The sequence below is a fragment of the Haemorhous mexicanus genome, chromosome 5, assembly GCF_027477595.1.
Source record: "Haemorhous mexicanus isolate bHaeMex1 chromosome 5, bHaeMex1.pri, whole genome shotgun sequence".
NCBI lineage: Eukaryota > Metazoa > Chordata > Aves > Passeriformes > Fringillidae > Haemorhous > Haemorhous mexicanus.
The window spans coordinates 52,131,785-52,415,111 of NC_082345.1; the positions used below are offsets into that span (position 1 = coordinate 52,131,785).

At 38.2% G+C, this 283,327-nt stretch overlaps 2 protein-coding genes across 7 annotated transcripts; one reads left to right on the top strand and one right to left on the bottom strand.

Moving 5' to 3' along the window:
• Positions 1–540: 540 nt before the first annotated feature.
• CFTR (CF transmembrane conductance regulator) lies at positions 541–96,560 on the top strand. 2 transcript variants are annotated; one of them, XM_059847158.1, is made up of 27 exons: positions 542–772; positions 13,164–13,274; positions 16,293–16,404; positions 21,133–21,348; positions 22,248–22,337; positions 23,645–23,808; positions 24,307–24,432; positions 28,206–28,452; positions 30,750–30,842; positions 31,458–31,640; positions 34,234–34,425; positions 45,469–45,563; positions 48,114–48,200; positions 49,078–49,810; positions 50,927–51,055; positions 54,013–54,050; positions 54,976–55,229; positions 56,263–56,342; positions 60,528–60,678; positions 61,786–62,013; positions 64,033–64,133; positions 70,985–71,227; positions 74,114–74,269; positions 81,511–81,600; positions 83,974–84,146; positions 84,481–84,586; positions 86,031–96,560. In XM_059847158.1, the coding sequence occupies exons 1-27, from the start codon at positions 720–722 to the stop codon at positions 86,235–86,237; spliced, it is 4,458 nt and encodes a 1,485-aa protein (XP_059703141.1). In that variant the 5' UTR covers positions 542–719; the 3' UTR covers positions 86,238–96,560. The 2 variants fall into 2 exon arrangements, with proteins under 2 accessions (XP_059703142.1, XP_059703141.1); XM_059847159.1 differs by lacking the exon at positions 30,750–30,842 and having other exon boundaries at positions 541–772.
• On the bottom strand, positions 92,404–170,369 carry CTTNBP2 (cortactin binding protein 2). 5 transcript variants are annotated; one of them, XM_059847155.1, is made up of 23 exons: positions 170,137–170,369; positions 157,837–157,944; positions 140,999–141,223; positions 134,626–136,276; positions 128,042–128,245; positions 122,581–122,680; positions 120,077–120,227; positions 118,786–119,040; positions 115,564–115,681; positions 112,929–113,195; positions 111,491–111,586; positions 110,973–111,052; positions 109,781–109,867; positions 109,598–109,697; positions 107,687–107,839; positions 107,240–107,427; positions 104,674–104,852; positions 101,089–101,294; positions 100,673–100,858; positions 98,828–98,888; positions 97,799–97,934; positions 95,643–95,744; positions 92,404–93,992 (listed from the first exon to the last, which is right to left on the bottom strand). In XM_059847155.1, the coding sequence occupies exons 2-23, from the start codon at positions 157,897–157,899 to the stop codon at positions 93,834–93,836; spliced, it is 4,767 nt and encodes a 1,588-aa protein (XP_059703138.1). In that variant the 5' UTR covers positions 157,900–157,944; positions 170,137–170,369; the 3' UTR covers positions 92,404–93,833. The 5 variants fall into 5 exon arrangements, with proteins under 5 accessions (XP_059703138.1, XP_059703136.1, XP_059703137.1 ...); XM_059847153.1 differs by lacking the exon at positions 170,137–170,369 and adding an exon at positions 169,605–169,822; XM_059847154.1 differs by lacking the exon at positions 170,137–170,369 and adding an exon at positions 169,605–169,821 and having other exon boundaries at positions 97,799–97,931.
• Between the last annotated feature and the right edge of the window lie 112,958 nt (positions 170,370–283,327).

Below are 283,327 nucleotides of genomic sequence, written 5' to 3' on the forward strand. Positions count from 1 at the left end.
TCTGCCTTAAGCCCGTGTGCCGCTACGCTCGCCCTCGGGGCCGCGCACAGGCGTAGGGGCGGTGGACGGGGGCTCCTGGCCGCAGGTACCCACCGAGGCCAAAGGCCGCCTCTGCTCCCGCGGGTCCCGGTGGGCTGCAAGCAGCCCTGTGTACCGGGACGGGCTCTGCGGAGAGGAGCTGCGCGCTCGGGAGGGCGAGGGGGTGTCCACGCCCCGACGGGGCTGTCCTCGCTGCGCTGTCCCCGCTGTCCTGGACAGAGGGCAGAAGGCCCATCTGGAGGGGTGCTCCCCCCACCCCCGCACTCGGTCAGAAGACGGGTTTAGTGCTGGGAAGAGGCAGGGGACCGGGGTGGGGTGGCTCGGAAAGCAGAGTCGGCAGGTGGAGGTAACGGGCTGGGCGAGAGCCGTCGGGGAGCCGGGGAAGAGAGGGTGCTGGGGGAGCGGCGGGGCGCGCCCGGTGCGCGGTGCCGGGCGCGGCGGGGAGGCGGGGGAGGAGCGGCGGCGGCGGCAGCGCACGGGCTGGGGCCCCAGCCCGCCCGCCTTTGAACCGGGGCAAAGCAGAGGCGGGGAGAGGGGCCGGGGCAGGAGGCGGACGGTGACATCAGAGCGGCCGGGCGGATAAGGTGGGAGAGCCGCAGGAGCGGAGTGGGCGAGCGAGGCGTCAGCGATTTAGCGGCTGCCTCCGGTTCCCCGCTCACCGCATCTCACCTCACCTCACCATGCAGAGGTCTCCCCTGGAGAAGGCGAACATCTTCTCCAAACTTTTCTTCAGGTGGGAGCCCCGGTGCGGCGGCACACGTGCGGGCGGGGGCAGCGGGCCGGGCTGGGCAGCGGCGGGCGGGAGCTCAGCGGGGGCTCCGCGCCCCCCGCCCAGCCCACGCCGCGGAGAGGGGAACCGAGCACCGGGAGCCCGTGAGCTCTGGAACGGTCTGCGGGGAGAGCGGTGGGAGTCTCGCTTGTTGATGAGATCACTCTTTTTTGTTGTTGTTGCTGGGGTTTTAGCACCAGGAATGGGCTCCATCAGGTGTCATAAACCTTTGCTGGACCCGAACAGATGAATTTATGACATAATTTGAGCAACCTTTGGTAGTTGCTCAACTAGTTAATCTGTTATTTCATGTAAACTTTGAGAACACCGTGGCGTGGTAGGGAGCAGAGGGGAAATGCTCTCAGAACAAGGATTCCTTCTGTTTGCCTCCTTGAATGTTTAGCATTTGCTCAATGTGCAAGTGTAATATATGATCTTACTGGAAACACTTCCTTGCAAGCATTGAAAATGTTCTCTAACAAACAAACTCCCTAGTGCCTTTTCTTTCTAAAAACTTCAAATAAAAGGAGAAGGAGCCAATACCAGTGCCTGGGCACAATGTACTTTGTAAGACAATATGGAAGCTGAATACGTCTTATGTGACATCACTAGAAATGACACTGTGAACTGGAAAGAACAAATAATCTTTTTGGCATTGGCTCACACGGCACTGGTTTTGCCAGAGTAGTGGTTCCCGCTTTTGTTACTGGAGGGTCTCTTGCATGGCAAGGAAGGGAGGGAGGAAATCTTGTGTAAGATGTGAACATCATGACTGAAATGAGAGCACATGGTGTAAAACTATAACATTGTCATGAAGTCTCTGCCTGAAGAACTGAGGGCTGTTAGCTCACTTTTAAATCCTTTTGGGATAGCTTTCAGCAGGTTGGTGTGTATGTTTTTAAAAGTTTCTTAATGGGACTCTGTATGAGTCACTGTTTGCCTGTCTCTCCCCCTTTGGCTCATTTTAGCCAGATATAATAGAGGGGAATAACCCCAAATATAACCTGTTCCTAAAGTTTTACAAACATCCAGGAAAATGTAGTGGTCTTATACGTTTTCTCCAAAGGTGCTGCAGTGGGAAAGAAGCCTTGCTTGCTGCGAAATACTGTTGGAATGAGAGAGTATTCATGACAAGGGTGTAAGCAATTATAAAATCTCCATAAGTGATGCTTCAGTCAGTAATCCTGTCAAGTAAAAGACAGAAATCTGTAGGAAATGAGTTTGTATCTTCATGCAGTAGCTTGATGGGACCACTTGCTCTATTTATAAACTTCTATAAATGTATCATCCTAGAACCTAGGGTGTTGAAGGTGTGAAGAAAAAACCCCAATAAATAAAGCAAATACATTTCTGATTCCTACCATAGTGAAAGTTTCCATGTTTGAAACCAGATGCAGTTCATGCTCAGTAAGTACATAATTAACCATCCTGAGGCCTGAGCTCATCTTTTAAATCACAGTCTTTAAGTCAATTGAATTTTGTTTTAATCATGTTTATCATGCATGATGCATTATACTGTACCAGCTTTGGTCAGGTGACTGTAAGCAAAGTGATAATAATAAAATATGTGAAGTTAAGGAGATGTTCATGATGATTACAAACTAGAGCCAAGACATGGAAAAAAGATGTATGGAGAGAGATTACTTTTTTCAATGATAATGAAATAGATGCTGTAAGTACAACACAGTACATGTTTCAGTGAAGTAACTTTTATAAGAGCCTGCAATGCATTTATGTGTCAAGTACCAATCTGAATATAATGTGATAAGTTGAATATCATGTCAGCACAAGTGATGTTAAAATATTAGCTATGATTATTCCAGAAATCATGCTGATAATATATTAATATTTAATATTGTACAAGCTGTTATCAGCTATAGGTGTGTAAACATATTGGCAAGGTTTTATTGTTTCATAATCTATCCTGTTTGGGTGGGAGAGATAGGTTTAACATGTGTTAAAGTCAGAATGTATTTCTCTGCTCATAACTGAATAGTTTATAAGTGTTTCAATATTGTTTGAACCTTTTTTCTTAATTCTTTATGCAAAAAAAAAAAATTGAGAAAATGTCTCGGTATACAAAGAGTTGTATCTTATAGAAAGTGTTACCTTTTTGTTATATTACTGATAGTGATACTACTGGGCCAAAGAAAAAAAAGATAATTGCTAGAAGTGGTCATGATAGAAAGTATTTAAAATTAGAAATTAACTTTCACCTTAAATTTAAATAGTTTCCGTTCAAAAACTGAGATTTGGTGGTTAAGAAACAAAGTGTGAAAACAAGTGGTTTGAGCTCTTCCCTTAGGGGGACACTTAGAAAAGAGAAAACACTAGATACTGAGTTTGGAGTTTCAGAGATTCTTTTGTGTTTTGCTGTATTTTCCTTATTATATTTTCAAAGTTGATCTCTTTTGTTCCCAACCTCATGCAAAACATTATTTCTGTTCATTGGCAACTTATGACCTTGCTTAAAGAAAGCAGAGTTTTATGCAGAAGCACTCAGATCATCATGTGCTTAGCTCCATATTAATTGTGAAGCTTCACTTTTGTCTTTATAACCATACATATTTTCTTTTGGAGTTTTGGGGTTATGCAGGGTCAAGGCCATACCTTCTGTCACAAACAATATCAGACATCTTTGCAATCACCTAGTTTTTATTGAAAATTAACTGGGATGAGGAAGTCTTGTTAATTAATCAATTTTTATCTGAGAACTGGCACGCAGAGTTATTGCTGGAGTTTCAGAAATGGCTGCAACTATGAGACAATTCTGATTTTATTGCTATTCTTTTACAAGCAACTTTAGATATAAAAATACAAGTTCTCAAAAACTAATCCTTGTGCTTGTGTCCAACTCTTTAAGCACATACTTTTGCTTTGGTACCAATCAAACATGACAACACTTGGCAAGACCTAGTACTTTAGTGCCTGATTCATTATTAAATCCAAATGAAAAATACAAACTAACCTAGCTTTTGTGTCAAGTCTTCTCATGGTCTTTGTGTCAAGTCAATCAGATCTGCCCTAGTTGCTTCTTACTTTCCAAACCAGAGAAAAAGAAATCTGTACATTTACACAGCTGTCCAGGGGTTCCTAGAACAATTTAGCCAGTATGGGGTAAATGTTGGATTCATTCTCCTGCCCTGTGTGTGTTGTGAGAGCTAGGAAAAGGAATTCAATCCTATACTTCACCTCTTCTAGGAAGTAGAACCAAGTGTTAGCATTGTTTGGCAGTGAAGATGTTTTAGTTATCTATCTTTGGCTCAGCTACTTTTTAGAGCATAAATCAAGCATTACTCCGTACTCTTCTGACTAAAAAACTTCTTTGCAAGTCCTAATTCCTGGTGTGAGCTTCTTATGAAGTCTGCTAATAATCTTTAAAGTGGATAAGAAAATTCAGGAGTTAAGTTTTGAAAGTACTTAGCCCGTACACTGCAGTAGTGTTATTCTATCACTCTTTGTAGCTTATTTCAGTCATAATTTCAAATTTAAGAGTGCCTTGTAAAAGATAGTTTCTGACATTTTCATGAGAATTAAATTGATTCCCTTCAGAAAAAGGAGCTAAAGCCAGACCTTCCCTGGGCAGTCCCTGCTCTATCCTTGAACTGCGTATCTTAGAATTCAATGACAAGTTACTTAGGATTTTCATTCTTGAATTGAAAAATCTTGTGTTTTCCTTGCAAAGTTTGGCATTTACTGCGTACATTTTAACTCAAAGTTTGTCCTGACACTGTTTTGAATTCCTAAAAGTTCCAGATTTTGTATAGGAAGCTTAAATACCTAACTCATGTCTATAAATTTCACTCTGGAGGGCCGGTGTTTGCAAATTGTCATAACCAATATATATTTGGACCCTCCCTTATCAATGCCTAGCTATAGCACTTTGGTCATCTTTCCTGTTTGAATAAGGAGCCTCTGTGTGCAGTAGCAGGTGAATGGCACAGTGTCACGCCTCTCCTTCTGGGGCAGCCAGCTTAGACACTTACACAAGGCCATGTTTCTGTGCTGTGTTCTTAGGGCCCTGTGTGAGACTAGCCCTGGTGAGCTGCCTTTCACTGATCCCAGGATTGTAAACCATGGCTGTTTGTTATAACCAAGCACAGATGCAGCTGCAGCACAGGTTATGGCCCTGTGAGGCTGCCTGATCATTTGTCTGGTGCCACAAGTGGTCCTTGGAGACCTGCTGGTCTGCCAGTCCTTCAGAGCTGTCGAAAACAGGAGGGTGTCACCTTCTGAAAGCCACATGATTCAAACATGTGCATGCAAGTTTTGGACTCCTCCTGAAAATTTGACTTCTGTTGCTGTTTCCAAGTTAAAATATGAAATTTGAAGTGATCTGGAGAAAGGATGTAGAGTATTCTACATTTCAAGTGATTTCAGTCAGGGGAATACCTGCTTTAACTATCAGGCTAAATTGTGTCCTTGGCTCAGCCTGGTACTGCATCCTTGGTCTAATGACCAAAAAGGCAAACCTTGTGTAGCACAGGGATCTTCTCTGGCTGCTTTATAGCTCTACAGCACAGATGCCTAGATCAAGTTGCATCTGACTTCTGAAATATGTTTAAGGTCTGTTTTCTTCCTGCAGGAAGAAGACTTACTATCTTGATACTCAAAATAAATTATCAAGCATTTGAAATATTTGCAGACCTGTCTGTACCTTGTTATGTTCTACATGCTTGTTTGATTTTGGTGACATAGAAAGTAATCCATCTAAATCCTTGATTTTTTTTTTAACACTGTAGGCAATGATATGGTTAGTAGATTTGTTATCTGTGTTATAGAGGCATCTAAATGCACTGACAGAAATTTCAAGTCTTCTGTACTAAGCAAAATATTTGATAAGGAAGTATGTTTTGAAGATCTTGAAGTCCAAGCAGATAGCACACAGGATGTGTTAAAAAGAAGTTGCCTTACTAATTCTTTAGAGAAGAAAGTGGGGTACACAAGGATTGTGGTTTGTCCTAGAAGCATGTGGTGGAGTCAGTGTAATCTGCCTGAAATCTCCTGTCCAGAACTTTGATTGCACAAGGGTATTTCTGGTGTGACAAAGTTATTTCAGAATATTTTTGCAGGGAACAATTATCACCTCTTTCATACTGAAGAATCTGAGTCTCTCAGTATCTACATTTTTGGATATGCTAAATTTCCAAGTGGTGGGAATAGTGTGACTTATTGCAAGAGGTCAGAGGTTGCTGTTATCTTGGTTTATGCTTTTTCTCTTCACCCACCTCCCACCCCCAGCTTTGCAGCATCCGTGTGTAGGTATAGTTGTGGAGCCAGGATGGTGCCAAGTTGATACCCAGGTAATGATGTGTCACTTTATGTCCTCTGGAATATGTAAGTTGAAGGTGAAAATTAACTAGTATACAAGGAGACATTGAAACACTGCCAAATTTTGCCATGTGAATTTGTACATGAAGTTCTACTGCCTTCCATGGGAATGGGGGTGTGCCTGGATGAGACAAGCAGGAACTCAGAGGCTGTTTATGTATCAGTCCCTCTCTTAGAAGCAAAATGATCTGCGTGAGCTCTTTCAGTCAGCAAGTAGCTAATCCAAGGCTGCATTGTTATGAAACTCCTCAAATTAGGAGAGAATAAGTAGGCATTTAAGACATATTTTGAAACAGCATTTTTCAATTTAAACCAGAAGCTTCCAATTTAAACCAGGAGAAAATCCTAAGTGATATGGTATATGTTCTTGGTTTTAGGTACATTCCCATATTTTAATGGGTGCATTTATCCTTTATTTTTTTCCCCCAACTTTTAAAATAAAGGATGTGAACCTTTGTTGTATTGGAGTGATCCTGACATCTCACTTTAACTTTCACCTTAACTATTTTTAAAGTTAATCTCTAAGTTCTGGAATGCTTTTATTTCTCTATAGGTAATAAATACAAAGAAAACAAAACCACAGAGGTCCCCCAGTGTTGCTTTGCTCAAAGCCCAAGACTGTTTTGGAAATCAAAAGATATGAGGCATTTTCTCATGAATTTGCAAGGATCATCCTAAGGAGTAGAATCATCAAATACCAGGATACAGAGAAAATGGCAAAGAACAAGTAGTAAGAGAAGCAGCACCTAATTCAGGGTTGATTCCATATTACTGTAATAGTAATTTACATTTTGACCCTTGGTAATAAAATTAATGTGACTGTGTTCACCTGTTGGTTTATACCTGACCAGATATCAGTCATTGGGGTGGGAACAAATCATAGTTTTGGAAAGGGCCATTGCACCTGATGTTATTTTATTATGAAACATATCTTAAAAATCCATGGCTAACACAGTGAAGTGCTAAATTGGGTGAAATGTGTTGCTGTCACTTAGTGACACATCTGGAAGATTTTAAAATTCAATTAAATCATGAATAGCACTGCTCTGCAACAGTTTTGCTGATGCAAAATTTCTGTTATGTTCCTTGTTCTTTCAAAGGACTAGGAGAAAAGAAATCTTTCTCTTATTCTTGCTGAGGGATATATAATTGAGAAAAAGAGTGAAGATGGATGAATAGCCTCACCTAGTTAGTCTAACTGTAGGTGAATGCTGAAAGAGCCTTGCAAACCTTGTTCATAGCACATTATCACCACTGTTTGTTGGCTTTCTTAAAGAAATATTTGAAACATATATTACACTTTACTTTGGTACCTAAACAATTGACAGGTTGCAATACAATTATTATATTCTGTCCTTCCATCTTGCACAGCCTGTCCCCTGATGTGCTTTTTTTTTTTCTCTCAAATATGTCCCAGTACTTCTGCAAACTGAAATATTTTGACTACCTTACTAATTGTAAATATTTAAGTATTAAATATTTAAAAGCATTTAATTTCTGTTTAAAAACATTTAGCAATTAGATAATAATTTGAATAAGTGTCACTTCACAAAACCTGGGCATTAAAGAGAAGACTTCCCCAAGAATTGCTGTGGCATAATCCTAATTAAGATTTGCTATTGAAATCCTGGGGTTTCAGCAGAACATTGATTATTCTTAAAATGGTGCTGCTCACAGCTAGTGGCAGAGTCAATAATATTGCAGCTAAATACTTTCCATGTCAAATAACCCCTCATAGGGAAGAATTGTTTATTAGTGAGTTGTTTATTAGAGAAGAAATAAAAATCTTAAATTTTGTGATCTGGGGGAAAACAACTACAACAAAAAAACATAAGTCGGTAGGGTCTGCATTTACCTTTTGTTGAGATACTGCAATAATAATATTTAAATATTAAACTATATTGCATTTTTTTGTTGTTGTTGTTGTTTACAAAGGGGGGCATGCTAAAGTTAATATAATTGTCAGAATATATAACATGCTATTTCAGGAGGTTACTATTCAAACAAAATATCTGCAACCCTACTCTGTTGAGGTAACCAAGGGGCAGGGGGCAGGAATAAGGCTGTTGTGCTCCATGAGCATGCTGACTTGTCCCATCTGTTAGCAAGGATCACAAAAAGCTAGGGTCACCTTTTACAGCTGTACTACAGGATGCTCAGAGAGGACAGCTGGTGGTGCAGACACTCTTCTGGAGAAGTAGAAGGTGTAGTAGAGACACTTCCAGTGTAAAGTAAGCAAGAATTTACAATTTGCTGCCCCTGGAGTGATGGGTATCTTTTGTGGGAGGATGGGAGTGCAGAGCCTCTGACATAATCTGGTCAGAGGGACTCTTTGGGAATGTCTGAGATCTACATGGTACCTCAGCCTTTTATTGCAGTTGGTAAGAATTCATGGCTCTACAAACATCACATAAAACTTAGGCTCTAAAGCATCATAATTGCGGCTTGATGATGTTCCTTCTTCCCTGGCCTTGCCCTACCTCCCCCTTAATTGTCAGGAGGAAGGATAAGTTAAAGCCAGAGGCACTCTTCTTGCTCTCTCCATCGAGTTTTAGGTCCAGTTCCCTAGAAGTTGCAGTCACTATGCCCAATTGTATTTTGCTCAGGTATTTATGCTTTGTAGAGGTGAGGAAACCACGGTGACCTCTGCGCTGCTCAGTAGGTGTTGCTGTGTTGTGCACAGAGCACCTGTTGAAATGGCACCAGTCTGGTCAGTGACCCTTGTAGGAGAGCTGCTCTCTTTTGCTGGTCTTGGGTGGCCCAGCACCACTGTTCTGTTACTGTCTCAGCAAACTGTGCTTCTTGATCTGAAGAGCCCGATGGAGCTATGGTATTCCTGTGCTCAGGAAAAAGATCTGAGCAGTTGGCTTAGCAACACAGATGCTCCTGTCTTCAGTGACATGTAAAGCAGCCTTAAGGGAGAGTCAAATCCTATTGACAAATTGTCTGTGTTAATACTCTCTGGAAAGCCAAAGACATCTGTCCCATTGATACAATTTGAGTGGGATGAGTCTGAATATGCAGCAGAAAGCAATAGCTGTAATAAGAAATCTGTTGCATACTGCTTAAGTAAATGACAAAGAAATGGTCATTAGAAATCTACCAAACAGTGTGTTATATATATGATATTTACATATCAATTTCATCATGTATGTTTTACTACAGGCAGTAGTTAATAGATGTGGAACTTGCCTCCTTTTCTTTTTTCTTTCTGTACACTCTTGAAACTTGTTCCCTGCTGGGTTTCATACGTGTGTACCCATAATAACATTCCTAGTTAGTGGCAAAACTCTCACAGCACTACAGGTTTCTCTGTGAAAGGGTTCATTAAATGCCAGCAAGTAATCCGATGGCATTTGCCAACATAATGCCGTAAAGCCAATCTGTTTCCCTTCCTTCTTGCTCCCTTCCTTTAAGAATAAATTTCTCAACAACCTCAGGAAAAACCTCAGCATTAACACTGACAAATTGTTTCCAATAAGCCAAAAAAATAGAGGAGCCATATTCATTGACATACTCTAACTGAGCCATGTCACCTAGTGTTATGGAAAAATGGATAACTAGAGATTATATTGCCAGTTAAAATAAATTTGTAGTCATTTTGAATTTCAAATCTTTGCAAAGAATCTAGAACATAATAGCTTTAGGAATCTGGCAAAAAATTTTGTTTTCATGAGATATTTATGTGTTTTATGTCTAGTATATTCCTTTCAATAAAACACAGTCTCCTGCAGTTCTTAACTGCACAACTCAAGCAGCTGTTGAAATTCCACCTTGAGACAAACATCACACATCAGGCCAACTCCTCCCACGATTACCACTCCTACCTGAAGCCACTTGGCACAGTGCACAAATTGGCCAGATCTAGGTAGGGTGGGACTTCCAAGCAAGGCCAGGGCAGCCGGGAGATGAAGCTCTCTGTGCTGGCCCTGGCAGCAGCTTGCAGAAGGAACCCGGCTGCAGACTAGGAGGTCCCCGGGGAAGGGGTCAGCACAGCTCCTTTAGCTGGCTGGAGGAGTTTATCTAGCACAGTTGCAGCTACCAGATGAGCAGTGAGACGAAGATGAGGACTGCATAAGTCTGTATCAAACTCTGACTTGGGAGAGGAAGGTAGTTTAGGGACCACATAATTTTGATGGCAATGATAAATGCACCTGGTTAACACGGAGTTAAGCACAGAGTTGAACAAGAGACATTTCTAGAGATGCAGTAGATCTGCTAAGTGTGCTGCCTTCCCCAAATGATAATACAGCCACTCAGCTCTCTTTCTAAATGCAGTCACATTTTGTTAGTTCAGGCTGTGGCAAAATGCCAGGGTAGGTGCTAATCAAAACTATAAATAAAATCAAATATGTGGAGGGAAACAGTGCAATAAAAGATGTTTTCTCAAAACCTATAAAGTGAAACTGTAAAGCACTTATCTTTTGTCAGGTTGGGAATTGCTTATTGTAGTCTCAAAGCATTATTAAGGGGCTTAGGAAGGTTATTACTTAGCTACAGTGCTGTGAATTAAAGAAGTTGCCTAGGAAGTACTGTTACTTCCTTGCATTAGCTGCAGTAGTGGTTTTGTGTCCCATAACTTGTATTCATTCTGTCATTACTGAAATATCTACGTACACGGGACATAGGGGAAGCTGAGAACAGAAATTAGTGAAAGTTTCTGTTCCTGAATGACAAGGATTAGCCAGCTCTCCACAAGATGTACACAAAGCCAATAGCAGCTGGTCCTTTCTGTCTTCAGGAGCTGGTAAAATAAAAATCAATACCTGGTATAGCATTTGCAGTAATCATGAAAGACTTTAATGTAAAGTCTTTCATGAAACTCAAAGGTTTTCTTCTAATCCATATTATCTCTGAAAAATATTGGCTCCTGTTTACAGTAGTTGTAAAGTTTATGGATATTTTGTCATCTCCAAATGGTAAGACAAGAGTCCAATGACTCTCCAAAGTGGACTCTCTTAACTCCCTTGCTATAACGTACCATGAATCACTTGTTACTTCTCAGCTACAGTGGTGTGAAAGACTGAGCTAGAAGTCATATGATTAATCTGAAACCATACTATAATTGCAAAAATGAAGGATACTCCTTCAATTTCTTAGAGCATGTTCTCTTTCCAGTGGGTGTGATGTAGCCATGAACTTGGGAAATATCTTGGTGCTTTAGTGAATTATGGGGATCATAGACTGCTGTCTCATGCAATTCATAACTTCACTAAAGTAAAGGCTAAAGTGTGCATGTGTGTACACACAGTTGCCCACAAATAGTTTTCATCTGTTTTGTTAAAGCCTTTTTGCACTTTTGTAGTGTTCAATGATGTTCTTTTACCTTTGTATCAACTTTGCACCTTCAGAGGCTGCAATTGAGAATGTGGATTACTTTGTGTGTGTGACATTTGTTCTTACAGGCATACAGGTAAGCATGTCCAATAAGCTGTTTGCATTTTCTGAGTGACTGTGGAAAATATTATTGCAAATATTTTGTGGTTTTTTAGCTGTTGTATACAAACACAGTTTAAAACAAAAATTTTGAAATTATTGAGGATTTGCTGAATTTTATCATAATGATGAACCATGCTGGGTTTTTTACAAACACTGGTTTACATAGGGAAGTATGATAGCAGTCAACCATAAGCTACTTATTTTGCAGGCACTTAATTTTTAGGGAAATATTTTGCAGGCACTTAATTTTTAGGGAAATATTTTTTATTGATGACAGTAAAGCAGAAATTCAAGTAGTTTCAAAATACACCATTAGTATTAGTAAACATCACTAGTTCAAAACAGTTTTTATATTTTAATGTAGTCCTTTGCTTTCAAAAAGATTTCTGAATAGAATCTGGTGAAAAATTTTGTATAAGTTGATCCTTGGGGATTCATAGGCCTTTTTGGAGCTGAATTGTTTGATAAAATTAGTCATGACTTATAAAGGTTTTCTCTACAGAGTAGCCATTTGGAGTAGCCTTTTCCTGCCTTGTTTTGTCTCAGCATGCCCTATAAATTGGTATTAAAATTTTAAACATGACATTTGAAAAAACAAATGCAAAATATATGTATATAATGGACACAATGAAGATCTCAAGAGGAGTCCTGTGCAAGATTTGTGTTGTTAAGTGCATATTGTGGTGTAAAATGTCATAGAATCAAGGAATGGCTTGTGTTGGAAGGGACCTTAAAGATTGCCAGGTTCCACCACCCCTACCATGGGCAGGGACACTTTCCAATAGACCAGGTTTCTCCAAGCTGCATCCAGCCTGGCCTTGAGCACTGCCAGGGATGGGACATCCCCAGCTTCTCTAGGCAACCTGTTCCAGTGTCTGGCTACCCTCACAGTAAGAAATTTCTTCCTAATATCTAATCTAAATTTTCTCTCTTTCAGTTTAAAGCCATTCCCCCTTGCTCTCCTGGAGGCCCACTTTAGGTACTGGAAAGCTGCTCTGAGGCTTTCCTGGAGCCATCTATTCTCCAGGCTGAGAAATTTCAGTTCTCCAAGCCTTTCTTCATAGGGATAGGTGCTCCGTCTTTCTAATCTTCTTCGTGGCCTCCTCTGGACTTGCTCCAGCAGGTTCCTGTCCTTCCTGTGCTGAGTACTCCAGGAGGGGTCTCCCCAGAGCAGAGCAGATAGGAGTGAAACTTACATGTTCACTTTACTGTCGTTCTGACTTATTATTCATTTATATGGACATAGCATATTTGGAAATACAGTACAGAGGTTTCAATCTTATGTTCATTTGTCTCCTGCGGACTCAGTAGGAATTTTGGGGCATGATCCGACCTCAAAACTTATAAAATGCAGGAGTTTCACAATTATTCTTTTAATATTATATTTGTCGATATAGTTTTGTAAATATAACGCAGGGCTGCACTATATTGTGTCATATATGTGTATGTGTGTGTATGTGAGTGCATGTGCACTTAGATATATTTGGGTGCTGTGGAGAAAATATTCAGGGTGAGACAAAGTAACTCCAGAATTAATGCTAGATTTTTTTTAATGCTAACTTTTTTTTCTTCAATATTTACTTAGATGGACAAACCCAATTTTGAAAAAGGGTTACAGACGACGGTTGGAGCTCTCAGATATTTATCAAATCCCTTCTGCAGACTCTGCTGATAATCTTTCTGAAAAACTGGAAAGGTATGAAAGGTTAATTAAATAAATTTGTTTCAGGAATGACAATGCAATTTTCATTACAAAGCTTTTGGATGAAATATCTAAGTACTGTCGTGTGCAAGCTGATTGCACACAGTTGTGCTTTGGGCATGACTGTGATCCCTGGGGCAGGTGTACAACCTAGATGGTCTAAATTACTATATACAGACACCTGTGATATCTGCCATTGATCACAGAATCACAGAATATGCTGAGTTAGAAGCTTGTGCTGTCACCACTTCCCTGGGGAGCCTGTTCCAGTGACCAACCACCCTCTGGGTGAAGAACCTTTTCATAATATCCAACTGAAATCTCCCCTGACAGAACTTCAAGCCATTCCCTCAGGTGCTGCCACTCTCACCACAGAGAAGAGACCAGTGCCTGCCCCTCCTGTTCCCCTCATGAGGAAGCTGTAACTACAATGAGGTTTCCCCTCAGTCTCCTCCAGGCTGAACAGACCAAGTGACCTCAGCCTCTCCTCACACAGCTTCCCCTCAAGGCCCTTCACCATCTTCATTGCCTTCCTTTGGACACTCTCATAGCTTTATATCTTTCTTATATTGCGGCACCCAAAACTGCCCACAATATTCCAAGTGAGGCTGCAGGAGTGCTGAGTAGAGCAGGACAATCCCCTCCCTTGCCAGGCTGGTGATGCTGTGCCTGATGCCCCCCAGGACAGGGTTGGCCCTCCTGGCTGCCAGGGCACTGCTGACTCACATTCAACTGGCCACAGACCAGGACACCCAGACCCCTTTCTGTGGTGTTGTTTCCAGTGTCTCATTCCCCAGTCTGTCCATACACCCAGAGCTGCCCCAATCGAGGTGCAGAATCCAGCACTTTCCAATATTGATCTTCATATGGTTGGTGATTGCCCTGCTCTCTGTGTTGTCAGGGTCTCTCTGCAGGGCCTCCCTGTCCTCAGAAGAGCCAACAGCTCCTCCCAGTTCTGTACCATCTGCAAACTTGCTCAGTGTCCCTTCCTGTACAATGTCCAAGTCATGTATGAGGATGCTGAAGGGCCAAGGCTGGAGCCCTGTGGAGCCCCTTTAGTGACAGGTCACCAGTCTGATGTCACCCCACTCACTGTAACCCTTTGTGCCTGACTCATGAGCCAGCTGCTCACCCATCACATAAAGTGTTTATCCAGCTGTGGGATGGACATTTTGTCCAGAACGATCCTGTGACAGACAGTATCAAAAACTGTGCTGAAATCCAAAGGGATTACATCAACTGGCTTCCCTTGGTCAGCTGGGTTGGTTACCTTGTCATAAAAGGAAATCAGGTTTGATAGGCAGGACTTTCCTCTCATGAAGCTGTGCTGGCTGTAATCAATGACTGCCTTGTCTTTCAGGTGTTTGTCCAATACCTCCCAGAATAATCTTCTCCATAGTTCTGTTGGACTGACAGGCCTGTATTTTCTGGGGTCCTTCTTCTACCCCTTCTTGAAAACGGGGACAGCATTTTCTGGTCAGCTGCTCTAGATTCCCAAGAGTGCTAAAAATCATTGAGAGAGGTTTTGCAATGACAGCAGCCAGCTCTTCGAGGATTCTCCTATGAATCCCATTAGGCACCACAGATTTGAAGGGATCCAGCTGGAGCAACAGATCCTGCACAATTTCAGGGTGATGAGCAAGGCTAGACTCAGAGGATCAATGTTGGTTCCCTGAAAAGGGAGACAGCAGAAATGCTGTTCTTTCTCCCAAAAATAACCTTGTAAAACCTTGGGGTTTTTTTCTTCAACGAAATAACATTCTTAATTTCCTTTGATACCACTCTTGACAGACTAATTGTTTCTGCAGATATCGTACTCTGACTTTCCTCATTTAGGTTTCCACTCTTCTTTACCCAATTTCAGTGGGTCCTAATTTAGAAGTTGTGCTGCCCTTGTGACTAACTCTTACAACAGAGGTGCCTAAACCCATTCCTTCCCCACCAACTGATGCTGTAGCTTTCACTGATGTGCCAGGGCAGCTTACATGTGCACTGTTGAGCCAACCCAGTCAATTTCAATTGCAGTGAGGCATAAGCATTCCAAACTATGGGAGATAAGAGGGTAAAATGGAACGGATAGAGCAGCCTGATATCTTAGGCCTGATTGAGCAGAAACCATGGGAGAGACAGACAGAGATAACTGCTCCCTGGGGTAGAAGTGACCCAGAGGCATGTTATGAAACTTTGTCATGATTACCCTACTGATGTCCTGAAGAATATGTAACCAATGGTAAATTGTTACCAAAAGCAGAATCCTATATAAGTACCATACCTGTAAAACCATATATAAACACTTTGTATTCTCAATAAAAATCAGCTTCTGATCCAGCTCAGTTGTCCCTGTCTCTCCAACATCAATAAGAACCACTGGAATTTATAGAGAACGTTGGTATGCTAAATATGTTTTGATAGTTTATAAATGAAATATTCTGGTTATCTAATATTCTGTTGAAAATTTGATAAAATAGTTAATTGAGGCTATTCTCTGGAGTGTTTTAATCTGTGAATTGAATTTTGACAAAACATGTTTTCTGTATACAGCGTTGCTTCTGGTCTACAAGTTATTATTGAAAAGAAGGTTATTGTCCCAGCAACAAGGTTTAAAATAGTGCTGTGCAATAGAAAAGTCACATTTTTGATGCCTAGTTGGTGCTTTTTTGCAGACTGGAAGAGCTCCAAAATGTTTATTTGCCTATTATTGTACTCTGGTTTTAAGTACAGCAGGTTTCTTTAAAACATACAATGTGACCTTTTCATGAAGTAATTCCCTGCAGGGTGATGTATGACTGAGTATTTGAAACTACCAAATATGTGGCTGAACTGGGTTTGAACTTTTATTGATCTATCAAGTGCATGAAGGCCAGATTCTCGGGGTTTCTGCAAAGCTTTCTTTCATTAGCCACCTTAGCTAAATCTCCTTGGAGATCTTTGAATCGCTTGAAGTATGTCACAGCCACAGACTCATGTATTTGCTCATATAACTTAATAGTTGTGGTTTTGGTTTCTTTTCAGAGAATGGGACAGAGAGCTGGCAACTTCAGAGAAGAAACCCAAACTCATTAATGCTCTTCGACGATGCTTCTTCTGGAAATTTATGTTCTATGGAATAATATTATATTTAGGGGTAAGAATTGTTCTCCTCTTCAGTAAGCTTTTAGTGTTCCTTAAATAGATGTAAGTTGTAGGGACTGCTAAATTATTAGAGAGTATTGTGAATAGCTACAGATTTTTCCTCTGTGTATTGCTTACAGAGGTGATAAATACAGAGATGTATTTTCATTATAAAAGGTATTTTCTGATAATATCTTTATATCTTTTTTAAATGTTTCCAGTTTTTCTAGCACTGTTAGTGCTCCCAAGTGTATGATTAGGAACTTGATGTGAAAGCCTGAACTGATTATGTTTATCACCTTTCCAACATGTTAGGTAGGATTACTTTGACTTACCAAATGCCACCTGTTTGACAATCCTATCACTGGGGTTAAGAGCTGTGAAAATAATTTATTGCTAATGGTGTCTCACTAGGCATGTGTAGCCAGACTGTAAATCTGAAAATTGCTGTTAACCAATATGCACAATAAATATCTGTGTTACTTTCAAATTTCTGTGATTTAGTGGTAAAAAAGAGAGTGCAACACCTCTATAAGGAGGGACAGGCAATCTGGGACCAAAAGGATGTTTTGAGGTTATGTAGGAAGAAAATTAGAAGGGATAAAGCCAAATTTTAACTAATTTGAGCACTACAGTTTAAGACAGAAAAAAAAAATGGTTTCTATAAATACATTGGCAGCAAAAGGAAGGCAAAGGAGAGTTTCCATTCTTTGTGGATGCAGGGGGCAGTGCAGTGTCAGGAGGATGCCCTTTAGGTACTCACCCTAAATTGTCTTTGTCCAGGGAAGGCAGTTACTGTCCAGGACAGGGCCTCTTGCTGTGTAAGGAGCTGCATGGGAGCTGTTCTCTCTCTACTCCTTTATCACTTTTGTCAGCTCTTTTTTGGGATGACACCTTGTATTTGCAGACCCCTACTCAAACGTGTCTTTTATGTGTTCCTGTGATCTCACCAATGCCTTTAGATTTTCTTTTACTCACCAAGCCAGCAACTCCTTACTCATGATAGGCTTGCTTTTAAAAAAACCCACCGACACCACAGCAGTTCTACAAATGTAGCCTACCACGCCCTGTACCAGCTGTTCCTGCAGTCTGCCAGCCAGAACCTTTGCACTAATGCATTCCTGCTAAAAGTTAAGCAGTTGTCTGAGGGCTTTCGCAGGCACTCTTGAGGATAACACTCTTTACCAAAGTTTAGGCAATGTGTGTGGGCATGCATGTGCAGGGTTGATTTCTCCTTATGCACTTTTTCAATGGAGTACAATTTTTGATGGGGTGAGGACACAACAAGACTGCAGGATTTTTGGGTCATATTCTTTGGTTGTGTGATTTTTTTTTTTTTTTAATTTTGTTAAGAAATCACAGATATGTGCAATTACACACATAGTAAACGAATCTGCACCTTCCACAATGAACATGGAAAGATTAAATCTTAGTTTAAATTCTTGATTCTATTATCATTATTATTCATTTTATTTAAAGCAGCTTCGTTTTATTGAAAGAGGAATTGTAAAAAAACCAAAATGCTCCTAAAGCTGCTGGCATTCTTTGCAGGCCTTGCTCACGGAAATTAGTGGGAGCTTTGCCATGAATTTGAAGGGGACAGGATGTAGTGCCGTGCTGGCATAGGTGTAACCGAGCTGTGCGTTCTTTTGAGCTTCATTTTCCTTTCTTGTCTAATCTCGGAGCCGTTTGCATGGCATCTTTCTTGGCCTGTGGTTTAAAGTGTGCTGACATCCCTGCTGTTTGTGGAGTTGTCCTTTCAGCTGGCATCACAGCTTTGCTCTCATTAAGTCTAGCCTTTTTTCCATCTCTCCCTTGTCCCTGATGCACTGTAGGTACTGATGTTATTGCAGGGTGGACACTTGTGCTCTGGCCCCCTAGAGTACTACAACTCCCCCTCATAAATAGTGTTATGTTAGGCACGTTGGGTTACTGCACTTAATGTATCTGCTCCCCTGCTGTTTGAGATGGTTTCCATCCTTCATCCTGTCAGAATATGAGTCTTACAATTTAAAGAAAAGGCGTTATGGTGATGAAATAAAAATCTTGCTTTATAGCTTGATACCAGCTAGCCAACTAGGTGCTTTGCTGTGAGGATCAATTGGATTCTATTTGTATTTTGGTCTTATATTTATTGCCATGAAATTTATATTTCCACTCAGGCACAGCAGCTGCTAGCATTAACTTAGAAGTGGTTTTAGTATCATTCCCCAAGGGACCCTCATGAGGATTTCCTGAAGTTCTCGCATATGGGTCACGGGTGTGAGTGAGGAGGCCGGGAGGGAAGTGCTCCTTGGCCCTGTGCCGAAGAAGAGATGTGCATTATTGTCCTCAAATGCAGAGTGTTTGAGCATATGGGGGATACACGTAACATAAAAGTTGTTGTTGCATAAGAATCATACCAGGTCAGATTAACACAATATGCTGTGTCATAATCTTATTTCTCTTCAGATCTTTACTCTTTTAATTAAGATCACTTAAGAGTGAGGGGGACACTTACAGGTTTCTCAGTGGCCTATGATGGGTGCAGAAGGGAGAATAAAGACAGGCAAAGGCAAAATATGAATCTTGAAAACTGAATTTTCTCTTAGGTGTACAAATGCCATTCTTTTTTTTAGGCAGGTTGCTTTAATCAGTTTATTCATATTTATATCAGTGGGTAATTTTGAATTTACAAGAGGAGAAATGAAAACCAGGCAGTTCTGCTTTGATTTGTATAGACTAGATAATTGGTAAGCAAGCTGATAAATCTCCATTGTAAACCAGTGGACTTTTATGCTCCATGAGATAATGTATGACTTGGCTTGTTGCCAGCCACTATTCTAGTCTGTAAATCTTTTTTTCCAGCAAGCTCGGAATGTATACAATACATTTATAGTCACAACAAACACAGCAGCAGAACATGTCATTTTCTCTGGAATAAAAGTAAACACACAAAAAAAATGTTGCTATTTTGAGCTGATATAGAAAAGCTTATCTTGGAATCTCCAAGAATATGAAAGCACCATATTGTCCTTGAGAGGTGATTGTTTTGTATTTTATGAGTTTTGGGGAGCCTTGGTTCGGTGCTTTGGGATGCATATGGTCTAAGCACAGCTGTCTTGGGTCATGTGTTTTTTAATAAACACTCCTCCCTTTGCCTAGTAATAACACTGAAGTCTTTGTCAAAGCTGGCTCCAGATTCACAGCAGAGTGGGTAATTTGGGTAATGTAGCACATAGTACAGGTATGCTGTTTGAGATGTAAAATTCTACCTCTTCTGTGGAAAAAGTGAATGATGACTATCAGCTCCACCAACAGTAATATTTAAAAGGGATTACAATCCAGGTTATAGAAGTACCTGCAATTGCTTTTGTATAAGAGAACCCAAAGGAGAAGAAAAAAAAATACAACTAAAGGGGATTTTCCCAATCTATTTATTGCAGTAGAACTTTAATCACAGCTGAACACCACCAGTTCCCTTCTCTGAGTCTCTATGGTGGTCTGTGTGGTTTTCATCTGGAAGGCAATAGTGGTCTTTTGGGCAGAATTTAATACATCTCTGTACAGAAGAATTCAGTAATGTCTTGTTATTTTGGAAGTATCACATGCTTTCTGCTGCAGCACAACAGAAGGAAGAATAAGGAGATTCATGCAAGTTCATAGCACTATGTATTTTTAAACTGACCATAACAGTGAAGCAAAGGAGCCCATGCTACTTCATGTCCTTCTGAAGCTCATGCAGTAGATGAAGCAAAAGGTTAACCATAGCACACAGGTGATTTTTGCAGTTCTTTGGGAAAGACTGGGTAAGGAAAGACAAGAGGCAGAGATGGAAAAAAATGAGGTTAGAGGAGTGAAAGTATGAGAATGATGAGGCAGGGAGGGAAATGAAAGGCAAAGGTGAGGTAACACTGTGGGATTCAATCACAATGGAAAAGGAGTCTGAGGACAAATGTAATAGCAGACTAAAGTAAAGTCAGGGCTTTAGCAAATCATTTGGATACCTTGTAGTTTAGTGGTTTGACCTTACCTCTTTCTCCTCTCCTACCCTGGTTCTCTATCCTGCTGTTCATCCCTGGATGGGAAGTGCTGGGGCCTCCAGTGTAGGAGGGACTGTTTTCTCTCTGGGACCTTTATTAAACTTGCCTCCCCTACCATTTACTTCCTCTCCTTCAATTTTTGTTACAAAACTGGATATAGTGTCTAAAACTGTTGAGTAGATGATCCAATTATTTATACTTTTATTCTGCTCCTATTTCCATTTAGTTTTTGTTTTAGCTATATTCTCACTGTCTTGGGAGAATGGTAGTGTTCATTTTGGTAGTTCTGAGGCTTCCCTTGTCCTGTAAGTCCAGTAAAGTGCAGTGAGAACTGTTCCCTAGGGCCAAAACAGAGGTCCAGCCTCATAAACTAGATTCAGTCATATGATATGGCTAATCCATTACAATTCTGTAAAGGAAATGTGGAAGATAATCTCAGTTGTCACTTTTCTGGAAAATGATCAAACAAAATTTATGGGCCAAATTTGCTTTGGTGCAGTTGCAGGAGCATCACAGACTTAAAACACCTGTCAATTGTCTGTTCTCCTGTGCAATTACTGCAATTTTCTGTGGTTTGCAGAGCAAATAGGTCTGATGTCCTCATTTAAGATAGAACATTTCAAGTCTCAATTGGTGGGACTTTGAACTGAGATGTTAGCCATTTCGGAAAAAATGAACCAACTGCTGACCAAAATTACTTTTCTTGTTTCTCTCTACAGGAAGTCACCAAATCTGTGCAACCCCTTCTGCTGGGGAGAATAATAGCTTCCTATGACCCAGACAACTCTAATGAAAGATCCATAGCTTACTACCTGGGAATTGGCTTGTGCCTCCTCTTTTTTGTGAGAACACTGCTTATACACCCTGCTATATTTGGTCTTCATCATATTGGAATGCAAATGAGGATAGCTATGTTTAGCTTGATCTATAAGAAGGTAATTGTTTCGTGTACACCCCAAGCCAAGCCTCTTTCTGTAGTCTATGTAAATTTTAGGCTAGTTGGTTGAAAGATTGATAGTTTTGTTAAGGTACACAAAGTGCATGGGAGAATATTGTGGCTAACACATTCTGACAGCTCTTAATTTCTCAGCCCAAAGAATTAAATACCTGTCTACTGCTGGTTTGACTGAAATCAGCCTCTGTGACTTCAGACTTGCTGCGTATGTTGTGAGAGGCTTTAATTGCTTTACCACTGTGCTCCTGTTAAAAATGTGTACTGCAGAGGAAGAATAACATGCTGGTGGCCAAAGAATATCTTCAAAAGAGAAATAGAAGAATTAGAGAATGTGACATTGAAGGGATTGAGTTTGAATGATACTGTGTGACATTGCTACAGTATGAAGAATCAACAGATACTGACCCATCACATGCTAAAAAATACAAAGATTTAAAAATGTCTTTGTTTTACCAGTACCCAAAGAAGATAATTGAAACAAACATGTTAGTTATTCTAGTATAAAGCTCACTGTGAAAGCATCTTTCAAAAATATTTGTCAAGAGAGGCAACAGTAGGAGATTTTTGAGGATACACAGCAGCACACAGCATGTGTGCTTAATTAAAACTTGCATTTGCATATATATCTATATCCATAAAATATTCAACAGAAAGCAAGAACTAAGTCAATACATCAATATTTTTAAACAATTTAATGGCTATATTGAATTCAAGTGACATAAATAACAAGTTTAATGAGACTTTCTTTCTAGCATAAACAAATAAGTGGATTATTACTTATATTACTGCATCATTGCCTATAGTTTTTATCTCTATTTATTGTGTTTTATGGAGATAACTTACATGACAATTTTTCTATGGTTTGGTTTTCTTTTACAGATCCTGAAACTGTCAAGCAGAGTTCTAGATAAAATAAGTACTGGACAATTGGTCAGTCTTCTTTCCAACAATCTGAACAAATTTGATGAGGTGCGTCATTGGTTGTTTAATTCACTTGATGATCCATCAAATACAAATGTCAAGCTGCTCATGACAGATATTGAGGAAGGAAAGAGCATAAATGGAGAACTGCCCTGAGTGCTCGTTGTAGACTAAATACTCATTCATTACCTTAAGAAAATGTGTTGGCACATAGTCATAGAAATGCTCATTCTGATACTTATGACATTCTTTATGTCCTATTCTGATTAGAAGAGGAAACCTAAAAAGCAGTTACATTATAAAAACATGTTTGTTCTTCAGTCCAGTGATACTAAGGTTGTTAAACAGTTGGTTTCACAGAACTTGTTGGTTCAATCCTTACATCCTGCTTCCTGATGACTGTATCTTTTTACTAAGGTGATCCAGCCCATTTCTGTCATTAAAAAAATTCCTATTATTACCCAGTCCATTAAAAAGTGATTGTTCATGTAAGACTGTGTTAGGAAGTCTTAGACATCTGCCTTAGAAAATCTTAGAGAGTCTTCTGTAAAACTTCTTTCTGTTAGTGACTACAGCAAATCCCCGCTAATGCCTTTAGGAACTGGAAATTCTATGAACTTCTGTTTTTCAAGTGTGTTTAATTGGCCCTTTGGTATATGAGATTTGCCTCCCTTGAAAGACACAAGATCAGAGAGTCTGTAGACACGTGGCTGGAACTGCAGGGTGCACTTACTTGAAGCACTGCGTGACTGTATAGAGTAATGTCAGCAGGTGCTGCACAAGTTAAGACAAGTGGTCTGTCCTGGCAGCAGTGCAGCTGCAGTAACACAGACCCCGTGCGTCTGACCACCGGGTTCGCCCCAAAATCCCCTGAATGAGAACTGCATTGAACTAGTTGTGCTCATACAACAGTCATCTCTTCACCAAAGTAGTATTTGCCTTCTAGATCAGATTAAAACACTCAGAAGATTCTTACAAGTATTTTTCTCATCTTACAGTGGTTGAAAAAGCCAGCACTGATGCCAAACTCTGTTTACTTTTACAGACCTGTGACTTTTCCTCATGCATATGCATAACAAAGAGACAGCTGCGGATTGAACTTTGCCCTAGAAAAATCAAAGTTTAGGCATGAAATCTATATGTATTGCTGCACTGTCATCATAATTAACACCCAGAATGCTATGTACTCAGAATCACAAGTCCTCCTTTATAAACTTGTTTTTCTACTGGAATATTTGTACCATTCTTCATTATCTTTTTCAAAGTGTCACTTTAATGGCTACTTCCTTTTCATGTAGTTTTCAGAGCACACCTCTAACTTTCATTATTTTTTTTTCTACTGTGGCCTTCCATAGGGTCTTGCTCTGGCTCATTTTGTATGGATTGCACCATTACAAGTGGCACTGCTGATGGGATTGCTCTGGGATATGTTAGAAGCTTCTGCATTTTCTGGACTTGCTTTTCTTATAGTTGTGGTCTTATTCCAAGCCTGGCTGGGACAAATGATGATGAAATACAGGTGACAAGAATGTTTTAAAATATTTAAATATATTTTCCTGAAACACATTGGTTTTAAGAAGTTTATATCGCTTGATTAAGGGACTCTGGTTAGGACATTATGTAGGATGAGTGTTCAAAGAGTGTTTTCTGTGTAGGAAAAGTTACAGAAAAAATTTCTCATATTTAGGAGCAGGTCTAAAGTCTAAACTTAAAAAAATTGGAAGTCTAACATGGAGTAAATAGTGTTAAAATTAGATTTAGCATTAAATTTAGAATTTTTAGAAATAAAACTACTTGTTAGTTACTTAATCCATTCTTTTTAGAGCTTGTATTTTCTCCTTTTAAAATTTTTGGATTTCTACTAATTTCTTCTTAATTCTCCATAATAATTCTGTTAAACTAAACATTTTAAGCAGAGGCATATATAGAAGCTGTTTTCATTACATACAATAGGATACAAGCTACCTATACGGGATGAAAATGATGAAGATTGACCTAATGTCTTTTTACTCTGTAGGAATAAGAGAGCGGGAAAGATCAATGAGAGACTTGTCATCACCTCAGAAATAATTGAAAATATACAGTCAGTTAAAGCCTATTGTTGGGAAGATGCAATGGAAAAAATGATTGAAAACATCCGTGAGTAAGTGTACTCATTTGTTATACAAATTTTTTTATGTGCTCAGACAAAAGAATATTAGGTGGCTATGAGCATCATCTGTGGTCCTGTTAGTTAAGAAGTAAAGCAACAACTATTAATCCTCAATAAACTAAACATGCATTCCCACACTGCAGCTTGGGGTTTTTTCCTTTTTATTTTTTTTAAAGTTTACTATGGAGGTGAGATTTTAAATTTTTTTTATTTACTTCCTCATTTGTTATAATGATGTTTCATGGGTTAGTTTGCACAGGTAAAACAATTGTGGGATCTGTGTTTGTTTCTGGCCAGCCCTGTCCTCATCTTAAAATAAAAAGCCCTTTTGTGACGGTTACTTAAGGCTTAACAGACATCCCTACTCTGTGGTGGAGGAAACAATATGAATCCTGTGCAGCCATTTTCTGAGAAATGCAATAAAGATGGTTATAAAATTTGAATACAATCTGTGGAAGGAGTAAATTAGATTCATGTACTTATCCTGCACATTTACATTAACATTTATTGTCTGTAGATGGCCTTGTAGAATGCTTATCTTCTCAATTAATATAAGGATTAAACTGTAACTGCCAGACCTGAAGGAGAAAAGAGGTAAAAGCTAGCTGAGACCTGTGAGAAGGAAGTCTTTGTTACCAGCAAGGAGTTCAGGGGAAAGGGAGGAGAAGTGACATATTTATTGATGGATGACGCTGCATGAAAACTCTCCCATGTGTCCTGTGTGTTTGTTTAGTCTTTTACAGAGAAATAAAATTCTGTGCCAGGTGTGTAATTGGGAAAATAAAAGAAATATAAGTGTCATATTATCGTGTAAATAACAGACATAAAATTATATTGTTCCGCAAACACCTTCTTGTTCAGCTGCTTTCTGAAAGACAATCCAGGGAAAGTGAAGTGTTCTTTACCATTAAAATTTGTAATTATTTACTATAAACAATCAGAGAAACTCAGTCTGAATCCAGGTCATGAGTGCTAGCTGAAGGATGGAACCAGTTTAGTATTCCCCTGATGTCACTAGTCACATGTATTGCTTTTAGGAAATTTGAGAACACATCATGCTAGCAAATCCTCTAGAAATTAATTAAATAAATTGTAGTCCACAAACTGGCCACAGAAACCTGGAAATTGGACTGTTATTTTATTAGCCTTATTTTCTACAATAATTTATAATAAATTTTGTAATGCTGGAGTTAATTTTTACTGTATGATGCATGGATTTTTAAAAGACAAGAAAGCAAGCAATATTACAAGATCAGAGTACTTCTCCTATGAAGAGAGGCTGAGATAATTGGAATTACTCAGTCTGGAGAAGAGAAGGCACTGGGTAAACCTTATTATGGCCTTTCAGAACCTGAAGGGAGTTTTCAAGTAATAAGTGGAGGGATGTTTTGCCAGGGTACATAGTGATAGGACAAAGGAGAATGGCTTTGAACTGAAGGAAGGTAAATTTAGATTAGATATTAGGAAGCAGTTCTTCCCTGTGAGGGTGTTGAGGCACTGGCAGAGATTGCCAAGTAAAGCTGTGGATGTCCCATCCCTGGAAGTGTTCAAGGTCAGGCTGGATGTGGCTTGGAGCAGCCTGGTCTAGTGGAAGGTGTCCCTGCTTATGGCTGGAGCGTCGGAATTGGATGATCTTTAAGGTCCCTTCCAACCCAAACCATCCTCTAATTGATGATTCTTCCATTTTTTTTAAGTCATCCAGCAGGTCACTGAGTGAAGACACCACCAGAGCAAGTCAACCCAGGAATATCAGAATTTCAATTGAATTTGGCTTGTGGAATCAGCTCTGCAGGCCTCCCAGTCATTTGGCTTGTTAAGCTGCTAGCAAACAAGACCTTGTGTTTGAAGCCATGTCTGTGTTTTAGCCAGTGTGTTACAATTCAGTCATCACAAAACCATTTTTTCACGCTGGCATTTTCTGATGCAAGACAGTTTAATCAGCTTCAGAGACACCAATATGAGCTGTCTGCACTGAAAATAATTGTTCATAGCAGCTGCCTGAATAAACATACCTGCACTCTTATGGGCTGTGCAATATATTCAGAGAAGTGAAAAAAACCATCCCACCAAACTGTTCCTCTGAACCATAGCATAGCACTGGAGAAGGTGAAGGTTGGAAGTGTCTGCACTTTGCCAGCAGAGACACATCTTTATATTAAGCAAAGGATCCCACGCATATGTGTTAGTACAGGTTCCTGCTGCATCACTCCAAAACCAGGCCTACACTGCTCTACACTCTGTATGTGCACAAGGCTTGTAGGGTCCCTTACACCTCTTTTCAAGGACCCATGTTGTATCAGCAGACCTGTCCCAAGTAAGTGTGTTGTCTACAGAGCTTTCAAGTCTGTATCACAGACAGAACCACTTCTGGGAAACTTTTGTTTGTGGCTGTATCAGTCTGTGGCTGGTGCTTGGGAACATACTGAAAAGTTAATGCTTTCATTCTCCCTCTTTGGAGTAGGGCTGTGTTCTTCAGAACTGGGGGACTTTTTGATAGCTTCTTGCCAGACATTTATGTGTGAATGGATGAGCACCAAGTCCCAAAATCTTTGTTATCCCTATTTGGTGCTCCCCCTGGCAGTTTCATACAAGCTCTGGAGGGACTTACAAGGCCCTTCCTCCCAGGCAGTAGCTCTATCATGGTGGTGACTTGCACATCTGGCTACTTTATTCAGGCTTCTCTTGTGAAACACAGACTTAACAAGAAATGCAGATGCTGGGTCAATATGAGAAGACACATGAAGGTTGTGGTGCTCAGCCTTGCAACACCAGATATTGCCATCAGCAGTGTGACTGCAAATTTCTGCACTGTATTCCAGTGGTCAGCACTCACCCAGTGAATGGGCATCTTGGGGCTTGTACCATTTCTAGCCCCAGTTAATTGCTCTTGCAGGAGCAACTGCTCTTGAGAGCAACTGCTCTGTCACTGCAGCAGAGGCGCTTCTGTCCAGGCAAAACAGAGCTGCAGGGCACCTGGGGGATGTGAACTGAGCAGGATCAAAATGAGAGCAGTCAATAGAAATCTTCAGCACTGTGAGTTAGAGCTATCAACTCAGAAAATAATTTATATCCCCTGGATTATTTATCTTTTTATTTAATAGCTTGCTATAAGATGCATGGACCTTGTGGAAACAGCTGGGAGTAATCACTGATTGCATTCCTGACTGCGCAGGAGTCAGTAAGCTTCTCTGCAGAGTGAGCTGAGAAAAGAGGGTGGAGGGTGGACTCCCTGCCTTCCACTTCTTCAAACTGAGGTTAAGTGGCATCCTAATTCACAGCCATTAGTGGCTTGCCATGCAAAAGAAAATGACCTTATAATCAGACTGTCTATTGTAAGGTTTTTTATGGTAACATACAGCAAATCTGGCATTTCAAAGTATCTTTTTTCTATAGTAGTTATGCATCTAAATGAGTAAGGGATGAATGTTCTGGGAGCACATCACATACCACAGCCTTAGATGCTTGAGGTTGGTTGTGCCAGGAATTGTAGAGGCTTGTGGCTTATTCAGCATGTAAATCATGACAGATTATTGTTACTTTGTCTGACATCTCTGAACATTGATGTCAAAATTTGACTCTAATGATATTTTAGGCCCAGAAATAGTTTGGAGTCTTACTTTTTAGTTGCAATTCTAGAAAAGAAGAAGGATAAGTGAACCTCTGTGTTAATTGTTATGCCAGAAGTTCCATCCAAAATATTTGTAAGTTGTAAACTGTGAAATCCTACACTAATTATTTGTACTTTTTTTTTTTTTTTTTAACAGAACTGAACTGAAGCTTACCAGAAAAGCTGCCTATGTGAGATATTTCAACAGCTCAGCCTTCTTCTTCTCAGGCTTTTTTGTGGTGTTCTTAGCTGTGCTTCCGTACGCTGTGATTAAAGGAATTACTCTCCGAAAAATATTTACCACCATTTCCTTCTGCATTGTCCTTCGAATGACAGTGACCAGGCAGTTTCCCGGCTCTGTGCAGACCTGGTATGACTCTATTGGAGCAATAAACAAAATACAGGTACAGTGCACAGACTAAAATCTTCCCAAGTACGTAAGCTACTTCTTTCTATCGTGTTATCTTGTCAGCTGATCAGCAAAAGCACACAGCATTTATGCAGACTTTTTCAATATATGTTGCTTTGACTAAACACCATGAAGTGTCATTATAAATCTTGATATTGTTCCCCAGGCAGCATAACCACACAAGTCTCATGCTACCAGCTTGCTGCTTTTTTTTTTTTTTTGAAACCATTTTTCTTTTTTTTTAAACACTTAGTCAGTTATTCTCATTGCAGAACAAGAAACTTAATAAAATCACTGGCTTGTGGTGCCTTAGAGATGTTTTTCCTTCAGAAAAGGAAGTTCAAAATTAGTACATGTTTTATATAGCATGGCTTCCAGGAGCTGCAGTCACAGATCTTCTGTTTTTCTGGACATTTGTGACAACAACAGCAGGAGACTGTGCATTTTATGCAAATGTGCATCTTGTTCATTATAAGTAGCAAACATAATTAAGGTATCAGTCAAATAATTATTGCCCACCTTAACTACTGAGATCAATTGCTCATGTACCAGCATGAGAGGCTTATCTGCAGAGTAAAATCAGGGTGGATTCTCATTAACTCTATATTTTTTACCTGCTGTTCTGAAATTACTCCCTAGGAAGAGGAGTCTTACATTATTTGGGGTGAAACCTTAGACCTTTTTCATTGTATATTTACAGATGTGGGGTTTTTCATAGAACATAGATTTTATCATTTTTAGTGGGGTAAAAATAACTAATACAGATCCTAAAGTTCTTAATCAGATGTCTGAACCTCAGTTTAGAATAAGAAATAGGTGTAGGATTTTTATGATTTTCAACTGGGCAGAAAATTCAAGAAATCTAGCCATAAACCTTTCCATTGGACATTCAGAAGGCTGCTTTGTTAGGTTCCATTGTAGGCTTTCCTTGTGCTCTCAAATTCCCTAGGCATTAGTGGAAGCATCCTGTCTCTCCTGTTTCCTGGAAGAGTGTGTCCAGTGCCCTGGACACAGTCACAGAACTGGCAAGCCCAGTAGTCACATTGCCCACACTTCACTGAATGCTTGTCTTTGGAGATATTAACAAATGGGTGCTCCAGAACCCATAAATAATCATCTCTTTGTGGCAGGTTCAGTACAGTTCCCATAGACAGGACAGAGTCCCAGAACACCAAAGCCTTTTACTAGTCTTGAGAAACAAAAATAAGAATATTAAGCCACTCACACATCTCTCTGATTTAATTTCCACATCAGTTTAGAGAGTTGACCAGGCCAGGTACATCCCCTGTGTTATTGTATTTTCACATGGTTTTTAGACCATGACATTTCAGAATCAGTGTGCTCTCTCTGACTACCACTGCTACAGGAGCTCCACTGGATGACCCCTTTATGAAAGCATAGCCTTTTTTTTTTTCATAAACCATGTGTGTCATGCCTTCCAGTTTTTCAGTTCCTGCCCTTTCAATCAGCTGCCCAATTGTTATGCCAACAGAGCCCTTCTTCTTGTTCTACTTGGGGAATTTGCAAGTGTACTGTTGAGAACTGATTTCCCCATGAGCTTAGGTTTTCCATTGTGTTGCCCATGTAGATCTATTTGCTTACACATAATTAAAAAAGAGTAGAATTTGGAGGAGACGATATCTACAGACTATATACCCTTAATAAAATAACAGAATAGAGAGGCTGCCTTTCCTACATCATCACAGCCTTACTCTTATTTCCAAATGCTACCCCCAAAGGCAACAGGAGCACCAGGTTGCTAACTTGTGTAATTTAAAATTACACTGCATCAGTGCTGCACTTGCCAGATCATTATCTGCCTTTTATTTTTGTTGGTGGAGAGATCATTCCAACTCTTTTAAACTCTTGCAGTTTTGGAAAAGGGAGGTACCAGCATGTAGCTGCTTTGTTTCACTGGTTACCAGAGTGCAACCCTCTACATCTTACTCCAAAACCAAAGCTTTATTTGCAAAGGGTTAAACTCAGAGGGATGATCTTGCCAGATACAAGTCCTGAAAGCAAAACAAGTGCCAAGTTTCAATATTCTTTCTAAATCAGAACCAAATACCTTTATGGCTATGTTTTCACTAGCAATGAAAGAATTGGTAGTTTCAAAAACATTTCCTGCTGCATCCAAAAATGTTGTATAATTTATATTTATGCCTCTTGCTGAAAGCACTGAAATGCAAAAGTGCCACCAGAAGTATTAGTGCTCTGTGTAGGCAAATATAGACTGCTTTGTGCAATATGACCTGTCCCTTACTGTTTCATCTGCTTTCATGGTGTTTCTAGGATTTCTTGCTGAAAAAAGAATATAAAGCTCTGGAGTATAATCTAACAACCACTGGGGTTGAGCTGGACAAAGTAACAGCTTTTTGGGATGAGGTTGGTACTTTTACCCAAACTACATTAAACCACAGAGTGTATATATATATTTTATTTTATTTATATATATATATATATATATATATATATATATATATATATATATATATATATATTAATATTTGCCATGATGCTCTCTAAAAAGAGCAGCCTACACTCTTTCATTCTAACTAACTTCAGCTTTCAGCAGGCAAGGAATACTTAGCAAGTAAGTAATGCATGATATCAAATTATGCACATTGAGAAACTTGGGAAGAAACCTTTTAATAAGTGTTAAGGCCTGTAATAAGTAATTATTACTGACTTAGGCCAGCCTGAAAACAGGATCAGGCTATGTCATATATATACATTGGAAAACAGTTCTATAATAAGCAAATTTTGTCTGTGTCCACAAATTTGGCACAAGTCCAACACATATATTTTAAAATATACATATTCAATAATATAATTAGTATTTTATTGACAGGAAAAGTAACATGAGAAAAGTAAGTTCATGTTTTCCTAAATCCATAGTATGATATACATGATGTATATCTGTAAATATATACTCTGTTTATGCATGCTTTATTTATTTTTTATGTACATCAAATATATATATATCCACGTATGTTGCAGGGAATTGGAGAGCTATTTGTAAAAGCAAACCAGGAAAACAACAACAGCAAAGCTCCTAGCACTGACAGCAATCTCTTCTTCAATAATTTTCCCCTTCATGCCTCTCCTGTTCTTCAGGATATAAATTTCAAGATTGAGAAGGGGCAGCTATTGGCTGTTTCTGGATCTACTGGAGCAGGCAAGGTATTTCTGTTTCTGCTTGTCAACTAGAGTCCTAATAACTATAAGGAATAATATCGTGTTGTTACTTCTATTTTTACTGTATTTTTGCTATCCTGTGCTTGCTGCAGAAATGATGGCTGCAGGAAAAAATATGGATAATCTGCAACTTTCACTGAAATAGTTACTTGAAGTTTTATACTGTGGCCACTATGAGGTAGAGTTTGCTGGATATTTTTTGTAATAGAAGATTACAGAATTATAAGGAAATAGCAATTTAATGACAAAATGTTTTCCCCATTGGAAAAGGAAATTTTACAGGAGTAATGCATACTGAAACCTAAAGTTAAGGCTCATGGTGAGAATCTCCTGGCCTTTAAAAAAATGAAGACTATAGAATAGGTACACTGATGGCTCAGTATGCTAGAAAGCATTTTTTCCCTGCCTTGCTAACACTTTAAGGATAAAAACTGAACACAAGATGGTTTGTAACCTGAGAAGGCTGACAGGAATATAGCCAGGTATGTGTGCCCTGGACAGGTGGTGTACCTGATCACTCAGCTCTGGTTCCTGCAGTGCCTCACTTGGGCTTCCTGAGACCCACGTGGAAGCCTGGGGAGACGCTGCTGAAACTGGTTGTTTCCTGTCAAAAACTGTGGTTTAGATTATTCATCATTTTACTACCCCAAAATGTTATCAATGCATTTAGTTTGCAGATGACACATCCAATTAACATCATTAATATAAAATGAGTTGAACTGTGATCCTCTTATTCTCTTTGAACAGCAAGTAATTAGATGAGTCTTGACGAGTCTTTCATCTTTGCTATGATTTTTGAGGAAATGTGAAAGTTAAAAAAAAATGTTTATTATGCTTCTCCTGTTTAATAAATTATAGGTGAAAATTTCTTTTACTTGCATGGGGTAAAATCTTTGGTCTGTTGGAGTCAATGACAAAGGACCCATCCATTTCAGTATGATCAAGGCTTCTTATTTTTCATTAATGATCCCCACAAGACAGAGCAAGACATTCAGACCATGAGATTGCCCTCAAGTTGATGTGTTAAGGTGCATTTTAATGTGATGCTTTTGAATTAGCAAAATAGTTTATTGCTATTGCTAATGCTGGGAATTGTAATGTAGAAATGTGAACTGGAAAATGCTGAAGGATGTATGTATATCTCCTTTAATCTGCTACATAGGAAATTGTGGAAAATTCGGATTACACTGAACAGTCTATGTGAGTATATGCATACAAAAAATTTGCACTTTCCAAGGCAATAAAAACAAAAGCCTTATAATGTTAACTCAAAAAAGTTAATGTTATAAAAGTCAAAAATTAAGGTTCACCTCCCACTTACCACCTCCCAAAAAATGCTGCCCTTCCTTTACACATTCTTCATGTAAGGATTCCTTCATGGTGCTTGAGGCTGTTACTGTATATTCCAGGAATTGTCAGGCCCATGAAACAGACTGCACAACTTTATCTATATTAACTCTTTAATCTATAACAGGTAAGAAGCCTGACATCAGCTGTTTAATATTGCTTCAATAATAGATAGAGTTTGTTTCAGTTTTGTTTTTGTTTCCTAATTTGTGTTATATGGCCCAAGATGCAGTGGTTTAACATCCAGAGTGCAAAAAGTTACCAAACAGCTGTCCTTTGCAGGATTGGGAACTTCTCACTCAGCATTTTGGAAAAGTTGCATTCTGGTATAAGGGAAGGAATCTCCTGAGACTCCCCCAGTATATTGCATAACTAACAAAAGGATCTCTGGGCTTGACAGCATGAAACTGTGACTTAGACAGATTTTTTAGATCTTTGGCTGTTACGTCCCAGCTTTGTTGACTGTTTATTAATGATAAGAACACCACTGCAATGGCTCTGCAACAAAATTTTCCGTGTATTTCTCAATTCCATTCTTTGATCTAGTAGCCAATGATGTGTGACAAGGTTACTACAAGCTACTCATTAACTTTGAAATTATAACATGTCAGTACTGAAATTGCAATCAATTCTTTTATGAAGGGAAATAGTAAATATACTTAGGTCATGCATTCACGTAAATGAGTTAACAGTTACAGAGGAAAATTCAGATCATACTGAGTAATTGTATATACATACACAAAGAAATTGTATTTTTCAAGGCAATACAGATAAAACACTTATAAGCACTAGCAAAATAATAAACATGAATTATGTTGTAGAAAGAACAAACAAAACAGTCACTGATAATGTGAAAATCAAATAGAATTCTCTACAAATACGTGTACCTTATGTCTGTATGCATTTCATAGATAGATTTTTACCTTGTAAGATTATTGATAACTTCATTAAAATTACATACTTTTGCAGCAGCATGCCTTTTTTACAAGATATCCTACACAATTTTTATCATTTATTAAATTAAGTTTCTCTTCTATTAGAGGCCTTTCAGAATCACACATATCAAGAAAATCTCCACTAATTGCAGTTTGCACTAATTGTCACTTACAGGGACACTCTTGAGACAAATGTGCCATTTAAGTGCCTTAGCAGAGTGACTCTCACTATGTGCAACATTTCTTTTTGTTGTACAGATCTCTGACGTATTTATCAAGTGCTAATGTTTTTTCAGACTTCTCTTCTGATGTTGATAATGGGAGAATTGGAGCCTTCACAGGGCAAAATAAAGCACAGTGGAAGGATATCCTTTTCACCTCAAGTCTCCTGGATCATGCCTGGAACAATAAAAGAGAACATAATTTTTGGGGTATCCTATGATGAATACCGGTACAGGAGCGTCATCAAAGCCTGCCAACTAGAAGAGGTTAGTCATCTAGGACTTTTAAGACCTGTGACCCAACCCAAGTGAAAAACCCCCAAAAAAGGTATGGGAATGGGGCTTAAAGCAAGTGAGAAATTTCTGATGTTTAAGGAACTCAGCTTGACAACCCAGTTTTGTGGAATTGCAAGTCGCCTTGTTGCCAGCTGCCTGGGAGATACACTGACTGCTCTGGCAGTTTGCACAACAGAAGCTGGGTAAGCTGGCTCAGCTATTATATTGTGTCTGCCTTCTCAGCCTTCCTTGCTAGTTAAAAACCTGAGTAAACATACTGATGCTGAAGAAATTATGTACAAATATGTTATTCCTAAATTTTTTGTCATATTTCTTCCACATAAAGAAGCTTTTCCTTACAGTTTTAGTTTAGTTTCCTTACAGTTTTTCTCCTTTCTTTTGCATTTCAAAAATGGCTGCAAGGATAACTGGAACGTTGTGGCAGAAATCTGAATTATTTAGTAGAATCTCTTGACTAAATTTGGGATTTTTTTCTATGTATACACTAAAAGTTCTTGCACTGGAAATAGTTTCAGGATTGATCCTTATGTGACATGTAGCCCACAATGAGTACAATCACATTAAAATGTCCTTGTATATGTTTGATGTTGACAGAAGGTAGTATAGTGAAATATATTTTACACGTGGCAAGATACAAAAGGAGCCAGTATTTGAGATCTTTGCAAAATCTGCTATGGCTTAAGATTTTGTCTGTAATACACAAATAAAACCAGTAAATATTTAACTGTGCTGAACAGGATTTTTCTTTTGGCCACATAGTGAAATGTATTTTTCCTCAGCACCAGTCAAGCCAGTCTGTTTACAAATAAGGTGACTGCTGCATTTTATCTCATTTAAGCAATAAAGAAATATTTCCCTGTATGTTTCTGGCCATTTCAGCTTATGATTTTTTGATTTGTTTTGATTTTTTATTTGTTTTGCTGGAAATCTCTTGGGAAGCTCCTGAAGATGGGAGAATTAACAACTTCTGTGTCAGGCTTTCTGTAGAGCTGTCCTTAACTCTGGTTGTGAAAGTTATAGCCAATGCCAAAGCTCCAACAAACAGCTGGCCTCAGCAGTTCAAACCTGCCCTTGCTCAAGGAGGCTTCCCAAGGCAGGCCCTTCCTGGAGCAGCAGGTGATTGCTGGTGGCTGTGTCTCAGTGCTGGTGGCACAGCTTGGGGTCTCAGGGGTTGTGGCATGGCTGCAGCTCTTTTTTTCTCCAGGCAGGCTCAGTCAAGCTAGCTTTGATCTGGGTTGGTGCAGCTCTGTGCAGAATGATATGCTTCACCTCCTAGCAGGGCTTATTATTTGAGATCAGGTCTGATGCTTATGCATTTTTTTTTCTCCTGGACTGAGTAAATTGGGCTGCCCTGAAGAGAAGGCAGAATAGTCTGGAAGGAAGCCAAATGCCTTACCTTATTGCTATTATTATGCTTTCTTGTCTTGTTAGCTTTCATGTGTTAATTACCAAACAAGACTCAGTATGGCAGATTGAAGGATGGATTTCAAATATTAATTCCCTGTTTATTCCCAAGTGTGACCTTTTGGGGATTTATTATATTAGTGCTTTGTATTGGAGTTTGTGTGTCTGTGTTCTTGTTCTTCAGAGAGGAGAAATCAGAGGGGTTTTGCCTGAGTTCACTCTGCCCTCTTTGCAGCCTTCCTAGGCAGTTATATATTCCACCTGAAAACAGGCCTGCTGAGTCTAGTTCTTATGTAGAGCCCTCAAGTAACCAGGGGTTGGTGGTACAGAAGAGTTTCTTTCCTTATTGTGCATATGCTCCAAGTCAGTTTATACAGAGCTCTTAACTATGCATAAGTCACATTTATTTCCAAGCTCTATACTCACCAAAATGCTTCTGGAATACAAAGACTTCTTCTTTGACCCAGTGGGCAAATGGATGTATTAGTAGGGTGAAAAGTAATATACCTGTCAGGTGCCCTTTTAACTTTGCCATTTCCACCATGAACCTATAGAGGAAGCAAACTGAAGATCTAGTCCAGCTTGTAAATTTGATGTCTTTTCCCCTCCTTCTTTATTAGTGCCAATGAAATACTGCAGGTCACTCTATGTGGGTCACAGCAAAACCCATTGAGATAGGTTTGAGGCTCCCAGGCACACAGGGAAGTCTGTTCTTGTCACACACAGCCTGCTCCTGTCTGCTGCAGGACAGGATGCTGAAGCCAGCTGATGTTGCACAAGGTGTATCCACTTTGCTTTAGGTCTATAGAGATATGGAAATGGTATTAGAGAAATGTAACTTATATAATTTGGGGTGCATGAGAATGTTCACAAAATTCACTGCTACATTCTCCTGCCTGACTTTTTTGATTTGGTATGTAGTTAATTTACTAAGGAAGTATCACTAAGACCCTCTTTAGAGTTGCTAAGTATGCAAAGTAGATGTATCTCTAAGCAACTATGAAAGATGGAAAGTACAAGTAAATATTTCCCAGAGCTTTCCATATTTTTAAGTGTCCAAGAATAGAATTTTCCCTGTATGGGAAATCAGATCTTCAGAGGTAAGAATCTGTCTTTTGTTAGATTCTGTAAAGTTGTAGAGAATGGCAAACCTGGTTTATGTTAGCCATCATCTAAACAACAAGTTTGCTTTGGTAGGTTTATCTGGGAGGGAAGAATTTTTTATGTTGCTCTAAAAGATGTTCTCATAGCTTTGCATTTTGTTCTATTTGTGTATGGAACCAACAAAAGGAAGGTTAAAAAGATGATTTCTTCTCCAAGTAATTTTGATTAATCACAAAAAAAAATAATACTGAAAAGCAGTGAAACTATGAGCAACAAAAGGATTTTCTTTTATTTCTTTTCTGAGCTTACATAAGTTTATAGGAATTTAGAGCACTGGAATGGGACATTTTTTTTGTCCAAGTAGTTCAGGTAGCTACATTTGTACTTCCTTAACTCTCATAAGGGAGTTCTCCCTTCAGCTTCTTGATCTTTATGCCTTGATGCAATTCACCTCCCCTCCAGTTGTGCCATTGTACATGTTCATGATGTACTGTGAAACAGAAGATAGATGAAGATTAGGGAGAAAATTGTTATGCTGTATTGGAGATCTGCACACTTCAGAAAGGCTATGCCAAGATAGTTTGACAAAGCATGTTTGTGTAGGGCACAATGCCCTAGGGTGTCAGTCTGTGCCTCAGGTCACAAGCCTAATTAGGGTGTACATGTCTCTCAAGAACCCTTTTTTCTCCTGCACAGCGTGGCTGTTGTCCCACCCAGTGCCCCTGACACGGCTGTGTGACTGATGGGCAGTCAGATGCAGGGTATGCCTTTGTGAGTCCACAAAAAGTCCACATGTGTGGGAAGCATGTGTTTTAATGGTGCTCCTTGGAGTGTAGTCCCACTGGATGACACATGGGACAGCAGTGCAGTGTCAGAGGTTTCATTCATGGTCCCTGGTCCTCACAGCTCTTCTCTGTAGTGTTCTCTGGCACACGGGGAGAGCAAGGGCAAGGGACACCAGAGTGCAACCCAGCCTGAGTGCACGAGATGTGAGCTGTAGAAGTGATCCATGATGAAAGACAGTCACGTTTTGAAGGCTCAGTGAGGGAAGTTTGTCAGATCCAAGTACCACTGCTCCTCATCATGTCAGGGTGTCACAGGTACATCATACTGAAGAATCACGAGAAGGGTTCTCAACTGCATCTCTGTGCATCAGTGAAAGTATGCCTAGGATGCTTTTTAAGCTTATCTTTTTATCTATATTTTTTATGGTAGTGTAGACGGTTTTATATGTGTAAAATGATTCAGAACTTGATTGCAATTACATTCCCTGATTATATTTTTCCTTTGAGAGTAAGTAGGGCATCAGAAGAGTTAAAATCATGTTTTACAATGTTGTTCTCATTACTGCAGTTTGTAAATGGGAAGAGGTTAAGAGAAAAGCAGTCAAAGGAGAAAGAACAAAAATGAGTGCTTTGGAGTTGAGATAAGGGGATTGTAATTAAGAGTTTCATTAGTGTTCTTGATAGCCAAAAGAAATAGCCTTACTGGCAAAAAATTCTTTCTGAATGCCTGGCACACACTGAATATGACTGCAATGAGATGTAAGCTGTGTGTAGGCATTGCCCATATTTTTGTGTGGTGCTGAATTCAAGGGAATGCCAATGCATTTAAATTTCATGACACATTCTCCAAAACATCACAGTAAGAAGTTTTCAAGATGCATAGGAAAAGGGCTATCTGTACCTTCTCCACTACCTTCTTGCTTTCTTTTCCTTTTCTTGAGAAACAGGGATTGTTTTAGCAAGCAAGAAAGCAGGATGCATGCTTAATTTAATATGGCCTCTAAAATTAATGTCCCAGTAAGCAAATAATAAGGTGAAGGTTTAACCTAGGAGGTTAAACCATTCCAGCACTGATCAGTAGTCCTTACCATTTGTCCTTTATTTAGGAGCTTTTTTGAACTGAATTGTTTTAATAAGAGTACTTGTGAGTTTGTGGGTATTACCTCAAATCTATTACCTCTGTCTTATATTGGCATGCTATAATAAAGAGTAGACAAGATGTAATTGGTATGGATTCTGAGCACATTTTCTAAAGGCAGTCCCCACAGGCAAGTGTAAAGGAACTCAGAAAGTAAGATAAAATGAATTGGTGCTGCCTCAGCAGCACTTTTGACAAAGTGGTTTACCCTTTTTATAAGTACCTTTCATCACATTCATAATAAAAAATTGCAACAACAGAGTCTGAACTTTTGCCAAAAACATCAAGTTAAGGACCAAGCATATTGTAAAAGCCACTGAGGGATGTGAATTTCCAGAGTTTGTACGTCTGTGGAAAGTTGCCACTAAATTTGAAGTACTTCTAAAAATGCAGCTTCCCTAAAGATTGTATTAATTGGAGGTTGTATTAATGTAATGGCAGGGATAACATGGATGTAAATTGTAATTTGTAGGATTGAATTTGTAGGTGGTATTTGGGTTTGCAAAATCCTTTTTACTCATGTTACGAAAAATGGGAAAAGACTGTGACCTTGATATTCAGATATTTAGATTGAAAAATCAGCATTAATAGTCTGCTATATGCAGGGTATGGGATTTTTGTTTGACTTTATCACAGTAAGTGGTAACTTAAGTAATAACTTGAAAAGTTAAGCAGATAAAACCTCTGGACAGTTGAAATGGGAATTTTCATGTTTAAATGCTTTAACATTGAACAAACTCATCCTAGGAGAAGGCATTTCTCCAGTCAAGACTACAGCAGCAGGCCTGTTACAGTTATTTGTATTTAGAAATTAACAAGCATCCTATCCCATTTGAGTGGGTCCAGTAGTTCATGAGTTTTGAAGTCATACTTCCATAACTTTCACTTTTACCTTTTTGTTATGTAAGATAGATATTTTTCCACCTAGTTGATTCATGTGATCCTTCAATAATTACTTAAGTGTCCATAAACACATAATGGCAGTCTACCTTTGAGAGATTACCACTCTTTAAGTAAACACATGCTCTGATTTGAGAGACACCAGCTGCTCATGAATGTAATCTTTAACATGGCATGCAAATAGAGGAAGTGTTTCCCTGTGAAATTCAATCATATAATGGTACGAAAGAAGTTTGTGGTCAGATTCTGTAGGGTTTTGAGCTGGGTTTACTGGGAGTGCAGGAGATTAATTTTCATCTAATAACTAGGTTGTGGAGAGATTAACTATAGAAAGAGACACTCTATAGGCCAAGCCCAGGTTTGTGTTCCCTTGTGTTCAACATCGCTTTGCAAAGGATGGTATCCACCCCGGGGGGAGAAGTTCATTGCAGTGCTAAGAATGCTCCAAAACAGAAACACATCCTTGCATCCCATATACTGCTCCAGCTCCTTTTATTTGTGCTGGTTTTGGGTTGGGTTTTGTTTGGTTGGCTTGGTGATGTTTTGGTTTTTTGGTTTTGGTTTTTTGGTTTTGTTTTTATTTGTTTTTGCTTGTTTGGTTTTGTTTTTGGTCGCATGACTAAATCAGTAGGTGTTGAGAAGTTCTGTCAGTGAGTGAAATACTTTGTGCCGTGATTTTGAGCCTTGTTTTCACAAGGGAAATGGGCAGATTACAAATTGTGTGGAAGAGGAACAATAAAGGGTTCAAGTGTGGAACAGAGTCCTTTGTGGTATGTAATTCTCTACAAGAGGTATTAAATGGTAACTTGGTTATCTAATCAGGTACATGTCTATGGTGTAAATTATGTGAGAGCAAGTGACTTAACCTGTCTTCACAGCTGGGGAGAGCCACTGGCATGTCAAGGTGAAGTTTATCACATCCTAATATAAACAGCTAAAAGAGTATAAATGCCTCTTTCAGGCAGAAAGTCCACGTAATATGTCACAAATTCACAGAATATCCTGAGCTGGAAGGGACCCACAATGACCACCAGGTCCAGCTCTTAAGGCCATCTGGGGGTTGAACCCCCAACCTGGGTGTTATTAGCACCACATCAAGCCTCCCACTACCACTGCACATCAGACATGTACCCCCACAGCTGGCTACCTTTGCTTTTTCCATCCCTCACTGGTGTGATCTGCTGGCCTACACCAACTCCTCTAACTGAAATCCTTATCTGTGGCCCAAAATCATTGGTAGATCAGCTGTGAAGCTGCAGACAGGGAGTTTTCTGGGTGAACTGGAAGTTAAGAGGCTAGCACGGTTTCTTCATAGCAGGGGAACTTCTTGATTGGAGACAAACTCCCAAATAAACTTCAAGAAGTTTATCAGTGATCACATAAATATGTATAACTGACCCACCCCCCTCTGCAATGTTCTATTTTGATATCATTTTGTTAAAAAACTGTTTCAGTAAACACAGGTCTCCCCATCCATTTGCCTGTCTTAGGTTCAGGGCTCTGGACTGATTAACTTGGATGTTGTCCTATCTTCTCTGTCTTTTCTGGAATCATGTTTAATTCTCTTACCCTGCATTTAACCTACCCACATGCAGTGCACTGACTTCTTCACCTTTCAAAAATCTGTTCCAAGGAAATATTTTGCCATAGAGAAAGCGAGTTTTGCCAGCATTTGTCTGAGTTTTGGGTGAGCCTGACGCTGTGTTTGAGGTCACAAACTGCTGCAAAAACAAAGCTTATGCTTTTGGATCACAAATCCTTCATAAATGGTTCAGCTAAAGTCTATCAAAACCCTTGGCTTGCAGAATCATGGGGAGAGAGAAGAGAGTTACCTAAATAAAATAAAATTTTAAATACTTATTTGAAAATACTTAAATAGATCTTCTTTTCTGGTTTATTCCCAGGAAAATGAGAATTCAAGTATGTTCAGGCTGGTTACCTAAAATCCAAGATACAAAAAATTATTGAAAATTCTTCACATTTTAAAAATTCATAGAAGTATTCTGTAGTAGGTATGAGTCTGCAACACAAGTCTTGATTTCAAAACTTTAAAAATTCAAAAGATGATGATGATGAAAAAGGAAGTACTTCATTGGCAATGAGAGTAGGGAGATTTTCTGGGAACTGTGAAAAAAAGCACAGGGAATGTTAATGTCAATGAAGAAAAGGAAGGGGATAAAGACTGCTGTAGAGGTGACTAAAATAAAAACAGAAGGTAAATAGAGAACTGAAATAGAATGAAGATGAAATGCAGAGAGTCAAGACTGCTGCTCTGTTCCGTCAGTTTCATGACGGTTTTGTCTTTTATGAGAGAAGGCAGAAGAGAGATGATCAAACTCCACACAATTAAGGACAAATTTAAGTAAGAAAAAGAAGTCACATAAGTAAAATACTTAGGTTCTATCATTAGAACTGCTTGAGTAGTTTGAGTAACTTTGGACATATTAAGCAACTTAGAGACTGTTTTCTGACATGCTTTATTATCTTAATTGTTGCTAATGATTTATCAAATGATTCTGATAACAATTAATCTCTACAGAAAAGACTTGGAGTGTGAAGTCCATTTTGAGGTTTCCTTTTTTAATAAAAAGATCATATTTCCTGTTCACCCTGAACCTATCCTGGCTGTATTCTTCCTTACCAAGCCCAAAGGTATTATGAGGGCCATCTCTTTGCTGCTGAGGTAGATGAATATGGCATTTTCACTGCAAAAAATGCAAATAGCTATTAAAAAAGGTGCCTTCTCCTTGAGTGTGCAACTTTTAGCTCCTGATATTAGAAGCATCCTCTAAAGTAATTAATGCCTGTGGGAACTGTAGTGGTTTTCACATATGACTAGTTACCAACCTGTTTCCAAATTTAAGCATTTAGAAATAGATATGTTAAAGAAAATCCAGTGGCTAGTTCCTATTTCATCAATATGCTGAGTCTTGTGCCGTTCAGCATCATTACATGAGGTTTGTCCCTGGCTTGATTTCACTTCCTGCACAAAATGACAGCAAGGATGTGTTGGGACCAGCCCTATGTACTTTCTTACAATAGGTCATGCGTGTTCCAACAAATGGCATTGTGTGTCTGTTGGACTTCATTGCTTTGTTTACGCCTTTGAAAGAAATTACTAAACATTTCTTAATTATTATAATTACAGCCTGAAAAGTCCTTTGTCTGTTCCGTGCCATATATTATTTTGAGGTGAAGGGTAGAGGAGAGCAGAAGGGGAACTCATTAAAAGTCTGATTAAAATTCCATGTTGACACACCTGCAAAGAAATATATCTGATGAAACCCACAACCTTTAAAGCAATGGGAACCCTGGAATTAATTTCAGTAGAGCTGAAATTTTACCCCATTAGCAGGAGAAGATGTGCTGGGCCCAGTTCTTCATCTGGGTTTTTTGGGAAGGAGTAGAATCAGGAAACAGCAAGGGCACCAGCACCGTTACAGGCTGCAGTACTGCTAGGAATGGGAAACAGCTTAAATCAGCTTGGAGATCTGGATACTTAATCATGCAAACCCCTATGTTAAGGCCAAATTTACAGATGGTCAACATGACTCCTCAATACATAATGAGACCACAAGTGATCTGACCGGGTTGTCTCAAAGAAACGCCAAAAAACTTTTTATGCCAGAATTTCACATGTTCTCTCAAAATACTTCATGACTTATAGGAAGGTGATTTTGTCACATTTAGAAAATTTTTCTTTGAAACTGTTGATGGCACTGTTTTCCACATTCCTCCTCTTTCTGCAAATGCTTGAGCTGGTATGTTAATATCAGGGATTTGCTTGTGTGACTCCATTTACGAGAGGGAAAGAACAAGTTAATGTGAGAATAATTTACAAATCACCTGCAATAGATTTTCCACACATAAGAGCATCTTGATTTTAAGGTCAGAATCCTCTAAGTCAGGAAGTAAATGCTATTATCAAATTAAAGAGTTGTGAGAATCTCCCATTTCCTGACAGACCGGGCAGTCAATTTCTAGCTCTTGAGCGGCTGGACGCTTCAGCTGTCACTGTTCCAAGTCTGAACAGCATTGTTCACTCTGTTCCTGAGGTCAGGGCAATTTGCAGGGGAGGAAGAAGGAAACATTTTTTGGTAGGACTTTTATTTATTTATTTATTTATTCTGCAAAACCTCAAAGGCCTAGAATGCCAGTAGGCTGCCCAACAGAGAGTGATTAACTATCAAACTCACAGCAGGGGCCATCAAAATTGGATTGTATGTGTCTTTGTATGAAATATGAACTTACAGAGAGCTTACTTAGAATCCCAGACAGCATTGCCCTGATAGTGCTTTGTGTGTCATCCAGTGTGGAAGCCATAGGATTTCTGTGGGTGCTGCAGAGAGCATGCAGACAGCTGAGTTCCTGCCTGCCTCTTGGCTGCCTGCAGGATGAGACCCCAAAACAGGATACCCCTTCCAGATCACAGCCTAAGATCCTTCTCAGAAGCTCAGGTTCTGAGAGATAACGCATGGCCCCCTTTTTTACCTGAGAAGCTGCACTGAAAGGAAAATACAGGTGATGCATGAGAACACTAGAGCTGATTTTGTCTGGCACTGGATGCCTCAGTCAGCTTCCTTGGCTGCGGGGGATCCCTGCCGTGGGAGCAGGAAGGTGTGCACAGGCAGTCTGGTGCTGCTGGGCAGTGAGCACAGGCACTGGGAGCTCCTGGCACAGTCAGGGACCCCACTCACAAATTTCACTCAGGCCAACTGCCCTGAGATTGTATCCCCTGGAAGCCTGGGTGCCACGAGGCACAGGCAGCTCATCCAGCCTGTGCTTTGGGGAAAAGCCTGCTGAAGGTACACCCACCGCAGTGATAGCGTGTCACTCTATTGGCTTACAGATGTAGGTCAGGTAAGGCTTGAAGGCAGAATTAACATTTTTTGTTAGAGCAACTCTGAAAGTAGAAAAGCTAGACAACCTTCAGGCACATGAGCCATTCTCCTTGTCTCCACTTCCATGAATTTCTGTGGTTGACATGGATCATCAATTTCAGTGCTAAATACTGCTCTCAAGAAAATTTCTGGCTACTCCTGCCGGTGGGATGCAAGGGTGTCCTGTTCTCCTTTCTGTGTCTCATATGAGAGTGAAATGGTATTTTCTGCTTTTATCCCTGGCTGAAGATCCATTTTTAACTCACACTCATGAGTTCTAAATAGCTTTCAGCCCAAGCAGTGCAACTTGGCTCCCAAACTTTTTGCAAACCATGAGCATCCCTGGCTAGGAATGCTTGTCAAGCCTTTTTAATGAACCTGCCTGAAGAATACATTTCTCTGGTTTTGAAGAGCTCAGAAACAGGGTTTGCTTCTTGCTTTCCCTAACTTCAGTAGCAAGTGCATTAATCATTACTTGACAGAACCCTTGAGCAACTAATGTCTTGGACTGACATTGTATGAAGGTACATTTTAAGGAGATTAATTATTCAGACAAATATTTGTTCTTAAGATCTTGCAGCTTATGATTGCTTTCTGCAATAGAATGATAGGTTTTCTCTTATCACCATTTTTGATTACACAAACAAATGAAATTTTAAAAAACCTCTGTGGGATTTTTTTTTTTTTTACGACTGTTGTCCAACATGTCTGTAGACAATTGTACACCATGTTTCCTTCAAATCTATAGCTTGAGTTTCTTGGATATTCAAAATACTGATTCTTAAAAAAAAATTGTTAACAGGATATTTCCAAGTTCCCAGACAAGGATTATACGCTGCTGGGTGAAGGTGGAATCATTCTTAGTGGAGGTCAACGAGCACGGATCTCACTGGCAAGGTGAGTATTTTGCTCTTCATGGAGTGTACTGTTTCACAGATATGGAATGTATTATGACTAAGGATGTAAACACATGTGGACTATGTCCTGCTAAATAATTATCTTCCAGATATACCAGGAATGTGATTTTATTATCAGAAATCTGAGTTCAGCTATGTCATTTTGTTTATTAAACACCTGCATATTAATTTATTGTATTTTAAAAGTTTGATGTCAGACAAATGCTATGGCTTAGCTCAAGATCAATCTTTCCCTCCCTGATGCAAGATGTCTTTGGAAATTCTGACCTCTAAGTGTAGCTTTTTATGTACTGAAAATACAAATAAATATTCCAGGACCTTTCCCCGCTACGGCATTTCTTCACAGTGGTTTATGTGTTGATCAATGACATACTGCCTGTCTACAGGTAAATGGAGAGAAAAAAAAAGCAGCCATGCTCCAAAACATTTTGTGCTAACACTTTGGGCTTCCCTCTGTCATAAGAAAAAAGAAAAAGTTGAAAGCAGTGACTAGTTAGTACGTATGAATAACTGCCTTGTCTGTTTGACCTTCCAATGTTAGTAAGTAATTCTGAAGGTCTACAGAACAATAACATAGGTGTTTGTCTTATAAATTAGCTATGTGTTTCAGCAGAATCACTTAGCTATTGTGAGAAATCCAGTAATGACAGCTCTGATGTGTAAATGGCCCTATTTATTTCTGTGCCAAGTGCAAATTGTGTTGATTCCCATGCCCAGAAACACTGTGTAGAAGTAAAATCACATTATAGTGATCCGTACTGGCATCCCATGAAAGATGTGCACATCTGTGTGAGGCTAAAAGATGGGATCATTAAAATAGAGAATCTTTCAGTGTGGGCTTGTGAGACTGAAGAGACAAATGGATAGTTCTGGTTTATGCAGTAAGAGGAAAGAGAAGGGGAAGATCAGGCAAAGCTTTCAAAGCATGTAACCCCAAAACAACAAAACCCACTTAGATTTTAATTAAAAATTCAACATTTACACGGACTATTTCTTAGATGTTATGGATAATCATGTCTGTCACTTCTTGGGTGGTCATAGCTTGTTTCCTGGGAGGTCACAGAACTTATGTATTTATTGTCAGCTGTAGAAAAGTAATTTTAAAAACAATTACATGTGACTGTCTTAGATTTTATTTGGGCTCCAGTCCAAGCTCAGTGCGCTACAAGGTGTGTGGGTACTGAGGTGTGGGTTGCAGATGAAGCTCTGAGGAGTCAGGGGTGTAAATTTAGGTTTACAGCCCTGAGTTGTACCTAGGTAATAAACTGGTGATAAACTGGGCATTATGTTCTTGGACTGGCTGCCTATCTGATAAACCTATCTGGTGTAATCTGTGCAAGGTCAAGTGAAATGAGAATCTGTGACAGAGGTGACATCGACCAGCCGTCATGAGAAGCAGGTGGAGATTGCATGAGCCTGTCTTTCTTACAGAGCACTGCCATTGCCTGCACCTGCAACAGGGGAAAGAAAGGACCAAGGGAAAACACAGCGTGTGTCCTGGACTTGAGTCAGCTTGCTGGCCTGGTACCCCAAAGCCAGTAGCTTTGTAGCTACTAAGGGCTGCACACAAATTATATCAATAAAACCCTGAAAACTTCTTGCTTATAAAAGCACACAGAGAAGTGTGAATTTTTGTTGCTGTGCAGCCACTACATCAAAAAAAATGTAAAATGTGAAGTCCATGGTGTTAGAGGATTTTTCAACAAAGTTGCTAGTTTTATCAACATAATGAGCTAATACTGAGGGCTTTTTCTCTTGGTGATTAAACATTTTCACACTGATTAACATGCTTTAAAAAATACATAAATGCAGCTGGCTGGATTTCTTTATTAATTATACTCTGATTGATATCACATCATGATTTTTATTCTCACAGAGGAAGGCAGGGGGTCTTTTTGAACTTCTATTAAATTTTTTTTTAAAGAACCCTCTTAACCAGAGCTTTAGGTCTCAGTGAGCCATATCCAAGTACATACAGCTTAAGGTCCTATTTGATGTTGTCAACTTGAAAATTGTACAGCCCCGTTGCAAATGTTGTTTGCAAGACCATCCCTCCTTGATACGCTTTTATTTGCTCACCATTTTGTTCTAAGTACCTTTGAAATTAAGTGCTGAGACCTAAGTCTTTTCACATGTTTATTCACATATATGCAATATTCCCTCAGGCACCAGTAGATGTTACAGTAGACATTAAATTGCTATTGAAATGGTCATTGTGCATCGATGGGGACAGTCAGATTCAGGCCATAAACAGATTTCTTTTTACAGAGAGTAACCAGTGTAAATGACAGCTTTGTTTCATTGCACCAAAATTAATGGAAAACTGAGTTAGTTTGTAATGTGGTCTGCAGCAAGAAAAGGCTTAATTAAAAGATGTCTTATAAGCACGTTTCATCTTAAACTTCAGCTCTATACTGATGCTGTAGAAAACCTATCAATTGAAAGATTTGAGGCATTCTTCTTAAATCATATTTATTTAAATTAATAAGAGATGCAAAAGTTAATGCCATTTCCATTTTTTTCTGTTCAGGGCAGTGTACAAAGATGCTGATTTGTATCTCCTGGATTCTCCTTTTGGACACTTAGACATTTTTACAGAAAAAGAGATATTTGAAAGGTATTGTATGTTTTGGTAGACTGTATTTAAGAATCTCACCAAGCAGCACAAAGTAAAAGGAAGAGTTTTTAACAGCAGTACAAAAATATAGAAGTGATCAAAATTATGCCTGTTGGGATGTTAATTTTTAGGGTTTCTCATAGTATTAAGTTGTAGTATTATGTATATATTTTGAGTATTTTTTGTTAGTAGTAGGACAATGCACTGTGTGGGGAACAAGGCTGGGCCAGGTGTGAGCATTGCTGCTCCCTCTTCCATTTTAACAGATTGAGCCTGCTGTAATCTCGTACTCCCAGTGCGTGTGGCTTTATATCTGACATGTCTTTGTATCAGAAAGGCTTTCACTTTAAAACAATTACCTGCTTTGTAAGTATAATTTTTTACAAAAATCTATATTTTGACCAGTTTTTCTAAACACTGAACGTTGAATCACCTGAAACTGCCTGCTGATGATTGGTGCAAGTTGGCCCAAGTTAGAGACTTCTTGTTTGTCCTTTTGATGAAATCAGTAAGGACACACGCTGTCATCCATGACTTTTCCAGCCTCTGTAATTTTTAAGTTTTGGAATTGGAGTAATACTCCTAAGTCTCAGATCAGCAGATCTGAGTAACCCTAAGATGAAAAGAAATACTTCATGATGAAGTGTGCTTTTTTGGTTGACCTGAACATGATTAAATTTTACTTCTTTTTTGGTTCCTGCGATAAAGTACTCACCCTTTACACATCTCAGCTTTACCACCTCCTTTGTAGTTTGAGAGAGCACCCAAGACTGCTCATACTGCAGCAGGGCAGGTAAAAGCAAAATGAAAGGGATAAAATCATCATTTAATGGTGGGAACAGAACAATCTAAATGTTCACACTTCCATCTTTTGCAGCTGTGTGTGCAAGTTGATGGCGAATAAAACGAGGATCTTGGTTACTTCAAAATTGGAACACTTAAAGATTGCTGACAAAATATTAATCTTACATGAAGGGAGCTGCTATTTCTATGGAACATTTTCTGAACTTCAGGGTCAACGGCCAGACTTCAGCTCAGAGCTGATGGGATTTGACTCTTTTGATCAGTTCAGCGCAGAGAGAAGAAATTCAATCCTTACTGAGACTCTCCGACGATTTTCCATTGAAGGAGAAGGCATGGGATCACGCAATGAAATAAAGAAGCAATCTTTTAAACAAAAATCAGATTTGAACGACAAAAGGAAGAACTCTGTAATTATTAACCCCCTGAATGCAAACAGGAAGTTCTCAGTGGTGCAGAAGAACGGGGTGCAGGTCAATGGGATAGATGATGGCCACAGTGACCCACTGGAGAGGCGGCTCTCGCTGGTGCCTGACGTGGAGCAGGGGGACGTGGCCCTGCTGAGGACTGGCATGCTCAAGGCTGACCCTCTGCTGCAAGGGCGCCGGAGGCAGTCGGTGCTGAACCTGATGACGAGCACCTCTGTCAACTACGGAGCAAACTTCCCCAAGAAGGGAAGCACAACCTTTCGGAAAATGTCCATGGTGCCTCAGACAAACCTGTCTTCTGAGATGGATATCTACACCAGGCGCGTGTCTCGAGACAGCGTCTTGGACATAACTGATGAAATCAATGAGGAGGATTTGAAGGTGTGTGTTGATTTGAATTCATCTTGGGTTTGGTTATGCTGGTGGTGTAGTGTAATATACTCCTCATCAGTTTTTCTACCGGACCATTTCCTTCCTAATGCAGCATTTCTCTGCAGAATATGTATTTTGAATACCTGTGAAAATTTTTAGACTCAAGTATAGTCTCGAAATCATTGAAATCCTCACAAAATTATGTTGCCTTATTTTTGGTTCATTTTTCAGTGCTAAGTGTAGGGAATTTCAATACAGAACTTACATCTCCTGCACTTTACCTTTCAGATTACTTAGGATAAAATAAAATTTGAAGCCATAACTTGGAAAAACATTATTTTAAAGCATTTAGGTAAAATTCGCCTTTGAAACATTAAGGGTCATGGAAAAAAAAAAAAACAAAAACATTTGAAGTACTAGCACAGTTTTTGGAACTGGCATATGATAAAATTTGATAAATTTGTCAGACTGTTTAGTTCTTGTGTCCTGATGCAGATAATGAATGGAGGAGTAAGCTTGATTTTACTTTGGTTTATGGATGTGCAAAAAAACCCAGAAGGTTGAGTTTTATACCAAAAACTGGACCAAAATTTCTTTTTTTCTGATAGTTTCAATTGGTCATGGTGGATGAGTTTCATTTTCAAAATGGTCTGCTGATTTTCTCAGGATAGGAAAATTTTCTGGGGAAGTTTCCTAGGTGGAAAGAGATGTCCAAGGAAAATTTAAATTCAACATTTGCTGAAGCACTGCCCATTTTTTCTTTTGAGCTCAACAGAAAAAAAAAAAGCTCAAAGTGCTTACAAATTTACTGTAAAATCAGAATAATAATTCTCCATTGAAAGAAAATAGCTATTGATTAATAGTTTCTGATTCTGGTAGCACTGGACAAATCTCAGCCTCTCATTGTTGTCTGAAAATTTCAAATAATCTCTTGATTGTATTTTTACATCAAAAGTGACTCAACTGGTCAGTACCTTCCTCTCTAGCCTTTATCAGCCAATTTAATGCTTCAGCTCAATTATTTGCAGTGAGTTGGCAGAAAGAATGATAGCATTCTTGTGTCAGAAATTCTCACACAGAGATATTATGAGCATTCTTACTATTATTTTCCTGTTTTTTTGACAGGAGTGCTTCAGTGATGATGCTGAAAGCATGGGTACTGTTACTACATGGAACACCTATTTCAGATACGTTACTATCCACAAAAACTTGATTTTTGTTCTGATTTTGTGCGTGACTGTCTTCTTACTTGAGGTAAGAAAATCTATGCTTGGTGTCATGTTGCAACAAATGTTTACAACATGTTTGTTCAAACTGTTCTTTGTGAAAATGGATAAAGTATTAAGACATAAGCTCTTCTATGTATCACTTATTGAAAACTGCTGCTAAATTAAATTGCAGGGACTTTTCTACTGCTTAGATGAGCACTTCTTCACCTAAGTTAGTGGTTAGTGCACAGCAGCAAAAGACCCATCTTCTCAAATGATCCAGGTTATTTTCTCTATGTGGTATCATAAATAAGAATTATTACCCTAGGCAAGTCTCTTGTTCACAGATTAATAATCTTCCATTTTTCATTAAAAATTACCTTTGCAGAGCCTTAGGTAGTTAACAACAATAATTGCCTTATTTTTTCTTGATCAGCACATACATAAATTCTGGAAAATTGCTTTGAAAAATGAGTTTTGCTCCTAGTGAAAACTAGCTTTGCTCCTAGTGAAAGAAGAGTGGTGAGCAAGGCAGAGTGCTGAATGCCATGGTGGCAGTGAAGGATGGAAGGGGTGTTCCTGTAGCATGCAGAGAAGACTTTTTCCAAGGATGGTGTAAAACACCAGAACAAGCACTGAAGAACATCTGGCTCTTTGAAGACATTTGACTGTTTTTCATATATCAGAAATTGCCTGCTTTTTGTCTTGTCTCTCAACTTAGAAAAGACTTCAGGCATATATAACCTCTTAATATTCTCTCCTATAGTAGATTTCCTAAATCAAGTATTTTTTAAAGGGAAGGAAGATGTTTCATAGAGAGAAATCAATGAGACTGTATTCATATGTCAACCTACAAACTATGGTGCCAATTTCTCTTGGTAATTTTCAACACCAACTGAATGAAAAGATGAATCCATCAGGAATACAGGATTATTTTCTGTCTGATTGTCAGGAAAGGGTGTTAAGCAATTCTGCAGTGAGATTCAGACTTCTAGTATCACCATAGCTGGAGAAAGATGTGACTGATGGTATTCTGAATTTACACTAACGCTTATTGCAGGTGATTTAAGGTACTTCTCTTGGACCAGGAATAAATCCTGGAGCTTAGATCTAGTTTAACACCCTAACTTTTAAACCAACTCCAGAAGCAAGGCAGTACTTAGATGTGTAGCTCTTCTTATCATGTAAGTTTTATTTTCATGTTTGTGGAAAATGGCTATGTAAACAGCAGCAAAACTGAATGTGAGTTTTAGAGGTAAAGAAAATTTAAATTTTAAGATATATCAGATTTTTTTCCTGTATATTCAGCATATATTTCTAATGCTGATTACACATTTTTCCTTTTATTTTAGACTAAATATTTTTTAAATGGTTCAAAAAGCCTCATCTTCTAACTGAAAAAAAAAAAAAAAATCTCACGACAAAGAATGTTTCCATACAATTTGAAGTTTCCAGTGAGACTATCATTGAAGTAAAAGCCTATTGGTAAATAGGCTGGAAAATACCCAGCTGCAGCCCAGTCTTCAGCAAACCTCTGTGTGTGAGCTGAAATACCATTCCAAGTGTTTGTGTGTCCTGTGCTAACTTGAGACAATGAAGAGAGGCTAGTCATGAACATCCAAGTAAATTGAAAGTGTTGGTTTTACCCCCTTCAGATCTGGATGGGACAACTGTGGAAATTCTAGAGAAGCTGTTTTAGATTTTGGATGGATTGCTTTTGAATGGATTGTTGGAGATTCGAAGATGAATTCACACATGTCACCATAAATAGGACATCAACTGTACTTATTTCCTAGGCTTGTGAGGTGTAGGTTTTGCAGCCCATTTAAGCAGCTCAAAACTGTGTCTCATGGATGTAATACCCAGAGACTAGGGCTGCTGAACTGCAAGAAGAGCAGTTTTGGAAGGAAACACAGAGAAAGGCTTTGTGAAATTATTGTGTGACAATATTACCTACCATCATCTTCACAGCTGAAAAAATTCCTCTGTTGTGAGGAGTCAAGATGAGAACAGAATTCTGTTGAGAGATGTAAAAATAATATTGTGAAAGAAGCCTGATTCTTACAAATAGTTAAATTCAGGACCATCATGGTCAATCTTGAGTTATTTACTGTAAGACCTGCAGAAGTTTGTGGCTACCATAGAGAAGACTTCAGTTATGTGTATCAGTTGGGGTATTACCACGATAGATTTCTGTACCAGTGACATAAAAATGTATGGGAAGAAAATGTAAAAATTGTTTCAACCCTTAGAAAAATAATCATAGTCAGGAACAGAGCAAACTAAAATGTAATACACTAGATGAAGATATCCAGTATCTTGGTAGACAGACAAGAATATATTACAGACTAAATTCTTGTTAAATGCCAGACCATCTCACAATGAAAGGGTTTAATTCTACATTTTAAAAATATTACAATAGATTATGTGGAAAATTATGTAAAACTAAGCAGCAAAGCAGTATCAGTCAAATGAATATACCAAATGTAGATGTCAGCTAGCAAGAACAAAAATGCAAAAATAATAATGTTAAAGGTGTGTTAAAGGTATGACATTCTGATTTGCATAGATGCCTTTGAAGATACGTACTCTTGAAGAGACTTTTCTAGGGTAATAAAAAATATTAATCCTTAAAACATAAAAGGCATACAGTTATCAGCAGGAAGACATTAGCAAGCCTTTGTTAATAGTATGGTAAAAAAGAACACAAGAATTTCTAGAATTCAAGAATCTCTCGGGCACTTGAGAGCCTGATTGTAATACAAGTCTAAATGTAGCTTTCGTGGTGGGATGCACTAAATTGTTTCCGTGGAGAGAGAGGCAGATATTACAAGGTTTTTGCTTTCAGTAGGTTTGACTTCAACCCATTTGTTATGCTCCCTCTAAAAACAGGCATAAAGTCAATGAAAAAGGTAAGAGAGAAAGATTGCATATAAATGATAAGAGAGAAAGATTGCATAAAGTGATAAACCAAAATCTGACTGTATTTTTTTTTGGTCACAGGTAGCTGCTTCTCTTGGTGGGGTTTGGTTTCTTCAAAAGTAAGTAGTGGTGATAATTTATTGAGAAACTAGGGTATCCCTTATATTATTTTTTTTCTGTAAAGACTGAATAAATTCTGCCAGAATTCTATGTAGATAGTCACTATTTTATAGTCAACAAAATGGTTCATAGATGGATGATTTAAATACCTTGTGTAGATGGTATCTGATACTTCTTTAAGTGATAACAGTTGAATGGTTTATGCCTTGTTATTGAGTACACAACAGTGTACACAAGATTTTCCTGGGTCAGCTCACTCTGGAGATGCAGGGACCTGATTATCTTCAGTATACAATGATTCAGAGGTCTGGTAAGACTTGCTAAAGAACATTTCAAGGGAGCAGCTTCTGTAAGACCCCCATTTGTAAAATTTCTTCTGGTCATCTATGAAGAATTCCCAGAAGCTACAGGGTCAGCAGTTGTAGGTTAAAATGTACTGAGCAGCGGAAAAGCCAGTGGCTTTCCCTGGGTTAATGCTTTTAATCCCTGTTTTTGTCCTGCAGCAATGAGTGTGTGTGAGTGTAGAAGTCAATGGTGACATAGGTCTCCCTGGAGGTGGAGTGATTTATGTTGATTTCCATCTACATTAAGTCACTAAGGGCTTTGATTTTTATAGCATACCTATAGAATTTTACTTCCGTAGTAATTCAGTTTTTTCAAGAGTTAAACTAATTTTTCTGTTTAAAAGAAGTGGGTGTATTTTCCTGGATTAGGTTAGGTTTGTCAGTGATTAAACAGGCAGCAGATTTGCAAGAGACTACCAGAGCAATTAATAATTTATATTTCGTACATTCACGACAATATTTTAAAAATGACTGGAAATATCTATAGCCATTAGCATATGGACACTGGAGTACTGTTTGGTTTTATTTAGTAAATAAAAGAGAAAAAGCACACGATTCCCATAATGCATTTATTTTTCAGGACAGCTTTGAAGGCAAATTCAACACAGTCAGAAAACAGCACCTCTGACAAACCTCCTGTGATTGTCACTGACACTAGCAGCTACTACATCATTTACATCTATGTGGGTGTGGCAGATACCCTGCTTGCCATGGGAATCTTCAGAGGTTTGCCCCTTGTGCATACACTTATAACAGTGTCTAAGACTCTTCATCAAAAGATGGTGCATGCAGTTCTTCATGCACCTATGTCAACCTTCAACTCTTGGAAAGCAGGTAACTGAAATGGGAGGTGATTGACTCATCTAGGCATCTATTTTCCATTTAATGGTTTTCATTCTGTTAAAGGACTGTGTTACTTCCCATTTACATTTTCAGTCAAGCAGAATGTTAGAAGTTTGCCACATAAGGTAATTTGCGAATCTTTTAATGAAACTTGATTGCACTTAAGTGTGACATATTTCAGTTGTCAATTCTGGTTCTGAAATATCATCCTGTAAGAAAGAAATTTGGAGAAAATAAACCATTAACTGTTCTAGGCAATAAAAGCTGAATAACTTCTAAAGAGTAGACTTTGTCAAAAACTGCAATAGAAAACATATTGTCAGCTATGTCATGAGTGACAAGGAATCAGATGTGGATGATAAATAGTGCTTTTTATTAATGAATAGTCCTACTAAAATGGCATAAAACATCAGTTAGTGTGAATGATGGTATGCATATTCAAATTTGGGAGTTGATATAAAGCTCATTATATAACTGGTGCAACAAGTTCCATCTCCCATTTAACAAGAAATTCCTATATCATGTTTCTTACTGATAAATACTAGATCACAGGAGACACTGCTAAATGATGATGCAGCAATGATCTTCTCAATTTTCCCTTATATTCTTAACTTTGTTGTTACATAATCTTTAATACAGTAATTCTACTCAAAAATTAAGAAACAGGTTACAAACCCATGCAAATGCTGATTTGCAAATTACCTGTGTATCACCAGGGCCTGCTGAATAAGGGATACTGACCTTATGCTTTGTGCCTCTGTTTCTGCCTCTTTTAGTTGTTATTTTTTTTAAATTACATTTTCCCGTTTTTTTTCCCAAGTGCTAAAACAGAAGTTGCGTAGCTGAATTCTCCAGGGGGACCGAAACTGTAGCTCCACTAAACTGTAATGGAATTGCTTATACTTAAAAAAACTCTTGTATTTAATATTTTGTATTCAGAAAAATTGTACCTTTTGTTAAATTAATAAATACGAGATTTGGGGGGTATTAAAATGTTTGACTTTTTTTCTCCCTTAATCCATAGGTGGTATGCTCAACAGATTCTCAAAAGATACGGCAGTACTGGATGACTTACTTCCACTCACAGTATTTGACTTCATTCAGGTTTGTAGAATAAAAGTTGAAACTTTTGCTGTCTTATAGCAATGTGATATTTCAGCTTTACATCTTGCAAAGGAAATAATGTGAATTTTTTTCAATCTATGTATCTACATAGCTGCTTATCCTGTAGTTCAACTTATGGGTTCATTTTTGAATGCTTGCCTCTCTGTGTACTTACCTCCACTGTTTATGCAAACCACTCAGTACTCAGGCTCAGAAATATTTTTGTCCTGCAGACCCCTACAGGACAAGTATCCCTGCTGCCCAGATTCAACTGTAAGTCATAAAGGGCATTCCTTAGTTTTTTTCTGTTATCTTGGGTCAAGTAAACTGGTTTTTAAATGTTATTTTTTTATTGCATTCAGTCACTTTCATAACTTCTCCTCCTTAAGCTCTTCTGTTCCCAGTTTGCTAGCATCAATCTTAGTTTACTTCTCTTCTGTTGAATATATTCTTGACTTTTCTGTTCCTTTATCTTCTATGGAAATGCCAGCTTTTCCTTTAAAAAGATAGAGTTGGTTCCCAAAACATTTTAAAAACAGAAGCAAATCTTTCCTGGTGCTTCTGTTCCTCTCTGCATTATTAAGGTGAGATACAGGTCCAACTTAATCAACCCAAATATTCTGCCGTGCAGATTGCCTGTCTCCATCTGTGAATTTGCCTGTTTTACAGTCCCTACCAACATGATTATCTGATAAAGACAGAATTTCTTTCCCTATATCTTTGTGAGGAATTGATAGCTTTGACTCATGACTTCAGACGGGCCAGTGCATCTTGACATGAAGAGGTTCAAGTATATTACAGCTTTACTTCATGTCCTGCTGATGTCATGAGGACTTGCTGAATGAGTTAACATGGACATTGGGACTCTGAATCAACAGTATAATCTTCAGTGTGAACAGGAGTCACTACTGTCTTTTCTGACACAACCGTTTTGTTTCAGATATTTTGGATCTACCATGGGGCTGTTATTCCAGAAGCATGTTAATTAGTCTGTCTCTAAATTTCAAACTTTCTACAAGAAACTGACTAGTTTTGCATGTTTTCAAGAATAAGGAAAATCCCAGTATTTGGCTTTTCTACTCGGATGCCTTTCAGAGGTTTAGCTATACCCTGTTGTCCCATAGATTCACCTCGCTCTCCTCAGTCTCAGCTGCAGAGGCTTCTAGACATCCATCATAAGCTGCCCTCTCTTTCCAGGTTCTTCTGATGAATATCATTGAACCTACCCATAGTCTTGAAAAATTTTAACATTCCTTCACAACCAATTTCTTCTGGTCTTCCACAGAGGAGGATTCAGACTTCCATGGATTCTGCTAAGGAACAAAGTCAGATTCCTCTGAAAGATACAGAGAAGTTATAGATAGGACTTTTTCCTTCTGATGATCGTTGAAGGGTCACAGAGTGTGGAAGGGATATGTGGACCTAGAACCAGGAACCCCTCCAACCCCTCTGTTCAAAGCAGGTTCAGCTAGAGGAGGTTGCTCAAGGCCAAGCTGAGTTTTGGATAACTCCAAGTTCTCTGAGTAACACATTCCAGTATTTGACCTTCCCCATGCTAAAAGTGCTTTTTCTTATGTTTAAATGGAATTTTGTGCATTTCAGCTTGTGCCCATTGCCTCCTATCTTCCCACTCTGTGCCATTTAAAAGAATTTGGCTCAAGCACATATGGTCCACAAGAAATACCAACTATTATTTATATAAACAGAATATATTTTTAATTATATAAATAATAATAAACTGCATATACAGACACATTTATAACTTATATAAATATAATAAATACCAGCATATAGTCATACAAAGTTATGAGGTCCTCCTAAGCCTTGTCTTAAGGCTAAACCCAGTTCCATCAGCCAGTCCTTGTTTCTTGAAGATCCTTCCTGTGAGATGCTGCTAGCACGTATACTTGTCCCTAAGGTTTAATATAGTCTCACCCAAAAGTTCATAGTGAACTCACTGAACATTCATGCCTGTGATCATGATCATTCATGCCTAAATAATAAACTCTTGTTGGTTAATCAAACTGGCTGTGGCAGTCATTGCTACCCTGAACACTTGCTGAGTTGCTTTGTCTACTACCATCTGCATTTTCCAAACTGGGAAACAGTGGGGCATGTCTCCCCATCTGGCCTCTGTCCCAGGGCTGAAAGCTCAGCATCTGAGGCACTGAACTGGGCTGCAGGAGCCCTCTGATGCAACTCCTCAACTATATGCCAATACAGTTGTCTTGTGGTTTAGATTTTTGCTTCTGTCTTTTTAGAGAAAATATCATCTTCTGTCTGACTTTAGGCTTACTTTGGAGTTTATGAGACAACACAGATTTTCATATTCAACTTTTTAGTGAAATAACTATGGGACCAGCAGTTAGAACAGTATGACATCATGGTGACCTTTACAAAATTGGAGTAAATGAGAGAAATGGGAATTTTAACAGTCACTAAGTGACTGTAATCTCAAGTAATGTGAGAAATGTATAACTTGGCTCAATATCACTTGAATAGCTCATTTGCTTCTTAACAATTAGAGAGAGATACAAGTGTTACTAATTTCTGCATTTTCAAGTAATGAGTAAACACAAATCCATTCTAGCATTGCTGCAGACCAGTGCTAAACAGCCTGCACAGGCATAACCCACACCTATCACCATTCCTTTAAGAGAAAAGAGGAAAATAGTGAAAGAACTCACAGGATCATAAAATTGTTTGGGCTGGAAGGGACATTAAAGATCATCTCGTTGCAACCCCTCTGCAAAGGCAATGACACTTTCCATAAGATCAGGTTTCTCAGAGCCCCTTTCAACCTGGCCTTGAACACTTCCAGGAGTGGGGCATCCACACCTTCTCTGGGCAACCTGTTTGTATGCCTCACCACCTGCATTGTAAAGAATTTCTTCCTAATATCTAATCTAAACCTGCTCTATTTCAGTTCAGAGCCATTCCTTCTTTAGCTAGTACAGCTGTAATGCAATTTTTTTTTTATATAATGTGATGTTGCTACTAGCATTGCTCAGATTTCTGATGAAAAAAATAAAAGTTATAGGAAACTTAGTACATGCTTACATGTTCATGAAAGACTTCTAACTTGGAATACTGGGAATTTAAATCCTTCCTTGAATTTATGTGGATGTAGTAGCAAAATCACCCACTGCAGGTTTCTTCCTAACATGAAATTAGTTTTTCTTTTCATCTGTTTCTTTGTTGACTGGTCATTTGCAGTGATGTTTCAAAGCAATGTTCATAATTTTGCCCCACATTGTCCATTTGCAGTTGATTTACGCTGGTAAGTTTGTAGCAAGAAGTAGTTGTTTAGTGTTAGAAGTAACACCCTGATACAAAGCAGAACTTTGCTATTCTATGTACACTGGTATACTTGATTTTCTTTAGATTTAGACACGAGAAAAAAGCAGTCTACTGGCTTAAGTCTCTTCTTAAAGATCAAGACCAGATTTAGCTAAATCTGTCTCGAGCTACTGAGAAGGAGGTCTTAAAATGGTAGTAGTCTCTAGTAGGTTAAAATAGATTAACTCTGAAACAATTTTGTTCCTTTTGTCATCTGACACCTTTAAGCACATTTTTATTTCTCCTGAAACTGCTAATTTGTCATACCACAGGTTCTCATACAATTTATTTCTGGTCTTCTGATCAGGACGAGTAGTAGTGTTAGTTTCATGTATGAATTACAGTCCCTTGACCAAAGAAGTACAACTTCCCAGTTTTTCTGATCCTCAGCAAGACTGCTTTGCCCAGAACCTACAGGAGGCTGTCCTCAGCTCCTGACAGTCTTGCACACCTAGTCCAGCAAGGCAGGGACAGCACCGGTAGGTTTGGTAGGTGGCTGCAGATACTGCAAGTGTCATTCTTATATTTTAAGTGGAGAATGAGTGCCTAGCTGCCATTGCTTTTTTTGTGGCTTCATATTTTAGAAGCCTGCAATACAGATTGTACTATAGAAAACACTTTTCCCATCTATTAGAAAAGATGGCAGCTTCTTGCAACAGGTTATGGATCTGGTCCAAGTTATTAATCATCTTTTCACAGAGGTTTGTTCTCAGCTGCAAATCTTAGGTTAGCACTTTGTTTGTTGAAACAATACATAGCTGCCTTAGGAAGGAGATTCATCACCAATCTCTAGTCTATAAAAATACAAGTTTACTATATCAATAGTATTTTTCTTTCATTCTACAGTTAATACTGATTGTGATTGGCGCTATAACAGTAGTCTCAATATTAGAACCCTACATCTTCCTGGCATCAGTGCCTGTGATAGCAGCCTTTATTCTGTTAAGGGCATACTTCCTCCACACTTCTCAGCAGCTGAAACAACTGGAATCTGAAGGTAGGAGCAGCAAAGTTGGTAGACTTTTAAATCCACAACAAATCATTTGAGAAGTGATTCATTCTTTCTCCTCTTTTTTGTGTCTTCTCTTGCAAGATGACATTGTCTTTGGGAGCAGAACACATATCTCCTTAAAGCCAGGGCTGTTACTGATCCAGCCCATACTGAGTGCTCTGCTGCCAAAGAGCAATAAAAAAGGCCTTTTAAAAGATGGGCTTTATCACCACTGCAGCTGAAAAGTCCTGACATACAGTTTTCTTGAGAGTAAATATAACTTGCAAAATTGTGGTCAGAGTTGGTATGTACCCTTGGAGTTTGTTTCTTTGTAAGAAAAAATTTCAATAGATATATCTCAAAGAGCTCTGATTTCGGAATAAGTTATTTGATTAAATTTCCTTTCTTTCCCCCCATTAGGAGACTAAAATATTCCAAATAAAGTTGAAAATCTCATTTGGAAGTGTGAATTTGCAGACCATGTACTGTTGCCTGGCTGTGCAGCAAACTGACAGATCCTTAGCAAATCAGTCCTGAATTTTAAACAGTGGTGATCTTCTTCCCTTTTACTTAAATGTATTTATGTAGTTCCTCAGACCTAAAATTAAATTTCTTTGATGTTCACAGGGATCCAGCACTGGCTCACCACTTTTTATGTAATGCAAGATTTGCTTAAAATTACCATGTCAGTGCAGTCGAATCTGGAGCATTAAAGTACTCTGTCTATGCTAAGAATGCTTCATATATTGGAGTTATCAAAATTTCAGGAATTAATTTTGTCTGGGGAGGAGCAGTCTTTCTCTTGTGGCATCCTACAGAAGGCCAGGAGCATCCCCAAGTAGATATGAGACCAATAGTTACGCGCTAACTATGAAGAATTATTGTGATCTCTTCCTGTCAATGCACTGAATGCAATTTCAACCCATTCTTGCAAGGACTGTTGTTGTATATCCTTTGTTAGGATTACTTCAGTCGTGTAGTTTGACAATATATGTAAATTGCACACTGGCAGTAGTTACCCCGCTGTGAGGTAGAGCATGGTGGGGTGTTTGCATTATATCAAAGGCATTTTCTCATGCATGTTTATGTTGTTCTAATTTAAACACTTTGCAGCTCGGAGTCCAATTTTCACCCATCTTGTTACAAGCTTAAAAGGGCTGTGGACACTGCGAGCTTTCGGGCGGCAGCCGTATTTTGAGACCTTATTTCACAAAGCGCTGAACCTACACACGGCAAACTGGTTCCTCTACCTGTCAACACTGCGCTGGTTCCAGATGAGGATAGAAATTATTTTTGTGGTCTTTTTTGTTGCTGTGGCATTTATCTCTATCATAACTACAGGTATGGTAACTTTACCTGAAAACTGAAATGGAAGTCTGCTGCTTCTTTTTAACGGCTCAGCTTTAGAAAATTCTGAGAGAAATAAGCTGTTGTGGAATTTTGCATACACTGGAGTCATTGATTTAAGCATGTCATAGTAGTAAACACAATTTAATTAAAGTAGAAATAACACCATTATTGCCTGCAGTCTGATATTGTAGAGGACTCATTAAAGGGATTAATCTGCAAATAATAACTGAAGGGACAAAACTTTCATTCTGTTGATAGTAATTGCTGTAAAACTATTCTCATGTGTTTGAAACCACATTACTGTTCTGACAAGCTTGGATGTTGATCACACCTGTATAGCTCAAAGATTTTTAGTAAATAGAAGTTAATGTTCCTCTCACTTGCAAATGGCTAAAACATGAAAAGTTTTAATAATCTTTTAAAGCCCACTCCATTAGGAGAAATTGTCACCCAGTTCTTTAATTCCCAACCCACTGACCCATTTTCCTATGTGAAGTTTTGCAAATTCTATTCAAAATTCCCTGAAAAATGACTCACCACTCCTAGTAAGCACAGTATATGAATGAGAATCACACTATACCTTACTTGTATTTGAAATGGTGCCAATGGCTTGCCAGGTGCAGCCAGCCTCACACAAGCAAAAAATTAGGAGTATGATGTCCCCAAAATGTTAAAAATTCATTTATGTGGAAAAATTCAGCTAGAGATAACTTCAAATACAGTTTTTTATTCACTATGCTTTTGTTATGTTTGAACATGGTTGTACCTCTCCAAGTTTTACTGAACTTTGTGTGCAGGATCTGTATACAGTTTCAGTACTGTGGTTGCTGATGAACAAAAGTTTGATGATTTTATGGAGGAGGTTTTTAAATCTAACAATATTCAAATTTCTTTCAGCCATACTTCAATGCTGAAAATGAGTTATATAAGAACCTGCAATTTATCAAATATTGTACAGTTTATGAAATGTTATCCTTTCTTGTAGAAGGAGCTCTTGCTCTCCTTACAAAAGGAAGCACCACACAAATACTTCTGTGTGAAAATAGGCACTTGAGTTCTTTTGTTACTAAGGAGACTTCTAGTTCCCTTACCATTAGTGGGAAACAATGCTCCCTGTTGTCCTTCTCATTTCTCACTCTGTGTCCTTAGTAGTTTGGGGTTTTTAGGAAAATAATTTCTTGTGTGAGTTCTGTATTTTTTACTTGAGAAAAGGAGTTAAAACACTTTGTCATCTTGGCACCATTATAACCTTTACTGTTATAAATAATAGGGCCTTGGAGCAACACTAAATTATCTTAATCTATCAGCTTTCATAAGGAATATTTTGCTTTTATTGCTTACTTTTATATTTACTTATGTAATGAGACATCTATAAGAAAACAGGAGGTTTATTGAAGAAAACTATGTAAGGAATGGAAAAATCATAGAAAGGCATTTGGCTTAAATTCTCAATTCCATTTAACATGCAGTAAGGGGGAAAATCAAGTGTGGTAGATTAAATGCTTATATTGTATCGCATGAAGTAATAAAGGAAAATCCCATGCTTGTAACAGCCAACAATTAAAGCAAAAACATGTACATCTGCATCTTTGTGAAACACTAAGGAGAATATCCTCTATTTGTCAAAGAAGTGAAAATGTAAGCCATTTTGAATTTTAGAGTTTCTAGCTGTTTGTGGTGTTTTAGTTAGATAAGAGTAATTTCACAGATTCATGTGTGTTGAAAAAGGAAAGTCAAATCGAGATTGCAGAGACCTGATTCTGTTCACAGTTTAAGTACCAAGATTCTTCTGCCAAGCAAGATTGGGGTTTCTAGTGAGTGCAGCACCAAAGCCAGGTGTTAAACTATGATTGAGCTCTTAGTCCATTTTATGATTTAGAAACCCATGTTTCCTCCATGAAGTAAAAGAGGCGAGAGTATGAATATGCATCTTAAGATATACACGCTAATTTTCTGTTTTCTACAGACTTTTTATTAGCACAGAAATGGAATGTGTTTTTCTCTCTACAGGTGAAGGACCAGGCACAGCTGGAATTATTCTTACTTTAGCTATGAACATCATGGGAACCTTGCAGTGGGCAGTAAACTCAAGCATAGATGTTGATAGTTTGGTAAGCAAAAAATGCACAGTGCTGTGCTTTCTTTTGAGAAATTGCCTTATTTTGTTGGTTATGGTTGTGCAGTGAATTATCTTCAGAGTTGAATATTATGCAGATGTGTCAGAAGTTTCTCTCATACCTTTGATAGCAAACTACTGGCTTTGGGATGGCACAGACTGAGTTTTTCCATTATCAGAAGTTTTTCTGGCCTGGAATAGGCAACAGCAAATACTTGCACTTGAGGATTCAGATTGCAGATGTAGCAGTGACAGAAAAACCTCAAAAAGGCTTGGGGTTGTTTTGTTATATTTCCTGTATTTATATATATAAAATATACCTTCCTTGGTCTACATAACAGCTTTGTATAGCAGATCACAATGGATGTTTTTGAAATCCTTTCACCTATTATCAATAGTGATTTAAAAATCTGTCCTTGACTTCCCTGGCAGTCTTTTTCTGGTTTTATGTAAAATGCCCTCTGACATAAGATTTTGCAGTTAAGTGAAATTTTCATAGGTAGGAGTGGCTTTGAAACAGAGCATTTCACAAGGTTAGCTTCGCATCACCTATTTGTTGAGATAGGTGAAACAGACAGGAAACTCATAAAAAAATATGTTCTTACACTTTTCATCATACATTAGCTCAAATGTATGAAAATTTTCGTTTCTATTTTAAAATGTAATAGTTCCTGATCTCTTTCCACTTCATTCATCCTAGGATTTATTTTAGACAGAATTTGTGTAACAAAATACCGTAGTTTTACAAACCAAAAAAAAATTTCTGAGAAAAAAGATCTCCTCTATCCTGTCTTACCCACTCTGAACCCTAAATCAGCTTCTCACGCTCAACTGTTTTAGTATTGGTAAACAAAATTTTACAGCAGATTTCAGAGTCCCTTAAATCCTGATTATTTAAATTAATTGTCATATTAAAAATATATAATTGGGGCAGATGGTGACAGTGAAGCAATATTCGCATGTCTGACATTAATTTTATTTTTAAATAAATTATTCAACCAGATTCACCCTGAGGGAAAGAGAGAGAGAGCCTCAGAACAAGGAATTAACCACTTACAGCATCTAAACTCTTGTTTGCACATGTGACTGCTGATAGTTGAGAAAGCTGATGGCCATCCAGCAGTGTTTCCCATCCACCAAACGTTTTACGCTAGCTCCTTCTTTGCTTTGTTATGAGCAGCCTGTCTCGAAGGGCAAGCACTTCGTGAAAGGGCCTCATTGCTGTAACTGCAAGATCTGCTGAATAGTAGTTACATGACTAAAAATGAAATAAAATGTGATGTTAGTAAACCACAGAATTTTTAGGATTGTGAGGGACCTCTGGAGATCCTCTTGTCCAACTCTTCTTACAAGACAAAGTCATCTAGAGCAGGTGACACAGGAACTCCCCACAGGTGGGGTTTGAATGTCCCAGAGAGAGACTCCACACACCGCCCTAGCTGACATCACTCTTGCCCTTCCTTGAGCAGCTACAATATCTGTGTGTACAAGCCTGCAGACAAGCATGCCTGAGTGAATAGCACATTTGTAGGTAGCAGTCTTTGGTTGTCATATAAGCTGGAGTTTTCTGCAAGTGGTTGAAAGCCACATCCAAGGGAGTAGCTGGCCAAACAGATGGGTAGGTGGCAAATTTGACTTTATTCCACACAATCTCCATCTTGAGCTTTCCATGGCACTGGCACACAGATCGAAGAAATCTGAGTTCCTAGGTTGGTTTTTATTTCTACATACACAGATACTGTTTTTGAAGCATTTTTTGTTGTACATGTTTGGCTTCAAATGAAAAATCCCTATTGTCTCTTAATACCCCATTATAGTTCAATGGTTTTGGCATTTCATTCTCTACAGCCCTGATACTTTGTCTGCTCTGCCTTTATTTAAAAACAAACAAACCCCCCATACTCCCCTTCCCCCCTCCAAACATACGTGGTCACTCTGACAGCTCTCCGTTGCTGTATTTAATGCTAAAAATGAGGCTAGTTTGATTGTTTCACTTTCATCATTTCTGCTAATATCCCTTTAGCTGGCTTTCAGTCTTTTTCTTCCTATCCTTCTAGGCAGTCTTGGAGTGTTTTGAATTTTTTTTCCTTCATAAAGAAATAGAAAATAATTTTTTTTCGGTAAGTGCTGCTTTCATAGATAAGCATTAGCTAGTCCCAGTGGGCAATTTTAATGCTTTCTAACCTCTTCTTTCACTGATGTATATCCTGCAGCAGCAGTGCTTCAACTGTGAAGGACAGTTCCTTTTTAAAGAGAAAATGCCATGTTTTTACTGTTGCCAAGATCACTTATATAAGGAGATACAAAAAGAATCTCCCAAGGAGATATTAAAATCCAACTTGCTAAACATCACAGTGCATCACCCTGTACATCAGGCATGCTGAAGAATAAAAGGAATGCAGTGTAAAGAAAAGGACCAAATTTAAAAGTACAGCTGTGAAAAAGAATGGTGCTCTTACAGATTATTTTATTGACTTATTTTTTTTAATCTAGGCCATAATCTTGATATGGTTTTTGCTACTGTTGGCAGAAAATCTGAGAATGCTTAAACACAAGTTTAAGTAGAGTAAATACTTGACTGTAAAATCTGCATCAGAACAGCAGTCCTCAGTGTGAGGTGTTGGTCTTCTGGAAAGGAATGTAATGAAGAAAGAAATCTTTAGAACATTCTCTTTTCTGCCTGCCTGTACAGCACTGTGAAAAAGAGGGAAAAAAAAATCAGTAACAGTTTTAAATGAGCTAGGTATTTCACTTTCACAGTTCAGAAGAGAAGCACACATCCTATAAGTGCACCCAATATGTAATAGCAGATGATGTGGAACCTCAGTAAAACCATGTGTTCCACCTGTAGAAGCAGTTTTGGCAGTGACTTAATGCACAAGTTTTTTTACAACATGAACTATTGGATCAACCTCTCACAGATCCCCCAGTTGCACAGTGCACCTTCCAAGCAGTGTTTTTGTGAGGAGGTGATGTCTGGCAACACAGCCATTGAATACCATGTGTGTCTGGTCTGAAAAGGGTGACTGCTCTCTTTTTAGTAGAAGATAACACAGAGCCTGATTAAATTAATTCTATTAGCTTACTTGTAAAAGAATTACTTCTTCCTCCTTCTGGAAATATGAATTATATAATTATGAATTCTCCTTCAAAGTTAAGAAGAGTTTAAGTGATATTAATGAGGAAATAAATAAAAGAATTTGCAGTGCTAATGAAATCTCAGTAACATACAATTAGGCAAGGCTAAAAATAGTGTACTATGCTATAGTCTTAGGGATGGAAATAGTAAATATACCCCTTTATTCAAAAGTACTAGTTAAAGAACATGAAAATAGCTGGCACAGTACTGATGGGAATAATGGATAAGAAACTTGCTGTCTCCTATCCTATACCTGTCATTATGAATGACAGAACATTTCTACCTGTGAAAGAAAGAATGGATATTTTTGTCAAATGTTCCTGACATGCTACATCCTGCCCAGATTTAAATCATAGTTCAAGCTATAGAACAAGGAATTCAGAATTGATTTAAAATTATTAAACTGTCTAAAATACATAACTGATAAGTCTGTCAGGGGAGCTAGGATGTTGGGATGAAATTTTCTTCTGTAGAGAAAGGCTTTTCACCCAGCTGGCTTCTCAGCAGACATTAGACAGTGTGTAGTGGTATGGCCCCTCGGGCAGTAATGGGGAATCTCTGCCCATAAAACATTCACAGCTCTTGATGAAGCCAAGAAAGATCTGCATTTCTAAAACAACCATATTTCTATAAAGCTACGATTTCTGAAGACAAAGGTACCATCAAACACCAATTAAAATAACTGCATGGTCATTGTGGGATTTACTATTGTCAGTCAGACAGGGAGAAAATTGTCAGCCTGATTCAAGGTCTTCCTGTTTGTATCACCAAAAAGAACTGGCTTATATACATGAACATGATGATGACCATGCTCTTCCATCTTGCACATTGGTTGAGATGGAAAGAAGAATTGATAGGCTTGTGTGTTAGCATGCTTTTTAGAACTTCTGTCACAATTGTTTTTCAAGATGTTGAGATATAAACTATGGTCCCAGTATTCCCTTGCATTTGCTTCCACATAGAAAATCTGCCTAACAGCATTTCAGTTGGGATTGAAGAGCAAAAAGGAATTGTGTCTAACACATCAAGGAGAAGCACTTTTCAGGAAGAATATAAAAGCAGTAAAACAAAGATGTATAAAGGGTTTTCCATGATACCACTAAACAGAAATCTATTTCTGAGAATACAGATTAGAGAACAAATGCTGTTTACAGGAACAAGCTTTTGTAAAACAAGGAATCTAATTAATTCATTAGTTGGACTGGGCCACTTAGGTACCTGAATGTAAAGGGAAGTCACGTCGTCTGCAAGTAAGGAGCTGAAACTTGTTTCCTGAACAGGAGAAAAATAGGACATTTTGAAGACTCTAGGACTGACAGCATGAACAACATTCTCTGGCAGTATGTTAGGAAATACAGCCCGTACAGAATGGACTTCAATGTTGCAAACAAGCTATGAGTTGGAGATCAAGAAGCAGATAGATAAGAGAAACTTGAAAAAATCATAGTTAGGCTTGCAAATGGCTCAAAAGCTGAATAAATACTTGATCTTAATTTTCACTAAAAGGCAGTGTTTAATCTGTGGACATAAAAGTGGAACAGAAGGTAGAAATGGGATTTATAATATCTGAGGTGGGAATTACATGCAAGCCAGCTAGAATCCTGGTTTCCCTAAGTTGTACAGTTTATGGAGAGACACACACCTGTGACCACCTGTGAGTCAGTCCATCTAAAATCAGAATCTTCAGCTAGGGGTGATTTGGTTCTGCAGATGGACATTTCACTTAAACATGTGCAACTGGACTGGAACAATGCCATCCATACCAGGTAGAGCAGACCTCACATCCAAGTGTTGAGGAAGAAATGGCCAAGAAGCTGAAAATCCTATAATGGCCACTTCAAATAAATAAACAAGCAGGCAGTGGTGGTAGCATGTGATAAAATAACAACTGTTAAATTTTTGTTGAGAAGGAGAAATGAGAAGTCATTGATACCATCATCAGTTTGTTAATGTGATAGCAACAGTCTTAGAAACTATTTTTAAGAATGAATTAAAATGTGATGCTTATAGATTAGAGTTACTTAGGTTTGCTGACATTAGGGTTGCATCACACTACCTTCATAACTGTGACTGCTGATTTATTTTCCAGACACAAGTAATGTAATAGATCTCATTTGCCTTCAGGAAAGCATTGATTAGGGTTCTGTTTCAGGAATTATATAAATGAAAGATATCAGGATTATTACAAGAACTGTAAACTAGTTAATGAGTTGGTCAGAAAGGAAATGTCATTAAGCTGTAAGTATTAACCTGTAGGGAGGCTATTCAACAAAGATTAGATTGCTGACTGAGCTCTTTTTAATCTTTTTTAAATGCTCTCAACAAAGCAAAACAGTGTTTAAGAAATTCACCAGTGAGACAAAGCTGAAAGGCAGTGTTGGTATAAAGGATCCTGTGAGTTTAAATGTATTAGATGACCTCAAATGGCAGATATTAAATAGATTTCAGTAACAAAAGTGCAAAGGCTTGCTAAGAATAACCTCAGTTGTAAGTGAGGATCTTGGTTAGAAATGGCTAAAATGGAGGAAAGCTTTGGTGACCACCTCTCACTCAAGGGCTCACTGTAAGATGTGGCTGTGAAGAAAATAGTGTACAATCCTAGCATGCATTAATGCAGATATTCCTAGTATAGATAGGGGAGTAACAATGCGATTGTATAATGTCCTGGTTAAACATCATCCAAAATGCAGTGTGCATACTGGTCAGACAGGAAAGCTTGATTTGAACTGGGGAGTTTGGAGAACATATATTAAGAAAGAAGCTTAAACCTGGATTTTCTTTAGTCCTGGAGAACAAAGGGTGATAGGATCTAAAGTGTCCCTCCATAAATGAATAGGGAAAGCAGCTAGCAAAAGGAGCTCTTCAGATTTTAAAAGTAAAAAAGTTATAACAGCAAGTTTGTCCATAAAGTAAAAAATATGTTTTCTGACCACCTGAGCAGTGAAGTTGTAGTGGAGGAGATTAATTATTCATTGATCTTTGACCCATTTAATAAAAGGATCAAGAGGATACTTTCTAGTCCCATGGTCCCTTGAAAATGCACCAAGACTGCTCCTAGCAACTTTGGTCTAAAGTTCACGAATGACAAGACTTTATTATTTCACCTAATATATATAATTACTGATAAAAAAATCATTATCATGGAACTTCCTACAATTTTTTTTAAAGCTATAGTTACTCATAAGTACTCAAATGTTACTGTTTAATGATTGTTCTTTTTTTACTTAATGCTACTGCTTTGCATTTTTCAAATCCCATGCAGTCTACTGGTCTTTGGAGATCAGTCATTATTCAAAAAATTTCAGGTTTTGGGCAACCCCGTACCTTCCTGTAGGAAAGAGTTTAAGTGATCCATGTTGTTTTTGTGATTATACTTTGTTTTCCTAAAAAAAGTCATCACTTTTCAAAATACAATTTTTAAGGTAGAAAGAGCTACTATGACTATTTAAAAAGGAAGCAAGAGGAATCACATGTTGGACCAAAGTCAGCAGCACAAGTGCAATGGAATCTAGAGCTCTAGATGAGAAGCAGCCTACCTTTGAAGATTATATCATGGTACAATAAAGTTTCGGGTTACTCATGACAGTAGCTTACACAGAAAAAAAAGATTCACTGTTCTGGCCAGGAATTAGGAACAATTTAATTTCATTTGTTTTGATAGTTTAGTATGAATTACAATTAGAATACCGTTTGTTTTGATTTTGCAGATGCGGTCTGTCGGACGAATATTTAAATTCATTGACATGCCAACAGAAGAGACAAAAAACATTAAGCCACAGAAGAATAATCAGTTTTCAGATGCCCTTGTAATTGAAAACAGGCATGTGAAGGATGAGAAGAACTGGCCATCTGGGGGCCAAATGACTGTGAAAGACCTTACGGCCAAATACGGTGAAGGTGGAGCTGCTGTACTAGAAAACATTTCCTTTTCAATAAGTTCAGGGCAGAGGGTAAGACACTGTTTTATTGTGGCTTTTTTCTGACTTCTATTAAGCTTAAGTATAAAATTGCCATAAACCTATTCAATGATTAAAGAGGATTTTAAGTCCCGTAAGATTTTCTAAATGAAATTGTTGCAAAACAAATTATCTTCTAAACTAACTGAAGAACAGAAATTAGGATAAAACACATGTGCAACAGTTTCCCAAGCTGTATCCCTGTGCCTAACTCTGCTGCTGTGGAGAGGGGAGCTTGCTGGTGAATGCAGGTGCTGAGGACGGGCTGACCCGATGGGGCAGGGCACACAAGAATACGGGCAGCCGTGCCAAGGGTAACGCACCGCTGGCTCCGGCGGCCGGAGGGTGGAGGTGCCGTCTCACCCATGCCATGAGGGCTCTGCACCACCCTGAATTACTGTACTGCACACCACAAACAGCTCTATTCTTTACAGGATTGACAAACCTCTCTAATCTTCACCTGTGTTTGGAGCTGTGTTTAAGAAGGGTTTTAGCTTCAGGGCAGCATTTAGATAGAAGTTTAACACTTTGCTTCAAGATCGTGCTAAAGGGCCTCCCTCAGTGGAATGGGAAGAAAGGCTTGTGATTTCCTGAGCTGAAGGCATACAGAGGAAGAGGAGATTTTAGCTGTCCCACATAAATGAGAAAACAGGTTCAGTGACAGCTCTCTGGCCTTGACATGAGGCACATAATCACTCCTAATTTGGATAGCACCAGTCTTTGCTGGGTTTGGTAGTTTTGTCTTGGTTTACACAAACTGAATGTTTCATCTACTAAGTTTGAGGGCACCAAAATTTTGAACCCAGAGTTCTGACTTCCTGTAGCACCATCCTGAAGGCAAAGTCTGCCTTTGAAAGAGAGATACCCATGATTCCTGGAACGTTGAGATACAGGTGCTGCTGTAGCCTGGCAGATTTACTTCGTTGAGATACAGGTGCTGCTGTAGCCTGGCAGATTTACTTCCTGGAAGATCCATTGAAGTAGTGGTGTGAGGGAAATGAAAGACACTTTTGTACTGTACAGAGAGGGGGAGAGCAATAAAAACAAAAATACTTTTCTCAAGGGCTGTGATTCAAGTTTGGTGATCGACCCTGGACTCAGATGCTCCCTAAACTGGAAAGAATTTGCCTCTACTGCATAGGTAGTGCACCAAGAAGGAAACAGGAGCTCTCCTCTGCTGAGGGACAGAATGGAACAGAATAATCATCTAGTCCCACTGCCTTACCACTTAATAGCTGTCCAGAAGTTAAAGCCTGTTATCAAGGGCCTTTAAGACTTGCAGGCTTGGGGCATCAATCACCTCTCTAAGAAGCCTGTTCCAGTGTTTGACCACCATCTTAATAAAGAAATGCTTCCTAATGTCCAGTCTGAACCTCCCCAGTGCAGCTTTAAACCATTTCCACATGTTCTCACACTGGATCCCAGGGATAAGAGATCTGTTGCCCCTCAGCCTCCTCTCCAAACTAGACAAGCCCAAGTTCCTGTCCACTCATCACAGGACATTCCTTTGAGCCCTTTCACCAGCTTTGTTGCCTTCCTCTGGATGCATTCACTCACCTTCACATCCTTCTTAAAATGTGGAGCCCAGAACAGCACACAGCACTCCCAGGGTGGCTGCTCCAAAGCTAAATAGGGTGGGATAATCACCCCTTTTGCCCAGCTGGTGCTAATGCTGTGTTTGATCACCCCACGATGGAGTTTGCCCTCTTGGCTGCCTGAGCACACAGAGCTGACTCACGTTGATCCTGCTGGCAGCAGCCCCCTCAGATCCCTCTCTGCAGGGCTGCAGAGCCACTCCTCTCCCAGTTTTTTTGTGCCTGGCATTGCTCCATCCCAGGTGCAGAATCTGACATTTGGATTGCTAAATTGCAGTTAAATACTGCTGTGTTCCAAACGATCAGATTTCTCTGCAAGTCCTCATGTCCTCAAGACAGTCAACAGCATTTCCCAGTTTGGTGTCACCAGCAGCTGTGCTAATGTTGCATTTGACTCCTGCATCCAGATCATTGCTGAATACATGGAAGAGAACTGTCCCTAGGATTGAGTCCTGAGGAGTACTGCTAATGGCAGTCACCAGCCAGATGAAGCCCCATTCACTACAATCCTTCAGCCATTCTTCAGTATGGTCACAGTACAAAAGCAGCCTACACTCAGACAGGACATTGTTAGCTGTGTAAACCCAGACGCTGGAAAAGCAGCATCTTGGAGTTTGTTGGTGGTTACTGTAGATTTTTGCTTTTTCTGGCAATAGGTTGACTCTCCTACAAGGGAAACACAACTTTTAAAAAACCCCAAAATCTATATATTATGTTTCTTCACACCCTAGGGATAAGGAAAATCAGCATCAACTGGGCAGGCTGAGGACTTGCACTTATGCTTAGAGGTGTCCAATGGGATGATATCTGCTGTAGCCACTGCCTCTGCCCCAAGCTACCCCACTAATCAGAGTTAGGCCCTTTATTTTCAATTATATGAGAATGAAGTAGCTTACTAGGGTGATCCAAATGCACTCCCTACTTAGTTTTTGGTTTCTAGATGTGATTTTGCTGATGAGGGCTTCATGACAAAGTGAAGGGAAAAGGCACAAAGAGCTGGGCTGATCAGTGCAAGATAATAGACAAGCAAATTTCTGTCCTTCAGCTAAGGGCAGGCTAAAAGATTTTTCATCTAGTTAATTCTAAAAAAACAAAGAAGAGTCTCCCCAGTGTTTGATTCCACCCTTGCTGTAGGCTTTTATCATTCCCACATAAAAGACATTTACTATCCCATTGAGATCCATCTGGACGGTTCTTCACTTCTGAGAGCTCTAAGGATTTTGCTTTAGTCTGTGATTAATATGTGAAGAGTATTAAATGTTTGCTTGTATGATTTGCATTGCAGGTGGGCCTTTTAGGAAGAACAGGTTCAGGAAAAAGCACTTTACTTTTTGCATTTTTAAGACTGCTGAATACAGAAGGGGATATCCAGATTGACGGAGTCTCCTGGAACACGGTCAGCGTGCAGCAATGGAGAAAAGCATTTGGAGTGATTCCTCAGGTAATGAGATTATTGAATATTTTTGTGCCTTTATTTTCATTGGTTCTGTATCTGTATGTACATAGTTGCTCTTAAGATGTTCATTACTGTATGCTGAGAAACAAAAAACCCACAGATTTTGTGAAAAGGGGAGTGGCATGGATGGGTGCAAGGCTGCAATGATTCACAGCAAACTTTGCATTTTTAGGGTTTCTCTGCCTCTCCTACAAGAACTCTTCTAGAAATGGGAAGGTACAGCAGGCTCAAACAGAAGTGTTTCCAGCCTGCTTATCCCTGCCTCTCTGAGACAGTTTGCATTTTGATTCAGGATAAGATAGTGCCACCTGAAGAAAAAAATATACAATCAGTGTTCTCAGCTACTGTTTTCTGAAGCTCTACATCACATATTATAGGTAACATGTGGACACTGCACATTGTGTGTTTTCCCTGGCAGACTGGTAGCAAACATGTAGACCTAGGGCTCCGGAGTCTCTTGCCAATGCTCCTGCCATTGGACAGCATCTTGTATCAGTTACAGCTGTGGATTATCTGTCTGAAAAATGAACATTATTGTCTGCATACAGTAACACTAAGATGTGATTGCTCACTGTAAAGGTAGAAATGAAAACTGATGGAATGAACTGCAGAATTTTAACTCCTTTGTACTTTTACCAACAACATTGATACGTGAGTAACATATATTGTCTTCCTTGACAGTTACACATCAGATAGTTCTTCAGTTTCCAAACACACAATGTCCTCCATAACAGTATTCATTCCTTTGGAAATCCTGTGACCATGGCAGACTAATTCAAGTAACTCTTGATGGCAATATTACCAATGAGTTGCTCATCATATCAGGCAGCAGTGGGAGACTGACTGCAGATCAGCCTGCCCCACTGTGAGGGGCCATGCAGCCTCTCCTGCCTTTATCCATCCATCCATCCTTGAGGGTGGCTACTAGCTCCAGAGACTGAAAAATATGGTTTGATCCCCAGTCACCTTGGATGATCTCCTCATTGACACACCCACAAAGGAGTGGGCCAACCAAGGTGCCCAAGCAACCCCTTTTAACTGTTGCCTGTCAAACCCTAATTGTGTGATTCCCCATCCTGTCCCCACAGTAAAGCTGTTTCCATCTTGTTGCTGTAAAGATTTGATGTGTTCCCTGAGAGTTTCCTGTCTGAGAAAGGTGGTGATTGTACATGTAGTATAAAGCTGTTGTAGCAGCGACTACATGAGGAACTTTAAAATAGTTGGAGAAACTCTGGGACAGTTAAACATAAAAATACCCGAACTTTTACAGCTTGGGTCACTGTTAAAAGACACTGAAATATTAATGCTGGAAGAGAAATGGCCTTGATTTTGTAAACACAAGAAGGACTCAGAATTCAATTTTTCTGTGGGATGATCAGTTTTGATAGCTTCCCTTTCAAATATGTTATTCCATAGTAGCCCAAGTGCCAGTTATTTAGAGTAGGTATGCAAAGCAGGCACAACTCGCTTTTCTTTGTGCATTTCATGCTCTGAAATTTTCTAGAGGCAGCAATTTTTTAGCACTTTGACCTTGTCAGAACAGACTCTTTCTTCCCTGCCACGTTACACCTTTAACAAACCAAGCCTAACAGAGTGGTATTGAGTCCACAGGTTGCATTCATTTCTTACCTGAGCTCTGCCAGTCACCCACTGCCTGCAGAGGTGAGGCTTGCTTGGCAAGCTGCCATTTGATAACTGACTTCTTGTCACCACTTCTGTCCTCTCTTCAACATTTTCATATCTATCTATTCCTTTAAGCTTTTATCTATTACAGCTGGTTCAGTTCTGCAGAGTGATTGTTGCTTGCGAATACGAAAAAATTCAGATGCCCCATTTAGATCAAGGCAGCTGTGCAGTGAATTGCATGTGCAGCTGCATGTATTTAGTTTGGAGGACAGGTATGTTATACAGCTGTCTTCTGAAGCATGGCTGTACAGGATGAAAGATGCTTTTATCAGTAAGGTATGTCTGCACTGGAAAATTTTCCTATACAGCCAAGTATAAATTTTTGTATTGGAAAGGGCTTCCTTATCTCTCATAGTCATCTTTTTGTTCTCATTCTTTTGCCCTTTGGGGTGTGGTTGCCCAACAGAATTTCTGTGTTCCATCTCCAGCTGTCCTTGGGAATGCATGGACTGAGAAGTAATCTGAATGCTTGGTAACAAGCAGTCTCATTGTCCCAGTGAAAATATGAGGGATAATTCTCATAGCTAAGCACTCACTATAGAGTCACTAATGGTATAGAAAATATAATTCTGCAGCCATCAGCAATATGCAAGAGACATTTATTATATGAGCACATAACTTGCCCTTCTGCTAGCGAGGTGCATTGTTAGTTCATTGTTAAAATTACACATTTAGTTCACATTTGGAAGTCCCTGATACATGGATCAATGCCAAATAATCCCAGCCCTCCATTCTCTGTAAGGTCATGAGAGTTGCCAGCCTGTTTGCATGCTTCAGCTCACAGCACTTGTCCCAAAGCCTTGGCAAAGAACTGCACATTATTCCTCAAAAGTTCCCACATTCAGAACAAAATGAAGTTTTCAGCAGCACTTTCCCAGCAGGAAAGAGAAATTGCATATGCCACCCTGCCTTTCCCAGCAGAACAAAGGGAGTCTTTTGTTCTTTGCCATTCACCTAAAGCTTCAGAATGGAAAAAAAGTTGCCTTTCCTTTCCTGGGAGGCTCTCCTACAGCAACACCTGGATATTCACTGTTTCCAGGAGAGGCTTTGCCAACAAAAGGAGAATGGAGCTCTACCTGAGGCATGCTTCCTCCTGAAATTTTTCCAACACTCTCCTTCTTTTCCTTAACCCTAACTTTCCCAATTTAGTAGAAAAGAAGTGCTTTTCCACTTTGGGAACTTCACTAAAGCACAACCACATAGCACACACAGAGTCCTAAGACTCTGCTGTCTGCTCCATGCAGGCTGTGCTGGAATGACCTGCAGGGTGGTCAGAGATCACACTGAGCAGAAGCAAAGGTAAACCCCTTGTTTCTTTCAGTATCTCGAATCTGGCTGCCATGCTTTGTAGAGGTGTGAAGGGTTAAATCATATAAAACATATTTCCTGAAGCACCCTCAAGGAAGTTCCTTGCTGTAGCTTCTCACAGGGCTGTGCTGCTGAAGCACAGCCTGCCCAACACTGCTCCCACAGGCTGTTTGTCATTCTCCCAAAAACAATGTCTCCACTGACACCAGGCTGTACTTCTGCACCCATTATCTCTTCTTCCTGGACAGGCCTTTCTGATGATTCTTCTGCAGGTGTTTACCCACCACATTTCCAGAGTGAAGATTTCCAGCTGCATTTGGTTTCAACACAGTAAGGCTTTTATGCATGGGTCCTCATGCAGATTGCATCCTGAAGTATTTGATGGAGTCAGATTGAGGACATGCCTTCAGAAATTTGTCTTTGAATGGAGGAGACCTGCAGTTGATTTCCATTAAAAACAAGTATGACAGACCTGAGACCCATGAGGTGCTGCTAGCTCTGAGGAAGGGGATGATGTTTTATTTAGTGTTATTCCATGCATCCTAGTGAATCTCACACTGTTTTCTACATGTAAATACTCCATATAGATTTAAAATCAAGCTTAACACGGAGAACAAGTTTTCTAAAGCTTGCAGGACTGTCAGCTGACAAAAAAAATTGTTTTGCTCCTTTATTTTACTGAAGAAGTGAAATTTTGCAACTTTTACCTTTGTAGTTCCAGTTTTTCAGCAGCTTTCACATTCTGCTCATTGTATATGTCTGTCTGTCTCTGTCTGTCTGTCTGTCTGTCTGTCTCCAGCACTATACCCTTCAGGCCTGCTTAATTTTGGAGGTCATGGCTGTCTGTGGTGTGCCAGCACACTCCTGCCTGGTGCAGCTACTGAGCGGGGCCTCTTCCCAAGGTGGTCCCACAGAGGGTCCTGCAGGGCACTGGGATGAAGCAGCATCACCATGGTGGGGAGTGTCTGCTGCATCAGACCCGTGCACAGAGCAGCTGGGGATGTTAGGTAACCATCCCATATGCTCATGCTCAATTTGGGCAGCATACAGGTTGAACCCATATATCATGGCTTCAGTGTTGCCAGGGGCACAGCACTTGTATTTACCAGTAAGCTCTGTGGGATGCAGATGTTTTGTCCCTAAAGGACACTTATGAAAACAAATCCTCTAACTTTGCATCTAATGCTAAAGCACTCACACAGTAACTTGATTTTACTTCATGTTATTGCTGCTATAACACAGGCAAAGCAGAGGAGGCTACAAGGGGGTCATGCTGTTGTTACTCTTAACTTCTCTGTGCATGGAGCTGCTGCTCCAGCTGATGTTACATTTGTCCTCCAGCCATGGGGCATGTGGGAAGAAGGGTCCATGGATCTTGCTGAGGACCTGCACACAGGTTGCAGCAGCACCTACTCACAGCCAGGACACTCTTATTCCTTAGCAGCCTCTTGTCAGCTGATCCTTAACTCTTCTGTAAGCATTTTCTTGGGAACTCTGGGATCTTGATTTTCCACATAACACATAAATTGCTTAGGAAGCTTATTGCCACACACACCAATACACAGAGGCTGTAGCCACTAATGGGGATTAATGCCCTTCAGAAGGGTTGATTTGCAATATTTGGGGTGGTCAGAACATAAACACGACCATATTTATGTTTCTGAATGTTTTGCTTCTGGGTGGATGTCAGGTCTAAGAAACTGTTTGTTGTATAATCACACCCACTGTCATCCTGTGGGAATTTGAACAAGTGACCAAGAAGGAAATTATTCCAGATTTGCTGCCAGTCTACCCAGCCATCCATACACCCTTCCAATTCTCTCTTTATTTCTACTTCTTCCATATTTATGAAAATGTAAGTCCTTCATATTCACTTTTGGGTGTTTTTGTTTCACTTTAGACTTCAAGTTTTTAAGAATGTGGAGAGATTTGTTTCTGCTTCTCTTCAAGCAGACCCTTAACTGCCCAGGTGACTCATATGGTATTTACTTAAGTGAACCCTATATGGTTTCTAATGAGCTGGGAGGAAGGAGGTGTTGAAATGGAGAGACAAGTACCAGAATTCAGGACAATGAAATATTTACCTTGTGGGGATGAAAAACCAACCCTGCTTTTGGGAATAGCTTGCTTTTAGTGCCCTGCTTCTTGAAAGCACAGTTATTAGAAATAGCAGCAGGTTCAGAGGAAAGTTGTACCCCTTATTACTCTGCCTGGTGCACTTCAGCAGGAATGTTATTCAGCCCTATCTTCTTTAGAACTGGTTTGTTCAGTTAACTATTCTTTAGCACTGAGAAATGGAAACATGCATTCCATTAGTTAAATGCATGGGGCTCACAGTGTGAGCAAACCCATGTCTGACACTGTTTCCACAGCATTGCTGTTTCCACCACACCCACTCTTTGGAAGAACCTAATCCTGCTGCAAATATGTCACCCTACTCATGCCACCTAACCAGTGCAGGGCATGGGAAAAGGACTGTGCTGTACTTCACTGAAGCTTTCACTGTTATTAACAACAACAATTATAAGGGAAAGAATCTACTTTTTCACTGTTGTCTCTACAAAAATTAATTCAGCGATTAATTTTTAGCTGAGTGTGGTTCTGCAGCTCTGTCAGTGTGTTGTTTGCCATGTGCTGAAGGTATTATTGCACTTAAATCCACCCCATGCAGTGCACAGCATCACAGTGCAGCTGCTTTTGTCCTCTGGTTTCTTGACTTAGTTATTTCCTTCTCTTTTACACCAAATATATTGGCAATAGCATGCATATCTTAATCGAGCAAATTAATTAATGTAATTTATTTTCCTCTGCAATGTTTACACTTTTAATTAATCATAATTAAATGATTAATGTAAATGCGTGTATAAATCACTTTGAAATCTTATGAAAGAATGCCAAGTTCCCAGGCTGGGTCAGGTGGAAATCGTGGTAGACAGGCCAAACTCTGGGAGATCACTTGCTAAGTGTTTTCTGTTATTTTCTGCTGGTACAGGTAGCCCTTCTCTGCTTTTGGTAGTGTTTGACTACCAAGACTCCAGGAGCTTACGTGGCTGTGAATCACTGGCATTTCAACACATTCTCTCTAAAGAAAAAGTTTGTTTAGAAAGAAGGGAGAAAATTGTCTCAATTTTTTCCCCTTGGTATTTGTTGTGTACGTACACAGAAAGAGCAAGCACACGGTAATATTTCTCAACAAGGCACTTAAATTCTTTGAGAGCAAGTTCTCCCTGCTACAAGCAGTGGGTGTACCTTGCAGCATAGAAAAAAACCAGTTTCTTAAATGTCCTACAGCCTCGATGTCCCTTGAAGAATCTAATTTCTCTCAGAATCCGCCCCATGTAAAAAGAGATTCAACAAATATTTAATTTTGTCTGAGTCACTGCTTCTTGAGCTACAAAATGTGCATCTAAGGTATGATGGCCAAAATCTGCTTGCCTGAACTGATGGGGAAAGCAGAATGGAGGAGTAAACTTCAGCAGCAGAAGGGCGTGTTCTCTCCCAGTGCCGGGAAATGTGCATCCTCCTCATCTCCTGCAGCGGAAGGGGGGCGAGGGCAGAGCGGGGAGCCAGCACAGCCCGCAGTGTCCGGCGGGAAACTCACCCAGGGGCTGGGGCTGCTGCAGCCCTGCTGCCACCGTTCAGCCATGTGACAGTGGGACAGGGACTGCGACATGGTGAAATGCCTGCGAACAGAATGATGCTGAGATGTCTGTTTGGCTACAATTTATTAGAAGAAGAAATTCAGTGATGAAAAACAATTTAGCACAATGTCCCTGAATTCTGACAAATAGGCAATAGTTTTTTTCCTCTCTAAGCAGAATTGTGGAGATATACACTTTTGGTTGATAATTTTCTTCTGGTATGTTTGAATATGTTTCACACAGTCAAGAATCAAAAAAATGTTTATTTCAAAATGAAAATACAGGAAATGTTTTATTGTGAAAACTGCTGAAATCTGGATTTTGCTGGTCTTTAGATAAGTTTGGTTAAGATTTTCTTAAGATAATTGCCAAAATCTTAATATATAAGCATTTTCAAAATCAATTTTTTTTGGAACAATTTTAAAAAAAACCCACCCTGCAGTTAGCTCTATCTGGTAATTGCAGAAGGTTATTCTTTTGTCTGTGTGCTTCACAATGCTTTATACAATGCTTTTCACAATGCTTTCCAATGCTTTATACAATGTTTCAGACTATCTATCTACCTGTGTCTGTATGTCTTTTTTCTTGCAGAAAGTGTTCATATTTTCGGGAAGTTTTCGGATGAATTTGGATCCTTATGGGCAGTGGAATGATGAAGAAATATGGAAAGTTGCAGAGGAGGTAAAGCTGTTCAGTGTTATTTGTCTCCCTCTGGTGATGTGGTTACAGCAGGGTGCAGTGTAAGTCTAATGATTGTCATATTTTACATTTATGTAGAATTTTAGGAAAAAATGCAGGGAAAAGGTCATGCTGTGCTAGAAACCATATCTATTATGTTTAATATAAATAGTTATTTCAATTCTCAGGCCAATGGGAAGCCAGCTGGGAGGAGCTCTCTCAGACAAGGCATTCAGGCTTTTGTTCTACTTGTGTCATGGAGCTTCCTGTGCCATGGAAAATAAGAGTCATGGAAAGTTAGAATTCCTAACCCGAAAGTTGCTTTCTAATATTTTGTTGAGGTTTCCACAACTTTTTTTTTTCCAATTCCCAAGCTGAGGGGCCAGATTCTGTTTCCATGTTGCACAGGTGCCACACATGGCAGTTGTCAGGTGCCACCTCTTGGCTCTGACAGTGCTTCATGGGTTGCAGAGGTGTCCATAATGCCCAGGAAAAGTCAGGTGAGCACTACAGGAGGGAAAGGGCTGCAGCCCAGAAAGTGGGTACCTCTTCCCAAGGTACAGATGACCTAACTAATACAGATCTAAGCACACATTGGTGCCACTTTCCTTACAAGTCTCAAGTATCAAAATGTCCTTACAGGTGCAGGACTTAATCTGAAAGCTTCCTCCTTTCCCATCCAGGAGGTTAACTCTGTTTCTGCTTGCTTTCTTGGGTTTTTCTAATTTCTTCCCTATATTTGGAAAAAGAGGAAAGTAGACACGTTCTGTGAGTAATTTACTGTCAAATGAAGTATCATGACATTTTTGTTTAGATGTTGTGACAGCAGCTTTTCAGACAGGCCTAGTGGAGGCAACAGCGTGCTCTGTGCTGTTTCTCTGAGGATCAGGAAAAAATTTAGTGTGGATCAATATCCTCTTTCTTGAAGAAGATAAGCTCTCCTGCTTTGGAGGATTGTTTCCAGTGTGTGTTTGAACTGAGCTTGGGATTTTAAAGAGCTAAACCTCATTTACAATGGTGTGAAAAAAAATTTATTTTGAAGTGTTTATCATTAAAAAGTTGGGCAAATCTGTATTTGACACTGAGGTTTTCATTGCACAGACAAGAATGCAAAGCAAAAAAAAAAAAAAAAAAAGAAAGAGCTGTAATGCTTTTTACTAGGAGTGATTGGATTGTTTACCAAGTTCATGCTCTTGAAGTCTGGCTCAGCAGTGAGTCAGAGTAACATTGGGAGCATGGCACAGAAATGAGCTGTCAGCTTATTCCAGACCCATGTTGAGTGCCGAGCATTTAGAGGATCCTCCTGAGATCAGCATCAGCTTTTTACACTCCTTGCAATCAACTGCAGAGAACAAGGCCTTGTCTGATGTTGCATTTTTTATTGCCTCCATATTTCAGCACCTGAATCTGTCAGACTTGTGTCGACTTGTGAGCTTAAGTCTTACTCCTGCAGTCAGCTGTCTGAACCCTACGGGTACATGGAGGGACCTTGTGCAGTTTTAAGAAGAAAGGACCTTTTCCATCCATTGAATGCAAAATTTCATTAAGGACAATGTGTGTTCAAAAGAGAATGAGAAAAAAAAAACCACTGGCCTTAATTTGCATAAAAATTAAAGCACAAGCTCTTCAGAAACGCAACACATATACCCATACACCACAGTTTAATATTGTTTCCATGCAAAGTGAAAACACTTCGTAGAAATTCCAATTTTTTGTTTTCCCTGGGATGCAAATTAGTTGCAGATCAGTAATATTTAAAAAATCCAAGGGAGGTGGCCTTTATAAATTTCTGGAGTTTCATTACATTTTTATAGTGTTTTATATATTTCCTAGTTTTCATATTTTGTAAAAATGTCTCTTGAAACTCTGCTGATACGGCCAAGGACCACAGTAGGTTTGGATCTGTGGAAGATGGAAAACTTTGCCTGGAGGTGTAAATTTCCCAAGGAGAGTAAACAGGAGCACTGGAAGAAACAGTCAGAGAACATCTCCTGGGCTGGACTCTGATTTCTGGTCCAAAGGCAGCAACTTCACTTGGCATGGGCACCTCTCTAAACATTTTGTCACCAGTTCCAGAGGGAAGCTCCTTGTGCCTTTAGTATAACCAAAGTGCACAAGAGCTTTAGGGCAGTAAAAGGAGAACCAGGAAACACTGTCAGAGCCATAAAGACAGTGCCCATGGTGACTGGGTTATTTTCTGTTGCTATAATGCAGCATATAAATTTTGGTCATTTATTTTTAAACTCCTAATAACCAAAGAGGCCTGTTTTCCTTTCAAAAATCAATTTCTGTAACTTTTACAATGATGTAAATGGTTACCACAGTCAGCAGTAATTATGTCTAGCCAACTTTTTGTGTCCTTTTTTTCTCTGGCAGGTTGGGCTGAAGTCTGTAATAGAGCAATTTCCAGGCAAGCTTGATTTTGTTCTTGTGGATGGAGGCTGCGTCCTCAGTCATGGCCACAAGCAGCTGATGTGCCTTGCCCGGTCAGTTCTCAGCAAAGCTAAAATCTTGCTGCTCGATGAACCAAGTGCTCACCTGGACCCTGTGTATGTTTTGTTCATTTGTTCTGTTTTCTAATATGGAGTAAGAAAACCCATGAGGCAGCACCATCTAAAGAGATCTTTTGTAAATTGTCTGGCCTATTGCTAAGCCTGATTTCAGTAATGCATGTTGGTAATTCTGTGAAGGGGGTCAGGGAAGCCTGGTTACAGCCTTTACTCTATGGCTGATAGGTACTTTGACAGCAGAGGTGCAGCTGAGGCACCGCAGAGCTGTGTCCCTGAATGAAGCTCTACAACCCACAGCCAGGCTGTTAAACATGTGTGTTCTGGGCCTGTGCAGTTCTGGGCATGCACATTGCATTGTTTGTTTGCCTTTCAGAACTTCCCAAGTGATCAGGAAGACTCTGAAGCACGCGTTTGCCAACTGCACTGTGATACTCTCTGAGCACAGGCTGGAGGCGATGCTGGAATGCCAGAGATTTTTGGTGAGCATTTCTCATGGGCTCACTTACTGCTCTCTCACCACATCTGGAGAACATGCAAAACACACCAAGTGGAAATAATGTTTTCTGGATTGATGGGGGTCATTCAGGGCAGTTAAGCAACTTATTCACTGGCAGAACTGCAGCAGGCTCCTGTTTGCTCCTTCACCTGATCTGTGACAGACATCTGTATTCAGATGAGCTGGGTCATGTTCTGGAGGAGCAAGAAGGAAAGTTTCAACCAGAAGGAAAGTTGTGTAGGTTATCCAGCTGCTGATCCAGGTGCTTTATATTTTTGATTGGCTCAGGTGATTCAGAAAAGTCTCAGCATCTCACAGAGTTTTACAATTGCGAATGCAGAATCAGCTGCACTTGAGCAATAGGAGGCTGCCTGGGGAAGAGGAGTTTCCTAGTATGTGATGGTCAAAATTGCTGATTTCTTTAAACAAGCCATGTAAACACTCCTTTCACATGTAATCAAGGGGACAAATTACTGGAGTCCTGGGGTATTTCCTTTGTTACATAAAAATGGCTAGGGAAAAAAAAGCAAGTTATGCAAATTGTTCATAAAATAAGGTTCTTCTCTCTGTATTTTTTTAACTCTTCTATGAGAGGGCATCTAAATTTTATCAGCAGAATGAAACACATTTTGATGTCTATTTGACTGGGTGCATTAGCACAGCAGGAGGAAGAGTGCCTGGAGTTAAAGCAGACTAGTCAGCAGGCAGGTTGTACATCCTTTCGGATGCGCTGCTCCTCGGTGTGTGCTGGACTCAGCCTCGCCCCCAGCAGGCAGGCAGCCTCACCTCTGAAAAGGCTTCCCACCCTCCAGATCACATTTTAGCAACAGAGATGCTAAAAGTTCTCTCCTGTCAGACCTGTGCCCTTACCAGGGATGTGCTGACATTGCAGTGCCAGCAAAGGAGCCTGATTTTTCTTTGGCTCCTGCCTGGAAGGGGGAGACTGGCACAACCCCACAGGGTAAACTTGTTGTCTCCTTCAAACAGAGGTGAGCAGTGCTTCCTTGTTTGGTGAGAAGAAAGCAAAGAAAGGCTGGCACCTTGATGGCAGCCTTCTCTCTCTGCTTGTGATAGAAAAATTAACGCTTTCTTAACTGGGCAGTCTACAGTGCCAGGGAAATGCCAAGATACTGGGAGGCTTCAATAAAGGGACTCAGAGGTAAAACCAAGTCACAGGGAGAAACCAGTCAGTGCAGCAGCACTTTGTAATTTGGGCAATAGACACCTTTTCCATGTGTTCAAATTTTAATGCATTTTTTTTGGTTTTAATTAGAAACTGCAGACTAGAAATTAGAAATTGTAAATTGGGCTTTTTCTGTTGGAAGATGTTTGCCATGTCTTCATGTCTCTTCCCTGCTGCATTAGTTGCATTAGCTGAATTCTGTCAGCACCACCACTGCTCATCTGATGGAGTGATGTTTCTCCAGGTGATCGAGGACAATAAACTGAGGCAGTACGAATCCATTCAGAAGCTGCTGAACGAGAAGAGCTCCTTCAGGCAGGCCATCAGTCACGCCGAGCGCCTTAAGCTCCTGCCAGCACACCACAGAAACTCCAGCAAGCGTAAACCCCGACCCCAAATCACTGCCTTGCAGGAGGAGACGGAGGAAGAAGTGCAGGAGACAAGACTGTGAGATGCTGTGTAGAGACCTTTGTGGGGTGAATGGTCAGCAGTGCCCCATCGTGACAGGACCAGCACTTCTGAAGCTGCCTCAGCCATGCACAAATTCAGCCTTCCCGGAGTTGTTTACTGAAGCCACTGCATGAGCATGTCGGAATTGCTTCCCTTCTGTGCTTAATCATGTGCAGGTTAGCACACTCTTTGAGGTTTTGCCACTTATAGTGGTGAAACCAGATTTCCTTTGGAAAGCTGCTCTGATTGGAAACAACGAAGATGGCAAGCAGAAGTAACCTGCCTAGCCTGACATAATTGTTTCAGAAAACTTTTAGAAAGGTTCTTGCTGGGGTGAGAGGACTAGACAGCAGGAAGAATGTGAGAAAAAAAATCAAATCTGGGTGGAAAATAGAAAAATCAGTATGCAAAAAACTTCTGTGGATTCACTTCCTGCAACTGAATTAAGGGACAATATCAGCAAGGCACACAGAAAACTTCCTCCTCTTTGTTTTCCATGCAGCGACTGTAATTTCAGCTTAGCAGGAAAGGCCAAATGCCACATGCATAGGTGAAAATGAAGGAAGAGAGGATATTGTCTTGGAAGCCAATCAACATCTGTCATGTCTCCACAGTTAAGGGAGAATTGGTATTTCCTCTTAAAACCTAGGAGACTGTTAACCTGACCCTGCACACACTCCCAATTGGATTGAGTGCAGGCTGACACCAGTATCTAGCACAAGGTAGGACTCCTGGCAGTGGACCTGTAATAGTCTGTATAGGTCTGGCATCTTTATATGCTTTTTACTTTGGCCTAATGAAAAAAAAAAGGGGGAAGAAACCTCTCAAAAGTAGACTTTAATAATGAAATTAATTTTTATACTCTTCTGGTTTGCAGTTTTATTATGGAATTGAATGTTCTCTAGGATATTTTATTTATTTTAATATTGTTGCAAACTTTTGCTAAGGAAATTATGTATTTTAAGAGTGATTACGTACTATAAAGAAAAATATATTTGTACAAAAAGTTTTATATTTGGATTGTCGCAGGGATATTTTGCTACTAGATTTTGATGTCTCATTATGCTAGAGCTGTTGAAAACGAGGGCAGCCCCAGAGTTTGGCCAGGTACTGTCCAATGCTGTCTTTGTGCACTAAAGTATTCTAGTGATATACAGGTGTTTTAGATTATTTTTTTCTTTAAATAAATTTTTAAAAAGAGAAACTGCCTGTATGACACATTACAGCCCCCCCTGCCCCCCTTAATGAGGCAGGCACTGGGGACCGATTCTGCTACTTCCACTTAGGCCATCGCTGGCTGTCACAACCACGGCCATACCTTTCAGCCGCCGCTCTCTCTCCTTTCCGGAGGCGGCGGCTCTCGGGGCTGCCCGGGCGGCACTAGGTGGTGCTGCGGGCCTCCAACGCTGCGGCGCGGCCTGCGCTCGGCCCTGGGCCCGCTCAGAGCCCGAGCCCCGCAGCTGCCAAGAGCAGCACAGGCAAGGCTCGGACTAGACTCCTTCAGGCTCGGACTAACCTCCTTCAGGCTCGGACTAAGCTCCTTCAGGCGTGCTGGAGCAGCAGCCGGCCTGGGCTGCCCCCGGCTGGGCGCTGGTTCTGCTGGAGGCGCTGCTGGGTCCGGCGGAGCCCGCAGGCCCTGGGACTCACTCTGGAGCTGCTTGCCCTGTGTGACGCTGGTTTCCCTCTAGCTCTGCCCCCCTCTGCATACCTTCTGGCCTTCATTACACATTTCCTTTGCAAATATTTGTCGGTGTTTTTTTCCCTGCCTTGTCCCTCATACTGTACTTTTATGCTTGTCCACCTTTAGCACTTACCTGGGTCTTTTTCCTTTCTTTCTGTGGGGGACACCTTGCGCTGCCTGGTTTTCTCCACAAAGCAATGCCTTTTGCTCACAGAGCATTCTGGATACCCTTGGGTCTCAGTTTTGCCATGTCACTGTTCCTTTGCCACTAAGCTCTGCTTGATTCATAACAATGGAAAACCAACTGTGTATTGAAGTAGCATCGCTTTTGAATCCTATTTCCACTCCCCTTATCCCCTCAAACTGTTCACCTCACACTGTTTGTCCCTTTTCTGACATAGTCAGCTCTCCATTTGTACAAGTCTTTACAGAGTACGTGGCCAAGGCTGGCTGGGAGGCCAGGGCTGCTGAAGTGTGGCCAAGTCTAAGGAGGCATGCCAAGGGTCACTCTTTTTCAGGATGTTACTCAGAGTTACAGCAGACACACCAAGTGGGGGAGTTTATAATCTAAATAAACAAGATGATCAGAAAGATCAGCAGAAAAGAACGACTGTCACTAGAACTAGTGCATTCTTCAGAGCTTGCGAAACTGTTCATGTTTTGTGTCGTTGTCAGAGTTAGAAGGTGGTAGGTAAGCTGGAATCGACAGATGAGGACACATTTCAGGGAAGAAAAAAGATAAGTACAGCAGGAGCATGTAGCAGATGGGACATATGGAAGCTGCTAATACAAACACTCAGAAGGAGGACTTTGAAAGAAAAAGGAAATCAGTTGACTGATGGCCTCCACCCCGGGCTACAACACTCACCGAAACAGCTTCTGCCATCAGTGCCCAGCTACCACCATCACACTGCCAGTCCTGAAGAGCCCAGGCAAGATGCTGCCCTCTCAGGGCAACTGAGAGGAGTGTGCTATTTCTTTCAGTCCCAAACCACTGCTTCAGCTCCTCTGGAGTTCAAGCTGGAACAGGAGGTAAGTTAGTACCAGCCTCTATGAGGAGGATGACACAGCCTCTCCTTCCCAACACAGAGCATGTTACCTTCTAGAGTAGATGTTCTGGTACCTGCTGTCAGAGGGTGACAGCTCCCAAGGATGTTTGCCTGAAACTAATCTGGGAAGTTGCACATCCTGTTTGTGATGGAAAATGGAGCACAAGAGGGAAGGGAGAAAATAAAAAATAAGCAAATGAGGCCATAAACAATGGAAGAACAAACAATGACCTTCATAAACACACGCTAAGCAGTACTTAAGGGAATTTTTCTTCTCATGTGCTTGCTTTGCATGTATTTGATAGAACAGATATAAAAAATACTCTTACCAGAGCACTTTGTCATTAAAACCACCTATACAAAAATGTGGGTGTGTACAACATACAGACAAAGAAGAGAGCATGCTGGTTTTAATACTCCATGTGGAGATTTCATTTTGCAGCCTGCTAACAAAAAAAGTTGAAAAGAGATTCTGTAGCTGTCCTTAAGTACTGTGGAGAAGGGTGGCCATACTGCTATTACAGCACTGAGAAGCTCTTGGGAGAGCAAAGGATAAGGAAGGGTAGCCTAAACAAACTTGAACTATGCACATTTATGCATTTTCATAAATCTTATATACAAAATAACTACACAAAGTAGCTCGATATTTGTCATTAGTGGGAACTGCCCAGTATCTCACTGGAGTCAACCAAGCCTGCTATTCCAACAAACAACTTTTTTTTCACAGTTGCTTAGCTGGTGTCTTACCAGCTGTGCTTTATTCATTAAATATCCATTTCCAAAGTCTTTCTTAAAGACTCCAGTTCCACAAGTCTCAAATCTCTCAGGCTGTTACATCAGAGCTGGTAAACACCTGATGACATCTGCACTTTTTGAATTCTATCTACCCTGTTTAAGCAACAGGCTTAAGTTATGTCTTAGCAACTTCAGGCCTTTTAAAGCAGTTTCCTCTATTAATTGGTATTAATTGCTGGAGGTAATTTCAGAACCACATAATTTATTCAATTTTATTTACCTAAAAAATGTTCTGGTGATTATTTTTTCCTCATTTTCTATTATAGATTTGGTATTTTAGGTCTATAATTACTTGGCTATGATTTAACATTTGGAAAAAAACCCACACCACTTTAGAACTGACGTACAACTGTTCCTTAATGGACCATTAGTTGCTGTCTAAAAACATCTTGCAAATTAAGCAATACAATGCAATACAGTAATACATTTCCTTTACAAACCCCCATGTTCTCTAAAACCAATTTCCTGTTCCAAGGATAAACAATATTTATACTAAGTTCACTCCCTAGGGCTCACTTCAACCTCAAAATACAATCCTTGTAAAATGCAGCCAGAGGTTTCTGAGTGATACTACAGCCCAGTACCACAACCCCTTGTGCTCCCTTAAAGTCACTTCAAGTTTCTTGAAGGACAGCCCACTTAGTAATTCTCATGTCTCTTACCTATGGTTTGATCACCGTAAACATCACTGTAGCCAGAGTTAGGACCAGGAAAGTGATCCTTCATCCTTTCTTCAGGCAGAGGCTGTTTTGATTCTCCAGTTCTACTGGAAAGCTGGAGGGTTTTGGATGTATTTTGTAAATTCCTTGAGTTGTATTACAGGAAGAGATGTGCGTCAAGCCTGCTGGTTTTGCTGTTGCTGATGAATGTTGCTGCCTTTGTTGAATGATGGAGAAGGTAGAAACCTTTTAATTTTGGAGTTCATGCTCAGCAACCCAAAAAAAATAAGGTAGATATTGTCTGACGGACTCAGACATTCACTTAAGGAACATAGTCCATGTTCTTGTCAAGAAAAAAGAACCACTGGAGAGATGCTGAAAGCTTCTATTTTCAGGACTGGCTTGAAGTGAAGAGCTGGAATGTTTAGTACTTACCAGAGTAGACGGATGAGAAGTATCGTTCCTTGTTTCTCTGGTTGAAGACATTGAGATGTATATAAAGAATATAGTGTAGTCAGATGAGGGCTAAATTAAAAGTCTTTCACTGCCCCAGTGGCTTGTCAAATGGATTCTCCAGTAGAAGCTTCCCTATACCTTCTGGGATACTCCTCCATGCAGATGGGGTCTCTCTCTTCACTTAACTCTTTCAAAGTTATGGGGTAATAGCTGGGAGCAGATGTAGCATGGATGGGTATGGCCCACCACAGCACACTCCAATCCTCTCTGCTTGAGACACAGAAAGCAAGGAAGAGAAAGGATTTTGCCCATTAAAAACCCAAAGGGAGAGTAGCTGGTATGACAAGTCACTTATAAGGAGTGCTGTTTGTAGCATCATAGGAATAACCTGAAGACACAAGTGAAACCCCGAGCTCATGAACAGAGCCTGGCCTTGCTTCAGCACAACCTATCACAAACCAAGTGATAAGCCAGCAGAGAAGTCAGCATGTCCACAAGCAAACTGTGTCACAGCTATGTGGTGCTCACTCTTTGAGGGCAGGAACTGCTGTGGCCTAGCAAGAGAGATTAGCACTTAGTACAGAAGAGAGCCATCAATTAGGAGATATGCAAGATACTGTGAGATTAAAGCTATATGGAGATCACAGACTGTGTTGAACTGACAGACAAACAAAATGACAGCAGAAGTCAAAAAGGTGAAAGACGCAGATGGAGAGTTTAGGACAGCAGGCTGAAAAAGGAAGGCTAATGAGGGTGTTGAAAGGCAATGCTAAATTTAGCAAGACACCTGACTTTCACACCAAAGTTACTCTGTCCTCCACAAATTTTCATGCACACTACAGTACTGATTAGTTTTTACTCTCACAGACAATATGCAGTTTTAAAATAGGCCTCAAAGCAAGCTTTAGGACACTACCCAGTATCTTCCCACACAGAAGCACACTGTTAACTCTTTATCTAAATGAGTTCTCACATTTAAGGTGTATTTTAAACGCAGAACAAACCTGGCTTAGATGCATGTCAGGATTTTTCTTTTCTTATAGCTCTTAAAAAAAAAAATTATTACAAATTCTGATGTTGAAATTTATGTGATCCTTACAAATGGTGTCTTCCACTTGTGTTCCTCTTTGGCCATGAAATCCATATCTGAGCTTCTCACACAAGCTACCACACCGCTGCTCACTGCTTCAGCACATCAGGGATCCTACTTGCTGAGACTCACTGCTCCGACCTGCAGGGCCTGGCAGCTGACTCATTCTGCTAAGAACCACCAGCAAAAGCAGCATATTTTTTCAGCACAAAAAATATTAAAAAAATAAAAGTAAAAATCAGTCTCTAGAGAAATGAACTGTACTTAGTTACACATTACTATCACAGCAAATTGAAGTCTTAGTGAAACAGCAATTGCCTAAAACCAAGGTACTTTCTAAATATATTGTGCAGGAAATTATTTCAGAAATAAGCTTTTAATATTCAATATCTGTAGAACCAATACACACACACAAACTCAGAGAAAGAAAGACAATATGCCATACAAAGATTTTATTGACATGAGTCTGGGATAACTGTTTTATATACAAAGGCAAAGTGTTAGGAAACAGTTAATCCTTTCCTCCTCTGGGCTTATTTTGAGAAAACTGTTCTTTTGGATATTAGCGTCATATCACTGCCCAAATTCTCCAAACCATCTCCCACTAACCCAACAGAAGGCATCTAAGTCTGATCTCCAGAAAAATCTGCACTTTCCCCTGCCTAACAGGTGAGTTATTTCGACAGTGCACATTTCCACATTCCTACAATTCACAAGGATGTAACTGCAGCTATTGTAGAAAGAGGCTGGGGAAATACGCCCTGCATAGCAACTGTCCCTCATGGGAACATGATCTACCTCAGTGGTGGAGAGAAAAATGACAAAGAGTTAATTTTAACGGCAACTCAAGTATCATTTTATAGCAATTACATCTTAAATCCACAACAGAAATTGATAATTACATAGTAACTCATTGCTACTACATTATCTTGGATAATACTGTAAGTTAAGCTTTTGCTCAAATTCCTTTTCAGTAAAATCTGTTTCTGTAAAACACTTTTATTTCTTGGATGCTTTTAAAACACTAATGGAGCATATAAAAGTTTTTACAGTATACAAGAAAAACTAAGTTAATAAATGATCACATTTTCTTCAATTCTATCAAAGAGTAAGAGTCTGAGAAAAATAACTTTTGTTGCATTTTAATTTCTCAATCTCTTTCCTTTTTTAAGAGATGAAATTTATAAAGGAAACTCATTACAATTTAGATGAAGAGAAGCTTGAGAAAAACAAAATCACAATTCAGCAGGCAGATGATGATGATGATGAAATCAAAGTATTTAATATGGCTTGTAAGCTGAAAGTAATCGATCTGCAATTCCAAACATTTCAGTTATTGCCACATTCACTAATTTTTCATTAAGTGAAGATAAAACGTCTTTAAAATGCATGAACAATAGCATTAAGCCATTGTTGTATATATTGTGCAACTCATCTGAATGCAGGTTAACATGTGAACTTAATAGAATATATTTATGTACAGTATATACACAAACAGAATCCTGTGGTAGGTACCCCTGAATATTATTATTTAAATAAGTAATTTTCATATTAAAAGAAGAAAAAAACCCAACCATCTATGGAGGAGGCAAAATGCCCATTTCTGAACTTTAAATCAATATAATTTCCAGCTGATGTACATAGAAATAAAACCGTGGTCCTGTACAAACTTTACATTACAGGGTAACAGTTTGTTTTTAAAAAATATTTACATATTTAAGTACTTGGTTCTTTGCAATAGAGATTATATGAACAAGAAAAATTGTAAGATAGGCAGGTTTATTTACTGGATTTTTATATTTATTCTTTTTTGTGCAAATTCCAAATCTCTCTTTTTATGTAATTATCTGCCTCTATTTGCCTTGTATTACTGCTGCTGCTTTTTTTTAGTATTCTGAGAAGGCTGGGTGACTTTGCTTCTAGGAACAGGAAGAAAAGATTTAACTCTTGAAACACCCAACTCTGTCTTTGATTTACTGTTGCTGCTTTCCACAGTTCGACTGCTGCTGAGAGGACGCATTCCATCCTGGAAATAAAGAGAAAAAAAGCATTTTGTGTATAAATAAGTATCATTGTTTGACATGGTTGGGTGGTGTTTCCTTCATTTCGGCCAACATCTCCCCAGAAAAAATATTTTTTAGTTCTGTATGAAAGATTTTGACCAAGTTTTTCACAAATCTCCCAAGTAGCTAAGCTTGTCTACTTGCAGGTCAATATAGTAATGCCTTTTGTTGTTAGCAGAAATTTTTAAAGAAAAAAAAATCACTATGAGAAAGGTACAGTAGGAACTGGTAGGTCAGGCATCACTACTGTGTGAAGCTCTGATTTGGGATGCCTGAATGTGTTTAGAGAAATATTCAAAAGGAGTACACCTACTTGGTGTAGCTGTAGGCAAGTTTAAAATGATTTCTTTTAGTGGAGACTGTTCTATGGATTTAAAGTAAAATTACAGAAAGTACTCTAACTTTCTGAATATTTGGATACAAAGAAATATTATTGCAAAGCTATTAACTCATCTGACCCTTAGACTGGCTCAGCTGGTCAGAGCATGGTGCTGGTTACAGCAAGGTTGTGGGTTCAGTCCTTGTATGGGTCATTCCCTCCAAAGTTGGACTTGAAAATCCTTGTGGGTCCCTTCCAATTCAGAATATTTGGTGGTCTGTGAAGTCAACTCTTTTAATGCTAAGGTGTTCTAGATAATCCAGTTTCAGGAATTTCACTGTATCAGCAGAAAATGGTGTCTCTAGAAAACAATTTACTGCAGTCAGATAAAACATCAGGATTGGCCTCCAAAAGACCCATACCAATGTAACACAGAAGGCCTGGTAGGGGAACAAAGATCACAGATTATTCCCTGGCTAAGATTAACTGAGCTTAGAAGCCCTCTTGATGTTTACAAACACAAAGAGCAAAAAAGTAGAGGGAACAAAATGTAACAACAGAGAAAACATAATTTTCCAAAGAATGAAAACTAAGCAGGACATAATTTAATCTTCGTATTTAGTAGGGATGGTAGCGCCCACAAACAATAAAAATTTCTGAAAAGAAGATGATAGTAGACTTACTATATCTTCCAATAATATTCAGCTTATCTTCTCACTCTGAAGTCACCAAAGTTTATTTACATATATAACATAGCAAGTTAACTGTATATTTCAGCAAATAGGTCAAAGATAGGAACTGAATAACCCTAAAAAAATGCTATTCTTCACAAACTTTGGTAATATCATGTCTTTTCAATATTTTTTACCCCTGAGAGCTCTGACATCAGAGAAACCAGAAATTTTACATCAAGAATTTTAAAAGTGGTGCTTTTGCAAACTTACTGAATGACATTAATTGAGAGGAGACAACAAACCCAGGTTTTATTTCTCTTCAGATCTGATGGAAATAACCCGTAATGTCAAAAATACTTGGCCTGGGGAGATGGCTTTATGTAGAATGCCAAAACTGAAAGCAAATAACATCCATTGTTTTAATAAATCTTTAGCTTCTATTAAGACACATGAAAGAAACTTGGCATGGTAGTCTAGCAAGTTTCCTAAGAATTATGACAGTTTTTTCTTGTAATAAACCGGACACTAATTCTTAGGATCCAATCAGAAATTCAGATTTGGGGAAACTCAAGACAGGGTAGGATACTTTCCTATCCTACTGTAAAACTCATTTCACCTACCTTTTGTGTTGTTGTTTTATTTGGGTTAGTACCACTTGCTGAAAATACAGGAATGTTCTGGGAGTTACTGAACATCAGTAACTCATCTTTAGAATCTGCAATCTAAAGAAAGATAAGAAAATGGTTATTTTTTAGTTATTCACAGAGATTATGTTTAAATTTGCCAATTTTTGGAGGCTTGATTTTATTTTCATGGTTTCTGTACAATGCAACGCATAAATATCCAAAGAACAATTACAATATCTCTTCTTTACTCTTGAGTGCATTTTTAGAAGATGGGAGATGGAGATTTCATATCAACTACAATCAGAGGAAGATTAAACATGCATTTCCGGAGTAATACTTCTCAGTGGAGCTAAAGGACAGTATCCCATCAAATTTTACCCAGCCCCCAGGAACATCAGAGAAATGAATGATCGTTTTCTCTTTCTCCTGCCATGTTTCTTCCCTACTATTTTTCCTTCCCTTTTTCCTATTTTTCCTGACCAGAAAGTAACAGACAGAGCCTCCTCAAGATGCTGTCCTCACTGAAAACTAGTTATTTTATCCTGGGGCAAGCTGATCCAATTCAATTCTGCAACTGCAAAAGTATTCCATCCCAACCCAGTGAAGGCAGCAGGAATATATTCGAGTGAAAGGGCAAATTAAAGAGAAGAAGTACTTATTCTGTTGGCATCCTGAAATTACATCACACAAAGAAAGCATTCAACAGCACCCTTACTTCTGCAAGGCTCTACTACTAGGCGTCTGGGGAATTAACAACAGAAATTCCAGCCAAGGATGGTTCCACCCATGGTGAGGAAACTGAACAAAAGACTTGACATCTATCTTCTTCCTTATCTAACCCGTATTTCCTTGAATTGTCATCAACAAGCAATTATACTTTGCATGTTATTAAACACAATTTTAAGTTGGTTACCATTTCTTTAGCATATCCCATTCTTTTAAGGATAGCTACAGTAAATCCCTGCTAACTGACTAGTGATTAGCTTGCCAGCTTGGTGCATGTGACTCATGCATGTACTGTAAATACTTTAAGAAAAACAACCCAAAACAAAACACTATAATAAAGGGTTTCAATAAACAGGTTGAAAAATCTTCCCAAACACAGTATTTCTTTTTTTAATAAAAACTTGGTTGTCTTCTAAGAATAAACAGAATACTTAAAAAAGCAAAACTAATGGAAGCGCTGTTCAGGGAAATCCTAGAGGATGTCATGCACAGCCTAACTGGACAATAGCCTAAGACTGACTCTATCCATGTTTCAAAAGAGATGGAACAGCTGCTCCAGTGTGAACACAGCCTGCTGTCACAGCCATCCACATCAGCTGTGCTAGGAGGAAAGATGAAAAAGAATAAATAGCTTGAGCCACAGGGAAAGCTGCATGGTATCGGTATAAAAGGAAAAATGAGAGAGATCCACAGGTCCACACTCAGCCTCAATATGTCTCCCATAAACACCCACAACATAGCTCAAAACTATGAGCCCTGAAAGCATCCTTCACCCTCTTTTGCTACTGTTAAAGAACTAGGCCAATCCACCTTCTCTTGCTTGAGGCAGTAAACTGTATTTTGCCTATGGAGCAGAGGAGCTTTGAGCCAGTTCTGTGAAGGCTCATGGACTGTATTAAACCAAATGTTTAATGCATATTAGGGAAAACTTTCTATGTTTTTAAGACTACAGAACAGCTTCCCAATGGGAGCAATGAGAGCATGAAACATAACAAAAGAACAGTAATGCAGGGATGGCTGTTCTCAGGGAAGTGGTCACTGACAGTTCAAGAAGCTTTTGGACAATCCTCTTGGGCACATGGTATGACTCTCAGTGTGATCCTGTGCAGAGCCAGGTGTTGGATTCAATGATCCTTGTGTGTCTCTTCCAACTCAGGCTATTCTAGGATTCTATAGAAATTTCATCCTCCACTGCAAAAATCTTTACAAGAAAAATTGGTGAAGGTGTAATTTGAAATAGTGTATATTAAACCAGAACACTTACCCTCAAATGTGTCATATATTAGTTGACTTTGGCTTATTCCCAAATAATTTAAAATGTTCTTCAGTTCAAGCAGGGCTTGTAAATCAAAAATTTATTTTAAACACATAAAAACCAACTGAATATGGTAATGTAGTAAATTATTTAAAAGTCTGGTGTTTACCTTGCTTATATCAGGCTCAGATTTGCTGGAACACATACTTTGAAGTTCCTGCACAAGATCTACTTCATCATCAGAACCAACAGACAGCCTTTGCTCCAGATTTAATGTTCTCAAATGATCCTTCTCTGAAGATCTGCTTAAAAAACCCAAACAAACAATCAGAGAGAACATTTTAATTAAGCTGTTATACAGAATTAAAAATAAATATTATAGACACCTCAAAAATAGTATTTTCTTTCCAAAAGACCTTTATTACTACAAACAAAACCAAAATAACATCTGACAAACTGACAGCAGTAGTTGTCAATAATTATCTCATAATAGATCCTTCTATACAAATTCTCACTATTCTGAAACTCTAACAAAGGATTCCTCTTTCTAGTATTTTCAGACTCCTCTCTTTTTAAGATGCAGCAATCAATTTCATTCCACTCTGCTTTTTGAAAATAATTCCAAACACTTAAAAAAACCTCTGGTGTACTGGAAGCATAAATATTCTATTTTCTCGGTGCCTGGGAATAAGGTAGAACTGAGGTTTCAGACTGAAGTGAAGTCTCAAATGCAGTCCCCTCTAGCTAATTCATACACTTTCTCAGGGAAACTCTGTATCAGCGGGACTAAAGTGCATGTACTGTTCCATCTTGAATTGCCATTCAGCAAGCGAAATAGCCAGAGGAGTTTTTAAAATATAATACCAGTTGATAAAAGCATATGGTCAACTTTTCAAGGCAGAGTAAGCGTTACATAATATTCTTAAGTCATAGAATATTCTGTTACATAAAAAGACATGTACTGCTGTAAGGCTTCAAATAAAGAAATGGTTTCTAAAATTATATCAAAGTATATAAATTTTATTTCCTCTCAGAAATGAAAATTAAAAATACTTCCTTTCTTCAGATATGGGACCAAAACCTTACCAAAAAGCTATTGATCTATCAATTATAGCATAGCATGCTGCTTTACAACAGAATGTCATCATCTTTATTTATTTTTTGTGAAGTGTCACAAATACCAGAAATTAAAACTCACTTTGTGGTGAGAGAAGCTCTTTTCTTACAGTTTGGTTGCAACACAGTCTTAGATTTTATACCTGCACAAAAGAGAGATTGACTTGTTAGTGTGTTACCATGTATGTTTTTTCCTTATTCTAAAATCTATGATAAACAGGGAGTATATGTTCCCACTAACTAACTAATTACATCAACAGGGTCTGTCAAAGATCAGAATACATCCCTTGAAAGTGTTTAGGGTAGCATAAGGAACTGCTGAAATGGTAAATAGGGGATCAGTTGTCTAAGCTTCTGTGAAAGAGAGGACCAGGGGTTTCTGTTTAAGGCATTTGAACAACCCTTACTGGTTCTTCCCAAGAGAAATTTCTTCATGAGATAAAATTAAACAGTTTACTTTTACTGAAAACAGCAACAGCATTTGATTCTGCTAGTCCGAAATAGAAGACTACTAAACTTATTTGATTGCTCCATTTTTAACTTATAATCACAGATATTAACTAGATTCCAAGAACATTCTCAGGTACAAAATACAACATCAACCATCCCACTTCAGGTTAGGTTCATTATTTCTTAAATCCTCTTAGTGGGATTAGATAAGTTCACAATTCAAACAGAGAACTGGCAATCAGGACATTAGAGCTGCAGTCAGAAAAAGGAGACTTCTTTCTGAACAAGGGCTGAAGAATGAATAGCTCATTTTAGTGCTTCAAAGTAGCAAGCATCAAGTATTTTGGTTCTTTGTATATGAGGTAATTGAAGCTAGAATCTTACTGCTCCTAAAATGTGTGCGTGTGTGTGTGTGTGCATGTGCACACGTGTGTGTGTGTAAGCCTTCTCTCTCTTCCTAAATCTTCCCTCTGAAGTAGTTACTTTTATTTTCAGAAAGCAAGTATTTTGGTTTTATTCCCCTTGAAGTTTTTCTGTTTGATACTGTATTTAGTTACAAAAATACTAAGTTTTCCTTCTAGAAATATGTCTCCTTTAGAAGAATTATGTTGCTTCTGAATGCATCCATACATTATCTCTAATAATGTGTGTCTGTAATAATCCATACAGTATCTGTGTAATAAACTGCTTATTATATGACTTATGATCTTGAGGTGAAAAGAATTTTCAAAAGCACCAGCACTAATATAACTTCCACATTTATACTGATCCACAGACTCAGTTATATAAGCCCTCTTTATCAAGCAACATACTGAAGATGATTGAAAACCTTACAGTATCTGTGACTACACACAATTATTTACCTTTATTTTTTGCAATTGAAAATCAATTCAAAATCTTCAATTTACACCCGAAGATCTCTTTCTTCCACTGCAGGGCTTCTAGATTATTCTACTCAATTTTTCTAGTAAGACTGAAAAAGGGATGCATGATCTGGGGAGGAATGTATTCATTTATTTCTACCTGGATTCACTCGGTAGTAATTATCGTAGTGAAGTTATAAATAAGTGTAAGAAAACTCCAGGAAGTATGTATACTGTAAATTTGGAACAAATCTAAGGAGTACCAATAAAGTAATGAAGCTTTCTCTCATCCGGTATTGGAGAAGAGACTGATTCATTCTATATAGTCAGAGGTGGAACCACTGCTTATATTGCACCATCTGAGCCAATGCCTGCCTCATTATTGGACAACAGAAAAGGCATTAGAACAACCAAACTTACTTAGGACACCTCACAGTCACAAAGAAGTAATTTTTGGGGGAAAAAAAATAAACAGTGCTTTACTGGTGAACATAAATACAAGTGTCATCTAATTGAAAAATTTTAATTCATGATGTAGGAGAAAGGTTTGATTTGCATCTACATAGTTTAACCCCCCACAGCTTTCAGAACTGAAATTGAAAAGCTTTGTTTACCTTCAGTATTTGTCTCCTGCTTATTCCATGACTGGGAGGACGAATGGCCTGACTTTTTGCGAGGACTCGTGCTCACTTTTCTCCAAGAAGCATTCTCACCTTTTTTCTTACTGCAATTTTTGTAGCTTGAAGCCACAGATAAAGGAAAATTTCCTCCCTTAAAATCTGCTATATAATTATCTAGCTCTGAAACAAAAGTAAAACTGTTAAGAACTGATGCAAATGGTTCTTCTTGGAGTACTTTATACAACTACTTAGATGAATGACAGTAAATGCTTTTAACCCCACCACCTCCCTTCAGAACCACAGCTATGTTTTGTGGAAGTTTTAAAAATGGAAGGAAGCAGTTAAAAGCCCCAGTTGAGCAATGCACAACTACTTGGCTTTCAGACAGTAGTTGACAGTTTTTCTCTTACCTGGTCTGGGTAGAGGACAGCCATGCAAAATGGCTTTATTTAGCAAGATACTGAGAGCAGCTTTAACAACAGCCTGTTGCCCTTGGCTAGGATTTTTTTTGGCTATTGCTTGTCCTGGTACAGATGGTCTTTTCACAGAGGCTCTGGAGAGTATGGCTTCTTGTACTCTGGGAGCTATCACAGCATTCCATAGCTTGGACATCCACCTGTGGTACAAAACCAATCTTAACTTCAAAAACAATTATAAAAACCTGCGATTTTATACTTTGGTAACAGATTCTGCATTTTAAAGAAGCACCCCATTTCAGAGAGGGACTGATTTTATTTAAGGAAGGGTTTACCTGTTGTTTTATATTAAACTATTTGACTTAAATTTCTTTAGCTTGCCTCGATAAACTTACTACCTAATGCTTTTCCTCCTTCAGATAATATAAAACATCCTTTTCATTTAAAGGCTAAAAAAATGTCCCAGAAAGATGCATGTTCATATATATACAATTTTTTTTTTTAAGTGCATGGAGAAATTTCCATGCTTGCAGGAGTCAATTCCTAGGCTGTTTACTGCCAGCATGAAAAAAGGAGGTATTCACTTATGGTTGTACCCCTTCCAGTGTTCTTCCATTTCCAAACTTGTCCAGTTTACAAGACATTTCTATTCATACAGCTGCCTTGCTCTTACTCCTCTTTTGTTTATTTGATCTATGGTGAACTGTGTTTCCAGGATGCTGTGGATATTTCAGATTGTCTGGTTTAGAGACTGGGTCTGATTTTTTAATTCAAAAATTGATTAAAGGGTCTTCTGGGACTTTTGCTTTTCTAAGAGAGAAGCATTACGTTGTATTAGCAAAGAAGTGAAAAATTTTTGTTAGGGAAAAATAAATGCTATTTCTCATAACTTAGGAGTTCTCTGGGGATAAAGGCTAGAAATTTCAGACTTAGGGCTCAGCTCATATCTACCACAGACACTGAGACAATCTTTTTTCAGATCAACTCCAACTCTTTTTGTTTATTCTTATATCTTCTTACAGGGGGAAGATGGTACGATTGACCAAGATGGTTTATATTAAAGGTCTGTAAGAAATTATAGGCTATCATGCTGTGTTCAGCTTTGCAGAAATCCATTCAGAAAACACAAAGGCTAAAATGTCTGTTTGACTTAAATGGATGATTTTGCTGGATACATTGATACACTGAAGCCATTCCATTACCTAAAATATTATCATGACTTTTTGTTTTGTTTTGTTTTTTTTTCCCATTTTTTAGAAGTTAGAATGCATGAGCTATTTGAAATATATATTTTTTGTCAGTTGTGAAGCATAACATTGAACTTTTATGATATATAAATGCTCAAAGTGCTTTTATAAGCTTGATAAAGGTACATTACTTAGAAAAATAATTAGTACAGTTGTTAAAATACAATGTAAAATCTGTATTGCAGATGGTCCTTGAAGCTTCCTTACTATAGTGTTGTAGATATTATTCCATATAGTTACAGTCTGTTTCTGCTAGCTAAGCTACCAAAATAAACAAGTTTTTGTATTTTAGTCATAAAGAACTCTCTCTTTTCAATTTCTGCCTATGTAAGCTTTCAACATTTTGCAATACTGCCAGTATAAATGGTTGGAAATGAACATTGCAAAGATAAAATTAATTGAGGCCATTCTAATCTAACAATTAACAATGGATGGGCATGCTCTCTCAATAAAATTCCAACCTTGTATTTAAATTCAATTTTAATTTTGTGCTTATCTTGATCTAGTTCCCCATTCTTTGATATAGCTGATATAGCTGACATAGCTTTGATATAGCCCTTCAAAAAGGGCTGCAAAGTGAAAGTCGTTCCTGTTGGAACATTATCTTCAGTTCCCTAAACCTAAACCAAGAAAAAATGTAGTTAAAATTTTCTTAATTATTCACTCTACTCACCAGAACAGGTGAAGCTACATGAAACACGCAGCAGGAAACAATTTCCTGTCACACGTTCTCTCTGCCTGCCCTGCTGCTGCTTCTTCCTCTTGTCTCATGCTAACGCTGAGCCCAGAGTGAACCCAATTTGTAGAAAGCTGTCTGCTGTCCTAATGAATTGGACTGACTCAGAGAAGTTTTACTAAATGCAAAAAGCAGCACAATAGCACAGTGGAAAGGAGGGGCAAGAGGAAAGGAGTAGTTAATTAGACTGAAACAACAGCAGTCAGTGAGCTGCTAATTAAAAGCTATTTTAGCCATCATGCTGCTAAACTAAAAGTGCCCAGTAAGAGTTCACTGGAGCTGTGCTTTTTATTTCTTTATTAGTGGACAAAAACTACATTAAATTGAGAAGTCAGATGGCATATGACTACAATAAAGGACATTTTAGGGCTGTACTCAAAACAAAGCATTGTGAAACCAGTCCGAGTTACACTGAGAAGGAATCCAGACTCAGAAATGTATAACTAAGATGTCTGAAGAATTGTTTTTCTGTCCTCTATTAATGCCACTGCAATAAATAAATTATTAAAACATTTCAGAGGACATGATGCAAGAAGAAGATGGGAAATAGATGCATGGTATGCTTTTTTCTTTTTTTATTTCCCAGCACCCATAAAATTTCAAATCAAACTTACATTTAGACTTTGATAATTACTCTGAAGATTAGTATCTAATCCGTACTTTTCAAGAATAAAAAGGAAAATAAACAAGCAAAATGTCTCAAGATCTGCAGACAGAACATGACATGAGACAGCCTCTGCACATGCTAAACAAAGGCCCCTCCTTCATGTGTTAAGTAGTGGCTTCTGGAATAAGGGTCAGCAGAAAGCAGTACAAGAGAAACAGGTCAAGAAGGAATAGAAGGGGTGACCTAACTGGTGAGAAAAGTTATGTCACATCTCCATAAACCAATGTTATACTTCAATTCTGAATAAGTTTGAATATTAGAGGCTCATTAACTTTTTGATACAGTCAAACAACATATTAGTGTGAAATCAAAATAATTTAAAATTCTATAATTATTTCTTTTATAATTTGCTAGCATTTGGAGTTGGAATGTAATCAGATGTTTATGCAATTGTAGGCAAGAAACACCAAAATTTCCATTATTTTTTTAATGTTACAGGCCCACTAGCCATATGTGTAACTAAACTTATATACTAAACTAACTAAACTTATTGACCAGCACTGAACCTGGCACACTGCCCTACTTACTAAGATAATATACCTATCAACTGTATGTATGTATGATTTTAAATTATACCACATATTTAAGAGTGAGAAATCATTCTCTAAACTTCCTTTATTTACAACTTCAAAAGGAGAGTTTACCAACTTTTCTTGAATCTTTAACCTCTGTGTCAGAAAATAAATGAAGGATCATGAGAAGAATGACTTTTGTGCAGTGTTGGACACCCTTTTCCCACTTGTGTCCTTCTGAATTGTCCTTCTAGTAATTAAATAGCCAACAGAGGTTTAAAACTTTCAGCAATTTCAATTAAAATGCTTTTTTAAGGTTCCTGAGTCAGCAGGGTTTTGGGAGAAACACAACTACTACATTTGTGATAAGTATCTAGTTGGCACTGAACAGCATCAAACAGGAAACAAAAATCTTACTTGACTGTTGCTTGGCTGTGCCCTGGAACCACAGGACAGGAGAAGAAATGCTTTGGCCCCATAAGTGCTTCAGGTGCTCCTAGACGTGATAAGCAAGAGTTCAGCTGGTGCCAAACAGCAAGAATCCAGTCTATGATCTTGCACACGGGATCACATGGAGGAGGTACTTTACCTCTGAACTGCAGGGAGAAAAGATTTTTGACATGGCATAAGACCAGAACTGCAAACGCTTTCCTTAAAACTCCAGGAAGGCTTGGGGCTATTTTTATTGCATGTGTTGCTATTAAAAGATCAGGAACAGTCAAGAACAAGTCAAACCTTTTTATAGAATATATTGACATCTTGCTGTATTAAAACTTATTTTCCCAGCTACACTTCAACAGATATATCCTTATCAATAAACTGACGTGCCTTTACTTTCTTGTGGGAAACTAAGGCAGAAATTTTGGTAGCAGTGTTTTTCTACAGTGTTTAAGATTAGGATTACAAGAGATATGTACCATATACAATGTAATGTATATGATACAAATAAGGCATTATTAAAAAATGCCCAATTGCACTGAACAGGAATATCTGATCCAGACATATGCCCAGTGGATTTCCATATTGATTTTAGATCTAGTAGCAGCGAAGAAAAGATGTCTTCCTCTAAGACTTGTGTTTTTAGTCTGTCTTGTTAAGGGCAAATTATTTAGTGCCAGAAAAATCTCCTGTTTCCTCTGACTTCAAATTACAGTCTTCATCATCCTAATCCTAGGATTATCCTCTGTAACAGCTTAAATTAAAGGAAGCATTAAAAGATGCACCAGGGATAGTAACTGACAGCACTGAAGCCAGAGCCTCTTGATAGAGTCTATAGGTGAACCTAAAGTAGAAACACATTAAAACTGTTCCCATATAACGTAATGGTTCAAACTAACAGCAAAAAAGAGCTTTTCACCTGAACACATGAGTATTACAGCATAAACAAGGTATAATACAGAGCAATGATCTTTGAAATAGTCCATGGTTTTAACAATACACTTATTTCTACTTTGCTTTAGAGTTTTACAGCAGATTAATCTTTCTTCTATTTTTCACTTGGCAGTCCACTATTTTAAGTCCTGTACCAACTGGCATTTGAGTTTACATATGGCACATGTATGAATTTCAAAAAATGTGCTACCACACTGGGCATTTCAATATTTAATTAGGGAAGATAGAGGAAGACACATGGCTTTTTTTCTCCAAATAGCCACCATCTGCATATATGCTTGAGAGAAATTAAACTTAATGAAATTACTACCCAAATTCTGTTCAACTTCAGTCAGAGGTAGGAGCCTATTACATAGTCAAATTCTAACCTATTAGAATAAGGATTTCTTTCAAGCCCAAATAAAAGCCTGAAAATTACATCTGTTATTTGATGCTGCAAGTTCTTCTAGCCAAACCAGTTTGGCAGAGTAAGTCTGATGCAGCCTTTGACTATGAACAAGTCCTAACTTAAAAAATATAAACTAAGAAAAGTAGTCTATTAAGAGTTTCATAGATTTCCCATGGTTCTTTTTCAGTATTCTGTATTCTGTTCTTGCAATTAAAGAATACTTCGGAGTGTTTCTAAATTTCTTCATTATCCTGGCTGAAATGTTCAAATACCACACATTTCCTCTGCAGGATCTCTTTGAATCAGTAAGCCTTTACAGATGAGAACTGTGGCAAAGGGCACAGGAGATGACATCCCCACAGATAACCAAGATACATCCAGCTGAACACTCAAAACTGAGAGTAGGTCTGTTGTCCCACAACAGGACTCTTTATTACTGGCAGTTTTTTCTATTCCTAGAACAATCTCCCTTTTTAAGCCTGTTCAAAACTGCTGCCAAGATTATTTTCCTTTGCAGCTGTTTTGATTAAACTTCCTCTGCCAATGTCTAACAGTGCCTGACTGTTTTTTAATAGCTGCTATCACACTCAAATAGTATTCCAAATAACTTTTGAAAGTCCACTATTCCTCTTTTACCTGCATCTTTATTTTTGTTTCCCGTTTTTGTTTATTTATTAATTTAAAACAGACTTCCCATCTTTATTTTCTTTTGGACTTTTGTTCCAGCTTCAGCAGATCTATTAGCTCAAAACAAATTTTCTAATTATATAATTTGCCCCTCTTTTGATCTGAAAATCGTGGAAAATATTTTTCTGCTTAAAACTTAGACAAAACACATATCTGACTATCTTATTTTAGATATTGAGAATAAATTCTTTGAAGAAGAGACTATGTATGTTTGTTGAACTAATTTTTACTATAATTCTCAGAAGAATGAAAGGAGATGTTGAAAAAAATTACTGAAGGATGTTTCATGCAGTTGACAGGCAACCAACCAACTGTTCATGCCAATTAGCCATGACCATACACCTTTCTGTAAGACCAAGCACAACATTTCCAGTTACACAGCCTGCATCTTCCCAGAACTGAATGCTTTTTTCCTGAAACAACTTAAGCTATCTGCTCTGCTTTTGGCACTACCATCATACATATTTCACAGACCTGGTGATGAACATAACTGCTGAAGCTGATTTGAGTTCTTACCTTGCTTATTACTTTTCTCCTTAAAATCCTCTGAAGCAAGCCTCGCATTGGCTCCCCATCCCACCGAAGCTGAACCCAACGGAAATGCTGCTGAACCAGCAGGTCAGAGCCATGAAGATGGCATTTTGCGATGGTCCCCAGTAAAAAGCAGTTCTCATGAAAGTAAAAAGCACCAGAAACTCCATTTGCTAAAAAGGAACCAAAAAACACTTAACTGAAATGATTTCATATAGAAGCAAGAAGCAGTGACATAATTAGAAAGGAAAAACAACCCACAAAACACCATAAATTAGCTAAAAATATGGTATATTTGTTAAGGACAGCTGTTTACAATAAAACTATAAAAACTGAACAAATTACATTTTTCTCTTGTTCCCTTTTTTTCATATATTACAATAAAACTGTACTGTAGTAAAAACATTTCTGCAAACCAAATTCTTTAAATACCTCTTTGAATAGTGCAGGGATTTTCTGAACTCCGATTCTCAAGAGGTGCTAGAAAATCTCCAAGTAATTCAGATAAAGAAGCTCTCTCCAGATTTTCTAAAATCACAATTGTTGTCTTGTTTACAGGAGACTGTTTCACTGGGATCAGACAAGCTGAAATACGAAAATCCCATTAATGCATACTTAGGAAAATTTACTTCTATTTATATATACAAAATTTACTGCTACTAGTGCAATGAAAGATTTTTAATTTTTTTTTTTTCCTTTTTAACTTGTTTACAGGCCAGACAGACTGGATAATAAGTTTAAAATTGAAAGCATAAAATCAAACAATAGAAAGAATATCATGCTGTATATTAAGAAAAAAATTGAAAGCTGTGATTAAAACAAATTCCTGAAATGTCTATAATAGGATCTTCATTCAGTACACTGAATATAAATACAATAGCAAAGACCTCTTCAAAAATTTCTATCATTTGCTGTACTACATCTTAAACTTTTAACATGTACTCTCTATACTATGTAGTGATAAAAGGCTTAAGAATAGTCAACGTTTGTAAGAAACTTTATCACTCTATGAGACAGTAGCAAACATCTATGAGAAGTAGCTAATCTCTTTAAGACTTCCTTCAATATCTTTAAGAATCACTCAAATAATCAGAGCTGGTATGAACCAAACCCAGTAGCACCGGAACCTATAAGGCATTAAAATGACATCTCTGAATTTTTTAACATTTTAAATATTTTCATTTAATTTTCCTGATTTTAACACCTTATTGCTTAAAAAAGACAGAGCTTTGAAAGTGTTCTTGCAGCACTAAATCCCAGGTAAATACTTCTGTAACACATATATAAATATAAACACTTATCTTGACTATACTGTGCCCTGCATAGTTTCACAACCTTTTGAAGGTGGTACTAACAAAGGTCATTAAGGAAATTGACCTGTAATAAGGCAAAACTTACAGCAACTGATTGTATCTGATCATTGCAATTTAGTTGCAGTTTCCTGACTATTACTGGCCCCTTTTACTAAGAGGCTACAGCTTGAAAGGAGGGAGGACAGGTACCCTTTCTGTGTCTGATGGATTAATATAGAGAAGAAATGCTCTCTTATGAAAGGAGATGCAGCTGAACAGTGGGGAAAGAAGCTGGCAGAAAAATGAGAGACACAATCAGAAGCAACACGCTGAACTGCAAAACCAGACTATTAAAAAGAATGTGCTGCTGACAAAGAATAAAGCATCCAAAAGAAGCAGCTTTCCTAAGAGACAGTGGCCAGTAAACAAATCAAACTACAAGTGACATTTTTGCCTCCAGGCTGAGCACCAAAGCCTGGCTGACTTCTGACTAAATGGTCTCTTCTCTCCCACCAATGCCGTGGCACTGAAAGTGACATGTGGGAATCATCACTGGCACAACCTATCCTGGGAACTGTGGCCAGGATTTCCTTAGAGTAAAAAACTGCCACAGACTGAAGTTACACCGGGCAGTATGAGAACAAACAGAACAGAGCACTGCAGGGCATTGTACAACCTGATAGGATGGCTCTGCTTTTGTTCATGAGCCCACACAGTAGACCCTCAGTTCTGATTCAGTCGATCTGAACCAGAGCCATTAACTTTTAAAGGATCACAAACAAAGGGAAAAAAGAACAAGACAGAAGTTAATATTTAAAATGACTGGTTTCATTTAAATGGCATGAACTTCTGACAGAGCTCCCTGGGAACTCTGTTGTGCTCAGCTCTCCCTCAGTTTAGACTCACACAATTGGCCCCAAGCACCTGAAAAACTGGGTTCCATTAAAACATGCCATCCACTATGCAAAATGGTTTTATGTATTTCTTTACTTTGCATCATTAAAAATTTTTCTACAAATCACCAAAACTAGTCTTTCTGACATAACCTTACCATTACTGATGAACAGCTCTGCAAGTTGCTCCTTGGAGAAACCAGCATCCACTTCCACTTTAACAATCTCACACGTAGATCCTGCAGCCACTTGCTTTTGCTGTGTTGAAAATTTATATATTTGGTGAAATAGTGAAAACTCTGGTTTATGGACTAATTCACTTGATATGTTTGTGCAAATACCTTCATGCAGGCTGCTATCTGATATGCTATATAATCTTGCAAACTTCCTTCTGGACCATGGAAAATGACATTACGGTATTGTTCAACCTACAGGCAGATAAATATAAATATTTATTTCATAAATAAATTATTCTTGGAATTTCAGACTTGGATTTTTTTTAACCTAGATGACACAATCAGCACCTAAAGGACAAATTTGTTTGATTTGAACTACTGGAGTTGATAATCCTGACTATACTAGTTTCAAAGCAGACATTACTTGCATACAACATCTTTGAAATATATTGATAAATTTATATCCTAATTTGTAAAATTACGTAGCAAGGTATTTTGTTACAACAGACTTAAAAACTTAAAACAGTCACCTGGAAGAATAAATTTAGTAATCACAAATATTTTCTTGATCTTGAATTAAAATATATACAGATGCCAAAATATATAGAATGATGCCAAAATCATCAGTTTAAGTCGCTACCAAGTTAAGGATTAAAACTGAGGATTTTATTTGCAGTAGAAATGGGTTCATGTCATCAGTATGGTAAAACAATTTTTTTTTTATCTAACTCTGTTTTACCTCTTAAATGTCAGTAAGGAAATATACTCATATCTCTGCAATCTCTTAGCAATAAGGTTGAATATATCAGAAACCTGTGGCACATTCTCCTGACAACATAAAATACTATCCAAGGACACAGCAGAAATTAAGCAGGTTCTAAACTAACTCTGATGTTAAAAGAAATGATCTATGATAGCTATCTCATATTATTCAATTATCCTTACATTTTGTGGTATTAAATAAGGTGTGTTACAGGAGATTTCTACATAGGCTAGTAATAAAATTCACATCTCAAATAACTGCTTACGTGAATGTTATTCTAATTTACTTTCTCTTCAAAAAGTGGAATAAAATAAATTTGGAAAGCAATTAAGATATCAGAGAGCTCTTACTATATTTTTAAGCAGTTCAGTTATTCAGATAGCAGCTATTTAAAGAAGAAAATTAATGCTATCACAAGACTTAAGGGTAAACTTAGGGGGAACTTTATTTTAAAACAGCTTTCATCCCATTTCAATTTTTCAGAAGTCTTGATGTTCTTTTACAGAGAAAAAAAACCCCAATTTTAGTCAACACTATTATAGAAGTATTTTGAAAAGCAGGTAGCATGCAGAGAGAAGCAAGCTTATTACTGACCAGGCGGAGATAATTCTGAAGTGTCTGAAGATGGATCATGGATGCATAAGTCACACTGTTTAAACAGCCTTCTTGAGGTCCTTAAAATGAGACATACAAATAACTTTGGTAAATTTCTCATGTTTACATGCATGTATGACTGATACATATGATTTTCATGCAGTATTCTACAATTACCTTTTATAATAAGAGGCTACGGAAATTGAAATGGTGAATAAATGAAAGACATTTATCTAGCACCATAGATTCATGGGTGTCCATGACATAAGCAATATATATTTTACCGTATGGCTGAAAAAGGCAGTAAGATTTTCATGTGCAGCATATTTGCAGGCACAGAAATGCCAGAAAAATGTTGTAGACACTTTAAAATATAGTTAAACAACTAAACAGATATGATGTCTCTGAGAATTAAGCAACAATGAAGAACAAAACCAGAAGCAAATGACTCTCAAATGATGTATTTCATATGGAGTATCTTAACATTCAAAACTGAAAAATTATGACTTGAAAATTACCAAACAAAAACACTGTGATATGCTCAGCTCTATTGTTCTTCAAGAAGTCCCATGGTGGCTGGGAAAAAATCTGACCTGTTGACCATGTAATGTTTCCTGTTAAAAAAAAGAGAGAGATATTCCTTGTACATATATAAAGTGTTCTACACTCAAGCATATTCACTTGCTTACAAAGATTATGTGCATACACTAACAAATTTGACAAACAAACCAGTCCCATGTATGAGATGTACTAAATCATGCTATTATTTGATATACAACTGAAGTTACTAGTGTTTTCTGACATTGAGACACTAGTTAAACAGCTAGCCTGTCTTTTTATCTTTACACATAAAATAGAGTAAAATAGCATAATTTGCCCTGTCTAACATGACCAGGGTTCAGTTTTGCTGATGAGAAGGCAAAGGAAGGAATGAGATTTAAGATGAAGTACATGGATTTTCAGAAACTTATACAACTGTTACTAAGACCACCACATTTTGGCCAATTTTGCAAATTTAAAGATTTCTCTTTTGTACCTTGCTAAGTGAAGTTATGTAAAACAGTAGTTCTGTTTACCTATGCGGGTGATTTACAGTCTGTATTTACTGTATATTCTGGATGTACTGTAAAGAAGCAATGTGGGCTTTGAGTTGTTTTTGTAGGAGAACAGAATATCCTGTGCTGAAAGGGACTCACAAGGATCATCAAATTCCTGGCCCTGCACAGGACATCCCGAGTCACATGTGCCTGAGAGCATTGCTCAAATGTTTCTTGAACTCTGTCAGGCTGGTGCTATGACCATTTCCCTGGGGAGCCTGTTCCAGTACCCAACACCCTCTGGGTGAAGAACCTCTGTCTAATATCCAACCTAAATCTCCATGACACAATTTCCGGCCGTTCCTTCAAGTCCTGTCACTGGTCATTACAGAGAAGAAATCAGTGTCTGCGCTTCCTCTTTCCCTCATAAGGAAGTTGTAACTGCAATGAGGTCTCCCCTCAGTCTCCTCTTCTCCAGGCTGAACAGACCAAGACCTCAGCCACTCCTCATAAGGCTTCTCCTCAAGACTTTTCACCATCCTCATGTCTCCTTTGGACACTTCCTAATTGCTGCTTCTTATATTGAGGCATCCAAAACTGCACACAGCACTCAGGGTGAGAACTTAGTTTCACCTGACATAGAGATTTCTCCTCTGGAGTACTAAAAGTACTAAAAGACTAATTAACATAGGGCCTCATGATCTCCAAGATTATATTAAAGTGTATAATTGTTCCATACACACAGCTAAAAGTAAGGAATGCTTTCATGACAGCACTGTTCGAAGTTTCATATCTAGTATTAGTCTTAGTCTACACTTTAAAAGATGCAGTAATTCAAAGATATTTTTATCTTAGAAGATTTCACAAATTTGAGAACACCCCCAAGTTTTGCTTTTATCATTAGAACCAATATTGATACCTAGTTTGACAGAAAATATACTGCTTGCACTGAGGCCAATGTTGGATTCTGCAGCACTATTAAATGACAGATCTTCTAGGCTCCTCCATCCATCAGAAGTGATTGCTTGGAAATGGTTTGTCACTGCCTGACTCACTGCTTTTGAAAAATCATCCCATGATGTCTGCTTGCGGATATTTAAAGCACATATTGTATCAAATTCCTCTGCACCACAATGGACTGGTTCAATGCCGCTGACTGAAATCCTTAAAGGTACATTAAGAGCATCTGTTGAAAAACAAAACACCAACTATGAGAAAAACTGTAAAACTCAAAAAAATCCCATTATTATCAACCAATAACATCCAGTATTACAAAGGAAAGCTACAAAATAACTCCTGCTACAAAGAAGCAAATGGTAAAGAACAGCACAGATCACCACCACGAAATCAGAGCAGTGATGAAAATACCAATGTATCTATACTTTTTTACAAAAAACAGTTCAGTATTATTATGCTTAAATAACAGGAAACAAGACAAAATTTACTTAATCTTATATTTCCTCTTTATAGACTAATTACTTATAAATTAAGACAGATTGTAGGCAATGTCTTATTTTTTCAATTCATTGTGTTTATGCACATTTTTTTCTTATCAATGTAGGAAATAATTTTCTGGCACTAGTGCACAAGTGAAAAACACAGCTGAGCCAAACATCTTTAAATAAAAACCTAAGAGCAAAGACAGAAAATGCACTTGAAAGGGCATATTTGATTTGCTATAGAGTAAATTAACAAAATGTTAAAAAAGGAAATTTACATGCACATTCTAGAAACTATGAAGTATTTTAAATCTTGCTCTTTGGAATAAAACTCAAGAGAAGGAGCAATCTGTGGAGATAATTTAGATGACTAAAAATGAAAAGAAAACTATCTTCTAATTTTCATGCTGAACAGTACGTGTCAGAAATTATGAAATTAAAATTAAAATTATATTCTAAAAAGTACACAATAAAAAACAACCCATATCAGATTATTATGAAGTCTTGCAACATGATCTGTGTTTCCCTTTAGTGTCCAGAAGCCAGATCTTCAGCTGATACAAACCAGTGAAGTTCTCCTTATGTCAGAAAAGCTCTGATTTAAACCCACGAGCCTATCAATGGGAAAAGATTACTCAGAGGCATCCTTCAGATGTGGAATTGTGAGAAATGCACCAAAGGCTTGCCCTTCTGATAGCAGGACCTCAGGGAAATGAGCACAGACTGTAAGGAGTATAGAGGGTTCTCCACAAGGGAACAGGCCCCCAGGACAGAGGTACAGAATATGCCTAAACTCCAATGCATGTGACCTGTAAGGCATAGCTGGCAGTCCTGGCCCCAGTCTTTCAGATCTGTCAGAGCACAGATCCTCCTGTCCTACAGTTAAAATCTTACTGGACTCTGAGGAAGGTAGAGGATGGTACACAGACACCTTACCCAAAAATGCAGTCTTGGCTTAAGGTAAAGAAGAAGAGAATGGGAGGCCATCAGGTTCTGACCTGATAAAAGCTGTTGGATTCATGACAAGCATGACCAGAGACACAGGGTACTAAGACTGATGGGAATAATACAAGCATTAATTTAACAGGCTGCAGATTCAGCCGTCAGAAATTTGTTTCAGTCTGATAAAGATGACTATGGAGGAGTGTCTATTAGAAAGTGAGCTGTAGTCCCCTCTGAACCTGCAGTAAAATGGTAAGAACTGGGATTTTAAATAGCTGAAGAGGAAAATCAGAAGCGGCAGACAGAAAACTTCCTCAATTTGTTGATAACCAGTGCACTTAACTACCCTACATCCCTATATCCCACAAGACAAACACAAAAAAGGAGTGAAAAAATAGAGAGCATACAAATCTACAAATGTCATAATTCTAATCATGCAGAGAACTAACGATATCTTTCTCTGTATATATAGATGCAGCTATATCTAGATTTATACTGTGATATAAAACCCACAAAACTAGTGTGAGGAAGAATTAAGTTCTGTCTCAAGAAATACACAGATGAGCCTGCTCTACTGAATTTTGAGAAAATTTACAGAGAAGGAAGATGACAGGTTTCAACAGAAGAGCAATCTTCTTACAGAAGTTACTGATGCTGGAAAAAAGAAGTTCTTTGATGTGGTCTCTAAGACATATTTGAAGAATCAAACAAATAATCCCCTCACCAATAAGTGACAAAATAAACTATGCTCTAAAAGAGATTCAGATATGACTATATGATCATCTTAGCCTGAGGGAATATGACAGCTATCCACCACTAAGTGACTATTTCTGCAAGAATTGGAAGAAAAGATAAGAGGAGGGCAATAGCTTTTGAAAAAGTAATTACTAATATTAAATTCAGAAATTTTAAAAGAGTATGGACATTTGCAAACGTACAGTATGAATCATCTTTTTAATGGTTTAGAAACAAAGACATGAGGAATTTAATTACCTCCAACAAAATTGTATCATATGCATTTGCAAAATTTGGAGAATAGAAACTTGCTAGATCAAAGTAACTTAATATTTTGGTGCCAAAAAAGTGACAACTACCCTTTTCATAGTTCTCATTTTTGCCCCACAAGTTCTTTACTAAAAACATTTTAATGTAGTGCTGATAGCATTTACTTACTTAAGTTTTCTAGGAGATGTTTGCAATCATCAGTAGCAACATCATGCAATGTTCGATTACACTTATCTTTTCTCTCAGCCTCTAGTCCACCATGGCTACAAAGGATTTCTAGGCAGTTCTGCAAAGGTAGGAACTGTATTATTTACTTGTCCATTTACTGCACTAAAGCATTCCACCAATATGCAATTAGATTCCTAATTAAAGTTCTTACACATGCATTTCCAAAGACAATCAGCTACAGAGTTTCTATAGATAAAATGATGTTTCTCACAGAGTTGAAAGCCAGGAGTAAAAATATTTTATAGCAGACTTTAAAGTCTCAAATAATGACTATAAAAAAGCAGAACACATAGAGCCAGGGTTCTACAGTCTCTAAGCATCAAGTGCTGATTAGCTGAATTAAGAAATTTTTATATCTGGCCACTAGTTTAGGTATTGATAAGGAGACAGAAACCCAGCTATTATCCTGGTTTGAACATCTTGGCCTCATTGTTCAAGCAACAGTAAATAAGCAATTCTAAAGCCTAATACAGACTAATAAATGAATCTATTTAGGTAACAATCCATAAAATCAGTTTTCACTTTGTAATTCACCAAGCAGGAGTTTCCATCATGACTGACACCTGAGTGGGACACAAAAAAGGAATAATTTTAAAATCACCTTGCAAGCCTCTTCTTTGGCAGAATTTCTGCAAGCAGAAACCTGAAATTCTGCGAGCATCGTAAGAATGCAGTGATAAAAAAATGTATTTTTATTAATTCAGAGCACAGACATCTTGGGGATGACAACATGATGCTCTCTAAAAATGTCATATGCTCAACAAAAGGGAAAATCATTGAAATTAGGAACAAGCTATTACCATATAAATTTGAATTGGCAGAATCATACTGTAACATGAAAAAATATTCACTATATAGGTCCTCCCAAATATGTGTGGAATAAAAGAGTTGTCATAAAACCACATTCAAATTGATTGATCAACAATCAGAAAAAGGATCAAGTCCTTGTTTCTAATGACCATCATTCTGCAATAATACAGACAGCCTCCATGAAAACTTCTTCATCTCAGATATGCTTTTAAAGACACGTCCATATTGTAAAAAAAAAAGACCCCAGTGGAAATTATATTAGTTAATACTATATTGATAATGTTTTGGGTTAACCATAGCAGGGAAACCAAACCTTAAAAACACAGAGAAGCAGCTATTGAGTATTTTGATGTGGAATAGTGGCTAGTTGCAGGCTGACATACTGTTACCTATTTTGTAGCTGTTCTGCAGAAACTTTTGTGAGTGTATCTGACACTCTCAGACCTTTCATAAATATAGCAGTCATTCAAGGTATATCTGCCTGTGAGGTGAAATTTTACCAGGCTGTAGTTATAGCACCTATAAGTACTTTAAAAAAATGTTTAGCCCACTAAGCTTGCCAGAAGGATTACCAAACAGAAAAAAGCACATATTTTCTTGACAGGTTAGTTTGTTAACACTATCTCTCAAATAGAAGCAATGAATAGCAGAACAGCAGAAGGCTGAGAACTGAACTATGAGGCTGAAAATGGGAAGTAAAGCAGGAAGAAGTGGGACAGAACAAAGAAATCAAGCCTATTTTCCTTAGTAAAATGAGGGGTTTTGTTGTCTCTGCTACCTATGAAATAACAGCTAAGATGTCCTAGCAGAATTATCTGTAGAGAATGGCCCCTACCTATGTCAAAACAAGAGGATGCAAGTGTCAGCACTGCTTACATGCAGCTATCATGCACTGGAATGAATGACATGCAGTGTACATAATGGATCAGAGAACAAAGTCAAAGTGTAAACAGCACTTGGAGGTGGCTATTAAGCTTTTTTAGCTTTCAAATATCCCAAACATATCTCAAATTGATAAATGCATCAAATCAAATGCAATCTTGTAGGCTCTACAACATCAAAACCAGGAATCTGATTGCCAGCCATATATCACCTTCATCATCAAGGAGACTCCCCTCAACCCCAAATGGAGATCTTATTAAACAATTTACTTGGAATGTGCTTAGAAACTCAAATGCTGGAGTTATTAATGAAAGACATGTAAAGATTTCCAGTGTCAGACCTTTCAGAGAGATCAGACCTTTCAGAGACCTTTCAGACAGAAAATGAAACCTAAATTCAAAGTTCCTGGGGATTATATTATTGCAGAAAGAGCCAACATAGCACATATTATTTAGGTATTTGCAGATTACAGCAAGTATCTTAAACTCCATCTAAATTTGTATGAGTGGAAACTGGAATGAGAATCTGCACCTGCCTAACAGACATTGCTAATGGAACACTGACTCTTTGTAATGCAAAATGCTGAGTAAGCAATGGCTGTCCCTAAAAAAACTCATAACCTTAACTGAACCTTAAATCTGTGTCTATTTTGAGCATATCTATCTTGAACATAAATTTATCAGGAAAAAAAAGCAAACATAATGAAGGTATTGAACTGGGCATGTAAACACAAGCTGAGTTTTGAAGTCTTGGACAGTATTTTCTTAAAATTCACTCTTCTGTGTTGAGCACCCTCTATTTTCTTCCTGGGTAAAAATTTTACAGTGAGATCTGACTGACAGCTACCATATAAAAAGAAGTCCTTTAAATGGTTAGTGTTACAAAGTGTACAGCTTCTGATGTCAAGAAGTGGTATTAAAGTTCCAGAAATCCTCCTGCTGGTCATCAGTAGGACCTGTCAGGTCATCCTCCATGTTGTCAGTTATCCCAACCTCAAAAATGTTTCATTGTTTGATAAAAAGGCTGCCCAAAATAATAAATTAAACAATGTACGCCTGCAGAAATCTGGTTCTCAAATTTCTTCTTCCCCCCTCCTTCACAGAGGAAAAATTGTTCCTAGTGAAATTATGTCCATCTAATATCTATGAGCACATGACATCCAATGAATTGGCACTCAGAGTGGGATTCATCTCACCTTAACTTTGAAAATGTCAAGTAATGATGTTTCCGCTTTTTACTGGTGTCCCACAAGAGGTAGACATTTAAATATGGTAATTCACTCCATTTGACACCTGGCTTCTGGGACAAATTCTGGAGGTCTATCTCTGTCTCTGTTAAATCACGTTGGCCTATAAACTAGATAACAAACTTAGACTTGACATCTAAGTTGTAATTCTTCAAAGATAAAAGAAAAGGATTTATTTTGCCTAAATGCTATCACGTTTCTGTAACTTGTTCACACAGACTAACCTTAAAGCCTTTTGATGCTGCTATATGGGCAGCAGTCCAGCCCTCTTTGTCAGCATGGTTGATGAGATCTGCAGAAACAACAGGCTTTACTCTACTGCTATAGTCATCTTCTCTCTTCTCCAAATCAAAGTAGTCGAAATTAGGCTCTGCATCCATCAAACAGTTCCCATTGTTCGGCTCTCCATAGTACATAAGGAGCTTGAGACTTTCAACATTACCAGAATCCACTGCTGCGTGAATTGGTGACCAGCCATCCTAAAAAAGAAACCACAATGAAAAAGCACACTGCCACCAAACACACAGAAAATTGTTTGCAGACTTATATCAGCAAAGAACCTAAATGGAAGGCTCCATTGGAAGACAAGCAAGAGTGACATAGAAATCCTTTGGGAAAACAGAGTTGCTTGTATGTGTTTCGGGTGGAAGAGAGAAAGAAAATGTAGAAGAAAAAAAATTTACAGCTTTCTCCAAGGACAGTCCAACAGATAAAATCTTCAAAATTTTTAGAAGAGTCTAAGTGATACATGCTGTTAGTAAGCTGCTTCCTTCCTGTGCATCAAACAAAAATGATTCCAACTATCAATATTGTTTCATGCTGCATTAATCCATTTATTAGTCAGTTTCACAGTTTTGACATCACAACTTTTTCTCATTCCAAGTCAAATATATTTACTTTCCAGTTGCAAAATAAATGAATGAATAAAGATTTAGTGTAATAATTAATGGAGGAGTAGAATGTTCTGTGAAGCTACTACTCTTTGTGCTGTATTTTGGAACAGTCTATAACCCACATTTATTGTCATAAGAATCTACTGACATCATAGTCATAAAAAAAACTTCAGAAAAGCACCTGAAAAAGGCAATTATATAGGCACTAATTTTGAGACAGTCCTTCCCTTCTCCTCTACATATGACTTTTTTTTGTCCATATTCTGCCACTTGTGATACATGAGACTCTACAATAATGGCAAGAAAGTTTTGGGGTGTTGTCCCTTCAAGGACCACAATAAAGCACCCTAACACATAAAGTGGAAGCATTTTACAAATCCAGTGCTGGAGAAAAGTTGCAGCGAATTGCCAATGGAATCTAAAATATGTAAAATGGTATGAAAGTCACAGAATTTAGGAAATTTTAGACAATATACAGTTTAAAAAAACCAGAAAATAACAAAATATTAATTTCAAATTATATGGTTTATTTAAGCTTTAAAGAAAAGTTTAAATAAATATTTTAATGCCAATATTCAGTACTATACAAGGTACTGTAACTGTACAAACTATTTTAACTTACACTGGTTTTTATTGTTCGATCCGCTCCACCTTCCAACAACAGTTTAATACAATCATTATTTCCGTTTTTACAGGCCAGGTACAAAGGTGTCTGTCCTCTTTCAGCAGCATGGTTAATATCAGCCTGATACATAATTAATAATTCTGCACATCTACAGCAAACAATAAAGCAATAAAATTGTCTTATGTTAGACATGCAACACCTCTTTATTACTTAAGACATTTAAATATTTAAAATAAAGTATTAATTTTACAGATACAGATCTACCTGTGATCAACCCATATACACAAGTATAAAGGATAATTTTGTACATAGGTATAAAGACAAGCTACTTCAAACATGTAAATCTTAAACTACTGTAGCTGCATTTAAAAATTTTGAATGTAAACCACTCCATTTCACAAGACTGATAAAAACTTGATGACAGCTGCTTAAGAAAAATATTCAGCTGAGCAAAAAAAGAAACATTACTGACTACTGATATTTAAAATAGAATTGAAAAGGGAAAAAATGAAATGAAGGACTAAGATTAGCTTTACCAGCAAAATGGACACTCATCTAGGGAAGTAACCTGTGGGGGCAGCAAAACAGCTATGGCAATACCTACCATTCAGTAGGTGCCTGAATGGAGGCTACTCTGCAAGGATGGCTTGGGTGTATTGCTAGCAGCTACTGGGTTATGGAGGATGGGAGCTTAGATGGAGTGCTGCAATTCACTTGGGGCTGGCATTCAGATCCAACCTCCTGTACTTCCTCACAACCCTGTAGCAGTAGGTCCATTTTTTTTCCCAGTTCTTGTGCCAGAGTTGGCTACCTTTCCCTTCCCCAACCTAGATTTTCAACAACACTTAAGACTTGCAAAAATCTTAATGTCAGTCAATTCACTCTGCAGTTCAAACAACTCTGCATTGTTAGCAAAGATAAGATCCCAGCTCTCCAGCTCAATATTTATCAGTCCATAAAAATAGAAAGCATATCAACAACAAAGCCTCAAAGCAGTTAGTGCAATGCCAAATAACTACTGATTAAGAGACCATACTGTAACAAAATATACTGTGACAAAATATTTAAACCACTGTAAGGGATATATATATAAGAATAAGTTAAGTTCAAGGTAAAATGCACAATTTTAGCATTGATATGAATTATCTATGCTTTCCAAAAATGCTCAAATGAACAAAAAAAATAAAAATAAAAATAATGATCTGCCTTAAAAAATAGGCATACATCCTAACCATACAGTCACAAAGTTATTTTAAGAAAGGCTCACAAGAAGACACTTCCATAGAGCAAGTCAAGATTGAGTTTTAAGTCTGCTAGGTTAGAAATATCTAGTTTGATACTTTACATTGTATTTGGTGAATCTCGAAAAGCTACGACGACTTTCCACCTCAAGTTCAGGGTCATCGTGGCCTGGACCACATGGGAAATGATTCTGGAAGTTTCTCCTAAACTTAGTTACTAGACCAGCCTCAAAAAACTAAATTTTTTTTCCTGACTACAGAACCAGAGTTAGAACGGCAGTATTGTCTTGGCTCAGGAACAAGGCAAATGAAGATGTCACAGGGGACTCGTTTTCAAGTCAATGACAGACACCTACTGTGCAACTGAGAGCAGTTTAGTGCTGTCATTAACCCCACATTAGGAGACAGACAATACTGTTGCCCCAAATTCCACCTACTACAGATTTTTTTTCTGTGCCTGAACTTTTAAGAGACCAACAAATCAAACAGCCTGAACCATTTGTAGTCTTTCTGACATTTTTGGCTAGCCCTGTCATTCCATGCTCAATTTTACAATTCACTTCATGTTCAGTATCTGAAAAAGTAAAAGCAAAAAGTGTGTATCATTGGCTAAAAATGGCTATCATATTACATAAGTAAGTCTAAGGCAAAAAGAATATAAAGTCTGCAATACCACAACATAGCCGATGATATATAGCAAAGTGTTGTGAGGGTAAGTCAGGAAAATAAACAACTTCCTATTTAAATGAAGTGTTAAGATATTTCTTTTAATGAGAGAATACGAATACAAAAAAATTAAACCTTAAAAAAACCCTTGTTTTGTTGTGTAAGGTATTATATATCACTCAGGAGAAAACACAGATGTTCATTTGCCTCTGAATATGATATTCATAGAATTCTATGCCTGAAAAAAATCAGTGCAAAACTAATTTCCTTCTTCCTTTCTCTGTTAATCCTATGCTATGGCTGATAACTCCAAGAAAATGAAGAAATTCAGTGGTACAATGCCCAAGCAGACCAGTACCACATTGTAATTGCTAAGAATACATGCTCAGCAACCTTAAGAGCTGAAACTGGAAAGAAAACAAATAGAAAATATTAAAATCAGAATGGCATAAGAATATGAATTTAAGTAGATGCTTTCAATAAATTATAGTTAAGTACATTTATACATAAGAATGCAACAATAATGTAATGAAAACATATATAATGTAAACTTGAGTAACAGCTGACATGCAAAATCTTAAAGACTTCACTTACTTGACATGTCCCTGAGCAACTGCTGAACACAAGGGTGTAAAGCCATTTTTATCAGCAGCGTCAACTTGTGCTTCTGCAGCCAGCAGCAACCTCACACAATCTATAAATGGAGCAGAACTATGGAATGAGTCAAGAAGATCAGCGTTAAAACTGTCAGAGGCTAAAGTCTGCTCAAGGGGCAACAATCAGCTAGTCTTTTGGACTACACATCACACCTTAGGGGACTGAAATAGAAGCTCAAGAAGTTTGCAGGAGAGAGATGAGAATTGCCTCCTATGGGCATAACCACCCTTCTGCAAAAAGGGCTTGGGTTGGATTCTGCTGGGATTCAAATACATGCCCACTGCAGGCACCTCTCGCAGAATTAGCTATTTTACCTCCCAAGTGGGGAATTTGACTTATCCAGGAGTCCCTAAAGGCATCACTGCATACTGGCAGTTGTGACAAATATGACAGCCACAGGGGAGATGTTCACAGCCACACAGACCTCAAGCAACACACCGGCCAGTCTTATTTTAGGGCACTGACTTGTGATTGCAATGACAAATAAAATAAGCTGAAAAACTCGAACCTCCCCAAACATTCCCATTCATATATTTCCAAAACCACATGCTAAAAATAGTACCAGCCTCATTCCATCATCCCTACAGCTAATTTAAGATAATTAATTACATAGTAATTAGACTGCTTTTCATCCACAAATTGAGATATCATTTGATGCAATTAACTTTGAAGAAAACAGTTGATCTGCTCCTCATTCTTGAAATTGGCTCCAGACCAAAATAAAACAAGTCTTTTGTAATTGAAACTGCTACTTGGAAAATAAGCTCAGCTACAACACCAATTACAAACTCCTGACCTGATTTCTGAGCAAGCTTAATGCATGCTGTTCTGGCACTCAGTAAAATCCTGAAGCCAAGTTTTGTTAGTGAAGTTTAACTCTAGATATCAGAACCAAACACATATTAAGAACAACTTGGATATCAGAAAAATATATTAAGAACTACTTATAAATCTGCCTAGTCTACAGCATTTTTCAATGTATTTACTCCTGTTACAATTTTTTCAAATGCTAATACAGATGTTGTGGAGATGATTGAATAAATAATTTAAAATTAAGAAACAAGATTTTAAAACATTCTAATTTATTATTTCATAAATTAGGATTCTTTAATTTTGAAGTAAGTAATCGGATGTGAAATTATTTTTCGTTGTAAAGTTGGTAAGTTAACAGGACTTGACCTGTAATTTATTTTAAGTCATGAAGAAGCTCTCTGCTAACTAACTTACCAAGTCCTTCCAATTGTAAGATATGTAAAATAAATATATATTTTCATTCACTTTTTAACACAAAAATACTCTGCTAAGAATGACCTTTTTTTTTTCTTCTTTCCATTTCCAATCCTGGTCCTATATTAAATTACTAACTTGAAAATTCAGATTCCTGCTTGACATCCTAAGATACTTCTAAAGTTTATGAGGGAAGTTGAAAAAATTTTCATTTAGAAGTTTCAAGTATTTGGCTAGAATAGTCGGCTGTTTATTCATAAAGCATATGTTAGCCATGCAAAAGCCATGAACACACAGAACAAGACTGTCTAGAAAGGCATGGTTAATTCACATTTATTGACTGGCAGATCATTCAGGTGGTAGGTTATGTCTGTAGAAATGCTGTTTCTGATGAAGCTTATCTCTGTGAAAATACTGCTTCTGAAAACAGCTTTTTATTCTTAGGGATAAGTGTGACCATGAGGAAATACAGCTACTTGCATAAGGCAGAGCATGTGAGCTAGTAAGCTCCACATGACCTGTTCTGGTGGCATATAAAGTAAAAGAGCAATTATCTCCAAGATGCCTGGGTCTTCTGGATGGACTTCTTACTGGATTTGGAGAAGGGTAATTTGGGTCAGACCAGGCTCATTCACTCCAGTTCACTCTGGTCTGCCATGAAAGTAATAAGCAGTGGGGAGTACTGGATGGAAGGGCAGGCACTAAACAGACATTGGTGTCACTAAGTTATAAATTTTGGTCATAGCAAAAGCAAAACATGGAAGCAAATTAAGATAAACACCTGGAGATTTTACTGCTCTCCACCACAGCTGGGTAGTTAGTTCTTCCAGAGTGATGGCAAACATCATGCAGATACATCCGTGGCTTGACAAAGCTGACTCCATGTAGCTGTATGTCTCTGCACCTCATTCCTTTCTACTTCCCACACCACTCCAGTTTTTTTCTATCAATCAGGGTGCCACAGCCTCCAAATACTCAGGATAGAAGACAATCAATTACACCGTAAATGCATTTGATTACCACATAGCTGAGTCCAAAGGATATTATTTTCTCCACATCTCTCAGGTTCAGGAACTCTTACTCTTTCATTCTGTTCTTCTCCACCTCTTTGTGGTGGAGAATGGTCACGATTTGCAATATCATACAGCTATGCAGATCCATTAGCTAAGAGAACTACTGTTACTAAGTGCAAAATAGACCTGACGCGGTTCCTTCTTTGCTAATGGTAAAACCAAGGCAGACTGACAAGACAACCTGTTCAGCTATCCCAATCTAGTGATTAAATCATGAAATTAACAGTTTCCTCATGTCCATTCAAATACAAAGGAACTGTATTTTGAGGGTGAATTTCTCTCTGTCAGACCTACAGAATTAGGTACAGTGTGTGTTGGAAACAGAGCATCTACTATTAACTTCATGAACTGCAAAAACCCTCTGCTGCAGCTCTCAAAAGGCAACTGTTTCCAAACAGGAAAGCTACACATTTTGCAATTAGGATAGATTAAGACAGAATATTTCAGTGCTCTTTTCTTGTGTAACTCAATTTTTTCTACAGAATGGGCTGAGATCATATAACAGTTGCTGCCACCATGGTGATTATAATGTGCTCTACCACACTCTAGTTATCTACACATCTCAAATACTGTATTTCTTCACTGAAAACGTGTGGGGATCATTCAGTTTCCACTCTTCCCAGAATCCCTGAAACATGGTTTCTCTGAAGGGAGGTACGCAAGCTTGCTTTTATCAGTTCTAAAATTACTCTTTTCTTCTCTGAAATCTTCTCCAGGAGAAATAAGAAAATCTGGTTAGTTGACTTAGAAATCTCAAACTTCATTTAGTCACTAAATCCACTTTAAAAACATTCTCAATAAATTAAATCATGGTGTAATCACCCACCACTGTAGGCTTGTGTTAAGTTTTATGGTCAGACTGAATGATCTTAAGGTCTTTTCCAATCTAAGTGACTGTATGATTCTATGGGAAAAAAACCAAAACAGAAGAAACTTACCATTGACAACAAAACCCAAGAAATTGAAAAATTTGAACAATAAATTATTTTATCCTTAAAATGACAGCAGTATAATTTCTTTCCACCTGGCTAGTTAAGAAGAGGTATTAGAAAGGACTTTAAAAAAGATTTATTTCTATACATCCATTCTGAAGCCTACATAATTTAAGTAAATTTGTTTTTAAAAGTCTCCACTTTGAATTGCTACATATATCCATTCATTTGAGAACAAACAACAAGTAGTGGAAAAGGATTTTATATATATATATATATATATATATAATATTAGTAATAAAGTTAAGCATGAAAATTTTTCTCCAAAAATTCTACAGATCTATACCTTTCAATTTTCATATCATTTATTAAGGAGACATCAACACTGCTGTTGTATGATCCTCTCATTCAGTGTTCATACAATCCATTTAGCTGCTGAAATGTGATGATTTGTACAACCAAGTATTTTTCACATCCTGTCAACTATAAATAGAAGAGCAAGACTATAACCTCTGTAATACAGTTTTTATCTCAAAAAATATAACATACTAAACAATTACAGGGTGCATATGCATATGTTTGTTTTTTTTAAAGTGTTTGCACAATTCTGTCAAGTGTCTTTCTTATTTGAAATTTTGACAATAAAACATGGAGAAAATTGCCTTTGCTGTCAGTAGGAGCTGTTCAGTAACTGAAAATCATTTGCTTTGATGCAATTTTAGAATACAAGATGAATAAAGAAGAATTGGGTCAATTATGATCTCCTACAAATATTAGCAATGATAACTGCATGTAAGCCTGGAAGAATAGATCAAACATCCATTCAGTGAGGGGAGAATAATAAATCCATACAATATAATTTACATGGATTCTTAACACTGCAGATAAGTTGAAAAAAGGAAAAAATCACCAAAGGGAAAAAAAAAAGTACTTTTTCACTATTTTAAAGGTTTTGGCAATAGGAAAGAAACTCAGGTGAAAAGGCCCAGATGCCTGGCAGCAAAATTAACCCTGAACATGTGAGAAAAATGTACACTATCTGCATAGCTGCATATTTTGTATCCTAACTTTAGTTTTATTTTTAAAATATTTCAAAAGAATTATGAAATAGCCTATACACTATCTGGAACACTGGATGAAGGGTTTGTAATTGTGTCACTAATAAATATTTCACTAAATAAAACCACAAAGTACTCTTGAAAGCAGTGGCTTTAATGGGACTTTGTTCCAACCTCTACTCTGAAATAAAATTTTGACTTTACTAAAAGTTAATGGTATATTTGCCATTGATATTGCTGGACTTCATCTTTAGTGTCCAAAACAGCATAATGATACCACTTGCAATATAAGAATCTGGAGATTTTTATGTAGGTAGAAAAAGCTACAGTGATGTGCACTGGACTTTTAAAACAAACTGCTGTTTGAAAGCCTGGTGTTAAAAGTCTGAAAATTATTGCTAGGAGTTTGTATCCATGAATTCATATCTGTTAGTAACATACTTGCTACATTTCATAGATATATTCATAAAACATGAAGACTGACTGTTAACAGGCTCAGAAATGCTTCTTCCTCAATACAGAGGAGGGTTGGGGTCATGAGGAAAGAAAAAAAAAAAACTTTTTTCTCAGGAGAGCCGAGGTAACAAATGAAGGCTATTTCACTTAGTTCAAAAATAAAGACAGTTCATCTTATTTCCCAAGTAACACACTATTCTGATACTATCTTCCATCATTTTCACTGCTGCTGCAGAAGATCAAAACCCTGATGACCACCTATTCTTTGCTGCTTAATCCCTGCAGAGGAAAGTTCTCTCTTTCAAGCTCCTATTGCTACAAAAGATCTTTAGTTTTTCACAGAATATGGGATGACAATATCTGGTAGCTTTTTAAATGAAGGGAGTGGAGAATTAGGATGGATGTTCCTGCAGAATGCTACCAATTTTTTGTGTTTCAAATGCTTCCTGAGTTCCAAAGTTCTGCTCCAAGAAGCATTGCTTATATATATGCTAGAGCACAATTTTGGTCATATTATCTATATATCCCACTTTCAATTCCACAGTTTTAAGAAGAATGCATTTGACTTAATTATGCATTGAATATTAAAAACTTATGAAGTGAGCTTTCACTAGTTTACATGGGTGCCATACTAGATCTTAGTATCATTTACCTGTATGTCCATTCGTAGCAGCAGAATACAAGGCAGAATAGCCATCTTCACAAGAGTTATTAATGTCCAGTCCTTCTTCATTAAGCAGCATTGATAATAAAGTGACATTTCCCTGGGCAGCAGCTTGGTGAAGAAGGGTGGGCCTGCCACCCAGGGGGACAGGACCACCACTTGTTAACAAAGGGGTTAGGGAGGAAGACCAGCCTGTGAGTTAAAGCAACAGAAGTTAGAGACATATAAATAAGCCCTGCACTTTCTCTGTTCTTTCAAGTATTAAAAAGTATCTTCAAAATGACTGCATTTGTTAGTTTACCAAAAGTTTTGTGATGGTTGTCTACACATTAGAAGGTATTCTGAAGAATAAAAACTGCATTGAGGGGTGACACTTGTTAATACAAATGAACAGGACCTCACGACAAAAGGTCAGTGTGAAACTTGTGAATGGTAGCAGCATCTGGATGTCTCAAAAAAATTTATATTATCAAAGCTAACAGAAGTTTTGGACAAATTTTAATTTATTTGCAGTATGCCAGGAAGATTTTTTTTTTAAGTATCTATAGAAAAGTTTTCAAAACAAAGTACTTATTTTCATTTGTAATTTTATTCTCTTTAGTGCAAACTTTAGTATTTATATATTTGGTATTTATATAACTCACATGTAGTTATAAAGAATAATTGTATAGAGAGCCCTTATTGACTTCAGGTGCCTTTCAATAAGTTTGAAAAAACATGTAGAAATCATTTACATAAATAATACAGAAAAAAAATATTTATTATTGAACTCTCCATTAAGGTAATGTTCCTTTTACTCTGTGATACTTAAACATTATAAAATGCTCCACTGGGAATGAGTAACAGGCTATACAAAATTTATGTATGAAAGCTTTCAAGTCACTCCATTAACAAAGAATATTCAATTCAAAACTCTGAAAGCTTAGGAGTTGTGATTAAATGTTCTGTTGACTACTCATCAGCTTTAGTAGGCACTTTGTTAAGAATATGAAGTTTGCTGCATAAAGCATGGAATATTTTATGCATCCGGCCTTGAGCAAAGACTGCAAGAGAAAACAGGAGAAAAGCTGGAAGTTTTTTTTCTTAATATTTTCACTATTACCTTTAGAAAATACACATTGTATTTATCTCTTGAATAAATAACTTTGTCTTCTGTGACCACAAATAGACTACCATATGAGGCTTAAATTTGATACAAAGCAAGTTAAGGCAGCTTTTAATGCAGTTTTGCAATGCCTGAGACTGAAGAAGAGTTTCAGGGCATTAGCTTCAGTTCCGTCCAAGCTGGCAAGTGCTATCCAACATCTTCAACTAGAAAAACAACGTGGTAGTAGCAGTACCATGCTGGAATGGTCTGCCCCACATTTTGGAAAACAAAATGAAATACAGAAATTCCCAAGAGAATTTTAAAGAAACAATGGACTGGGTACCTTGTAAGATCTCGATACATTTTAATTAGCATCAAGGCTTACACAAGAATTAATCATCTGAGCAATACCAATGAAGAATACATAGTTTGATTCCAGTTTAAAAAAACCCAAAACAACAAAAAATGCTTGGAGTATTTTCATATTTGTTTCTAAAGTAAGCTAAATTTGTCAATTTAAATTAAGCTTACTAGTGAAGTATCTAAACATATAAACACATTTTTAGTATTTTCCCAATATTATTATCTTATTATTAAACTTATTTTTTTATATGCACTGTAAGAAGCCATCACTGCAGCTATGAAATTACCTTATAAATCCAACTTTAAACCAAAAAATAAATTGTAAAATTAACTTCATACATCTTCTTATAACTTCAATTCTGAAGCTATCTTCTGATTATTAATACTCTTAGTAATACTTATTTCGCCAATACTTTTAATCAGAAAGTTTTGAGGGTTTCTGAAGTTTATTAAAAAAAAAAAAGGCAATATACTGAGTAAACTGTATCCTTTAAATGGCAAAAAATATATTATCTTCAACTTCCACCATTTGAGAACAGTTAACTCTTAAAAAATTTCCTAAGGTCCAAAGAAAAACTTGTAGTATTCCTTTCCATTATGAAAGTGGTTTTAGTTTTCCAGCCTTTTGTTATTCTTTGAAACTAACTGTGCTGCAGCTGTTGCTATACATAATTAACGTTTTTAAAGTAGTACTTCTATAATTTTTACTGTCTTCTTGGGTTGTTAACTGATAGTGGATATTGTCAAGGTGGCACTACCATTACTAAAATTGTTTATCCAAGTAACACTGGAACTTTGGTAATATGAATAGTATTTTAGGTTTCCTTTCCTTTTTAAAAAATGCAATTTTTGATATAGTTTATTTGCTTGTTTGTTTGCTTGCTCTTGGGGCATCCTTAAGAGAAATGCCAAAATGAAAGGAATTTTTTAATGTCACATCTTAATTTTCATTTCAGCTCCTTGAAAAGAAAAATATGTGGTTGCAATTCAGTGATGAAATTAATTATACTGGGTTACCATTAAATGAAAACCTTCTACTGATAAAGATAAAAAAATAAGTAATAACATAAATATAACTTTACATTCTATTATCAATGTGAAGCAGTATAATAAAATTCAATTCATCCAATAAAAATGCACCAACATTAGAAGATAACAATAAATAAGGGACACCATTACAGACTCAAAACTCAAAAAGTTAGGAAATGTGAAGCATCTGTGAAAGCTTGTAGGGCATGCAGTGATGAAGGGCAGAGGGACAGACAAAAACAGCTTCTGGCATCAGCTTCAGAATGTGAGATGGTTAATTTCAGTCCTTCACCCCCCCCGCCACACACACTTTTATCTTCACAGCCAATTGTAAAGAGAGAATAAATCAATCATTATAGAAATGAGCAAAATAAAAAAAAAAATATTTCATTCAAGAGTGACACAGAAAGCACAAAAGTAAGAAGAAAGTGAAAGCAGAAATCCCAGGGATATGGTAATCCAAACGCCTACATTTGTTTCCATTTTGAAGTCTTACAGCCATTGAACTGCAGAAATCCAAACAGAGCAGAAGCATTTTGGCACTGATTCAAAGGCTGCTGAAGTTAATGAAAACACTGCCACAGATTTTGAATCAGGCCATAAATGTTCATTGTAATGTCTCTACATGCAGTCTGGTTAACATTAATGATGAAGGCCCATGTCTTTTCCTAGCAGGGATGAAAAGAGCAACATATGGTACAATAGCCATCTCCAAAAGAAGACACAATCACATTACTTTAGCAGAATGCCTTAGCGACAGGGATCAGAGCTCCCATTTAAAGTTTGCTCTGAAGAGTTCCTTTTCTTAGAACCAAGACACTTCCTTACTGAAAATCAGGCTGTTGATATGTTCCTAAGTCAATCTGAGCTCACTAGGAAACTCTATTAAAATTATTAAATATAATACTTTAGTGATTAGGTTATTATCAATTCTCCCGACTCCACGGTAAGAAGCAAAAAGCATGAACTTACTGACCAAAAAAAAGTATAAAAATGAAGGATTCTGTCAATGTCCTTTAATATGTTAAAATTTTTTGTCACTGTTCTTAAAAATATTAAAGACTTCTGATTGAAGCTCACTACTTACTACACAAATGAATAAGATTTAACCATGTTCTGCTTTAACTGAATGCAAAACTGAAATTCTAAACATTTTCTGAAAAAAAGTAAATAAAGCATATGAAAATCAATCAGATCATTAATAAAACTGATTCTGCGCCTAGAGGACATACAAATGCATATGGGAAGGAGGTTTCAGCAGTACTTGTAGTTTGTTAGATGCTTCTCACCTCAAAGGAAGTCATACTTAAAAAAGATGTTGAAAAAGGGAATAAGTGGCATGAATGCAGGTATTACTGACCACATTATTTTAACAAAACCAGTGTTATTAAATTTGGTTTATCTTCCTATTTCCATGTATATTTATAAAATCTATTTTTTTTCTTAGCATATAATTTTGAAGGAAATGTTTTCCATACTTGCATAATATCTGTTGCTCTACATTTAGTTAGTTCTGCAGTTTGCTAGAACACTTGGCCAAAATAGATTAAATTCCCTTAAAAACATAAAGAAAATGAGATTGAAGAATAGGTGCAATAAAATACAAGCATTATTTTGGGTAGAACACAAATAACCTCCTGAATATTTATGTGAACATTACAGATAAAGTTATTAAGGTTCTTTGAGCCTGTATGCAGCCAGTAAAGGAGATACTAAAATAACATCTCTATATAAATAAAATAAAATAAAATAAAATAAAATAAAATAATAAAATAAAATAAAATAGCATACAGCTAAGTAGAGTTTAAGCCATCTTTCTTAGTGAACTTTGGATCATGTTTCCATCTGCAATTGCAAATATTCCTGAAAAACAGTATCACTTACAAAGTACTAAGATGAAATGTTCAGAGCAAGGATTATAGTGGAATTAAATCAACAAATATTTCCATGCCTCCTCAAAAAAAGTGACGGCAGTTAGAGAAAGAAAGCAACCTTAAAAATTAAAAATATCTAACAATTTTTGACAAAAAGTCCTCTCTTTGAGAGTTTTCTCTGAGAATGGTCACACATTTCCTAAGAAACACAAATTAAATATTTGGGGGCAGAGTCTGATTGAAAAGAATTACTGTTCTCCTAAGAAAAAAGTTAATACCTCAAAGCATGAACTAAAGCAAAAACAATACCTGAAATTATGAAGAAAAGCACTGGTAATTTCATTTTTAAGGTATGAGATTTATTTTTCTAAAGAATAATCAATAACTATCTTAAGTGATTACCAAATATCAGATAAATAACGTAATAATAACTGTTACATACACCTAATTCATGCTGATAGGATTTGTGGAATACAATCTCTTGCTTACAAAAACTAGTCACGTGGAAGCTGACTTTTCCAGTAATTTGTTCTATGTTCATAAAATCTAAATTTTTTTTTTTTTTAAGAATTTTAAAGTTCTGTTTTGGACCCTAATAGCACTTGAAGGCAAGTTTGGAAAATATTTGAAATACTGGAAGACTAATAATCTATCTGAGATGGCAATCAGACTCATCTTGGAATATGAATTTAAGATGAAAATTCAGGACATCCATATGAAAAACAGCAAACTAACAGGCACTCATCAAATCCCAGTGTAGTTGACTCTGAGGAGCAGTAGACAAACAGAAGGATAAGACTTCTGAGCTCATACTTTTGTGGCACAGTTCAGGAAGGAGAGAGGATTCTGACAGTATGGTGAGACAACCAAATGTTTAAAGGATGACTAGGTTACTCCTGATACATGTAGAAAGTCTTCAATAAAACAGAATGAGAATAAAAATTGCTTAATAACAAGAAACTTGGAATCTCCTCACACAATTTTGCCACACACTGGTTTTGGAGTGGCTTCCCCAGGACTGGTGCTTGAGTTCAACTCACTTATTGGCTAGTGGTGCAGCTACCAAGAGAAAGTGGTTGGTTATGTGTTGGAAGAAGATCAGCTGTGTAGGGCTTTTATGCCCTACAGATAATGATGCAGGGACTAGAGTTATGAGGGACTGCAGTACCATAACTGAACTGGCTGTTGAAAGTTTGAGACAATTCAAACATTCTTCAATGCTGATGAAAGTCTAAAGTGTTCCATAACGGAATGTTCTTTTTTTTTCACTGCAGTGCAAGTCAAGTACTGCAGTGAAAAAAACCTAATGTTCTAGCGTTACCAATCCCAGCAGGGAAATATGTTGATAAAAAGCTTTATAGGAGATCTACAGTTCACTGAAACATAGATCAGTATTGTCTTTGTTCACTTTAATGCCATCAAGAAGATTCCCTGAAGCTGGTGGCACATTAGACACACCAGTAAGACCCCACAGAAACACAAGATGAGTAGCAGATAGACACATTGACTCCAGACTTAAGATTATCAGCTGTTAGATTTTAACTTTCCGACAGTAAACTTGTCCCCAAATCTGAAGTAAGCCTCTGAGATGCCATGCATGAACATTAACAAAGCCTACAAACAAAAAAAGAACTACGGAAAAACAGAAATAAAAATGAAACATATTCTATAGGCGTGTAGTGATATATAGGAAAGTGCACTGTTATACAGGCAATTACATGTCTTAATGTGCAACCATCTACTGCCCTAGCAGAACACCATAGCCCCAGCTACCCCCTATTCTTTAAAAGATTCACACAGAATTGAAATACATATTCCATAGAGGATCCCCTGAAGAGGTAATATTCAAAACATCATTTCAGACTGAGAAAGCATTTTGAAGTCCAAAGTACTAGCATTAACCAAAAAATAAGTTTTAAAAAATGTAAAGGAATTTGTTTAATACACTCTAATCTGCAGCTCACTTTAAACATTAGTCCTCTTTAAAAAAAAGCCTTCTATATGGAGACTTCCTTGAGAAAGCAAACTTATTTATAACATTACTAAATCAGCGAAAGAATTCCCATATCCCAAGAATGTGGAAAAAACACAAATTAAAATTTTAGCTTTTTGAAAGTAAGAAAGATAAAGTTACAAGATAAAAAAAGCAAACAAGACATATAAGAAAACCAAAACATTGTTTTTGAGGAAGACAGTTTGTAGCATATCAATCCCTTTACCTGATGCTGTTACCAGGAGGCTGTCTGAATCACATGGTCTACAGGATGAAGCACTAACAGGGTTTATGGAGGAGCTACAGGCAATGGTGGTGGGAATGACAAAGGAATTTTCTGAACATGCAGGTTGGTTCAGTCCAGGAAAGTGGGAAGGCCGGGCACCCACCTGAGATGAGGCTATGGCTGGTATGGCACAGCCTGCAGGTGCCACAGATAAATCTAGAGCAGGTTTTGGTGGCAGCTGAGGTGAGGACTTAGAAATAATTTCCTCATTTATTACCCTGATTCCTTGTGGTGAACTTGAAAGAGGTGAGGTCATGGTTTTGTTGTCAGTTTTTGCACTTGTATTTGGGGATCGATTACTATCCATTAAAACTTTAAGCTGTGGGTGTGGTGGAGAAGGAGCTTGTGAAAGCCCTGGTTTTTTAGGCGGAATAGGTGGAGGGTTTCCTCTGTCAATTCTTGATACACTTGGAGTCTTTAAAGTAATTTTACCAACTGGGGGGCAAGTGCCAGCTTCCCCTGAATGTGACGTCCCTGGCCGTGACGAAGCGCTACTCTGAGGGCCAGTAAATCTTGAAAGAGCTTGGGTGACAGTGTTCCGAGCTGCCTGTTTGGCAACAAGGTTGTCACGACTAGTAGGGGACACATCCCTTGAGGGAGGGCTTTGGGTTGTGTTTCCATTTTGGTCTTGATCATTTGCATTTGCCTGAAATCTAAATCTAGCTGCTTGGACTCGTGGGTTTAGGCCTGGATGACCAGTAGTGTTGGCAGATGGCGAATGCAAACTGTGTATAGATGAAGAGAGCGAGGAATTCTGAGCTGTGGCAGTTGGTGTGGTAGGGGTGCAAAGGGAATTACTATTTGAAAAAGGGGAAGTGCTACTTGATAAATCAGGGGATAAGCCTGTACTTGGTCCATTTTCTTCAAATCTGTTTTGATTCTGTGGAAGAACAGGAGTTGTGGGAGGGACAAGTTCACTAGATGAAGATTGCCTATCAATGACAGGCTTCACAAATGCTGCATTGGTACACACATTCATTTTTGTATTGCCAGACACTAGTGGGCTCACTGTAGAAGGCTTCATAGAGACAGTCAAAGGCAACTTCTTAGAGTTTTCTAAACTACTGTCCATCATTACAGTCTCTGTTTGACAAGCAACAGTTCTTGAACTTGGCTCATCTGTTTCAACCGAAATAGAAACAAGATTCCTATCGCTATTCTTCTGAGAAAGATTAGCTTTACTTTCATTTTCCTTTTTTAATTGCTCAATCATTTGGATCATTTTATCTCTTTCTTCTCTGAGGTCACTGGTGTGTGTTTCCTCTTTGTGAAGTTTGGCACGCAACTGCTCTCTCTCTGTGTCAAACTCAGACAGCTGCTTTTCCATTTGAGCTTCCATTTGTGTACTCCTTTGTTTCTCAGCTGCAAGAAACTCCTCCAATTCAGTAGCCTTTTTCTTTTCCTCTTCAAATTTTGACATCACTTCTTCCAGTTTCTGGGCTTCTTCTACAATTCTGCCAGACAACTGCTTACACTCCTTCACTAGCATCAATACTACATGCTTATTTTTTCCACGTTCTTCTTCAAGGCGAGCAGATAGCTTTTTGTGCTCCAGCTCAAGATTCTGTAACTGACATTTTTCCATTTCCAACTGTAAGAAGACAGAAAATAATTCTCACTAACAATTCTCATTTCATAATAACCTAGTATTAACCTGACACTGATACTTTAATCTTTGAGAGTATGACTAAAATGAATCCAGGAAGGTGGTGTGTGATATCTAACACAAGTGCATATAATCTTATACAAGCAAAAGAGAGCCATCTCAGCAGAGCAATTTAGAAACTAAGTAAACTCTTTTAACTTCCTCCGTTGACAAGAGAGAGGCTCTCCAGAGTGGTTAAATGCTTCTAATTCCTGAGTGATGGAGCTACCTGTTCTCCAAGACATAACACAAAGTCATCTTAGTAAAGGAACCATACACAAGTAAGAGATGAGCTTTGCAAAACATCTTTGAGGACAGAAATGACAGGGTTAGATTTTATCTCTTCCTCCAACTGAAGGAGATTAAATCCATCATAAACATACCTGGTATCCTATATCTTGTTTTAACATTTATAAATAAGACAACTTTTTGGCACAGGCAGAAATATTTTCCTGTACTTACTAATAGGAAAAAGTCTCATTGACATCAGTGATGTATAAGCTACTATTACTAAAATGCAGATAACAGATAAGAATAATTTTTCCCCTTATTCATATAGCCATTGCCTCTAATTCATTTTGCCTACTGTTTACGCTTTTATTCACAGACCCTCTTCTAGAAAAGCACTGCAAAAATATGGTAATACACCATTTTATAAACCACCTATGAGGAAGGAATCATTGTGAGAAATGATACCTACATTTTAAATATCATCTTGGTTTCAAATACTTCAAAACCAGTTTAGCAGCACAGGGGCTGCACTGAAGTTTTAGAGCTTAATGCCAGGATGACACTCCACACAATGCTTTTAACAAAAGGACACCCACCCTTTCTTAAAAATGGTATCACTTATAGAATGGTTTAGATTGGAAGGGGACCTTGAAGGTCCAACCACTCTACCACAGGCACGCACACCTTCCACTAGACCAGACTGCTCAGAGCCCCAAAAACCAGTGCTAAACATATGAAAGAAAAAGGCATGGTATTATCAGCCCTTGCCAAACAAACTGTATCAGCAGTAATATCTCTTCAGTTCTGTTAATGGAAATACAGCTGCAAATTAAATGAACAAAATATTATAATGACACTGTATTTAGTAAAGGTCCAAGCATAGTTTACAAGTGAAAAAACCCCTTATTTTTTCCTCAGTGACTTCACTGCGTTTTCAAAGGATACAGCATTTGCATGGTTCACTTGAATTTCAAAACAAGGGGAGCATTCAACCATTTCTTTTCTTTGTTAAAATAGGTACAAAGATCATGAGAAATGTATACAATTTCTAAAGCTTGGAGATGTATAAATATTATAGTGAAATAATTTTTGTCAAACTTTTTATACTTTATTATTCTGCTACTTTGTTTTTGGATGAGCTTCTCATTCTATAAATTAAGTGATGTGAAATTATTTTACCTCCAAATAATTACAAACAGATTTTAATATTTAACTGCCATGAAATCAGCTTACCCTGCTATTATAATACCTTATTTGTAAGCATTGCATCTAAACGACGGCTCCCTAATATAAATGTAAATCCTCTATTTGATTTCAATATACAAAAGCAGCATTATTTTCTCATTTTACATTGTCTCCTATGTCTCTCTCTCCCTCCCTCTTGTTCTTTTGGCTGCACCATCTCAAAAAGGGAAAAGTCCCTGAATATTTACATGGTATTTTTCCCTTTAGATGACAGATTTGGAACTAGCTGCAATTATTTATGAGTTTACAAACTAACTAGAACCTGATTTTTGCAAAATGTACTATATGCTTACACTGTATCATATCAGTAATATAAACATCTGGAAATGAGTCCTAGAAGGATTTGAAAAGGAGTAAAAAAGGATACTGAGAAAAAATATAGTATCCCACAAACAATTAACCAGCAAAGGCCTTCAGAGGTGAGAGACAGCACACCTTGTAAGAAAATGTTGAGGTAGCTTGGCTTGCATAGTTTAGTGAAAAGCAGACAGAGAGATAATCTAACAGCAACATTCTTTTGAAAGGCCCTTACAGTGACGACAAAAGTAAAATTCATCTTAGTAATGGCAGGTGGGGCTCCATAATAAAAGGTTACAGAAAAGAAAACTTGCCCTTTGAGAAGCTCAGTCTCAGAAAAAATTCTTCACAAGGACACCAGTGCAGAAAATATGCAGTATTGCCATTCCTGGGGGTTTTCATGACTAAGCAAGACATATTCACAGATGACCAGATGTACTGATGATGATGATAATCTGCTTTAAGCAGAAGGTTAGAATAAATTACACCAACAGGCCTTTTTCAACCCACGCTTGCCTTTCTTTGAGCATGCATCCCAATACTAACTCCTCTGCAAACTCTCAACAAATCAAGAACTGTCATTTTGATGATCTGTTTTGTGTTCCCAGGAAAACTCAAAATTAATTTTCACAGCAGCTCCAAGAAAAGCATTCAAAGAGATGGAAGAGGATGGAGACTTAACACAAAGCAGATGACATCTGAGAGTGAGATGTTTGTATATGGTAAGCCTTACAGTCCTTTGTGCACCTCCTTGATTTTTCTACATGCTGGTATATTTTTATGCCTTATTTTTTGTGATCAAATGAAAATTTTATTCATAGAATACTTCTAAGGTGATTATATTCACAGATATCAAGCCTCCCCCGGAATAAGAGTTCACTCTGAGTCTGTTTAAAGTTCAGTAATACCCAGAGAAAATAAACACAGCTGTACACAGACTTCGTTATTTAGATTGGGACAGTGAACCAATTCCAAACACAAAGGTAGAAGCATCACACATTTAGGGAAGGAGGAACCACTCTTGGAGGGAGGGGCAGCAGCTGGCTTGTATTTAGGTTACATTTGCCTAGGCTGTTTTTTTTTTTCTTACACTGTGGCACCCTACCTTGTTGAACATTTTTCGAAGTCCCTCAAAACACTTTCATTACCCTCTTCATCAGAAGGATTTGAGAGATGAAGAACAGACAGAAAAATGTGGAACGGAGGGAATGTAAAACACTAATGAAAGGTTTGTGGATGCATGGAGATGTTTGAGAGATACATCATCTGCTGCCACAAATCCAAGGAGTTTAAGAGTGTCTTGTACAAATAGCATTTCTGATGGAGCTTAGAAGAGGAAGCTGTAATTCAGTAGACAGTCATGCACACAGCTGCTCAACACCATGTATTTTGTTTTCAAATCCTTAAAATTAAGATTTAAAGAAAAAAAAGCTCATGTATTCCTCTAGGAAGCAAAAGACAAAAGCATCCTTTCCTGTACAAACAAATAGAGATTTTGGTAAACAAAAGGACAAAAAAGGGACAAAATTTGAATGTACATATTAATATACTGATATATTCTTAATATGTGAGCCTATCTTAGGTGCATGTATTTGTCCATATAATAAAAGCTAGAGATAAATGAAGAATTTAGGTACAAGAAGAGACTTGTGGCCATGCACCGAAAGAAGGAACTGATTCTCCCGTCCTGGCAGATGTGTCAGGGTTTCCTCCAATATCCTTTTTCAGTCAGAACAAGTAAGCTTGCTTGCCCTTTCCTATTTTAATATTTACTGAAAAAGCTTATGAGAAAGAAAATTAATACATAAGAGTTCTCAGAAAAAAGTGCGAGGTACATATAATAGTTCATTACTCGTTGAACTGTCTGAAGACATAGTGATATCCTTTTTTTAATCTGTTTTCCTGAAGTCTTAACAGAGCAATGATGCTTAAACTAAACTAAACAACAGAGCTAAAGTAACAACAGAATGTTTGCTGTTTAAATGTTTAATTTAAATCTGTATTTCCAGCAACTTCCAGCACTTTTGCATGCATGTTTTTACCCAAAGAGCAATCATTGCCAAAATCAATTTTATGCCAATTGTTTTAGCTTGTTTGTTGTTTGGGGGGTTTTAAGTCAGTGTAAAACTGTCACCAAAAACCTGTATCACAGCAGTAGAAGACATTCTATTCATCTTACATGCAGTGAGAATGAGCATTTTTTTTTCTATTTATTCAAAAATACTTCATCTAGATTAGTACTTTACATGACTATTTTATCTCTTTCCTCTTAGAAACCCCTCCCCAACACATTCATATTTAGCTATGTTTAAGAAATGTATAGCTTACATACTGGTGAAATACATGTCACCAACCAATCATTCACTTTCAAAATGACATTGTTTTATCTTCAATCTGGCACTTTTCTCTGCTATGCAGTTGTTCCAAAATTATTTTCTTTTTACAGTAAATGTTCTAAATATGCAAAAAAAGTATTTTTAGAGGCATGAAACATTTTTGCTGATTTATGAAATAGAGCCACTGAATATAAAAATAAAATAAATTATTTACTTTATTCAGGTTAGAATGAAAATAGGCTCTTAAGGCTTCAACAGTATTGGTTTAAAAATATCTTGTGATGATGCTCAGTTCACACTGAGCTATCTACTTATATATCCACTGTATCAACTTGTTCCAGTTATATTTAATTTTTTTCCATAAATAGAGCTAAAATCACAGAACAAATGAAGTGTGCATACAAAATATCACCAGAAAACCAGCACCTCACCCTATATGAAAATTAAGTGGCAACATTTTAACACTTGTAATGTTAATCAAGACAAGGATGCAGATTAAAAATGTAACATGAAAGAACAAATCAGCAGAGGGAAAAGGAAAAAGTCAATAGTAGGATACCTTCTTTTGTCTGTTTTCAGCAGCAGCCAACTGAGCTGACATTCTTTCTTGCATTTTCCTGCAGTGAGCCATAACAGCTTCTAAAATGGACAGAGGGTTCATGCATATTGGCTTCTTTTCTTTATCACCAGCACCTGCCTCAAAGTCTCTCTGCAGAGCCAGAAATGGGTCGCTCAGATTAAATCTTCCATATCGCTCCTGGATAAAAACCTCTTTGCGCCGGGCCTAACAGAAAAAAAAAAAGAAAGCAAACTAAAAACAGAGAAATAAAATGCATTCTTTGAAGTACATCCACACAAAGAAAAAACTTACACTACAGGGAAAACAATATACATCATTTAAGGTTTTAAAATGTTTTCTTTAGGTATTCATTTACAGCCTCTAGAAGAAAAACAATGCCTCAAAAAATCAGAAAAACACCCACAGTGCAGAGAAACACCGTCAAGAAAGAGAAACCATCCAAAAATAGGGAAAAACATTTCTCTGCAATTTGGTTCAAATTCTGTTTTGAAGAATAAGCCAAAAAAAAAAAAAAAAAAAAAGGAAGAATAAACCAGTTCTGATATACAAAAGAGGAAAAAGAGACCAAATACTTACCCAGTGGGTTAGCACATCACTCGGGAAGCTTGAAGTTAAAATTTTAACATATGAAAAGTTCATGAATGATAACACACATTTCAGGGCATGAGAAAACAAAGAGGAACATAAGAACTGTGTTAGGAAAACCCCTCAAAGACTAACTACAAATTACATACATTAGTGAATGCCCAACTTTTTTCTATATATTGTCGACAAAATTGAAATGTTCTCATAAATGAGAATTTGTCTGGAAAAGAAACAAATATGCCTACATATTCTGATGCTTGAAATAGTTCTAGTTTGTTTTTTATTGTGATAGTATAAATAGAAAATCTTTATTAAAAAGACCAGGTCTTTGGAACATAACTTCAGAAAAAGCTGACAGAGATTAGATCTAAAGTCTAGTTTGGCTTACAAAGTCAGGTAGTGACTGGTTGAAGAGACAAAAATAATAGATAGAACCTAGTTATTTTTTGTAAAGTGCCTTGCAAGTAACCCCCAATTAGTCTAATCATTCTAGTATTTTAATCCCTTAATTTATAACTTACAAAATAAAAAAGGTAGTCCAAAGGTAATATTACAGGACTAGGAGGAGGGACTGTATTTGTAATTTGTGGTTCTATCAGATGAAATTACAGGGCAGTATGTAGCTTAGGAATTCAACCTTCATGGAAAGGAAACCATCAAAACCAAAAGCCTTACCATAAATGGATTACATTGCTAATAAGCCAAGCAAGATGATAAATCCAAGCAGGTTAAGAATTTAAATAGAGAGGGATGCACAGTCCATATATAAATTATCAACAACTTAAAAGCCACTTAGTTTATATAAAGTGAGATGTCAAAGTAAAGGAAAAGACAGATATAGCAGGTCTGCTGTAAGTCCAAAAAGAAGAACACCAAGAGCCCTCACTGTTAAATCCAAAGAAAAACCCAAGATGATTAACTGACCTTAGAGGCAAAGGCATAACCTATGCCTCTATGAAAAGAGATTGCCAGCCAGTGAAATAATGTGTATTTTTCATTTTTTTTCTATGACCCATGACCAGCTGTCCTCTTGGCATATACTAAATGCATGCAATACGAATATATTCTTTGAAATATTTTCTAACATGCACAGCAATTAATAGAGCAGGGCAAAAAGCCTCAGTGTGCACCTGCCAAAATATTAAGATGTCCGGGGTTCAGATTCATTAACTAAGAAAAGGATGAAACTATACAGCAGAGATGAGCTCCATCTGAATGAAAATCACAACCAGAATTAAAGTGGCTACAGGAAAATGTGAAAAGTAAACACTGTGGAAAAATTAATAGGTCTCAAACAGCACGTGGTTTGGGCTGACAGACTGGCTGAAGCCGTAACTGCATAACCTCAGGGGAAGCACAGGGGAACAGACTGGCAACTCTCAAACTACAGACAGCAAAGTAATCTGAAGATGCTTCCAACTCAAAGGAGAACGAAATGTATATTAAAAAAAATGCTTCTGTGTCTTTATACAAGGACTATAAATAAAATAAAATACAATAATTGGATTATATCATGGGATGAAAAGACATGATTTAAAAAGAAGGTACTAAAATAAAAGACAAAGCAGAAACTTGGTAGAAGGGAGATGAGAATTTTCCCAAAACTTAGGCAGAAAGTGACAGAAAGACTTTGTAAAAAGTCTTTGAAAAACTAGGCTTGAGGATTTTTACAGGATTCCTCAAGCCTCTAAATAATACTTCTGTCCCTTTGCAAATCAGTGAAGTACATCAGATGGGAGAAATAGAAATGTTAGAATCAGAATTTTTTTCTCTTATTGTCTTATTTTATTTCTCTTATTTGTCTTTTTTTCACTGAATTTCAAGTCATAGGAGTTAGCAGCAACATCACAGTATCTGTTTTTCAGGAAAGTCATTATTTGTGTAATATACAGTCTAAAATCATACTCCTTTAAAAAAGTGTCTGTGTAATTTGGTGGTTGTGTTAAAGCAGCATTAGTAGTGTCTCATATATAACTTCAATTGCACAGCACTATATAGAGAAAATACCATTCAAACTCTTTTTCTGAATATTTAACTGAATTAATTTTCAAGCACAACAATTTCAAAAACAGAATATGTACCAGCTATAGGAGGTCATCAGGACTACTGTATTGTGAAAGGTGCTATATGAATTTATAAACCATGTGGTTTAGTTTTCTGCACATATTAATTTGCTCACCAATGAACCTTTTAATTGAAGGACTGAGATTGGAAATATTTAGAAGTATGATAAGATGTCCATGGGAAATGATATCTTTTTCAGCCTATATCAGTGGTACACAAAATCATAACTTAAGATTTGAGGTAAACCCTCCAACAGGTAACTGCTAATGTAAAGTCACAGGAGGCACACAAAACAAATCAAAACAAAATATATAACACCAAAGACAAAAACCCTTTTGACAGTTAATGCATGAAATTCACTATGGCAATAGAGCAAAAGATTAACTTAAATCTTTATACAAGATCTGAAACATTAAACAAGGAGACTAAAATAAAGCTACTACTTAAAAAAAATAAACTTCAAAGTTTTTTTATGGCTGATCTGTAACATTATGTTAGATCAAGGATGGAGTACCAAAAAATAGATCTGAAAAATATCTTCAATGTTTTCATTTTCATTTCAAAAACGATCAAAAGGTACAACACAGCTTCTCTTCTAGAAAGAACTTAGTAGAAGTAGGACTTTTCAGCATGAAAAAGAGACAATCAGGGAGAAAGATGCTTGAGGTCTGCAGGCTGACAGGACAAGTGTAACTTGTCCCCCAACCTAATAAAGGAAATTTGAGTTGGACACAAATTATTTTCATTGAGAGCAGCTAAACACCAGAACATGTTGCCCAGGGAAAACAGGTAACTTCTATCATTGGAAGATAGGTTGAATAAAGCCAACTGCAACTCAATCTATGTTTGACCTTACTCCCGCTTTAAGAAGATTGGACTGAACAATCTCTCCATGTGCCTTTACACCTACATTACTACATAATTAGTGATTTCTTCTAGGACTGTCATGTATTTATTTGTTTATTTTAGTTTATAGATGCTGGTAATCTTGTCAAGTAACAAATAACAAAAATGAGTTCCCAGAGAAAGGAAAAAAAATCAATATTGGTAGAACAAGTCTTACATCTTGCTTTCGATCAAGACAATACATTTTATGACCTGGGAAACAGAACTTTAAGTCTGGGATATTTCCAAAAATAAAAAATCAGTACTAAAAAATCCCTAAGGATTATGCAGCTATACAACCCAAGGGGAAGATTTATTCTCAAGTTTTCTCTCCTAAGTCTGTAGCCAACAAGAATCTGAAGGATCGGGCTGGTAAGATAAACTGCTTCTTTTATGACTCTTTCAGGGAGCCTGTCTCCTACTACATACAGCAGGACACCTCATTTATCCTGCACTAACCTTTTTCAAGTTACCTCAAGTTATCTGCAAGCTACCTCATGGAAATTTTCACTTCTTAACCAGACCTTTTTGCAGTCACTTGACCCCATTTATCGACTGGCAAATGAAGATGGGCAGTGGGGTGCTCAGGGAGAGAACAAAACGAAAATGGCCTGTGGGTAAAGCTGCAAATCCAGTATAAGAACTGGTTTGTAACTATTTGTTTCTTGCATTCCACTTCAGAAGAAAACAAAAATTTATTTTCAGTTACCAAATGGAGAACTATGAAGTCTAATTAGACTTCTTCCATCTGTTATTGAAACAAGAATGTAAGGGGTCAAGGAGGCGTCAAATAGTATACCAATTACTGTGGACTTACAGCTTAAAGCATAAAGCTAGGAAAAAGAAATGTGATCAATTAATGGATATAAGAAATAAGCCAAATAATGAAAACAAAAAAATTAATCACATAAACTACATTATTAGTTTTAGATCCTTAATAATTTATGTTGATATTAGTTGCATACATTCATTGAAATAAGCTTTCATAATTAGCAACATAATTCACATAAGCAATAGAGCTTTTAAGGTTAATACAGTATTTTTTTCTCAATGTATCTCAGAATTTCCTCTTCATTTATCTGCCAAGTTAAGATAGCTCAGCAGGTCCAAATATTCTATGCAGCAACTGATGATAAACATCAAAAATAGGACTGCATGTCCTACACTGCTGGGGAACAACGGAACTGAATAAAAAGCTGCCCCAGGACCCTTAAACAAAATTTCCTTCCTTTCAAGAGCATTTCTTGTTCTGATTAATTTCCTTTTCTACATTTACAATAATTGTTTCAACAGATGTTGACAGGTTCATATTAATATTTTCTCTTGACATATGAATTAGGAAGTGGTAAAAAGTTTTCTAAAACTAACCAGTACAGAAGAGGACGCAGTAAAAACTTATTTTATATATTATGTTAAAGATGAGGGAGAGCCCTTCATCCTAAATAAAACTAAAAGGGTAATTGATTTTTTTAAAAGAGGAAGAAGTCTGAAAGAGAGCACATTTATAAATCTTCTTCAGTGAAATTATATATAGTTTCTACAGGTGATTTTTTGTAGCTATTCAATTAAGCAAAAGAGAATTATCAATGAGTATATACTCACAATATAAGCAGTACTTTCACATACACCTGTAAAATATCAGACTGGAGGATATCATGTCTTTCTATGATGAGTTAAGAATGAGTCTTTAAAGAATGCTAGCAATTTTCATACACAGTTTAGTTTGGGGGCTTTGTTAGTTTTTTTTAGTTGTCTTTTTTTAATGCAGATGTAAATGAATGTTTTTAAAGTATTCTAAGATGCTACTTCCGTATAAAGTTGTATAGGAAAAATTAAAAATGAATATGTAAACATCAGTGGCTGATGAAATAGTATCCTGCAGCATGATTTCTGTCAATGAACATGTGATGCTCAACTTCTCCTTACAATTTTAACTGCAGTACTTTCTTCAGCACAGTGACGGTGCATACCCATGCAAAATCTACAAGGGAGTTAAATTTTAATGAACTCCATATTATATGAAAAATACTTTACCAATACCAATATACTTTACCAATTCAAAGTGTTTGTTTCCATGTTAAATATCCAGTATGATAAGACAAAAAACTTGTCTGTCCATTTTAAGGATGGAAAAATGGAAATTGCCTGGACAAAACTGACAATTGTAACAGGCCACTAGTTTAAAAAGAGTGAAAACAGTAGAATTGAGAAATTGGAGGATACAATCAGCAAGTTAAACAAAACCAGCATACAGGCTGATTATGCTCTAACAGACCTACTTATTTGTTCTGTACTATAAAAACATGCTCTTTATCGATGACTGAGCAGGACCATGAAAGAAGTCAAGTCATTCGGTAGAGGTACTAATAAAAAAAGAAAACATACTCAGTAATTTTTAATGTGAGACACACATACTCATAAAAAGCATTCAAACCTATGTTGGAGAACTATCTTGTAACAGTCATCAGGCATGCAAATAAATAAATGAAATTTGTTACATTACAGTAAACGGCATTAGAGGTAATATTTTCCTTTAAAAGTTATCCCAAGCATGAAACTAATATCCAAAAGCTGAATTATTCTCTCATTTAAAACAACACACAAAACTTTTTTAAAAATTTATAATTTGCAAAGTATCCCTGTCTCTCAGAATCACACAGCTTTAAATCCAAGCTTTTAAAAAACATTTTTCAAGGTAAAAAGACAGCTCTGAGTAAAAAACTGTGTGTTGTTTTACAAGGCTATTCACAGCATCCTTAGGAGATTTTCTGATTCATGCAAGTACCCAAATATTAAAGTGCTTTGCAAAAAGCTGTAGAATTCTCTTTTCTTAGCTTTAAAAAGCATACTTGATAAAAGCACAAGGTGCCAAACAATTAATTCAGATCTCTGTGTACAGAAGGACAAACAGTTAAGCAACATTTAAACAATCCTGACAAGCACTGACGTAGAATTTTACCAAGGTAATGATCAAGCCTGAATTTTCTTAGGGGGGTCTAACTCCATAAAAGGAGAGTGTCATCCAATGGCACCAGATTATCATTGCCACAATATTGATAAGTAGCACAACCTCCTTTTTCTCCCTGTTACTTGACAAAAACCTCCATGAAAGGAAAAGTAAGACAGACAGGACAGACAGATATATGCTTCCAATTCTTCATTATTAATTTTCTCCCTTAGAGTACTAAAACTCACTGTTTTGAGGTTGCAGATTTTAAAAGAAAAATGCCATATTAATAGGCTAAGATCAGTTACTAACAAGAAAAAACCCAGCACAGTGAATATAAAATATTCTTCTGATCCTTTACACAATGTAAAAAGTGAAATTCAGGCCTTGCATGAAGTTTCTAAATGAGGAAAAAGTTCAAGTCATGAAACAACATGTGGTTTTGATTGAGAAGAGCCATGTAGATATTCCATATAAAGATTACACTAGACCTATTTTATGACAGCTTTGTTTTCTGGTGTTTAAACATTTGAAAATTATAGGCCAATATTTTGTCAGGAAATATCACTGTTTGATGCTTTGATTATCTAACCGCCCAGACATTTATTTCTGAAAATAATACAGATTTTCATACTGATAATGAGTGTCAGCTGATAGAAGAGACTTGAGCTCTCTGGTTACTTTAAATAACCATTTGTCATCTAGATTTTTTTTGCATGTTCAAATTTATAGTTGAAATTCATGCAAATCAATTCATAACTCTTTGCATGGAAATCTGTCAGAAATTCTTCTGAAGTGTTAAAGGAAATCTGACTTCATCTCTAACAAAAATAGAGCACTTTAACCTTCATGCTTAGCAGTTAAAGCTTCTTCAGCTCAGTAGCAAAACATGCCAAAGACATAACACTAAAACTTTTACTAAATCAATCTGACCTTCTGTTTGAGTATTGAGATGTTCATATTTTCAAGCTATCAAAATCTCAGTGAAGATACCATCCCACATTACTGCATGGCAATTAAACTATAACCAAGCTTTACATATTTTAATTAAAAAGTATGAAGTTATGTATTTACAATGCCATCATCAGGCAGAGTCATCATGGCTTCACAAAGGGAAAGGGTTGTTTAGCTAGTTCCATATCCTTCTGTGCAGAGTCAACCACCTCACAGATGAAGGGAAGGCAGTGGATGTAGTTTTCCTAGATTTTAGTAAGGCTTTTGGTACTGTCCCTCATAGCATCCTTCTGGACAAGTTCTCCAGAACTCTATGGAATGAGTAGGTTCAGAGTGTGTTGGGTGAAGAACTGGCTGAAGGCTTGTAGTGATGCAGGTGTATATCAGCCAGTACATCTGGCTGGTGACTGCCATTAGCAGTAGTCCTCAGAGCTCAGTCCTGGGGACAGTTCTCTTCCACACATTCATTCAGCAATGATCTGATGCAGGAGTCAAATGAACCATTAGCAAAGCTGCTGATGACATGAAATTGGGAAATGCTGTTGACTCCTGAGGACAGGAGCAGCCCTGCAGAGAGGGATCTGAGGGGGCTGCTGCCAGCAGGATCAACGTGAGTCAGCTCTGTGTGCCCAGGCAGGCAAGAGGGCAAACCCCATCCTGGGGTGATCAAACACAGCCTCAGCACCAGCTGGGCAAAAGGGGTGATTATCCCACCCTATTTAGCTTTGGAGCAGTCACCCTGGGAGTGCTGTGTGCTGTTCTGGGCTCCACAATTTAAGAAGGATGTGGAGATAAGTGAATGCATCCAGAGGAGGGCAACAAAAGCTGGTGAGAAGGCTCAAAGGAATGTCCTGTGAGGGGGCGCAAGGACTCTGAGCTTATCAGATCTGGAGAAAAGGAGTGAGTGATCTCATTGCTCTGTCATTGCCCAGGATGGGAAGGGGAGAGGGAGAGGCTACTCTCTCTCCCTGAGATCCAGTTAGAGGATACACAGGAATGGTTCAAAGTTGCACCACGAGAGGTTCAGACTGGACATCAGGAAGCATTTCTTTACTAAGATGGTGGTTATACACTGGAACAGGCTTCCTAGAGAGGTGATCAATGCCCCAAGCCTGTCAGTGTTCGAGAGGCATTTGGAAAATGCTCTTGAAAACACACTTTATTGTTTGGTCAGCACTGAAGTGGGTCAGGCAGCTGGACTAGATGATCATTGTTCATATCCTTTTCAACTGCAGTAGTCCCTTCTATTCACATTATAGATTTATTTTAGGTAGATTATGAGAATTCAGTGTTTTAAAATTATTTTTAATATTTACTGGAAAGTAAATTTTGAGAGCAATATGCATTACCTCCAAGAAGAATTTAATTATTGCTACTACCCATAGCGAAGAAGATGAATAAGCAAACACATTTTACTAAATTATTTTGATTGATAGTAAGGCACATTTTAAAGTAAACAACACTGCATTTTACATTTTGGATTTTATGCTGTTTGTTAAAATTTCAAAGCAATTTTTCAGCTAGAACTAGCATTACAGTTAGCAGCTTTAAAATTTCCACATAACAGCTTATATCTCCACAATATATAGCTAAAATTTTACTTTGCTACCTCAGTGCTAATTCACCATAATCACTGTTGCTCTATTTTCTCAAATTTTTCTTTTATTAATAAAAATGGAACTCTGTCTGTATTAAGAGACCTAGTGGTGAGTATTTTATTGCACTGCCAGAGCCCCTAAAACCTATGCCTCTCTCTGTGAGAGCAGCAGGTGGAAGGACCTGTCCACCAGTCAGAACAGCATCAAAATGGAGTGGGAGGGAGAAATGTCTGGGAACATATACACCCAAGCACAACAAAAGTAATCGAAGCTGTGTATTTTCAAAGGTGTTGAAAAGGACTGCAAACAAATCTCTTATCTTATTCACAATTATTTTTTACAGATAATTACCATATATTTTTTTAAGAACCAAGAACAAACCTTATACCTATCTTCTTCAGCAACGCTAACATAAAGAGACACACAAGGAAAAAGTTATGTACTCAGTTGCACTTAAGTGTTGTCTGGGGTCGGCTGTCTGTCTCTGCCCCCAGACACGCTTAGGATGGTTCTTGCACGCTGGGCTTCAAAGGATGAGACTGGACGCTAGGTTTTTTCGGTCTTCAGTTTGTTTATTATCTCTTATCTATAAAGTCCTTTCTCTGCCTGAAGGATCTGACCAGCACGGCAGCCAAAGGCACTCTGCCCACCCCTAAGGCGGCCGCATCTTTTATAACAAAAACTACGTATATCATATTTACATTTTTGTCCCCAATACCTATCATCTTCGTCACTAAGTACACCCTCATCCCAGACCAATCCACAAGTGCCAACACCACCCCAGAAGATGGAAGACAGGAAGAAGAAGGAAAAGCCTGGTGGCACACCCTGATTCCTCCATCTTGTCTCTACCACCCCCCTGTACCGAAACCCCAAAATTTGTAATTCACCCTATAATAATATCTTCCCTTCACTATTTACACCTGAGTGGTTCTCGCATGTTCCATTTCCTCATACATCGGTGGCACATCTCTAGATGGATCAAAATCAAGCCACCAAGTGCTTTTGGCAACATTCCAGGACTCCCGAGCCCCCCAAGGGTTCTCTCGGTAGCTCTGGACATCAGGAATGATGTGCTGAGCTCCCACAGTGTTGCTATCAGTGAAATTACCTGTACCATTTATTGGCATAGGGAAAATCTGTTCCCTGAACTAAGAACTGGAAAATTTCGGGTAATGTAACATAGATAACAGATGACCCAGTTACATTTCTCAGTATCAGCAATGTTGTAATGATGGGAAACAGATAAAACATTTCAGGTAAGTCACATTTGTATAATTCACAAAGATCACAGAAATGGAGAAACAGATTAACATGATGTTGTAATATTTTATTATTATTATTATTTCAAATAATGTGTGCATCTATCTCTAACCACTAGTTATGTTGGATTATGCAGAAAGATCAAACAAGGGTAGGAGAAATCAAGTGGGAAAAGCAAAACAATTATCCAAATAAAAAATCAGCAGAATACTTTCAGGTAAATTGGTAGGCTCATGCCTGCCAGCAACAAAGCTATTCAGATCTTATGTTAAAAACTAAAGGATATTATGATCAATTTAACAGTCACTGCTGGAATGAAGAGTGAAGCCTGTTTGCAATGCAAGGCCATGGAGTTTTCGCACTAGAAAACAAGCCTCATAGTTTCATACTTGTGTTCTCCAGCTTTAGGAGAGCCTGGAATAAAGGTATTCACCTGAGTAGTGAAGCAACACAGACACAGGACTGACTTAAGATGGTTTAGGAAAAGCTTAATGTCCCCCTTTGGGAAACAGCAAATAACTACCACGAGAACTGATTTAACATGACTGAAAACTTATTTTGTCAATAAATTCTAGAAGTGGCCTTTATATATGTCAAAATTGCAGGATCACTCAGATTATCAAAGTTACTTAGTCGAGGGATTGCTGCTGCCACAAGCCCAACAACTTTTGGAAAAAGTGAGACTTGATTCCATTCATAATGAAGTGTACACTTACTCAATTACTAATACAAAAAAATGAATGTAAGCAAATCTAACACAATATAAACTAAAAAAATATACAAACTATGATCAAACGGGCAAATCAAAATCTGAACATTAGGACTGTAATAAACAATGCTTTTTCAATTAGGTTAAAAGAGCATGCTTGAAATGAACAGACGTAGAAACAGTTTCAAACTAAATACTATAAAAAATTATTTCATCCAATAACTTATCTGAGGTTTATCCCTATTTCATAATTTCTTCGAAATCAATTTTAAATATCTTCCAATAGTGAAATACTAGTTTTTGACTGACCCATCTAGAAAAGTACACAAAACTCTTATTAGGAAAGTAAAAATTCTAAGAATAACCAGACACACTGGACTGGTAAAGACAAACTATATTTAAGGGAAGAGAAAATGGATACACAACCATCATTAAATTCAATAAATCAAAAATAGTTAACAGATAAGGAAAGACATAATATGCAGAGATGAGCAAGGACAATCTGCCGATTATTAGCTCCTAAAAATTTATTACAATTTAATTTTATGCAAAGAAATTACAATATGCAAAAGTGAGGCATTATCTGACTTCTATTTCATGGTTCACTTCTGCAACCAAGACCAACAACTGCCATCACACTGTCTACAACAATAACCTTCTGTTACACACTGTTTAACATCTTCTGCTCCTCCTTCTACAGAGTTACTATTTTTCTAAGACACCTGTCTACAAAACAGGCTGCCTTACTGGCTGCCAGAAACCTCCAAGCCACCTTCTATGTGCTGTTATTCCATTCTGGATTCACAAGATTCATACGCATAGGAGAAATTTGAATTCACATTTTAGATTCCTAGCTTAGAACAATTACTGCAGGTAAGGGTCTACAATTTATAGTATTTGTAGCTCCCTTTGACAGATTACTTAATATATGTGTAATTTTTCTCCCTATCGGTTAATTTGAGAACAACTAAATTACAAGGATTCATTCCATTTTTCCTGCTATCTCCTAGATTTCTTCCCTTCTAACCCCAAAATTCATTCTAGAAGTCCTAAGTCTTATAGTACAATTCTTGCTGACTTTGTGCAGTGGTTCAGGATAAACAAACTTTATTCATACACAACTGACAGTTATTGTGTTGGTAATAACTCTATTTTAATGTTTTACTTTCAGTATACAGACAAAACCAAGTATCACCCCATGACAAGATGCAAAAGACAACAAATAACATTAAAAGGATATGGAAACTCTAACTGATAAATCCAATTTTTTTAACCCAAAATCTCAGCCTACAGCAGGCAAGTCTGTCTTGGCCAACTGAAGAAAGCCCTTTAGCTAGACAGGACACTCTGGTAAGCAGACAAGTCAAAGTAGGCAAATACAGCTTGCAAGTATCCGCAGCTCTCCTTGCAATTTTTTTTTTCCAAGGAACAGCCGATGCATTACTGAAAATGCAGGTGAGCATGAAAGGCCACACATTTTGCAAAGAAATTCCAGTATCATTCCAAATTACACACCAAAAATCTAACATAATTATACAGTATACTCTTATGATAAACTATGATAAACTCAGGGTGTCTTAAATATTGTTTGATCTATACATATACTTACTGAATTGAAAAAGTGATATAGAAATACACCTACTTTTGCCAGTTATCATCAAAACAGTTCATGTTTTCAGTGAGATTAAAATAAAACTATACTGTTCAGTGTTTAATCATTGTGGGTCAAAATTTAAAGACAAGTTTACCAATAAAAGCCTTCCACAATGAGCAGCTCAGGACTTGAAAAGAAACTAGCTCAAGCAAAAAATGGAATACACCCTTTGGGAAGAAAAAGACTCCATGAAGAAACAAGACTCCATGTGCCTGTGGTCCTGCTTTTTGGAAGAAAAAAGAAGTCTTACTTAGCACTAGCTGCTGTCAGTTCAGCTGACACAGTCCAAGAGCAGTCTGTGAGGCAAATCAAAGCAAAGTTAGGTGGAGACAAAGGGGACAGTTTCTTCAAAAGCATGTTCTTAATCAGAATGCCAAGGTAGGTTCACTCAAGCCGTTCATTCACACACACTTATAACAGATATGTAAAAAATGGCCTTTATCATGATGAACTCCAATACTTACAAGCTACCCATAATTTATGAAAAAATCTCATCATTCTAAAACAAGTGAGCTTTCTGTGATCCTCCCTTTGGGAAGACTTGTGTTAAAATACTGAATTTCTCATGCAATTGAATACTGATATCCCAGTAATTCTAAAATGATTAACAGGAGAGCTGGAACCTGAAAGCTTATTCAACATACTATGCATTAGCTATGTCAAAGAAACATTGTGCAAATCTACACAATAATCACTATACTCTCTTAAAAGCTGTTTATCCTTATTTTTAAATCTTGCATTTTTAGACTACAAGATTTTTAAATAAAGCTAACAGAATGGGTCACTAAACTTAAATGTGAGTATGAAGCATTGTTACAGGATGCATTAATTTCTGTCTTTTGACTTACCTATTTCATTACATTAATATTTGTACCTTCATTACAAAATTCTTCAAGAACTCATATACTTCTGCTAGGGCAAGTCACAAATTATCTTACATGGATTTCTACTTGGACATAATACAGAAACTATGATTTATTTGTAGCTCCACTGATTAAGCTGCACACTTGTCAAAATGCTTAGATTCAGGGAGATAAAATTCAGCCAGAACTAGCTTCTACAGCAGTGACTTTTTTCTTATGATCTTTTTATAAATTTAGATAATCTAACTCAAATTCTCTGAGCAGTTAAATTAGCAAAGTCTGACTTTTCCCAGCTCTGTACTCCACAATTCCTACACAGTGCTCAATAAAGGACAGCAAAAATCTCTTCCTTCCCTTCAACTAAGGCCCTAGCAACAGTATGAATTTTCCTACTCAGCTGCCTGGTTTTATGGCACTACCTATTTTTGAAATTATTAGCATTTTGTCAGATTTTACAGAAACTGGGTGAAAGATTAAACAGATGTTGGTACCAACACATACATAGAAAATAAGCTTTCATGTCTTAGGAAGTTACAGTAAAAATTAAATATAGTAGGGCTTTCCAACACTGAAGAAACACCTATAACCAAGTTCATGCTGCCATTCACATATTGTCTTCCTGACTCAGCCAGCACATATACAGAATTTATCTGTTGATCTGGAGCTCACTTAAGCTCAGAATAAAAGCTCACTGATTCTGTAGTCAATTTTAATTAACCAAAAATATATCCACTGTTGGTACTGGCAGTTCTTTTAATTACTTTTTTTAAAATTCATTAATGATTTTTCTCAACAACCAAATAAAGTTGTTCTAAATCCAAGCAATGCGGTACATTAAAAAATCTAGTATGGTAAGAATTTGCCTTTTTTTTGTTCACATGAAGTAATGCATACCATAAAAGCAAGAATGCATTTTCAATTTACCATTTACCACCTAATGAAATCTACATAAGCAAATAAACATATTTTTACAATAAACAGAAATCCCAACTGAATGGGGCTTTTAGATGAAAAATAACCTACAAATGATTTAACTTTATGAGAGAATTACCACAAGAAGCAGTATTTAGTAATTGTAAATATTCTTGATAGCTATGACTACCACATCAATTCCTCATATGAGGGTCAATGCACAAAATCCTCTAGAAAATAAACAGCCACAGCAACCACTTTTTTTCTGGGAAAAACCCCCAACAAATGAACGCTCTATCTGAGGCCACAGTTGTGGGAGGCCAGACCTGTGCTTTGATTATACAGCCATATTACCTGCACATTAGGAATAAATTATCCCCTTATTACAGGCAGACAGTTTATTTGGATAATTGAGACAGATGGAGGCAGCAGCTAAGTCTCCCTCCATCTTAAACTATATGGATACTCAATAGCAATTAATCAGCAAGTTATTTCTCATTAATGGAATAATTTTAATGTTTTAAATGCTATTCTGAATCTAATTTTAATTGCAGCACAACCATGATCATAAAGCTACTAAAATACAAAAATTCAAAAAAAGAGAAATCACGTTAGTCACTTGGTGTAGTGGTTATACAAAATCAGAACGCTAATGAGAAAGATTTACACAAAGATCCTTTGAGGTGAATCCTGATGCTCTTCTCCACAGTAAATGAACTTATGACTTGGAGAATAAACCTGGAAATTTGACTCTAAGCATCATGAAGGTTTACTTTCCCAAGAATGTTGGTTTTCAAAGGGCTGAACTTTTCCAGCAATTTAAAGTGCCCTGATCAATTATTACTGTAACCATTTCACACAGGAATCAGTTGAGCATATTATAAAGAACAACAATGCACTGTGGAAATGTGGAAGTAAACAGATGACATTTGCATATTTCTTAGAAATTTCTTCTTGAAATTTTGCTTTTGTTTCAAAAATGATCTTCGGGGTATCTAAAATTTATTTAAATCCAATGGAAACTCTCCAGCACATGATGAATAAAAGGCACAATAAAAAGCATTAATTGTTACACATGACACTGGGTTTGATTCTTTCTAATTTGTCATGTGGCACAAATTCCCTTACTTCAATAAAAATCAACATTTTACTGACTAAACTTATCTTCGCTCCCCATCCCAGATGAAAAGTTAGTACATTTCAACATATGCATATAACTAAAGGCCAAACACAAAATAACTTCAAAGTGCAGTAGTACTCCAGAAAAATATTGCTCCTAGTGTCTTATTGTCATTATAAAACGATAATTGCATTTTTTAAGAGAGATTTATACCTATAAAGCCTTCAGTTATTAATTCATGTACATCAATGACAGCTACTTTAAAGCTCCATTTGCAACAGGTGATCTGAAGATATCACAAAACAACTTAAAACTGAATAAAAATGCATTTACAATTGTTACTGTGACATTTCAAGAGGAAAATGTTCCCACACTACTTGATAATCATTATACACACTACTAAAAATTTGCACTAGATGTATTTTATTACATTAAGGTTTTGCTTTACAATATTTTCAATACCTTGAAGAGTACAATTTCCCCTTATTCAACTATGAAGTTATAAATATTTTTAAAACTTAGGATACTGTTTTTCACCCAAACCTGCAGTCTATTTGGCAGCTCTGTTTTATTTTGTTCTAGAGGAACATTAAAATCAATATGGTCATTTAAAAAATAATATCTTAATTAAAGTAGTTATGTTTGTTCATTTCCAATAAACTAAGCTGCCTTTCAGACCACAATCTTCTGAAGCAGAAAACAAACCTTCACATGTGCCTAACAGTAAAAATCTAACCAAACACTTCCAAGCGCTGTTAAGAGCATGTATCTCGTATTTCACCTATTAAAAAAGTCAAACAAACAAAAAAGCCACAAAAATATTTCCCTGAGTGGATATGATTACCTGAATTTTGTCTCTACTTCCATCTCACTGAAAATGAAGGCACTTATTAGAGTGTATGACTGAATATAGCCCATCAGAACAAATTACAAATGGACTGAATTTTTCTTTGAAGTTATTCCTTCCTTTCACAAATAACAGACTTTAGAATATAAAATAATTTAAAGAGCAAGCAATATCACAGGTGTTTCACTTATTTGTTTGAATTTTTGTTGGTGTTTTAGACCAAAATTACAAAGAGTTACTAAATGGCTACAACTAAACAAGAACATATTTTGTGATTACTGAGATATAGTAAACCAAAACGTTAAAAATCACAATTTACTCCTCCACTAACAATATTCTATGTAAAGTATAAAGGAAGTGGCAAAAGAGAATTTCAAAAAAAGCCCAAAAGCAAATCACCATAACCGATAACTTACCCGCAAGGCTTCGATCACCAGGTCTCGTGCTTCTAGTTCTCCTTCCATTACACTCAAAAGCATTCGCAGTTCTGGCTTGCTCAGGTTATCCACATCAAACTCTCTTGTCTGTAAGAAATAAAACACTGATGAGCACACTGACCACAACAGTTACTGTAATTTACTGTAAAACACAGATGTGTCAACATTCATCTATAGCTGTCAAAATGTGGTGTCTTTATTTGTACTATATAAAGTTAAAATTAATAGCAGATAGTCTGATTATTTTTTTAAGTAAAGAAATTAAAGCTCTCCCATATTATATAGTTTCAAATTGTTGCAAGGGATAATTCCTGCAACGTCTTGTGGATGATAAAGGTGAAATGCTAAAGCGGCTAACTTTGTGACTTAGTTCCCTTGTGCACCTTCACAGAGGCTGAAACAATGGAACAGATGTGAAATAGGACTAGAGGGAGGAAGGCAAGAGAGGGGGAAAGGATCTTAACCACGGCACACCTAAGACACTTGTGCAAACAGCTACCAAGTTAACACCACACGCTGGGCTGAATGGAACTTCTGAAGAACAATTTGTGAAAAGAAATGAAGTCTTATGTGCATGCTTTATTTGCAGTCTCATTTATTTGGCTGGAGGGAACAGTTCAGGTTTAAGAGGCACTAACATTCTTAGCAGCAGTGTCTTTCCACTCCACAGTTACTAAGAAAGGTGTAGGTCTGACTGCCACCCTGAGCAAGATAGGAGAATGAGTTTATACTGATGAATAAAATCATTGAGCACATACTCAGCGTACAGTGGAATATCAGCACAGAGTCTGTAAAACCAAACTGACTTCACAAACTGCTACAGTTCTGTAACAATGTCAGCAGGCACATGGTGAAGTGGATCCACTGGACACTAATGTATTTGAATTTTCCCAGAAGTTTTGGACAAGGTTCTGTATTCAATATTATACAGAAACTCCTATCCAAATGTATAGGAATAAAAGACACTTCATGGATAAGAAACAAACATCATGGGTAACAACCACTCTCCAAGATGGAAACAGGTAAGTAGGGGGCACCTCTGGGACCAGCCTTATTCAAGTTCTTCCTCAATAACCTGGAAAAAGGATAGAGAAGTGGCAGAGACAGCTATTTCATGTGGAAGCTGGCACATAATTCTTCACTTACAGGTTAACAACCTCCTTTTACTGCTATATAAACGCCTGGTAAACCCACATCTCAAGTACTGCATAAAGTCTTTATCTAAAAAGTGTAGAATTGGCTAACTAAAAGAATTAAAGAAAAGGAGCAAGTACTACATGAGAAAACACTACAAAGCTGGAAGTCTGGATTTTGGAGGTGTGGTGAGGAAAATGCTATAATGCCCACAAAATCACAAAGGTAGATAAATTTAATACAAATCTGTTTTTCACCATCCACAATGCTAACACAAATAGGCACTTAATGAATTTAGAAGGGGATTACTTTCAGGGAGAGAAAAAAAAAAATTATTCTATGTGCTAGATTCAGCTGCCCAGATTAATTTTCAATATGCTATTATTCCCTAGCTATGATGTAGATGCATTTACTAGAAAGCCCTGCAAAGCAAACACTCAGCTATCTTCAGTATGAAGTAATCTGTTGCCAAATTAGGTGAGCAGTGTATGTGGATACACTGTATTTTCCCCAAAGCACATACAATCTTTACATTAAGCTACTCAGGAACTTAACTTCAGTAAAGAAAAATCCAATAAAGATTAAGGCAAGTACCATTTCTACTTTTTCAAGGCTAGAGGATGGCAGAACAGTTCTTCCCTCAGGCTAGAAGGCCATAGATCCAAAATACCCAAAAGCTGGATCTGTATTTGTATTACTGTGCTACACTTTTACTTTGCAGTTAGAACACGCAGAGGTGCACAAACGGCTAGTGAGAACTCTGTGCCAGAAATTTAGCTATTTACATGCAATATATGTTGGCTTGAGTTTCCTCAAGTAGGTGAGTAATACAGACCAACCTCCCTGCACAAGTAGGGCCATCCCAGAGCACATGGCACAGGATTATGTCCAGATGGATCCTGAATATCTCAGTGAGGGAGACTCCACAGCCTCTCTGGGCAACGTGTTCCAGCGCTCAGTCACCCGCACAGTAAGGAAGTTCTTCCTCATATTCAGGTGGAACTTCCTGTGCATCAGGTTCTGCCTATTGCCTCTCCTGTGACTGCCTGGTAACACTCAGCACAGCCTGGGCTCCATCCCCTTTGCACCCTCCCTTCAGATCCTGATAAACATGGATGAGGTCCCCTCTCAGCCATCTCTTCTGAAGGCTGAAAAATTCCCTCAGTTTGTCCTCATAAGAAATGCTCCAATCACCCTATTTCTATTAAGCATAACTGTTTTGAAGATGGGGCCATCCATTCTAACTGGAACTTTGGCCTGAACAACAGTTATCTTCTATTTTTGCTGCCTGGGTGAACTATTCCTGCAATCCAAAAAGTAGCTCTTACCCTCCATACCAATGAATCAAGAGAAACAACCAGTTTCTCTGAAGGCTTTTTTCCAATATATGCTGCAGCAGCCTCTCACAGTGCTCCTCACAATTCTATATAATGCTCACTGATCTAAGGACACATATAAAATGAAAAGTCACAAAACTTATACAGCTCCTCATGTAATCTACTTTCAGTAGAGTAGATTTTACCTATTGTCTGCAGCAGTTTTCACACTTGGCACTTCTAATTACTAAATTTAATTCAGTCAGATACAAGGACCACTTATCCACCATCCTTCTTCTGTGAAACACTTCACAAAACCTAATACTTCAAGGATAGGAATTGGTTTCTTCATACAACTTCTTTTATAATAAAGTCTCCGTTTTTCATACGGAAAACTAAGGCAAGGATTTTTTTTTTCCAAAAATATAAAGCAAGTAATAGAGGGGCATCCACAAAAGTACAGTATACGCATAAAGGCAGATCTTTGTCAGAAAACTGACCATCACTGGTGAAACATTTAATATCTGAGACATAAATGAAAACATTCTTAACAAACCAGAGACATTCTTCAACATACTGTGATGCAGTGATGAGATTTTTAACTAAGCATCTGATTAAGCAATTACATAAATTTTGTTCAAGTGTACACCTTGAACTAGAACATAAGAAAAGACAACAAAAACTAACAGTTAAGTGTGCTCTCTGGCAATTTATGGTTAGATATAAATAAACACAAAGAAACTTTAACAGAATGACATTCCAACAAGATATTCAAATTATTTTTTCTATTTTTAATTTTAAAAACATGAAATAAGAACTAGCAAAACCACTTCATATCTAAAAGACTCTAGCATATGAGGCTAAAAAGCCACTTACCCAAGCATCTTTTCTCCAAAAGCAGTCAATAAGGGATGCCTTGAAATCAGGACTAGAACAAAACAAGCCCATAATGATACTTCTCAGAAATACTCTCTCAACCTCCAGCAATTTTCAGCTTGCTCACCTTCTGAGCCAGAAATTGTCATTTTGTATATAGCAGCCCTCAGCTGACATATCTGTTGTGAACTTGCCCCCTTGCTCTTTGAATCTTTATGTAATTTTAGCATCCACAGCATTCCACAGCACAACTACACATTTTGTGTAGAATCACCACCTTTATTGTCAGTTACTTCTGTCTGATGCCTTCTTGTTTTAAAGTATGAAACTGTCCACAATCAACCAGAAGAGACACACAAACAGAAAAATGCTTTTTAGGATGAAAGAAAATAACATCATTTTTCTGGTCTTGTTTATTAACAATTTTATGCTCACTGAGACTTTTTTTCCCTCCCAACTTTATTTGGCAAATTCTGAAATTGGAATGACTACTTTTTCCAGTATTTTAATATCATCTTCAACTTGTTCACTATGGATAAGCAACATCAAATCCATTCACACAGGATAAGAGGGTGCATGGCAGTCACTGAAGATGCTACCATGTCTTCTCCCCATTCATACATCTCTGAATCAGCACTCACAGAGCTGCAACATATCCCAACTGGACCAAAATGCATAGTTTAAACATCTGAAATATTCTCAAGCACAGTTGTAAAAATGTCTTAAAGACTTGACTAGATAAAGCATATGATGAAATAAAACTATCCTCCCTCTTAAATACTCCGTGCCATCTTCTGGGGATCAAGATGTCAGTCATGGCAGACTTGCCCCAAGTTGTTAATCAGATGCAGCACTGCTTGGCTAAGTCATAGAAAAAGCTGCTGGTTAGATCTAGAAAAGTAACCTTTCTAACATCTTCCAGTGAAGCACTAGGTCTTAGATCTCCAGAAAATAAAAACTGCATTAGTAGCTCAAGGCTTGTGTGTCGCCTGGGGTTTTGTCAGACTACTTGTGGCAGAGTGCCAGGCTGTAAAAATTTAACCATCAGCTTAACAACTATGTAACCAAGCCAGCCATTGTATTGGTTTTATAACAGAGATATGGGAATATGTTGCCCTAGAAGATATTTTGTATATACAACCAAAACACAAGAAAACTTTTTTCTCTACCTCTTTCAGATTTCAAAATGTTTGTTTTATTTGATCTATAAGAATAAAGTACCTGAAAAACACTACTTCAGTTTTCTCTGTCTCCAAAACTCCATGTTATTCTTCCAGATCAGTTTTGTACAGGGTGTATGCTGCCTGGCAGCAAGTGCACCAACAATAGAGCAAACTGCTAATTAGCTAAAACCATTCCAACAACCTGCATGTGTGTCACAAAAATCATAGAGGCAAAATGATACTACCATTGCTAAAGACTAAAATAAGCTGTGCCAAGCCAAAAGGAAGAAAAATCCATCAATTCTGAACAAGAAAAGGACTACTCAGAAGAGCAGTGATCAAACTGGAAAGGCGTTTTCCAGCCTCCATTGGCTTTGGAAAAAAAAAAAAGAAGATGAAATTGGTAGGTCACCATGAGGCACAGGAAAAGACTGGAGTCTTTCTCATATGCAAAGCAATTTAGAGAAATGGTAAAAGTCTTACAGTTAAACGCAACACACCACTCAAAAAGAAACCAAAAACCAACAAACACCAAAAACCAAACCAAAACAAAAAAAACCCACCAAAATTTTGAGAGAGTGTTAATAGTTTGGTTTTGCTGACATAGCCTGGTGGATAGTACTGGCAACCTCAGGAACTAAAAGTGCTCTTCATTCTGCTATCACAGCAACTGTTAAAAACTCTGCTGCCTTCAGCAGAAGCTGGAAGAGATAGGTAAATTATAAAAGCCACAACTTTGTACTTTCCTGAAACATAACAAAGGTAAAAAACAAATTAGCTGTGAATTAATCACAAATGACCATAGGAAACAAGATCCTTCTTGCTCAGAAAGCTTTTTAAAAGATGGAGCTGGGTAACAATCCAGGATATGGGGAAAAAACCTGTGGAACATAATTGAGGGCTGCAAGGGTGGGAGTGGGGAGGGGAGAAGGATAAAAATGGTGTACAAGAATACACATAGGGAAAAGATGTCAAAGTAAAAAAAAGAAGTATTTTCAGAAGGAAAGGGGAAGGTACATATCTAAATTTATTACATATTTTAATTTGAGTTCTCATCAATACACAGCAGAATCCTCTTGAGGATTCACATAGCAGACTTCCCAGATAAGGTTCGAAAAATTGAAAAGGTTTGCTATTACTTATTAGGCTACACAAAATAAACTTCTAGGATAGTGATGGCCCCTCATCTGCCAGACCAATGAAATAACTGCACCAAAGAAACACAACCATGATTTGTAGGTTTTACAAAACCAAGTATGTTTCCCAGGTACAACTCATCTGATCAAGTACAAATATCTGTTTTCACTAATTCTCTTTAGTTTCCTATCGAGAACTACTTATTATGTAGTAGTAAATGTCCCAGGAATCAGAGACAGCTTTTCTGGGACAGGCAGAGATTTGATACAGAGCTGAGGAGAATCATCCATGCCAACTGCACTAGTAGCAGACATCCAGCTGGAATGCCCCAGAGTATCCCATATGGGCCACTAAAGGTGTGTCTTGCATGTATGTATGTAAGTGAGGTACCTAATGGTACCAGCTATGCAAGCCAGGTACCTGATGTCCCTTCATTTCCAAAGGAGTAGAATCAGCCCAGTCAAACACACAAAAAAGCTATTCAGCTAACCACCAGCAGAACTATTTGCTCATGGCTCCACTGACTGTAATAGGATATTAAATATTGTGCATACACATAGACACCTAAATTTAAGTGGTTTGAACCCATTCACACCTCTACCCATACCTTCAAGAGCCAGCTGCCTAAGTCACTTCACTCAAAAACAGTGAAGTTCACAAACCTGTTTTTAAAACAGGTTAGTCTTTCTAGGCACTTACTTCACCCCACCAACTATGAAAGGAAGTGGGTATGTGGTCAATGAATCATAGCCCTTTTCTAATAAAGAAAACTGCAAACAGAGAGACTGCTAAAAGAAGTGGTTATAATATCCACATAGTATTCATGAACACTTCAGGGAAAACCACAGTTTATTGCTTTGCCTGTGGAAGGCTTGTTCTTTAGTCTGAACTAGGGAAAGAATCTGTGATCCCCTGCTTCACCAGAAATTATCTGTTGCAAAAATACATGTCAACTTCCCACCACATTCAAGATGAACTTCAGAAGATATAACCTTTAAGAAATTTTCTTAGTAACAGAAACAGGTATGAAAGCAAAGAAATATCTTTCAAGGAAAAGCAATGTCATTGAATTTGCTCCCCAGCTAATACGGAATTTTTTGCTGAAGAGAACATCATCTGATGTTAACATTCAAGACTCATAAAATTTCATAGTCATACCTAAGGGATCATGAGGGTTCTGTATATGCATTTAATTATAACATCCATTAACTCAATGACTTTTATTGGATTGTTCAACACAAGAAGTTACCCACTTATTCTGCCCTTCTCAAGCACACCTCCCCAGTGTTCTGGGTTTATCAGAAGGTTTTCTTTAAACGGTGTGGGGGAGGTTTTGGTTAGCTATTGTGGGCTTTCTTGGCTTCAGCCAACAGCAAAACTTTTAACAGTTTCAACATTAACCACAAATACACCTCAGAGCTGAGAAATTTGTTTTGGAAACAACAACAAAAAAACCCCAAACAAACAGCCCCCAACCCCTACAAAACACTGACCTTTATACATACCCAGATATTGTCACAGCTGTTAAAACATTTCTGCAATCTATAAAAGCCACAAAGACACTTCATTTTTTTAGTTCACTGCAAGTTAGGCTTCTATAAAGATTGAGGCCCACAAATCTTCTATAATCATGCTTAAATTCTTAGATTTAATGGGCAATTTCTGTTCAGCAAGTTGCTTCCAAATAAGTCACTTGTAAGGCAATTATTAAATTATTAAATACAGATATGGGTACACACTATCGAAGTTATCTCTGTTTTCCAGAATTTTACACCTTACTTTGAGCCATGAGAGAACCAAAAAACAGTGTCCAAGAAAGCTTTAACTTGTATATCACTTGTACATACCAGTACATCTTCCCTGAGCCTACTTGACAGCTTCTGGTTTATACGTTCAAGAATTATACAGGTGTTTTAAATCAATTGTTCCTTTTCTTGGGTAGGAGTAGGTGCACAACCACACTGCAAACTGCTGTCCTCCTGAGATCTTTTCTTCCTGTCCCAATTTCCAACTCTATTCCTATCTTGGTATATTCCCTCTGAGGCCAAAACAATGCTCACACAAATGAAGTCAAAGCAATTGGGAAAACAACAGAACTTACTGCATCCATCAGCTTTACACCTCCCATGTCACTTTCACATATCTGGCTCAGAATTTTCACCTCTAATGACAGACAGTGTGACAGTCCACACTTGGAAGAGAACATTCACAAAGTGGACTGCATTCAGTGGCTTTCTTTTCTCATCCCCAAAGATCTTCACAACACAGGAAGAGAAGATGTGCTGCAGGTCGTGGAGTAGAAGGCATAGAAAAGGCAGTGCTGTAGTTTGGAGAAGGGGGAGGAGAGGAAGAAAGGAGGCTTGAAGTGTCCCTGCAAGATGGATCGAGACCAATCTCTCACCACAGAGAAGCAGAAGAACTAGAACAGACAGAACTGTGCTGTCTCTGCTTGTCACCTACATGCTGAAACACAATGGCATCACACATGTGACTACAAGAAAATAACTTCTCTGAATGATCATGCAACACTGAAAACTTGTATTCAGATTAAAAGAGGGTTGCTAACGGTCCTTCTGTAAGTGACCATTTTCTAGGATGCAATCTCTTGTAAGAGATATAGTCTTTGCTTTTCAAGGCTATGGTCTCATTTTCTACTACTTGCAGTAGTTTTTAGATAAGAATCTTTCCAACTGATCTAAATCAGCCTATATAATTGATATGATCAATCCATAATTTAGCATTTCACTACATTGACCAGAACGGCAGTTCTACTACTAATATTCTTACAGATCAATAAATAGTGAATACACAAAGCTAGGTATAAAATACCCCACAATGTCATCACAAAGTATCTTGGAATTTCTCTCGTTGTTTTTTTTTTGTTGGTTTTTTGATTTTTGGGTTGTTTTTTTTTTAGTATTGATAATTTTTAATGCAGTATAACTTTTTTGTACTGTTACATAACCCACAGAAACCCACAGTGACCCTCTGGGGTATGCACACATTCTCAGTGCAATTTTGTAGCAACAACCTTACTCACTCTAGTGGAGTCAATATTCCACTCTATCAATATCTGCTATACATACAGCTTTACAGACAGCTGAAGGTACCGTCTTTGAGGAGAAAATAACTTTTATGCTTTTGATCACTGGTCAAGCAAATTCAAACTCAAAAATTTTACTGAACAATTTCAACAGAGTTCATGTTTGTTATAACAGGCTTTTCATAAGCTTTGTTAAATCTACACTGAAGCTGAAGTGTGCGACAAGCCAACCCTCTCTGCACAGCAGGCTGATGTTCAATGTTTCGACAAAAAGACTGTCAAATTGGATTATTTCTTGCTATTATATAATCATTATTGGTAGACATTAGGCAGATGGAAGTCATTCAAAGATGTTTTAAAACACACACATATGTTTTCTCTCAATTCTAGTCCAAGCTACATCAACACAATTTCAGTGACTTCAGTGCAATCATGCTGAGCAGGTATGAAAAAGGACCAGAACCACTCCCCTGCCATTTTTGCCTGTCATCCTTACCACCATAAAAGTACCAGTATTTTGTGGGAAAGAAGTGATGGGCTCAACAAATGCTGTGCTTTATCCTAGAAAACTCAGAATAACAATAACACACTAAAGAACAGTCTAGGCTTTTGCAGTCAAATTCCCTGGTGAATTTAAAGCACTTCCTTTTCTACAGTGCTTTATTTTCCAGTGATGTTATTGATCATGTATCAAGACACAAGAATAGTATTTAGTATCAAGAAACCCTATTGCACTGTCCTGTGTCACACACCTTCTGCTCACATCATAAAACTTACACATTAACACATTACTAATACAAATACTGTTTCTTCAGAAAAAGCTCAGAAAAGCTCACAGCTTTTTAGTGCACCATTTGTGCAATCAGAATTCTGAGAACTAAAAGAAAAAAAAATAAAAAAAAGAACAAATCTAAAACCCCAATAAAAATCTAACCTAAATCAGTACTGAAAACAATATTTGGTTATAAGTTGAAGTTTAGTGTGACTTATAAAATAGTCATCTGAATGATTCTGGTCATCCAAGAAGTAAGCCAGATGATCCAATCCATAAGTCTGTATCTCTAGTTTAAAGACAGAAAAGAAAAGCTATACTAACCCTTCAAAATAATTATTTAGGTATTATAAATGTATTTTAGAAAATCATCATTGCACAGAGGTTTTCCTTTTATTTTCCCGTACAAGAGAAAATTAATCAACAATGAAATGTTTATACTGGTAAGGAAAAAAGCATGAAAGGAAAATTAATGACTGAAGGTAAATTAAAAAGGAAAGCAAAAATTTAAAAATATTTTGTAATTGCTTATGCATAGCTATTATTTTTGTTAGGGAAAAACACACAGTTGACATGCTAGCATCTCTTCACTTTTTAAAACATATTTTAAAATGAGTGTGCAGTGGAGAGCTAGCCCTCCTACCTTTCACAATGAGAACACCAAATTGCTTATAGCAAATTGCTTATATGGAGCGACTTATACTCCATTGCCTAACAGTGCAATATTGAAGTGCTACTTGATTACAGGCTACTTGTTTGATATTTCAAAACTGAAAATTAAGGTGGTATTAATATGAATAGACTAAAGAATTTAGTATAAATAATTCTGATGAAAATCTGGGCTTTAATGTATTTAAGCTTGTTTTTAGTAATTCTTACCTTAATATTCATTTTATCGTTATATCGTTGTTTTAACAGACAGTGATGTTATAAATATGCACTGCATAAGGTTTGCTTTTTTAAAGGAAAACTGAATTTCCACAACACTGCAGATTTTAAGACACACAAGGACAATTACATACATAGACGGAACAAGGTTTCAGATAAGAACTAGTGCATATTTGGAAGTAAACAAGATAATAACAAATAAAATGCTAGCAATAACCTAAATTTCAGAGAAACTAGTGCCCCTAGCTTCGGGAGTCGTCGCCTTCAGGAACGATCCCAATCAGATCGGGCACCACCGCGGCTTTACTGCCCTGAACTTCGCATGTGGCTACAAGACCAAGCAGCTCCAGCCTGACTCTGGATCTGCGGCTGTCGGCCAGGCGAGTACCTAGGGCTGGTTCGCCCGGGAAGCCCCCAGACAGGCTGGACCACGCCAGGTCTGCGATGCAGCGGGACAGGGAGAGCCGCCGGGCTGACAGAGGTCTGCCAAGGGCACGGGCGAGGAGCCGCGGCCCAGCAGAGGCGCAGACCGCCCGAGAAGACGAGCCTTGCAGCCTTGCCTGGGGGCGTGTGGAGCAGGAGAGAGGAGCCCAGAGCCGGCCCAGGGGAGCGCAGCCTCCCCCCGACACCGCTTTAACCATCGGCTGGCACCGCACCGCATCCCTCCGTCTCCCTCCCAGCCGCCTCACCCACCCGCAGAGAGGACACGCCGGCAGGGAGGGCGTTCTGCTCGGCTTTTGAGGGTATTTTAAGCGGGGAGCCAGATCCTGCCCCTGGGGCACGGGCCCTGGGAGCCGAGACGTCTCCACACTCCCGGCGCTCGGGACGGGGACTCGGGGCGGGGGAAAAGGACGGTGCCTCTGCGCTGAAAACGCCTCACGAGAGGCAGGCGAAAGCCAAGCGCCTTGTGGGCCCGGCAAAGGGTTAAAGAGCAACATTTCCCCCCGCCCCGGTCTGACAGGTCCCGCCGCCCCAGCCGCTGTCAGCACCTCAGCCCTGCCGGAGAGCCGGGGCGCAGCCCCCTCGCTGTGCGAAGCAGCGGGAAAAGGGCGGTGGGTGCGGGAGAGGCGAGACGGGGAGCAGAGCCCCCTCCATGCCCCTCACGGGCGCCGCACGACGCTCCCCGCGCCGGAGCAGCGGGAAGGAACAATGGGGGCGAGAACCCACCGCCCCCGCTGAGGGAAGAGGGAGAGCCGCAGGGAGGGACACCCCGCGCCTCTCTCTGTTCTTGCCCGGGGCGGGACGGGGCTCGGCGGCGGCAGGTCCCATAGCGAACCCCGTCCCGCCCGGGGGGACAAGGAGGGCGGAGGGACGGAGCGGCGGAGGCAGGTCTCCAGGCACCGCTTCGTCCCAACCTCATGGGGAAACCCTCCTCGCCGCGGTTGGGTCGCACTCCCCTCTCCCGCCAGGCCGATTACCGCTGCCGTGGCCGCCGAGTCCTCCCGCCCGCCAGAGCCGGGCTCGCCGCTCGCTCCCTCCGTCGCCATCTTCCCGCTGTATCGGCTCCGGCGCGGAGCGCGGTGCGGAGCCGAGTGGCGGAGCCGCCGCCGCCAGGCGCTTAACCCGCTCCCCGCCGGCAGCGATCCCGTCGGCAATGAGGGCGCTTAACCCCTGCGGCGCCGCGCAGGCGGGGCTGCCGAGCCGAGCCGAGCCGACCCCTGCGCCGGCAGAGGCGAGCGAGTCCCGCCGCCGGGCGCTCGGGCTTCCCCACCCACCCGCTCCCCGTCCTCCATACGGCGGCCCGGAGACAGGCGGAGGGGGGAGCGGGACCTCGCCGCGGGCGGCCGGCGCGCAATGGTGGCGGAGGGGAGTGTCTCCGCTACCGCGCTACCCGGGCCCCACGCACGCATTGCTCTCCTCCCTATCCACCCCCGTGGTTTAGCAGCAGGAGAAGGAAAGGAGAGGTTGTGGATGGGACGAAAAACAGGGAGTTGCAGTGGGTTGGCTTACCTGATCCGTGAGACCTTTAAACCAACTGAAGTCGTTAAGGGAAAGGCAACTGTGTCTCTTCCTTGCTGGGGGTGCTGACTGGAGGAGTCACCTCTCCCTCCCCCTCCCCTGTGGAGAGGTTTGGGGGAACATTCTGCTGCCAGCCATTGCTTGACTGCCTTATTTTAAAGGCATGTTTTCAGACCTTTTGTGAGAACACTCAGCCAGGCCCAGTGCTTTGGCACCTCTCAGACGCGGTGCTGGCGCGCATCCTGACCTGGGGCTGCCCTTTGTCATTCTAGGTGGGTACTGAAGCCAAATCATGTTTAGTATTCCTGCCAGAGGAAGGTTTTGGCAGCTGCGCTGAACCCACTACTACAAAGGATCAATGTTCCCGCCCCGGAGCATCCCGCTCTGCCCCTCTCCAGGGGATGTTTCTCAGGGTCTTGCTGTACTGCTTTGGCCTGGCAATGGGGACCAGTGGGGACCTACACCAAAACAAATCTAAATGTACTGCCCTGTGGAACCAACTTATCTATTATAAGCTGAATTTGCAACACTGTTTACTCTGCAGCCACATAGAACGGCCACCAACAGCAGGCTCCTTTGAGCCTTGCCAGGCTCCTGCTTTCACAAGGCTGCCTCAAGTCTGCTGAAATAAAACCCTTGACACCAGGACCAGAAGTGGGCCAATGCCTTGATCAAAGACAGCATGTTCTTCTATGCATGCTGTACCTAAGGATGGAAGTAAACCCATACATGGAATTTTTCTCCTTTACATCACCAGAAGGGGAACTGTGATTAGTAGAATAAACTCCAATTGTAAGATAAACGCACACTGAACAGAGCAAGAAGCCAGTGTATAGGATCCACTACAGAGTACAAAAAATCCAGTTAAACAGGTGTTTTCTGGTTTAGGCCTTGTTTTTTCTTTCTCCTTGAAAATGAGCTCTTCCACTCAAGTTTTACATTTTTATAACTATAGTGTGTGCTCACATCCCTTCTGTCACTGAAGCTAAGCTACACTGATGACACATAGCCTAAAAAACCTTGTTTTTCTCGGTTCTCAGCACTCTAATACCATTTAACTTGTTTAGGACAAATTGTTGCTTGCCTTCTTTATTGAAAGCAAAGTAACATACATTACTCATCATTATTATTTATATAAATTTGGAAGATTATTTGGTGCTTTGCCTTCAAGAAATGCAACAAAAGTAATTTGTTTCCTGTGAACTCTGTCATACTCCTCCCTAAAATGGATTAAAATACTGCAGTTTTTAAAATTGCTTGAGGATATCTTTCTCTTACTGATTCCTGTCTACCATTATCATTGCCAGTATTTCCCTATTGCATTAGAATCATCTGCTGTCCCTCACAGTTAGTTGTGTGTCTCTGAGTTGGTGCAAAGCATGAACACAACATACTATGTAAATACTGTTTTTTAACGCTATGATGTAGCAAAGACTGCGCCATTTATCTCTTGCTCTGCTGAGATCATAAACTGGTTTAGCTGGTTTTTTATCAATTACCAAGTGTACATTTATCAAAATAACAATGAATATTGTATTAGTCATAGCTTGCCATTTCAGACTTGAGAACTGATCTCTCTTTTCTCATCTGAAGATAAATTTAGAATGATTTCTGAGAGAGATGGGAGTGCTCAATCTCAGCCAGCAAAAAATTAATAGAATAGATGGACCAGCAACATTTCAGTTAAAAGCCTATGTCCAGACAACTAATATCCAGCACATCATCCAAGTGCTGGAAGTAGTTTGACCTGCTGTTATGGTCAAAAAGATGATGGACATGCTTTTGAAGGAGGAGTGATCTATGTTTCTTCTTTATGTCATGAAATGAATCATCACAGTATTTGGAAAATATGACTGATGTTTGTAATCATATGAGACTAGACTGCGTGTTTGTGTTTTCTTCAATCTTTTTGCTAACGGCAGTGACAAGGCTTATGGTTGGCATGAGAGCACTAAAATCCAAATTAGTTATTGCCAGTCACTACTGGGAGTAGATTCTTGTGCTGCACAGCAAACACTGTGTCATCAGTGATGGTGGTATGGTCCAAATATCTTTGAGGTTTTGCTGCATGAAAAAGATCTTCACACTGGGGATCATCTTCAAAACAGAAGTTTTTTTCCTTGATTGTTACTACATCACTGGACAAGGTCTTAGTTATTCTCTGGTTATTTTTCTTATGCTGCTGACATCCTCTCTCAGAACTGGCTCTAAACCCACAGTAACACAGCATCTACACACATTATGAATGACTTCAAAGTGAGGGACAGCATGACTTCATGACTGCTGTCATAGTGCATGGTTGCTTCTATGCCTTCATTATACAGGGCAAAACAGCTCTTTAATGCATATCTAAGTCAGAGTCCTTCCAGGAGAAGAAATTGCCTTTGCTTTTACAGACAATTTTATCACTACAGTAAGGCAAAGGAGTTGCTTCTCTCAGAGGAAGGTGCTCACTGTTTTACTATTAGCATGTAGCTGGCAAACTGAATACAATTAACTATTTTTTTGCTGTTCCAGTTTTATTTGGCCTGAGTAACATAAAGAAAAGCCCAAGCCTAGGAGCAGGCCTTAAGTGTATTTCTTTCCTAGGATTAGAGAGCTGGCACAAAGCAGTGGAATGTGTCCACACCTTACAGGATGCAGCTGCTGAACTGAATGGTTCTTATTCCCTCCATTAGCACACAACTGCAGTGACAGAAAATGCCTCCCTTGGTTTTATATTGACAGGGAAGCTAACTGTGTGTCTCAATTGTACAATGTATTGTGGCTTTCCTGCCTTGCAACTAACCATTTGCATGGGAAAACAAACAAAAAAGTGTAAAATAGTCTTTTGTTTGCCTTTATAAACAAACAAACAAAAAGCCTCTGTCTGAATTTAAAGCAAGGAGGAGATGTTGAAGTCCCAAGATAAATTTTTGCAGAATATTAGATTTCTGAGAAAAAGTAATTAATCACTGTATCATCAAAATCTTTCCAAAGGTCATACCAGTGAAAAGTTAAGACATTTCTTCCATCACCCTTATCTAGGACTCATCCAGCCAAGCCAAACAACATAATTCAAATATTGCACTGATTCCCTCTTTAGGAAACTTTGGATTTGGAGACCTATATGCAATACAGAGTACACGGATATTTCTGAGCCATTGACTTGGGTTTTGTGAAGAAAGGCTTGCTTTCTCTGAAAGATAGCACACTACTGTCCATGTGAAATTTAATAGCAAAAGAAACAATATTCTAGATCTCAAAGTAACATTAAAAAGAAAGGTGCAAAAGGAAGCAAAGTCAAAGCATTGAGAACAAAATAGAATCTCCAGTAGGCATTCAAAGAAGAGAGGCTTTGACTATGCAGAAGGAGCACAATTATAAAGAAAGTGTTGGACTGATTGATTTGTGAGCATAAATTTAACAGTGTTGAATATTACTATAAGCTAGTGATATGATTCACCTGACTGGAGTGTTGAAAACTGTCTATAATCTGCTTAGAAAGGGACAAATGCACAAAAAAAAGGGAAAAAACTGAAAATAGAATGTTCTGTGTGTCAGCATTACTGACATTTCAGGAAAGGTTATTTGAATGTTTATGTGCTCTGTTTCAATGTTTAAAACATAACATGAAGTATTTAGTTCCTACTGCAAACCTCACATCATACTAAGCAACAAAATGGCAATACCCTCAACTGTCTTTTACAACAGAAGAGACAGCTGCTATCACTGAGGCTTTGCTTTGAATAACATCATTTTGCCATTACTGTAGCATCCTGTAAATATCTAAAAATTATGGGTGACAATTCAAAAAGTTAACCTTGAGCAGAAGGATTCTAAATGAGACATTCTTTTAACACAAGAAGAGGAGAAGCTGACTCCAACTGGAATCTAAAATTTTAGTGTTTGCTGTGCTTAAGTTCTGGAAATCTGAGCCCAGAATGGAATCTGGAAACTAAAAATGGGTACAGCTTATGAATTTGAAACATTCATTTTAGAGAAGTTTTGAAGTCTGTGTTATGCAAAAAGATCACACACTGATTTTCTTGGAGTTGAAATACTTAAGTTTTCCTATGAGGAAGGAAAAAATGATAACTCATTTGCTGTCAAGACAAAAAAGGAGTGTGTACAGCATTGTATTTCTAAATACCAGAAATGTATAGAACAGTTAAAATTATCAAACTGGAAATGTATTAAAATATTCAGAAAAGGTAGAATCTATGTCCTATTTCTCTCTTTCATTCATCTTCTCTTACTGGTGGATACCAGTAAGGAATGTGAAGGAAAGGCAGAAAAGTTTTCTAACTGGAGCAATAAAGGTACAGGAATCAAGAATTTTCAGAACCAGCTTCCCTGAGTAGGCATGATGACTAACATACTTCTACAGGCATCAGTACTTCCAAGCAAAAACCCCACTGTTTTTTTTCTGGACATGGGAGAAATGCTTGCTGCTGTGATCATATTGGCTGTAGTGGCAGGAGGCAGGAGAATTCATGCTGCAACTGCCAGACGTGGAAGAGTCTGTTCCTTTACTGGCAGGATTTATGCAGTGATCTGCAGTGCTGGGAAGTGCACTACCTCATTTTGGAATTTAACTCTTTGCTCATGAATCGCCACACCATGAAATTAATATTTTTCAGTGACTATTAAATCACTTTATTACAGAATCTCTTATCTTTTTTTCTTTTTTTCTCTTCTTTTCTAAAAATTATCCATTGATTGCTAAGGCTACTGTTTTAGCTTTTGCTTATTTTCATTTTACAAAAGGTTAATTTTGAAATTGCCTTATGCTGCTGACATCTTATGAATAAAATTGGATCCCTAAATACCCCCTGTAAAGATGAAGCTGTACCACTGCAAAATGGATCACGGTATCCTCGAAAAAACTCACCTGGAATCGGAATGCTAGTGCACATAGTGGAGGCTGTCCTCCCTGCCAAATCCTACTGTTCTGAGATCTCACTGAGAGCTCAGTGCCCTGTTCAGGATTGCAGCACATAAAACTGCTTCAAGAGGATCTGTACTCTGTAATTGTAGAAATAAAACTGCAAGGAAGGTTAATCAACTCATTGCCAAGAAGGATGAGTCTCAGGAAGGTGGTAACTACCTTAGCACTTAGAACATCTATGTAGGGGCTTGGTAATGAAATATTTTTTGCTTTGAAATGCTTCACTAGGGAAAAATTCCCTTGCTAATGAAGCACTCCACTAGGGAAAAATTCCCTTGCTGATGACACAAAACTGCTTCAATAGGTTGTTAGCTCCATCACTGAACTGTAGAACCACAGCCCAGGAGAACTGGCTCCTGTGTCGATGACACAGAACAGGAATTATTGTACCGAGGAGTTAACTCCCACCTGGAAAAAAAGCATTTGCTAGAATAAAGGAACAAATTTGCTTGCCTGTAGGAAAGTGATATACTTACTCACTGATGTAACTCAGCCTTTGCAATGCAACTTTATTTATACTGTCAAAGCTGAAAAAAGAATTTTATGAAAAGACAAGAGATCTCTGTATATGTGTGTGTGTGTGTGTGTGTGTGTGTGCGTGTTCCATGAACTGAACTAATGTTATCATATTGCCAAGACTCATAGTGACCTGAACAAAAGGTAGGCAACTCATGTGTAAGTCTGTGGTTCATACTTATGGGTAAGGGAAGACCTGATGAATGTTTTAATCGGGGGAAAAAAATCAGTAAGACAGACTGATTGTGGAATCATAAGTAAAAAAAGCAAAATTAAAATTAATGTGGCACCCTGAATGTGTGCAAAATTCACTTATTTACATGTAAATGAGGGACAGAGGAAAAACAATGAGCAGGAGAGATAACCCTGACTAGTCTTTCCTGTCAAGCACAAGCATTTTTCAATATGCAACTGCACTGAAATCTTTAAGTCAGGGATTAGGGATTCTGCCTTTGCTGTAGTGTTTAAATTCTGGATATCCATAAGATTATCTTTCATTAGAATTTTGCTCAGCATGTCCCTCAAGATTGAGATGTCACTCAGATTGTGTGGGATTGATCCCAAGTGTGTCATTTGCCTATCTTACTGGGAATTAAACGGGAAAGAAATTAAAAGGATGAGTATGAACTAGCTTTGTTGCAAAAATAAAAAGAGTTTTTGGCTTCTGAGTTTCATCAGCCCCCAAGTTTCATCAAGAGATGATGGGGACTCTCTTGCCCTTTGTGGCTTGACAATTTCCTCTGAGATTTCAAGACTGAACATGAATTCTAAGCCAAAGCTCTACAGAAGATCTACTGCAACCAGACATCTATATGAATATGACCTTACAAAATATCTTGGGAGGCTGAATAATCTTGCTGCAGGACAAAGGCAGAAAAAAAAGTCAGTGGATTTGGAGTGAGGAATATTTACATAATATTTTGATCTTTGTTATTTTAAAACAGCTACAAAATATGACTCATAGAAACCTAGGACTGGATTGCCAGTTAGTCTAACATCTTCCAGATTCTAGAACACATATTACACAGTCCTGTAAATAAAATGATCACCTCAACTTTAGAATTTTATTGCATTTATTTTTACTGTTCAAATAATGCTGAATGTGTTAGGATTAAACTGTATAAATTCTGAAAAATTTCTGAAAAAATTAAATATGTCCTGATGCTGGTCAGTTTTTCTTTAAGGGCTATCAAATAACCACAATATCTTTCAGAGTCTTATTATATTTGGGATGTTATTTTAAAGCAAAAGCAAAGGTAAAGGGAAGATCATTAACTTGGAGAAGAGTTTGGAAACTGTAACTGAGAAGGGAAATCTTGGAATAATAGTTTCCAGCCTCCTTCTCTTATTGAAGTGAATATCTGAGTAAATATATACATTTAATGAAATGAGATTTAGATGTCCCTTTGCCAAGAAAAAGAGATTGAACTGGAAATGAGCTGGTACTTTTAAAAATTGCACTGTCATAAAAGAATGCTTTTACAGCTGAGGAAGACTTCATTTCAGTGGAGTTTGTGTTACTCTGTACTGTAGACTCTTGGGATACAACAGTATTTGTGTAAAAACATGACACAAGTACTTTTTAAAATTTAATGGATAGTTTGTCCAAAAACCCTTTGATTGTGAAAAACATCAGCACTGTCATCCTGTCAGAAATGGAAACATCCTGTCAGAGATGGAAAACTATTCCAATTAGAAGTCAAAATGAGCCCGCAGAAACACTTCTTTTGAAAACAAAATGATATCGGCAGATAACAAGTGGATATTGGTAATATTTCTGAAGGTAAAAGGCATCCCAGAGTATAAAACCATTAAGTGTGTGCATTTAGCTTCTGTTTATTCTTTGACAAGGCTTTTCAGAAATGTGACCTCTTAAGGGAGTTGTGTTTTGCAGAGCTCACTCTAGAAACAACCAGAACAGAGCAGCAGCCTAGAACAAAGCTGCTTCTCACTCATGGCATTGTGAAGGGATTGCTCCCCTGCCTTTATTGAGGCCCCTTAGGAAGCCTACAGGATGCTGGTTGCTAGGCAACGCCCAAAGCTGTGGTGTATATAGCATTAGGTATTAATTATTGTCATGGGCCTTTTCCATGGAAGATCCTGAAAATATGCAATTAGACACATCACAGGATAAGTAATTTTTCATTCTGATGGACAAGCATTATTAATCTGTAGAAAATTCAGAATTTGCTAAATTGTTCAAAGGTGACTGACTGTGCCAAGCCTAATATTTGCTTTTTATTGTGATGCTGTTTTGTAACTGCAGCAAAGGGATTTGAACAGCAATATGGTTACAGTAAGCTGTTTAAAGGTGCTGAACTAGAATATAATATTACTTCATTTGTTTCCCTGATTAAAGTGCTTAGCTCTTAAGTGATCTTTACCAGCATTTTATTTTGAGTAGCTCAGGTCAGTAGTTGAGCAAAAAAAGAAAGCCTTAGAACATGAAAGCAGTAAAATAAAGTATTTAATAGCAGCTGCATGTGGCAACGGAGAAACACAAATAAACAACACAAGAAATTAAAACTTGTGAAAGAGGCAAATTTTAGTCTGGTAGTGAAACCATGAGATAAGTTTCTGCATATCATTGACAACACTGGCTTGTATTTATGGGAAAGGAGAGCTGCTCTTCCTCCTCTAGCATTACCTATCTAGCTAGTCATTACAAGCGTAACAGGATCTATTTGTGGTACATTCCACTTTTAAGGGGATGAATACTCAGAATGATTATACCCCATGAAATTAAACAGGGAGGCCTAGAAGTTACTCCAGTTACTGCAAAGGAAAATGGAAGTCACACTAAGGAAAGTCATGACCGAAAGTGAAAACATAAACAGCAGCATATTGGAAATTCCTGTGAAGTGACAGTGACAAACTGTAACCAATGTCCAAGAAAATAAATTACTGTCTCAGGACATGAACTGAGTAATGAGAAAATTAGAGAAAGAAATTATTGAACTTTTATCAATTAGAGCAAGTAAAAAGAGTGCTAGTTATTTTCCAGTTGAAGAAAGAAAATGAGACTGTGGGTGGAGAGGCTCAAAGAGACACTAATAAGAGGTTGTGTGACTGAAAATCTTTGTACAGACAAGGATGCCCTCTCTCACATCTGGGATACACTGATATTTGTTCAGAAGGAGCATGAAATGTAGCAAAGGGGAACAGAAACAATTTGGATTATGTGACCTGTAAATGTAGCACATGTTGGAGGATAAAAACTCTGACTCTGTTTCTTGAGCTGTGTCCTTTTAGATGGATATGTGACAGAAAACTGCCATGAATAATATTGATGTTGGAAAATTTGCCACGGGATGCTTCAGAAATTGGAACACTAGTCAGACTGGTAATGTTCTGCTTCAACTACCCATAAAGCATGCTAGCCAGCAAACTTATGAGGTAGGCCACAAAAATGTTAAATTGGAAAATGACTGAACCTGTCTTCTTCCAGTGAAGAAGTCCAGACATTCAATTTCAATCAAATGAGGGCAGAAGGCATGAAAATTTCACAGCTACCTCCATAACTGTTCTCAGCTCCAAAACATTACTTCCCACTTGTTGAGGCCACTAACTTTTTCTTTTCACTGCTTCCAACTGGAAAGACATGAGGAGCACTATTTTCATTCACAATGTTGATAGATATTCAACTAAGACAAAATTACTATCCTTTGGCCGTTCAAAGGGATAAATGTTCTTCTTTGAAAGCTAAACTAACATTTTCTGAACCCTGTTTTTCAAGCATTGCATCTTACTAATAGTATGTGTACTTTTTAATTAAGTGCTATGCTAGTTAAATCAGTTATTTTTAAAATAAAAAGTTTGTTCCACAAAGACATACTGAAGGCAGAAAAATGAAGAAATTAAATTACTGTTCCTGAAAAAGAAAACTAACACACTGTAATTTTATAATGAATTTTACAAAGAATGTGAATGCATATGTTGGAACATTGTATTGTTCAAACAGATTTAGGAATATCTTTTTTTCAGCAGAGGTTTTCCTTTGATAGCACTTGCAGAGCAGGTGGATTTGCTGTCACTGCCGAGTTCTGAGGAGCCAAGACATGCTGCAGGATAGCAACCACAGATTTCAGGTGGGCTCAGGATGTGCGTCTGCGCTAGAGCCCAACCAATGCCGTTTGTTTATATGACGGAATTCACACAGCAACCTACAAATAAGTGTGACTCACGTCCTGTCTTATTTGTAATACTGATTTTTGACTACAAGTTGCAATCTTATGAATCTTCATGACAACCTCCTCCTCTTTCCTGATCTGTGTTAGATCAATGTGTTTGTCTTTTCTCTCACTCTTCTGATTTGATAAATGAACGTGGTATTTATGTGTATTGATTTTCTCTATTTTTCTTACATTTTGGAGTATTTTAATTACTTTGCACCATTTCTAGTCATTTGATACAGTGAAATGGGCCTGAAGTTATTTCCTGCTGTATATCTTGTTTACTTCCTTCATTTTTTGGTAGAAATAGCTTGTATTTGTTTTATGATTCTTTGATCAGTACTTTTCATTAGTCAGCTATTGTTTTAGATACATACTCCAACTAAAATCAGCATCTCTTTTCCACTTCAGTGTCTGTCTGTGATAGAATTATGCTTAATTCAGTTGTCTTCAGCAATGTTTTCTCTCAGACCCAGATCTGTTAAGAAACCTGTTGTCTCATTGCCCAGCAAGCTAAAAGCTGGCTTTGGAGGTGCCCAAATCCAGCAGCAAAATCACCTTGGGTAAGAATTTACAGTTATGAACTTTGTTTTTTTGTGAAAGAGAGAGCAGGAGCAGGGCTTTTTAAGATTTGAGGCCTCAGTCCCATTTTGTTGATATGAAGTTCAGAGAACCCGAATACATACTGTTGTAAGTGTAGAGAGATATCAGCTTCTTTTGTATCCTTGAAGTTTGTCAGAGTTAATGTGTCGCAGTGAGGGAGGCTCGGGTCATCTCAATATGAGAATCAGTAAGCTTCGTTTATATATTATAGCATCAGACATTTAAGCACAACACATAATAAGCTCACGCATATTCTGTGAGCTAAGCAATCTATTGGCTATTCTTACTTCCTCATTCTTTACAACTTACATCTCCTTTTTCTCATGTCTCTCTTTCAGCTACAGTATCTTGTTATCATAATACAGCTATACTCAAGGCCACAGCGTCTTCGCAGGTGCGGGGCCTCAGATTAGCTGGGTCTGGTACTTTTCTACGTCTCAGCTATCCAGAGCATGTCTACGTGACCTTTGTCATGTAACCAAGTCCCCAACATGAATGTAATAAAATTTAGTGGAGACCAGACTCTTGGGTGTTGTAAAAAATAAACAACCAAAAGAGTGAACTGCCAATGCACGCCAGCTGCATGACTGACCCTGACCTGCAATTTGCTTCAGCCCAGAACAGTATTTTTCAATGACCTATTAGAAAACAAAACAAAACAAAACAGAAGCAACCTAACGAAAAAAACCATCAAACATTTCAATTCAGTGTTCCATGGTAGTGGGAAATGAGAACTTAAACCACTTGTCCCCTCAGGTTCACTTTTTCTTACAGCTTTATGGAAGGTTAAGCTGTTATTTAACAAAAAGAAACATTCATGTACAGTTTAGCAGCAATATTACAACAGAAAAGATATAATTTCTTCCAAGAGCTGAGAGGAGCACAAATGCAAATGATAACTCCTACCTGCCCTGAAAGTCCTGAAAGAAATATTTTTCTTCTCACCAGAAATGTTGCTTTGAGATGAGGCCTTGTAAAGTCCTTAAATGTGTTTCTAATGGATGGACCTGTAATGAAACAGCCAAGAACAGGTTATTCTTCCATGAGAATAACCTTCTCATGGAAGGTTATTTGATTTTAAACTTGAGCCAGGCTCAAGTTTAAAATCAAATAACCTTCCATGAGATTTCAAATTTATTTCAGGTTTATATTAACTAAAGTGATAGAATCATGACATTCAGTAGCTGTACCTCAATTTCTGTCCCTGCAAACTCATTAGCCTTCCTGCCCCTGCCCCCCTCCCCAATTCATGTGACTGAAAAATAGAGCACAGTGACCATTAAGGAATTAACTTGCATTCATATTGCCCCACCATCATTACAAAACTTTACATTTTTCTAGTTGTCTTCCATTGACATGGAAGCATTTTCTACTTGCTTTAATTTCCTTTGCAAAAGCTTAACTCAAGATAATCTAGAATTCCAATACGTTTATTGAAAACATGATTTAAAAGCAGAGGAAGTCCCACATAATTAAATATACTGTCTGAACAACATCTGTGTTTTCATACTCAGTCATAGCTAAGCTACATCAGTGCATTTTATATTATTTGTACTGGAAGAACACTAAATAATTTCTGGGGAAAATTTTGTTTTCATTTTCTAGCTGTCCCATTCAGTGACAAATTCTTCTTGAATTCCCTCCTTGTTTGGAAACAGAGGCCTCCTTCATTATATACTCATAATCCAAGATCCAAGAGAACAAAAAAATCATTATAGTGCCTACTAAAGGCTAAAAAGACAGATTGGTGTAGACAATTGTGAAGTGTTTGCAGTACATAGAATTAAAAAAGCTCATTTGTCTGATTTACAGCTGTCTACTTAAAAGGTAGATTGGAACATGAGATCTGCCCTGTGCTATACACGTGTTAGGGTAAATAATAGCGAGGACTTCAAATAAAGAGAAACAGCAATAATGCCTTTTCTGGAAACTTTCTTAGCCTTATTTTTTCCCCTTCCTTGTTAAGCCTCTGGTTTAGTTTTTAGGAATCTATACTTGTGTTTCTGTAAAACTAGCAATCTCTGACTTTTTAACTTCTGTATCTCCTAGATTTTTGTTGCTGAGCGCTGTACTGAAATTGTCTTGCTTTTCCACCTATTCTCCTAATTAGTGTTTACTTATGCTCTGTTTTCCCAACATAATGGCACATAATAAGCAGGAACACAGTTTGTCAGACTGTTCTAAATATTCTGGCCATTTTAGAAACTTGTTGGTCTCATTGGCTGTATAAAAATATAACGACCTACATGAAGCAGGGATGAAAGAAATGCAGTTGAAAATAATGCGCTCACTGACGTAAGAAAACCATGACTGACAGGAAATGAACCTACACTAGTAGTGCCCAGATCACTATAGAAACAGAATAATCTTGTGGCAAAATTCAAAATGCTAATCAACTGAAGAGAGGCACAAAGTCTGTGAGTGCAAGAGAGAAGGAAAGCAGCTACCAGTGCCCCTGCTAATAAGGTAGTAAGGAAACCCATCACTTAAAATGCCATGCAAATGTTTGTGATTCCAATTACTACACATGGGTGGAACTGAAAACTATAAAGCTTTTCATGTTGGAATTACAGGCACTCACCCTTCTATATTTGTTTCAGCTCTACCATCACAAAGCAAATATTGTAAGCCTCATGCAGTTCTCTGGAGACGTTTGTGTTTGTTCCTCTGTGTATATTTGTGTTAAACCCTAAATCCATTTTGAATGTGGTACTATTCAGCCTCCTGTGCTTCCCTGTCACATGACATAATGGGAAAAGTCCTGCATCCTCTATGGAAATGAAAAGATCTGCTCTCTGAACCTCTGTGGAGATCCATTCAAATGTGATATCGAGTGAAAGAAGTCACATTCAAATGTGACATCATTGAGTGAAAGAAATGGTCACTTGTCAAGACAGATTTTTCAAATCTGAAAAGGACAATGGATGTTTTTCCCAAGAGTTTTGATAATTTCTTCTGTCTGGTCATAAAATCACCAGTAATACAAGGTAGATATTCAAGAGTCTGCTTCAGAGGAAGCTCAGTCAGAACAATGTAGAAGAAAGTGAATGGACTGAATAGAGGTGAAGTGACATTTTAGAAAAAGAGGGATCTAAGCGTAGGAAGTCTTTACTCTGAGGAAAAAGTGAAGAACAGAAATAACTGCTAGTATTTGGATGTTTTAAGTGACAAGTAAAGGTTAACTCTTAAAGAGGGTTTCAATCAGAATGAACTCCTAGAAAGGGAGAGGAACTGGAAAGTCCGAGATAGCCACCAATAGCTTTGGGACCCCAGGACATGTGTACTAAATGTCTTTATAAGAAGGTTTAGGAGACACAAAGGAATTTTTTCAGAGAAATTAAAGACAGACACTGTGCTGGACCATACTTGCTCTGAGTTAACCTGGACATTTTCCACTTAAATTTCTAGTGTAAGCACCTTGACTTTTTCAGTAATGGAACACTATGAAATTAAGAATTAATTCTAGAAAATCATTATTAATTTCCATTTAAATAAAATTTTTCAGTATGCTGAGGGACACATCTTCACCATCTCCTAATAATAACAACTTTTAGTGATGGGTAAAATTACATATTTAAATAAAAAGAAGAGGAAAGACCCTTTGTTAGTTAGATGCCCTGGAGACAGTGAAGGGACCGTTATCAGCTGCTACACAGTCTGTCAGTATACAGACTGGTTCTATGAAGTAGAACGTTGCTCATGCTTTCCTCTTACTCTTCCATCTTCTTCTGTGCTCATGTGGGTTCCAAATGTAATGAGAGTTAGATCTTTCCAAAGGGAGAGAATGCTGATGTGCCTCTATCACTCACATGTGGCTGAGCTTTCCAGAAGGACTTCACAGGGGTTTGAACAAACAACTGGAGACACAACTGCCCTTCCTTCACTGTGCAAAGAAGGTGGATCTCAGCCACGTTCTGGCCAAATGTTAAGAGAATACAGGTAGGAAAAAAGGTTCCCTTTATATAATCTAATTTGATAGAACAGTAGTATTTCTAGGGCACTGCATAGAATGTTATAATTTTGGAGATAAAGTGTGATTATTTCATTATGGTCTGAGTTGTCTTCAAAAAAGTGATGGGATAATCTTTTATATGGGTAGCCTGTGCAATTAACTGTCTTTTATTCCTTGTGTAGAAAAGCCATAACTGTGTATTTATTTGCCTGATGACATTGCCAAGAAAGTGAGTAATGTCCACTCAACTGCTTCGTCACTTTATTGATCTATTTACTTTTTAAATGAATTTTTGGGAGGGCTTGTTGAAAGGCAGGTAGCACAAAGGCCTCCCAGCGCTAAGATGTCATTTATGCACAGTGCTGAGGGAAAATATTTCAATATTTTTGAAAATAATAATGGAAAACAATAATGGCTAGTGGTACTATGACTTAACTTCCAATTACACAGCATGAAGCTCATCACTCGAACTGAATCAGAAAAGATGCTGCCTGCCCACATCATCCTGTGGTACCATTAAATCTAATAAGAATAATTGCAAGTCTAGGAATGCTTCCAAGTAATTTTGCTTAATGATCTTAAACTCTATGGAGGGGATGTCCACCTATTGCTTAATTATTTAATCTTCTAAAGGACACGTGCATAATGCGGTGGCTCATCTGCCATCAGTACAACTCAGCAGGAATGTAACTCTCCAACTGTTCTGTGCTGCTTTCCCTTTTGGCTTATGAATCCAAGCAAGGGCTGTTAAAGCCTGCTAGGACACTGGGCCTGTTCAGTGAGGGAATCACAATCACATTCTGTAATTCTTCTGCCCTTGCAGATTACCTTCACTGGCAAAACAAAACAGTACACAAAAAGTAAAGCACCTCAACTGGATGTAGCTTGTCCCAGTCCTGTGGCTTCACTGACAGCTGAGGTGAACAGATGTCCAACCTCACTGCACTGAGAGTGGCATGCAAAAACACTGATTTCAGCCTTGCTGTTCTCTAATCATGCTTGCAAGCCTACTATTATCAAGTATTGTATGTGCACATATCTGTATTTATACATCTACATGCAAACTTGCAGGTTCCACATGTATAGCTGAAAAATCTGAAAACTGAAAAAGCTTGCTCTTGATCACAGGGCTGGGAAGACAGGTTTCACTGATTTTTCTATGTCACTCATCATACAGACAAGTGATCCAGGCATACATCTTTTTGTATTTTGTATGTTGATATAAACACATTATACATTAAAGATCAAACATTCATAAAATGCTCTAGGCTTGGATATGAATCCCTCTAAATCCACTCCTCTGGATGTTCAAGTGGTGTTGTGGATTCTGTGTGAATGACCACATTACAAGGCTATCCCAGCATGAAGGGATGTATTTCATCTTGTTTCCTCTGATGTTTTTGAAAAATTTCAATTTCAGTCAGATAAGGCGTGGGGGAAGGCTGAGAATTCTGCAAGACTGGAAAATAATTTCCTGTTGCATTCTTCTATACTCTTGATTCAGACACATGGAAATTAGGAAGCAATGTAGTTACACAAATTAAGACAACAGAGAATCAACCCATAAAATCAAAATGGAAATGCAATGAGCCAGGTAAAATTTAGGTACACAACATAAAAGGTATGCAATATAGTCCCAGATTGACTTGTCTGAACAGGGAAAATAATTTCTGGGAGTCCTTTGAGTCAGCATTGTCAGAGTTGTCCCTGAAGTTCTTACTGGGCTTTCTCAGTCCTGCCTTCTTAACAGCAGGAAGGCCTATAATGCAAGCTCAATTGTCTGAGTTGGGATTTCCAAACCATGGACTCTTTCTCACTCCTGAAGTTCTGGTAAGTACAGTAATGTGGATAATTCACAGCCAGTGGAACTGGTGAAGCTGGGTTTCTTATGGGTCTGTGTAGTATATGTGCATTAAGCACATCCTTCAGAATACTCTCACCACACTCAGCACAGCCTTATGTCCTTTGCCTCACTGCTGGGTTACCTGTGCTCCTCCCCTGCACTGAATGCTGCCCCCTCCCAAAACCCTGTGCCCTCTCCTCACACCACAGCAGTTCCCTAGCCTACTGGTGCTAACATTGCTCTTCCCACACCACCACTTCACATCGGTCCAAGCTATTTATTCTGCTTTTAGCTGTATAAAATAGCTGCATTTAGCCTGCTAAAATGTGGATGAAAACTGGTCAGTCAGGACACACCTGCTGATTGCCCAGCTGGATGCTGCTGAAAGGATCATGTTGCATTCTCTATGCCCTTACCTCAGAGGAAGCACCAGTAAGGCCTCTCTTCTTTAATCAGCATCTGTATTTCAGTGTAGCCATTTGCTGTATTTGAGATCTCTAACCATCTGCTTTAAGGGGCTGAAATTGGTCAGGGAGTACCAAAAATAATGAGAAATGACTGGAACAGGTTGGAGGGGAAATGACTGCCAGACTGACAGAAGAAGAAACAAAGGGTGTAATTTTGTAAACTTCACATCCTTGGAAAGATAGGCTAGAAGATAAAATTAGTATGCCTCAAAACAGATAAAACTAATTCTACTGTATCTTCACAGTTGTTTGGGAATGATTCTTTGGCTTTGCTACAGGAGCCTTGCAACAGAAAACAAAAAATTTAGGGTGCCAATAGCTTATTTGGAATTGAAAATGAGGGCTGAGGGCAGAGCCCTTCTGCATTTTTTATATTTATGGAAGGATAGTAAAGTGAACCTGCTGCCAACACTGCAGTTCACCACTGTGTGATATTATTTGAAATGTCTCATTAAAGCAACTGGTTTTTTCTGTAAGCTTGAAAAGAGGAAGTTTATTTGCCACAGGAGCCACAAAAGCCAAATACAAGGTCGTGTCTTCAGCGATAGCTCAGGGTAAAGTGTACTGGATAATCTTCTCCTTCCAGGAGCATCCCTTGGAGGTGGTCAGTCTCTGACACACTGTGCTCTTCTTCTTCCCCTTGAATATAGCACAGGAAAAATTATCCCAAACATCTAAATCTGGTAGCTGCTCTGGTCTTACACACATGGGAAGGAAAACAGGAGATCTTGCTGTTGTACAGCAGCTGGAGCCCAGGCTAAGAAGTGCTTCTGAGGTCGGGAAGAAGTCTTTTCCTGTGGTGTGGGTGAGAGCTAGGACAAGTTATGACAAAACAGTATAATATATGTTAATAAAGATGTTCTACAACATTTCAAGTTACATTAATATTTTCACCTGAAACTAAAGAATCTAATTTTCCATTGTAAGTGAAACCCAAGGATAATTTCACTATTTTTGCTGCTGAATAATTGCATCTCTCTTTTCCTTTAGTATTTCTTTTCCTTCTTTGTATATTTTACTTCCTGCTGTCTATTTATGATCTGAGCAGAACTCTGACATGGGAATTTAAGGGATGGTTTTTCTGTTCCTTATTCTTCTATCATCTTCTAGAGCTGAGAGACCATATTAAAAGATTTGCATTTAGAAACAAGAACATCCCTTTGACTGTGAATGCATAGCATAAACTTGGCACTCCTGCTTTCATTTCTGCTGTGACTGAAGAAAATTTCTGCCCTTACTGTGAACCTTGTGGATGTTAAGGGAGCTTTTTAGTGCTCTTTTAAAAAAACGTCTTTTGTAACAAGTGGAAATAGTCAAATGGTCATCAAAATATTGCTGTAAGATTTATTGCCATATACAAAAGGAAGAAAACATTTCAAAAATAAAAACTATCACTTGGCTTGCAGAGAAACAGATGGGCATGAATTACACAACTAACTAGAATGAAAAATAGACCCCAAAGTGAATTAGATGAGGGTGGGATGAAAATGAAGCTTTTTTTTTTTTTGCTGAAGTGAGAAAACAGTCCTACTTATAATGGAAAATTATTCACTCTGTACTGCAGTGTAAGACAAAATCTATCACGCTGGAATAAGATATTACTAGACTGAAGAAATACATGGCCTCCCCAGTAGAATGGACTGTCTCACAGAAGGGAGAGCTACAAATAAAATTTAAACTTCAGCAATTTTGGAGAAAAAGAGAATGCTTTCAGTATTTATATATTTAAAACTTTTGCTGAATACATAGAACAAGTAAAATGAGTTCTTTCAGTTTGTGCTACAGGTATTGTTTTTTATTTTATTGTAAACATGTTACAAGATTTCATTACATTTTTTGTCTCCATAGATCTTTCTGTTATCATTTACTACAGCTGAGTTTTCAAAGTGTCAGATGTTCCTATAGAATCTATTGCTTCATCTTTGGCTTTCAAAGGGCAAGTGCTGTAATAAAATTGAAATTGCTAAATATCAGTGAATTCCCACAGTAATTATTTAAGTATTATTTATGTTTCACTGTAACCCAGAGAGATCTCAGCTGAGACTGAGGTAGATATTGCACTAGATATTATCTAAGTTTAATATTCTAAACCATATTAATCTACCTCAATAGAGAATGGGCTGATTTATAAAGCATCTGTTATGCTGCAATAATCAGACTTTTTGTAAGAGTATAGAGAAAGTTCTAATTGTTCAATGTGCTTGGGGCAGATGAGCTGCTCTAAGTTTCCAGTGAACTGCAGGAAAATCTTTATTCTTTCTGGGCAGGCAGCTGATGTAGTGCTGACCAGCAAATTGTCAGCTGTACTTTTCTACCCATTGGTGAGCACACTTGATTTTTAGAAAGCTACAATATTGATATTTAGGCTCTCATATATTGACTTGGGGATGACACAGATTATTACTGACATTATTTTAAAGAACAACACAAATTAACAGGAATCTTTGTCCAAAGGGGTTTTATAGTCTAAATAAAGATATACAGATGTACTTGGAGAAATTAAATATCTTCTTTATTTACCAGATGAGGAACATGAAGATTAAGAATTTAAATCTCTTTCTATGCAGGTCAATGGGAATTTTGCCAGTAAGAGCAACTGGATTAGGCTTTTACCCACATGGACTATACTGTAGTGGTACAGTAGAGACAGGAACTGAGTACAGGTTAGCTGAATTCTGGAACAGCAAAGGGAATGTGGGAATACTTGTTTTGATTGGAGTTTGGTAGGCACATGAGCTCTGTACTGTACTGTACACCACAAAATTACATTTATGCATCAGCATATACAACAACAGTTTCCACCCCAGAACTGATACCTTGAACTTGGAAAAGTGCCTTGGAGAAGGTGTCTGCTTCAGAAGGACCAGACTACCATTTTAATGATCACTCCAGCAACTTCATCAGGATAAAAACTGCAAAGCATTTTTTACCATCTGGTTCTAATCAATCTTTGTGTGGCACCATGCCTACCATACACATGTTCCTTGCTCTAAAATGTCATGTTACTGCACAGTGGCTACTCACTCAGTCACTGTCCTCACAATGTCATGCAGTGCCTGGGGCAGCCTTATAAATGGATGTGCTACTGGGAGGAGCATGGCGTTTGTAATGGTCTTCACTTCATTACAGCTGGTTGTGGCGGATTTATAAATGTTCCCAACATTTTAACATTATTTGAGCATCACAGAAGCCATTTTTATAACAGAAGAATGACCACTACCCTGTGACACACAGCTTAGGATGGGGAATGAAAAGCAGCAGGACACAGTACTGATAGAGGGAGGGGTGATGCTAGTGGAGTCACATTATTCACATTTTCTGGGCAGACTTTTTATTTTTACAGGGCACCATATAGTTAATGCAAAAAGTTAAAGAAAAGAAGTTCCCTTATAAAGATGCACACTATACACTGTATTTGTCTATTAGTGCAACAAGCATTGCAGAGGTTTGAATTTTGCCTTAGAGCCCCTTAGTCAAGATTCCAATAACATCATCACCAAACTCAAATATGCAAAACTAATCTCCAATAATCAAGTACTGCAGACTGAGAAATGGAAAGAGAAACCTCAAAACTGTAGAGCAGTCATGTACGTGTAACACAAAGGGCTAAATGCAATGCATGCTTTCTGAGAAGGGGAAGCATAAATAGGAACAACACATAATATGCAGAGAATTATCCTTTTTGCTAATAGAGTTGTACATCTAATCAGTCTATAAATAGTGAATCTCACAAATGTTTGAAACTTTCAGCAGAGTGATTTCAAACTTTCATTTCCACAAAGGCTGTTTATGGCCCCATATACACAACATTTAAAAGGTGTATAAAAAACGATGCTCTGAATATACCCAGTTAAACAATTTTATCCCAGAAGACAAAAAATCCCCTCGAAGATTATGATACTTAAAGTTTCTTGTAAGGAACCCACTCTGGTGTCATGTTGTGAAATGTCAGCTGAAATAACTGGGATTAGGGTAGTGTGAAACAAAGGTAACTGAAATTGTATGAAAAGAAATACTAGTGGCTTTGTTCATACAAGTGAACCTCAGATTCAGGAAATGTTCATAGATTTTTCTCTCTCCCCAGATAAAATTATTTTAGTAAGATAAATTAACTGAGCACTGCTTATACATAGGCCTTGCAGGGCCGTGCACAAAGCTGTTTATTGTATTCAGAAAAGAGCAGGATATTTTTGTAGGCCAGACATGGTTGCTTTATTCCCCCCAGTACTCTTTTCTCTGGAGCTCTTTCCCCCCAGTCTCATTGCTCTCTTTGTTCATCTCAGCTGCCAGATGCTTCTTCCAGAGCCTGCCCTGAACCTGCGGAGCACCCTGAGGTGATGGCCTCACATCTGTCACCAACTGGTGCCTCTCTTGCTCCACCATGGCCATGACTCTGATTGTAGCACACATCCCATGTGCTTGTAGCTTGCAATTCATGTGAATATGGGAGTTCTGCACAAAAGGTCTCCTATCTTCAAGTCATGTTTGTCTTGACCTTTTTAGGATACTTTGCTTTATCAAGATAATGTCACAGCACAGATCAGATTCAATCTGGGGTAAACACACGGAAAAGCTTTAATGGTCCTGCAGAGGAGTGCTATGGAATACATTTTCTATTTTACTCTCAGCAAAGTGGTCAGCTCCAAAGGGGATATTTTCCTTTGTGTTCTGGATTCCTTTTCCAGTAAGTACTGAATCTTGCTCAGAAGAAAGAGAAGCCTTTTGTTTCAATACTTTAACAGATCTTCCATAGTTACAATAGTTAGTTATAATTCACAAAGGCTGCAGAAATTTTTAATTTGTACTCCAAATATTGTGTTGGCCTTAGACATAAACCAAAGACTTCTGAGGTAGTTCTTGAATTCCAGGAGCAACCGCCCTTATCCTGGAGTATTTATGTCATTTGACTACATGATTCTGATGCAGTTGCTACATGAAGTGGCATAATTTATTCTGAAAAAGACCAAAACCAATAACACTCTTTGACCCACTACAGGGCTTCTTGCAGAAGAAAGTGCCTAGAAATGTATGGTTGTCTGAAGAAATTTCTTAAGATTATGAAATTACCTTGCAGATGTCAAGCACTATGTAAATATTGTAACAAAAAATATGAATCCCCAGAAAGAGCACGTGTAGAAGTAGGCAGTTGAACAGTTCATGGTGGGAGCAGTTATAACCTTCTCATTCAGAAAGTAGAGCTGTTGGGAACATCTGAGGAGAGAATCTGTGCAGTCAGTGAAACACAGCTTGTCTGGTCTGTTATTTGAAATGCACTGTTTTATAATCTTGTGAAAATGAAACTCCAGGGAAACTAAGTACATAGCACCCACTTCACAGGCTTCCTAAGTGTTTTCACATTCAACAAAGTCACTTTTGTTTCTCCCAAGTATCTTGACTTATAGCAGCCTTTCCCGAAGCATCTAAAGTATTATGGGAAGAGCAGAACTGAGACAGAGGTGATCTCCAACTGGAGGAACAGAGGAGGAGGGAATGTATTGTTATGCAGGTACCCCTCAGGGACTAGTCTATTAACAAGAGCCTGACATTCAAATTTCCAATTAGCATTCCAGCAAAATCTGAATATGAAAGATAGTTGTATATTAGCTGAATAAGTGACATTTCTATGCTTATTGTTTCACAATGTTAAATTTCAGGTAGCTAAGTTAATGTAAGAAAATCTGCTACCAGCCATTCAGTAGTTCTTGTAGAAAATACAGTTCAATTTACTGTTTACACTATATATGCATGCAAAAATGCATTTCTCATATTTTATGTGTTTGGTTATTTGATATACTTCTCTTTTCCATTATGTACTTACATCCCAAAATATTTCAAACACGTCCATTTGTAGATGTAAATATAAATAAAGGGTATGTGCCTATTACATTTGCAATGCATATGGAAAGTTAAATTTTAAAGCACCAAACAGGAGAAAAACCCCTAGCACATACTGATAGCCACAGGAGTTGTGCAAATAGATGAATGCTGAGCCTCAAAAATAAAAAGCTCTTCCTTCCCTCATAAATTTTCCTAGTTGCAATTTTCTAGTGTATGTAGCATTTGATTGGGCATTTGACCAGGCATCCTGGCATTTGACCAGGCAACTGCACTGGATTTGGTCCTGAAAGTGACAGGCAAAAGCACTAGCTTGCAAAACCAGGCAGACAGCATCTGCAGTCAAAGATACCTCCCAGTGCTCACCACTCTCCTTCTGGCTTCACATCTCTCATGATGGTTGAGGTTTCAGAAGGCTCAGCTGTGGCAACTTTAGTGCAGACTTTGGCACCCACAGTTCACGTGTGAAGGCACCAAAAAGCCAGCGCTGTTTGAAAGCTGGACCCTCTGTCTGGCACCAGTGCCAGTGCAGGAGTGGCTCTGGTCAGTGTTCAACAGGTACATCTTCAAGGGAAAGAAACTCAACATTCCTGTCCTGCTTTCTCTTATACAGGGAGGGAAAAAACTCAATCCAACCAACCAGCAAATACAGAAATAGAAAAAGCAGCAGCTCTTTAAAGCCGACTACTATGAATATCAATTTGGAGTTTTGTGCAGAAATGGCACTAATTAAGTACATACATTCTGACTTCTTATTTTCTCTTCTAAACACAGAGAAGACAACCCCAAATATATTCTCTGCTGACAGTTGTGAATGTATAAAAGGCTTTTACCATCTCTTTTTTCTTAGAGAACCTAGTGCAGAAATCTGGAATTAATTAAAAATCTCTGCCATTTGTCCTCAGCCAGTCAGCAGGTGGTGTGTTGTACACCCAGCACTATGGCACAAAGACAAGCCCAAAACTGGTCTCCAGACCACAGGGTGCTGCAGCAGCATTTCTCAGTTGCAATTCAAGAGTTGCACAAGGAAGAGCCCTGACTTAACGTGTGACTGAGTCCAGAAGGAGCACAGGAATTACAGTCATTTAAAATAAATTTTTATGAAGATAAATTTACAAGTGTTCATAGGTTTTGGGTCCCCTTCCTTCCTGTCAGTGTTCATGGTTTGTGTTTTGTGGCAGGGCAGGAGCACCTGCATTTTTCCACACACGCAGCCTGCAGCAGCTGCATCCCTGCCTGCACAGATTCATCAGTGTTTTTCTTGGCTCTGAGATGTGGGGAATGTTGTTCATATTCTATTCAGGTCCTTATAGCTTGTCCATCATATTGCTTTCTCTGAGCCCATTACAGCAAAGCTTATATTACAGTCTGTCAGATGCTGGGTTTTCTGCACATGTTATAGAAATGTATTTTTTCGTTTGCTCAGTTTGTATGTGATTGATCCCATGTGCAATAAAAAGATTCCTAGTGCATACTCTGCTTGTAACCACATTAAAGAAACACATGTCTGCAGCAGTCAGATGTGTTGTAGTTATTCTGTATTCTGAGGTTTTTGTGGTTTAGGTTTCAGTGAATTCCTCAAGATTTTGCTCTGGGGTTTAGGAGGATTTCTTGTTGTTTTCTATTTTATATTTGAAGGAATTTTTAACTACTGAAATCTTTTGTCCATAGAGACTTTCTGTGGAATAAAATTGTATTGCACTGACCAAAAATTTCCCTGCTGGATGCAAGAAGATGGATTAGATGGTTTCTTATTTCATTTCTGCAGATCTGTGTTTTTAACTGGTGTTGGGGTGTGGGAGCCATACGGGAGGTGTTGATCTGTGCTGAACGATTGCTTGTGAATTATAGTTTGTATTTTGCCATCTGGCTGCCTGATAATTAGTCCATCTTTTTATCAAATGAATGGCACATGTCTTCCTTTCCTAGATACATATGCAAAATATATAGTTTGGAAAAGGTTGTTTACAACTTAAAAAAAAAAAAAATAGCCAGAAAGCAGTGTCTTTCTGTAATCCCTTGTGTGTCCCCAGACAAACCTCACCCACACACGGACCTAGACTATCCCCAGCATCACTCTGGGGTATTATGCAATCCAAGCATTGGATTTCTGGTTACGTGATGATCTGAATTTGCTACATACCCATACAAGCTGAGGTCTGGATGAGATACTATTTTACTGTATAGCTGCAAGATGTAGCTCTATTTTCCTACCATTAATACATAAAGGACAGATGTAGTTTGACAGCACGTTCATTCTGTTATATCCTCATCACTGTTCCAAGTGCATTTCCATGACATCCATTCCTGGTAGGACTCAATGGGTTGGGACTACCAGAAAAGCAGGCTGAGCAGCAAGACAGCCTAAGGAGGGCAAGGGGAACATCAGGTACCCAACCTCAGCTCCTGTGGTACTAATGCTAGAGAAACCTGTGGTTCATTAGAGAGTGTGAAATCAGGAAATCAAGAATTCAATGCATATCTACCCCTACTCCCTGGGGGAAAATATACCATTTAAGAAACCTTTTTCTTTTCTTTAGTCAGGAAGCCCTAGAAAATGGTTGCTCAGAAGGGAGGGAAGGCATTTTCTCACTCTGTGGGATGTCAGCTATCCAATTTGGTATTTAAGAGCTATAATTCATGAGTCACTATCTATGTATTAAATGCACAGGAAAAATCTTATTTGTATATATTTGGAGAAAGAATTTTTTGACTTACAATATTGAAGAATATGTATTTTTTTAGAACTTACAATCTTATTCTTTCTACTTTTTCAATAATGCAATATATTCAAAATTAAAAGTGTGCGTTAGCTTGTAAATAGAACAATTTTTTTTCTACCAAGAAAGAATCTCTATCAAAAGATATATTCATTTAGGCAACTTTCTATGAGTCGGCAACTGCCAAACTGCCTAAAAATGGAACCTGAGGGAGCACTTCTGCTCTGTCATTGTGATTTTGGTTGTGTAAAAATCATCTGCTAGAAATTGGTTTGATGCAGCAATATCTGCCATTAGAAAGAATTAAATAAAAATGTACCATAAAGTCTTATGCATACATATGACATACCACATATCTTATGCACTGAACGGGACTTTTAGCTATAAACAATCTAAGCAGTATTCAACTTGCTGGTATTAAATGTATATAAAGAATATTACCATTTTGCTGTATTAGGCAATCCTATCTAGTGGAAGTGAACTTGTATTAATTTGCTTGTAAATCTGACTGTATATCCTCTCCCCTTTAGAATACCTTTGCTTTTCTATTGCCATTTTTATTACCATCTTTTGACATCTAAAATATTTTTTGTACAAGAAGACTCCGTTTTATCTCCTTTTAATGACCATGATCATGTGGATCAGTGTAAACCCTTCTCTTTGTAATATATATATATATACACTAAATTAGTAATAGTCTTCCTTTTGTCATTGAAATCACTGGCAACAAATGATGGCCAGAAAGAGGAATGACCTTTCTGAAGGATTTTCCTTCTACACAGTGCAAACAGGGGTGCATCAGATAACAGAACACTGCTTTGACTAAGCACTCTAAGATCAGTCTTTGGCTCATTTCAGGTTGATGCCTGTTATGGCTGATTAAACTGTGTCTCTATTTCTTCATTCTGCTGTAGCCTATTGTTACCTCCCATTAACTGTGCAGATGGTAAGGTTTTGGGATCAGGCACACTTTTTGTTATAGATAGATGTGTACAGAGCCAGCCAAATAGGCACGGAATCCATCTCCAGCTGGAATTTAGCACTACTGCAACACAATATTCTTTGAAACAAATTTACCTCTAATAAAAATAATGGATATTTTCTTCTCAAGTTAGAAGAAATAAAAACAATTAGTTCTTTTCTTTCAGTTCAGAAATGAACACACACAGACACGCACACAGACAAATATAATGGTCTAGATAAGGACAATATGTTCCTCTTCCATAGAGTCTATATTTGATTAGCTTATGTAAGCAAAGAGGAATGGATAACTTAATAAAAGCAAAGTAGATACACCAGAAAAAATGAGTTTAGGATGCTACAGAAATAAACTAGAACTCTTATGTCCCCAAATACTTGTATTCCTATGATCCCCATGGCCTTCACAACATTATTTCTGAAGTTTCTACTGATGTAATAGGCCTTTTGTGACAGAATTTAAGTGCTGTGCCTAGAACATGAAATGAGACTTCCCATAAATCCAGTCAAGTACCCAATTCTACTAATACAGGTTCTTGTGCTCTGGTTTTCTGAGCAATAGCATGTCCAAGCAGTGAACATTAATATATGATATGGTCACAGAATGGCATGGACCTTTTGTTCAAGGCTTTCACAGGGCACTCTGTATGTTGCTGTGAAACCTTTGTTCCCAGTTTCTTTGCCTGCACATCTCTTTAACTACATTTCCAAGATGACCAGCTACCAGCAGATTCTGGGCATGGAGTACTTGTTTTGCTGACTTCAGGCTTTGAAATGTCACTTTAGATCATTATTTATTTATTTATTCTACAGAGATAAAAGCTTCTCTTTTCCAGAGTGAGAAGTTATACTTGCAAAAAACTGGTTTGATGGCTACACCTTCAAATACCAAACACAAGGCTGGACTGATGTAAATTTTTGGGTGCAAGTCTCCAAGAAGTTTTGAAATGAGATTGGATCACTGCTTCCTTGTGACATATATTAATTCTCTGCTTCAGGGCATTCACTGGCTGCCTTTGGGCCAAGACGGATTATTTTTTTCTTTTTCTCTCTTGATGTATAAATTGCCTCATAGGGATTTTTTTTTTTTTGTTTGACTTTTGTTCTGTTCCTCTAATGACCAGCCAACTGGAAATGGGCCACATGTCTAGACAGGATGCAAAGGCACAGTGCTGAAATGCTCCTGGTGCCATTTGAAGGAAGCTTATAGTTGAACTGATAGCCAGATTTAGGCCCAGAAAGAACTTTCCTTCTAATCCAAGTGGAATTCTTATAGGGTTTTTTGATTGTTTTGTTGTGTTACTCTATATTGAAGAGCATAGTCTTTGTCCTACGTACCTTATGCAAATAATATTTTTAAAAAATCCTGCTATACAGGAATCTACAGTATTAGCAATATCTTTTATTCATCCTGCTTACTTTCTGTAGGTCATTATAGATTTTTAAAAAATTATTTGTTGTAGTTGTTTTTTGTCCCAAATAAAACTTTAGGACTATTATAGCAGGAAGCAGGGGGTTTATGACATTCAAGACTCTGCAGATGCCTGTTAGTACTGGGAAATGGATTTGTTGACCTGGGTTGCCATTTCAGACTGATGTTCATATAGAAGTTGAATCCTGCTTGCAGCACCATGATCACAATTCATCCTAGATTAACTTGTTGCAGAAGTGTGCACCAGAGCAGAATTTGGGCTCTTCACACAGAGATGCAAAATGGCAATCAGTTTTTCAAGGTATGCAAATATAACTCCAATAGCTGATCACATTTCTGACACCTTATTACTTAGAGTTAGAAAGAACATTTCTGTAAATGATAATTCAAAAGCAATATGTCAGATAACACAGTCAAGTAGCTAAGAAAGAAATATTTGAAGGTATGTTCAGGTTTGTTGAAACCTTACATTTAATCCAGGCAATTCTTCTAAAATATGTTTTCTGAATTTTGCAAGATTTTTCTAGCAAATAGAGCAGATTTCAAATAATTTGCTAAGAGACAAAAGGTATGCAAAATATGAGATCCTTGTCCTTTTCAAAATAAACTTATATGGTTTGTAATCCTCTTGTGCATAGACTTATAGCTCTGCACTGTGTTTTTTCACTTTAAGGAATATTATTGCTGAGTAGAGTGTGCCTGGGTTCGTCCGGCCTTAGTGCACCGAGCTAGAAGTGACTGCTGGGGATGTTTCACCTCAGAGACACCTTTGGCTCGCTGGCAGTTGCAGCCAGGCACTCAGAAAGAGCCCAAGTAAAGTAGAAACTCAGTTTACCTCTAGTGGAAAAGGTTCAGGCTATGGTGAAGAGAAAGAGAGCGGGTTCTGCCGGAGGGTTAAATCCAGAGTTTATTTCAAGGTGACACAGTCCTGAATCTCAGTACAGCTCCGACAGACCCCGACCGCATGTTTCCAGCACCTTTTAAACTCACAGGGAGGTGGGAGGGAGAGGATAGGTGAGCCACCAACCTGGTGGGAGGGGGAGGGTCTCAGGGGACAATGACACCTGGACAGGCCAATGACCCCAGGCCTGAGAAGCATCTTTTGAACTTCTGCCAATCACACGATGCCCTTGCTGGGATGTGGAACTTGACAGACAGCAATTAGGAAGAGGGCAGGGGGAAGGGAAGGAGGAAGTAGTCACCGCTGGGGGACAGGATTTAACTTCACACCACAACAAAGGAAGATTTCCCCCTCAGAAATTCAGTACAACAGAAATGCTCAAAATGTGTTTAATATGTGTGGATTTCTGACACAAGAAGGCTCAAATTTTAAATGCATACTAGAACCACTAGAATTGGCCTGAAAATAAGATCGGTTACATTTTTGTTTCATAAACATATCTATTTTTCATTCACAATATTGTTCTGAATTTCTGTCAGCTCTGGAAGTTAATTCAGTTAAACAAAGAAATAACTGTTATTTCAAAAAGATATTTCTGCTAATATCAATTCCATGCAGACTGGCTGGCACACGCCTCATTGTGTCCATTTTCTGCTGCTAAGGCACATACAAACTCCTGGCACTGGATAAAGGTGTTGTATTTTAGAAGACTTTGAAGAGGATTAGAATAATTAAGATCTTACACTTCAAAATACAGATTTCATGTCATGCTGTTGGAGTTGCAGAGTATCTCAAACATAAATCAGCACATTAAGTAGTAGCCATGTTTAGTAAAAACTAGAAGTATATGGCAATTCTGAACTTCAGGAAGGTATGAATTTTGTACCATTCAGATGTAGACTGCTTGTATTCTAATTTATGAATACTGTAAAAACATGATGTTCCTTTGTATTTTAAAATAAAGGTGTGAATCTCCCATTATGAAAAATATTATGTATGCTACAAATAAAACTATCTTAGTTTTGTGTCAGCCATGATATGGGATATAAAAACACTCTCACTGTCTCTTAATACTACGTTGCAGAAAGGCACGTTAGCTCAGGGAGCTGAACCTTTGACTCCAGTGCCTTGCTTGACATCAACAGAAATGGTTGGCAGTGGCAGCAATGAGCCATATGCTTTTAGAAATATCCTTTATATTACAAATCATAGAAGATTTTCATTGGAGCCTGTTGTCCATGGCAAGAACCAGTAGGCTGGCCTGGCAGACAATGGGAACCTCTACCCACTTTCTCATGAGATCAGTGCAGTGTGAGATCTGGAGACATTTTTCCTCCTTTAGGTGCTGTGACATTCCATGAGTCTGTCTTTCAGAATACCATTGCCACTACCTGTCACCTTTCAGTAAACTTTCACTGCCTGCAATGCATCTCCTTCCCAGTTCCTGATTTTTCTGAAATGGGATGGCAACCATGGAACTGACTCTTCCTCATTGTGTAACAGTTTTTGGTTCTTCACACCATGCTAATACAGTGCTATAAATCTATATTTGCCCTGTAAATCCATGCCTGGCCAATGGTAGATATAATCCCCAATATATTAGGATGTCTGTTACCATGATTAATTTCTGGCTTCATTGTGGCTGCTAGGAATATTATTTATGGAAATATGTAATTAACCCTAAAAGCATTTCTTAGAAGGGATCAATTGAAATAATTCCCTGTTAGGTAAACAAGAGTTTACATTGGCTTATGAACTGATTTCTAAGGACTCACAGCTTCTGCACATTCAGACACAAAGCCAGAGGTCAGACTAATATTGTAGTAACAACAACTTCAACACATTTTGTGATGTTCTAATTTAATTGAGGGAAAAAAAAATATCCAGTCGGTGCACCCCTCCTTACTTCCTTGCTTCTCCCTGAACCAGTTCATAGAGCTCCAAAAGCAGCACAGTGAGCCTGAGCACCAAATAGGTCTGTGACCTGCTTCAGGCTGTAAACCAAAGTACTGTTTTCAGCACACACAGTCTCAGATGACCTGCTTTGCTCCTAGGCCAGGATTGTTCAGAAACTAGAGAGCCATGAGCCTAGGTAGTATGGACAGAAGCTTGGGCCTGATGCTGTCTCTTGCTGAATACATTCACAGCTTCTTTTCCAGACATGGATATATCAAGATGCTCCCTGCTTGGAGACTACCCTCCTGACCGCCATATCTGAGTTCAGCCTTCCAGTAAACAAACCATAGGTGAATAAACCTGGCCTTCAATTGTAAATACTGTCCAGTACAGGGGTTAACATATATAGAATACTAATTATTTTTTCCCTTAAAAAATCACTTTCTATCCAGAATAGGGACAAGGATGAACAAGAGCTGATATACTGTCCAACTTTTTATTATGATTTTTATTTTGTTTAAACTTCAGACACCTGAAGATAAATCTTCTTGCAATATTTTTGTCCCACCAAAATCTGAAATCTAGCTAAAGGACATTAAAAACCTCAACCTAAATTCCTTATTTCTCTCCACACTGTCGAAGATGTCATTTAAAAACTGCCTAGGGCAAACCTAAGAAAAGCAGAGAGCAAATGACCAGGGTTTCTTTTTGTTCTGATTAAATTCAAGTTTGAAGAAAAAGTTTTATTCACTGTGTTAAGAGCGGGAGCTGGACATTAGACTGTGTATTCATCAGAAGCATCTATTTGTCTGAATTGCTGCCCAGCAACATTAAAGGAAACCTATTCTCATCCCTGTGATGCAACACAGGGGTTTTCTGACACTCTGCATTTATGATGATTGTGTTATTCATCACATAAAGCAGGAAAACAAAGAGTCATTCTGATTTCCCTGGCAGTGACATATATCCACAAAGGCTAACAGAATTATTGCAGATTTATGCTCTGTGAGTACAGGATTTTTTCTAGCAGCTCTATAAATTCTTTAACATTCAGATAGCAACACATCTATATACCATGTAAGTCCTGAACCATCTGGTTTCTACGAGAGTGCAGGAGCTTTTTAGGGAGTTCTTTTTGGCTCTGAATATGGTTAGGGTTTTTCTTTCCCCATTCCTGCCATTGACCACAATGAGGCCTTTCTTACAAGTTTTAATTACTTCATGACTTGTACAGCACTTCACTGGTTGCTACTTCAATAAATTTAAGAGACTATATAAAAGGTGAACTGATTGTAGTTCATATGAAGAAAAAAAGGAAGCAAAGCTGTAAGATCTTCATGTAGCAGGACAGGAGAAAGATTTGTAGCAATCAGAGACTGCTAGCAAATGAAGGTCTATGGAAGTAAAGGCGAAACACAAGGTGACATTGAAATTCTTGATTGTAAGCCACCAGGGGAGCAATACAGTGCAACAACTGCTGGTAATGGAGGCTCCCTTTTAGGGAAAATATAGCTGTATCGTTCACATACAGCCTAAATTACTAATGCTATTCCATTTAGTACAAATATATAACCAAGAATGCACAGCTGGCAGGCTTAGGATGAAAACAAAACAAAAAACAACAACAACAAAAAAATTAAAAACCCATAAAATGAAGATTTTTACAACTGTTGCTATTTCACAGGCACATCAAGACTTCATGACTTTCTAGTGGTTCTTTGGGGAACCAAACTTTTTCCAAGCAGTTTAGTAGGCTTAGAAAATTTCTTGTCAGCTTGAGGAAGGGCTTAGATTTAAAGATGCTAATCAATATTTCAGAAATATTTGCCCTGTTTCTGGTTAGAACTGTAGCAGAGCTCCTGATGAGTGTTCTTTGATGGCTACAGGAATACAGGGGAAGCAGAAGGGGTCAACAAGTTGTGGACAGTCAATAGGGTCCCATAGCATGATAGCTAATGATCAGTCAACCAAACTCTTTGATTAGCTCAGCCTGTCAGTGTTCTTTTTCCAGGTTAAATTATTTGATGACTCTGAATAGCTTTGACCTTATTTTACCTTCAGGATAACTTTAACCTTCCATTGTCTGTCTTCTAAGAAAGAAATGTGCTTTTCAGAAAGGACACTAGGTTTTCAAAATAGCTTGGCAGAACATTTCTCAGCATGGTCAGGAAGGTACATAATGTTTCACAGGAGATCAATTTGGATGACAAAACTAACACACCAAACAGATCATCCTTCATTAAGGAAAATCCTTTGTGTCAAAGGAAGTATTCATATGATCACTGTGATATTTACAATATATGAAATAAACCATGAGTTTTCTAACATGAGCATTTCCCACAGCATGAAGGAAAGGAACTCTACTTTGATCTTGGTTACCCTTGTAAAACATTGCAGTCTTGTATGGCACAAAAATAGGAGCAGCAATCAGCCCAAAGACGTTGCCACATCTTGTACAACAGTTTTCCTTTACATGACAACTTTCACCAGTCTTTTATAGCATCTGTACAATACATATACTATAGAATGGCAAATACAAGTTAAAGCATCAATAAGAACCCACCTTATTGGGGGAAGAGTAACATAAAGCTGAGTTCAGAGCTTCTGTTCCTTCCCTTAATCATTTGTTGCTATATCATAATTCTAAGTCTCACAAATACAAACTTTTATTTTGAAAGCATACTTCAGTGAATTCCAGTTGTGCTACCTGTCCCAGCCAGTGCGTGCTGGATCTTTCTTTCAGGCCATCCATACTGCTTGAAAGCCCAGCTGTTGAGATATCTGGAAACTTGCACCCTGAGTGTGAGACTCCCTTGTGTCCTCCCTACTGTGTGTCCTGCCAACAGCCCCCATCAGTCCACAGCACTGACATAATTCTGGTTTTGATTTTTGTCTTCTAATTTTATTTTGCAACAGAGCTATGTTGGTAGCAAGCAACTGAAGATTTTGTATATTTGTTTAACTTAATGTGCATTAGAAAGTTTGAAAGAAATCCACTGTTCCAGTACACTGAATTAGGCCAGAGTATATGAATGTTTTTCACAGTGGTATGCATTGGTAGTCTAGATAAATTCAACAGAGACTGGACTGGATTGTACTAGGAAATATGTTGATTAGATGGAAGTGTACTTTGAAGTTAAACACATGAAGTCACAGTCTGCCCAACTACTGCTTAAATCTTCATCTCTTGTCTTTAGAGACCTATCAATCCATTTTTCAAAGGAAATACACTGCACATGTTGCTACAGCTGCATTTCTGCTTCTAGAGTATTGGTGCCTTTGCTGAATAAATGTTTCCTCCCCTGCCACTCCTTTACACCATTGAGACACAAGTGATGTGTAAGCAGGGCTCAGCTGTACTATGTGTTTATGTCTCAGTGTACAGTATCCTCTTGGGAAGCAAAGGGGACTCTACTGGATCAACATAAAGAGAGAGACTAGAAAAACCAGATGTTCTAGAGGCACTTCCCCTAAGTCCTGTCTCTGTCATCTCTGGGAAGCTGTAGCACAGATTAGCCATGACATATAGGAGAGACCAGCCCCTAGTTTCATGGCTGTACATGTCCATGCATTTGGGTTTGTGTAAAGGGTATAGGTTGAGCAATGTTAAAGAGGAGCACTCCAAAAAGTTGCTGACAAATTATGAGCTATGCTTTTTATTGCTTAGCTGTTTTGAAGTGCTTTATCTTTGTTGCCTTGGCTTTTCCAAAATAAACTTAATCTTACTTTTGCTGGAATTTAAAATTTCATAGCTTTGTTTGTAAACTGTATTTCTGCTTTTGAATGTAAATCATATTCTGTCCCTCCCAAGATGCCACCAGATCAGATTTTATGCAAAACAGTTTTCATCCTCTGATTTACTTTGCAGACATGATGAGCCCAGAAAAGTTATAAATATTATGAAAACAGAACAGAAACCTTTTCCTTTGCTAGGTAAGATGTGTTGAGCTGACTTCAGTTGATCAAGGACTTCAGAAGATCCCTTCTCTAACATACTCACAGATTCTCAGCTCTGATCTGTTGGCGTAACATCAAAGACAGTTGCACGCTAAACTGCTTGTCAGTATGACTTGGGTTAGGGGAAACACTATATTTAAGCACCTTTTTTTTTTTTTTTTTGTAACCTGTATCATGCAGATAAGACTGCATCAAAGACCAAGGAAGCAACTACTTCCATAATCATAACATTAACAGTTTTGTCCAAATTTGCTAGAGAAGAAATCATTCAAGCAACTGGGCTTTTTGAGACAATGTGAGTTGCTCTAGTCCCTGCAATATGAAATCTATTGGAGGCAGGAAGAAGATATAAAGCTGAGAAAGCTGAAGTGCTCAGCTCTGATCTGGACTGGGTTAGAAGTAGTTTTGTTCCATAGGAAAGTAGCAGGAGCACATAGTGCAAAATGTGTTTTTTGCAGGTTTTTTCCTCCAAATTTCAGTATAAATAAATAACTGAATTACCTTCAGAAAAACTGATGTAAAGAAATCTGAAGGGTATATATGCCACCAAAACAACCCCCAACAGTCCTGTATTTTAACAGTACTTAGCTTTTAATATTGAACAATCACTTCTGTTTCCGAAGAGGCACATATGTGCCTTGAAATAACATTACCTGCATCAAAAACTTTATTCAGATCAAGATTTTGTGTCAATGTTTTCCATGTAAGACTTAAAGGGTTTTTTATGACTGTGTCAGTGTGTTTTCCACTTGGAGAAAATGGTCTCTAAAGAACAAATTAATAGAAAACAAGTTTTGAAGATCTCAGTATCCCGAAGCTTTTTGCTTTGCTAATTAAATATTTATTCTGTTCTCTGTGCTTTTTGCTAAATCTCTCTTTATTTAATCTCTCTTTACATAAATGCTCATCATATTAAGTAATTATAAATAGTGCAATTGGCTGGTCTCTAATTAGGAGAGGAAAACACTTAGTGATGCATGAACTACAGGGTAACATAGAGCACTCTGTAATTCTGCCCAGGATCCAGCAGATTGTATTACAGTCCTTAGGCAATAGCTTTAGATAGCCTGTGTAACATAATGATATCAAACCAGTGCATCATTACATACACATTTGGAATTAATAAGAACAAAACAAGCATTCACTGAACAAATCAGTGAAGCTGTGCTGCTAAAACACTAAATGCATGAGGTTTTAAGTTTTTTAAAATACTGAATATTTACTGTGTAAAATGTATGTGCAAAAGAGCTGAAAACAGTAAAGAAATAAAATATTTCTAACATTGGTATCTCCCATTGTATTAAGACAAGTTAATGTAAGTTACATAACAATTCTTGGGGAATAGCTATTTCATTATCTCACCAATTAATTGAATCTTATCAAGGAAGAAATAATAGCATGTTAAAAGAAACTAGCAGAGGCTGCATATTAACGTTACATCTTAAATGAGGAAATGCCTCATTTCACTTCTACTCTCTAAAGGGCTAAAACCAGAACCCTAAGGCCATCCTTTGGGGTAGAAATTATTATAAAACATTTGTGTTTCATTACTGGAATTCTACTTCCAGTTGTGTCTGAGATGAGTGTCTCATAGAAGTGAATTTTATTCACCAGGCTGGCAGCAGTTGTAACAGGTACTGGGATGTAGGCTTTATTTCTTCTTTCAGGATTATGATTTTCATAGAATCATAAAATGGTTTAGGTTGGAAAAGACCTCGAAGATCATTGAGTCCAACCATTAATCTCGTACTGCTAAGACCCCTGTAGTTTAATTCTAGGCTATTTATGGGTATCACCCTCCACATGTTTTTTTTCCTAAGAGTCCTCCCCTTTACAAACCAAGGAATTACTTTAGCATCTCAGTTTCATTTTCCTTAATAACTTTTTTCATTTTGAGAGTCACAGACCAATTCCCCTTGCTGGTTTATGTAGATGGGGCTTGGTGAGGCAGCCAGTGAACTGTTAGCAGCTGGGGGAAATTACTTATAACTTTTAAAAAGAACCCTTGCTGGTCCTGCTAATTCTTTGCTTGGTCTTCCTGTTTATGAGAGATGTGATGTGCCTTGATTGTTATGACTGTTGATGTTTTCATCATTCATTTACTGTACGATTAATCCTTTACTTTTTTTTTATTTGGTCTTGACTTTAATGATGACTGGTAGTGATGAGTTCCACTAGTGCTTGTGATGTCAATGACCCAGTTTTGAACCCTTCTTCTTCCTGTTTATAGATCTAATAAGACAAGTTGAGCAGAACTGAACACAGCATTCCAGGAAAGATTGAGTTACACAATATTAGATTACTTTCAGTTGTGTTTTCTACTCTGATCCCAACAGTATTCTTAGGACCTCACACTGGATTGCAGTGACTCCACTGACCTGTCCTCCATGGTGCCAAATGCTTTTTTCAGTGCTGATACGTATAATTAAACATTCAGCCACACTGTGAGAATAGTTAAGTACATCTCTTTACACATATACTGCATTTCACTTCTTAGCATTTAAAAAAATCTTATGGGTCTTAACTGTGGGAGTTTTTTTTCTAATATTACCTAATTTTTAGAACACAAGTTTTGCTATCTCCTTTTGCCCTCTGAAAAAAATTAACTGCTTCATTTTTTGCCTCTTATCTGATTTTTGATTCAGAATAATACTGTTTCTCTTGCTGCAAACCATAGTGTTATGACCATATGGCTTATTTAGCAGGGATTTCATTAGGGAATATGTAAATCCCCATGCTGATTATAAAAGCAGGGTTTTAGCTATTACTTCAGAGTCTGCATGCAGAGAATTTTTCTGTATTAGAAAGCTATGGAGTTTGTATGCATCAGTTTTTCCTTTAAAGAATATTGATAATGCCAGGACTGAAACATGTTACATACATTCACTATTTTGCAGCTTGAAATATTTTCTTCAGCTCACCTGGCATGGAAGCAGAGCTTATCCACAGATAATCTATTATGCTTTCTTTCAAATATTTCCTACACCCCAGCCCTCCATATAATTGAAGTGCCACACTAGCTGATTCTACTGTAAAGTTCAACAGTAATTTTAAATTCCTGGCACTACTCCCAGTGGAGCTATGTTAATTTGCAGCAGCTAAAAATATGGCCCAATAGTGCTGTTTTGCTGCATTTCCCCTCCTCCCCAAACAAAACAAAGCATTTAAATGCTTAGAGAACACATTTGTCATATATATGATGCTATTTAATAACATACTGACAGAGAATAGTATGATGTCTAGAATACTGTGGTGATTGCCTTTAATATGTTTCAATAATAGCTTACAGTGAACTGAAATAATAATTTTACATTAAGCGTATTAATAATACTTCCCAAACCAAATTTAAAATGTTCCATTACTCTTGGCTCTTTGTCTCCTGTTTCAGAGCTAATAGTAGAAAGCCTCAGGTATGCCATTTTAGCACATACTAATTATCATTTTTTTCAAAGTCAAAATAATGCTAATAAACTGGAAAGTTTCACCTACTGAAAATCACCTTGTTAGGAATAGTTAATCATTATGTTAGGAGCAAAGCAGCATCCTAGTCTATCATACAAAAAGGAAACCTGGGTGAGCAAGCAGAAGTCCTCATCTCTTCATCATAAATCTCTATATAGGTCAGTCCACATCTCACTGTGTTGAACAAATGCTGCCCATATGTGGGGTCTGTGCCTAGTCAGAGGATGCATATTTAATTACCTTTGAATCTATAGACAAGCATAAAACTCACAAACAGAGGTAAAAAATATTGAGAACCAGGAGAAAAAGTAGGGCTAAAAAACTGTCACAATTAAAAGAGCTTTATACATTTTTGGTTTTAAAAATTAGACAAGATGAAATAGAATTAATTGAGGTTTTTTTTTGGGGAATAAACTATTCCCACTGCAGGAAATTTCTATTCATGGGTTAAATCTGTGTATATTTTTCCCACTGCTGGTCTGTGATATACACAGATTCCTGAGCTCCCTCTTGAAGAGGACAGTCTTCTTGAATTGGGACTGCGTAAATGTCATGTTGATATAAAATTATCATGGACAAGATAAAGCAGTATTTAGGTTAAAAATGTTGAATTTTGAAATGGGATGAATGTTAAATAACAGAAAGTGCACTATAAAGGAAAAATAGCACAAATATAAAAAAATATACTCTGTGTGGATTGCTGGCACCTGATTCAAAATCATCCTGAACTTCACTCTACCTAGGTCTTGGTGATAAAGCACAGGCAATTACCAAAGCTGAATGAAAAGCAGAAGGTCTGAGTGCCTTTATGTAACAGTTTTGCAGTTGGAAGCAGCGTCATGGAACAAAATGAATCATTCATCCTACATGGAGAAAGAAGCAGAGGTAAATTCAGGTTTTCAGGCTAAGAACTTTAGGCATTTGTGTCATTAGAGGTAGAAAAGGAAACTACATCATGGGGTTCTGAGTTGGTGGTAAATCTATACTAAAGGGGAGGAAAGACTAATTTCCACATTTCTGGTTTCAAAGTCCCTGCCTCAAGGACAACCTAATGTTTAAATCCTACTCTTAGGTCAATTGGTGTAGCACAAAGTATTAGAAAGAGCTGAGGCATTTAGCCTATGTAGTGCATACCAAAAATTGACAAAACCACACGTTACAAAACAGATTGAAGAGGTACTCCACCAACCATTCCATTCAGGTTAGGTTAGATCCTTGCTCACTTGTTTTTCCTTGCACCATTCATCATGCACCTGTTTGATCTGGCTGGTGAATAAGTCAGTGCCCTTTCTCACAGCACTACTTTGCAGTCTTCACCTCGTGAGAGATTTTGCCTGATTACTGGTAAGACCTGCAACATGAACCAACATTCTGAGAAAACACATTAGTCTAAAACTGACTGATTGTTGCACAGCTATTTGTAAAACATGCATGGGTTGACATAGCAAGGGTCTGAAGCTCAGCAGTAGTGTGCTCCAAAAAATCACAATGAACTTTTTATCTTTTGGACTTTCCCACAGGACTGTGGGATAACTATTGTCCTAATTAGGCAGTCACAGCTCTCTGCTCACCCTCACAGCAGTTGGTACCACAGTTTATTTTCAGTGACTGTCCTTACCCCACTCACTACTTTTTCATGCAGATTTTACAAAACATCCCAGCAAACTGAATTCTCTATTCTTTGAGTTTTCAGCTGCTCTTATAGTTTCATCCTCTTCCTCCACCATTGTGTACGATAGTTTGTGAAAATGCCTTGCCCAATTCTTATATTTCTTCATGGCATCACAGACAAAGTACACCCATCTGCATTTTGATCATATTGGCCACTAACAGGCTCTTTCAGGTTCTGAAGAAGTTTAATCACCACTGATTTTAAGGGGTTTCTCTTTTATTGATTCAAAAACTTCCACAAATGCTGACAGGAATGAAAACAAGGTACAGTGAGAGCCAATGGAGAGGTGAAAAGCTAATTTCCACTCAGGAATGCATATTAAGATCTTAACGAAATTATGATATTAATGAGTTTCAACTCATACTTAGTCCTAGATCCAGCATCCACAGTGTCTCCTGAAATCTCCTAGAAGAGTTTGTACCAATGTTATTGGATGTTTTTATCAAGGACCCATGGAAGATGTCATTTAACTGTAGAATAAAGATACCACCAAGATGGGGGAGGCAGTAAATTATGAGATTAGGGACAAAAACACTGTCCAGGAAAATGTGCTCTAATTCAAGCAAGTGCTGTGTAGTGCTTGGATGCAGAGAAGGCCAGCTGTTCTCACAGGTGAGAGACCTGTTGAAGTATTCACTAGAAAAACCCAAGTGTCCTTCACTGACCTGTTTCAATGCTCAGGCCATAGCACTTAGTAAGATGCTTGCATATGCTCCAAGGCTAATGCAAGAATAAGCTGGAAAGGCACTTTGTCTCTCAACACAGCAGTGCTAAAACCACTGCTAGAATCCTGTTTCTGACTCTTTGACAGTCCCATTTAAGCAACAGCGTGGAAAGTGAAGAGTGTACAAACGGGGTCACAAATAATTCAAGTCACAAAAGACACAATTTACAACATGGACTCTGAGGAGCACTGCTTGATTTTTTAAAAGATCTGATCCATGAACAAAGCTTTTGTTCACATAGTGTCTCGCAGGCAAAGGCATTGGAACAATCCAGTAGCTGGAACTGAAGATAAAAGGGAGAAAAAACAACTTTGAGCCCTAAAATGACACATGATTTTTCTTGGTTGAGAAAGTAGGTAAAAATTGGATCAGCTTATCAGGAGGCTGTAAATTCATCACAACTTCAGGTCTGCAAGAAATTATTACATGTCATCCTATAAAATGTGTTTTAATCCAGTTTCTGAGGAAATGTCTGCAGACAAAGTTCAGACCAACAAATTATAATGGTCCCTACTGGCCATCACCTCATGAAAGAGATGTATGAAGGACAGAGCTGAGATTTAATTAATCAGATTTTAAACTAAAACATTTAATTCATGTTGAGGTTTTCCTCTTTTTTTTTTTTTCATGAGAGTGATTACCAATTCCACAGAGAAGAGTTTTCAGTAAATATTACTAAGGTTATAGCTAAGGTTATAGTTAAAAAAAAAGCTGAAGTATCATTTTACCAAAAATACTTAGTATGGAGTCTGTGGTGGAATTATGTCATTTGGAACATGTAATGCCTATAATCCACTTACTCCCTTCATTTTTTGTTTCTTTTATTATTAATTCAAATTTTAATAGTATTGGAAAACCACAGCTGCTTCTTGTTGGAAAGGTAGTTATTTTCTCTGTGTTTACAGGAACAATTGATTCAGTTGGTTGTAATCCATAAATCTAGCTTTTAAAAATGTAATTATATCATGAACCATGTTTGTCCATGCTGTCTTCAGTGAATTTTGTCATTAACCCTTTTTCTCATCCTATGGATAGTTTTGTTCAAAATTTGATTAAGACTACTGTTAAGATTTAGATGAGTACTAATCCATTGTAGAAGTTTTTCACATTATGTTCTGTGTGATCTGGACCAGAACTTCTACTGACAGATGTTCATGCAGTGACAATCAAGGGACAAAATTAAAGGCTAAAACAAGAGAGGAAACACATGCATATACATATTTATACATCAGTGGGGTTTTTTTAAAGCTCTTAAGGACTTTTTAGCTCAATATAAAATTATTTGATGACACGAAAAAATAATATAATCAGGATTTTGGATCGTTATCTACATGTAGGTGGCAAATCATGAATCAGTTAAATAATTGAGAGAAAACTTATGTATGCAAAATTCTCACACCCCCAGCAGCACATATGTTGCTGAGAGCTGTCACATACATTGGTGGGGAAAGCACAATATTTAAGGGGATTTTTAGAAATGCTACTGGAGCTGCTTTTCATATCCTTCTCCTTATAAATTGCTGTGATTTATCTGTAACAGTATTCCATAAAATACCTGAAAATAACATACATTATGCCTTCTGACCACGTTACCATGAGACCTATGCTTTGGGTTCCATAGGTAGCCTGCAGATTTCTTATACTCAAAAGGCTGAAGCTGTTATTTCTGGGCCTATAATGTCATGATTTAATATAATTAATTAATGGAAATTTTAAAAATTATTTTTTGTGTAAAAAATCTGCCAGCAAGATCATGAAGTTTGCTTTTTTCTGCATATTTGTACAGAAACACATTTGTTCTAGAAAGAAATGCTGTTAGCTAATACCACAAACAAACTAAAATAAGTGTGACTATGTGAGTGTCATGTTTCCTCAAGTGCAATGTAAGCCAATACAATTTATTTTTACAGATATGCATCTTTGGAATGACACCTTGAAAAATTTTTAAAATTATCTATACATCCAGTCCAAACAAAACCAACTCAATCAAGATGAATCTGTTTTGTGGCACCTACTGGGAATTTGCAGCTTAGTTCCACTACCGAGTAGAATTAAATGAAAATCTTTCTAAGATATTCTGTAAAGCCTAATTCAGTGAAAAAATATTGATAATTTCATCAAAAATATGGATGTCTAAATGGTTAGGACCTGTCCCCTGATATCACAGTTTGGGTTGGAAAGGACCTTTAGAGGTCATCAAACCCAATCTCCTTGCATTGAACAGAGATACCTTCAACGAGATCAGTTGCTCAGGGCCCCATCCAGCCTGACCTGGAATGTTTCCAGGGATGGCACATCCACCACCTCTTTGGGCAACATGTTCCAGTACTTTACTACCCTTGTAAAAAAACTTCTTCTTTATATCCAAGATAATACCATTTAGTATGATTCCATTTTAGTATAAAACCATTACCCTTTGCCCTATCACAACAGGCCCTGCTAAAAATGTGTCCCTGTCTTTCTTATAGGTGCCCTTCAGGTACTGGAAGACTGCAATAAGGTCTCCCCAGAGCTTTCTCTTTTCCAGGATGAACAACCCCATCTCTCTCAGTTTTACCTTGTAGCAGAGGTTCTTCATCCATTTCATCATTGTAGTGGCCTCTCCTGGACTCGCTCCAACAGGACAATGTCCCTGCTGTGATGGGGCCCCAGAGCTGGATGCAGCACTCCAGGTGGGTCTCACCAGAGTGGAGAAGGGGCAGAATCCTCTCTCCTGACCAGCTGGCCACGCTGCTCTTGATGCAGCCCAGGGTACAATTGGCTTTCTGGGCCAGGAGAGCACTTTGCCTGCTCATGTGCAGCCTCTCATGCAGCCCAAGTCCTTCTTGCTCTGGATCTGTTCATCCCCAAACCTGTGCTGACACAGATGCAGCACCTTGCACCTGGTGTTATTAAACATCATGAGACTCCAACGGGACAATTTTTTGAGCTTTTCCAGGTCCCTATGGATAGCATCCCTTCCTTTAGATGTGTCAGTTGTATTACTTAGCTTGGTATGGTATGCAAACATGCTAAAGGTGCACTCAATCCTTTCATCTGTCTGAATGATAAACATATTAAGATATCCTGTCCCATGAGAGCACTGCTGGCACTGCTGGCTCCTGGAAGTTCTCTCTACAACCCTGATGTCCCCCGGCCCCAGTAAAAGCCCCTGTTTAAAACTGATACATCTTTCTGAAACATTTGCATTTTTCAAATTGCCATTTATGCAGAAATGTCTCAGCCATTTTTAATAAAAACTTGATTCATAGCCTCTTCCAAAAGCAACACAGAAATATCTCTCTACTGCATGAAGCATCTCCCATCTACACAAATCCTAAATACAAGCCCTGTTCCAAGACCTCCACTAACATCTCGATACTTGCCCAGGTGCATGAAGATTTTGCTGCGCCCATCCTCTTTGAAGACAAAACAGTCATTTTAGCTCTTGTTGCAAAAAATGCAGGGAACTAAATTAATTGATGATTGTAAGATTTAAAAAAATCAAGGTTTAGAGAAGGAAATCAACACTTCATTTTCTATTATATTTATTATATTTTTTAAATTATATCACAGCAGTATTTTAAAATATATATAAGATATCCAAATAATGATTGTAAACTATTTATATCCCAGCTTTCCCATCACAAGGGAATGCTATATGAAAACACCATGATCAATATTAATTAGTACAACCTCACTGCGGACAAAAACAAAGCACAACAGTGTAAGGAAAAATTCATACAAAAAGCCTCTAGTGGCAAAATGAAAAACCTGTAAAATCTAAGCCAGTCTAATTCAATAGTTGATTTTGCTCCTCTGCACAGGTCTTGGTGGAAGGTTCCAGAATGTGGGCTCTTCTGGTGAGGGCACCTTTCCCCCCCTCCATGCCTCCCATGTGTCTCACTGTGCTCTCAGCAATCACAGCAGCAGTGCTGGGGATTTGGGAAACTGGTACAAGCAAGAGCAGCCTGAGGCTACTGTGTTGAAACTGGAAAGTAGATCATCATACAGCTGGTCTAGGACCAACCAGCACTGACATGGCTTGCAGCCACCACTGCAAACTGTTCCTCAATTATACTTTTGCCCTTCAGGTACCAGAAGAGGATTTATACCATTAGCTCCTATGCCAAGATAATCAATCTGCTTAATAGATAAACTTCCCAGCCCCAAACATTAGGATTGTTAAAAATATTGTTTTATAATTAGAGACATTTGAAAGCAACAGTTTCTACAAAACCTGCACGCATGATCCTCTTTCCTTCAGATACTGAAAACATAATTTTAAAGCACCTTTGCATATCCTTTAAAGCTATGAAAACTATCTGTTAATAATATTAAATACTATCCAAAGTATTTACTGCAGTAAATACAACTATTACAATATGATAAGATCCCTCCACTTTAAGCAGCCTTCTTTGCATCTTGATGGTACTTTAGCTCCCACTGTTTGTCTAGTAGCAAGTACATTAGATCTGGTTAAATGCCACAAATAAGGCTTCTGTGGAAAAGACAGTATAATCTCACATTGCCTAAGGGATAACAGCTTATGCAAGTGGGGTATCACTTTGCCCTTGAGTAAATCATTACATTCTTTCAGTGTCCTACATATGTATAGATGCATAGTTATGTCTGAAGAGTGCTGTAAAATAACCTCTCTTAAGCTTCAAATACTACAAAAGCTGCAACCAGATCATTTTCCCTTTTGGGACAGCTCTTTATTTTGCTATGTGTACTAATGTGTAGATTCTGGGACCACCACCTTCTCCATCCTCTTTAACTTCCATCTAAATTGAACAGAAACATGCTGGCAGGGCTCAGGAATTTATTACCCAGTTTCTGTATGGAATAAATTCTGACAGATCTTTAACTGAAAGATCCTCAGAATAAAATAGGATCTGTGCACTGTCAAATGAGTAGTGCTAGCATTTGCTGTGGCTAATGTATGGACTACACTGGACCAGATTTGGATGTATAACTGTAGAAATTAATGATATCCAACTCACATTAACCTATCTAAAAGTGGAGATCCAGGTGGAAATAATGCTGCAATCTCCCCAAAAAATTGCGGCAGAGAGACAGACAGCTGCAGAGGACACTAAAACAGGTGTCTGAGATAGAGGAGAAGAACTGATCCCTGGAGGGATCATATGCCATAACTGCACACAGAGAGAGCTGACACAGTTAGTCAGGACCAAGCATCTATCTTCCAGATGGTTTAGTGTGGGTGAGATGAATCCAACCCTTGCCTTCCAATTCAGATGTTGGAACTATTAAAAACCAAACACAACAGTACAACAAAAAGAAAGGTCCCTCACATGATTCCTTTATCTCCTTTTTCTAACTCTATAGTATGCTGAGGAACTTGCAATATGGAATGATCCTGGATGTTATCCAGGGAGATGCCAAGGACTAACCCATAGAAGCCCCAGGCATAGGCTGCGTCTGAACAGGCTCTTCTCTGATCTCTTGGGGGAATAGGTGCCAAAGTAGGAATAAACTACAGGATAGGAGGCAGCAATCACTCAGCCTGGTAGGATAAATATTTGGTTCCTCAACCTAAATAGCTTCCTATCTACCTCCTGCTGGTGGGTGGTGGCTCTGATGATATGATTGTGGTGGGGTTGTTTTCCAGCTCCATTTTTAAGCTTGGCCAGTGTGCAAATAGGAATCCAAGTTGTGAAGGGGTAAAAAGAGCCTAATAAGAGGAATGCTGACATAACCATGCTTAAGTCTCTGTCCTTTTGGTTAAGACCCAATTCCAACCCTGCTCCTAGGAGTCTCATGCCCTGCCAGTGAGGATGTTTGTGAAAGAAACTGGGAGGAAGCATAGCTGGGACAGATGACCCAAACTGACCAAAGGTAAATTCCACTAGAATATCATGCACAATATATAAAAAGAGGGTACTGGGAAGGGGTGGAGGGGCAATCTGGGTTTAGGAAGGGGGGTCTGGCATTGGTCAGTGGGTGGTGACTAATTGTATCATGGACCACTTTTTTCCCTTTTAATTACCATCATTTATCATTATTACTCTATTTTATTTTACATTATCAAACATTTCTAATCTTAACCTACAAGTTTTACTTTAATTCTCCTCGTTCTGCCAGGGTAGGGTGGGAGAGAGGAGGCTTGAGCAAGTGACCATGTGATGCTTAATTTCCAGCTCAGCTCAAACCAAGATAACTATAAATCATCTTTGCCATTAACATATAAATCATCTTTTCTCCCCCCGTGAGCCTCACCTTCCCCTTCAGCAGAATCATAGAATAACAGAATATCCTGGGTTGGAAGGGACATAAAATGATCATCGAAACCCAGCTCCTGGCTCTATACAGAACAACGCCAAAAATCACACTGTATGTTTGAGAGAGTGATTCAAACATTTCTTTAGCTCTGATAGCCTTGGTGCCTCTTCCCTGGGGAGCTGCTCCAGTGTCCAACCACCCTCTGGGGGAAGAACCTTTGCCTAATATCCTTCAACATTCCCTGACACAACTTCAGGCCATTCCCTCAGGTCCTGTAACTGGTCACCACAGAAAAGAGATCAGGGTCTGCCCTTTCTCTTCCCCTCATGAGGAAGCTGTAACTGCAATGATGTCTCCCCTCAGTCTCCTCTTCTCCAGGCTGAACAGACCAGGTGACCTCAGCCACTCCTCACATGGCTTCTCCTCAAAGCCCTTCACCATCTTCATTGCCCTCCTTTGGATGCTCTCCCATAGCTTTATATCTTTCTTATATTGCAACACCCAAACCAGCCCCCAGCACTCAAGGTGAAACTGTCCCAGCTCAGAGCAGAGCAGGACAATCCCCATTGAATGGATGGCAATGCTGTGCCTGATGCCCCCCAGGATATGGGTGGCCCTCCTGGCTGGATAGGCCAGGGCACTGCTGGCTCAAGTTCAAATTTCCATTGAACAGGACCCCCAGGTCCCTTTCTGTGCCGCTCTTTTCCAATACCTCATTCCTCAGTCTGTCCATGCATCCAGGGTTGCCCCATCCCAGGTGCAGAAACTTTCCAGTGTTGAATTTCATAAGGCTGACAATTGCCAGCCCTCTAATCTGTCAAGGTCTCTCTGCAGGTCCTGAGGTAACTCTATTTGCCATAACCCTAATATTATTTTTGTTGTTACTCTGTTATAAAGTATCTAACCTTTCCAGATTCCATCCTCTTCTCTTGATGGATTGCAGAGCTTGTACCCAGGGTCCCACTATGAACCTCTTTCAAGGTAATGTGACCTATTGAACCCATCTTATTAAACATTATAGATTTGGCTGACAAAGCAGCTCAGTTGGAATTATATTTTCAAGACCTAAATACCACTTATTTTACCCTCTGCCAGCAGAACCAACAGAGATTTGCTCTCACTCCCTATAGCCCTTTGAAAAGCTAATTTGTGGAGCAAGCTACAATGTTTCTTTCAGACCTTATATCACCTTATTTAAAACAGGAAATACACTTTGGTCTGAAGGCTAGAGGTTTCCAGGCACAGAAAGGAAACAACTGAAATGGAACAATGGCCTTTTAAGTCATATTGTGCTTGGGCAGGATTATAATGCGCTCAGGGCTGTGTCCTGAATCCCTCCTTCAAACACTTCAGTATAATCAGCTTTTTAGGCCTTTCAGCTCCATGCCAAATGGCAATAATGCCAATGCTGCCCACACGAGCCAAATCACCTCCAAATAAGACATAACAGTTTTGTCATTACAGCACTCCAACAACACTGTGTCAGTAAGGAAATCTGGTTTCTTCATCCTGCATTGGAAGAGAGTATATCATCAGTCACCAGTTAGAAGCAACGTTACCAAAGTGACAAAGTGAAAAAAAAAAGGGAAAATAAGCTTTTCATTTTACCAAAGACAAACAACCTTGTCTCAGGAGATCCTGGTGTTTCTGGATACAGTGGTATCACCAGAAGTTTAGCCCATGGCACAGTTACCACGTGGCTGGAACATACTGTTCTGGCTGGAAGGGTGCAAGGGGAAAGGCTTTGTCCTAAAAACCTCAATACAGAGATAACCTAGAAAGCTTCTCTGGGATTGCTTTCTGAGATGTAGTAATTGATTATGTTGACACTTCCAGTCCCTCCAGGACAGTGTTTCACAGTTCAGTGAACACTGGTGGTACAAGCTAAGCTAGTAGACTTTCCCCTGGAGTATTCACAAGTAGCAAAGAGGTGAAGAGATAAGGAATGGGTTTCTCAGTTACAAGTGGGAATAAAAATTCTGATCTTGAATCTTTGCCAGCACAGTCAGTTAGATCTTGTCAGCTGATCTTGTCTAAGAGGCAATGAAAAAATCAGTGAATTCTGGTGCTGCCTAGGCGAGGCTGGTGACAGCATCCTACAGAATATCCAGGGGTGGAAGGGACAGTCTCTGCTGGGCTGTGTCCAGTGATGGCTTACACTTGCAGGCCACAGACAGCAATGCTTCACACTGCCAGCTCTAAGCTGGCAATCAGCTACTGAAATGGAGTAGAGATAAGAAGACTGAACCTTGTCCCATCTGTCACTGGGACTTCAGCCATGATCATTTCAGCTGCCAGCAGCCATGAATGATTCCATATGTATAGTAAATTTAAGCTGTCAAAGCTCTATAGAGGTAAGAATGGACTACCTGGGCCACCACTGATATATTATCATACCATGGCTATTTCAATAATTATCGTCGGCATTGACAGTTCATTGGGAGATGACAGGCCCCTTTCAAGGTGTTTGTTGAAGAGGTTTGGATTACAGAGCTTTATCTTTGCCTCTTGAGCAAACATGAGGAAAATACTTGGTTGCAGCTATGAGAACAGGCTTTCTGTAACTTGTTAGTCATGGATGAAATGTTGACATGTAAACAGGCACACTCTGATCAAGCCTGAATTAGAGCTCAACCTTTTAAGTTGTATAATTACACACATATTCAGGAAATCAATACATATTGATTCTTGATTTCATTTAGATAACTATAAACTGACCAGCAGAGTTGTGACCAAGCTATAGATGCTGTTTAGGGAAACAAAGCAGTAATTGCATGATTCTTCTGTGAATTTCTAATGAATTCAACAAAGAACCATGACAAAGTTACTGTCAGACATTTGGGTAGGTTTTTTTTCCAAATCCAGAATGAAATTCCTTTTAAAAATAGGGTAAACCACTGAACTTCCTCACTATGTAGCAATATTAGGCTTTTGGGGAAAGGTTGACAATTAAGTCCACCTTCTGCACAAAGCATAGGTCTTGAGCATTAGATTTTGGAGGAAGGGTTGATTTTAATTACACAAAAGAGCTTTCCAAGAGATTTGGGGTTGTTTTGATACAGAATAAAAAATATTTTTTAAATGTAGAAGGATTCTGCAGAATGAAAGAACAACTCTCAAACAGCTTTACTTCTGCAATTCAGGTCACCAACTTGTTCACCAAAGGACTGCCACAATAAAAAATACCAGAAAATAAAAAGATCTAAGTGACCCTCTCTGAAGAGTTCCTGACAATTTGAGCAGAATCTTAGTACAATATCTTTATCACAATACCATCTTTCCTCTCTGAAAGTGTCACTGTCACTATAGTAACTGCCATATTAAAAAAAAAATCCCCTGCTAATCTTGAAATATGAACATAAACCTAAAATAACCATGCTTACTGTACCAGTATTATCACCCAAAGATTTTGCAGAGCTTTCAGAGACATCATAAACATAAATGCTACAATGAAGAAACATTTTGTATTTGATAGAATATCTGGTAGTTGTTGTAGATGAACTTACATGGCTTCATGTCCTTCAGAAGTTAAAGTGTTGATCAGAATAAATTATGAAAAGAGAGAAAAGACTAAAATTACTTTAGAAAGAAGATATGGCTAGGTTGCAAAAGACAAGGTAGAAGTTATTTGCCACTTTACAGGTGTTACAAAAGCAAGTCATAGTCATGATGATATGCAATCTCTCTTCATATTGCTGGAAGATAACACAACTGCATTGACAGAAGCAGGCACAACTCACCATGTCCTGCATGCCATTGTTCTCCATGCTGACATGTTCTGGATTCTAAAAATCACTGGGAGGTACTCTGAAGAATAACATGTCACATAAAGACAGTCAAGGGATAAGGCATATCCCTACTGCACAGTATATAAGGATCAGCATAAATTAGAGCTAGCACATGGTCTATCCTTCTGTGTGCAAAGAAGAATTTTCTCCCCAAGTAATTAGGCTTTATGTGCAAAAAGCATTTTTTACATTACTTGTTTATAGATGCCTGATCAGATACTAATCCTGTATTATCTTCCTTAACCTAAATTTTGTGGTTGTTGTCTAGGATTTCCAGCATTGTAACAGACACACAGAAGTTGACAGATAAAAGTAATCAAATCCATTTTTTTTATTTCTTCCTTTAATTATTTCATTACAAGTTGTGATGCAATAATTACAGTCAGTTATTCAGAATACAAACACTTTAAAAGGCTCAAAACTTTGATATATGAAGTATCAAGCTCTGTCTTAAATGTCACTGAACTTCCTTTTTGTTGACTAATATGCCTATAAAAAGTATCCTGCAGGCAACTCAGGACATGAAATAAGATTTCTTAGCAATATAAAAAAGATGCATGCAGACACAGTACTAACTTTCCACAGTCCCTCCAAATGACTTTAAATGACAAATGTATCCTATGGAGGTAAGGATGTAGGCATAGACTCAGACTTACAGGGGAGAAATGGAAGTTCCTTACTATCTACCCAGTCACCTTCTTCTCAGCTGAGAAGATCAAACACAGGAAATACCTGAGGTAGCTGCACAGTAAAAATAAGTGGATTGGAATGGAAATATTTATTAGATGACAATGGCCTTCCCACTGTAACTGTACTGAAAATTAGCTAGACTGAGTCTCTGAGTGAATCTTTGGGTCCCACATGGATATGCAGAGCCATGCTGCAGACTTTCTAGGCAGCCAGAAGTCCTTGCAGCATGTTCCACAAGTCTTTGTGTTACCTTGGTCTGAGCTGTTTGGTGCTTCCTTCCTGATGAGCTATAGGAAAGTCCTGTTTATTCTTCTGGCTTATGGAGTGACTAATGGGGAGCTGCTGGTCAGATCACGTGTGTTGTTGTGCACATCTGTCTTTGCAATGAAGGATTCATCCAAGTGAATTCCCAGTCCAAATTTTAGCCCAACCTTCAGCTGTGTCAGTTGGAAGGACGATAGCATTTCAAAAAATAAGGATTTGTATGTGGATAGAAAGGGCATGAGCAAGATCCATACCCATTGTGTGTACATATTGTGATGTCCTTAGTGATTTTAGGTTCCCCCTATTTTCTGTACATGATCTGTCCCATTGTCTGCACACATCTGTGGTGCAGTCTCAGTCTGTTTGTGTAGGGGTCCACTGGAGAGCTTCTATTGATCTAAATGATGATGGCAACAAAGATTTTGGAAAGTGTCACAAAAAGAATAAATGGTATCTCCAGCACAAGGGGATGCTAAAGAGAAGAAATGAAAATATGAAGTGATCTTGGAAACAAAACAGAAATTTAATGTATTTGCAGATTCATTCTCATTTTCAGATCTCTGCTCAGATTTCTGACATAAAGCTAACTTAAAAACCAGCTTTATGCTTCTCTTACAGGCAGGGAAATTTAAAAAAAACTTGAGAAAAAGAAAGATTTTGCAGGATTATGAAACCAAGAGGAGGAGAGAAGCTTCCAAAATTTCATGCATTTGTTCAAGAACAGAACTTTAGGAGGGCTTTGTCCATCTGTTTCAAAACCAAAATATAAATTTGTCTTCTCCCCAAAGAAAGAATTCTGAAACCTATTCCATATCTTTATTGCAAAATTTATTGCACACTTTAACACCAGCACATACACTTAATTAAAAGTACTAAAATGTCAGAACTCTATCAGGAAGCTGGGAGATGTTGGCCTGTGTCCCAATTAGTTCTTTTATTAGCTACTCTGGTACAATAATTTTTAATGAACTGGGTATGAATTTGATCAGGAACTGATCTAAAAGAGCGTGTTATAAACAGTAAATTGTTGCAGGGTAGGAGATCAGGTTATGCCCCAATAGAATTAGCTGTGCTAGACCTAGACACACTTATAACCTCATTCATGTTAGAAAGAATTTTGTTTCATATGCAGATTTTTTTAATAGTGGGGGTTTTTCTATGTATTTGCTTTAGAATGACAGAAGGATAAACTTTTAAAAATTTTGGATTTCTTATATACTTTGAGGTTTGCAAGGGAAGGAATAATGACTTAGAACAACGACTCAGTAGGTTTACCTGAAAACTTTACTATTAAAGGTGTTACACAGAAGGTCTCAGAAAATTTGGACTTAGTGTGAAAATTTCCTCAGCTCTAAAAATAAAAAGACATTAATTCTGTCAATATCTGTTGCAATCCTCCACGAGGATGGCATGGCTGTAAGATGCTGATAATGTGGGTGGGATGACAGGCATACCCTGCCCTGCAGGACTTGGTGGGAGGGGAGGATATTCCTGAATTTACCAGAGCACTCCTGTACTTCAGGAGAGGCCCCTTTGCTTGTGCCCTCTTATTTCCTATGAAAATGGTCATGCTGACATAAATATCAGCATGGTAGGCCATCTACAACCTTCTGTTATTTTATATAGAGATCTTACCTCAAAAGAACCAAAAACACACTTATTAGATAAGTTAGATAGAAGTTTCAGTTTGATTCTGTCTGAGGGGCCAAATTATCTTTGGTCTTATTAACTGTAAACCACATTCCATAAATCCAGCCTGGGATCTGAAGTCTTATTAGGTTTCTGTCACAGAAAGAAAGGAAATAATGATTCTTTAACTGAGTTTCTATTTGTGATTTATTTTTAATGATGCATAAACCAGGACAATGTACCTCTACAGAGATATTCTGTTTCGCCAGTGCTTTCAGGTATGAAGAGAGAATGTGAAAAATTGTTCCATTTTTTTCTGCATTAGCCCTTTTACTGACCACTTTAAATAAGATTTCCACATTTAAACGGAGTGAACCCTGTACTAATTCTGTCAAACTTCAGTGATCTCCCATGCTTTGAAAATAGCTCTGAAACCTCTTTAGATTTATTTTAAATTTTTCCTTTTCAGAATATTCCTTGTAGATTCACCATTTCTTTGAGAGTTTTGAGAGAAATTGATCAGGCAGTGTTTCTGGTAAAGTATATTGAGACCAAATCCATATAAATCCTCCAATTCCTTTATATTTGAGATAGAGTTTATCTTATTATTTAATATCATTACAGAAAAGGTCTGCTTTTCACTTGACTTAAATGATTTAATAATATAATGTGCTAAAGAGGAGGGTTTATTTGCAGTGAATACATCCAATCCTCACAAAAATTAGTAGGACAGCAGAAAACTTCTTTGCTTTTTGAAATCAGAATAATTATACTTTTGTGGAAGGACAATCATGTCAGTCAATAAACTATAATTTGAGGGCAAGCATTTATTTTGTCCTCCTTTTGGTGTGAGATTGATAAGGTTTTAGCAGAGTTATGCATCTGAGTCAGCCTTAGCTTAAATGGTTATTCTTCTACCTACATAATACAGTCTAGTAGTTCCCAATCTTATAAAGCCCAAAAGGAAAATCAAATCATGCTCCTAAAATGACACGTGCAGATTTCAAACTAATCCTTATCTTCTCCCAGAATGAAATGAGAATATAATACCTGTTTCACTGAGCTGGGTCTAATAGATTCATTTTAGAAGGAAGCTAATGCCAACGTCCATTTCCATGGAAACGGAGCTTGCAGAGGCATCTTGCATGCAGTGTTTGGGGTTAAGCAGAGCCGAGTTTGTGTCCCACATTCGACACAATCTAAACTGATTACATACTGCAAATGTGCAGTGCCAATCTCTCCTTATGTCAGTGGTTTTCCTTTGGGGACTGGGTACCCTCCATGAGAAGCACTCCCACCGACTCACGCCTCTGCACTTTCCACAGGCTCTGCCGCACCCATGCTCGCTGCAGCGCCAGCTTCTGCCTGCCTGGTTATCAATGGATTTATTTTTAGTGGCTTTGGAATTGAGAGATGTTGAGCAGCTTTCTGCCCCTTCTGCTCTGCCTCTGCACTGGCTGGGAGAACAGGGTGAGGGAGGATGCAATGGCAGGGAGGTGTTTTAGCCTTTCAACTGCAATCAGCATTGTGAGCCAGGTCACACAGCCCAGATCAGCTCAGCTGCATGTGTGGCATTTCAGCACAACAGGTTTTGTGAGCAAAGGATGCCTATTCTCTGCATCTGATGCAGTTTATATATTGCAGGTTTCTTCAGGTGAAAAACACTGAATAAGGGAAACCATCCTGTAGGCAGCTGCTTAGGAATCTCCTGTTACTTTAAGAGAAGAAAAAAATATCTGAATTCTGGTATCTTGGTCTGTCTAAGTTAGCCAACAAGGACCTTGTGAAAATCTCATTATTCTTCAAATAGAAAACAGATTGCATTCTTTATCTTTGGAAAAAAAAAAAAAAAGGCAGCCAGGAGGATATGCTCTCTAAGTTTCTTTCTCTTTCTTCTGTCTGATTTAATTTAGTTTAACTCCTTCAGGATTTACTGTTCATTTCTCGTCCTGTTTAAGTGCATTATTAATGAATTCACTTTTCATTTATTATTATTTATTTGCACTATCTTAATGCCTAAGGACCAACATTCTTCATCTGAAGAGCTGTACAAATCACCAAACAAAGCAAAACAAAACAAAAAAAAATCATGTAGTAGAAGACTAGAGACAGCAGACTAATCCAGACAGGCAGAGAAATCCTAAGGAACATTGCAGAGTATTTGTCAGGATGACAGGAAGGGAACCATCAGCCTAAACATTTAAGTTCCTGTTAAGCAAAATTGCAAAGGAGCCTGTGACAGATTATTTTGCAGGAAAGACCTGTGTGACAGATTAACATCAACAAAATTTTGAAATGGATTTGCATTTGCAGGGGACCAGCATTGGGACAGACACAATCTCTGTGATTGCTTCAGATGAGATCTTTATGAAAGTCACTGTGGGAAAAGAAGGAAAACTGGACTACAAACAGCATCATTAGATGCATACATGTAAAAAGAAGACTGCATACATGTACATATGCAAATAAATATAGTCCAGGGACTATGTTATTAGCTAGAATAGCATGGATGGTATTTCTGGATGGTTCAGCTCTTTGACTTTCTTCACTACTCTGTAATACAGGAAATCCAGATTCACCAGAAAATGCCATCAGCATTGCTTTCCTAAACTGCATTACACTTACAAAGGCAAATATTTGTAGGCTGAAAGCAAGCATGGTAGATTTTTCCCTGCAGTAATTTGTTGGAGGAGGGAGCTTCCTATTTCAGAGCTCTCCGGCACTTACTATTGCAGAATACTAAGCATGGCTTCTCCCATGCACTGTTTCCATGGGTTATCACATAGAGACAGAAGGGGCATGGACTGACAGAAGAAATATATTTATGAATGTCAAGGACAATTTATTCTGTCTTTACAAGCAGACCTAAGGAAAAATTGTCAAAAATACCTCAGCATGAGAAACTGCACTGTAGTAGTTCCTTGGCTTAATGTATCAGAAAAATATGCATCTCTAGCTGATCCCACCATGATCTCTCCATCTGTGGCACATAATTTATTCCAGTAGCGTATAAACTGCATTCATTAATACAATATTCTCCCAGGTTCATCATAAATGTGTGTTGCAGGTATGAATCCAGGGCCACGTTTGAATTTAAATCTGGATTGCCAGTACACTATTCTACCTTTCATAAAATAGCACTTACATGAGCATTTTTCAGATTGCCGGGCTGGCACAAGTGCACATAGGCTATACAAGCTTGAATTTTCCATATGGTTATGTTCTAATCAACATGGATTTATTATTTCTGATTCTTCTCACACCCAACTGTATAATGAATTTTTATTTATAGTATTTCCTATTTGTGTGGTGGTGTCAGGTCCCGAGAGGGGCTTCTGTAACAGGAGGTAAAATGCTAAATTGAGCTAACACATAGAGCCTGCTTCAAATAATTTTACAACATTTTAGCTGTCTTTCTGAAGAAAATTTTATCATATCATGCCAACACCAATAACTTGTTTCTGTGTCCCATGAAGCCACCTATAACAACTGACCATTTAATTTCAAGAATTAAAAAAAAATCTGTGATAGCCCCAGTAAGCAGTCAGTCTTATTAGGATTTGGCTATGCATCCTCCTTTGTTTTACCATGGGGAAAGTGCATCTCCCATTGCATATAAGCAGTCCAGGTAGTTGGTGCATCTACAACTGCTGCCAAAGCAGACTTGTTGCACTCAACCACCAGCACCTGTCTGCACTGACAAATCTGCCAGCAAGTATTCAAGTTCTGCTGGTGCTACCCTCCTCTCTCAGCATGCCATGAGGGAGGATTGCACAAGGGAGCAAACCAAGCTGATTTTGGCAGGCATAGACTGCAAAGCTGGGATTGCTGCCTGGAGAAGAGAGGAACGAAGACAGTGAAGGGCAGGTTCCTCAGTGCACCCAGCCCAGTGACTTGGTGCACGTGTGCATGCAGAGGACTCTCTGCACATGCGCTGGGACGCTGGAGCCACTGCACCATGATGAGGAGTGCCATGGGAAATCACAAATCTCCTCTGTTCTCTTCTCCTGCCTAACCTTTCTCTTTCCCTCACAAACATGTATATCCCTGTCTCCACAGCCACACCTCTTCTTTTTCTCTCCTGCCCTTTTCTACCAAATACAAGACTTTTTTGTTTCCATTTACTTGTTACTCTACGCAATTGACTTGAAAGAGAGTGCTTTAAGAGAACTAAATGACATTAAAGTATTGCCTTGTTGATGTTCATACCATGTCTTTTCCCTACTTTTATTTTACTTGTAAGACCCTTCAATATGGATCCTGCGTACTTTTCTGTGTCCAAATGGGCTCTCAAGTTAGTCTCTAGGTAGAGCTGTCCAAATGTAACAAAAAAAATAACAGCATTTGTGAAGGACTGCAGATAACTAAGGCTTAGGATTTTGGACAAAGATATCCCACTGATGATTTTCAGACTATATGAATGTCATTCTAGAAATCTTCTCAGCTCTCAGTGGAAGCCTTTGATGCCCACTGCTCCTGGAAGTCCAAGCTTTATCTTTGAGTATCTACAAAACTGCTTGTTCTGACTTCAAACTACTCTTTTATAAATACTTCTACTTAGCCTCTAGAACAAATTACATTCATGATGGTGATGGTTTGTAAAGTTCTCAAGAGCTTTGAATGATTACTTTGTTGTTATTTTATCCTATTTCCTACTTTATTATGCAAAAGATTATTTTTTAAACACAGCTAAATAGAAAGCACCAAGATATTTGAAAAGAGCCAGGAAATGATAGTTGAGAGCCAATGCCTTCATATAATTCAAATCCCATACAGTAAGGGATATGTCTAATCATTGAGGATATGAAAAAGTGGTTCTAATTTTTTAAAACAGTCAGAAGTATTACTTAACCTGTATTTAAGGCAAGAAAAAATTATGGGCAATGGAATGAAAGAAATCATATTGATAGAGGGAAAGGCTATGGTTAATAGGGTATTCTCAAATTCTTAGATCTTTGTTGTATATATCTCAGGTTTGTACTAACATATAGAAACCTCTGTCAGACATGTCAGAAACCAGAAAACCAGAGAACTCGAGCTTGACACTGACCTCAGACCAGGCCGGTCTTCCAGTTTCTAGGGACTAGCTGGAAACTGGCTGCCAATTTCATCCAGTCATGACTGCATGCTTTGCAATGGATGTGCAAACAAAAGGATACAAGAACAGGTAACTTTACAGTCGTTCTTTTCCTCACCCACACACCCAGAAAGACAGGCAATTTTCTTTGTAATTCATGAAGGAAATAGTCGCAGAGCACCTTAACCCTCTACAGCACTGAACTGTGAGCTCTGCTCCCAGGGAGCTGGGGTGGGGGAGGGGTGGAGACACATTCCTAATACTCTCACCCTTAGCATTAGAAAGGGGGTGATTTTGAGAAAAAGAAAATACTTTTTTCAGATGTTTTCTCTAGAATACATCCTGCAAGCTCTCCATAGTCCAGTGGGAAAAGATTTTATCTTTCATAAATTAGGGTGCTTGGAGCCCCTAAAGTCTCTCAGAGAAGCTCTGGTTTCTAAAGCAGCTTGGGGCTTTCAAACTGTGAATATTCTTCAGACAAAGACTTCTCATTATTTCCTTTGCTACTCTCAACCAGTTACTGTCTTAGCAATCACAAAGACTATTCTCAAATTACAGTGCCCAAGAGAAATCATATTTAATCATCACATGATGCAAGCAGTGAAGTTTATTATATTAACTATGTCTAAAATGAAACCTTCTCAAAATGTTTTTTCTATTTCCTTTTAAGCATTCCTACTTTCCCCATGGCTTATTCTATTAAGCACACTTCTCAAAAAGGAAAAATAAATATCCTCCAGAATTACTTGCAAACCAAACATTTAATGCATAACATGTAGTCTATGGTAATGTGGAGAGATCCCAATTAAATATTTCATCACTTGGGGCTGAAAGATTTAGCAACCCTATAGTGTGACTCTACCCAAAGTTTACAGTCTATATTAGCAAAATTATTAAAATCTTTCTTATGTTTAGAGATTTTCTCTAATTTTGATTTGAAATAAAGGAGAGAGGGCGACTAACCACTATGAAAAGATCAGTTGTAACAGAAAAAGAATGAAGAATAGACCTGATTAATTCTGGCATTATTACACTAAACTTGCCGGAGTTTAGAGAATGTTATTGGATAAAGAGTGCCAGGCCAGAATACAGAACTGTATTGACATTAAATACATTTATTAGGCCTCCTAAATCTAAACTTTTGGAGAGCAAAAAGTGTATTTCTAATGACTCTCATACTTCTGCCTCCTCACATTGATTGAAAGAGATACATGGGACTAGGAAAATGGCTGTTTCCCATAAAGATTTGAATTGCATTAATTGAATCTGGTGAAAAGTATTTATATCCAGTATCAGTGGGCTTATACAAGTGGACTTTATTCTGAAACAGAAAAAGAACAGATATTATTCCTAAGAACGTTTTCATACCAATATTCTTGTGTTTAAGCCAGGAATTTTACAGAAGTAATTATTTCAGTATACAAAAAACAAAAACAAAAACAAAAAAATCAAACCCAAAAAAACCCTGAAATACAAAGGCATTGTTTGTCTAATGACTGGTTTGTTAAAGACTTAGGGAAAACTTTGAGACATACATAATTCAGACACCAACAGAAAAGGTCTTTGGTCTTCTATGAAAAATACTCCGCTGGAATACTTGATCCATCCTGTTTTTTTCACTAAACTGGAACTAATTGCATCTTGAGCCTTAATCTTCCTCCAGAGATAATAACATGGGACTAAATTCTGCTCTAAGCTATAGCAGTATTAATCTGAGTAAGGCCTTTGAAGTGGGATTCATTTTTATGCAACATACTTTTCAATAGATTCACAGTTTGCAGGTTTTATTTGGAAATCCCACTTTCATCAGGTTAAAGCATCACACTAACTATTAAAATACTAAGTAATAACAACAATACCTAGCAGCATAACAACACACTACTCCCTGAGGATCTAACTGCTCCTTGAAAAGGTGAATGAGTGCCAGCTCACAGAAGGAGACTGCAATACACAAGACTGCTATGCATTAAAGAGCAGAAACTGCCTCCATAAAAGCATCATAAAATGTCCCCAGGGCACCACAGCACAGCTCCCATGGGGCTTGGGAAGGGCAGCGGGCTTGTTCTGATGATGGCTAGTGGTTTTTCTGCCCCTAGCTTTCCCCAGGACAACACAGAAGCTGTTGGCACCTATCCCAGCCTTGAGCTACACAGTACCTGTGCAGCCATGCCAGCACTTTTGGGAAGCAGCTGAGGGTGTTTGTCTCTGGCAGCAGCATGGGGAGAAGCGCAGGTGGTGCATGGCTGCACATCTGGCCCTGGGGAGCTGCATCGCCTGCCCAGGGGCAAAGCTGGGCAGCACTGGTGCCCATGCTGCTCTCCACCCTTCCAACACCAGCTGCACCAAGCCCGCTTTCACAGGAACCCCAGATTTTTGGTTTTGCTCTCGCTTTTGGCAGCTGACCTGAGAGATCAGGGAGTCAGCATAACAAGCTGTCAGGTGAGGTGGTTTATCACTGGGAGAATTACACGCTGTCTGATAAAAGTCTACAAGGATTAATGTGGTGTAAATCCTGCTTGAAGGAGCTGGTATGGGTAACTCAGTGTATATTTTTCCTCCTGCTCCCAACTCATCTTTCATGTGTTTGCTTCTTTGATTTGCTTATTAACCTGTGATTTTTCTGCTTTTACCCTTTATTTCCTTTTTCTGTTACTAGAATTTGAGGTCTCAAGCAAAGAATAATTAATAAAAATCCCATCGCTGCAGATAATATCAATTTCTTCACCTCTTAGGAACACCTTCACACTTTTTGACATTCTAAGTCTGTGCTATGGCATGTGAAAGCAGCTGCAGACTCTGGCAAGGCATCTGCTGCTGCTGACTTGCCACCGAAAAGCCTTCAAGCGGGTCTGGAACCACTTGCTGGCACATCAACATCAACAAGCCACCACATACATAAGCATTTGGGGTTTGTCCTTGCAGTGGAAGCTATCTTGAAGAGAAGGGGTATGATTATAGTGCCATTTTCCAATTGCCAGCTTGAATCAGATCTTGAATCAGTCCCTGAAACCCCAAGCACCCGAGTAACAGCACTGAAGTCAGGGTAGGAAATGTTGAGCTTGCTGTCCTGTCTCCCTCTAAGTAGTCACTAGTGTACTGTGGCTTGACTGCATGATATTTACCTGAGTTTTCTCATTCGGGACTGTCAAAAGTCACCTCTAGCCCCTGTCCAGCTGCACACTTTGCACCACCATGATGTTACATCAGCAAAAGGTGGTTTATCCTTGCTACTTAGACTGGAAAAGAGCTTGAGTGTGCTGAGATGGACAGCATAAGGCCTTTCCAGGAACACCTCAGAGTGACTCTGCTGTGCATTATCAGCAATGTGGAACTTCTATGAGGCATTTGACAAGCACGGTCATCTGTGGTATTTCCAGACTGCAGGGACTGACATTGTTCTGGTAAAAATTTTAGATGAGGACATTTCTTTAAGAAGGGCTACAGAACTACTGTCTGTTATGTTATTGTTGCTGAGAAACAACCTCAGATTCTCATGGAAGGATGAAGTCTTCTCATACCATATTTCTGCTTGAAAGAAGCATCATTAAACTTAATCCAAGAGTTTGCAGAAATCTAATAATCAAGTGTTGAATACTGTGTATATCATCTTATTGCTACCTTCTGCCTTCTACATAGAAGCAAATAAGTAGGCCTGTTTGGCTGTCAGAAGGCATAACAGAAGTGATTGACTGGTACTGTACTCAATGACAATGCAGAGGAATCACTGAAGGTCAGTAATTTTGCTGCCAGATGCTCCACAAATGGAGAGGAAAGTACACATACCCTGTTTGCGCTAAGTCTATTAATGCAGTCATTAATTGCAGCCTCCTGCTTAGACACCATCCTGAATGTAAAATAAATGAAATGTTATTTAAGAGATTGTTCTTACTCCAACCTGATTTTTGTATGAAGGCATATGTAGAGATCTGGTTCATGCTTGATAATCATAGAAATAGACATATACAGAGACAATGCCACTGTTTGTGTAGCACCTAAAAAGAGACAAAATGAGGAGCTAAAACCTCATTCTTTTCTGGGAACAGCTTTCTGATTTCTTTTCTTTAGAGCTGCTGCAAATGAAAAACTTCCCAGTGAAAAGCTTCATCAGTCTTACACTTCAATATAGGTGGGGGCATTTGATAGCTCAGACAGGTACATTTTTCCTTGTTTAACCTGACATTGTTTTATGGGCTTAAAAATATTGGCTTGGATATTGTGCTTTGCTATCTGGTGCTTGGCACAAAGAAATCACATATAATTTTTTCACTGTGATTCTTAAGGGAACCTCAGATCTAGTCTGCAATGCAGGATGTAAGCACTGCTCAGGCTGCCACACTTTATGGACCAAGATGCTGTCATTCATGCCATTCTTCTTCCTTAAGATCATTTTTGCACCGACAGTCATGACAGGTTGCATGAAGATCTGCTTTGTGAGATGTGGCTAATCAGGCAATTACTGATAAGATGAACCCCTAGACGGCTAGTGAAGCAAAGTCATGCCAGCGATCTTGTACAATATCAAGCAGCTATGTCAGAAATGACTATGTTGTGGATCCTATTCAATTTAAATGCACATTTGTGCTTCACATCTGAGATACATGTCCCATTGCTCCCCTCTTCAAGATCATTGAAAAAGATAATAAATAGCTGTGCCCAATACTGAGCCCCAGGGAGAAACTCTAGTGTAGATTTCACTGCATTCACCACCACTCTCTGGGCCCAAACACCCACCAGTTTTTTACCCACAGTAAACCATCCAAGACATCAGCAGGCAGTGTCTCCAGGGGCAGACACTGCTGTGGAAAACAGCATCAAAGGCTTTACTTGTGCTCAGAAAAATGACCTTGTCTAAAAGATAATTTTGAAATGATAAACTGGAATGAGGAACAACACTGGAAATTTTTCCTTCAAAACTGACAGTTTCAGAACATGTTTGTTTCTAAAGGAACTGAATTCTGCAAGGGAAAGCAAGTCAGTTGGAATCCCAGTTTAATGGGAACTTGCTGATTCTGGGTACAGAGGCAGGCAAATTACTGTAATCACAGACTATCTGCTTTAGTCAAAATCCTGCAAAACGTCTTTGGAAGAAGTCCTGTAACAAGTAGTATCTGTCACAATTATCAGGTCAGTTGTACTTCTTACTCCTCTAATTTTTTCAAAAACAGGCCAATCCTTGCTTAGCCCCAGCTCCAACAAATCTCTACCCCATCTGGACATCGGCCTTTTACCAAGATGAGTTCAACAACACCAGGGAAGGAGGAGAAGGAGGGACTTGTTTCCATAATTGTTAGTGCAGATTAAGCTTCATCACTCCCCGCAGTCTGGAAATACCACAGATGACCGTGCTTGTCAAATGCCTCATAGAAGTTCCACATTGCTGATAATGCACAGCAGAGTCACTCTGAGGTCTTCCTGGAAAGGCCTTATGCTGTCCATCTCAGCACACTCAAGCTCTTTTCCAGTCTAAGTAGCAAGGATAAACCACCTTTTGCTGATGTAACATCATGGTGGTGCAAAGTGTGCAGCTGGACAGGGGCTAGAGGTGACTTTTGACAGTCCCGAATGAGAAAACTCAGGTAAATATCATGCAGTCAAGCCACAGTACACAACTAGTGACTACTTAGAGGGAGACAGGACAGCAAGCTCAACATTTCCTACCCTGACTTCAGTGCTGTTACTAGGGTGAATACTGATGTCACCTTGCAGTTACGGGTGTGTAGGGTGCTTGAGGTGCAAAGGTCCTCCTGACATGCTGAGACAGGTCAGGAAGCATATCTTACTTTTCATCATGCCTTAGTCCTGGCATGTAAAGACAAAGTACGAGCAGATTCTGGGTATTTTGGCAATAGAATTGCAAGGGTCCATGCTGCTGTGATAGGGATGTCCTGGACATCCCTATGGGCCAGTCTACCCTGCAGATATTACAGCCTTGTCTCTGAGTATGGCTCTCATCAGAGCTTACCCTCCCTCACCATCACACACCTCCACACAGTCACCTGATTAACTAACTCACGGAGCAGCACTAACAGTGATTATCTTGGCAGGGCTGAGTTATTTTCAGTACCTGCAATCCTGTTCCCTCCAGGTGTAATTACAAGAGCAATTAAAACCAGCCAACTGCCTCCAAGTATTATTTCTTGAGAAAACAGGTCTCAAAATAGGTCATATATATTCTGCTATCTCAACTGTAGCTCAGGATGGCCTCAAAGCACTCTTACACAGTCTCCCTGTGTTTCTTTCCTTAAGCCAGCAAACTCTGGCCCCTCCTTTTTTGTCTTATTACTGGTTATTATTGTAGAGTGATTCTCTGAAGTTTTCATTTCCAGGCCTACCAGCTTTCTGCCTTAGGGCAGGACCTCCAGTAGGTGTGATAAACTGCCTTCTGACTCTTTACTCCAAGGTTTGTTCTGAACAGGTTGTCTAATGCTTCACTGGTTTCCCACCAACCATAACCTCTAGTTAGATCAGGACTAAACAATTCATAGAAGAGAGTTCTACAGTACAAAAATTACTTTTTTCTGACTAGGTTATACATAATTTTTATGGGATTGCTTCTCTGTACTCTTATTCTGGTATGCAAAATTGCCCTCAAAACTACTCAGCAAAATCGTCTGCTATGGACAAATAAAGAATCAGATGTTTTTCATTTAGCCAAAAAGAAGATAAAAAGAAAAACTAGACAAACTAGTTAAAGAGATGATGAAGAGCTAGAGTGTCCAATAATGTAAGTCAGTCAGAAATAAAGGTTTAATGTTAGCTGTTAGGGAGCCTGTAAGAAATACTTTCTAAATGACATTGTCAATATCCTTTCTGCAGTATCACAGGTTATCAGAAAAGTGCAAAAGTAGATTTCGGCTAATAATATAATAATTATTCACACTTTCAAAAATAAACATTAATGGGGAATCAGTCTCTGGGTAATGAAGGAATTCCTGGTTGACAAATTTGTGTCTTGGAAAGAGACATCCATCAACCTACAAAGCACAGGTGAGATCCCAAATAAGCAAACACAAAAACATGCAACCTCTTTGCTTTCACCAGTGTAGCTGATTACTGAAATGCAAATCCTAGCTGTTTCATATGTCAGGGTGTGATCTCTATGATAAAAACACATTATTGAAAATCAGGACCAGCAAAGCTGTGAAGAAAGACCACTTAGAATAGTTTTGTCTACTGCACAGTGCCTGATAAAGCAATTTTTTTCCATACATATACACTATGACTGTAGGTAACAAGAAACACTTCCTACTTCCAAGCACTTGCATCTGTTTTATGCCTGTTGTTCTCAAGGTGCTTTCTCTTCTTTGAAGCTTTAAATCCAAACTTTTTTGTGAAAGATGTGCCATTTTATTGGAATATGCTTAATTTTTGCAGTCATATCATACCATATCATATCATATCATATCATATCATATCATATCATATCATATCATATCATCATATCATATATAATATCATATATCATATATCATATCATATCATATCTAAATTTCCCTGGAACATAAAATTAACTTTCAGGTTAAAATAGAAATGCCTAGAACCGTAAGTGCCTCCTTTGCCTGTAAAGAGATTAAAATGCATTTGCAATGGAAGAATGAGCAAAACAGTCATTTTTGTGTTTATTTTCTGGAACAACCATGTTGTTTGCCTTTTCATCATTTGAAATCCTGGTCATAAAATGAAGCTGTGGAATATAAAAATAGAGAAAGAAAATGGAGACAAGACAAAAAAGTGAATGAAAATGTTTCATTCATGACAATGATAGTCTGACTGGCAAAACCGATGAAACTTCAGGAGCAAGCTGATTAAAAAGAAAAAGTAGAGGCCTAACATGGCTAAAGAGCTGGGGATTGAAACGAAAATGACACATGACCTAAAGGTCTTAATAATACACATGACTACATTATTGCAATACAGTGGAAGTACTGTGTAATCAGGCAGTTATTTTGACACAGACTTCCAGTGCAAAAGCAAGTACATTTTGTTATACATTCCCTCACCCAAATCACCATGCTGTTTGCTATATTGAGCCTCAGATATGCAAAGCAAAAATTATGCATGTTACGTAAGTTTGAACACAATCTGTTGTCTGACAAAGGTCTAAAGACAATATATTTTCAGTTTTATCATCTAGGTGCTGATTGGGATTAGGATCATAGAAACATGGAATAACCTGGAGCTAGAAAGCAGCAACAAGGATCATCAAGTCCAACTCCTGCACACTACAGGACCTGCACACTACAGCCCAAATCGAATATGCCCGGTCTAAAACATGTTTGAGGAAAGCACACATTTTATAGTGCAAATATGATAACCTATATTCCTACAGTCATACCCCAACAAATCTTAATCAAGAATTCTCTACTCTTCAGTAGGATCTTGTTCTACTTCTAGACTGACAATCTCCTTTTAACCCTGTCACCATCACCATAAGAGAGACTGATAATAATCTTTTGTCATGAATGAGTTTTTAATGATCCTGCTTTACAAAACTCAAATTCATCAGACTTTTTGTGAATCAGACCCTCTCCTGCTCCAAATCACTTAATCTGTGTCAGCAAAGGCACAGCTGTTGAGCAACAGCTAACTCTGTGGCAATCTGCCTCTGCAACATCTCAGTGAACGTATATTCCCTGGGGTGGAAATAACTGTGTGCACTGCAAATGCAGTTGTGTTTCTTAGCTTTACTCTTTTAATGATATATCCAAAGTATTGAAAACTTCTTACTTTTTCATCTTTGGGCTTTCCAGGAAAGCTTAAAAATCAATTTTAAGACTCGTTTGTTCTTGAGCCTTTTTCTTATTTACAGAGATATTATTTACAACATATGCTGGCCAATTCTGTTCTTAGTTTCAGGCCCTCATATGTGAGGTTATTGACACTTGGCAGCATTCTGTTTGCTTGCAGGGATATAGCTTGTAGGAAAACACTACTGTTTGGTTTGTTTTTCAGAGAAACTGAGCCAAGAAAGTGCAGCCATAGGACTGGTTTCCTTACCCTAGTGTTCAGGCTTCTAAGAACGATGCCAGAGATAAAGTTAAGCATCCCTCTATTATTTTCCACCCTAAGATCTTAGAGTTATATATGTTATAGAAAAAGACCTTTTCACCAAATTTGCATATCATTTAGCTTTTTGCTACTCATTGTTGCTGCTTTGAAGAAGAATGAATGTGGCAATGGAAAGTGCATGGACACAGTTATTTCACCAGAATCTGTCTTCCAGCCCAGGAGCAGAGACAGGAAATCAGATGTCAGACCTGTCAGGTAGCTTGGCAGACAGTACCATGGCCTCAAAGGCAGTGGAAGTTGGGCAGAGGGATTGCAGCTGTATGAGAGAAAGTTGGAGGAGATCTTGAACAGCTATAAAGTCAGTAGTATGGATGGATTGGAGAAGAGGAAAAAGTTTCACTGAAGAAGGAATGTAGTGTCAGGAGAGAGAGAGCATAAAAGCAGCTGAGGTGCTTAGTGGAAAGTGATCTTCACAGCAGGAAGGTCAGAGAAAGACAGCACAGTAAAGGCAAGACTAACTGGGGAACTGCTTTGGAAGAGAGCAGAAGGCAAAAAAAAATAAATTAAAGCATAAGGAAAAGTGTGAGACAAAAATAGTGAGCACTTCTCTGGTTTTACAAAAATCAGCTGATTTGGTGGATTCATATTCAAAGAGTTCTGGAAAAGCCACCTCTATTGTCATTAATTTTGTCCACCTGTATATCCTGTTAAATACCTATTGAAATACAAAACATGGATTAATTTTTTAACCTAACTCACCCTATTTCAAAATTTTTGATGTTAAAATCAACATCAAAAGCCTTAGTAGCTCAAAGTACCATAATCCAAGCCAGAAAAAAGCTGAATATCATTCTGTTTGGTTGACTTTCTCTCCTGACACATATATGACATTCAGGGTCACAATGTATTCTGCAAGTCTTCGTGACTACTATACCAAGTTCTCCAAGTTAGTTGTGAGGATTACTTTTGGTGGTAGTCAGCCCTTCTGTTATATTCTGCAGTTTAAAGATACCATTTATTAGCTCATCATGGACAGCAGATGTATATCAGAACTTCTCATTGTTGAGAAGTGGGCAAACACCATATTGAGAATGTGAAACTGGCACAGAAGCTGCAAAAAGCAGGGAATAATATTCTCTTCTGCTTTGAAAAATCCTTAATTGGGCAGTTCAACTCCCTCACAACAGGTCCCACTCTTCCAGTAGTCTCACTCAAGGCAAGCAATAATATTAAAGTGGATAGAAAGTTTGATGGGTGAGATAAAAGGAAGAAAATTAAGTTCAGGTGTAGAAGTAGATAATAACAACTGCAAAGATGGAGATATAAACTGCCCTGTGTGGTAGAAATTATGAAGCTGCAATTGATGACTCACATTACACTTTGGGGCAAAAAAGATATCTGAGGGGCTGTAGAGCCTGGAAAATACTGTCTAGTAAATACTGTCTGAGCAGTCTCTCTCACTGGAAAGGTTGAAGAATAGTTCAGACATGAGACATGTCCTGTATAAATACATTTAATCTTCTTATGTTGCACAGATATGCAAAAGAAACCCAATGATATATAGATATACTCCTGGCCCAGGTTTCAGGAGTAATAAATAAAGTATATTATGCTGTACAAATTATGCACTGACATGACACACTAGGAAAAGAAAACCCCTACACCTACTATTGAGTACATGCAGATAATTCAGTCTCTTGTCAGACACTATCTATCAATGAAAAGCAGAGGGAAAGAAATAGAGGAGGTCAAACAATCTTGGTACAAGGCAGCTCTTCCTCTTACAGTGATTGCAATCTGAGATTTTTCTGAGCTCTTCAGGGTGGAATGTCACTTACCAACATTGTTTGACGGGTGAGAAATCTGGATTATATTAATAAATGATTTTGTAAATTAATAACTCAAAGGATTGTCTGCCTGTTTGTGATGATTTCTACTCTTTGTATATTCATCTCTTTTTTCTTGCCCAATAGATAATTTTCTTAACTTTTTTCACTGAGGTTTTTTAAAAATATCTTCCTAAATTACATATTTTTTTCTGTAGGTCTATGCCACAGCTGTCAAGTTTCCTGCAAAGGTGTTGCTCTTTGTAAGCTTTATATTCAAAGTAAAGCAGAAAAACCTGAAATCCTTTATACCTGAAAACCTAAATCCCTTATAACAGTGATATATCATATGGGTTTTTTCCTGGTTGCTTGGCAATAAAAAATAGACATATGACTCCCTCCTCCATCTCCCTGGCACCACCTGAAGATATTTTGTCTTGGCCTTTCTTCTTTTGTTCTTACCTCTCTGTGGGAGTATTAGTTTCAAAAGGGTTTTCAGCCTGCTTTCTTTCTTCTCAGAGTCTGCATGTCAGTTTTCTTCACAAAATCCCTATATATGTGCAAAGATACGACTAATGGCAACTGGGAATTAGAAGGGAGAGAGCAGAGGGAGATCAATGTCACCTAAGCTTAGACACCAACTGTGGCACCTAAGATACCTGCTCGGTGTCCCTGTGTCAGTGAGATGAAGATGTCACCAGAAGACAATTTAGTACCCCTGGGACCTGAGTCACAAACTGGAGATGTCTGCACACCAGCCACTGGCCTCTGCAGACCAGGAAAGAAGGGCAGGACACTTCTCACCAAGGTAGCTTGACTGGGAGTCAGCAGTCAGGTGCACCCCCCTGCTCAGAAAGGGCAATCCCCAAAGGCACCTGCCCTGCCACAGGCCCTTCTGCACGGGTAGGGAGGGCCTTCAGGCAGATAATGCCCATGCTCAGGGACATCTCCACTGCATGGTCAAGAGGACATCCAGTTTTGAGCTCTTGGGTTACAACAGTATCATTAGGATCATTTCCACATCTCAGACCCTGTGCCCTCCCCAAAAAGGAGCACTTGGAGTTCTTGGTAGCACTTAGACTGATCTGCTCTTCTTTCTACAGCCACCAGGAGAGCTTTTGCTCCATACCACTTTTCTAATGAACTTGCCTGTCTTTCTGGCTACAAAGAAATTATGCGGGAAGGCAGGCAGGGGGTTACCCCTCTGACTTAGCCTGCAGCTGCAAAATGGGAGGAAAATAATCAGTCCAAGAAAATGCAATTTTTGGCCTCAAGGTCATACATACATTGTGTCACCTAGTGAAAACCCCTCCTTGGTGGGTGAGTGCAAGTGCTGGGGCAAAAGCTGAGAAAGTAAAGGGCCTCAGTTGTACTTGAGGCAGCAGGGTCATGATATTAAAGTGGATATCAAAGTATTTAACCTTCATCTATCCCCCTTTCACAGCTATTGCTGCTGCCAAGGCAGGAGCTTCTCATCTGTTGCAATTTTGAGCAACAAAGGTAAACATGTTCTTATTTTACTTTATCCTCAGGCATGGCTCTGGAGGCTTTATCAGAGCTGATTCCGAAAGTAGATTACACATGCCTACCTTATGGACAGGAAAAATAGCTCAAATCCTATCACAAGTATAGCAGGGCAAAAAGTCAGCAGTGGAGATCTGCCTACGAGTTTACAGACATACACATCACCAGGCAAGTTAAATCCTAACACTTTCCTTGTTAATCAGTCATAGATAAACAGCTGCCTTTCACTTCTTCCTCTGTTTGAGAAATGTGTGCAGGCAGATCTCAACATCTGCAGATACGCTCATTATTCAAAATTATTTTCAAATTGGTTTGCAGAATATTTCCCACGTGCAGAGTCTGTGAGGGTTTTGTAACAGAGCAGTGGTTATCCAGACATTTTTGGCTGAGGAATTCATGCATTTCTGGGCTTGCCTGAGGATTAAAGAGCACAGTAGAAGGCAAATGGCAAGCACTCATTGCCATCATCAAATACACCATTGGAGATTTAATGTCAAACATCCCTCTAGACCAAATGTGCAATTTAATAGCCTGTCTTCATTTAGATGTGAATGTGAGGGTGTCATGAACTCATAACTTGGTTTTCAGATAATTATTTATAGAGATGTCTTTAGACTGTTCACACAGCTCTGGTGGTGCATCTGTGCACTCGTTTAGTTAGGTGACAATGCATGTGGCAATGTGGCAGCTCTGCAGTCTTAATTTATTCATCACAAAGTGCACTGGTTTCTTGGTCTAGTTTCTGGAGAAATATTTAAAACTCCAGCTGGCGTGATGTTAAGTAACATTCTAAAATAAGAAGGTGGCATTTGCAGCCCAACCTTTTAGTTCTTAAAGGGGGCCCATAAGAAAGATAGGGACAAACTTAAAGGGGGCTATAAGAAAGATGGAGGCAAATGTTTTAGCAAGGCCTGTTGTGAGAAGACAAGAAGTAATTATTTTGACTAAAAGAGGTTTGATTTATACAACATGTAAAGAAGAATTTTTTTCCAATGAAGGTGGTAAAACACTGGAATATGTTGTCCAAATAGGTGGCGGATGTCCCATGCCTGGAAACATTCAAGGTCAGGCTGGACTGGTCTAATGGAAGTTATCCCTGCTCAGTGCAGAAGATTTGGACTGGAGGACCTTTAGAGCTCCCTTCCAAATGAATTATTGTATGATTCTAATGGAAAAAGTAATGAATGGTCTGGAGTGGTCTGACTGCACAGAAAACTTGGCATAATGCAGGAAAAAGAGCCTCAGACACTGTGTTCTGGGAAAGGCACGTGCAGAAGTGATTACCATCCAAGCCATGGATATTTCAGTGCAAGCTGCTGAAGCCCTCCCACAGAGTGACCTGTGCTAAGTACTGGCAGAAGAGTAGATCAGATTTCAGTTTACCTCTCCTGTGAGAGCCCTGAATTGTCATTTCCCAGGTTAGTGTGTGTGAGCACATGCTTGCAGTCCATGGTGATAGATGTACCTACAATGTCCCAGGATTGCCAGGAGCTAGGCCAAGCACAGCCTTAGCACAGACTGTTGGGCAGGCAGTCAAAAGCCATTTCCTCCATAGTCAAAGGACACTCTTAGATCCACAAACATTGGCCATATACTTTTATAATGTCCCTTGGTCAAACTGGGGGGGGGGATTTATTAAAAAAATACTTGAAATGGCTCACACATATTAAAGAGTTAGAGCCTAAATTGTATAAAATTAAGTTAAAATACATTAGATAAGTACTGTAATAATTATATTTAAAATACAAATACAGGTCATAGAATCATAGAAACTGAGCATGATTTGAGTTGGAAGGGACATCAAAGATCATCTAGTCCAAACTCCTATATTGTGGGCAGGGACACCTGCCCAAAAAAAACAGTTTATAGTAAAGCAATAATCTCAGAATATTAAATTCTGTAATGCTTCTTAAGAAGAAATCTCTCTTTCAGCCATGCTGTTTAGTGTTTTAAGAACCATTTTTGTCAGTGTCTCTAACTTGACTTGTATTGAGTCACTAAAGTACTCAGTTTTGAAATTATTGCCAAAAGATCTTTTGAAAATCTGTTCTGGTTTACAAGTTCCATCTATTGCTTATTACGTCGGAGGACCACTTCTGTCTCACAAATTTCTAACTAATAATTTGCTTTCTTATCCCAGTATTCCACATTAGCATGGAAAAACCATTCTGCCAGTATGATATTTTCACATTCACAGAAGTTTTTACTGCACCTTGGTATAGAGACAAATAGAGTTGTACCCAAACAGAAGAGATTTGTCTAAATATACATTTAGCTCCTCAATAAAGATAGTGGTGCTTTTCCATTCTTTTCTTTTGCCATCCCTGCAATTTTCTGAGGGTAGCTTGGGACTTGACATCTTGCTAAGCACATCACAGTGGCATTGCCACTATGACCTTCCATTGGATAGCTTTCAGATACAGGAGGTGGCCTCCAGACAGCACAGTCCTATTTGTCCATCCTGGGCCTTGTCTACTTGGTCTCCTGGCCTGCCTCTCAGGAAGGTGATGGAGACCCTGGTTCCACCCCTAGGGTCTCCCATCAGCATGTGTAAAATGTGAGAGATAGCTAATAATTTCCTATGCTAGCATTTAAAAAAGGAGAGCTAATTGTTTTTTCACAAATGAGACAAGAGAAGATATTTAATTGGCACAATATTTTAAACCAATTTGGAATTGGGGTAGGACATGTCCTCTAACACAAGTTTGTCCCAGGACCTGCTAGGAAAATGACACTGATGTCACGTTGCAAGCACACAGTCTTTTTCACCCCACACTTCAGTTCCAGATAATAATCCCACAGGAGTATAATATTCCCCAGCACGGTACTTGGGCATAATATCAAAAAGAATTTAAAAAGAAGACCAGCATTCTCAGGTTCTGCGCATTTTCCTACAGCACTAAGGGATTGCTATCATCTTCACATTCAGTTCATAATCAGGCACTCCAGCCCTTTCTAGCACAGAGAGAAGATGGTTGCTAGTCATGTGATTAAAGGCTAATCACCAGAATCACAAAGCCCTGGCAAAGAGCAGATGAACAATGGAGCAGAGAAACCACAGAAAGCCAATAATAGCATGTGCTGAAATGGCTGCTCCAAAAACTATCCAAGGAGTAGCATTCACCCATCACATCCAGTGTGAAACCACCAGGACAATTTCACTGAAGAAGCTATCACCCCAGACCCTACAGACTGCCAGGGGTTATTGCCTCCAAGGACACAGGACTCACTACAGGACACTGGGAAAGGCATTTAGAAGCTGTATGCACCTTACTCTGTCAGGGCTTAAGGAGACCATAGGAATGTATGACACTTATGGGATATTTAGGGGATGAAACAAAGGAAAGGCTAAAGGTAGATAAGGTAGATTGGGAAGGAACAAGCAAGTGAAAATGGAGATAAATGGGTATAAAAATAGCTGGTTATGTATAAACGGGTTGTTAGTGCACTTGCCCAACTGAGCTCTGTGCTTCCTCACCACAATCTAATTGATACTCTGGTTTAATCCTATTTGCAATGATCTTCTGTTCCTAGTAGGAATATGTGAATGCTAGTGAGCTTCAAGATGGACTTGCAGAAAAGTAGGAAAAGAGATGGGTGTATCAGCAACAAGAACAGGAAGGTGAAACTCCACACCTAGTATATCTGGGTGCCAGCATATGGAGAGACCAGGAAAGCTCTGACCTGCTATCAGAATGATCCAGAATGTGGTTTTTTATATATACAATACATAAAATACACATGTCTATTTTCCACTTGTGCACTTCAATCCTAATCAGTTGGAGAGGAGGAACAGCACTGGACAGCCTGTGCTTTTTGGTGAGTGTTTATGTGGGTGCTGGCAAGGCAATGTTTCTATGTGCGAAGCTGGCTCATATGTGTGTGTGTGAGCATGTTTTCACTGGCTGGACTTTAATATCAAAAGGCCTTTCTGACTTCACAGTTCAAAGACAAGTGAGATATAGTAAATGTTTATAGATATCTGAATACATGTAATGCATACTTAAGCTTTGAAAGATCATGATAAAAGTGGGACCACAATACAGACACCCCTGCTTGGTGCATAATACCAGTGTGCATGCTGCTTTATAGCAGCATTTTTCTCCTGGCCACCATTTTCTGTGTTATTTAATGACAATTTGGAGAGATTCATCACTGGAAGGAAAACCCTCAACCTTTGATAGAGTTGAGCCAGGCACCTGGGAGTGCAGACAAGAAAACCACAAGCAGAGGATGCCAAGAAGCAGATCGCCAAAAATTTATCTTCATCCTGCTGCAGAACTATGAAAACCACTTCAACTGCTCGTGCTCTGTTATCTCTATACGTGAGCAATATTCCCTTATGTGTTAAAAGAGAAAGTGGACTCTTTTACAAGACTTCTGCTGAGAGAAGGCTTCTATTTTTGACCAGGAACTTATTTTTGAACAGGTTTTGTGGATGGAGATGGACCTCTGACATGATTGTCAACACTTTATATTCACCCGGTATTATGTCACAAGAAAAGTTTCACTTTTCCATTATAACCTTTTTAAGGCTGGCAGCCTTGTGCAGTGATTTCCTATTACAGTGAACTCTTTTGAAGTAAGGATGAGGATTCTCCTCTCTTTTCGCTCTCTCCATACTAGTTTTAAATTTTTGAAAAGCTTGGATGAAGGTAGTATAGGTAGTAAGGCCTGTTATTGGAGTTTCTCAGAGAGGTTGCTTTGAAGAAGTGTTTTTGAAATACTGTCCTTTTTCTCATTAATAATGGAAGCTGTCCAGAAGAAAATCAAAACTTGAGCAACAAGTATGAAAAACACAATTGTCTTTTCCCCTGAAACAAATTGCAAGCCTTCTGGTCCCACCCTTGCTTTTCTACCAGCTTTGCTGTTGTACTGTCTGGTCCTTTCAAAACTCTCAAAGCCAACAAGAAAAAGCATATTTCATTTCCAAAGAGAATTTCAGCTCAAATCCCACTCCTAAGATTAGTCTCCATCGATCCTTCCTGAGCATTAGTGGCACCAGCCTGTGTAACCTATCCCAGTATTTGTTTCACACATAGGAAAGTACACAGATGGCCAATTATGCCAGTGACGGCACTGAGTTATTATGTCTAATTAGAGATGGGAGCAAGATTCTAAGATGAGAAAAAGAGGTCTGATTCTATCAGACTTGTGGGCTTGGAGAAGGCAGCTGTTTTTCCTCTTATCTGTACATGTAGTGCTTCTGCACAGACATTTTACAAACCAGTCATGTGATGAATATAAATGATGTGAGGCACTGCTGCCAGGAGCCCAAAGGTGGGTGGTGGGTGTCCTCCAAGGAGCAACAAAACAGAGCTCAGCATGTGGCCAGAGCCTTCACAGCACAGGACACTATTTTTCCTCATCATAACTCTTCTTGACTGCAAGGTGTAGATTTCTCAGCTTCTTGACAAGTATTTCAGATTGAGAAGAAAACAAAAGAAGCAGAAAAGAAGAAAACAAAACAAGAGAAAAATGAGGCAGCATTATTATTTATATAAATAAGATGGCTGAGGAATAAGCCCACTTCTCTTCCTATGTAATCTTGGGATGAATTAGTGGCATTCATTACTACACTGCTAGGTTCTGTGAGAAACACAAGATTGCACTTTTCATTTTAGGGTTGAGTGGAAAGACTTGACTGTGAAAAGTCAAAGCTTTTTAGACAACTGCAAAGTCTGATTTAATACTAAAAGAATTACATGCAGACTGGTATTTTGTTCTCTTCTTTCAAGTTTACTCAAGTAAAAAAGTAATTAATTCTTCAAGCACAGTTGAACCTTGCCTATTTTATACTAAAAGCTGGGTGACTCACTGGAACCTGCTAAGTTTTTGAACTCATGAGCATGAAATCAATGAATAGCAGAAATTAATGCTTTGCAAACCATACTTATTTTCATTTGATAACTTTAATGTCATTTCAAATACTTTGGAGTTGCTAATCAGTCACCAAAATACAATTACAGTATATTTTATAAGAAATGACACCTCAATAGGCCATAAAAGACATCCAGTGTGATTCTCTACTGAAATGAGGGACAGATTGCTGATTTTATGAACTGTCTAGAAAGTGGATGGAAGGTGCTTTACAACTACTTTTTAAATCAAATGAGCTACTGCTTCTTCTATATTTTTTCCAATACTGGCACATATATTTAATGCAGCAAGATGTTAAATATTTAACAAAGTTCACTAAAGATTGTTTGCTTGGTATCTTTTTAAAATTTCTATAGTAAGATTTTAAATATATTGTTCTTTGCATTTCTTTTTTATAATTTTCCTCCCTACTTGATCAAATAAGGCATTTTTCAGCCAATGGATTTACCAAATAATTCCTTAAACTTCCATTCAATTTTTGAGGTCTGATCCTTGGAGAGACATTACAACATTTTAATGCTGTATTTATGAAAAATACTTACTATGAAAAATATAATATAAGGAATGTGTTCATCACAATTTTAAGGTGATCAAGTTTAAAAAATCATGATAGAAGTACAAACCTCAGAAAAAAGCAATACACCTGATACATGTGCCAAGTAATATTCTAGTCAATCTTGCTTATATGTAACAATGTGCACTTAATTCTTCCTGCCAAGATAAATCTTAAACATTTAACACACAAGCATCTCCTTAAGATACTCAACACGTAATAATCCCCAGAGATATATAACATATCCAAACCCAAAAGCAATGACAAAAAAAAAAAACCCCTCCAAACAAACCACAAAGCCAAAACCAAATAAGCAAACAAACAAAATTAAAGAAAAAAAAAAAAAGGAAAGAACTCAAATTCCAAAACTCTACAGTGTCAGCGTGACTTTTATATGGGTCTAAAAGCTTGTTAGATGCTTTCTGAATTGCTACTGTTGCTGAGTGAGCTCCACTTACACAGGTTATTATCAGTGAGCTCCACTTACACATGTTCTGCCTCCATACTGACAATACCCAGCTAAGGGTCTGTTATTTAACTGTCTCATTGTTTCTCATTCTCTCCCTCTCTGAGTTTAAGAGCATGAAGGATCTATTCTCATAAAAATAGCTGAAGTAATTATCTGGTCCAAACATCATCAGATTAGCTAAAAAAGAGTGTGGTCAAAAACAGCTTTATGCTACACCTCAAGTATTGATCAGCTCAGCCTCCTTTTATGTAGAGGCATAGAGCCACTAGTCCAAGCTTTCACTGTGATCCAGAGGTTATTTTAATGATCATTGGGTTAGCTTTCCATCCAGAGATGGAAATCTGGGCCTTAGTTTCCATGAGAGCCTATTGCTTCTGGCTCCCCAGTCAGGGTATCCTGGTGAGAATCCAGGTATGGCCCAAAAAGGGAAATAAAATAATCAGAGCTGGTCAGAAGACTATCTTTTGTTCCAAATTGCTTTATATTTGAAAGAAAAGCAAAGCTGTGCTGAGCTTGGACACAAAAGCTAACAATCAGAACATTTTTGTGGGAGGGAAAAGCCTTGGAAGGATGTAGGCATTTTTTCAGCTTGTTTCCTGGGCTGCCCAGCTCCTCTGGCTGCCTGCTATGTAGGCAGGCTCCCAAAGAACTGAAAGCCTCCTCTGGAGAGAGGGATGGGCAGAGAGCATGAGGGAGAAACCCTGAAACTTGCTGATTACAAAGAGAGATCAACCAAGGGACTGCAGCTCCCTCCTTCACTGGGCTGATAGGGAGACCCTGGGGAGCAGGTACCCAGCTAACCAGTAATCTATTCTCCTGGTGACCAAGAGGCTGCTGCCACCAGGAAGGCCAGCATTTGGGATGAGATTTGCAGAGCCAGCCAGCCAAGAGAGCCCAGGAACCCCAGCTCCAGTGACAGCTTGAGTTACCTATTGCTCAGACACAAGTTTCCTTTCCCGGCAACCACCCACTGGGGGACTTGGTAACCCCAGCCTACCTCCAGGTCACCAGAAACAAGCAGAGACTTTGAATAAAATCAAAGAGAAGGTTAAACTGCCAGAAGAGTTGGCTTGAGGAATTATTTTCCAACAAACTGTCATTTCTTAACAGAAAATAATTTCTTTAGGAAGCTCTTGATCACCTTCATAACCTGAGATGTTAAATACACTGAGGCTGAGTGATAGGATTAACACATGTACTTTTAAGAGGAAAATGAGCTTTGATTAGTTCCAGGGAGCATCACTGTGCCAGACCCCACCAGCTGTTCAGTGGCCAAGAACCTACACGGAAAGCAGACGTGGGCGGTGGGGTGTGTAAGGTCTCTTGCAGCAGGGATCTGCAACCGCCTGTACTTTCTTACAAGTGAAGGAGCCACAGTTTGCTGAGTTACAAAGCTGGGGTGAACAGTTTTGTTCATTAGGAACCTGATATGTTCTGGAAGAGTTATCACACAGCTGGTAGCAGTCCCTGAAATTTTCAATGGAACAGTTGTTTGCTGAAGAAAAAGGAGATGACTATGTGTCTGGTCATGTAGTTCCTGTCTAAATTAGATCAGCTGCACCTGGACATTTCAACATTTAAGGTGAATTTTTTCCTGATGCTATTAACTGCCCAAATGTTGCCCAAGACAAAAATTAAGACTAAAGCTTTAGAATCATTAGATTTGCTGCCTGAAATGGTAATTCATAAACTATCTAGCAATGGCGATACATTTAGCAGAGCCTGACATCCTTCTGAGAGCTCTAATACCCCATATTTCTTGTTTCCACTATTTTATATCTATTTTAATATTTTTGTTACTTTCTTATTTCTCTCAAAGGCTAAGATAAGCATATTGAACAAATGTATTTTTAGCTCAGGCTTCTGATCACATTCCTTCAGGACAAAGGAATTGTAGATCTGCTTGAAAATATTATGTTACTTCTTTTAGTTGTCTTCATGCAATTTTGGATTAGGCTTTCAGTATCTACCTGCAGGGAATTCATGCTGAGCCATAAAAGCCTATTAAAGGAGTGACTGGTGAGGCACTAAAAATACCTTAGTCTGAAATAGCTTGTTTCAGCTCTTTATCAGGCACTAAGAAAAGTGTGCTGCCTAATATCTTACAGAAGAAGGATGATTTCCAGAGGACAAACACAATACCTCTGGAAGTGATAGAAGTAGAAAAAAGAGAGTATGACAAGCTAAGCACTGGATGTCCCCTTTCACAAAAGCAGAAAATCTTCACAGCATAACTTTTATATAGCTAAGAGAAGCTACCCTGGAAAAGGTAGTCCCAGTTCAGTGTTCTTGTTCACAAACTTGGCCTGCACTGGCCATTCTCTTATTCCTTTCTCTAGTTCAACTTCATATTTCCTCTTCCTCCTTCTGTGCTTCACCATTTAATCTCCCTATAATTTCATAGTCATTATTTTTAATGATTTCTCACCTGTTTTCCTCTCTCACCTTCTGATCCTCTCTCTGACTAATGTGCTGATACATCAGTGATTAATTAAGTTTCAGTCTTCAGCTTTGGTTCATTTGTCCTTCTCTCCCATCATAAGACCTTCCCTTCCTACTCTGATACCTGTTTCCCTTACTTCTGCTCCTATCCTGCAGGGTGGACTATCTTCCCTCATGTGTATTTCAATTGACGTGTTTTATTTTTACTATCTTCTATTTATCTCTGTTTCTCAAATTTAGCTGAAGGCTGAGTCAACGTCAACAGCTCAATGTATTTTTATTTCTTAAACCTACTCACAAGCAGCCCTGCTGCATGAAACACACCTGGGGTTTTCTGACCCTTCTTTGCCTGGCACAATCCAAAGAGACCTTTCTTTCATAATACAGAACTGTTAAATGATTTTTTGGTCTACAGTTTACTAATTCTTTGTGTCTGTTTATAAGTATTGATGTGACATATAGTGTCACCATTAGAAATACATAATGTCTGTAGGCCTTAGCCTTTCAGGAATTACAGTAAGTCATAATCAGCTCAAGATACAGATACAGGTACAACTCCAGATCATTATTCTCAGCTTTTGAGATGAAATTCAGTGCTTCAGTAAGACCCATTTAGAGATACAGAGTGTATATCTAAATAAAAATATTTTGATACTTTTAAAGAGAAAAACACTTAAGACTGTCTATAATTTTCAGTTCAGATCTCAAACTTGGGTTGGAAATACAATTTAGTGGGAGTCTACCTTTACTTGCAATTATTCCTTCCAGAAGTAAAGCACTGATATGAAATACCACCAGCCATGAAAATCAGTAATTCTGATACAGCAACTCTTTTACCTGTCATTATATGGTGTGACATGATTTAAACCTGAGTTTTTAGCTAATCAGAAACTATTCTCCTCGTTTTTTCGCACTGACTGATGTTTCTACACTTCAGAGGCAATGCATTATGAAGCAAATTTTACCCAAAATAATGTGGCTGGCCAGGTAAGGTAGCAGCAGCAAAAATTATGTCTGGTGAATTGACTATAATAATTATTCAGAAAGACTGAGCTTTAAACAGCCTAAATTGGTGAGTGCTGAGTGGCTCTAGCACATGTCAGGCCTTCAAGTGAAGAAAAGAACAGGTTCTGGAACTCACACATTATTATTTATATTATTAATAATATTCACTTATCTGAATATTTCTGGTCAGGAAAGTGTCTGGGACATTTGAAAGCCCAAAGTTTGCGTGTTTAGTTGCATTTCCACAGGCCCTGAGGTCTGAGCGGCCACAGACATCCACTTACCTGCTCTAGGTGATCCTGAACTCCAGAGGTCCCTTCCCACTCCAGCCATTCTGTGATTCTGTGATTCTGCTTGCTCCTTCTCAGTTAGTTCTATGGTAGTGGGGCAGCTGTCCCAAGAGCCTTTCCTAGTTTTCATCCTGACTAACACCCAGCTGCACCCTGGAACTCCTTATTCCAGGGAAGAGTAATCCCAGAGCATCCACCAAACTTCACTGATAGAGATACAGTCATATACTCAAAAGAAGCATTAAGCAACTTGTCCTTTGGCTAATGCTGAAGGCCTCTTTAGAGAGTGATTGACCCTAGAGTGAAATAGAGAATAATAAATATGAGATGCAGGAGTTTTTAAGTGCTACAGCAGCATGATCTGGAAGATATTAAAAATCTAGAAAAGAAATGCCAGAGCTTCACATAATATCTACACAAAGTTCAGACTACACAAGCTAAACTTATTGTGTAACACCACCAGCATGTTCAGTATATCTTTTTTGAATGAAGTATAAAGAATTAGTTAATTTATTAAGTGGAGTCTTCCTTCTCTGTTGAGGTTATGTGGAAAGATTTTGTTTTCTTTTGAAATAGATAAATAAATTACAGACCAACCCCTCCCCTGTTTGCATCAATCCTTTCCTCTTCCAAGAAGCAGCCCCTGAATAAAGATACACTACATCAAGCAGCTCTACAGAAGGTGTCTTTAATACAATAAACCTGTTGGATGGTATTAGCATGGGGCAATAGTGGAAGCTCTGCTAACAGTATGTTTTACATTAGCAATGAAAGAGTTGAGTAAAAAGTAGGGTCTTAGCCTCCATTATTTCTGCTTATAGAATTACAACCCCAGAACCATTTATTTTTCATGTTGCTTATAATTGAAGCAAGTGGAAAATCAAATCTAAGGGGTTTGGGTGAGCATGAAAACTGAAAAAAAAAGCCAGAAAAGGATCTCACTAGCTCTCTGCCATTGACCCAGAAGCCCAAAATATTATTATACAATCCTCAAAAAAAAAAATCTGAAGAAGCAAAGAGAATACCTAATACTTTGTTAGGAAGTTTGATAAATATTTTATCTCCTCCTTAAATACTCCTCCTAAACTATTAGTATGACACCTATGAAGACAGTTACAGCAGGTTAGAAACAGAGCAGCACCCAGAGCAGCAAGAGATTTGTCACAGTCTCACTAAGCCAAGTGACAATGATTATGTTTTTATTTGGTGTCATCATCAAACAATAGACATTGTCACCAGATCACAATGAACCTCCTAGAACTGTCCAATTTGTCCTCAGCAATCTGATCCCTGCATCTAACATGGAAGTATCTACTATGATGAATCTTACATGTAGCAGTTTTTGTTAAAAAAATATTTCTGTGAAAACCTATGTTGTGAGTGGTTTAATTTTGCCCCAATGACACATCACTTGCAGTACTTGTACTTGCAAAGGATGCTCAAGTGAATCGTTGGACACTCAGTGTCCAACTCAGTGTTATGTTTAACAGTCATATTACGGCTATTGTCATTCTTCCTCAGAAAATTCCTGCAAGCCTGTTCTGGCTCATCTCAATCTTTGCCCATCAATCAAACATTATTGATCTGAGTAAGGGTGCCTAAACCACATGAATGATAAGTGAACAGCTGTGGTACAAAAACAGGACTGTATCTGTAAAGATCAAAGACCTCGAGTTAAAGTTGCTGAACTACTGTGGAAATAAAAATTTAGTCCTTGATCAAAAGCTGACCAAGGTCAAATCTCAAGCTATAGTGTTCAAAAGAGTTCTAGATTCCCAACGTGTTTATTGGGCAGGGGAAACTGGGCATACATGCTTGAGGGGAAATGGCCTCCTTCTGCTTACTGATATCTGTTTTTGATAGGAATACTATCAAAAAATGACCTTGTTACAACCTGCCAAGTGGTGCTAAGCCATGGTCATTGTAGCAAAGCCATCCTGCAAAGACACATCTAACTACCTGAGTCCTTTTGAGATTCTGGAACTCAAAATTTGAGTGAGCGTCTTTTGCATTCTTCCTGAAGGAGAAATATTTGTCTAAACTCTGAGCCACACTTGTTCAAGAAACTGAAATATTGAGAAAATTTTACTGCTAGCTTGGGCAAATCCTTCTCATTCAGAAACCATCTTATTACATCCTTTGTGCAGCTCAGGAAGCTATCATGAGAATTACAATTTACTTTGGTAAAAAATCTCTAGAAGCTACTGTCAAGTCTAAACAGGCAAGTAACCTGTTCTAGATCTTTTGTTCGCTGTTACACAAGTAACCTGTTCTAGATCTTTTGTTTGCTGTTACACGCTATATGCATTGCTTCATTCTTGCAAACCTTAACTGCTTGCAGCGAAGACTGCCAGGGAAAGGCCTTGGCAGGAACTGACTTCTGTTAACTGAAGTGTTCAGTGTTATCACTAGTGTCTGACCACTTTGCAAGCCTGGCTAGGTCAAAAGACCACAAATGAATATTATTTAAGCACATGAAATCTGTATCAGATTTCATCTGAAATTCAGTTTCAGATAACCCATGAAAATGCATACTAATCTTTGTGGGGTTTGCTGATTTTTGGTTTGTATTAAGTATATCAGGTGGAGCTCTATCTAACCAGAGATAAATGACTTCACTGAAAATGCAGAAGACAAACAAGACAACGATGATTGTTGACCTGGTATTGTTGGCAAATTCTTTGGCTACATTTCTCATACTGGTTTCATCCCACCTAAAGTAGTGATGCCTGTGAACAACAGCTGTAATCAATACCATTACAGACTACATTTTTGACAGACACACTTTCCTAGAAAGGGAAAGAAGTCATTGAGACCAAAACAGAAAATTGCAAGAACTTCCTGAACTCCGAGCCAGTCAATTTGTATCACTAACATATAGTCATGGACCAGACAATGAGATGTTCTTTTCTCTGAAGTTGTCACCTGCTGACAGCTGTTTGCCATAGAAACTTTGGGTTACCACACTATTCATCAATCACCTGAGGAGATAATCCAAAGCACTGGGGACAGACGCAGCAATATATTGAGGCCAGCTCCTTGTTTGAGCTCTGAGGCCAGCTCCTTGTTTGAGCTCTGAGGCCAGTTTTTCTTACAGCATTTCAGTGAAAAAATGCTTGTTTATGCTCTTCCTGTTACAAGCTGAACTAAGTGTGATCATTTGGGAGACAGAATCTCGAAGGCTATAATTAATTACCTCCATGTTGTAGGTAATTAAAGATATAGATCCTTGATTGTTGAGTAAGCAAAAAGGAGATATACTGTAAGGCACACTGCCTCAAAGTAATGTAAACTACCATTCTGAAGAAGGGAGAAGACAGGAGAAGCTGAGAAGACCTATGCTGATACATGCCCAAGTTACCTGTACACATTATTTAAGAAAAAAGTAATTTCAGAATACTACAGGAACCCTGTATTAAAAATCAGGGCACTGAAAATGCAAGACTAGAATGAACAGTGTGCCAAGGAATAATTTTTGCCTTTGGTTAACTAAAAGAGCCTGGAAAGATCATGTTGGGTTGAAGCCTCTTTAAGGTTGATGTGCTCCAGATCTTGCAGCAGAGAAAAGGAGAAGAGGTTTCTTTCAACTTGAGGAATGATCTTGCACCACACCATTTGCTTTTTTTCCTTGAGCTCTTAATAAAGAGGTAGAAGTTCCAATTAGTAAAAATAAGATGAAAAGCTTTGTCTATACTGGTCTCATCTAACTGCAGAAGTCTCATAAATATTTCAGTACCGTATACAGGACATAGACACTAGGTATTTGGCAAGATAGACATGACAATTAGCCTCATAATTCCTTTAGAAAAAGTTAAAAACCCCACATTTGGGCATCTACAGCACTTCTGAAGCAGAAGATATGAAGGTTCAAGACAATGATTCAAAAATAAAAAATCCTGACCCCTCCTCTGATGCCTGAAAGTCTGTCTGTACCTAAGCCATATCCAAAGAAAATTTACTGGGGTGACCAAAGCCTGTGTTTGCACAAATGGCCAGAGGTATTATTTTCTTACTTGACCTGAACATATGATATAATCCCATCTCCCACCTAAGATTCCATCTCCATCCCAAGATTCACAAAATAGGCGTGCCTCTTAGGAGACCCATCTGGAGGCCTGATCTGCACACACACTGAATTTAATGAAATGGCAACAGCAACGGCTGTTAATGGCAGTGGCAGCAGTGACTGATCACTGTTTATACAGTACCTTAGCTATCAGGGCAGTTGCCAAGTAAAGAGGAGACTGAAGATACTTTTAATCACTCAAATATTCTCAACATGAAAGACAGCCCAGATGGAAGACAGCCCAGCTTGTCTTTGTACAGGACTGAGCCACTTGGTATGTCTGAAAAGGTGGACATCCAGAAGGACAGTCTGAGCTAAGCACAGGCAGGAATCTCCTCACCCAGTGCCTGGCTACTGTGACTTTTGTTTTGAGCTGCCTGGTGATGCCCAGGCAGCCTCTGGGGTCTCTGCTCTCCCCCAGGAGCAGAGGCATTTGCTTTGGGTGCTGCAGACATGGGTGACATAGCCTTCAGCTCCAGCCTGGGAGTTGCCTCCAGGATCTCGATGTAGAGGAATTTCTCCACTGCATTCTTCCAGTCAGTTATGGGAGAAAGGCACCCTGAGGCAGAGGTGGCTTGGCGGTGGCTTTCACCACTCCCCAGGAAGCAGTGGATGCCCCAACATTGGACACTTTTAAGATTCAGCAGACACAGTCCTGAACCATCTTGTCTAGACTGTGCCTTTGACAAGAAAAGTTGGACCAGATGACTCTTGAGTTCTCTTCAAACATGTTCTTCCATGATTCTATGATTCTATGATGATCTCTTATTTTTTCCTTCCTACAAAGTTGTCTTGTTCATACAAGAAGCTCTGGTTTCACAGCCTTTTGGGCACTGAGTGCTGAGAATGACCGTGCTTGGGTGCTGTGTTGCCTCAAAAGGCAACACAGCATTGCCAGGAGGTGTGAGATGGGCCTGGGGCTTCCCAAGTTAGCTGAACTGTGCTGCCATAAACAAGGTGCCTGCAAAAGCCCTGGTGGAATTCGTGTGTCAGAAACCATCACATTTTCAATATTTCTGATTAGAAAGCATATACTCAAAGGAAATAATACAGAAATTGAAATATTTAAGGTCAAGCCATTTTTCCATAAGAGTCAGTGGGATATTTGACACAGACTTTTAAAAAACAAGGATTACACTCTAAATAGCCTATTTATGAGGAACAAGCGATATTTTAACATACCAGTATTTTTCCAAACTGTTTCAGGAAAATTATTAATAACCGAAGAAATCTGAAAAAACCCAAAAATGTTGAAAAATGCTTAATTGCCATAGCAACGCCTGTTTTACCATTGAATATTATAACTCCAGAGAGATACAGAGCTGCCATGATCAGATGGCTTCTTTTAAAATTTCCTGATAGCTAAAATCAAAGAATTTTATTGCATAATCCTCTCTAAACACAATAACAAAAACAGCTTCCCTCAGCATTAGTCACAGCATCCCAAATGGTTTTGCACACCTTTCCATACACAAACCGAGATCACCTTCACTTAAAGCTATTAAAGACAATTTTTGTTACAAAACAAAATACAGAGTTGTGTTAAATAATAAATATTCTGCAAGATCTGAAAGGAACCTCTCCTTTCATGACTCAGTCTCACCGAGGGAGGCAAACAGCATGAGTTGTCTGTATAGCCTACACACATGCACTGTGACATTGACTTACTACAAAGTAGACAAATATTAGGAGCCCCCCAAAAGCATAAAAGAAAATAAATTTGTCATAGTGTTATTATCAATTAACTTCTCTTGGTTATAGATCTACAAGTTGATGATCTGCCTCAGAAATATACTTAGTAAAATATGTGATAATTTTAAATGCACAAAAATATTACTGATGTCCTAAAAGCTATAATTCTGCCCCTCAGAGGAAATGGACTAGCTCTGACTTCAGCAGGCTTTCAATAAAACTTTAGAATTTCTGAGCTGGTGGATTTGTGGCCAATGGGAGACAGGCAGACTAAGAGGAATAATGCTGGGCAGCATGTCACTGCTCCTGAGAAAGTGTCATGTTCCTCCACTGCTTCCTCTGGCCTGTGGTTCCTTGCAAAATAGATGTAGCAGCAGCTACCCATGTGGTGTTACCAAAATGTGTTATAATTATTCTTATTCTATGAAGATCTATTACAGAGGACAAGATCCACACATTCTTAGCATTGATCTCTTACAACTGTCGACAGTTTTTTAAGACATTGTGATTTTGTCAACTCAGAGCAATTTTGGCACACATTATGAAGCCTTTTAGAAGAAAGATCATAGAAAAGCCTGCCATGCATGTATCTGTTTGCCAGCAAGAGTTCTGACAAAGCTGAGGACATCCTTGCTGGAGGTGACAGCAGAGGGTGCAGGTGGAGGTCTGGCTCAGTGGGAGCAGTGCAGCTGTGACATAGCAGGGACACATTTGCACAGCGCAGTCTCCAAACTCAGTTCTTCCCCATTATTTTTGACTGATGAGGAGCAGAAACCCTATTATAACAAAAGATTCTCCTGACATGCATTAAGTACCATAGGGAAAAATAATACAACTTTGTGGAGGCAGCAAGCTGTTTAACTTTATTTCTGCCTATTTATAGCTCACTTGAACATTTTAACAATTGCAAACAATTCTGTAGACTGGCTATTTAGACACCCTGCTGAATGTATCCCAACAGAAACTTGAGGGGTTTAATAATTTTCTAGCCAGAGAGAATTAAATTTGTGATTCATTTAAGAACGTTACAAATAAAGTCAGACACTGAATTTTTAAATTTTTACTTTTTGTAAATTATCTTTTAATTAGATGGTTACTCCAATTTATCCGCTCACCCTCAAGTGTAAGTCAATTCTTTTATATGCAACCAAATCTCCAAACACCTCAATTAAGATTTCGGCATAAGAAATTGCACTAATACTTCACCTATAATCTTGAGCACTGATTTAAAGGAAAAATTTTTTGCAAGGCTGCACCATAGCACCAGCTTTACCACCCTATAGGAAAACTTTCATTCAGCCATTACTGTCACCAAGGAAATTGTAGTTAATTCTAGCTTCCACCTTCTCAGATACAGACTTCTGGTAAAAATGTATAGCCTATTTTTGAAACCTCTGTAAATATCTCCAATGACTTTTTTTGCTGCCTAGATCAATTTCCTGACTAGCAGACTCTGAATAGATTGAATTAAAATATGCTTGATATTATGTGTCATTAGTGAGTGCTCTTACCTTTTCAGATAGAAGACATAGACATCTTTACAACATTTGCATTTGAAAGAGGTAAGTAATTTTCAGCTTTGAGAGAACTCAACTCACACGTTTTCTGCATAATTTTGCATTCCACTTAAAAATTCTCTCTCCTGCCATATCTTTCATATTCCTTTATGCTTAGGTTTCCCAGTATCTCTTGCCCTGCCAGTTCGTCCATATCTCTCATGAGTACTGCTTGCATATCCTCAGAGGAAAGATGAAAGCTCAACCTTTTCTGTTTTTCTGCAAATAATTTCACCATTGTCTGTTGGGGATTATCCATGGAAAATAATCTACAAAAATAATTTATTTGCTACATAAAAGGCAAAATAAAAATAAGGTTTATCTTCTACCTAATTAAAATTTGTGCTAACTCAGAATTAGACATCTTTCTTTTAAGCAAATACTCATTCTCTATCTTTGCAGAGTGCCATACAAATCTGTTTCTACACAAAGCAAACCGAAGAAAAACTGTCCTGGACCTTCATCTGCACATTTTAGCTTTTATTAGTGGAGTCATTACCAGATGCTTCTTCAACAATGGAAACATTGAAAAAACATAGAAGTCATCTCTTCTGTTTGGGTAAACAAAAGCTACTCTTCAAGAAGGATCACAGATCATCTTATGAACCTTTTAATAGTGGTGCCAATGAAAGGATGTTCTCTGTACTATGTACAGGATCTAAAGGATACATTTTGCTACTAAAAGTTCTGCCCCATCTCCTTTTAGTCTGTATGTAATGACCTATGGCAAAACAAGGCAATGCCTTGATGGTGATGATGGTGAGTATCACATCCCTTTGTCATGTTTCACAGACTAATTGTTATAATCATTTGCAAGAGTGACTTTTTGTCATTTGAGTAAATGATGTATTTGTCCTTTTCCCCCCAAATTTTCTAGTTGCAATTCTGACTTCTTGATTTCTTAAACCTTCTTCTTGACAGCAATATAGATCAAGCTTTGAGTAAGAATTCTCAGAAAATGGCTGTAGTGTAGCGTACTATCTGTGTTTTAGCCAGTCTATAGTAACACTAAGTATTGCATGTCTGATGTTTGCGACAGTTTTATTGTTATAGGTTTAACTACATTTCTTATTTCTTTTGTCTGAGATGAGTTGAATCAGGTATGAAGAACAAACTCCCTCTCCTAAAGAGATTTGACCCCTATTCTTGTGGGCCCCCCTGGTAGCTAATATTGCTGAAGCAGAAGCGTAGCCTCCCTTTTATAAAGTCCTACTGTGAAAGGCATCGACTACAAAGTCCCGTTCAGCTATATGTCAAGAGAAGCAACACAAATTATTGGTGGAAGTTATACAAACATTCTCAATAAATTACTACAGCATTTTTTGTGGGCCACAAATGAAAAGAAACACTATTCCTAAACACTAGACCAGTTAGCTCAGAGCCCCATCCAACCTGGTCTTGACTTTTCATGACTCCTCTCTGCATAATCTAATGTAGCATCAGAAGTAATTGCTTTTTGAACAATATTTGTGCATTTCTATTTAGCTGCTGTACCAGCAGCACCTTCTTACTCTACATTGCTGGGTTAGTTGCACTAGAAACAAGGACAAGAGGCTTAGCTGCACTTCAGTTTGTGTTAAAGGAATCACTATTTTCAGGGAAGGACATTAAAGTAGAACCAGCAGAACCAAGACTCTAAAGCTGTTTCCAGCACCTCTACTGAAACTATTTTCTGATACTTCTATTTTGATAGGCTCAGGACCAGCCTGTGATATATAAAATCACCACATGATTCCCCTATTTATCATGTAGTACCGGTAAAGATGGGATTTTTTCCAACATTAATTTTTCTTGGTCAAGGTTTGATGTAGTCAAGTTGCCAGTGAAACCACACTGACTCACAAAGATTTAAAATTAGCTTTTATTAAGTCTAGGCATATTTAATAATCTCAACAGGTCTAATGAAATTATTGTCTTTTAAATCTTCTAGAAACTATGCTATTTAATTTAAATTTACATACTTAACATTAGACTGGATAGTTTCTTGAAAGTCATGAATTATAAGGTAAATTCAAACTAAATTTTATTATTTAGATAATAAATTTCCATGAATATTGCTGTGCACTTCCTAAAAGAAGTGAGGGAAAAGGGCATAAATAGAAAAAAATCACCAGAAATAATAAGAATAAAAAACCATATGAATTTAATTCAGAGGTTTATCTGTTGGTATCTCTGCTTCCCCTACTGCTTTCAGGTGATATCTTTCCAAGGCATTTGCAAGACTGTTTCAGGCCTGAAGTTTGCTTTTCCATTGCTGTTTCTTTGGTAAAATAATTATGAAGCATCCAAATAAAAGTCAATCTTATTCAACAAAAGAGGGGGGATAGGGGGGAAGAAGGAGAAAAAAGGGACATTTGCTTTGCAATATTATTTAACAAAAGAAAAAGAAGAGAAAAAAACCCAACGTAATTTGGCTTCACCAGCCACAGAATAAACAAATGTAGAAGTTTTCCTGCCTCAGTGCCTCAGAGGGTCTCAGGCTTTGCTTCTCTGGGTCTTATTTGTAGGTACTTTCCTGACATTGCCTTCAACTCAGTGCGCATACAGATGCTGTATATACACATCTTATCCTCTGGATAAGCCATCCTAGTTCCATTAAGTTTATCATCAAGTTTAACCCCAGGTTACGATAAGACCACTACCGCAGATAATAGTCACAGTTTTTGTCTGTTTCCACTGTCTATCAACATCTACTTGCTCTTCTCATTGAGCCTAAAGTAAGCTTTAAAATGGCTCTTGCTACTATTTTTCTATTAAAATCTCTTGTAATTTAAACTCTCACACCTTCCAGAAAAGAAAAAAACCTTCAAATTAATTCATTTTATATTTGCTTCACTTCCTAAGGTTTAGGCTACATGAACTAATTCATGGTCATGCTCATCTCTCAGTTCCCCATAACCTTTATAAACCAAGCTACATTACCAGATCAGTTGATAAGCCAACATTTGGCTCTGTAGCCACAGCTCCTTTTGCCCATACTGACTGGAAATGCCAGCACTCAGAAGGAACAAGACGGGCTGTTCCTGGACTACTACTGCTTTTAAAGAGTATTTTGATTTTATAAAAAATGTTACAATGAAGTCTTTATTTCAATTATCATACTCTATGTATTTTCAGAGGCATTCTGACACATTCAGTGCATGCAATCTGTGTTGTCTTATATCAAATGAAGGGTATGAACTCGAGGAAAATATTGCCCCCCCCACCCAACACCTGCCTCTTTCATTCCAAATATGAGCATTAGTATCCAGAGCTGGGATTGTGTCCCTGCATCCCCCCTCAAACTCTGCACGGTGCTGAGAAGGTCATCCAAACCACTGTTTTCAAAAAGTGGCCACAAGTTATACTTTCTTCATTTTCTGGATATCTAATATGAAACAGCTGTGGATGAATTTGCAGGCATAGTGAACACTCACAGCTCCAGGTGGGGGTGGTTCCCACTGCATAAAACTTCATAAAATGGTTTCTTCACTAAAAAGTGCTCTGAAACATGATTTCCTAGGTGGCTTTCTAAAAGCAGCAGACATCTCTGACAATGGGATTTTAGCACAGAACATTTCTTCAGGAATGCAGTGAAAAGAAGTTCACTAACAGTGATGAATCACTGCAAGTTTCCAGAGATTCTGGCAGTGGAACAGATAGCCATCATAGCATATAAAGGACCCACAACTCTGGTTTAGTTGTCTGCAAAAAACCAGAAGGTTTTGCATAAAACCAATGCCAAAACCGAACCACATCTTCCCCTGCATGTATATATAATGTTACATGCACAAGGAGAGTTGAAGAAAGCAAAAGGGATAAACAAACTTTCCAGGATAAACTATATCTAGGCATTTTAAAATTAAAACAGTTTTGGCAACACTGCAAGACTCCTTCCAAAGGGTTAGCTGTTTGTCCAGTTTAAAAAGCTTGTGAAGCTCTGCCTTCCATACAGCATGAGGAAAGAGAGGCATCTCCCAGAGATTCCAGTTTGTCAGGTTATTTAATGACAGCATCCAGACCATGTAAAGAGTGACCACTTTCACATTTCTCAGTCTGAGTACATATCTATCCTGTTTAGGTAGGGCTGGAGTCTCAGCTCTGTGCACACTGTTTCCATAAAGAGGAAGCCCAGCCATGCATCACAGAGACTGTTGTATTTGTTTCATAAATGACAAATATTATTTAAGGGATCAGGAGTTACATGTAGACACAAGCTAAGCCAAGATAACCAAAAAGATATAGGAAAGAAAAGCTTGGATCATAATACCCACCTGTCCTACCAAGGCTTTGGGAAGCTTGGGTTAAATTTCTTTTGTTGCCTGAGGGACTCTGACCTGGTATCTCCCACTTGGAGGTGAATATGCTGATCACAAAAGGTCAGCTATTTTAAGGCACAAGGGTGAGGCATCCCATTATTTCTGTTCAAACTGTTCCACTTTGCATGGAATGAATATTCATTGGGTTCCTGAGAGAATGGAAGTGAAGAAATGTGTCTATAACTGGGCTGTTAGGCAGCCTAGTGGGGAAGGTGGGTGTGAGGAACACATCCCTTTGAATATGTGAGCATTTCTGGCTAAGCAGCAGCATGGACATGGTGTTAATGATCTGTGTTTGGGACTGAAATGTTAATAATGGAGACAAAATGGAATTTGAATGTTCAAATCTGATTGTGGCAGCAGCCATCAGACACCCTACTGAAAAGGCTACCTGGAAATTAACCGTTGTCTATTTAATGCTGGATAATGTGAGGAAAATACAGTGTGAAACTACTCACAGAATGACGAAAAGGCCTCTCCTAGAGCTGCAGGAATAACATTTCTCCCTCTAAACCAGCCTTATGTAGAGTTCTAGGAGTACAAATGATGCTGGCAGAGAAGTAATTAAGTAGAATGACTGCAAAGACCTGATAATAGAATGTCCTATATTAGGCAAAAAGTCATTCATCTAGATAGTCTAAAAAGCAGATTAAATAACTGTTCGTATGAACTCTTCCATGAAGGTATTTTCCCCTTTAGACTGTTGCTTTAATGACTGTGTAATTATTGGAATGAATTGGGTTTGAAAGAACACCTGTATTTTTAACATAGGTTTTATCAGGTAGTGACAGTATTTTTGTCTTATTATAAGTTTGTACTTTCATTCTCAGATGCCTTAGTATTGGATCAAACCTTTCAACTGCGGAGTTGGTGATAAATTCATCTGTGGTAAAAAAAGCACTCATATAAGTCTGTTTATACTGACTTTGCTGTCTTTCCTCAGGAATGAATCTGCCCCACAAAGCTTATTATTAAATTATTTAGAGAGATGTTGATGAAGTTACACTGTATGGGTAAAGAAATTTCTGCATATTGCCCTGAAATTACTTTGCTATAGGGAAAGGCACTTAGGGATGGCTTCTTTTAAGGACAAAATCTATAGAATTTAACAAAAGAGAGCAACACTGTTTTAAGATTCAGGGATAAAAATGCTTTATGGGATTGGTATGCACTAAATATTAGGCCATTTGAAATTATACTTTAAAAATTCAAGAAAATATTATATTCCTAGATTGTTTTAGTTCTAGTGAGGAACGACACAGCATCCACAAGATTGAGTGCCAGTTCACACTGACTGAGATCAGTGACTGCTCCACTAAGGAGAAGGATCTTCCTGCTCTGAGTGCAGCCCATCCAACTGGAAAGAGAGCAAGGTTTTTGCTAAGGAACACCCAGGGATGCCTGTGCCTTTCAGTTTAGTCAAAGTTCATTTCAGATCTTCTGGCTGACAAAAAGCAGCAGGTTTGCTTCTGTATGCACGTTGCAGCTGGTTTGGCACTGCAACTGCATTTTCTGGGGGAGAGCAGTAGCAACCATTGCTGTGTAATTAAGTTTTACTAGTAAAGACTGAATGTACCAGATTAATAACCTTGTCTTTACACTGCAGACTGGTAAATTAGAGTTGGATTTCTGTCTCTCTAAGAATTGTTGCCAGATTCAGAACATGGCTTTGATACCTCTAATTTAATTACCTACAAAAATTTGATGCCATTCATCTTCCACAAAGTGCACATTCTAGCAAATGGAGACACATTAATTTACACTAGGTCTAGGGTCTGTGTGGGAAAAATTTAGGTTATATTTTTTCAGGACACTTGAGAAAAACTATCTGGGGCGTTTGGTCCTGCTTATCCTTATCCTATCTATAGACTGTGATAAATGTGAACCTTTCCCCTCCAAGGTGTGTTCTTTGTTGGAGCCAGAATTTATATTTGCCTGTTTACTCGCTTTGAGACTCAGTGCCCTAAAACCACAGAGATGCAGATCTGGGAAGGACAACAGGATGCTGTCCTGTGTCCATCCTGTGCACTGTCCCCAACAGGTGTTGATATGAACTGTCCTTAAACACATCCCATAAAACACATTCACACATATTTTTAAATACTTCAGTATTAAATACTTCAACAGTCAAAATACTCGTTCTTAAAGTACTGCACTAATTATGCAATTTAGAAATTACAAGATTTAGTTGCAATAGGCTTTTTTTGTCCTTCCTTTCTGGTCTTAAGTAACAAGTGACCAATATTCTATTTATAATTATCTTTTTCAGATACTAGAAGATTTAAACATCCGCTTTTAATGTTCCCTTTTGTAGCCTAAAGGAAAGGGATTACCTTTCTTTATGGATTATATTTGCTGAATCCTTTAGCATTCTTTGCATCATACTGTGGATTTTTTTCCCCAAGTCATTTTTTTTAAATGTGGTGTTTAAAAGTGGACACCTGGTCTGAGATCCAGTTGGCTCCCAAGCAGAGCAAAACAGTTACTTCCCAAGGGTTGAATACAATATTCCTAGGAATGTATTTTTGACCAAGACTTTTTCTTGGAAAAAATACTGTGTTGTTACTCAAAGTAAATTTGTGATTCACCACAGTCCTCAGATCCTTCTCTGTGTAAGGTCACTTCTGTTACATGTCTATTTTAATGTCTTTGTTGAAGCTAATCTGCTTTTAATTTCAGAGTATGTCCGATTTTTTAGACTCATTATTTTCCAGTTTTGATGCTGTCAAAGCCATAGCAAATTCTCCATTCATATTGACTGCAGATTTTCTAAACATATTACTTCACCTTCATCATTCAATCATAATTAAAATTATTTAGAAGAAATGGTGTTGCAACACAGGTCACAGCACATGCTGCAGCTGAGATGGGTCACAATACACAGAGCAGAATTTCAGAATGCTTCAACCCATACAGAGTAACACCAAACCACAACAGAAGGCTTCAGGTGTCAGCCAATACAGAGCAACACCACCTCAGAAAGCTGCAAGTAGCTGCCCTTCCTGTTCTTTAGCCCAACCTTTCATACCCCTCATGTTCATGCATTGCACCTGTGTGCCCTCTATTCCCTTTGGTGGTTGGTCAGTGCACCTGGGCACTCCATGGCTCATTGCTGTCAATGCTGCTCACCTGCTTCTCACAGCTGTACCCATTGGGGATGAGGCTAAGCCACAGCCCCATTCCAAATTACCACAAACTGTGTGCCTACAAAATGGGACTCCTCATGAAGTTTCTCATTCTTAATGTGAATTACTGAAAATTATTTTCGGCAGTCACTCCATAACCACAAAGAGGGGGTTCAGCACTCACTTTACCTGGATATGGGTAAACCACAACCATGGCTGTGGAAGTGTCTAGTCTGTTATGACACCTTTCCCCAACATCCACCTTTCCAGAAAAGCTATGCACTGGGAGGAAGTAATGAAGATGGACCCAGACCATTCTCAATCATCTCCTGACAGGCAATAATAACAAGCCAAAATGTAGGAAATTATACTCAAACACATAAGAATTTTACTCTTTTTTTCCTGTGGGTGTGGCCAAACACTTTGACAAGTTTCCCAGAGAGTTTGTGGAGTCTTTAGCTTGATGACACTCAAAACCTGAATGGACATGGACCTAAGCAACTTGTGTAGCTGACTCTACTCAAGATGGGGCATGGATTATAGACCTCCCAAGGTCTCTTCCAGCCTCAAACATTCTGCAATTATATGAATTTATAAGATACTACTATTTGTTTTACATGTCCTTCCTTGAATTCAGAGAGTGTTTTGCAAGCAGTTTTAACTTTTCATAACAACAATGTTAAATAACCTGAAGTCATGGTCTGATCTGCAGCTGAAGGTCAGTCTGGGAACCAGGTTAGACATTTTGCTAGTCTCTGCAATATGACATGAATGACATGTAACATTTCAAACAGTATTTGAAATTCTGTTGTTGGCTCCTCTGGATACTGAGACTGCATCTTTTTAACCTTAGATCAAAGTCCTTCTCCCAGCTTGAGCACTGGTAACAAACAGTTTCCCTGTCACAGTATCCCTCTTCCCACCATTCCACCTTTAAAAAGCAGTATGTTATTTTTAAGGAAGTTGAAGCCCAGCGCTGACATTATTAGTAAAGATCTGCATCCAAATTCATGACTCATATGACCCAGGGCAGGCCTCTGCAGTCAAATGGGAGTATTGGCAAGCATCACTTGTGACCTGGACTCCATCCCCTGTGTTCCCAGAACCTCACAGTCACTTCATTAGTGCCCACATGGATGAGTAACATGAATAGCATGAGTCACAGTCAGGGACTGGATATGCCTCAACAGTCTTTCCACTGTGCCTAAGGTTTTTGAATTAGTCAAGAAGCCCATGTCCCAGCAGGATGGTCAGACAGGCAGATGGATGTCTCTGGCCCCAAGACAGAGAGTCTCTAATCACAGTCATCCACTGAGAAGCTTGTCACTGGAGCAGCATAGCAAATAATAGGATTGTACCTTACTGAAAAGCTGAGCCAAAATGTATTTGTCTTGAAGCAGGAAATTTTCAACAGTTATCGTTCCTAAAAGAGTTTACCTTTCTTTTCTGCTGCAGTGGGGAATCTCTGGCATCTGAATTCACTAGGCATGGGACCTGACTCTTAAAAGAACCTATAGCTTTTACAAATTACTGACTTGGAAACTGATGGGGTGGACAAAATACTCTCAGCTAGACTCGTAAACTGATTTTGATACTTGGCAGGAATTTTTAAAGTATTCACACTCCTTTTTGTTCCCTTATTTAACAGATTGTTTTTCAGCACTTTTCTACTTTCATGACAGTTTCTGGTTGTGAAATAATGTAAAATACACTTAAATATAATACAGGGTTTTAAACTATCTGCTCAGACAGTGTACTAAAACACAGTACAAGCACATGTCCTGAACAAGAGTGCAATAGCAGAGTGTGAGAAAAACCCCAAACATTTAACACAACTGTTTCTATGCATATTTCTTAGTTATATTGTTGAAATCCACACTATTTCAGGTATGATATAATTCTATAATAGTGGCTCTTTTTTTTTTGTATGTTATGAACACCAGGGTTTTTTACAATTATTGGTAAACCTGCTGATCATTTCTTATAAGGCTAAAGGGGACTATTCTGTCAAATCTTCCTTTGGAATTTAGGTGTCCATAAAGGCGTCTCTTCTACTGAGAGACCTTCACATTTCCTTGCTCCAAACAGATGATTCTCCCAGAAAAGAATTATATATAAAGACATGAGCACTTTTATCTATAGGTGAGATACAGACAGGAAAGGCCAAATCTTGCCAGAGCAGGAGGTATGAGCTGGACACTGGGTAGTTAAGTATTCATTGTTTCTGCAGAAATGTAAGAACTTGAGCCAACTTACCACTGGAAACTGGGGTGCCAAGGGGTTGTAGATACAATGTAGCCCAAGAGGGGTTTGTGAAACTCAATAATATGGGATTTAGGTGCCCTGAAAGGCAGTTGGGTAAAAAACCCTCCACCAAAACTGGCCTCTTCACCCAGGTATTTTATCATCTTAGCCAGTCTTGAGCTAGATGGGGAAATGGTGAAGCATTACAGCCTGACTGCTGAGGGGAAGCAGTATCCACACAGTATTCAAACCTGCAACTGTTTGTGCCTTCTAAGAATTAATTTTGATCCCATGATCTCACACTTTTAAAACTCCTGTGTTTCCTAACTAAGGTTATTGAAATGCCGGTTTTTCAAAAACTGGCTGCCTAGAGCTTGTTTTACTAGCAGCATGACCCTCTAGTGAAGCTAATTCACATGATTTTTACCTGACTTGAAGACATATAGATTCACTTTATTAATTAATACCATTCACATAGCTACTTTAGGAGCTTGAAAATTCAAACCCACAAGAGAAACACAAAAGCATGAGTATTTCCCCCCCTTTACCTGACAGCTCTCAGTAACTGTGAAGATAGAAGGGTGTGTGTGGACCAGCAAAAAAAAAAAAAAATTAAATAAAACTCCAAGAGAAACTCCTACAAATATTTCTTTGTTAAGATGCTTCTGTCTTACTGCAATAAACTCTACTGCTAACCCCTTCCCAGTTCCAAAAAAAGCAAACAATCTTGCACATTTCTAACTGCAAGTCAAGATTTCCATGAGGCATGTCCTTAAGTGCTCATACAGTATTGGTTTCTTGTAAGTTATTTTGGGCCAAAGCAATTGCACATTTCTAAGATAAATCTACTGCTATAGCATTGAAGGCAGAGCCCCACTCTCACATAGACTTCACTTATTTCAGGAATCAAGAGTTTTTAAGAGCTCCCCAAGGTTAAATACAGCATCCTGTGTGCAAGCCAAGTTACCATGGTGACATTGCTTTATACTTGCACTACTTACTTGTTAATATAGGCCTTTAGCCTTCTATTTTCTAATTGCTGATGGATGAACTATCAAACTGTCTTACATTAATGGTACAAAGGTGATGCGAATCATATTTCAAAACATCAGACTAACTGTGGTGTAATTAAACCTGAGAAAAATGCATCATCTCAAATACAACTCTGTTAAGAGAGATTTTTGATTAAAGCATCACCTTTTAATTTGAAGCAATAGTGTTTCAACCTATTAGACTCAAAATATGTTCCAGGAGGTAAAGATGGAAGAAGAAGTTACAGTCAGAAAAACAAGACATCAAATATCAGGAAAGTATACTATTGTCATCCAAAAACAACAGCAGGAGACATATTTCTAAGCAGGACAAATATTTCTAAGGTTCTGATCTTAGTCCTATGTGTTGTCTTGGTCTCCACCCACAAGGAGTTGAACCTCATTGACTACCACTTGTAGGTATAAATAAAAATAGTATATTCCACCAGATACATTAAATAATAATATTTTTTATTTGCACATTATTTATGTCTTTATTTACAATTTGAACAGTATGATGCTCTTGCAGAAAGCTTTCCAAGAAAGCAATATATTCCTTGTCTATGGCTCTAATAATGATATTGTGAGAGACAGCAACCTTCTTTAGGTATTAAATAAGTATAAAACTTCTGGATAGGGATCTTAACAGAGATCTCAGCTCTTTTCACAGAGGTGGTTTAGGGTTTTTTTCATCTCCACTAGAAACCATAAAAGATGTGTGAAAAGTTAATATATTCAAAAACCATTAGGCTTTTTGTTTTAGAATCTGCATATAGGCAGATGGAGCAATTAAGTAGTCCTAGTGCATTTTTAAGAAGCAAAAATAATCAGAATAGAAATGCAACTCAAACATCTTTTTATCCACAGTGAAGGAAGGCTCTGATTGCATTTTTACAAGTTCCAGAACATGCTGCAAGTGAAGGTTTCTCTTCTGCCACTTTTCAGCATTTGGGCTTTTCCCTTAAGATTCTGTGTCACTCAGCATCTTTTGCTACCCAGTGACTTCTGATTAAATGCATGCCAAAAGAGAAAAATCTGAGATACATATTTCGCTCCCCATCATTTGACAAAAAGTATTCTGAGGCAACACTTTTTTTTCCTTTTTTCCTGACATTCAGCATGTTGAAGTATCACCATCAGCATGCAAAACCATTTTGTGTACAACTATGTTTCACCTGATTAGATGTATCCAGGCACATTTTTCATTTGTAACAACAAGTATAATGTTCTAAATTGTTTTTCAAAAACTTTATAATTACCTTTCTTCTGAGGAAGCCAGAATTTAGGCCCAGAACAGTAAGTGCTAATCCTTGGAAGAGGAACAAAATGAGATAATTTATAGAAAAATCCCTTGAGTATTCTGCCAAGCTCATTGAGGTGACAAGTTGCTTTAAATGCTGATGAGGTCAATATATTCTTATACTCAGAATATCGTTCATTACTCTTGCTGGGAATACTAAGCTGAAGGTAAGATTTTTCTTAACTTCAATGTTTCTGTAGTTAATGGTTATAAGAGAATGACTTAATACTGTCCACTCTGTTGTGTTGTTGAAGAAATCTCTAATACATTTGAAATATTTTGGGGATTTTTATTCATGGATTAAGTAGGGAGTGGATAGACTGAGATAGCTGATTCACAATAGATCAAGAGGCACATTTTTAGGAACTAAATCTTTCAAATACTGCAGATTTCAGCTTTCACAAGAACATCTAGTTTCATCCTTTAATGTATGTTCTTATGGAGACCTGAGGAATTTGCAGTCCAAAGACCTGCAAAACATTTTCTATGAAAAATGTGAGTACACAGATCCTAAACAGAAATAAATATTTCTTACTTGAGAAAGGAAACGTAATTATGAGAGTTGCAACTTTCAGCTGCTGTCCTGAGTGTTTGATGCTTGTGTCACGTGCTTCAATCTAACACTCAGACTTCTGAAAGCTTCATAACCTTGGTTGCATATACCTTGCACATTGAAAGGGATGCTTAAAATTGAAGCTAGTTAACTAAGAAAAATGTCAGGCAGTGAATGGGCTATTTGCTGGGCAGGGAATGATCATGTGTATGCAGATGCAGTAGTACCACTGTACCAATTAAGGACAAGGTTTGGAAATCTGCCATCCCAAACTGATCATCAGACACTCTAGTCTCTAGAGTCATAGTAATGAGACACCATTCAAATCCCATGTTGATATGTGTCCACAGTAAATTTAAGGTGCTCTGTACAGAATGGCTTCAGGACAAAGTCTACAGAATGCCAGGGTAGGAAGAGCATTTTACCTCTCACTACAGTAAAGATTTGCTAGGAGATTAGACAAGCCATGATAAATAAGCCACGTTTACCATAAGAGGACATGACTGTAAAAGAGGCATTAACATTTCCGCACAAGGAAAAGCAGGCTATGATGTTCAGCCTCCATCTCGAAAAAGTTTAGGGTCACTAGTCACAAAAGAAGCAGAAATCTCAGTGGAAACGCAGTCCCAGTACCTTGTTGCTCCTTTGTAGGCATCATCAAAAAGATTAAAAATAAATGCACCCATTCTTTTACAGTCCAACATTAATATACCATCTCCCAGGAATGCAATATTTGCAGATACTGTGTACAAATTCTAGTTAATATGGATCATATGGACTGGGCAACTATTAGTGAGTTAGATGCCTTCCAGATGCAAGCCTAGGATCAATTGATGGTTTTCTTTAACAGTTGTAGCTAGGCTGTTATTAAATATTTACAATAGTAAACAGTATTTATTTGGGTGTTTTTAAATTGAGTACTTTTGTTTGTTTGAAATTTTATCTCTCTTGTATTACAAACTCAGAATATCTAGGTAAAATTAAAATATACCAATCCTATAAGAATATGTGACTCATTCATATCAGTGTCCTGGGCAACATTCAGGGAAATACAAATACATTGCTCCAGAATATTAAAAAAGTACTGAGGCATTCCTCTTTTGAAGTATTTTGGGAACTGGATATGAAAAAGTGCATTCTCAAGATTATATATTATCCACATAACTTTTATCTTGTACGGTGTTTCCCGGGTAGAGAACTGGAACCTTGTCGGTTAGAATCCAAGATTCATGGAATCACTTGGAAAAGACCTTTAAGAACTTTAAGAATCCAGCCATTACTGTAATATTTCCAAGTCCCATTAAACCATGTTCCTAATTACCACATCTGTTTTACAGGAAGGACACAGATCTGTTGGGGTGAGTCCTGAGAAAGGCCACCACGATGTTAGAGGGATAGAGCAGCCCTCTTATGAGGGGAGGCTGAAAAAGTTGGTATGGCTCAGGCTGGAGAAGAGAAGGCTCTGGGGAAACCTTATTGCCGCCTTCTGGTGTTTGAAGTGGGCCTACAACAAAGATGGGAACAAACTTTTTAGGTTTTCAACTAAAAGAAGGTTAATTCAATTTGATGTAAGGAAAACTTTTTCACAATGAGGTGGTAAAACACTGGTTGCCCAGTGAGGTGGGAGATGCCCCACCCCTGGAAGCATCCAAAGTCAAATTGGATGGGGCTCTGGGAAGCCTGATCTCGTTGAAGAAGTAGAAGTCCTGCTCATGCCAGGGCGGTTGGAGTAGATGACCTTTAAAGATTCCTTCCAAATCAATCTATTACATGGCTTGAAATACCCCCAGGAATGATGACTTAACCACTTCCCTGGGCAGCCTGTTCCAGGGCTGGCTGTGAAATCTTTTCACTGCTTCTAATGAAAATTTTTTCCCAATATTTAATCTAAACTCCTCTAGTTTGAGGCCATTTCCTCTTATTCTATCAATTGTTTCTTGGGAAAAGAGATCAACTCCCATCTCGGTACAACTTCCTTTCAGGTAGTTTAGGAGAATGCCTAAAGGTAATCACTTTCAGAGCTTGTATGGAGACTGGTGGGTTGAGCTCTAAGTCTGTTGTAGGGACACTCAACCTTTTTCAATTTGATGGGGAGTGTGAAGTGACATTAGAGGTTTGCTGCTCCTAAATCTAGGCTCTGAATTTTACTTTGGCAGAATTCACCTCTGTATTGATTATACAAAAATTAGGGAGAAAATACCTTATTTCAATGGGCTTAATTATCTTCAACTCGTATCAGTCAAGACAGATGTAAATAAATATGGCATGTGTGGTGTGAGTGCCATTCCAACAAAAGATTATAGTATTTAGAAGCCCTGCAGAACTGTTACTGTTTTTCAATATGAAGTCATGAAAGTTATCTCTCTCCTTTTTATGGGTGGGGCTTCTACATCTGCCTGGAGTAGATGGCAATAGTACAATGCAGGACAGCTTGAGCAGTCACTGCCAGCATTGTACCCATCCAACAGATAAAAACAGGATGCCAGTCTTCAGAGTTGTCAGCTTGGTAACTTTCAAAGGCATTTCAACTCCTGGCAAAAATAAAACAGCCTTTTCCAGATTAATGCCAGATATCTTGCACTGTGGTGAATAGGTAGTACTAAAATAAGACTCCCTGCTTCCTTGCAATGTAAAAATAACTCAGTATGTCTGAGTATGCTACAGAAGACAAAGCACCCTAACAGATTTTTTGTATTAACTAGGCAATTCCTAGATGTTAGATAAAGATGTGTTTTTAATAGTTTACTTAGAGGAAATGTCATGGGATGGATGTGTACCTGTTCTACATTTTATCTCCCAAAACAATTATTTTTAAAAATTACATGGACTTAACTGATATTCATGTAAGTTCCTTCTCAGTCTCACTAACTAGACAGATACATCTTAAAATAAATGAAAATGCCATTTATAAGCTACAATTAATTAATCACAATTATATTGCATTAAAATTTTATAGTGGACACCTTATTATCACAGACTTTGAAAGTCTTTTCCACGCTTTCTACTTTCTTACTTGCAAGACCTTAAGTAACAGAGGACCCTTCTAACCTGGTTATGTTAGGAAAAGCTCCAGAGAACCATTACTGACTCAAAGGCAACATGACACATATTTGAAGAATACTATCAGAACAGCAGCACTTTGAAGTCATTCTCATGTACAGCGACAGTCCTTGATCAAAATAATTCTTCTCTAGATAAAACAAACACAGGAAAAGAAAATAAGAGTACTTACACAGATTTTCTAAGGTCACCAAGGAAGACTGGTAAAGACCTTGGAAAAAGACTTCATTAGTCATTACCCCATCCCTCCTCTCTGATTATGACTTTCTGCTGATAAAGTCCTGCTCTAAATTGAATTATGAGTTAATTAGCTTTCAGAAGGCCTCCTGAGAAGACACAGAAGCGGCAGCCTACCAATTTGAAAGAGAGCTCTTAAACAGAGCATACTAATGACAATACAGAAAGAAAAGAAGATTAAAAGAACCAGCCAAGATTCTTTGAAATTTCATTTTTTAAAAAAGACTAGCAATTTACAAATGAAGACATGTAACTAGCTTCCAAAGCAACAAGAACTAAGAGAGACCACTCATAGTTTTTTGTTTGCTGTTTGACGACGGGGGTAAGAAAGAGAAGCACGAAATACTTTATCCAAACCCACAGCAGGATTGTCATTGATAATTAACTATTTTATACTATGAAAGGAATTGCAAGGATATATATCATTAACATAAAAAAAATGTTTGATGCAAACCACTGCTCAATTCAAGCAAGTGTTACAAAAAGATAATGTATGCTTTACTTCGTTGCTGATTACATGGTGAAGTTGAGGATCAATTATACCTTAATATTGACAGAAGCATCTTGGTCATGAAGTGCAAATAGCTTCTTATTGACACTCTGAGAGAGATCAGGCAAGAAGAGAGTTAAGAGCTGGAAGCAGATTTCCCAGGTGTTGCCTGGGAGTAAAAGCTTTCAGTGGAGTTCAAGGGACTGACATCTTGCATGAAAACAAACTTCTGCTGGAGCCTGACTTGTGTCTTTAGGATGTATGCAAATGTCTAAGAATCCACACTCATTTTTCAAATTCAGAGCAAAGCACTGTATCAGCAGGGGGGTTCATGCTTTTAACAGCTTGATGAAAATATTTCTACTGGAGCAGTCTTTTCACAGAAAATTATGGCTTTGGTTAATTTTACAAGGTCTGTTTTTCATGCTCCATTGATTTTTTTATGAAATATGCAAGCCTGAAAGATCAAACATTTTCTCCAAACCTCAAAATCCTATGTTTGGAAATAAAATCAGGTGTCTTTTGAGTTTCATCATCCCTTGTCTTTATTTGGAATGCTGTCCTGAGAACATCTCTACTGGTGCATTGTTGTCAGGAACTCCAGTGATCAGCATTATTTACCAGTAGGTAGATCACCAGATAAAGCATAAATGGATAAACTGGCGAAAAAAGAAAATAATTATTACCTGCAAAATTACATAATAAGCCACTGAAAAACTCTCACAGATTATTTGTGTGCATGTGTCTGTGTATGCTTCTTTTGAAAATGTGACTAGCTTTACTTATACCCAACTAGCTATAAAGATCACCATTAGATAACAGAATCCTATGTAGCCACCTAATGTACTGGGCACACAGCTATTCAAGTATGCATGATTAACAGTGGTGATGAAAACTTTTATAAAGAATACTTAAATCACAGAAACTAAAGAAACAGTCTTCCCCAAATAACTTGGGAAATATCATCCACTGCAGAGTCAAGCCTGGTAATGGTGCCATACCCCACCTATTACAGACTAAGCTCCTTAGAAAAATATTAGCTGTGCATCTATCCATCAAATAAATTACTCAGTCCTACAGAAGCCTTCCAAAACCAATGGGCTCCTCTGGGGTTTGTGCTAGTTTCTAAGAGCTGTCTGGTCCCCAATGCTACTAATACCCCATGAGGCACTGCAATGACTGTTTGCAGGATTCCAACAGCAACTGAGAATCTCTCTGGATTTCATAACGAAGAGTGCCTTGAATGGGATCCCCTTCCCCCTCTTGGATCATAAGGATGATGCTTCTGTTTGCATCCCTTGCCTGCACCTCTATTGGCTCCACTGTTACCAACAGTCAGATTAGCTGAGGGACCAACAGCAAGAGAAAGTACAAACAGGACAAATAACATCTGCACAGCCCACTTTGTCCTAAAAGGAAGTGTCTGACTTTTCACCCCCACTTCAACAGTCCATCATTTTGTTTTCCCAAGCCCCAGGGATGTCACCTATGTTGGAAAGGGGCCTCGTGCAACCCTCCTAGGAGGTGTTGTTGCTATGTCTGTGCTGTGCAGGAACTGGCTGGCCCTCAAGGCCAGTTCTGGAGCTCCTCTGAGACCTGAGCTGTGCAGAAGAAGGGCAGACCTCTCAGCTGGATTTGTGTCCAACAGGATCTGCCATTAAGGACCTATCAGACACAAAAGCCTACTTCTTTTGGACCTGACACACCAGGTTCGGATAAAGGATGTTGATATAGGGACAGGCAGGAGTTACAGGCCCACTCTGTCATGCAAGAAGAGCTCAAAGTTTTAGGGTGTTCCACTAGGAGGAAGCCCCCAAAAAGTTTTGGTTTTTTACTAGGCTTAGTGCACAATTTTGTTTAATGCACAATTTTTTCCTAGGCTTAATGCAAAATTCTTGCTGGAGAAAACCCCTTTACTATATCAACATTCTATACACCTCATGAAGTCTGTTTAGGGACTTGTAAAGCAAAGAATACTGTGTAAGTGTAACAAAAAAGTGTTATCGCAGCTGCACACACTTGTGGGACAAAATTAGAGGGAAAAGGCTCCAGGTTGAGGGCACAGTAACTTGGTAATTGAGATGTTATCCACAGCATCCTTTAAATAATCAGCCAAATGTTAAAGACTTTATTATAAACTGCTTATTATTTCCTTTGAAGCAGTGTTTAGAATAAAATACCAGCTGGTAATGTAGGATTTTTTCCAACTGTTTGTACACAATTTTCTTTTTGAAATACAAGAAGAAAAAGAAACAAAGGTTTCCTGATGAGAACAAACTGAAATACAAGAACTTCTGCAGGAAACTGAAGGAGTAACAGGATTAAAAGCAAAAAATACATGCATCCCACAGAGTCCCTTCTTGCCTCTGAGGCCTCTCATTCAAGTACTGACCAGGACCACTGTGGCTTTGTTTATGGCATCTAACAAGCTCTAAGCCTCTGGCTGTAGGACTGCATTAGGTACTTTTTAAAGTGCTTTTTGGAGCTCTAGGGAACAATGAAACAAATTCAGCTTTTTAATGTTTGTCAGCACTCCATCTATACTGTTAATGTAGAGGTAAATGTATTTGTAGTAGGCATGGATAGATATGTGTGTGTGTGTGTATATATATATATATATATATATATATATATATATATATATATGTTGTATGTATGTTGAAATCCCTTATTTACCTATAACAGAATTGCTAAGATCTGTCATTTATTTACATTAGAGAACTCCAGACAATTTAATGTGATGTGATAATTGTATATTCTTGTTTTATAAAACTGATCAACAAGATATAGATATATATTTTTTTAATTACATTTAACAGTCATTCATAGCATCTTAGTTTAAATGAAATAGCTTTTTTTCATATTTAGGGGCTTTGGGGAAGTTTTTAAGAATTTGAGGAAGTGAATGGATTTTTAAGGTTTATTTTAGCACCAGTGGAGCTAATAATTTCTCATCAACCTCAGCATCTGGAGGACTGAAGTCCCAAAATTCAGATGGCTTACAGTTGTCAGCTTGCCCTCTAGTGGTATTTCTTTAAAGCCACCACTGATGAAGAAAACAGATGGACAACAGTATTTTAAATTTATGAAAAACATAAATTGACTTATGTTGTTGCTGGAGAAAGAAATAGCTATAAAAATGCCTAACTATTCTAATTTTCCCTAGCACAGCAGGCAAAATAAAGCTGCTACACAAACTCTGAAAACTTCACATGGAAATTTGAAATTGTAGGTTAGACAACTCAGGTAACTTGACTTATTTCATTGTTACACAATACCCCCATTTTTTTTAACTTCTCCAGTATTTCAATGTCCTTCATCCCTGCAAAGAATATACTACCATTTTATTTCCTGGGCAGGGGCTATGGACTTGTTGGATCACTAAATATCATGTAGTTTAGCAAGGACTGAGAGCACCACATATATCTCAGCAGTCATCATATTAAAGGTTCCTGTTCATTTCAGTACCTCGTAACATTTCAGTGGGGTGAGGCTTTAGCCTTGTGCTTGTCAGCTGCTCTCAGGTCCTTAATTCCAGAAATCAAAAAAATATACTCCTAAACTAGAAGGAAATTTCTTTCAAGATTTTATGTAACAAATCTTCACCACTAAATTTGTTTTATATAACTTATGCACTTGTAGAGTCATGTAAGTGCAAGAGAAAATATCAGAATAGCAACCTTCAAAATCGATGTGAAAAAAAATTTCAATTGTCAAGAAGCAGGATTTCATTAACAGCATCATACAGCATCAATAGAGCTTTGCCATCCAGTTTGGGTGATCTCAGGCTACCTGTCATTTAGCATTTGAACTCTGTCAGGAAACTGACAGTCATTCATATTTTCACTAAGTTACTTCCTCCAAGACAAGTCCTTAAGTGATTTGCCTTCTCCTGCGTGTGTTTGCAGTATATAATGTATTTGCAGTATATAATTATTTTAACCAGAAAGAACCAGATGCATCCAGTCATCTTGGATTTCAGTGAAAATTACTCAGATTGAAAGGGATGCGTTATTGTAACTCAATCCTGTTTATATGCCCCAAAATATCACCCACTGTGGGTGGCGGGGGAACCTCCACCATCATGCTGATTTGTTCTGTTACTACATGTTCTTTAAGATTATCAACAGCCTGTAAAAAAATGAATTTGCCATATGTCTATACTCAGCCATTCTCCATTTGGTTGAATGGACAACTCCTATTTTATAGAGATCTGAATTTTACTCTCTTGAATCACACTGAATGGAGAGACTTAGTACCCAAGTAAATCTAGTGATCTAAAGCCAAGCAGGACAATTACCATCATCTATCTGACCTTCTGCACCACATAAAATTCTATGTAGTCGTAGCTCAGTCAATTTGTGTTTGAGACAGGCTGCCCATTTCAGGAAGCTATCTGCCCTTTTTGTGAGCTGCAGAGAGCCTGAAAGTAAGGGGCAGAGCATCAAACATTTTTCCAAAGGAACTGGAACAAGCAGAAGCTATGCAGTCTCACCCATAGAAAATTACACTTTCAGGAATACTGAGAGAAATCAGAGTTTTTGTGATATTGCATCAGGTTTAGAATATATCCTTAGCTACTGTGCAATGCTGCTGAAGAATTTCAGGTTCTCTATGTATCCTCTTCTTTTGTCTCCTCCAGTTACATGAAGACATAACATTTTCTATAAAGTAATGACAGGTCCAAAAATGTTTGGCATGTCAATTGAGGGCAGTCAGATCAGCTGCCTGCAGGAATACTGGTTCCTTCATTAATTTGCTGGGGAGCAGACTCCCTACAATCACTGTGAATACTTTTTCTAGTCTGACATTACATCAAAGCACAAACACAAACGTGGCTTTATTATATAAAGTTACAGGATACACCACATTAACTCTTATTTCCTACCAGATAAGAAAAGCTATAGCCAAATAAGATTGACCAGATCTTAAACACCACCACGTAGGAAGTCCAGGTTCTGGCACTTTTTCTCAGGGTTTTGTGCCAATCCTTGATGAGATGAAATAGGAATCTCCTTTTCTATTGTTTTCTCTTTTCTTGTACCACATCAATCACTGAATACAATGCAGAATTAGTTTCTTCTGTCAAATCAGGAGATTATCACAGTCTGCCCCAGACAACTATTATCATTTTGCAATCCCTGTTGGTCACCATGGTGCTCAGACCTGCCTCACTCCAGTCAATATTATCACTAGTCTATTTTCAAGGCAAGTAGTATTCTTTTTTACTACATAAGATTCTCTTCAGTTCCACACTCATGAACTTCCTTAGACATCAATGTTAACTGAATGTCAAAGCCTGTCCTTGACCCAATAAAACAGCTTTTGTGACTCACAATGTTCTGCAAAGCCTTTCAGGAACCTCCACCTAGAACAACAGACATGTGAACTGCAGGCTGCACCTTGGTATGGGCCATGGCCTTTGAGAACAGTGTGTGCTATTTAATGGTGCAAGGCTTACCTTTAATCTCTCTGCTCACCACACAAGAGTGAGCCAGCTAGAAGGAAAAGCAGCTACACCAGCAGAGTTTCCTCATGGATGCTGGGGGGAGCCAGGGGCAGAGAGATGGTATTTCACTATGGGATGCTATGTGCTCGCCAAGCACAGAAGCAAGGATCCACCAGAGAGGGGCAACGGCACCTGGAAGACAGGAAACTTGTGGGAGGAGGACTGTGGTTTCAAGGACTTGGTTAAGGAGTGATATGAATAAGCAAGGAAAAGCCAGGTACAGGATTCTGGAGGTGAAAAGCAGGACACTGCACATGTAGCTTGACTGGAGTGGAAGTCGTTTCTGAGGGGAAGAGAGACAGCACTTTGGCAGAGAGGTGGAAGATAGAGCCTGAAGATTTGGCACAGGCCAAAGCATATGTCCATCTAAACTATCATAGCAAGGAAACTTGGGAACTGCTACTTTAGTGAAATGACCAAAAAGTAAGAACGACCTCTAATCTTAGTTTGAATATTGATTCAATGTACTGCCTTCGGCAAGGAATTGGTTAGATGGAATTAATTACGTCTATCTACCTATTTCAAAGCACTGCTGCAAGGATTAATTAGTCATTGTTTGCAGATTTCTTTAAAGATGAAAATGCAAATCTGTATATTGAAATGAAATCATTAGTCATAAAGTTATGTGACTTTGATGTTTTCCAAAAATACATAAATTAATACCATAACATCTACTTCCATTTCATTCTTAGGCATATTTGTAATCCTGGATAAGAATTAATAGTGCCTGTAAAACATTACTACACAGTGGTAACATGAATGAATTCCATTTTAAAAATAAGGCTACATTAAAATTACAAAGTTTAAAGCCATAAGACTTAGGCTCATATAAAGCTTCCTGTTGATATTCAAAGACTTAGTGAATCTGCTGTTTTAAAATACTTTCATCTATAGAAATCAAATTTCTGGTTGCTTTCCAACAGTCAGGAATTGTAGCTGATGTTCCTCACAACAGCAGTGAAACTCCAGTGAAGAGAAAGGAATTACTGATATACACGTGATAAGGATTACAGTCTAGCCTTGGAGTTGTGCCTCCTGGGGTGACATGACAGCCAATGTGCACACATTTCGCTGTCTTCTCCAGGACAAGCTTGGGCCACAACACACAGGGAAGGGTGATAGGTCTTCCCCATCTGTCACTTTTGATAAACTGAAAGACAGTGATACTATGTTTGGCACACAGCTTCAGAAAGCATCAACTGTGAATGACCTACTAAGTCAAGAGATGCCTCACAATTTTATGTCAACATCTCAGGTTAGATGGGGTAATACCTTAGACAGAATTACATCTTTGACATTCAGTGAGGTTTTTTTGTTCTGCACACCTATTCACACAACAGAAGTTCCTGTGTGTTTTTTCACCATGGTATCATAGTTCTATCACCATGATATCACACTGAGTCACTTTATACCTATAGAAGTCACAGTTTCTGCTGATATTTGAATTTTTCAACATAAATTACTCTGAAATCATCATGGAAAGTTGTTGTGGAAATGTTCTAGGCTAGACTTATTACCAAAGACATTTTACCTTTTTTTTAATGGAACTCTATGAAATGTTTCTGAAAGGGCACAACAGCTTCTCCACCGTTTGCTTCATTGGAGGTGTTGCTTAGCATTCATATAACTACAATGACACACAAAGTTTTGTTTTGAACTGGCTGTTTTCCAAACAGCTTTTGTGCACTGGTTTATTGAAGTTGATGGCTAGGAAGAAGTGAAAGGGAGTGTTAAGATTCCTTCAGGGTCCAATCATCCTACCTAACTTTTCACATCTCCTGACATCCATACCACCCCCCAGAGGACCCATCTGCTGGTAGAAAATTATGCCTAGGGCACTATACTTCTCACTTAAAGTTGCTGAATAGAAACAGAAGCTACCAAAATGGCTGAACAGAAACAAAAGATGACTGTTTTTACTTATGTATCTTTAGATCACATGCAGAGAGCTTCCTTTATTATGTGCCTTGACCACAGAGCTCAGAATTACATCCTTATGCAATTTCATCATATCCTATGGAAGCAAATCTAAAGAAGATCTCAGCCAGAGAAAAAGCACTTCCTCCTTGCCTTAGGACCTGTTTGGATTAATTCTCACCTCTACTCTTTTGTTTTGTCCTTCTAATCTTCACCTTGACTCTTGCTCTCCATCAAGAAACTTATAGATCCTTAATTTATTCAGGAGATAACACCAGTACTCACTCCTCTCAAATCTTCATTGCTTTCACCTCATCAAACACATCTTCATAACACAATCATGTCATGTTTGTATTTCAAGACTTTCAGAAAGTCTTGAAATGTGTTTTAAAAATCACTGCCAGGCAGATTCTTCAAACAAAATTTTCTCAACCAATGGCAATGTGCTGTTTTTCCATAACAAATGCATTTTGGATATTAACAATATGATTAAATTTTTTAAAAAGATCCCCATTATTTATGGAAGTGCTATTCAAGTGACATTGCTCATTTAGTCTAAGTAATCACAGCTCCTAGAGTGGAATTGGGAAGTCATGTTATACAACATCTGAACTAGATGAGACTATATACATGTAAGAACTTTGCAATTTAATAGTATACTTGCATTTCTAACACAGTGATAATGCTTCCAAGGTACAGAATAGAAATCAGATTCAAATCATCATGGGTATGTACATGAACATAATGAACACTGAGTATGTTCTTTGAGAAATAAACATAACATCCTCTTGCCAAAAAATAGCAATGCTTTTTAAAATAATTTCCTCTTAACACAGCCTCTTTTCCATGTGCAGAACAGATCATCTCCTGTTTAAATACCACAATCGTGACTACAGGATACCAGAGTCAGCCAATACTAAAAACACTTACATGCTGTATATGTTCATAATAAAGAGCAAAAAGATGAAAGCACTTACAAAACCAGATTGTGCACATTAGCTTCAGGGCAGCAGAGACTTGCACAGGGACAGCTTTATCTTGATACTGTGATTTAATTTGTAGTGGCCTTTTTTTCCTAAGAGTGGTACCTGCCCCATCACTTATTTGACATAAAAAAATTGCAAACCATTTTTGAAAGATGTACAAAGACCCTAATATGTCAGGCCAGTATCACCACGAATGGCAATGAACAATTTTTCCATTCTAATTATTTCTTTCAGAAGTCTGTAATTATCTTTTTGTTTGTTTGTTTGTTTAATTATTTAAAGTCAGACAAGTAGGTGTGGCAGATGATAATAGTTACTCACGTCACATGTAGCATCCACATTCCACTCTGAAACTCGTCTTTCTGAGGCTGAAAGAGAATGAAGGT

Bases quoted from the DNA above. Each gene is read 5' to 3' on its own strand.
- CFTR (XM_059847158.1), top strand. From the start codon at position 720: ATGCAGAGGTCTCCCCTGGAGAAGGCGAACATCTTCTCCAAACTTTTC. The intron at 31,641-34,233 runs GTATTTCTGTTT...ATGTTTTTTCAG, and splicing joins GATCTACTGGAGCAGGCAAG to ACTTCTCTTCTGATGTTGAT. The intron at 56,343-60,527 runs GTTTGTAGAATA...TTCATTCTACAG, and splicing joins CAGTATTTGACTTCATTCAG to TTAATACTGATTGTGATTGG.
- CTTNBP2 (XM_059847153.1), bottom strand. From the start codon at position 169,673: ATGGCGACGGAGGGAGCGAGCGGCGAGCCCGGCTCTGGCGGGCGGGAG. The intron at 120,228-122,580 runs GTAAGTGAAGTC...TGTTTGCTGTAG, and splicing joins GTTGCTCAGGGACATGTCAA to ATGTGCAGAATTATTAATTA. The intron at 107,428-107,686 runs GTATTTAAAGAA...GTTCCTTTTTAG, and splicing joins TCCCTGCACTATTCAAAGAG to CAAATGGAGTTTCTGGTGCT.